At 40.3% G+C, this 267604-nt stretch overlaps 9 protein-coding genes, 1 long non-coding RNA gene and 1 other non-coding gene across 16 annotated transcripts; 7 read left to right on the forward strand and 4 right to left on the reverse strand.

Moving 5' to 3' along the window:
* Positions 1-45136: 45136 nt before the first annotated feature.
* On the forward strand, positions 45137-49887 carry LOC148355412 (uncharacterized). Its single transcript, XM_088349526.1, has 3 exons — positions 45137-45343; positions 48198-49029; positions 49661-49887. The coding sequence occupies exons 1-3, from the start codon at positions 45284-45286 to the stop codon at positions 49834-49836; spliced, it is 1068 nt and encodes a 355-aa protein (XP_088205652.1). The 5' UTR covers positions 45137-45283; the 3' UTR covers positions 49837-49887.
* Positions 49888-63429: 13542 nt separating this feature from the next.
* eps15l1a (epidermal growth factor receptor pathway substrate 15-like 1a) lies at positions 63430-104692 on the reverse strand. Of its 5 annotated transcripts, none has more exons than XM_088349087.1 (27): positions 104619-104692; positions 97729-97770; positions 97553-97642; positions 95616-95663; positions 95461-95556; positions 93853-93906; positions 93640-93765; positions 93476-93535; positions 90717-90959; positions 88952-89109; positions 86926-87082; positions 84150-84212; positions 83939-83959; positions 79647-79732; positions 78814-78886; positions 78570-78731; positions 77740-77937; positions 76069-76254; positions 73383-73488; positions 73219-73269; positions 71505-71641; positions 71208-71271; positions 70982-71130; positions 70820-70913; positions 69610-69768; positions 67249-67265; positions 63430-65805 (listed from the first exon to the last, which is right to left on the reverse strand). In XM_088349087.1, the coding sequence occupies exons 1-27, from the start codon at positions 104643-104645 to the stop codon at positions 65659-65661; spliced, it is 2814 nt and encodes a 937-aa protein (XP_088205213.1). In that variant the 5' UTR covers positions 104646-104692; the 3' UTR covers positions 63430-65658. The 5 variants fall into 5 exon arrangements, with proteins under 5 accessions (XP_088205213.1, XP_088205212.1, XP_088205211.1 ...); XM_088349086.1 differs by having other exon boundaries at positions 71208-71274; XM_088349085.1 differs by having other exon boundaries at positions 71208-71274; positions 71502-71641.
* Positions 104693-106518: 1826 nt separating this feature from the next.
* LOC148355414 (uncharacterized) lies at positions 106519-135386 on the reverse strand. Its single transcript, XM_088350224.1, has 20 exons — positions 135136-135386; positions 131729-131830; positions 128683-128886; positions 127648-127742; positions 127348-127557; positions 125424-125537; positions 125221-125364; positions 125067-125159; positions 122968-123116; positions 121371-121499; positions 119440-119551; positions 116760-116841; positions 116586-116665; positions 113098-113417; positions 111166-111206; positions 110975-111102; positions 109801-109909; positions 108742-108902; positions 108509-108676; positions 106519-106792 (listed from the first exon to the last, which is right to left on the reverse strand). Exons 1-20 carry the CDS (start codon positions 135227-135229, stop codon positions 106679-106681), a joined length of 2649 nt encoding a protein of 882 aa, XP_088206350.1. The 5' UTR covers positions 135230-135386; the 3' UTR covers positions 106519-106678.
* Positions 135387-138098: 2712 nt separating this feature from the next.
* On the forward strand, positions 138099-159158 carry noc3l (NOC3-like DNA replication regulator). Its single transcript, XM_088349317.1, has 21 exons — positions 138099-138213; positions 139868-140075; positions 145804-145912; positions 145973-146115; positions 147264-147341; positions 147862-147992; positions 148070-148231; positions 149920-150013; positions 151274-151449; positions 151657-151785; positions 152647-152778; positions 153139-153219; positions 153311-153411; positions 153811-153883; positions 153959-154022; positions 155269-155340; positions 156731-156912; positions 156978-157106; positions 157928-158025; positions 158127-158214; positions 158968-159158. Exons 1-21 carry the CDS (start codon positions 138205-138207, stop codon positions 159082-159084), a joined length of 2376 nt encoding a protein of 791 aa, XP_088205443.1. The 5' UTR covers positions 138099-138204; the 3' UTR covers positions 159085-159158.
* On the forward strand, positions 140146-144013 carry LOC148355416 (uncharacterized). Its single transcript, XM_088349316.1, has 2 exons — positions 140146-141251; positions 141833-144013. Exons 1-2 carry the CDS (start codon positions 140447-140449, stop codon positions 143245-143247), a joined length of 2220 nt encoding a protein of 739 aa, XP_088205442.1. The 5' UTR covers positions 140146-140446; the 3' UTR covers positions 143248-144013.
* Positions 159159-163144: 3986 nt separating the features above from the next.
* trnah-gug (transfer RNA histidin (anticodon GUG)) lies at positions 163145-163216 on the forward strand. The gene has a single exon. It is a non-coding gene; the product is annotated as a tRNA-His (tRNA).
* A 3786-nt stretch (positions 163217-167002) lies between these two features.
* Positions 167003-192550, reverse strand: LOC148355418 (ankyrin repeat and MYND domain-containing protein 1-like). 2 transcript variants are annotated; one of them, XM_088350518.1, is made up of 18 exons: positions 192133-192550; positions 186357-186503; positions 186078-186287; positions 184050-184291; positions 182016-182232; positions 180746-180904; positions 179630-179911; positions 179330-179514; positions 178120-178291; positions 176093-176233; positions 173553-173660; positions 172338-172445; positions 172141-172263; positions 171576-171677; positions 169553-169709; positions 168950-169022; positions 168713-168864; positions 167003-167916 (listed from the first exon to the last, which is right to left on the reverse strand). In XM_088350518.1, the coding sequence occupies exons 1-18, from the start codon at positions 192334-192336 to the stop codon at positions 167735-167737; spliced, it is 2964 nt and encodes a 987-aa protein (XP_088206644.1). In that variant the 5' UTR covers positions 192337-192550; the 3' UTR covers positions 167003-167734. The 2 variants fall into 2 exon arrangements, with proteins under 2 accessions (XP_088206644.1, XP_088206643.1); XM_088350517.1 differs by having other exon boundaries at positions 179330-179517; positions 192133-192549.
* On the forward strand, positions 191875-193709 carry LOC148355419 (uncharacterized). The gene is made up of 3 exons (XR_015852312.1): positions 191875-192012; positions 192149-192383; positions 193455-193709. It is a non-coding gene; the product is annotated as an uncharacterized LOC148355419 (long non-coding RNA).
* A 1812-nt stretch (positions 193710-195521) lies between these two features.
* Positions 195522-221069, reverse strand: stxbp3 (syntaxin binding protein 3). Its single transcript, XM_088349910.1, has 19 exons — positions 220941-221069; positions 218315-218364; positions 215991-216072; positions 214945-215021; positions 214779-214851; positions 213972-214072; positions 212844-212989; positions 211979-212072; positions 210458-210582; positions 209973-210071; positions 209830-209887; positions 207740-207805; positions 204352-204432; positions 202962-203097; positions 200924-201030; positions 200264-200362; positions 199228-199313; positions 197784-197932; positions 195522-196043 (listed from the first exon to the last, which is right to left on the reverse strand). The coding sequence occupies exons 1-19, from the start codon at positions 220984-220986 to the stop codon at positions 195940-195942; spliced, it is 1779 nt and encodes a 592-aa protein (XP_088206036.1). The 5' UTR covers positions 220987-221069; the 3' UTR covers positions 195522-195939.
* A 2647-nt stretch (positions 221070-223716) lies between these two features.
* On the forward strand, positions 223717-238291 carry LOC148355421 (fibronectin type III domain-containing protein 7). The gene is made up of 14 exons (XM_088349851.1): positions 223717-223770; positions 223897-223912; positions 225330-225587; positions 227515-227775; positions 231608-231868; positions 233564-233830; positions 233948-234202; positions 234286-234543; positions 235540-235794; positions 235887-236141; positions 236998-237261; positions 237340-237369; positions 238053-238088; positions 238164-238291. Exons 1-13 carry the CDS (start codon positions 223717-223719, stop codon positions 238085-238087), a joined length of 2469 nt encoding a protein of 822 aa, XP_088205977.1. The 3' UTR covers position 238088; positions 238164-238291.
* A 4277-nt stretch (positions 238292-242568) lies between these two features.
* henmt1 (HEN methyltransferase 1) lies at positions 242569-259335 on the forward strand. Its single transcript, XM_088348993.1, has 9 exons — positions 242569-242772; positions 244280-244392; positions 247026-247160; positions 247248-247430; positions 250717-250900; positions 254221-254338; positions 254629-254734; positions 258218-258375; positions 259173-259335. Exons 1-9 carry the CDS (start codon positions 242695-242697, stop codon positions 259259-259261), a joined length of 1164 nt encoding a protein of 387 aa, XP_088205119.1. The 5' UTR covers positions 242569-242694; the 3' UTR covers positions 259262-259335.
* The last annotated feature ends 8269 nt before the right edge of the window (positions 259336-267604 follow it).

The raw sequence follows: 267604 nt of genomic DNA on the forward strand, positions 1-267604 counted from the left end.
ATGCCACAGAAACAAAATGAAAATAAATCCAAACATCATTTTTGCCGTTCCATGTATTCCGTTACTCCCCAAGCCTGCACAAAATTGAGTCATTTTATTCATATTTAGTTTCTTTTGTCTTTTATTAGCATATTTGGTATTGGAGTCATCCAAAAGTCATTGAAAGTAATCCAGTTAAAGTAACTTTAGCCAACCCTGTTCATTCGCCTGTTGCTATGTTTTTGGGCAAAAGCACCTACAAAGTCATCAAGATTCGTAAGTCCACCCTTTGCACTCTTCAATCGCTTAAACACTCCTCAGTCATGCCATTCTCAAGGCAGATTTGATTAACTTAAGCTTAGAAAAACTGCGCTCACAGGTAACGCAATTTCTATTTTGCACAAAATTTGGTGGAAGAGTTTCCAATATGGCTTTAAAACAGGGGTGTCAAACTCATTTTAACTCTGGGGCCACAAGATAGAACAAACATTCTCTCGGGCCGGACTAATGAAGAATGAAAAGGAGAGATTGACAGAAAGAAAGAAAGAAACTAGTAGATTGAGGAGAAAGAAAAAAGAGAGGGAAAAAACTAAGAGAGGGAGAGAAAAAGAGAGGGTGGGACAAAGAAAGAGAGATAAAAGAGAGCAAGAGAGAGAGAATGTAAGAAACAAAAGAGATTAAAAAAAATCCAAAGAGAAAGAGAGAAGAGGGAGAAAGAAAAGACAGAGAAAAGGAAAAAAGGAAGCAAGAGCAAAAGAAGGTAAAACGACACAGATGGATAAAAATACAAAGAGGAACAAACAAAGAAAAAGATAGACAGGCTGAGTGAAAGATAGAGAGAGAGAGAGAGAGAAAAAGAAATACAAGCACAGCGTTTGTGAGAGGCGCCTGGCTTTGGCAACATCAAGTGGACATATTTCAACCTGCAGCTTGTTTTTCTCTTGTGCTTTCCTTAGCGTTGTCTCGTGGGCTTTATTCAATCCCTCAGCGGGCCCGATCCGGCCCGCGGGCCGCCTGTTTGACACCCGTGCTCTCTAACGATGATCTCCATGAATGCCTTTGGTGTGTTTCCTGACCACTACTCGGCTTCCTCTCGAGAATTCTAACGATATAGGCTTACTTGCAAGCGTGGTGGCCCAAAAATGTATAGAGGGGGACCGTGGCCATCCCTGGCCACCCCCTGGTGGCGCCACTGATTTGAAAATACCATACACTGGAGTTTTAATGTTTTATTATTCCTGTCAAACTGTTGACGTTTGCATATTTCATGTTTTTCTGCTTGTGCACCACCGCGCAAATCCAAAAGATGGCGATGACGCACTAAAACGTTTTTTGTTTGCCAAACTACCTCAACATGAAACAATACTCAGAACTTTAGTTGAGCTGATACTTTTCTCTTGATCCAACCAATATGGATGAAGCCTGCATAATTCCTTTTTTTTCTTGCACCTAGGTACACCGCGGTTACATGTACCACCAAAGATCCACATTCAGGTTTTTATTATAGTTGCTGCAAATGAATGAGTCACAACACGTGGTTAGCCTTCTCTGCTGGCTTTGATCTCTTTGATCGTCGGCAGCTCGACTGCCAAAAGAACCTATTAAAGAGCTTTCTTTTCAGTTTACATAAAATACATTTTAGAATATCAACCATCACAATACATTTTTACATCCATTTTAACAAGAGATGGTATAGTGGCTTTTTAAAGTTTACAATGAATTCAACATATTTTTCTTTAGACTGAATTTTAACCAACATCATCCTTTTTATATATATGAGAAAAGAGAAATAACAATAATGAGTATAAAAACGGGTACAATTTACCCGCAAATGAATGAGTTAAACACGTGATTAGCTTCTCTGCTGGCTTTGATCTCTATAAGGGGAATTAGCATTTTAGCACAACATGCAACGCCCGCAAAACTAACATAAAAGTCGACTCATCAATGCAGGACACTTACACAAAACTATACACATATTTCAGCAGGAATTTCAAAAAAACAAAAGTTATTATTACACCTATATATTAGTTAAACGAGTCACGTGTGGCATTGCAAGAAATAACACGGAACAGCAAGTTTATAGTAAATCCTGCATAACGTGCAATAAAGTTTTTTTGTAATATTTTACAACACCCAAATTCACATATTTACATTTGCACGCAGCAGTAGTGAAAAACAGTCAAATGAATAATACGATTAATGCAGTGCTTCTTAATATTCTTGTCACAAACCAGGAACGGAGACAGGACCCAATAGCGCTCGTTTTCTCAGTTTTTATTAATAAAGAGGGAGAGCAGGGCTTGCTTCCACGATCCGATGGTTGACGGACCAGAGGAGCAGGAGATGCGGAAGCGGCACTTCCGTGTTTAGCGAGGAGGATCGGAGACAGGCGGGATTTAAGAGTCGCTGGTCGGAACTGGAGAGCAAAAGCGGTGTCAAGTTCGGAAACGAGGTCGGCAACGGGAAGCAGGCAGGTAACGGGGAAAAACAGGTCAGGTAACAGGCAGGCAGAACAGGGCGTAGTCAGGTTCGGAAACAGGTTGAGACAGAGAAAAGCAGGGCAGGAATAGAGTCGGACGTAAAGGCTTACTGAGTTGGTGGCAACAGTTTGCATATCGATCTGACGGCTTCCTCTTGGAAGCCGGGGGTTTAAAAAGAGAGCAACAGCCAATCAGATGTCCGGACTGTTGGTGAGTTCCCTGTTAAATGCGATAACGCCCACCAGTGTTCCCTCTAAGCTGCGTGCGTGCAGAATTGCGCACTGCCCGCACATTCTCAGCGCAGAAGAAAATCTAGCCAGCGCACAAAAATGAGGGCTCAAGATAACTTATTAAGAAGCGACTTAAGTCAAAGTTAGAGTGCATGAAGGTAAAAATACACGGGTTCCCCAGATGTTGTGTCCTAATTACGGTATTTTGAAGTCGAGTCGAAGTAGAATGAAGTTAAGTAAAGTTAGCAGAGACCCGGCTTCTTCGGCTCGGGTCACTAAAAGGAACCGGCTCTTTATGGTCCTAAACGGCTCTTCAGGTTGTTTTTGATTTTTTTAATTCCAACATGACCGAATATTATGTAAAATTATGCACAAAATGACTAAAAAGGAATGGGGGAATAGAACAAAAAAGAAAAAAATACCAAAATGAAAAAGTAGTGAAAAGCTGAGAAAAAAAGAAGGAAAAATTTAGAAAAAAAAAAAGAAAAGAAAGAAATGTAGGAAAAAAGTAAATAGAGAAAAAAAGAAAAAAGTAGAAAAAGTTTGTGTTGCATTCAAATAATTTCCAATGATATCAAGTGAATCTTGTTGCCAACATTGTACTTCTACTAAAAAATGTGATTAAGTAGAGTTCTGTATCTTACAACCGACTAAATAAGCCCCCAAAAATGTTAATATTATGCGACAAAATATATCAGGAAATGAAAAGAAATGGATATCTTGTGAAAGAATTGTAAGAACAAATGACGTTTGTAGGACAGACAACCTTTGCAATCGTACATGAGTCAATTCATTTAAAAGAGCAAAATCATTTTGCATTGCCGGAAACTCAGCAAAATGTCACTTGATCATGATTTAGTTGCCACACTTGGGATTGCTGTTGCTCACTGTTGTTTCAAGCGTTGCTCACAGACTTTGTGTGTACGCTCAGACCCGTAAAGAAAATTACAGGGAACATTGACGCCCACCTTCACGGAGCCTGCTTTGCCACCAAGGGGGGGAGGGGCATTATTTTCAGAAACACTGGATTAATGCTACTGTTTCCTCACGCAAAATGGAGTTGGCATGCAAGCATTACGACCACGTCACACCCTTGGCAGTGACACCCGCAGAAACAAGTCAGTTGTCCTCATTTGACTTCATAGCATGTCATTAAAGGCATCCTCAAATTTGGCACAGAATGTGTCGTTTTCCCCGCAATTATGCAAATATGTTGCAAAATATTTCACCCGCCAGGCGACTCGAGGTATTAAGTCTTAGTTGACTGATCTGGCTTGTTTACTGTAGAGTGGTTGGGTTCATTTTGTCCGGCTAGTCCCCCGTCGTGGTTCAATTCCACAGGCCATACCCAAAATAGATTGCCACTGCCAGTGTTGAATCAAGAAATCATTTAAATTGAATATGTTAGACAAAGTGAAGTAGGCTACAAAATCTCCAGGACACAATTGACATGCCATAATGTAAAGAAATCTCATCTCATTAGCTGCACCGCTTATTCTCAGTAGGGTCGCGGGGGTGCTGGAGCCCCTCCCAGCAATCATCGGGCAGTGGGCAGGGGACACCCTGAACTGGTTGCCAGCCAATCGCAGGGCACACAGGGACAGACAACTCGCTCGCTCATTCACACCTTGGGACAATTTGGACCGGCCAATCCACCTGAAATACATGTCTTTGGAATGTGGGAGGAAACCGGAGTGCCCGGAGGAAACCCACTCAAGCACGGGGAGAACATACAAACTCCGCACGGGAAGTCCGGTAGCTGGATTTGAACCCACACAGGAAGTTCCTAAGAACTGTGCCTGCACACACGCTAACCACTGAGCCACCGTGCTGCCCTATGTAAAGAAATTCCAGAAGAAATTGGAAAAATAATTCATTGAAATCCTTCTGTCAGGAAAATGCACAAAGCCATTTCCAAGGGTGTAGGGCTCCAGCAAACCACTGTCAGAGTCATTATCTACAAATGGAGAAAACTGGAAAGAGCAGCAAACCTTCCCAGAGGTGTTTAACCAACTAAGATTACTCCAAGAGTGCAAGGACGGCTTATCCAGGAGGCTACAAACAGGGTTGGGTAGGGTTACTTTAACTGGATTACTTTCAATTACATTTGGATTACTCCAATACCAAATATGCTAATAAAAGACAAAAGAAACTAAGTATGAATAAAATGACTCAATTTTCTGCAGGCTTGGGGGGGTAACGGAACACATGGAACGGCAAAATTGATGTTGGCAAGCTGTTTGGATTTATTTTCATTTTGTTTCTGTCGCATTTTATGTTCGTTTTGCCGGAGATCAAAGGGATCAAAGCCAGGAGAGAAAGCTTACCACGTGTTGTGAGTCATCATTTTATTCATATTTAGTTTCTTTTGTCTTTTATTAGCATATTTGGTATTGGAGTAATCCAAAAGTAATTAAAAGTAATCAAATGAAAGTAACCCTACCCAACCCTGGCTACAAAAGAACATCGAAAAACACCCAAGGAACTGTAGGCCTCGCTGGCCTCTGTTAAAGTCAGTCTTCATGACTCCATTATAGGAAAGACATGGGCCAAAATTGCATCAATTGGAGAGTTCCAAGGCGAAAAGTACTGCTGTTCCAAAAGAACACAGAGTTGTCTCGCATTTGCCGAAAAGCATCTTGATTATCCTCAAGACTTCTGGCGAATCATTCTGTGGACTTATGAGTTAAAAATTGAACTTTTTGGAAGGTGCAAAGCCCTTTACATCTGGTGTAAAAATGGCACAGCATTTGACAAAAAGAACATGGTGTCAGCAGTAAAGCATGGTGGTGGTAGTGTGATGGTCTACTAGGGCTGCTTTGCTGCCTCAGGAACAGGACAACCTTCTTTGGTTGACAGAATAATGAATTCTGAAGGAGAATGCCCTCAAACTCAAGCGCTCTTGGATCATGCATCATATTTCTTTCTATTTTTCTCTTTTTTTCCCTTTTTTGACCCCTCTCTCTCTCTCACCTCACTTTGTCTCTTTTTCTCCTGCTGATTCTTTTTCTTTCTGTCGCTTCACTTCTCTTATTCTTTTTATCTTTCTCTTTTTTCACTTTCTTTTTCTTTCTCTATTCATTTCCCCCTTTTCCCCATTCATATCTCTATTCTGCTCTCTCTTTTTCTCTCACTGTTACTCTGTCTCCCTTGTTCTCCCTGTCTGTTTTTCGCTCTCTCTTTCCCTCCCTCTCTTTCTCTCTCGTTTTCTCTCTCTCTCTTTCTCTCAAACTTACTAGTCCGGCCCCTGTGAGATTTTTTTATAGCATTTGTGGCCCCCAGCTAAAACGAGTTTGACACCCTGCTTTACAGGAACTCAGGTAAGTTATCACAGAGGTGTAAACTGCCTAAAAACGCTGATTGCGCCTTTTTGGTTTTGGTGACTCAGAAGCTTCCAGAAAGACATTCTACTCTCTCAGGCCTGAACAAGTTTGGGCCGGGATCACAATCTTTCATAAGCAATCAGGTTGGTCACTGGTAAGGTGAATGAGCCTGTTGAATCAGGAAAAGCCACCTAAAAAATGTCTAATGCACATGTGTCAAACTCCCGGCCCGCGGGCCTCCTCCGGCCCGCCGTGTAATCATATCCGGCCCGCAAGATCATTTTACATTATTATTAATGGCCTGTCAATATGAACAACGCCGTCTCATCCGTGGACATCATATTCTGACGTTTTAGTCACTGTACCAATTCCTTCATATATGACGTATACTATACTATATACTATGGGTCGGAAACCTATGGCCCGCGAGCCATATATGGCTCTTTCTATGAGTACCTATGGTTCAGAAACAAATTTAATTGCATGCAAAATTTCTCCATCCTGTTCAAAACTTGAGCCATTAATCCTGTTCAGAGCCAAACCAAAGCTGAATTTCAATGCAGTACTTCGCAGAATATGTAGGGCACGTTTTCACTACGATTTACAATGAAGGTGTCACACAAAAAAACTCGTTTTGGCTGTACAACGCTAAAGAATCCTTTACATAAAAGCTCACTATATAATCTGTGTTCAGTGTTCAGATACCTTATGATAAATCCACAGAACAAACTGTAAATACGCCAAAACACTGGAAGAGAACTTAAAGTTATTTGATTGGGTGAGTGGGAGGGATGGGTGGAGCTAGGCAAAAAGTGCAAGCACTCCCTCCCATCTCTCACCCTACTCCGTCTGCGCCAAGGGTAAGCACATCAGGCTCAGAATGTTTTGACGTTTTTACAAAATAATTTGTGTAGCATTTTCATATTTCTACTTTTGACAGGAGATATATTAAGGAGAGCGTAATCTTTTGGGATATTTAAGTTTTTTTTTAATATATACATTGACATAGGAGCAAAGGAATTTGAATGTTATTTTAATGTTAAGTTGTTTAAGTTAAGTTCTAAGTTGTATAATTTAACAAGATATTTTTTCACAGCAAAATAATAGATACTGTATAAGTGATTTAAGATTTAAATTTAATATTTTTGTCTGTTTTTATTTATATTTATGTTCCAAAAACCTTCAGTTTAAGTGTGTTCAATAAATGTTTATCCTGGTTGGCCCGCGACCTTAAGTGTGTTTTGAATTTTGGCCCCTTGTGCAATTGAGTTTGACATCCCTGGTCTAATGGATCCCAGCCATTCTAGTTTTGAAATAGATTCCGTGGGAACCCGGTCAACTGCAAGCATTCCAGTCAATCAACGTCTTTGACATCAGTTACCGTGACAATTATAAGGATGGTTACACTCGCAATGTGACTCATCTGTACTCTTTGATCTTCCTCTTTAATTAACAGGTAAGCCGCAGCAGTTCTTTCGTGTCCTGGTCTGAACCTCGTCTGGGCATCTCAGAATGAATGACCTGGCTGCACGCCAGCATCGCGCTTGTTGGCGGAAATTTACAATAGCTTGCTAGTATTCAGCATCACAAGTATTGCGCCCCTAAGAACTTTTTGTCATTGATCCACATTTCAGTCTTCAAACTTAAAGAGCGGTGGTAGGGAAGGCCCAGCAGCGACTACATTTCATGAGAGTGCTCAGGAAAAATCATCTAAAACAGCAGCTGCAGGTAGGTGTCCTTTTACAAAACCACAGTGGAGATATATCAGACCAGGCAGGTCTAGAAAAAAGATAAAGTTGTGGAAAAGTTCAAAGCAGGAATGGGGCACAAGAAGTTTTTGCAACATTTATACATCTCCTGGAGCACTGTGCAAGCAATAATATCAAAATCTAAAGAGCACAAAACCACTGCAAAGTTACCAAGACCTTCTTAAAACATTTGGCCGAAACAAGGATAAACTAATCAGAGATCAACCAAGAGGCCCATGATCACATTGAATGTCCGGTAGTCATACACAGCTGAGGAGGGCCAATCTGAGCAAAATACATCTATTAGTCGTACTCTGCATAAATCTGCTCTTTATGGAAAAGTGGCAAGAACAAAAGCCCTTTCTGAAAGAAAACCATAATGAGGCCAGAGACCAAAATTCACCCTAAAAACACCATCCCCATTGCAAATCATGGTGGTGGAGGCATCATGCTCTGGGTTGCTTTTCTTCAGCTGGGACAGGTAAAATCTATAGATTTGATGTGAAAACAAATACAGATTGTTTCTGGCATAAAATCTTTGGGAAGTCTGCAAGAGACCTGAGAATGAGGTCCAGGTCCACCTTCCATGAGGACAACAACCCTAAACATAAAACAATATCTACTGTACATTAGAAGGTTTGTAACTAAGAATGTCAAGGTGTTAGAATGGCTAGGACAAAGTCCAGACCTCAATCCTTTGGACGTTTGTGTAGAGTTATGGAAAAAGCTGTTCTGCCTTCCTCCGACCTCCCTCCACTACCCTCCCTACCCACCCGCTTTCTGAATGGAGAAGCGACCGATGGCGGAGCCACTGAAACGAAAGATTTTGGGACTCCACATGCTGCGGACCCCAATCAACCTGCTGATAATATTGAGATTTTAAAAAGTATGTGGCTTGGTAGAAAAGCGGGTCTATAATTAAGAGATAGCATAAAAAGGGTCGTTTATTTGTTTTAGGAAGGCAGGTTCTGTCACAGTTGCCGTGTCGCTCAATTGGTCCCCGCCGTGTGGGGCCAGGTTCTGTCACGGTTGCCACGGTGCCCAATTGGCCTCGCCCATGGACACCAGCTGAAACGTATTGACAGATTGCTCCCTGGGAGTATTTAAACGCTGTCTTTTGAGCCGTTTGTTGTCAGAGCGTCTGTGAAACTCCTGCTAGACTGTGTGATATGCCAAGTCCTGTGAATCTCCGTTTTTGCCTGTGTTTTGATCCTGTTTTATTTTTGGCCCGATCTGTTTGATTTTGACCACTCCTTAGTACTGATTTCTATCTACTTCCGCGACCATCGATCCCCGGATCAAGTGTGGGCTCATTCTTCCTCTTCCCTATAAACTGTTAGTAACGTTACACGATTGGGTTCTCATTCCTGTTTCCTGTCCTGGTTCTTGACAAGTTCAGGTGGAGACTCTTTCAGAACATTAGCTCGTCAATCGAACCTGTGCGTTTGTGATTGAGAGTGAAAGGTTTCAGAGAGACATTAAAAGTTGTATTTGAATTCATAGCAAATGTTCTTTGTTTTTTGCATTATTAAACATATGATTTTTTCAGACCTGTAGCGAAATTTTGATACAATTTTCTACTTTTAAAAGTGAATGTCTGTGCTTGTTTTGATTGGGTAGAACTTAAACTTACTGCATGCAAACTTACTACTTAAAAAGTTTAAGAGTAAAAGAATATGAAGATACACAAAATCCCAAAGTTCAAAGCACCAATTTCATGTTTTTGGTGTAGGGCGCAAATTGTATTTATGTTTTTATCGTTTTGGTGTGATTTATACTAGGTTTTAGAGGAGATATTTTTTAATGTAACGGGTGTAATAATAACTTTTGTTTTATTGAAATTCCTGCTGAAATATGTTGTATAGTTTCTGTATAAGTGTCCTGCAATGATGAGTCCAACAGTGCCACCTGCTGGTATGGGGTAAGGTTTGGTTTGGCTTTTGACATGTGACCGGAAGGCGGGGTTTGTTGGCAGTCTAACAGCGAGCTGTCAACGGTAAGACACGATTTCTTGGTGCTCCGAAAAAAAGTTAATTTTAAACATTAAAACCACAGCTGACAAATCTCTCAACATGCGCAGTAATGTGATTGATGTTGTCAAGCTGTTTTGATTTATTTTCGTTTCGTTTCTGTCGCCTTTTGCCGGACGTTGCATGTTGTGCTAAAATGCGAATTCCCCTTATAGAGATCAAAGAGATCAGAGCCAGCAGAGAAGCTTACCATGTGTTGTGACTCATTCATTTGCAGGTAAATTGTACCCGTTTTTATACTCATTATTGTTATTATTTCTATTTCTCATATATATATAAAAAGAATGATGTTGGTTAAAATTCAGACTAAAGAAAAATATGTTGAATTCATTGTAAATGTTAAAAAGCCACTATACTATCTCTTGTTAAAAGTATCTTGTTAAAATGGATGTATTGTGATGGTTGACATTCTAAAATTATTTTATGTAAACTGAAAAGAAAGCTCTTTGATAGGTTTTTGGAGTCTAACCGCGAGCTGTCAACGAGATCAAAGCCAGCAGAGAAGCTTACCACGGGGTGTGACTCATTCATTTGCAGCAACTATAATAAAAACCTCATCATCCAGTCCAGCGTGAATGTGGCTCTTTGGTGGGACAGGTACACCGGGGTTACATATATGGAGACCAAAGTATTTTATATGTGATTATTCCTGTCTGTTTTAAATTCATGTTTAAAAAAAAAAGTTAAGTTTTAGTGCATTTAATAAGTATTAATACTGTTTGGCCCGAGACCAAAAATGTGGTTTGAGTTTTGGCCTCTTCGTGCAATTGAGTTTGACAGCCGTGATCTAGAGTCTGCAGATTTCTTCGCTTGGAGTCAGAAATAGAGTAGCTTTTTCGGAACGGATGCTCCAAGCAGTGGCGAATTAACACACACCATAAGTTTATGGTCAAGGTACGTAATGTTGGGAATTAAATATCAAACTGTCTCGTTTACCAAATTGTTCGAATTAGCTATCTGGAAAGGATGAACAAGAATAGCTGATATTTTCACACGGAGGCAGATTTAATTTCATTAGCAATTTAACTAAGTATACTCCATCGAAAATGGCCGAATTAGTCAAATTACTGTCTTTGAGGAGCCTTTTCTCCAGCCTTCTCCTCTCGGCCCACGTCTTTCCGCAAGATGGTGTCCCGGCTCCTCCCATAGGCGTGCCAATGAAACCCAACGTGAGCTCCACCACCTCGCCACTGTAAAGTTGGCCGGTTTGGATGTACATCTCTCAGAATTCAGTCTAATAAAAGTAACTTGTTTTTATATTCCTAAATATAAAATCAATCTTTCTCACACACACACACATAAAGTAACATTTCAATAATGAGTGTAATTACATCGTTGGTGCGTTTATCAATCTGATATTCTTTTATTTTGAAGTCGTGCTCATGTGTGTTCCCTTTTCCTGTTTTTACTGACGTATAATAAACCACGCCTACTGTTTGGGCTGTTCTGTTCAACCAACATGGAGCCTCGTGAGTACTTTGCAGCTGCTATCACGATGTAGTTTTTAACAGTATATGTATTTTACCTATGTAATACAGACACCAAAGAGTCTTTATAATGACTATCTTTAACAGCCGCGATGTCTGGAAAACTCAAAACAGTGGAGAGCATTTCTCAAACAATGCCTGCCGTCCTCCGTCATCAGGGCCTTTCTGCGTCGTCGGATGTGCTGACTCTCTTGTCAGCCTCACGTCCCGTTCCCCCCATTCCTGTAAACAATATTTTCTACCAGGGTGCCCTGAACTTTCACTGCTCGTTGAACTTAAGCCTACTCGGTGAAAATCTTCATTGCAGTCAATAAATCTAACTCGTATTCAATCGTATAAAATCCTTTATAGTCAAATGTGTAAAATCCATCAGTAAGAGCAAGTATTGTATTACAACTTCAGCCTAAGTGACCTTCTGTTAAAGGACATACCGTAAATTCCGGACTATAAGCCGCTACTTTTTTCCCCAAACTTTCAACCCTGCGGCTTATTCAGCGATGCGGCCAATTTGTGTAATTCTTCTAACGGCTGCCAGCGGCGCTCAAGTACAAGAGGTAAGATTTAGACTGCAAATTTTTAGCTTGTGCATAAATTAAATTAGCGTAGACATATTCTCATCTTGCAAATTGCAAAAAGAAAGGCACATGACGGAACATTCAAGCTAAATGCAATCGGGCAGTCTGATATAGAAGGAAACAGAGCTATCACACTCAGACTTTACTTTGCCAGCGTGATGCTAGCGTGTTTTTGAATAAGGGAGCGTGGGACGACGTCTATATGACAAAGTCTCTTTCCCAGACCAAAGGAAAACAACTTTGATGACATCAGCTATAAGGAGGAAGATGAGGACAACTTACCGTTCTCACTATAAGTACGATATATTTTTTTTAATAGAGCTGTTTGCTGTGTTGCGAGCGTGTTCCTAGTAGCGTTTTGCTACCCTTCACAGGCACGGTCTGGGATGAACGTTATAATATTATTATTAAAGCTTTGAAAACTGTCTCGGTGTACCGTCGTTCTTTGTAAATATGTGTAACCATGTATAATATGTATTTGCAACTGATAGATAGATAGATAGATAGATAGATAGATAGATACTTTATTCATCCCCTAAGGGAAATTCACATTTCCAGCAGCTTCCCTGAGCTGAGAACAGTACAATAATAAAGCCAAAAGAATACAATATACAAATACCCAGTGTGACGTGCAAATGCCCACTGTAGCGTGTTATATAGAGTAACTAAATAGTGCTACACAGAATACATATTGCAGTAAGATTCGGTAATATCCAATGTAGGTGGTGTGGTTTAATGTGGGCCTTTACTCTGCCGGGTGGAGTTAAAGAGCCTCATGGCATGAGGAAGAAAAGATCTCTTCAGTCTGTCCGTAGTACAAGACAGTGACAGCAGTCTGTCGCTGAAACTGCTCTTCTGTCTGGAGATAATGCTGTGTAGTGGATGCGATGGATTGTCCATGATTGACCTCAGCTTTTTCAGTGCTCGTCTCTCAGCTACTGTTGTTAGGCTGTCCAGCTCTTTGCCCACAACTGAGCTCGCTTTCCTAGCCAGTTTATTGAGACGAGAGGCATCCTTCTTCTTGACGCTGCCTCCCCAACACGCTGCCGCATAGAAAGGGCGCTTGCCACTACTGTCTCATAGAATATTTCCATCTCTCTGGTCTTGGTGGTGTTTAGGTGCAGGTGGTTTGCGTCGCTCCATCGGACAAAGTCCTGAATCAATTTCCTGTACTCCTCCTCCTGCCCGTTTCTGATACATCCCACGATCGCAGTGTCGTCGGCAAACTTTTGCACATGGCAGGACTCAGAGTTGTACTTAAAGTCCGATGTATATAGAGCGAATAGGAAAGGAGAGAGAACAGTCCCCTGCGGAGATCCTGTGCTGCTAACCACAGTGTCCGATGTACAGCCCCCCTGTTTCACATACTGGGGTCTGCCTGTTAGGTAGTCAGTAATCCATTCTACAAGGTGTGAGCTAACTCCCATCTCTGTCAGTTTCCTACTCAGTAGCAGAGGCTGTATGGTATTGAAGGCACTGGAGAAGTCCAAAAATGTAATCCTCACAGCCCCCTTCGCCCTATCCAGGTGAGAGAGGGATCGGTGTAACATGTATACTATAGCATCCTCCACTCCGACCTTCTCCTGGTAAGCAAATTGCTGTGGGTCGATGGCGTGACGGACCTGTAGCCTCAGGTGGTGCAGCAGCAGCCGCTCCATGGTCTTCATCACATGTGATGTCAGGGCGACCGGCCTGAAGTCGTTGAGTTCCTCAGGTCTTGATTTCTTTGGGACTGGGATGATGCAGGATGTTTTCCACAGCTGAGGGACCCTCCCCTGTTCAAGGCTCAGGTTGAAGATGCGCTGTAGAGGGTCTCCCAGCTCAGACGCACAGGCTTTCAGCAGTCGGGGGGATACTCCATCCGGACCAGCTGCCTTGCTGGTTCGTAGCCTTCTCAGCTCCCCACACACCTGGGCTGAAGTTATTTTTAGTGGGGGGATGTCTTCCATGCTAGTGTCCAGAGGGGGGGGGGGAAGGACAGCTGCATTACTCAGGGGTGAGGATGAGGCGGAGTGGTCAAACCTGTTGAAAAAGTTGTTCAACTGGTTGACTCGCCCCACATCTATATCCACAGCCACACCCTGCTTGGTGCTGCAGCCAGTAATTGTTTTCATCCCTCCCCCCACCTCCTTCATGTTGTTGTTCTGCAGCTTTTTCTCCAACTTCCTCCTGTACTGCTCCTTCCCTTTCCGGAGCTGGACTTTGAGCTCCTTCTGTACTCGTTTTAGCTCCTGATGATCACCATTTTTAAAGGCCCTCTTCTTTTGGTTCAGAAGGCACTTGATGTCGCTCGTGATCCAGGGCTTGTTGTTGGCATAGCAGCGTACAGTCTTTATAGAAACAACATTGTCCATGCAGAACTTAATGTAGTCAGTAGTGCAGTTTGCCATCTCCTCAATGTCCCCACTGCTGGACCCTAGCAGGACATCCCAGTCCGTACATCCAAAGCAGTCTCTCAGAGCCTGCTCTGCCTCGGTGGACCATTTTCTAAAAGAGCGTGTGGTTGTTGGTAGCCTCCTCACTTTTGGTTTGTACTGTGGTTTAAGCAGAATGAGGTTGTGGTCTCCTTTTCCAAGGGCAGGCAGTGGTTTAGCGCTGTCAGCATTTTTGATATTCGCATACAGAAGGTCAATAGTCCTATTTCCCCTGGTCTTGCAGTTCACATACTGGACGAAAGAGGGCAGTGTCTTATCAAGAGTCACGTGGTTGAAGTCCCAAGAGATTAACATTGCAGCCTCCGGGTGTTTTGTTTGAAGTTTTGCCACCGCGGAGTGGATGACGTCACACGCTACTTCCGCATCAGCGCGCGGTGGGATGTAAACAATGACAGCAATGGCGTGTCCGAACTCTCTGGGCATGTTGTAGGGACGAAGACTTACAGCCAAAAGTTCGACATCACGGCAGCAGATAGAAAGCTTTGTTTTTACATGCCCGGGGTTACACCACCTCGTGTTCACGTAGATAGCCAGTCCCCCTCCTTTGCGCTTCCCACTGACTTTTGTCCCTCTGTCAGCCCGAACAGCGCAGAAGCCGTTTAGCGCGATGTTAGCGTCCGTGATGCTAGGCGTAAGCCACGTTTCCGTAAAGCAAAGCAAGCTGCACTCCCTGTATGCAACTGTATATTTTTGTAATGTATTTATTTTAGAAACTTATTCTGATATGTTTTGTACGAGCAAATGAGAAAGAAGGGGCGGGGCGAACGCGGGCTGACGGGAAGTGGAGTAAAGGTGAGACGTTTTTTGTGGATGCGGCCGACAATAGTGGATATATATTTTTCCCACCCTTACCTTTGGAAATATACACTTTTTTCCTTGGATTACTTTCAACGGGCACCTGGACTCCGCAGGTCTGCATTGAATGTTAAGTACCGGTATCATTTTCAGTTCATTTTGACGGCCGTGTTTTTTGGACTGTATCGGGTATGCGTTTTTTCAATGTGGGCGCATGCGGCGAATATACAGGTGCGGCTTGTGTATGTACAAAATCGGTTTTCCCCCCGAAATGTGCTGGGTGCGGCTTATAATCAAGTGCGCTCTATAGTCTGGACGGTACTTACCTTAACAATAACACTTGATATATTAAATTCAAGCAAAGCAAGTAAAGGGCCATCTTTGTCCTCCCCCCCCCAAAAAAAATCGAGTTAAACTTAGCATCAACCAGTTCACTACAGCATGCCAGGAACTCTCAGTGTTTGTCACAATATGCAAATGAAGGTCGCATGAACCTTTGTGCGCAACAGTCATTATCCATTCACCTTATAATTACACGTTTTGTCTTAATTAAAAGTTAATGGCACAATTGTTACAACTCCATTCGCACGATTTGTACTGAAAATTCTTGGCTGCATACCTGGCTACGCACTGTTGTGCCTTTGTGGATGACCCAAACACTGGGAGCAGCAAAGGGTAAGGTGCTTAAAACCAGATGACATTTAATAACAAAATCGTAACATAGAAACACTCAAAAACAACAATGAAACTGTTTGGGCCAGAAACAAAAAAACGTGGGTGCTGTCCAGAATGTCCCTATAAGGCAGGGCTAGGGAACCTATGGCTCGGGAGCCATATATTGCTATTTTCATGAGTACGTATGGCTCCGAAATAAAATGTAACTATTGCACATCTCTCAGTGGCGTTCCAAAGTCAAGTGATTTCATCCCGATGTTGGTCCATATAAAGCCGAAGCAACTTAATGCAGAAGCTCGCTAAGAAACCATTTAAACTGATAAATAAAAACGCTGGCAAAGGACTTTGATTGGGGCGGCAGTAGCTTAGGAGGTAGAGCGCTCGTCTTGGGATCAAGGGATCCCAGTTCGAATCCCGGCTTGTCCGTGTTACATGTCGAAGTGTCCTTGGGTAAGACACTGAACCCCTAATACCCCCAATAAGCAGGTTAGCGCCTTACATGGCTGCAAGGCCGCTATTGGGAAATGTGGAGCACATTGTAAAGCGCTTTGGGAAGTCATTGACTTGAAAAGCGCTCTATAAATGCAGATCATTTCATTTCATTTCATTTTCATACAGGTGGGCGGATCCCTGCACACAGCGCAAGGCACTTCCTTCTCTCCTTCTCGCTCAGTGCAGTTCACACCGAAAGTGAATATGACGATTTGCTTATTGTTTGCAGTCATTTGTGACATTTTTACAAAAGAACTTTGCATGCACATTGTTTTGAAACCATTATTAAGGACAAATTTCATGGAAAAAAATGGCCTCAACACTCTTAACTGAAGCTGGAAGACAAATTGTAAATGGCATATTTACATTGATTTGGGACACAGGATTACATTTGATTAAGTCATCAAATGACACACAGTGAAATAAAATGTGCTGAAGAATTAGCTTTTGTCTAGAGAGCGTGTTTGGCAATTTTGTCAATTTTTTCTGAAAATATATGATGTGGCTCTCTCAATTTCTTTTTAAAACATTTTTTGCTTTTATGGCTCTTTGGGTCAAAAAGGCTCCTGACTCCTGGTATGGATATGTGTGAGGTGATTGGGCACACATGTCCCAATTAAAAACCGTTTAGGTGCCATCTGGTAGACAGAGGCATGCCAGACCCTTGAAAAAGACCCTAAGAGACAGCCATAAGTCCTTGCTAGAACAGGGAACTAAAGCAGGGAGGGGCTTTTTTCACAGCCAGTGACAGGGAGTCCGAGTGGTCAGGGAGCCCAAGCAACAGATGTGGCCGGTTCCTTCTGAATCTTTTCGTGGTCGGGGGATTATGTTGTCATTTTGCGTGCTGCTAGGAAATAAATTATTAAAAATCTACCGTTTACCAAATTGTTTGAATGAGTTATCTGACTCCATTAACCAAACATAACCTTCATTCACCTAACAATGCATGCTTGTTTCTTTTGGTGAAAAGACGGACAAGAGACCGGCATTCCCACATGGGGGCAGATTTAATTTCTTAAAATAAACTAAGTGAATTCCATCGAATTAGCCGAATTATTGTCGCTCGAGTCTTCGTCCAGCCTCTCCCTCGTTCTCCCTCGATCTTCGATCTTCTCTGATCATCTGAAGTTCTTCTCTCGACCCACGTCTTTCTCCCAAGCTGGCGTGTCGGCTCCTCCCATGGGCGCGTCAGGAAAAGCCCCCCACGTGGGCTCCACGGCTCCTCGATGTCTGTCATGGTCAAAACATCCCCGGGCGTTTCCACGTCATCAGGGCTTTGTTCTCCCAACATCGCCTGCCGTCCCCCGTCATCAGTGCCCCTCTCCGTCGTCGGATGTGCTGATGATCTTATCAGCCCTTGTCCCAGTTCCCATTGTTTCTGAAAACATCATTCTTCACAAGGTTGCAATGACCTGCCCCACAGCTCAGCCAGTGTATATCTTTTGCAGTGAATGTAATTTGTATTAGATCATACAAAATCCCTTATAGTCAAATATATAAAATCCTTCAGTGCTTAAAAACAGATGTCATTTATTAACAAAGAAAAACCAAACAAATGGTCAAAAACAACGATAAAACTATCAGAACCAAAAAAAGACTAACAAACCTCAGAAAGTAGGATGGACAGGAAAAAGGTGATGGTGGAAAACGAAAAATCAACTGACCCTTTGAGTTTTTCCTTCCCCTCATGTAAGTTTTAGATCAGGGGATGGTGTCGTAATAGTCTGTGGGTTGCAATAATCAGTGGTCTGTGCAGCCCTTTGAGACTCTTTGTGATTAAGGGCGTCACAAATAAACATGACTTGACTTGACTATTAACACTTTATTTGAAACTTATTGAAAATTCTATTTGCAAATGAAGATCGGTGTGAAGAGGATATTTTGTGTGAATGGGTAAGTGTGGAATATATTGTAAAGCAATTTGGGTGGTCTTCAATGACTTGATTCGCGTTATATATAGTAAATGCATTGTATTTACCATTTACCATTTTTTTTTGTGTGTTACATCGAGGTAAACAAATAATCATAGATATACACACACAACCAAATGAATAACCATATTTAGTAACTAGTCCGAGCGAAAAATAATACAAATAAAACTCCTGTATGTATAAATATAGATAAAAAAAGAAGAAAACACAAAGTTAAAAGAAGTTATTCACCTAGTTTCGATGTTTCTTCGGACCCATTTTCTATTTCTTTTATGCATTGTTGTCCCGGGGAACCTTTATGGAGTAACTACAGTAGATACAAAAGATAATTAGTCTTATTAGAAGTGTGTCTATTGTTATTCAATTAAGCAATTATTGAAGTGTCATAACACTGTTTGAGCTACTCATATTTTATCATCGCTTGTACAATGATTTTGGTATTCGGTTTTCAAAGTGCTAGCTTTTCACGTAGCCACCAAAGCTCCTAACAGGTTAAATCATGAAAACAGTTTTAACTCATCTCATCTCATCTCATTAGCCGTACCGCTTATCCTCAGTAGGGTCGCGGGGGGCTGGAGCCCATCCCAGCAATCATCGGGCAGTGGGCAGGGGACACCCTGAACTGGTTGCCAGCCAATCGCAGGGCACACAGGGACAGACAACTCATTCGCTCATTCACACCTAGGGACAATTTGGACCGGCCAATTCACCTGAAATGCATGTCTTTGGAATGTGGGAGGAAACCGGAGTGCCCGGAGGAAACCCACGCAAGCACGGGGAGAACATACAAACTCCGCACAGAAAGTCTGGAGCTGGATTTGAACCCACGACAGGTTCCCATGACATGAACTGTGCCGCACAAGCGCTAACCACTGCGCCGCCGTGCTAGAAAGGTTATCCTAGATCACACGTGTCAAACAGGCGGCCCGCGGGCCAGATCAGGCCCGCTAAGTGATTGAATCTGTCCCGCGAGACAACAACCAGAGAAGCGCAAGAGAAAAACAAGCTGCAGGTTGAAATATGTCTCTCTCTGTTTCTCTTTCTCTCTTGCTCTCTCTCTCTCTCTCTTTCTCTCTCTCTCTCTCTCTCTGTGTCTGTGTCCCTTTCTGTGTCTGTGTCCCTCTCTGTCTCTGTCTCTGTCTCTGTCTCTGTCTCTCTCTCTCTCTCTGTCTCTCTCTCTCTCTCTCTCTCTCTGTCTCTGTCTCTCTCTGTCTCTCCCTCTCTCTGTCTCTCTCTCTCTCTCTGTTTCTCTCTCTCTCTCTCTCTCTCTCTGTGTCTCTCTCTCTCTCTCTCTCTCTCTCTCTCTGTGTGTCTCTCTCTGTGTCTGTGTCTCTGTCTCTGTCTGTGTCTCTCTCTCTGTGTCTCTTTCACCCCTATTCTTCCACTCTCTGTGTCTCTGTGTCTCTTTCACTCTCCGTGTCTCTCTTTGTCTTTTTCTCTCTTCCTACCCTTTGCGCTTTCTTTTCTCTTTTCTCTCCTTCTGTCTTTCTATTTCACTTTGGATTTCTTTCTTCCTCTCCCTTTCTTTTTCCCCTCTCTCACGACCTTTTATCTCTTTTGTTTCTCACGCGCTCTCCCTCTCTCTCCTTTTCTTTCTTTGTCCCGCCCTCTCTCCTTTTCCCTCCCTCTTTCTCTTATTTCTTTATCCCTCTTTTTCTTTCTCTTTAATCTATTAGTCCGGACCCCGACAAAATGTTTGTTCTACTGTGTGGCCCACGGGTTAGAATGATTTTGACACCCCTGTTCCAGATTTTCCTTGACTCTATAATGCAGTGTTGAGTGCATCCATAAGTCGCCCAATTTTTCTTCCCATCCGCATGTACTGGAAAATTCTGAAAGTTTGACCCGACTAGCTTAGGCTCACTATAGGCACGCCTCTATTGAGTCTTATATTGTCACGACCCGGGAAGCCGCTAATGCAATCGGATCATGATCCAAATATGGAATCGAATCTTCCATAGCGGGAGATAGCTATTGAAGGATTTTATACATTTGACTATAAAGGATTTTACACGATCGAATACAAATTACATTTAATGCAAAAGATATTCACTGGCTGGGCTGTGGTGCGATGTCAGGGAACGGCTGGAACGGGAAGTAAGGCTGATAAGACAATCAGCACATCCAGACGCAGAAAGGCCCCGATGACGTAGAAACGCTCGGTGTTGTTTTGAGTATTCCAGACCCCGCGACGCTGTTCGACGAGATGGTGAAGCCCAGGGGGGGGGGGGGCTTCCTTGGCATGCCCATGGGAGGAGTCGGCACGCCATTATGCGGGGAGAAGATGGCCAATAGGAGAGAACTAAAGGACTTAAGAAAAAGGCTTCGCACAGACGCCAACGACACTAATTTGGCTGTTTTCGATGGAGTACACTTAGTTAAACTGTTAATGAAATCAAATCTGCCCTCGTGTGAAAATGTCGGCTTTCTTGTTCATCTTTTCCCTCAAGAAACGAGTGCGCATAAATTGTTGGGTGAATGTAGGTTGTGTTTAGTTAATGGAGTCAGATAACTAATTCGAACAATTTGGTAAATGACACATTTTGATATTAATTCCCAACACTATGTCAAGGACGGAAAACACAGGTCGATGGCCGGGACAGGAGAGCAAAAACGTGGTCGGGATCAAACAACGGGTCGTAAGCCGGGACGGTAAAGCAGACGTGGTGGGATCAAAAACGGGTCGTAAACTGGGACGGGAGAGCAAACGTGGTTGGAATCAAAAACAGGTTGGAGCCGGAAACAAACGGGGAGATCAGGAACGGACGGGTGGAAAAACGGGTGCGAAAACGGGACAGGCGGGACTCAGGGTCAAAATGCTTGCCTTGTAACAACAGAGGTTCGCGTGAGCCCAAAGGTAAAAAAAAATTGGGGGCGGCAGTGGCTCAGGAGGTAGAGCGCTTGTCTTGGAATCAAGGGATCCCAGTTCGAATCCCGGCTCGTCCGTGTTACATGTCGAAGTGTCCTTGGGTAAGACACTGAACCCCTAATACCTCCAATAAGCAGGTTAGCGCCTTACATGGCTGCATGGCCGCTCTTGGGAAATGTGAAGCACACTGTAAAGCGCTTTGGGAAGTCTTGACTTTAAAAGCATTATATAAATGCAGATCATTTCATTTCATTCCATTAAAAGAGAATAATAACTGCACAGAAATCAAACCAAAATTCTATTGATAAGATTTTATTTACCTTACTTTTTCAAAAGGTTGCCATTTTATTTTTATAAATGCATGCAAGTTTTAATGGACCGTAGGCCACATTTTAACCCACCACTCCAAAGAGTTGCCCACCTCTGGTACAGATGCTTTTCACGTGAGATCTTTCGTGCCGCCGTCATAGTTTCTGTTATGCTAGCCGAGGCCTCTTTGAGGTCAGAACGACCGGCGGAGAAATCAAAGGCGAACGTGGGCCCTCTTGTTTGTGTGTGCGAGGGTTGGCCTGGCTCAACACGGCTGGGCTCCGCCGCTAGCACGGTAGTAGCTCGGTAGCCTTGCACCTGTGACAACTTGCTTGTTTTTCCCCTCCCGACTATCGTGCACGCTCCCACGATCTGGTTTGCACCACCTTAACCTAAATGTAAATTCTGTTATGAGGATTGAAGGGTAGGAGCACCACAGACAGGGGCGCTACCAGGGGGCAGTGCCCACCCGCAGACACGTTCCGCCCACCAACAAAAAAGTGGAAGTACCGTAAATTCCGGACTATAGAGCGCACCTTATTATAAGCCGCACCCACCACATTTTAAGAAAAAACCCGATTTTGTACATACACAAGCCGCACCTGTATACAAGCCGCATGCGCCCACATTTAAACACGTAACACAAACACAAAATTAACCCAACCCCAACTTCAAGTCCCGCAATTGAAACTAAATGTCCTTCATTAAAGTCCACAGTCCAAAAATCGCAGCCGGCAAAATGAAGGGAAAACGATACCGGTACTTTGATGCAGATGCGGTTTGATGCAGACCTGCAGAGTCCAGGTCCCCTTGAAAGTAATCCAAGGAAAAAAGTGTATATTTCCAAAGGCAAGGGTGGGAAAAATATATCATATGAACACATTTACTCACGCAACTCCTTTTTCTTTAAACAACTTTTTACCCCCTCTTCTTTCCTTGTCTGTCCCTCACCTTTAGCAGTCCCCACTTAAACTCGGCACCCCCCGTTTGTTCCGCCCCCTTTTTCGTTCACCCGTGCGAAACATATCAGAATAAGTGTCTAAAATAAATACAAATAAATACATTACAAAAAGATACAGTTGCAAATACATATTATACATGGGTTACACATATTTACAAAGAAAGACGGTACACCGAGAGAGTTTTCAAAGCTTTAATAATAATATAGCTTTCATCCCAAACGGTGGCTGTGACAGGCCAGTTAATGGTAGCAACACTCGAGCGACGCTGGCGGCCGTTAGAAAAATTACATAAATTGGCTGCATCACTGAATAAGCCGCAGGGTTGAAAGTTTGGGAAAAAAGTAGCGGCTTATAGTCCAGAATTTACGGTACTACTGATGGCATTTTGGGCACCGCATGAATGGGATCCCGTTCATACAATAATGCAGACTAGTAAGATGTCTACCTGTACGTTTTTGCCGTACAAATTATGTTTATTATACATTTTAAGACGAAGAAAATCTGTACGGAAAAACGCAAATTTGTCAATGATGGGTACCATCCGGTATACACCGACTATCACCAAACGGCAAATCAGTCAAGTCAAACCAGTTCGAGTTGTGTAGTGAAAGGAAGTCCGTCTCTTTGTAGAGAACAGGCTTTTTCGGCTCAACTCATTAAGAGAGCCGTCTCTCAAACGACTCACTTGCTTTGATGTATTATATTACAAATTATTATGTTGTATAAAGAATTTAAGAATAAAAGGAAGTAGAAAGGAGAAAATGAAAAAAGACAGGTTTGTGGTTATCCCTTTAATCAGTATATTACCAACAATAATCAAATGCAGAAAATGAATTCATCATTTGAATAAGAAAATTATATTTGCATATATTTTTTCTTTCTACAGTGAACGTCCAAGCTACTTCATTTTGGAACTTTTTTAATATTAAACCTCATTCATGTCGAGCAACTCATTATCTCACAACAAAATGTTAATTAACAATATACATGATATAACGAAACACATGTACAATATAACATGTTAAACGACATAAATAAACACGTTTGAAAAAAAAATGGTGTAAGATTATTTTGTATTTTGTAAGGGAAAATACAACAGTTTGTAAGGGCATGGAGCCCTGGAGCGCGACAGGTATGAAGTGAGAGGAGAAGGCAGAAAGAAAGAGGGGAAAAAGAGAGCGAAAAAGAAAGAAGGAAAGAGACAGCTAAAAGAGAGAGAACGAGTAAGAGAAAGAGAGAGAGAAAAGGGAGAAAGTGAGTGAAATACAGAACACAATAGAGAGAATGAGAGCAAGGTAGAAAAAAAGAGTGAATGAGAAAGGAAAAGGGAAGCCCGCCCAGGCACGGGGAGAACATGCAAACTCCGCACAGGAAGGCTGGTACATAGGTTTGAACCCGTCACCTCATCAATGCCGCAGTATCACTAACCACTCATCCGCTGTGCCGCCTTCTTATAAATTATAATAGCATTATTTTTTTCTCCTTAATTTTAACTCCTTTAAACTTGGAACCTTTTTATACTAAGTGACTTTCAAGTCGAGCAACCGGAGTCACTGTGAAAAACAACAAAATGGACATTTCAAATATTGACTTTTCATCGCAACGACAAAAAAAACTATGAAATACAAAGAGTTTACTGAACACTTGAAAAGAAAACGCTAATCGTGAAACACATCCCTGAAAAACTCTTGAAACGTAAATAGAAATGTTTACATCTCTAAAAATAAAAAGATAATTTCAAAACCGTTTTGATATTTCATATATTCACCATAGTTAAAGTGAACAACACAGAAATCTTGGAAAACTGGAGTGAGTGAGTGAGTGAGTGAGTGAGTGAGCGAGCGAGCAGGTGAGTGAGTGAGTGAGTGAGTGAGTGAGTGAGTGAGTGAGTGAGTGAGTGAGTGAGTGAGTGAGCGAGCGAGTGAGTGAGTGAGTGAGTGAGTGAGTGAGTGAGTGAGTGAGTGAGCGAGCGGGTGAGTGAGTGAGTGAGTGAGTGAGTGAGTGAGTGAGTGAGTGAGCGAGCGAGCGAGTGAGTGAGTGAGTGAGTGAGTGAGTGAGTGAGCGAGTCAGCGAGTCAGCGAGTCAGCGATTGAGTGAGTGAATCAGCGTGTGAGTCAGTGAATCAGTGAGTGAGTGAGTGAGTGAGTCAGCCAGTCAGTCAGTCAGTCAGTCAGTCACTCAGTCAGTCAGTCAGTCAGTGAGTGAGCAAGTGAGTAGGTGAGTGAGCGAGTGAGTGAGCGAGTGAGCAGGTGAGTGAGTGAGTGAGTGAGTGAGTGAGTGAGTGAGTGAGTGAGTGAGTGAGTGAGTGAGTGAGTGAGGGAGGGAAGGATGGAGGGACGGAGGGAAGGAAGGTTTGGGAGGGAGAGAATGAGTGAGTGAGTGAGGGAGGGAGGGAGGGAAGGAGGGGGGGGGCTAATGAATAAGTGAGTGAGTGAGTGAGTGAGTGAGTGAGTGAGTGAGTGAGTGAGTGAGTCAGTCAGTCAGTCAGTCAGTCAGTCAGATAGTCAGTCAGATAATCAGTCAGTCAGTCAGATAGTCAGATAGATAGTCAGATAGTGAGTGAGTGAGTGAGTGGGTGAGTCAGCAAGTGAGCGAGTGAGCGAGTGAGTGAGTGAGTGAGTGAGTGAGTGAGTGAGTGAGTCAGCGAGTGAGTGAGTGAATCAGCGAGTGAATGAGTGAATCAGTGAGTGAATCAGCGATTGAGTCAGTCAGTCAGTCAGCCAGCCAGCCAGTCATTGAGCATGCGTCTGAGAATGTTGTCTTTTCAAATATTCTGAATTATCATATTCGGATCTGAAGGCGCAGGCCCGCATTCCAGCTGAAATATTCGTATTAGTTTTCCTCATATTGTTATTGTGACTTCTTCTGACTTTCTATTATTTTTCCCATCATGTGTGCTGGCTTCAAAGGCTGAGCTTCAGCAGGTATTGTTGTGTCAGCGGATAAGCTAACGCAACTCCTCACAATACGCACACATTGTACACGCGTGTGAGTGTGTACACGTATGTACGGACACACGCTCCCACTGAACTCTTCTCGCAAAATTCGATCTGATTTTATCAAATGGCGCAGGTTTGGTTTCGGCAATGATTCGGGCATAGTCCATTTTTTAAGTGATCAGATAATGTTGCCGGGGTCGGCGATACATCGAATTTTGGTATCGATACGATCCAAGTAAATACAAGGTAGCATCAATTGATATCAATAGCGACACTTTTTGCTTAGAAATGTCATGATCATTCAATAATTGAACCCTTGCCTCTTGAGTTTGTTCATTACTATGATAAACACAGAACAGAGATTTAGCCCACTAAAAAATTTCTATTTTTATTAAATACCTACGATGCAAACTTGAGGTAAAACTTTAATATACAGTGCATCCGGAAAGTATTCACAGCGCTTCACTTTTTCCACATTTGTTATGTTACAGCCTCATTCCAAATTGTATTAATTTAATCTCTTATCTCAAAATTCTACACAAAATACTCCATTATGACATATGTGAAAAAAGTTTTTTTTTTACTTTTTTTGAATTTATTAAAAATATAAAACTAAGAAATCACATTTACATAAGTATTCACAGCCTTTGCTTAATACTTTGTTGATCCACCTTTGGCAGCAAATACAGCCTTCAAGTCTTTTTGAATATGATCCCACAAGTTTAGCACACCTATCTTTCGGCAGTTTTGCCCATTCTTCTTTGCAATAAGTCTCAAGCTCAATCAGGTTGGATGGGAGACGTTTGTGCACAGCCGTTTTCAGATCTCTCCAGAGATGTTCGATCGGATTCAAGTCTGGACTCTGGCTGGGCCACTCCAGGACATTCACGGAGTGCTTCTGAAGCCAATCTTTTGAGATCTTGGCTGTGTGCTTTGGGTCATTGTCCTGCTGAAAAATGAACCTTCGTCCCAGCCTGAGGTCAAGAGCGCTCTGGAGCAGGTCTTCATCCAGGATATCTCTATATATTGCTGCATTCGTTTTTCCTTCTATCCTGACTAGTCTGCCAGTTCCTGCTGCTGAAAAACATCCCCACAGCATGATGCTGCCACCACCATGCTTCACTGTAGGGATGGTATTGGCCTGGTGATGAACGGTGCCTGGTTTCCTCCAAACATGGCGCCTGGCATTCACACCAAAGAGTTCAATCTTTGTCTCATCAGACCAGAGAATTTTGTTTCTCGTGGTCTGAGAGTCATTCAGGTGCTTTTTGGCAAATTCCTTTTACTAAGGATTGGCTTTCGTCTGGCCATTCTACCATACTGTACAGGCCTGATTGGTGGATTGCTGCAGAGATGGTTGTCCTTCTGGAAGGCTCTCCTCTCTCCACAGAGGAACGCTGGAGCGCTGACAGAGTGACCATCGGGTTCTTGGTCACCGCCCTGACTAAGGCCCTTCTTCCCCGATCGCTCAGTTTAGAAGGCCGGACAGCTCTGGTGGTTCTAAATGTCTTCCATTTACGAATAATGAAGGCCACTGTGCTCATTGGGACCTTCAAAGCAGCAGAATTTTTTCTGTATCCTTCCCCAGATTTGTGCCTCAAGACAATCCTGTCTCGCAGGTCTACAGACAGTTCTTTTGACTTCATGCTTGGTGTTTGTGCTCTGACATGCACACTCAACTGTGGGCCTTTCCAAATCATGTCCAATCAACTGAATTTACTGCAGGTGGACTCCAATTAAGCTGTAGAAAGATCTCAAGGATGATCAGTGGAAAAAAGATGCACCTGAGCTCAATTTTGAGCTTCATGGCAAAGGCTGTGAATACTTATGTAAATGTGATTTCTTAGTTTTCTATTTTTAATAAATTCAAAAAAAGTAAAAAAAAAACAAAAAACGTTTTCACATTGTTATAATGGAGTATTTTGTGCAGAATTTTGAGATAAGAGATTAAATTAATACAATTTGGAATGAGGCTGTAACATAACAAAATGTGGAAAAAGTGAAGCGCTGTGAATACTTTCCGGATGCACTGTAAATATGCCTATTACAACTGTTTCAGAACAATGTCATCCAATAAAATGTATATCCATTGCAACCTGGTCATCCTTTTTATTTTATTTTTTATCTTTTTTTGTGTATTATACTTGAGTGGAGTTTGCATGTTCTCCCCGTGCTTGCGTGGGTTTCCTCCGGGCACTCCGGTTTCCTCCCATATTCCAAAAACATGCATGTCAGGTTACTTGGCCGGTCCGAATTGTCTCTAGGTGTGAATGAGCGAGTGAATTGTCTGTCCCTGTGTGCCCTTGACTGGCTGGCAACCAGTTCAGGCTGTCCCCTGCCCACTGCCTGAAGATAGCTGGGATGGGCTCCAGCACCCCCGCGACCCTACTGAGGATAAGCGGTGCAGATAATGCATGGATGGTTGGATGGATGGCAAACTGAAAGGAACAAGACCCTCCCTATGAACCCTATAGGGTTGGGTAGGGTTACGATAACTGGATTACTTTCAATTACTTTTGGATTACTCCAATACCAAATATGCTAAGAAAAGACAAAAGAAACTAAATATTAATAAATTGACTACATTTTGTGCAGGCTTGGGGAGTAACGGAAAGCAAAAGGAAGAGATTAACTAAGTTGACTGTTATTTCTTATGGGAAAAATACAATTGGATTTCCACCTAATCAGACCTCGCCCACCTACCAGGAACCGATTACGATCAATTCGAAAGCTAAATAACAAAAATATTTTGCCTTGTGTTTCTATGTTATTACACTGTTGTGATTTTGTGTCATGTTCCATGATGCAAGTTGTTGTTTATCCCCCAAAAATCGTAAGAAAAGGAAAATTGGCCCATGTGTTTGTGTGTGAGGGTGTGCCTGTGTGGGTGTCTTTCATTTCATATATCGCAAAAATACGGAGAAAAAAAGAAAAGGAAAAAGAAGTCAAAAGAAGTAGTGGCTTAGACGTCAGTGGCGGGACGGTGGCCAGACATGTGGAAGTCATCAGAAGACCGCCAGACTTTGGGGGAACCCCAATGGATTCAATGGTGTGTGTACGTTTCAGTGCAGTGTCGGGCGATAGGGTTTATGGTTTTGGAGCTAGGGTTAGGGAATGTGGTTTGAGCCCTTAACTGGGTAGTGAAACTGAAGTTACTGGTAGCTTAACTGGTAAGAGATTCGAAAGTGTGCATTCTAATCTAGTGCGTCTTTATAGAGCTGGAAATACGGTAAATACATTCAGAATTCCAGAACTACAACGAAATGCTGCTACATACAGTAATCAATTATAAACATATTGATTCATTTTAGTTGTGAAGCCAGATTCCCTCATATATGATACATGAAATACATTTTTGCTTATTTGCTGGTTTAATCTTATGCCCTATATCTTTTAATCCTATATATTGCCTATCACTTTATTTAAGGTGCATCTTATATTCAGATGCACCTTATTATTATCGTGTTGAAAACCAACAGTGAAGCAGGTGAGAGTGTGGACTGAAGGGGCAATGAAGGCGCTACAGGACTGCTTTGAATGCACCGTTTGGAAGACATTTAAATCGGCTGCCACTTGCAACAACAAAAGATGCCCAAGTGTATTCAAATATCAAATATCTCAATCCAGGAATGTTTGGCAATAGGAAAAAAATCTGTGGTGGGGATGCAAACAAAGAGGGATGAAGAGTGGGAAGAGCTTTGTTATGGTGACAGAATTGTCAGTTGTCACAGCAGATGAGGGGGAAGCCTGCACAGCTGTGCAGATGCTGATGCATTCATGTCCTCCAGGAAATTGCAGTGCCCTTAAAATAATTATGCATACGCAGGTGCATGCATGAGGGATGTGCAAACGCCATCTTCTAGAATCTAGATGGTATCTTCAGGTGGGTGACAGTGGGTAAAGGCAAATTCCATCTACTGGTGGGTAACTTGGTATCAACTCTTACGATGCGTTTCTTACATGTCTTAGGTTGTGGCATCCATCCCCAGCCTAGCAATAATACTTTATTGTCATTCGTGTACACGTGTATACAGAACGAAATGTCGATACATCTGACCCGCACAGTTTCCTTGAGCGTCAGCCGGGATAGATAAGTTTAACCATGTCTTCGTCAGAATTTTAGCGCAGCAGTTCGTCATCTCGCGGTTCGATGTTAGTTCTAGTTGTAAATGGTCCAGTTTATTGTCCAGAGAGCGAACGTTGGAGACGAAAATGGATGGGAGAGGTGTTCTGAAGGGTTTAGCCTTTAGCTTAGCGGTTAGCCCGGCCCGACAAGCTCGCTTCCTCCTCCGGTCACACCGCTCTCTTGCCACTCTGCTTCGCTGCTTTGTAGGCCGCTGGGTCTTGTTGACGTAGCAGTCCGTGGCTAAATAAACACTCCCGAGTGGTCGTAGCACCGAGCGCTTGATGTCTGGATGATCGCATATCCAGCAAAAAACTGAGATCGTATATTAATCTGCAGTTTGAGTTGACTTTGTGCGCCGTCAAAACTGAGTCGAAGACTGGGTTTTATGACCGAAGTGTAAAAAACTGTAGCGAGCCGATGTAGCCGCAGCCGAACAGGGGCGCCGCCATCTTGGTCTTTGAGGCAAACATCATTGTTCCACCTTGAAATTTGTTACATTAACTTTTTGCAATACCGCATTTTGCACTAATACGATCGCAAAACTGTATGTAACATCCTATATGCCCACATTTCTTGTGTAAATATTGTGTAAATTATAACCTTTATCTTCTTTGTTCCTTTATCTTCTTAGTTTTCTTTTATCCTCACTGTTAAATGTAAACCTGGAGTGCCACGTCCAATTTGGTTGTCACAATATGTTCAACCCATTTTGTAACAATGACAATAAAGGTATATTCGATTCTATTCTATTCTAAATAACAGGCTATAGTCTGATGACAAACGAGGGTATGTTGTAATGTGCAATTCATGGAGGTTTTATTTTATATAATTTTGAATACTGAAGCCTGTGTTTTTTGATGATAATTTCAATTGCAATTTCAGGGGCACTTTTGACGTATTTTGAAATACCGTCTGGCACTGGTCAGGAGTATGTGCCATTTATATCCACTGCTATACAGGATGAGGAGTAGCTGCCATCTACCTCTTCGGCTACAAGTATAATATCAGTTTCCATTGCTACGCAGATGACACTCAACTATATCTTCCGTTGGAGGAATCTGCCACACTAAATTGCGGAAATTTGGAGGCCTGCTTCACTGAGATAAAAGAGTGGATGTCACTCAATTTCTTGCGTCTTAACTCTGAAAAGACCGAAATGTTAGTCATTGGTCCATCTAAATGCCGTGACTTACTCTCATAAACTGCTGTAAACATTGACAAATGTCACATCACACAGAGTGACTCAGTTAAAAATGTAGGTGTCATATTTGACCACGATCTGTCCTTTCAAACACATGTGAAGAAAATTACTAGAACCGCTTTCTTCCATCTTCGCAACACTGCTAAAATTCGTCCTATGCTGTCTCAGTGGGATGCGGAGATTATAATTCACGCGTTTGTTACCTCCCGTCTCGGGTACTGTAAAACACTACTCTCCGGTCTCCCGAAGTCCAGAATCAAGTCTCTTCAGCTGGTACAAAATGCTGCAGCGAGGCTATTAACTAGGACAAAAAAGTCCGAACACATCACGCCGATTTTGGCTAACCTGCATTGGCTCCCTGTTAGCCTAAGATGTGATTTCAAGGTTCTCTTAGTATTATACAAAATCATACATGGACTTGCTCCCTGATATCTTTCAGATCTGATTTCACCCTATGTTCATGCCCACATTTCTTGTGTAAAAAGCCTTCGTTCTGAGACCGCCGGTCTTCTGGTGATCCCAAGATCCAAGAAGTGTTCCGCTGGTTCGAGAGCGTTCTCCATCCGGGCACCGGTGCTGTGGAATGCTCTTCCCCCTGAGATCCGATCTGCAACCTCAGTGGAAATGTTTAAATCCAGGCTTAAAACACACTTTTACTCTATAGCATATGAATAACCTATACTTTTCTTGGACAATATCTCTGTATTATTTGTGATTGCAACATCCTTTGCTGTCTGGTAATCCTGAAAGGGGGGTGCCACATGTGCGGTCCCTTCTCAAGGTTTCTTCATTTTCCTCATGTTGAGGTTTTTGAGTTTTTCCTTGCCCTCATATTGTTTCCAGATCAGGGGATGGTGTAATAATAGTCTGAAAAAATAGTCTGTGTAATAACCTGTGAAGCCCTTTGAGACTCTTTGTGATTAAGGGCTATACAAATAAAAAATATGACTTTACTTGACTTGACTTGACTACACAAAGGCAAGGCAAGGCAGTTTATTTGAACAGCACAATTCATACACAAGGCAATTCAAAGTGCTTTACAGAAATGGCAAAGAGACAGGTTAAAAACACACGATTGCAGTTAAAACATAGAAGAAAAGACATTGAAAATTTAATACGTGGTTTTTAAAATGCATTAAAACCACAGATAAAACATAATACAATCAATGAATTAGAATAAAGTAAAAGTGAAGAGTGCAGATAGAACCCTTTCAGTTGTATGCACAGTTGAACAGAGCTGTTTTCAGCCTGGACTTAAACACTGTCAGAGTAGACGCCTGTCTGACTTCATCAGAAAGACTATTCCAGAGTTTAGCTGCATGGAACTGAAACGCAGCGTCACCCTGTTTAGTCCTGGCTCCGGGCACCAGCAGAAAGCCCGTCCCTGAGGTTCTCAGGGTCCGAGAGGGTTCATATAGGACCAACATGTCACAGATGTACTTTGGTGCTAGACCATGAAGAGACTTATAGACCAGCAGAGCTGTTTTAAAGTCTATTCTCTGAGCGACAGGAAGCCAGTGCAGAGACCTGAGCACAGGACTAATATGGTCGTACTTTCTGGTTTGTTGGTTGGTTTGTTGGTTGGTTGGTTGGTTGGTTGGTTGGTTGGTTGGTTGGTTGGTTGGTTGGTTGGTTGGTTGGTTGGTTGGTTGACCTTTGTGTTGCACTCTTGTCCTTCTACTTAAATATAGGGCGAAGATGATTAATGTTTTGGTGTCTGTGTGATTTTGAGTTGATTGTATTAATTATGGCCTACAGCTCATTAAAACGCTCAAAAATCCCGTTTTATTTATTTGTTTGGGGTTTATTTTAAAAATCAGACAGTCCTGCAGATTGGAACATAAGTATCCACGTACAGACCAGAGTTTATGCCTGCATGCGTGAGATCAAATCAGGCTGCCTTTGGGTATGAAAGCAATGAGGATATTGTCTCAGAAAGGTTACTATAAATATCATCTATTGTTACTTCCGTCATCAGATTTATAAATTATAGTAATTATCTAACATAATGATTACTTTGCATGAGTCGTTACCACGAGAGACCAAACCGGTTGATAACATGACATTGTGCATTCCACAGCCGTTCCATTGTGCAACATTTAAAAATGCCATGATATTCTAAGCTGGTTGATGTAACTTCTGTCCTTGAAGTTATATAATACTGTAATTACATACGAGAATTTAGATGTACTGAACGGATTTGATCAATTTCACTAGGCTTTTTTAGAGTTACATGTAAATGTTTTTTCGCGGAAGTTGCATTCCAAAAAAGTCCCGCCATCGTCAAAAGATGCCACTTAGAAACACTTAATTATTTATTAGATATCAGTAACATATGATATATAACTGTAACAAAGTAACAATAGTTCTTCCAATAAATCACAGAATTAAAGTTGAATAATTAATTGTCATTATAGAATAGTACAAAATTGGAGGGCTTTCTTCTTTCCGTGAAAGAAAGTGATGTAGAGAGCTGCACGCTATGTCTCTGTGATGATTAAAGTACAAGAGTCACAAATGTAGTCGTCTCCCGCAAGTTGTAGCTGCAGGTCATCTGTTTCATGGCTAATGGATCAGTTTTTTTTCTGAGATAGAGGCTTGTTACCAATGTTCCCTGTAATTTTCCACGGGTCTGAGCGTTCACACAAAGTCGGTGAGCAACGCTTGAAACTACAGTGAGCAACAGCAATCCCTAGTGTGGCCACTAAGTCATTATCAAACATGTCCAAAATTTGACATCCCGTTACATTTTGCTGAGTTTCCGGCAATGCAATTTTTTTTTTCACTTTTGAATGAATTGACTTATGTGTTATTGCAAAGGCCTACAAACGTAATTTGTTTTTACAACAATTCTTTCACAAGATTTCCATTTCTTTTTTTTCCTGGTATCTTTTGTCGCATAACACTAACATTTTGGGGGGCTTATTTAGTCGGTTGCACGATACACAGCTGTATTTAATCACATTTTTTAGTGGAAGTACAATGTTGGCAACAAGATTCACTTGATATAATTGGAAATTATTTGAATGCAACACAAACTTTTTGTTCTTTTTCCCAGTTCTTTTCTATTTTTTTTAATTCCTTTAAAAAAAATCTAATTTTGTTTATTTTTTCCTAGCTATTACTTTTTTCTTTTTGTTTTCTATTTACTTTTTTCCTTTGTTTCTTTTTCTTTTCTTTTTTTCTGTTTTTTTCTGAATTTTTCCTACTTTTTTCTCTTCCTTTTGTGTCTTTTTTTCTCAGCTTTTCACTACTTTTTCATTTTGGTATTTTTTTTTCTTTTTCTTTTTTTTACCTTCATGCACTCTAACTTTGACTTAATTCGCTTCTTAATTAGCAATTTCGAGCCCTGATTTTTATGGGCTGGCTAGATTTTCTTGTGCGCTGAGAATGTGCCGGCAGTGCGCGATTGCGCACGCGCGCAGTTTAGAGGGAACATTGCTTGTTAGTAACCAAAGACGGAGACCACACTTGCAGCCACGTAACTGCTTCCACCTCAGTCTCTTCCGCGAAACCCGAACAATCCTCGGAGCACCGGCTGATGATGAGCCTTTCTATGCACTCTTCTGACTTTCCTCAGAGTCCGATTTAATTGATGAATTTTTCTTCTTCTGTGTGTGGTCTGCTGCAGAACACGATACAGGCACGATGAAAATTTGCCTAGTATCAAAGTTGCAAAAAGTAAAGTGCGATACAGCGAGGGATTATTGTATAGATTTGGAAAAAAAACAATTTTTAATGTGTGATTACTACGATGGGGAAACGATACAAAAATACAGAGAGTTACCAACTCTAACATTGACATAAGTGTGAGATCAAAGATTGTGACGTAGAGAATTTTCAAATTTCCATTGCCATATTTTGATGAAAAACTTGATATTTTTGTTCAGTACACTGATACACTATTGAAATACAAAAATGCTGTGTTCTTAGGGAGCTTAATGCCATTCTCTTCGAACAGATGTCCAAAAGGAAATTATTAACAGGTCTTTTCCACTTTTTGTGCCTCATCCTAACTTTTTTTTTCCAAAGTGAAAAATTGGTGTTTTCTTAATAAAGGCCAAGAAACACTGTTGGACAATAAAACAGGAAACAATGAGCAGTTAGGTTACATAATTAGGCATTAACAATAAAGTCAGATACTGGCAGTGGCTATGATACTGGATGTTAAATCCTGGAAGTTAGACAATTGAGGTTACATAATCTTTGTAGATATTAATAGTTCTTAATATGATGCTGGACGTGAAATCCTGAAAGTTAGACAATCAAAGTTACATAATCTACATGGGTTACTTATAGAGTAATCCCTTGCTGTATCGCAGTTTCGAAACTTTGCGGATTTTCGCGGTCCAATGCATTGTCTTCTGCAGCAGACAACACACAACAAATGCTATCACAGGGGTAGTGGGGGGCTTTGTGTGTGTGTGTGTGTGTGTGTGTTGGGTGAGTGTGCCTGTCTGTGGTGCGCAACTGTGATAGGCTGGTGTGAGCTGTTAGTCAAACAGCAGGGAAGGCGCAAAATTTGTTCATGTCAAGTCAATTCAAGTTTATTTGTGAAGCCCTTAATCATGTTAGGAATTAAATATTAAAATGTACCGTTTACCAAATTGTTCGAATTAGTTATGTGACTCCATTAACCAAACACAACCTACACTCACCTAACATCTTGATGGAAAAGATGACCGAGAGACCGGCATTTCCACACAGGGGCAGATTTAATTTCTTAAACAAATTAACTAAGTAAAATCCATCGAATATGGCCGAATTAGCCGAATTAGTGTTGCTCGAGTCTCTGTCAAGCCTCTTCTCTCTCGTTCTCCTCTCCTTTTCTCTCGGCCCACTTTTTTTCTGCAAGCTGGTGTGCCGGCTCCTCCCATGGGCGTGCCAGGAAAGCCCCCACGTGGGCTCCACGGCTCCACCACATTCCCTCGATTTCTGGAAAAACTCACAACAACTTCTCCAAACATTGCCTGTCGTCCTGCGTCAGAGTCCTGTTACCAGCAGAACTAGACAAAACATTCCGCATTCGGATCAGCGTGACCTGTCCTTGAACTTCAGCCTACTCAGTGAAAATCTTCATTGCACTCGATAAATGTAACTTGTATTTAATCAGATAAAATCCTTTACAGTAAAATGTATAAAATCCTTCAATCACAAGGAGTCTAAAATGACTGCTCAGATCACAGACTATTCCAAACTACAGACTATTATGACACCATACCCTGATCTAAAACCTAAGTGAGGGCAAGGAAAAATCTCCACGTGAGGATAATGAAGAAACTTCGAGAAGGGACCGCACATGGGGTAATCCCTCTCCCTCGGCTAGAATTTTAGCAGCTCATTACATTGAAAATAAATTCATCAATTAAATTAGGCTTTGAGAAAAATGAGAAGCACGCAACAAAATGCTGATAACCACCGGGTCCTATGTGGATTGTTATCAGGTCTAGGAAGAGACACAGGTGGCTTTGGGAGGGAAAGCAGTCTCTCTCTACCTCTTTATTCTTGGAGGAGGCCCAAAGTATCTGTCGGTTACATGTCTGGAGCCAATGAAAAGTAGTTTCCAAGTGGACTTCCTGAGGAAGTGCGGTAATAAGGAAGCAGGAGAACCAAAGGAAGGGAGTGTGCATCCACGAATAACCCTGCTATAAAGGCACACGCAGTGAGCAGTCTGCGCACTCGCAGGGCCGAAGAAACACATCCCAAGTGAAGGACACGCAAAAAGATCTACGCACGATGATGTGCTTCACACAATGGCATTGGTCCAAAAGTCAAGTTTTCTTCTGATGAAGAAGAACTGTCATGATTGCCGATTCAAGGCACCCGTGACTGCCCAATTGGCGCCAACAGCCCTGAGAGCTGATTGGCTAAGAGACTCTTTTAAAACCCCCGGCTTTCAAGAGGACACCGTCAGATCGTTGCAAACCAATGTTCCCAGCTAGGCAAGCTCACACTTTCAGACATTTTTCCTGCCCTGTTTTCTCCTGCCTGATACCCGTTGCTGACCTGTTTCTGGACCTGACTCTGCCCTGTTCTGCCATCCCGACAACCGACTTGTTTTGCCCCGCTACCTGCCTGAGACCTGTTGCCGACCTCGTTTCCGAACTCGATACCGCCCTTGCTCTCCCGTCCCGACTAGTATTACTGCAAATCTTCGATCGTCCTCGCTCGACACGGAAGTGCCACTTTCAGCCACCTGCTACCCTTGTCCGTCAACCATCGGATTGTGGAAGCAAGCTCTACTCTCCCTCTTTATCAATAAAACTGAGTAAAGGAACGCTACTGGGTCCTGTGTCTGTTTCTGTGTAACTCACACATCCTTTCTACTAGCACAAATAAATACAAATACAATAATCATAAAATACGCAACCGGCACACCATTTTCATTGCACAGTAGATACTACTTTAGTATCTTATGGTGCAATTATTAGCATCAGTGCTTCTTACAGATTGAAACCATCATTGCGCAGGTATCCTCTTTTACCTGAGTCTCCGACCACAATTCAGGATCGGACTGTTCAAACATCAGCAGACTCACAAATAAAAGAAGATGGTCATCATCGAATCGATGGACAACCCCAACTTGGGCAAGTTGTCAGGACTAGAACAGAAACAGGACCCACCTGAGTACGTTTCCCTCAGTTTTATTGGGAAGAAGGGAAAGGATTGCACACACAATCCGGTGATCGCTGGTCGCGGGGAGCAGGTCGCTCTCATTGCGAAAGTGGCACTTCCGTGGCGAGCGATGGCCGTGTCGGGAGCGGAAAAAACAGGTCAGCAGCAGGGACAGGAGAGCAAAAAAACGTGGTCGAGATCAGCAACGATTTGAAAGCCAGGAGAGGAGAGTAGACGTGGTCAAGATCAAAAGACGGGTCGAAGCCGGGAAACAGACGGGAGCCAAAACAGGAGTGAGTCAGGGTAGAAAAGCTTGCCTAGAGTAAACTGAGGTTCTTAGACGGACTGACAACAGGTGACAGATAGTCGAGGATTTAAATAGTGACCGGGAGCCAATCGGAGTCCGACGCAGTTGGCAGCCTGGTGGCGCCCAGGCCAACATATATTTCCACCTGGTCTCGAACAGGAACCTTAGTGTGTTAGGCGAAAAACTGCTAGTCACTTAAAGGATAAAAAATATATACCTTAAAAACCCTATTTAAATAATAAGCAAAAGTATATAAATAATCATATAAATCATGGAGGATTTCTTAAATTTCACATAGCACGAACCGCTGCTAGCTGGAGCTGACCTAATTGTGTGCCATTTTGCTGCTACGGGTACTGTGGCAACCCAGGAATTCAGGTAGGTTTTACACTAGGAAAAACACACAACCAAGAGACAGTTCTTCAGGGTTGAACTGTCACGACCCAAAATGGAATCTCGGACCCAATTGAGTTTGTTTTAAAGGAATCTTTATTGGATTGAGTTGACAGAGCTGGCTTTGGAAGCCGATGGTTGCCGGTCGCTAGCAGCGTTGGACGGAACGGCAGTTCCATGACAGGTAGGCAGAATCGATATTGTTAGCGGGCAGATCGATGGCCAGGGCAGGAGAGCAGATCGTAAACGCGGGGCAGAAACAGGTCGGAACCGAAGGCAGGAATCAAAACAGGAGAGTAGTCTTTGGTACTTGGTAATCTGGCAAAACACACAGGAACACAGAAGTACGGTCTGACATCCTTCTCTGGGCGCTGACCGCTTAAGAAGAGAACGTCAGCCAATCAGAGAGCGCGCTCCAGCGCATGAAACAATTGCCACAGGTGACTTCACTTTGGCAATCATGACATGAACAAAGAAAGGTTTATATACTACTAAAATATTTTTAGGGAAAAAGAAGGCGGGGTTACGGAGATGGGCTTTTCATGGTTGGTGGAGCCTGTACTCAGTGGTTGCACACTGGTCCGTTAGTCTCCCCCTCCTGGGGTGAGAACACCTTAGTCAGAGAGGGTAACCAGTTAGTTACAACATCAAGTAAGTCTTCAAACTCTTCCAAAAGCCGTGGTTCTGCCTCGTCTTCGGCCCGGAAAAAAGTAGGTTCCTCTTCTTACCTCAGGAAAGGAGTGATTCGACAGCTAGCTGCTTACCTCAGAGGCGTGGAGGGATTGGTGCATTCGCTTCACCAGCCTGGTCATCTCTTTTCCCTTTTATAGAAAGCTGCGTTTAAAGGGATACCCAAATTCTAAAACGCACAAACAGTACCTCATCTATCTATCTCATATACCTCATCTACCTCATGTATCTCATATATTAATCTCATCTATAAATCTCATGGATCTCATCTAAAAATCTCATCTACCAAATCTATGTATCTCATATACCTGATCTACCTCATGTATCTCATCTTTAATCTCATGGATCTCATCAATAATTCTCATCTACCCATCTCATATATCTGATCTATGTCATGTATCTCATCTATTGATCTCATGGATCTCATGTATAAATCTCAAGTATCTCATCTATAAATCTAATGGATCTCATCTATAGATCTCATCCATCTATCTCATATACCTGATCTACCTCATGTATCTTATCTACAAATCTCATCTACCTCATCTTTCTATCTCATATACCTGATTTACTTCATGTATCTCATCTATAAATCACATGGATCTCATCTAATAATCGCATCTATCTCACTTACCTGATCTAACTCATGTATTGCATCTAGAAATCTCATGGATCTCATCTAAAAATCTCATCTACCAAATCTATGTATCTCATATACCTGATCTACCTCACGTATCTCATCTATAAATCTCATGGATCTCATCTATAAATCTCATCTACCCCATCTATCTTATATACCTGATCTAAGTCATTTATCTCGTCTTTAGATCTCATGGATCTTATCTATAAATCTCATCTATCTATCTCATATACCTGATCTACCTCATGTATCTCATCAATAAATCTCATGGAGCTCATCAATAAATCTCATCTATCTTAAATACCTGATCTATGTCATGTATCTCATTTATAGATCTCAAGGATTTTATCTATAAATCTCATCTATCTATCTCATATACCTGATCTACCTCATGTATCTCATCTATAAATCTCATGGATCTCATCAATAAATCTCATCTGTCTTATATACCTGATCCATGTCATGTATCTCATCTATAAATCTCATCTAAATCGTCTATCATCTATATGATCTGTTTCAGGGGTCGGCAACCTGTGACACGCGTGCCAGCAGTGGCACGCGAGGGGTTAGCCAGTGGCACTCGAGCGCACGGCAAAATAATAATAAGAATTTTTTAAAGCGCATTTACCTGAAATTTAGACATTTTCAGTTGCACGCCATGTTTAGCACGCTTCTTTTTCTGTTTCGTGTGTGAGTGCGCGTCTGCGCCGCGCCTCGCAGAGGAGAGCTCCGTGTTTAAACGCAGCCAACGAAACACACGCGCGTGATAAATGAACGAATCATGACGGTTCCTCGAGCGAAAACATCGTGTTCTTTCCAGCCAGCGTGGACAGATGACTGGGGCTTCGTGCAAAAAATGACCGTGCTGTTTTGTGCATTGTGCCTCGCGCATCAAGTTTTAAATGTCATTACGAGATGAAACATGAACACGAATTCAAGGCAGAGACATTAAAACGCGCTGTGTCCTGGTACGGCAAACAAACAAAGACCCTGAAAACCTTTGTCACTGCTAAAAGCGCCATTGCTCACTGCATAGCAAAGCACAAAAAAACATTTACTGATGGCGAATATTTAAAGAAGCGTGTGTGTGTGTGTGTGTGTGCGCGCGCACGTGTGCCTTCTGCATTGCTGCTGTTATTTCAAGTTTTGATATTTTCTGCAACAAGATATCATTGATGAATGGTATGCTAGCTGTCCATCGCACTTATTTTTTGATTGTAGTTCATTGTTAATGAAGAATGGTTGATTCTTGTGGTAAAAAGTTGAATTCAGAATGGCTACAGGCCTTTCCACTTGTTATTCACATTCATTTTTAGTTGATTGATGAACAAGAATAGTAGAAGATAAATTGGTCAGTTATACCAGTGTTTTTCAACCAGTGTGCTGGGGCACACCAGTGTGCCATGAGACCTTGTCTAGTGTGCCGCTGGAATTTGCACATCATTCTTTTTTATTTTAAGTATTATTTTCTTCTTCTTTTTATATACTAATTATCTGCTTATGAGGTAGTACAGTGAAATTTTCGACGGACGGTGTGCGTCGGAACTTTTTTATAAATAAAAGTGTACAAAAAGGGTTGAAAAACAATGAGTTATACGATTAAAACGCATATCCATGTTGTATATTTGGACTGGTGTAAAATGACAGCTCTGTTGGATATTTAAAAAAATGTTGTGCAAGTCATTGATCTTGGTGTGGCACACTGATTTACAAGGACATTTGAAAGTGGCACGCCGCACCAAAAAGGTTGCTGACCCCTGATCTGTTTGACAGCTATCAGCCTGATAATTGGGACGTGCACAAATTCTGCTATGATCATGGCAGTAGTAGATATTGGTATTGCTATTGATATGAATACATGCAATGATAACACTATTTGCAAAAGAACAACTATACTGTATCAGTGTTCTCGTTTGCCCGCGTCCCTGCGTCCTAGACGCATCATTTTTGCTGGGGACGCATAGTCTCAAATCAACGTGCGTCCCTGAGACGCAACTTCTTTGACACAAAATTGTCATTATTACCCGATTCCATTTTTTTTAAACAAAGATTTACCGCACTCCAAAATTTTCGTCAGGCAGATCCGCCATTGTTGTTTTGGTCTCGCGGTGCGAGATTTCGTCTGCACGCCGGGGTCCAATTGTGTGGTGAAAAGTCCGTCTCTTTCTAGAGAATCGGCTTTTTCGGCTCAACTCATTCAAGAGAGCCGGCTCTGAAATGGCTCACTTGCTTTGATGCATTATATTACAAATTATGATGTTGTATAAAGAAGTTAAGAAAAAAAGGAAGTATAAAAGGAGAAAATGAAAAAAAGACAGGTTTGTGGTTATCCCTTTAAACGGTATATTACCAACAAGAATTTGATGCAGAAAATGAATTCATAATTTGATGATTAAAACTGGGGCAGCACAGCGGCGCAGTGGTTAGCGCATGTGCGGCACAGAACCTCCGTGGGTTCAAATCCAGCTCCAGACTTCCTGTGCGGAGTTTGTATGTACTCCCCGTGCTTGCGTGGGTTTTCTCCGGGCACTCCGGTTTCCTCCCACATTCCAAAAACATGCATTTCAGATGAATTGGCCGGTCCAAATTGTCCCTAGGTGTGAATGAGCGAGTGAGTGGTCCGTCCCCGTGTGCCCTGCGATTGGCTGGCAACCAGTTCAGGGTGTCCCCTGCCCACTGCCTGATGATTGCTGGGAGGGGCTCCAGCGCCCCCGCGACCCTACTGAGGATAAGCGGTGTAGCTGATGAGATGAGATGATTAAAACTGAATGAATATGTAGATTTTTATTATATATTTGTCACCGAATTACAATTTCAACCTCGATGAAGTAAATTTTGGGGACCCATACATCTCTATTGGGACCCATAGATTTTTGAGCATACGAGTCCCTGGGACCCATCACTTTTCACAGGTAAAATGAACACTGCTGTATGTACTTGTATACTCCCTACTTCTGTATCAAGCACTGATACTGATAAATGTACTATAACTATACTAAATGAGTGTGCAGGTTAACGTAATGAATCATCGAAGCTGAGGTTTCATTGTCTGGTTCACACGGCAACCTGCTTTGCCCTCAAAAATGCCCGCCATTCCTCAGGTTGCACGGGCATGGTCCTGCCAGTTACTTCACCGCAGCGCTCTAAATTTAGGTGGCAGTTTTTCAACCTGGTACCTGCAGCACTACGCGGCGTCCGCATAACATATCGGGAGATAAAACAGAACAGGACACACCCACTTGTTTGTTGATCCAGATCAATGGGTACGGTGCGTTTGACATTTCGAAAAATGTCGCGGAAGTCGGTAGAAATTTATGACTTTGAAATCAGGCCAGCTTATCAAACACACTGAGGAGTATATGTAACTAAAGGTGTCAAACAGGCGGCCCGCGGGCCACATCAGGCCCGCTAAGGTATTGAATCCGGCCCACGAGACAACACTCAGAGAAGCGCAAGAGAAAAACAAGCTGCGGGTTAAAATATGTCGACTTGATGTTGCCAAAGCCAGGTGCCTCGAACAAAGACACTGTAATTGTATTTTTTTTCTCTATTTCTCTCTTTACCACACCTTTTCTCCCACTCTCTGTCTCTTTCACTCTCTGTGTCTCTCTTTTTCTCTTCCTTTGTTGCTCTTTGTCTCTTTCTCTCTCTGTCTTTTTAACTTCTTTTGCTCAAACTTCCTTTTTTCCTTTTCTCTCTTTTCTCTTTCTCTCTTCCTACCCTTCGCGCTTTCTTTTCTCTTTTCTCTCCTTCTGTCTTTCATTTCTATTTGGATTTCTTTCTTCCTCTCCCTTTCTTTTTCTTCTCTCTCACGACTTTTTATCTCTTTTGTTTCTCACGCTCTCTCCCTCTCTCTCTTTTTCTTTCTTTGTCCTGCCCTCTCTCCTTTTCCCTCCCTCCTCCTCTTATTTCTTTATCTCTCTTTTTCTTTCTCTTGAATCTACTAGTCCGGCCCTCGACATAATTTTTGTTCTATTGTGTGGGCCCCGAGTTAAAATGAGTTTGACATCCCCGATGTAACTGAAGGCCAGTACATATGAAACATTGTATGTAACAGATACCAGAAATAAATAGGCCAGAAATAAAAACAAGCATGAGTATAGGTACTAGGGATGGGATTTCCGGCTCTTAGTGGAGAACAGGCTCTTTCAGCTTGGCTCACTAAAAAAAGCTGTCTCTTTCGGGTTTGTTAGGAAATAAATATTAAAATGTAGCGTTTACAAATTTTTCGAATGAGTTATCTGACTCCATTAACCAAACACAACCTGCATTCCCTAACAATGCACGCTCGTTTCTTGATGGAAAAGATGGACAAGAGACCGGCATTTGCACACGGGGGCAGATTTAATTTCTTAAAGTATTTAGCTAAGTGAACTCCATCGAATTAGCCGAATTAGTGTCACTCGAGTCTCCATCAAGCCTTCTCTCTCAATCTTCTCGCTTACTTCTCCTGGCCCACGTTTTTTTTCCCCGCAAGCTGGTGTGCCAGCTCCTCCCATGGGCGTGCCAGGAAAGCCCCCTCGCCTCGATGTCTGAAATGGTCAAAACATCCCCGAGCGTTTCTACGTCACCAGGGCCGTCTGCGTCGAGAAGTGCTGATTATCTTATCAGCCCTTTGTCCCAGTTCCCCACTGTTCCTGTAAACATCATTCTTTACTAGGTTGAATTGACCTCGCCCCACAGCTCAGCTCAGTGAATATCTTTTGCATTTAAATGTAATTTGTATTTAATCGTACAAAATCCTTTATAGTCAAATGTATAAAATCCTTCAGTACTCACATCATATTAAGGGTTTGTACACCTTTTTCATGGTTAATTCAAGCACTTTTTAAGCACTGTGAAAGCCAATTTTCCCATTTCTCCGGTACCGAGCATGTTGGTTTCTTCACCTGTCATTGTAGAGACTAATGCCAGCTGCTGTTGTGAGGGCAAAAGAAATGCAATGGCAAAGCAGAGCCACCAGAGAAGGAGTGTCAGTGTCATTTTTAGGAAGACTTGATTTATTCTTCTCCATGCAGAGTGGATTGAGTCAGACAGCTCAAATTATGAATTCATTTTCTGCATGAAATTATTGTTGTTAATATACTGATTAAAGGGATAACCACACACCTATTTTTTTTCATTTTCTCCTTTTATTCTTCCTTTTTTTCTTAACTTCTTTATACAACATAATAATTCGTAATATAATGCATTAAAGCAAGTGAGCCGTTTGAGAGCCGGCTCTCCTTAATGTGTTGAGCCGAAAAAGCCGGTTCTCTAAAAAGAGACGGACTTCCTTTCACTACATAACTATCACATGAAATCCGAGGCGGCAGATGCATGCGCACAGTAGCATCAAACCGCTCGCTTCATTTGCAACGGAAAAAATACGATACCGAGATAGAGGGTACCGCGGCGAACTCGTTTGACTTGATTGATTTGCCGTTTGGTGATAGTCGGTGTATACCGGATGGTACCCATCATTGACAAATTTGCGTTTTTCCGTACAGATTTTCTTGTACGTCGTACACGTTTTAAAATGCATAATAAACGTACTTTGTATGGCAAAAACGTACAGGTTGACAGGTATGAGGATTTCAAGCACCCGTACGAACCCTGAATATTGGTCGGGGACACGCCTTGCGGAGGACACGAGGGGGGAACAAAACTCCAATAATACAGTTTTAAAATCAATCCAATAATAAATATTTTGAGGTCATTGAACTAGCAAAAGGGGAGAAAAGTTAAGTTGCTACAGCAACTTGACAACTTTTGCTTTCAACTTGCCCAACATCGCTGCAGAGGCGGTTCAGCTGGGATGGAGGGAGGGAAGAGGCGGTATGATGCAGGTTGGCCGCTGTGCTCCGTGACTTTAAAAGCAGCCTGAGCGAAAAAAGTTGCCAAGATACCAGTTTTGCTTGCCGAGAAGAGGAAAGAAGAAAGGTGACCAGTGAGTGGGACACATTCGTACCGGTGGGGATCGTCGCCATTGCGGATTGGATGCTTGTTCAGCATCGGCAACTTTTGACCACTTTTGATTCATTTCGAACACGTTTTGAAGTCAACCAAGATGGCCTGCAGCGGACCTATTTTGCCTTCGTTTGCTACTTTTTCGATTCCGAAAGACGAAGTAAGTCACTTGGTTTCATGTTGACTCTTATGGCAACAAGTTGTTTACGTTGAGTAGCACAAGTAGTAGGGTTGGGAATTCCGTCTCTATTAAGAGAAACGGCTCTTTTGGATCAGCTCACAGAAAAGAGTCGTTTAGAAGTTTAAATCAGAAAGTTTCCTTGTAAAGCCGTTACGTTTGCGAACGACACACCAATAACAAATTGGCGGAACGACTGCCAAGGGGTGAGCAAGTACAGTGGGATCTCGCTTTTTCGCGGTTCCACGTTCGCGGGTTCGGAGCTTCGCGGGTCTAAAAAATAATAATAATAAAATATATTTTTTTTTAAGCATTTTTGAAGGGGCATCGCTACTTCGCAGATTTTCACTTTTCCTGGGTGGTTTTGGTCCCCATTAACCGGGTCAAAAAATAATAATAATAATAAAATAAAATAATAAAAAAATAAAATAAAAAATAAGCATTTTTGAAGGGGCGTCGCTACTGCGCGGATTTTCTATTTTCGCGGGTGGTTTTGGTCCCCATTAACCGCAATAACCGAGGGATTACTACATTTGGAGTCGGAGGGGCACACTGAGTTAAAAAATGTGGTCAAGGGGCCAATCCAGAAGATGGGTCCATTTTTTTTCATTTCGGAAGAATTGTACTAGCAGACATCCATAATAAAACTCACTTTATTGGATATTTTAAACCTTTTTAACAAATAAAAAACGAAAAAGTGGGTGTGCAAAATAATTCAGCCCCTTTATTTTTAGTGCAGCAAACATTGTCCAGAAGTTCAGTCAGGATCTCTGAATGTTCAATGTTGATCTAGATGACTAACGATGATGAATGGAATCCACCTGTGTGTGATCAAGTCTCTGTATAAATGTACCTGCACTGTGATAGTTTCAGAGGTCTGTTTAAAGCGCAGAGAGCATCATGAAGAATAAGGAACACACCAGGCAGGTTCGAGATACTGTTGTGGAGATCTGTTTTTAACTAGCTTAGTTTCATCAAATTGGGTTTGAAACGCTCACAATTAAATCTAAATTATACATCAGGTCTCTGTTTTAAGCACTTCATTGGATTTTGTAGTTTTTTTGTCTGTAGTTTTCTTGTAGTATTTTGTTGCATATATGCAGTAGTTTTTTTTTTAGAATTTTAATTGTTGTATACCTGTAGTATTTTTGTAGTAATACTGTAGTTGTATTTTAGTAGTATTTCTATTGCAATATTTTTGTAATAGTATTTTTGTAGTATTCCCCGCGTAGTATTTTTGTAGTATATCTGTAGAATATTGGTATTACTGTAGTAGTATTTTTCTACTCTTTCCATAATAGTATTTTAGTAGTAGATCTGTATTTTGTAGTCTTACTATGGTTGTTTTTGTACTATATCCTTGGTAGTATTTTTATCGTACATCTGTAATAGTTTTGGTGTAATACTGTAGTTGTATTTTTGTAGTATTTCTGTCAGAATATTTCTGTAATAGTATTTTTGTAGTATTCCTCACGTAGTATTTTTGTAGTATTCCTCACGTAGTATTTTCGTAGAATATTGGTATTACTGTAGTAGTATTTTTCTACTCTTTCCATAATATTATTTTTGTAGTAGATCTGTATTTTGTAGTCTTATTATGTTTTTTTTGTACTATTTCCTTGGTAGTATTTTTATCGTACATCTGTAATAGTTTTGGTGTAATACTGTAGTTGTATTTTTGTAGTATTTCTGTCAGATTATTTCTGTAATAGTATTTTTGTAGTATTCCCATCATAGTATGTTTGTAGAATATCTGTTCGATTTTTGTAGTATTTCTGTCGTGATATATATATATATATATATATATATATATATATATATATATATATATATATATATATATATACAGTAATAGTAACGACAATATACTTTACAAATTGTATTAAGAACGTGTTACATATTTTGTTCCCAAAATAAAGTTTTTGCATTCCAGGAACAGGTTTCTTTGTAACGCGTTCCACCCAACAGTTCATACAATAATGGTTCAGTCTATTTGTTGCCGTTACGTGTTTTAATGTTGTCTGGCAGCAAACAAAGGTTGTATCTTAAAGTCAGCTGGATTAGTGTCCTACAGGAGGTAAAGCGCTCGTCTTGGGATCAAGAGATCGCAGGTTCGATTCCCGGCTCCTCCGTGTTATATGTCGAAGTGTCCTTGGGCAAGACACTGAATCCCTAATGCCCCCAATAAGCAGGTCGGTGCCTTGCATGGCTGCATGGCCGCTATTGGTGTGTGATTGTGTGTGTGAATGGGTAAGTGTGAAGCACAGTGTAAGACGCTTTTAGGTCTTCAGTGACTTGAAAAGTTTGCAGTGCTTGGCGATCAGACCTCAGAGCTCGCCTTAGTAGCATTTTCATTTGACTCCTTTTTGAAAAAGTACTGCTGTGTTGTAAAAACAGCTTCCAGTTGCTTCACCATTTCACAGCGTTCGTTTCCAGGTAGCTTTTACTAGTCGGCATGTTTCCTCTGCATTGTTCAAAAGTAAATGTATTGGAGACTGCAATTGGAGCGGTATTAGCTCAGGAGATAGAGCGCTCGTCTTGGGAACATGGTTCGATTCCTGGCTCCTCTGTGTTATATGTCGAAGTGTCCTTGGGCAAGACAGTGAATCCCTAATGCCCCCAATAAGCAGGTTGGCGCCTTGCATGGCTGCACGGCCGCTATTGGTGTGTGAGTGTGTGTGTGAAAGGGTAAGTGTGAAGCACATTGTAAAGCGCTTTGGGAGATCTTCATTGACTTTAAAAGAGCTATAGAGATGTAGACCATTTACCGTTTGCGCTAGCTCCAATGACCTCAAGCTAATTTATGTTAATGTTGACTCTTTGCTTTTGCCGGAAGGGACCCAGAAAAGATGAAGACCTGGACACCTTCCTTGATTTGGACTTTATCCTAGCCCACAGTGACCTGAATGCAAACGCCACAGCAACCAACGAATCTGCCTCTTACCTGACTCCGAACAACGAGAATGCTGCTTACCTGCGGCAGGACTCCGTGTCTGTGCCAGACCTGACCACAGAGCCTCACCCTTCATCTCCGTACAACACCCTGATGGCTGAGCTGCTGCAATGTGACCTGGACAATAACAACTTCCAATCAGGAAGTTTGGGCGTCCAAGGTGGTTTCTTCATCACCTCGCCGGCTTTCCAGGGCTCCTCAGGATCCTCTCTAAACATGGGACCTTCCTTCTCAGACACTCTTTCGTGCATCAAGCAGGAGCCTGACTCCTACGAACCTCTGATGGGTGACGTGCCGAAGACCAAGGTGAAGCAGGAGGGTGGCAGAGTAGCATCCTGCTTCCATGCTAGCTCACCTGTTCAAGGAGCAGGAACCCTGACTCCGCCCCTCAGCCCGAATGAAATCACAACCTTCCCGCATACATTGAATAACCAACACCACTATCATCACCAGGAGCTTGAGTTTCCCTCTGGAGTGCATCGCCACTTTCCGGCCTTTTACGAACCGCCGACATGGCAACAGCATTTCAGTATGGGCCAGCAGGCGGCGCTGACGCCGCCGTCGTCCCCGTTAGACTTTATGAACGGCAAGCCTCGAAGAGGGAGGCGTACTTGGCCACGCAATCGCACCGCCACCCACACGTGCACGTATGCCGGATGCATCAAGACATACACCAAGAGCTCGCACCTCAAGGCACACCTCAGGACGCATACAGGTAAGCGTCCCTCTAAGCTGTGCGCAATTGCGCACTACCCAGAGATTTTCCGCGCACAAGAAAATCTAGCCAGCTCACAAAAATCAGGGCTCGAAATTTCTAATAAAGAAGAGAATTAAGTCAAAGTTACAGTACATGAAGGTAAAAATACACGGGTTCCCCTGACGTTCTAAATGCGACATTTTGAAGTTAAGGTCGAAGTAGAACGAAGTTGAGTAAAGTCAGTAGAGTTTTTCGAGAACCGGCTTCTTTGGCTCGGCTCACTAAAAGGAACCGGCTCTTTCGGGTCCCAAACGGCTCTTCAGATTGTTTTTGCTTCTTTCATCCCTATAAGACCAAATATTATCTAAAATTATGCACAAAATGACTTAATGGAAGGGGGGAAATAGAACAAAAAATACAATACCAAATTGAAATTGCATTGCCGGAAACTCAGCAAAATGTCACTTGATGTCAAGTTTTGGACATGTCTGATAACGATTTAGTTGCCACACTTGGGATTGCTGTTGCTCACTGTTGTTTCAAGCGTTGCTCACTGACTTTGTGTGAACGCTCAGACCCGTAAGGAAAATTACAGGGAACATTGTGTTGCCCCCTTTCAGGTGAAATGACCGTTTGTTGTCTTTTCCAGGAGAGAAACCTTACCACTGCACATGGGAAGGATGCGGCTGGAAGTTCGCCCGCTCTGACGAACTGACGCGTCACTTCCGCAAACATACCGGGCACAAGCCCTTCCGGTGCCACTTGTGCGAACGGGCCTTCTCCCGGTCAGATCATCTAGCGTTGCACATGAAGAGGCACACGTGACACATGCCTGAGAAGTAAAAAGAAGCGAAGCCTTTCGTTACAAACCCTAAATTCCAGACAACAGAGCGCAAAGCAAAGCAGCATGCGCAGATTGAAGAACAAAACTCAATTTTGTCTTTGCCACACCAGATTTCAAGCTGAAGGCTTAAACAGCCATAAAAATGAACTAATTTACATCCATTTCTTACAAAGTAAGCCTAGCCCCAACCGCGTGGGGAATTTCAAGTCACCAACAGCTGTTTCAGCTACGCCAGGGGTAGGTAACCTATGGCTCGGGAGCCATATATGGCTCTTTTTATGAGTACGTATGGCTCCGAAATAAAATGTAACTATTGCACATCTCTGAGTGGCGTTCCAAAGTCAAGTGATTTCATCCTGATTTTGGTCCATATAAAGCCGAAGCAACTTAATGCAGAAGTTCGATAAGGAACCATTTCAACTGATAAAAAAAAATGCTGGCAAACGACTTTGATTGGGTGAGCAGTTCAGTTGGGCGGATCCCTGCACACAGCCCAAGGCACTTCCTTCTCTCTCTCTCTCTTTCTCTCTCTCGCTTAGTGCAGTCTACATCGAAAGTGAATGTGACGATATGCTTATCGTTTGCAGTAATTTGTGACATTTTTACAAAAGAACTTTGCATGCACATTGTTTTGAAACCGTTATTAAGGACAAATAAAATGGAAAAAAATTGCCTCAACACTCAAGACAAATTGTAAATGGCATATTTACATTGATTTGGGACACAGGATTTGGCATTCTAATCATTTCATATATTTGATGAAATCATCAAGTGAAAAAAATGTGCTGAAGAATTAGCTTTTGTCTAGAGAGCGTGTTTGGCAGTTTTTTCAATTGTGTCTGAAAATATATGATGTAGCTCTCTCAATTTCTTTTTAAAACATTTTTTGCTTTTATGGCTCTTTGGGTCGAAAAGGTTCCTGACCCCTGAGCTACGCCGTGCTCAGTTCTGCACAGAGTTGTTTACGTCGCGTGACCGTGCAAGATGGCGATGACAAAGATGAGCACGTATTGACTACTGGACTGAAAGAAAACGCCAAAAAGTGCTGCGTCGTATAAAATGCACTATATTTCTACAGGGCAACCATACTGAGAATAGTTCTAATTTGCAACACAGACGTGTATTTTAGTGTAGTTATCATCGGCGGTTGCCATGATAACGGACCAAATTGCATTTGCTTGTTATCGTTCCTCGAGGATTAAAGGAAACTTAAACACGACCATTAATGCAGATGATATACAAAGAGTGTTGCATTTTTCATGGAAAGTTTTCACTGCTGTTCAATCCGGATGTATAAATTGAGGACTTGACTTGTGGGTGAAAACGTTGAAATTTACTGAGTACTTTGTCAATATTTAATAAAGTACTAATAAAACCTCCCATTTTCCTCCTGTTATTATACGAATAATGTTGGCAAAAGACGTGACCGCAGTGTTTTGTATTTAGAGGGCATGTGTTGTGGGAAAGAGAAGCTTGCTGTTTTCCTGGGAGCCGCACCGTAGTCAAGGCCGTAGTGTTTAAAACACGGGTGTCAAACAGGCGGGCTGCGGGCCAGATCAGGCCCGCTGAGGGATGGAATCCGGCCCGCGAGACAACACGAGCTGCAGGTTGAAATGCGTCAACTTGATGTTGCCAAAGCCAGGTGCCTCGAACAAAGACACTGTACTTGTAATTCTTTCTCTCTCTCTGTCCCTCTTTTTCACCCCTTTTCTCCCACTCTCTTTCTCTGTCTCTTTCACTCTCGGTGTCTCACTTTTTCTCCTCCTTTGTTGCTCTTTGTCTCTTTCTCTCTCTGTGTCTTAACTTCTTTTGCTCTAACTTCCTTTTTTCCTTTTCTCTCTTCCTGCCCTTTGCGCTTTCTTTTCTCTTTTCTCTCCTTCTGTCTTTCTATTTCTCTTTGGATTTCTTTCTTGCTCTCCCTTTCTTTTCCCCCTCTCTAATGACTTTTTATCTCTTTTGATTCTTACACTCTCTCCCTCTCTCTTGCTTTGTACCGCCCTCTCTCCTTTCCCCTCCCTCTTTCTCTTATTTCTTAATCTCTTTTTCTTTCTCTTTAATGTACTAGTCCGACCCCTGACAGAATGTTTGTTTTATCTTGTGGCCCCCGAGTTAAAATGAGTTTGACACCCCTGGTTTAAAATGTAGCAAAAAGTCCGGAATTTACGACACATATAAAATTTAAAATATATGTTAAACGTTTCTATTTATTCTGTGTTGAATAAAAAAAAACTTTAACTTCACAATGTTTTAATCATCTTTTTTAAAATGGCTTAATTTTTACACTTAACGTTCAAATACAGAGACAATGCTTACTGAGCCCCAATAACGTCCACAAGAGGGCGACAAAATACAACCTAAAATGAAGTGGATGGTTTTGAAACCTTCAGAATTAATCCTCAATTTTTAAGACGACCTGCCCAATAAAAATGTCAAAAAATATCTTTTAAAATATATGATAATCTATCCACAATCACATATAATCACACTAATATTCATAAATGCATAACTCACATTTAAGGGCAAATTGAGCTTTTGGCCTAAATCACATGTGCCCAGGTTGGTCAACCAACCATTCACATTTCAGTTAATCGCACAATATACGTAGTAGCAAGATTATTTTAAAAAATATAATTTGACAGTGTAGAAGTTATTTGTTAAAAAAAAAAAGTTCATAAAGAACTGTAGTTTTATTTGTTGTTTGGGATGTTCTTTTCCAATAACGTCCACATAATGGTGAAAAAATATCATCTGAAGTAAAGTGGATCATGTTTTGAATTTATACAGTAGTGCAGGCATAATAAACATACAGCCCGTGGGTCTGATCCGGCCCGTTGGATGATTTAATCCGGCCACCTTAAATTTCTGAATATGTCAAAGCACAAGCGAGTCATTTCTATCAAAAGTTATGATTATTTCAGCAAATACAAACCAAATGCACTCGCCAGCCACTAAAGGGCAGTGTTGATTTAGTATAGCGTGGTGGGTTGGTTCTGGTGTAAAACCGCATTTATTGAACTGTTAAATCAGCTAACCACATTCAATGCTAAACATTAAAATCTCTTGTCCCCATTATTCGTGAATAAATGTGTTGAGTTTAGAAAGGATCCTTTGTCATCCGTGTTTACAATATGAAGTGTAAGATATGTAATGGAGCCTGATCATGAGTCAGCTTAGACTATTTATTATGATACAGCATACTGAAAAAGAGAACTAATTTTGGTAGGTTTTGACTATCGCAAGTCGTATTTGAAACAAACCCACACGAAAAACGAGGCATTGTTGTACATCCTTTAAGGAATTAAATATTAAAATGGACTGTACCAAATTGTTCAAATTGGTTATCTGACTACATTAACCAAACACAACCTACATTCACCTAACAATGCGCGCTCGTTTCTTGATGGAAAAGATGGACAAGAGACCGGCACTTCCACGCTGGGGCAGATTTAATTTCTTGAACAATTTAACTAAGTGATCTCCATCGAATATGGCCGAATTAGTGTTGCTCAAGTCTCTGTCAAGCCTCCTCTATCGTTCTCTCACTTTTTTCTCTCGGCCCACATTTTTCCGGAAGCTGGTGTGCTGGCTCCTCCCATGGGCGTGCCAGGGAAGCCCCCACGTGGGCTCCTCCATCTCGGAAAAGAGCGTCCTGATGTCTGAAAAACTCAAAAACAACACCGAGCGTTTCTACGTCATCAGGGCCTTGCTCTCAAAACATCGCCCGCCGTCCCGCGTCAGAGTCCTGTTATCAACAGAACTAGACAAAACATTCAGCATTCAGATCAGCGTGACCTGTCATTGAACTTAAACCTTAAATCTTCATTGCACTCAATAAATGGAACTTGTATTCAATCGTATAAAATCTTTTATAGTCCAATGTATAAAATCCTTCAATTACTATTGGAGTTAAGCTCTCGGGCCCGGACCCAAAATAAAATGTTCATCAAGTCGGGCCGGGGTTCTTCCCCGCCTGTTTTTTTTCTTCGTAGAGGATTTGCACACTGCACTTACTTTTACTCGGGTAAATATTTGGATGACTACTTTTTACCAAAGTGCACACCTGATTTTAAGGGACCAAGCCCGAAGTAAAACCGAAGGCGCATTTCTACAATGTGCGTACCTTAGCCCATAAGGCGCTTCGTGTCGAATTACGCTCGGCACCCAAAGTCAGCTTCGGGTTTATTTCGAAATCTAGTGAATCGGTCGGGTTCGGGCTGGTTAAGATTTTTATACCTGGTGAAGGATTTTATACATTTGACTGTAAAGGATTTTATACGATCGAATACAAATTACATTTAATGCAAAAGATATCACTGGCTGGACTGTGGTGCGAGGTCAGGGCACCCTGGTGGAAAATGTTGTTTACAGGAACGGCGGGAACGGGACATAAGGCTGATAAGATAATCAGCACATCCAGACACAGAAAGGCCCTGATGACGTAGAAACGCTCGGTGTGGTTTTGAGTATTCCAGACATCCCGACGCTCTTCGACCAGATGGTGAAGCCCAGGGTGGGCATCGTGGGCACGCCCATGGGAGGAGTCGGCACGCCATTATGCAGAGAAGATGGCCAATAGGAGAGAGCTAAAGGACTTGAGAAAAAGGCTTCCCACAGACGCCAACGACACTAATTCGGCCGTTTTCGATGGCGTATACTTAGTTAAATTGTTAATGAAATTAAATCTGCCCCCGTGTGAAAATGTCGGCTTTCCTGTTCATTTTTCCTCAAGAAACGAGCGCGCATAAATTGATGGGTGAATGTAGGTTGTGTTTGGTTAATGGAGTCAGATAACTAAATTCGAACAATTTGGTAAACGGTACATTTTGATATTAAATTCCCAAAACTGGGGATGGGTTTGGTAGGGCTGAATTATTTTAGTCTCAATCTTACCTCTTATCACTATGCTAGGAATCACTGGTGTCAGTTTCGGCCAATACTCATCCTGTTCCAAGGAAGCATATACTGATCCTGCAAAGGTTTTAAGAACATCTTGTCCAGCTCTCCTGGACTACATTCCTCTGCTGCAAAATTTATCTACTATCATTTTTGGGGTGTCTTTGATTTCCATCCTATATATAGGGTGATCATTTTCATTTTTGTCAAATTATGTGGCATCATGCAGTACTGATCAGGGTTCACGGATCCCTTGACCACCTGGGTCGTCGGGGTACCACTTCTTGTGGTGTGTCTTGGTCAAGAACAGCCTGGCAGCACCCAATACTTTCCAGGCTGTTTTTTGGGGGGTCGGGGTTTGCTCCCACACATGAAACAGAGAGTGCTGGTTTCCATGGATACCAGTAGCAAGAGAAGCCTCTTGACGTGACTAACATACAGCACCTTCATCATCTGGTCGGTGTTGTTTTTCGTGTACAGCGTCAACCCAGCCTTCAGAGATGAGCTGGACTACATCACCTAATTGTCAGCTGGTACCTCTAATTTAATGCGTTCTGGGAGTAGCTTTGTAAGTAGAGACACATTTTGTATGTAAATGCGCTAATCCGTTCCAAGTCCCGAAAAAGTACAGAATCCATCCATCCATCCATTATCTGCACCACTTATCCTCAGTAGGGTCGCGGGGGTGCTGGAGCCCATCCCAGGTATCATCGGGCAGTGGGCAGGGGACACCCTGAACTGGTTGCCAGCCAATCGCAGGGCACACAGGGACAGACAACTCGCTCGCTCATTCACACCTAGGGACAATTCGGACCGGCTAATTCACCTGACATGCATGTTTTTAGAATGTGGGAGGAAACCGGAGTGCCTGGAGGAAACCCACGCAAGCACGGGGAGAACATGCAAACTCCACACAGGAGGTTCGATCTCATGACTTCGGAACTGTGCCGCACACGCGCTAACCACTGCGTCGCCGTGCTGCCCAAAAGTACAGGATATGTTAAAATGAGATTCCAACAAAATTAACAAAACAAGAGGCACATAATGTAAAAAAATGAAGAATAAAGGAAAAAATACAAATACTCATTTACCTTTTTGTTTGCGTTTCTTGAAAGACTGATCCAATAACGTCCGCTTTTGCCGGCTTTTGAAAATCCGTCAGAAATGAGCGAAGCAGACGTCATAATGAGTAATACTTGTCAACACTTTTTTCCGGGTGATTCATTTCCACGAATTCAGCGACTTCGTGTAATTGAGCTAAAATGTCTTTAATTTGGGTTGATAGAATGATGGCTGTGTTCTCCTAGCCACTATCTTGCCTGAAACCATCCTTCTCCTTGTTTCTAAACGCTGACGGTGACATGAAGAGGATGCTGAGAGCATGCTTGTGCATTGGTTTCCAGGCATATTTGAAGCAATAGCCAGTTTGTTTACGATCAGGGAACTCTTGGAGCATATAATAGCAGCGCTTACTATACTGTATTTTTTACTCTGTAACTAGAGGCAATTTTCGTAAGCTGTTGTAATGTAAGATATTTTAGTTCAGATCTGATTAGTTTTGAAACAGTCTTTCAATTTTTTAGAAGTAAATTTAGGAAAATAAAAAATCACAACACATTTTGTGTCACGAAAATTCTTTTGATATTATCCGGTAGTCTTGTGGACAATTTTAATCCAGTACATGTGTATGCATTGCCTTTGGCATGTATTTTAAGCAAAGACACAAAGGGTTTCAGGTAAAAATATTTTTTTTTCTTCACCACAATTGTCAGACGGACTACTCGATTGTTAATGCAACACTGTGATTTCTTTCATTTTTGATCCCTCTCCCTAAAAGAGATGTGTAAGTACACAGTGGATCAAGAGAACTGAGGGAAAATTTTACACATACAGAGAAAGGGGTTAACAACATACCCTTAACACTATTAAAATTCTTTCTTGCCCCAATGGGATCCGAATCTGCAAATGCATTAAACGGATTAACAAACCAAACACAGACATGACTAAACTTAAAACCATTGTACAAGGGTGAAGAATACAGCATCGATGGTAAAAACTGTCCCACTCAAAAAGTATTTGATGGTGCACAGTTGAGGTCTCACTGTAAAAGGATAGGTTCGCTTAAGCCTTAGGCCAGGGGTCGGGAACCTTTTTGACTCAAAGAGCCATAAAATCAAAATATTTTAATTTCATTTTGGGAATGAGCCACACCATATATTATGAGAAAAATTTACTAAATTGCTAAACCCGCACCCCAGACAAAAGCTTAGTCTTCAGCACATTTATTTTTGATGATTTGATAAAAAATTATGAAAAGAGAATAATGCCAGAGCCCGTGTCCCAAAATCGACAAACATACCACTTTAAACTTGTCTCTCTCTTGCAATTACTCAAGATCGGTTAAACTCATTTTGACCCATTTTTCATACATATTGGTTTCAAAACCAGATGCGAGCAGTCATTTTGTAAAATTGTCACAACATTCTGAGAACAGGGAGCCTGATGTGCTTACCTTTGGCGCAGACGCACTTTTTGCATAGCTCCACTCGTCCCTCCCACTCACCCAATCAAATAACTTTAAGTTCTCCTCTGGTGTTTTGGCGTATTTACAGTTTGTTCTGTGGATTTCATCATAAGGTATCTGAACACTGAACACAGATTATATAGTGAGCTTTTATGTAAAGGATTCTTTAGCATTGTACAGCCAAAACGAGTTTTTTTTGTTTGTTTTTTTTGGTGTGACACCTTGACTGTAAATTGTAGTGAAAAACGTGCCCTATATATTCTGCTTTGTTATTCAGATTTGGTTTGGCTTTGCATGTATCTGAACAGAATTAATGGATTAAGTTTTGAACGAGATGGAGAAAATTTGCACGCAATCAAATTTGTCTCTGAGCCACAGGTACTCATAGAAAGAGCCATATATGGCTAGCGAGCCATAGGTTCCCGACCCCTGCCTTAGGCCAATCAGTATACCACGGCTAAGCTGCAAAGATGGTGGATATGCAACAGCATGTTACCATAGCATAGTTATACGTGCTCAAGATCAAAAACCCATTAGTTTCGTAGAAATAAAACAGGTGTCAATTGCAGTCCAGTATAAAGGTCGCGCTAAGACAACTAGCTTACATGTTTCTATCTACCAAGTTTGGTAGTTCCAATTCTAAAAGAGCTGGAAAATAGAACAGATTTTTAAATCAACACACTCCAGACGTTTGTTTGATGTTTAAAATGGCAAAGGACATGCAAACATGGTAATGCTTAGCTTGTTATTAAGCTATCCTGGTTGCATCATATACTATAATAAAACAAACAAAAAACAACAACTGCTTACCTACACCCAGAAAAATGCCAGAATTAGCCTATGTGCAAGGTGACAGTTTCAACCAGGAGCACAAGCATAGCAGCAAATTTTATCAGTCTGTTCAAAAATGTTAGTAGTGCGGTGAGCATTAGCTTTGTGACCTTATTACCAACAAAAAAGCGAATGTTCAGCAATGTGGACTGTGAATCCCGCGGGGGGAAGAAAAAAACCTTGAGATGTGGTGGTACACAGCAACTTAAAGGAAATCAAGATTCAATACTAAAAAAAAACATTTGCTTTGAGAAAATAACATATTTTTTCCATGTTTTATAATTCAAAGTGGCATTGGCTTAATTCTCTACAAATACAGGCTGTCCCCAGATAATTGTATACGTATTTTAGCAGATGATAACTTAATTATTTATTCTTTCTTTATCGACTGAACCCATTGAACCAAGTGATGACAGTGAGACTTGACTCTGTATAAAGGAAATCTTTCTGATTTAATTTTCCCCAATGTTCTTGCCTTTGCTCGAAAAAAGCTGGTCTACTGGTGATTACAAGAGCCAAGAAGAAATCCGCAGGTTCAATAGTGTTCTCAATCTGGGACCCCGTGCTGTGGAATGCTATGCCCTGAGACACAATCTGAAACCTAAGTGGAACTGTTTAAATCTTGGCCTCTGACGACTTATATTCTATAGCTTATGAGTAATATTCATCCTCAGGTTTTTGAGTTTTTCCTTGCCCTCATGTAGGTTTCAGATCAGGGTTGGTTGTAATGGTCTGTGGATCTTTTTGAGACTTTTGTGATTAAGGGCTATGCAAATTAACATGACTTGGATACTGGTAGTATAAAATCACAATAGAAGTGTAAAGACATTTTTCAACAAAGAAATACAAACAAGAGTTACCATCACTCGAATTAGAGACGCTTGAAACTGGTGGAACTGTTCAGGGCATCCAAGAGAAGCCTTTAGAAGAACACGTACATTGACAAGCCACACAAATGAAGAAATCTTACTGGAAACGTTTCAAAGAGGTCCAAGAAAGTTTGTGTGGCAAGTATTGAGAGCATGAACTAATCTTGAACTGTAACTTTTCCATTGATTTCATGATGCTGGAATCAGATGATTTTAAAATGCCGACCTCCCTATGTTTTCAGTAATATTTCTTCTTTTGAGGTGCTTTTTGATGTGATTTCCAGAAAGTTTTTTATGGACGTCCTGAACTGTTCCATAAGCTACAAACTGATCTCTAATTCGAGTGACGGTTAGTTTTGTCGGTGTTTTTTATTTGTTAAACTCTCTCCTTAATTGTCTTTGCACTTCTACTGTGTTTGCACACTTTGAGTAGCATTTTAGAATTCATCTCTTCAAAGTCCAGTCACTTGGTTGAATTCTACAAATGTTACAGTTGGTAGAGCCAAAGCAGTGAAGCATGAGTAGGAGCTGGGGTTGCCGGAAAAAATACATGAACAAAGTAACAAACAAATAGTCAAAAACAACACCAAAACGATCCGAACACCAACAAAAAAAATCAAACCTCACATAACAGGTAATTGGATGAAACCAGAAAACAACAACTCTCGGTAATTACGATTGATTGAAAATACAGGGTGATAGTGATAATGACCCAACCACCAAAGGGCCCAGCAGGAAGTTTTCACATCCTTTTACATTGTTTTGGTGGCAAAAAACTGTCGGACGCTTTTGGCCCCCTACACCGGCTGCGAGGAGAGCCCTTGGCTGCTTCAGGCCCCCTGCCCCAGCTATGAGGAGAGCACTCGGCCGCTTCAGGTTCCCTGTTCTGACGAAGAACTGTCTGCTACAGCCTGCATGATTGTTAATTGTTCTTTGGTCCGTCTTGCCTTTTGAGGACGTCAATCGGGTGTGGAGAAAGACACACCTGAGCAAATCTTTCCCCTGACCCTTTAGAAGAACTGTTTGGACAGTGTACGGTGTCGTATCAGTATCACCCTGTTTTCCGGATAAATACTGATTGACATAGTTTTCCAGTTCCACCCGGATTTCCATTGTTACAGGAGGTTTGATTTTTGTTTCAAGTTTGGACAGTTTTGTTGTCTTTTTGAGCATTTGGTTTTTTTTTATACTTTGTATCTGTGTTTTATTAGATGTCATCCTTTTACAGAGCACCCCAGCATCTGCTCATGCTTCCCTGAATCTGGGTCTACCTGAAATCGTAACCAGTGAAGGATTTTATACATTTGACTATAAAGGATTTTATACGATTGAATACAAGTTACATTTATTGAGTGCAATGAAGATTTTCACCGAGTAGGCTTAAGTTCAATGAGCAGTGCAAGTTCAGGGCACCCTGGTAGAAAATATTGTTTACAGAAATGGCAGGAACGGGACATGAGGCTAATAAGATAGTCAGCACATCCGACGACGCAGAAAGGCCCTGATGACGGAGGACGGCAGTCATTGTTTGAGAAACGCTCTTCGCTGTTTTGAGTTTACAAGACATCGTGGCGAGGTGGTAGAGCTCACGTTGGTTGGGCTTCATTGGCACGCCCATGGGAGGAGCCATCTTGCGGAAAAAACGTGGGCCGAGAGGAGAGCTAGAGGACTTCAGAGAAGGCTCGCCAGAGACTCCGACGACACTAATTTGACTAATTCGGCCATTTTCGATGGAGTACACTTAGTTAAATTGCTAATGAAATGAAATCTGCCCCCGTGTGAAAATGTCAGCTATTCTTGTTCATCTTTTCCATCAAGAAACAAGCGCGCATTGTTGGGTGAATGTAGGCTGTGTTTGGTCAATGGAGTCGGATAACTAATTCGAACAATTTGGTAAACGATACATTTTAATATTTAATTCCCAACACCAGAAGGAAAATAAAAAATTGATCGGCTGCTAAAATGGGTATACATTTTTGGGGACACTCTGTACATTAAATTCAAATGCCTTTTCCCAGAATCACAGAATCAAACATACCTTAATGATTTACTTCCAAGTGGTTTTGATCAACAAGGGAGCACAATGTAAACCTTCCTGTCACCAGGAATAAACAAGCACATCTGAGGTTACAGTGGAAATGCATGATCCCCCAAAAACATTTTTTTCTAAGATTTCAGCAGTGTGTGTTCAGTCAAGTCCATTCAGTCATTTTTTCAAGTAGTGCAGATTCCCCCAAAATTTTAGTTCCCGTTGGCATTGGATACATGTTCTACCAAGCGACAATATCATCAGCTGTAGTATAATAGACCAGCAAAATGGCGAGCTGTACTTTTATCATCTCGCAGTCATAAAATTAAAACCTATATTTTAAGTAAACAACAATTCCCTCACAAAGTCCTAAAAGTTCTACGAGGTGCAACAAGGAAAGAAAAATACTGCTTCAATTCTGTTAGTGGAAATCCACCTTTCCCTGCCGAGTATGGAGAGGTCACCAGTCTATTACAGGGGACCCTTCGCACAAACAATCATACAAATGGGGGCTCTTTGCAAATTTTCTACTACACGGTTCTAGCCATCCTTGCCTGGACTTGTTTGGAAAAAGTAACCAGTTCTTCGTACCTGGGAGCCTGGCCTTAGGTACCCTCTCAGGTGAGGTTCTATAACCAGGACCGGGGGACTTAAAACATCTCATGCTACCACTGATTGGAGCGCTATGTTTTGGGAACTTGTTAAGTTCACCCTCCCCGCCCTATTTAAAATAGTTTCACGTGTTTGTATCTTGCCACAACAAACACTATTTTGAAATTATGGCTACTGCACAAAATTCAGGCCAGTAGTATTCTGCAAGGTGCAGTGTTTTCTAACTAGCAGCTCCACTTCCAGTTCATTTATTGTCGCTTTTCAGAGTGTGAGTGTGCTCCTGGTTCATGAATATTTGAGCTGCAGATCCGCGCCAAATATGACACTAAAATGACATAAGGACGCATGGAATGGAAAAGGTACCCTGGGAGAGGCCAGGAGAGGCCAGGCAAGGCAAGGAAGGCCAGAACTGTGTAGTGGCAAAGGGTTTTAGTGCCTTCAACAAAGCAGACCCCTATGGGCCAGAAACTATCTATGAACTGTTGTCGCAAATTGTTAATTGAGAAATTCTCTACATGTTTAAATAATTTGTTGACGTCCCCTCCTTTGCAACATATTTTTGCCTATCATTTCAATCGATAGTTTTTTTTAATTGATTATGGTTTTTACCACTACGAGGCGCTAAAATATGCATACTGCCCCTTTAAAGACTGTTGTTAAATCAAGCAAAGGCTACAATTAGAATCAGGTATCCACAAGGATAATTGGCTTTTGTTGCCTTTGTGCATTGTATACAATGCAAAAAATCAAATCTTACCCCATTGGCTGAAGAAAATGCTATTTTTTCCCTTATTTTAAGAAAGTATACCATGTTTTTCAGGAAATATTAAGAAAAAAAACCTTAAATTTAAAAAAACGTTTCTAGCATTGGGTAAATCGTTTTGCTAATTTGAAATATTCTTTTCGAATCTGGCCAGAAAATATTTCTAAAAATAATCTTAATTATTTGAAGTCGTTTTGAGTTTCAGTCATTTTGGTTTTAAAAAAACATGAATATAATCTACTGCTTTAATCTGCACAATCTTTTCATTCGATAAATTTAAGAAGTGGATTTATCATGTTGATTTTTGTGGCGAATCATAATTGAAATGGGATGATGGGTCCTGAAGTCAGGCCAGCTGAGAATCAATGAACTAATCTGTGTGTTTATATGGCCAAACCATAATTCATCTTTCTTGTACTATTACTTTCAAACAAAACGTAAACTATAAATTAGAGCGGCATTATATTAAGGGCAGGGAGGTTAATAATCTTGTTTTTTGTTAAAAATACCAGATTTCTCAGAAACAGATATATGAAATTGCATGAAGAACACTGTCAGGTACCAAAAATGTTTATATCTATTTCATGGGAGCTTATGCCCTCTAACATTGTAAAAGGCATCTTGAGAAAAGCTGCTAGCATTGCTAATAATGCTAACACCAGCAGCAAGTTCTTGGCGCCTGCTTGTCTTTTTTCACTAGCTGACTATCTTCTTTTTCAGAGAAATGCATTATCTGTAATATCTACATGTCCAATATGTTTTTGACTGGGTAACATAATAATTTGTTGGTGATAGAATGAGTGGAGAGGTGTTGTAAAAGGATAGTGGGATGTTTCGATGTGTTCTAAGGGATGGGCAGGGCACCCGTATGATGCGGCAGGGGTAAACCAGAGAAAGCTGTCAGGCCCTGCTGTTGAACAGAAGAGTGTGTTTTGTCATCCTGACTCTAGGGACATGGCCGCTTTCTTGTGTCCCGTTTCATCTGGAGGGACGAAAGCATAACCAACTTGGTTACCGAGGTGCTTAACTTGTTTGGGTGTTTGGGCATTTGGGTTGGCCATGGTCCCCAAAAATGTTTGTGTGTGTTTTTTGCTACTTTTTCCCTTTTTTCATTTTCTTTGTTTTTGTGTATGTGTATGTCTTGCTGTCAGTCACCCCTCTCGAGGGATATGACCAGGGTAGATAGATAGATAACATAATAAGCATTAATGTCCAGCATTGGTTTTCTGGTATCACAGCATTAATCCCCAAATTATTCATACAGTATGTATGTATGAATGATACTGATAAGTTTATTCTGTTTTTACTATTGGATTAGTGCAGAGGAAAATTCATGGGATGCCTTTTCCTCACTTTGAGTCACTGTTGTCCGTTGTTTCGACTATTGCATCATTGTCGCAATCGGCCGATTCATGTTGCTGTTCTCTGATATTCACACATTTAAGGGCTGATCTTTTTTATAACCTTGAAGATTTAATCTAAATAGGGGGCCCAGAGGAGGGCTTTGGGAAAAGATGGAATTTTCGTATCCGACCGATCATTTCCTGGTCCTCCTGGCAAGTTCAAAATCCATGGTTGGCTTCTTGCCTTATTTTGAGGGTTTACTAAAGTTTAAACTTGACAGATACAAACTCAGAAGACGCAATCAGCCCCCCACTGCCTCTAAGGCTGGGTTCACACTACAGAGCTTAATGCTCAATTCAGAGTTTTGGGTGAAATCATCCACATTTACAACTAAATGTCACTTTCATACGACCTTCTGTGACTTCTATGCATTTCTCATGTGATGGCTAGTGCCGTTCAGAGGAACTTTAACAGATCAGATACAGGGCACCTTTATGACAAAAAATCAAATATTCCTGTAGTGTGATCCTAGCGTTAGAAAATCTAAAGCAGGGGTCGGGAACCTGTTCGACCCAAAGAGTCATCAAAGCAAAAATACTCTCATTATTTTTGAGAGAGCCATATCATATGTATTGAAGACAAAAATAAACCCATACCCAATTTTTAAGGCAAAAGCTAATTCTACAGCACATTTTATTTCGCTGTGTGATGTTTGATGATTTGCTAAAATCTATGAAATAATAATAATGCCAAAGCCTGTGTCCCATATCAATATAAACGCACCCTTTAAAATGTATCTTCCTTCTGCAGTTCCCTAAGAGTGTTGAGGTTCATTGTCATTTTTGAACTAAATAATGATTTCAAAAGAAGGTGCGAGCAAAGTTCTTTTGTAAAAATGTCACAAAATACTGATACCAACGTATTTACTTTCAGTGCAGACGAAGCTGGGTGAGAAAAAGTGCACGCGCCCTGTTCATAATTCCGACCATTCCTACATCTTACCCAATCAAATTGCCAGAACTTCTTGGAATTTAAAGTTTGTTTTGTGGCTTTCCTCCAGAGAGTGTCTCAACAATTAACAAATAATGTTTCATGAGCTTCCATATAAAGAATTATCTAGCATTTAAAGCCAAAACAGGGTCTGTTTGTGTGACAGCTTCTCTGTTAACTGTAGCGAAAATTGTATTCTATATATACTGGACTGAACCCTTTAAGAAGTTAATATTGTCTTGGCCTTGCACATGTGACAATCCACTCCGCTTGTTACTGTACTGTAAAATATTGCCCAAGTTCTATTTTATCGCTAAGCCATATGTACTCATAGGGTTCCCGACCCCTTATCTGTTGTTATTGCAACATCCATTGCAGCCTGGTCATCCTGGAAAGGGGATTACCACATGTGCAGTCCCTTCTCAAGGTTTCTTCATTTTCCTCATGTTGAGGTTTTTGAGTTTTTCTTTGCCCTCATGTAGGTTTTAGATCAGGGGATGGTGTAATAATAGTCTGTAATAATAGTCTGTGGTTTGCTATAACCTGTGCAGCCCTTTGAGACGTATTGTGACTAAGGGCTATACAAATAAACATGACTTGACTTGATCTAAAGGAAAGGAATAGACGGTAAAAAACATGTGCTGATATCACCGCATCCCGAATATCAGTCCTTCATTTTGCTGTCCACAAGTGACACACGTTAGGACGACCTATCTTCTTCTCAACACAGTCACACAGTCAATCAATAATGATTCTGATGATAATGGAGCTCTTCTAATTCCATTCAGGCATTAGCTGATGCTAACGATGCTCTCCTCGTAAAAGTCGCCTTGGCACAACGCAAGACCCTGGAGAGTAGGTTTTTTGAAGATGAGGTGTTAACCGTGTGTGTTAGGATAATATTCAAGGGTCATGTTGGTAGTCAGTGTCAGACTGGTACCGCATTTGTCACGCGTTAGACATTTCGGCCTTGCTGAGAGCAATGGCGAGCTCCAGGTCTTCCTGCTCCTGCTGTCTGAGACGCTTGAGGCGTTCCCGCTCAGCTCGCTCGCTCTCCCGCTTGGCCCACTCCAACTGCTGGGCCTCGTTGTTAAACTGAAGAATACAAGCAAACATTTAATCAAAGATAACAAACGAAAAGAATGCCAAAAATGCAGATCTGTGGTAAATGTCGAGTCAAAAATGACGCGTTAATGAAAAGAAGAGGTGGCCAACCTGCTCTTTGAGGGCCACGTGTCCTGCAGTATTTTTTAAACAACCAACATTGGTAGTTAAAATCATTTGGTTTCAAACTTTTGAGAATGATTAAGTACTTGTTACAGAATTCAGAGTTGACCACTGATCACCTCACAAAATTCGAAAAAAGTTTGTTTTATGTATTGTTCTATTGCTGCCAACGAGCCTGTTCTTGGTTTAAAGAGATAACAAATGTTTACTTGATTTTAATTTATTATTTAGTTGACTGTCCCTGATTTATGGATTTCTGTCTCCACTGACAGAGCACTGTGCCCAATTGGTTTTACATAGTACATTTTTATTTCCTTTTTGAACAAAAACACAGTACGTTCAATAAAAGTAGAATTTTTCATTGTTCGAATTTTTCTTGTGTTTATTATCACTTTCGACACACATTTACATCAAGTAGTGACTAGTCAACAATTAAAATAGTCATTAGGTGCAGCCCTAGTTTATATGTGCATATTTGGTTGTGTCAACAGTAGCAAATGGTAGACAGTGTGTGAGGAAGGGGTTATACAGGAACAATGAAATTAATTGGGCAAATGTGAGTACAGAATTCACGGTAAAAGTGTGATAAATTTTGGTATTTTTATTTGTAATATCATTTTTGCCGTACATGATGCCTGGAGAAAAAGAAAACATCTTGGACCATACCTAAGAATGGAGAAAGACATATTCTATTGGTTTGAAGCCCAGAGACAAAATGGATATGGAGTGTCTTGGTGTTCATGTGCAAGCTGTCAAGATTGCACAAGCAAAAAATTTGAAGGCTTCACTGCGTCCCCAGGTAAGTGCACATGTTTTCTTGTATTTCTTTTATTACGTGGCTATTTTAAATCAGTTTTAGGGGGTCGGCTTCAATGTGAGTATATACACGGTAAGTTGTAATTTGATAGTTACTTTCAAAGTAATGTGCTACTTTTGCATGTCAGTAATATAGGGAGTAACGAAATTACTTTTAAAATGAAGTAACTAGTAACTGTAGACAAATACTATTTTCAGGAAGACGCCTAAAACGTTTTTTGAGGTTTCTCTTCTTCAACTCAGGGGATTACTATCAGTGGGATTGTTCACAAGCTCCAGCCAGCTTGCCATCAAGCTGATAATTTGCAATATATTAATCACATTATAAATAAACACATTCTTATGATAAAATAATTTGTCTCACCTGAGTTCCAGAAGAGAAACCTTCAAGAACTTGCAGGACAAGCAGCCCTCGGGGACTGGGTTGCCCACCACTGATTTAAAGAATCTTTTTTTTATTTTTTTAAAGCCGATAAATCGAAAAGTCCAACTCACCTTAACTTTGTCCGTTCCTGTAAAAAATGAAAGAACACACGTTAGCAATAAATAAATTGAGTAGCACAAGCTTCATTTCATCACAAGGTTGGATGCCCCATGTTCTGCCTTGTAATGTACGGTAAATTCCAAACTACAGAGCGCACCTGATTAAAAGCCGCATGCTCAAATTTAAGAGAAAACTCAATGTTCTATTTGTACAAGCCACGCCAGATTTTAAGCTGAGTCTTAAAAAGTCATCAAAATGAACTAATTCAAGTCTTTTTCTTACATTTTAAGTCCGTTACAAACCCGGCACCAACCACGGGGGGAATTTGGCGTTGACGCCTTTTGCTGCAGAACCCCATCGGCGTCGTGGTTGCATAGTTTTCAGCTGCTCTGTTCTGTTTACGTAACATGTTTTATAATCATGTGACCATTCAAGATGGCGTTTTGGATTTAGAGCACAGATGTCGAGGAAAAGAGCAGCATGCAGTTTTTCTCGGTGCAGTCATGAAGAAAAATAAGAAAAAGCTGTACTGTATTTGAAGCCGCAATGTTTAAAATGTCGCAAGAGCGTAGCGGCTTAATCTCTTTGATTTAAAGTAACTTGACTTTGCAGTGTCTATAATTGAATAGAAGTTAAAATAATTTGTAAATGACAGTATACTTCATTATTTACAGTACTTTGAGTGCATACTTCAATGGTTTGAAGAATTATATAATAGGTAATGAGCCCATTAGCAACTAAATATCAATGAGACGCTGCTTTCTGGGTGTTTTTGTGCGACACCTTTACATATGACTTCGACTTAAAAAGAAAAACAACAAATGTTGCCTTAAAATAATCATTAAAGAATTTCCGTAGCTTACATGAAATAACGCTACGTCCCAGGAATTTTCTTACCCCTCAAGAATGACCAGCGGACAACCAAAAGGCTGAGTTATTTAAAACTAACAACTCAACGGCCTATCTTGTCACCATTGTTCTGTAAATGCGGCATAAATTATCATTCTCATCTCATCTCATTAGCCGTACCACTTATCCTCATTAGGGTCGCGGGGGGGCTGGAGCCCATCCCAGCCATCTCCGGGCAGTGGGCAGGGGACACCCTGAACTGGTTGCCAGCCAATCGCAGGGCACACAGGGACAGACAAGTCATTCGCTCATTCACACCTAGGGACAATTTGGACCGGCCAATTCACCTGAAATGTATGTTTTTGGAACGTGGGAGGAAACCGGAGTGCACGGAGGAAACCCACACAAGCACGGGGAGAACATACAATCTCCGCACAGGAAGTCTGGAGCTGGATTTGAACCCACGACAGGTTCCCATGACATGAACTGTGCCGCACAAGCGCTAACCACTGCGCCGCCGTGCTGCTAAATTATCATTCTGATTATAAAAAAAAATACAATAGAAATACAACAAAAATACTACTACAGTTATATTATGATACAAAAGCGCTGTGTGGACTAATACAAGCAGGAAGGAGGCGGCATGGAAGTGCCAAGTATGTTCAAACAGAGAGAAATGAAGAACTGAAGCACTGAAACACCAGTCAAGTGCAGCATGTCCCTTGTTTGCAGATTCCGTGACCCCGTTGTGTATTTGGCTCTACATAAATAAATTGAATCACAGAAAGAAATGTGGGTATTTTATTGATCAGATTTTGTTTTACATATTCATAATTTGTCAGGGACAGTGTAATAAATATTGAAAAACATTTGATGTGTTGCATTCAGAGTACTTAGCATAGAGCTAATTCGCAACCCTTGTCTTTGGATGGGCTTTTCAGATAGAAAGAAGATTAGAAAACATAGCATCGCAACAGTGTAAAAGAGCAGAAAGCACATTCACTTGTCCCCCGCCAAAAATTATTTTGTGGTCATTACTAAATGGTTCACACAAGACTTCGCTTCATTTGCAGATCAATGGTGAAACTAATCCAGTCAGTTGGCTGCCCTTTCTGCATTCTATGTAGGAAACCCAAATGGCTTTGCTGTGCTACTTCTAGTGATAACAAGATCAAGCACCTCATTGCCACCTGACCTCCGACATTCTGCGACCCTGTCCACCTTCAAATCCAGACTCAAAACTCACATCTTCAGTCTTGACCTATTCTTGACCATATGCCTCATCCCTCCCCCCCTTTTAACTATAATGTGTTTAATTGGATATGTATTACTTGCTTATTTTACTCTTCGTTTATTGTTGTGTCCTACTCATATGTACAGTGATCTTGGGTGTCCTGAAAGGCGCTTCGAAATACAATGTATTGTTATTATTGTTATTATTATTATTGTTATTACTATATTCATTATTATTATTATTATTATTATTGTAAAAGAGAAGGTTGCAAGAGCCTAAACATTCTTACTTGGTGCTGATGTGTGTGGTGCAAAAGGGTCCTTTCCACTGAAAGGATCCCCTACGCCTTTTTTATTCTGGAAAGGGTCAGCAGGGTCACGGCTGAATAGTTGGAAGGGGTCAGTTTGAGACTTGGGGGGTTCGGAGATGTTCACCGGAGTCGTTTCACCTGAAAAGAAATGGTTGTAACCATTTGGTTACAATTCGGCACACAACTCACCAAATAATAAGGTTAGGATAATGTTAGGCTGTTGAAACCTTTCTACCACTTGCGCACAATTATTTTTTTGCATGATGCATGTTTATATTGTGTGCAACCAAAGACTGGAACATCTGCTCAAAAGAAAAAGACATAAAGACGAACTGATTGTACATTATCTTAATTAATTTCTAGAAGAACTAGGTGGGGTTTTGACCACATAATCACTTAGCTGTTCTTTTTTTACAAGAACTTAGGTGTTAATGTTACTGTTTACCTGACTTGTTAACCTGACTGCCCATTTTGCACATCTGGTTAGCTACTCCTCTTGCACTATCGGCACTATGGTAAAATACTATACGTAGCCATAATACAATACAACTTTTACTTATATCTGTACATTCAAGGAAACTGTGCGGGTCAGATGTATCGACATTTCGTTCTGTATACACGTGTACTAGAATGACAATAAAGTAGATCTGAATCTGAATCTGACTTTCACCTTACAAAATATTAAGTTCAAGATTTCTACTTGAAAGCCCCTTTTCCCCACCAATCCCACATTACTATTTAAACAGTGTCCCCTTGGTTCTGTGCTAGTCCATTGCCTTCCTTGTCATGTTCCAAGCACTCTTATCTCAGCTTTGTTGTTATTCCTGTGTACCGAACCCTTGCCTGCCCATCCGGATAACAGCTACTGCCTGACGAACTCTAGGACTGTCACCTTCCCTGCCAGAATTGGACCTGGACCTCAGACCCCAGGCCTGCATTTTGGACCACTACCTGACTTCTCATGTACCAAACCTTGTATGGATAAAGACCTTAGGTTCTGCACTAATCTGTGTTTTTGCACTGCACCACCCAGAGTGGGTCCTTGACAAATAATACAATAGAACAAAGTCCCATAGCTATGAACAAGGATCATAAAATTAGTTGTAAGTTGATGTTTCATTGAGAGACTTATGAAAATATAAATAAAAGGTAGACATCTTATTAAGTGCTTCTTATAAGTTCAACTTACCGCTGGGGGGTTTGGGCCTTGGAGGAACTCCCTTTTTGGGGGGCAGAGCTGGAGTGTCGTTCTTTTTACTGAATGGATCATCCGAAAACGCAGCCTGGCCACATGGAAAATATTATTTGATGTACCCTCGCTAATTGTGAATGCCCTGCTGTCGGTCTTTACCTTCTGGTGGTCCGGCAACCAGCTGGCACGGCCTTCAAATGGGTCTCTTGGCTTGGCCATATGACTGAAGTCAGCAAAACCAGCCGAGCTGCTGTTACCGCTGCTGCTGAATGAACTGCTGCCAAATGGATCCAAAGCACCAAATAAATCTGAAACAGCACCGCAGTTAAGATAATAGCCACAGACTTTCTGGGATTTCATTCATTTTTGATGGGAGATGTCAAACCTGCGCCTTTGGATTTGTGGTTCGCAGAGGAGAATGGGTCGGGACTCGTGAAATGACTCACTTGCTGCTGAAAAAGTATTTTCATAGTGTGAGACATTTTTGAAAGGAAAGGGACACTACTATCAAAAGGTTCCGATTACAGTAATCCCTCGCTGTATCGCGGTTTACTTATTGCACTTTTGCTACGTCACGGAAAAAAAGGAAAAAAAGAAAAGAAAATCTTTTGAATGTGTCCTAAACCTATTTAACTATTTGAAATCATTTAAGATGATGAAATTCTGTAGCTGAACGTACCACCTTGGAGGGTAACGTGGCGCTCTTGCTAAAGGGGTCAGTTGTATCAAAAGGGTCCATCTTTGCTGTCTTCTTGAAGAAATCTTCAGATGATGCCTTGAATGGGTCAGTCTCTTTGAACGGGTCGCCACCAAATGGATCTGCAATGCCAAAAAAATGAGCAAAGGTTTTAAAATGTTACTGATGAGTAAATTGTTGAAAGTTTTTTCGGACATTTGTTTTTATTTTGCCTGCTGACGATGTGGTTATATTTTGTCTATTGTATACATGCATGGAAGACCCCTTAGGATGCCGTGGTTGGGTTATTTTAACTATTATTGCGCCATGTTTTTCTTTATTTTGACTATTCTTATGAGCTTATGTATTGTTATCATCATATTTTGCCAATCGGGTTGGTGATCTTTGATTTCCACAACCTGTAATGTTATGCTGCTTTTTGCAACCTAGGAGATTTTAATAGAATAAAGGGCTTGGGGAGGACGCTCAAAATTCTATCCTTCGTGTCGATTGAACTATAAACTTAATCAGTTAGCAAACTTATTTTTTTCTTTAACAATCTGTAGAATAGATTAAAAGTGATGACTGTCATTATATTCTATGCCCTCCCTCCAACTAGGTACCAAACATCTGTTTATGTTCTGCAATTCATATCATTTTTACCTAAACATGTAACATACACTCTACATATTAACAGGCTAAAATCTCTCATTCTATTTACCTTTGTTAATCATTTAAAAAAAAATTCAAATGACCTGTTATCAACAGGCAACCATCTTTGCCACAGATTTAGAGGTGGCCTGTCATAACATTTAAGCACTGCTATTCTGCACTGCCGTGTGAAATAATATCCATTACGATTGCAGAAGTAAAACTACTATAAACTCCTTATTACAGAGTGCACCTGATTAGAAGCACAGTGTTGAGGAAAAAAATTGTTTTTGTACAAGCCGCACCGGATTTTAATCTTGTAGGCTAAAACATCCCTAAAAATGCACTCATTTACGTCCATTTCTTACATTAAAAAATAAAATTAGTGTGGAAATGTCTAGTACAGAAAAGTAACATATTGAGCCATGAATAAGACACTTGTTGTGAAGCACATTGTAAAGTGCTTTGGGAGGTCTTCATTGACCTGAAAAGCGCTATATAAATGCAGACCATTTACATTAACATATACGGAGGAGTGTGACAAAAACATTTTCAAAACAACTCTTAATGTTCTTTACTGACTAAAATTCAGAAGCCAGCACAGTCACAACAGCCTATAGACATGCAGAGCCATGCGACTGATCTTAAGTGTTCCCATCCCTTGCGCACATGACAAAGTGATACAGAGGAGACCAAGTGTTACTATTACAGTATAAAAAAATAATCCATAAATGCTTCGAAACTTTCTAACTCGTAGTATCGGCTGATTGAATATTTTAGTGTGAAGGCAGATGAATAATTATGGGGTACATTTTTCTATTATTCCGATAGTTGTGAGGGCCAAAATTATCGTACACCCTTTCTTAGTAAACAGTGTCATCATTTATAATGATTTGGTTTCTTCTTCCTAGGGGGGGGTATGACAGAAAACACTTGAGAAGTACTGCTATAAAAAAATAAAAAAAAACTCACTGTACTCTGTCATCCACCCAATAAAAATTGTGCTTCCCTAATAAAAATGTGATATATTATCCTCCAAGCCAGAGAACGAAATTGTAAAAGCGAATACCTGCGCAAGCTGCTGGCGGCTTTGCAAAGGGGTCGGATTGGAAAGGGTCTCCTGGAGGAGGAGGAAGATTGTAACAGAAAAAAGTTTGAAATACAGAGAGCGAAGGGGAAACCGTGCCAACAAAAAGAGCAGAAGCCAAAGAACAAGCCGAGGCTGACAAGAACCTTTGAAAGGGTCCGTCCTGAAAGGGTCCTCCGATTGAAAAGGGTCCACGTGGAGCTCCTGAGGCTGACTGTTGAACACTGATGGCTTCCCTTTGAATGGATCCTCCTACAAAAAAAGTTATGAAGTTAAAAAAATATTCATATTTTCAAATCTCTTCTCTATTCCTGTTAACTCATCCCAGACTAAAGTTAAAAAGGGATGTTATACTACCTTTAAGGATTTTTCAAAATCCACATATTACTAGGGTCAAAAAAATTCACCCCATCAAAATATGTTACACAGCACATTCTGACCAATTACAAGCTTCAAAGTCAAAATCAACCAAAGAGTGCCCTTTTTTCTTTACAATGCAAGGCTACAAGTAAAATAATCTTCATCTAAAGTGAGAGCTTGTTTATCCCATTCAGGCTGGATGCACAAGATCAAATTTCTACCAGTGCTATATAGAAGCATTAGTTTCTCTTATTTTAAACCCAGGAAGTAAATACAACCATCTTTCTCAACCTTATTTATTGTTTTACCACAAGTGAAATACATTTTAATCCAACGCAACCAATGCTTCACTGAGGTGTGATATTTTACATTTTCTTATTTTACAGATTTTGAAACTTCTTTTACATATTATTTAGTGAGGGAAATACTTTGATAAAAAGGAATGACAGTCACAGAAGTGATGTCCAATATATTTAGTTCATTGACTGTGAGGAACGCTATGCTGATTTTCTCATGTGCAATCAAAACAATTGGAAAGTGTGGCTGGCAATGCACAAGGGGAATAATTACCTGTATTTTTTTTATAATATGCCGTTACTTTTTTTTCTTTTTCTTTTTTTTTAAACATATATACAAAGCTGCAGTCATTATGTTATTTTACAGTTAGGGGCACTACACTTCAATTCTAGACTATAGAGAGCACCTGATTAAAAGCCACATGCTCAAATTTAAGAATAACAATCATTTTGTCTTTGTACAAGCCGGACCCGAACTTAGGCCGCAGACTTGAACCCGGCAAATACCTGGCACCATCAGCGTTTACACCACATGTTTTAAGATCATGTGACCATTTGAGATAGAGACTACCGGAGCAAATAGGAAAACGATCACATATTAACTACCACGTGGAAAGAAAATGCCAATAAGCGTTGCGTAACGTAAAAAGTGAGCCCTATATTTCTAGACAACAGCACCAGGGCAACCATATTGTGGAGAATTTTGCCAAATTGCGACACAGACGTGGGTTTTGTGCTGAGTTTTGTCATTGCTTATTTTCGTGTTGACGGACCAAATTGCATTAGCTTAAAATCCTAATCCTTGATGCCGATGATACAGAAAGCGAAAAGTAGCGTTTTTTGATGGAGAACTTTCACTGCTGTTCAATTTAGAAGTATAAATTGAAGACTTGATTTGTGGATGCTTAAGTTGAAATATACAGCAACCCCTTGGTTTTCACGGTTATTTGGGACCACAACCACCTGTTAAAAGTGAAAATCCACGAAGTAGTGCCGCACCTTTTTTTTTTTTTGTTGACCATTATTAGAGGGGACTTGCCTACTTACTGAATGAGAGAGCAAGGCAGAAAGAGAAAGAGAGAACAAATTGAAATCCAACACTATTTTAAATTAATTTTTTGGGAGAGAAACCCAGTACCTATCTTAAATTAGTTTATATTTGGGTTTTTTTGGGGGCGGGGGTGCGATTTGATCAAAGACCTGCTGACTGGGGGATTGGGTGAGCGAGAGAGAGTCGAGAGAGAGAGAGATGCGTCGCTTCGGCGGCACGACAAAGGCGCGGGACACAGCTCCTTCTAAACGTGATGCAGAGGAACGCACAGCCTGTGTCCCCTCAAAATACAGTATGAAATACTGTGAAGGGAGGCTGGCGATCTGCAGGCTGTCAGACCATTGAGAAGCAAAGTCGTAGCTTCACTATGTCACCAGTCACTGATATAAGTCATGCCAGATGTCATTGGAAAGCTTAAACTCTTGGGATTCTATATATTATGACTATTTCAAAATGTACTGATCACAGAAACATCAGGATCAGTCTGGAACAGGATACCCGAAAACTATAAAGCCGGCATAGCACACCAATCATGTCCCCTGGCAGTCAACAAATAGGATGGTTGTCTGCAAACATGGCCTCATTAGATCTAGTACCGTCCAGTGAATCCAACCGTGTAAAATATTTACTCCAAAACACACGATAATGCCGACAGATTAAAAAAAATCTACCTAAAAGCATTTCCACACCGTTGAATCGTAAAATTATTTTCAATATAGCCGCTAGCCTCTGAACTTTTAATTGACCCCACTCCCAATAGCAGGCTTTTTTTAAGGTCCACAGCCTATGCGGGCCTGTATTGATAGAGATTGCGTTCTTTAGCTCAGAATATCTTTAGCCAGTGGTAACTAGTCTGGAATATTCAGTAATAAGAATAAAAATTTGCGAAGAAATATGAATTCAAACTACAATTATGCTACTTTTTCATTAGCAGAAATATCAGCTGGCAATCATATTGACATCAGACACTGAAGCACAGGATTTTGATTATGTTACCCTATTTTCTCTGGGATGTACTGTTTTAAACCAGCAAAGTTCCTGACGTATTTAAAGGCACTCTTCGGAAGAATCAGGCATGTACATTTACAAACGTAGAAAAGAAATAGAACGAAGCGAATTTCCCACCTCTGGCTGTGAGGCCGTCCCCAAGGAGTGGAACGCTCCATTCTCCCTGTCGCTGAAGCCCTCACTCATGTCCGCCAGATTCGTCATGCTTCCTCCATGGGTTCCATTCAAAGTGCTGTTGTACTGCTCAATACTTTTGGAAACTTCCTGGTGGTTGTCCTGGATCTGAGACAGCTTACTGCGTGCCTGCAAAACAATAAATACATCATCCATTTTCCTTTCACACATAAACTATGCAGCATAATAGTATAAAACTCATGTCCCTTTTCACAACAACAACAAAAATACCAAAATTCATATCGTCATACCCTTACCAGTTCCTAAATCAGAAAATGACCTACCTTTGTCCCTGAAACTAGATTCTTGGATCCAAATTTGCAATTATATGTTCAAAATGACAAAACACACTAACTTACAACTCATACGAGACAACATACTACATAGAATTCATTTTACTCAAGATACGTTAATGAAAATGGAATTCTCCAACTCGGACAACCGTCTCTAGTGTTCGCAAGATATTGTATCTATGTACTATCACAATTAATGGTTGTGTACACCAGTCAAGGACTTTCGGACAAAAGATATAGGAAAGATCTCTGGTATCTTGGTTTGCAGGATCCCGATTCATTCTGAACTCTAAATACTCTGATTTATCGGCAATTAATTGAACACATGACACAATTCTTATCAATTTTGGTAGCCCGTGCTTTTGGCAAAACTGCAAAAGTAAACTGACTGAACATTATTCAATAGTTAAATCTTCTTATAAATCATATCAATGGAAGACATCTCAGCTTCATAATTTTTTTTTTACCTAATTTTAGACTAACACGGTCCGTACAAAACAAAGCACTTAAATCTTCTAGTGAGGGTCATTGCGGTCGATTTCCCGATTAATCGATGAATGGAATTTGAACCATCTTTTTTTAGGGTCGCCACCGACCCGTTTCGAATTTTAAAAGCATACAAAAAATAAATACATTTGTTTATTGCATCAAGACTTTTGGACTTCGTCAGGAATCTCTATTTGAACAAAATAAAGTTTAAAAAAAATTCACTACATTATAAAATGTGCTTTTTGTAATTATTACATTTGTAGTGTCGGTTTCAACCTAACTGTAAAAGCACTATAAAACACTAACTACATTCAAAACTGAACAAATAGATGGACTGGACATATTGTGCATTAACTGGATCCTAACACATATTTCTTCCACGCACTGATTTTTACAAATTATTTAGACTTTTGGGGGAAACGAGTGATCAATTTTGGTCCTTCTTGGCTGTTGTTTGTTTGGTCCTGCAAATTAGTATTTTGTGTTTTGACTCATTTTATATTTGCTAGTCTTTTACTTAAAAAAAAAGAATTTAAGCTACATCTTGAAGTCAATATCTAAGAGTCAAACTGAGCCTAACACTATGGAGAATATTATAGTTAATAATGTAAAAATTCCAGTCCCTTAAGCAAACTGAGTTTGACATGCCTAGAGTAAAACGTCTGAATAAAAACCAAGAAGAATGGTTTTTAGAGTTCGTTAAACTTGTACACCTTTTTTCAAGTTAGATTGAGATAATTGCAGTATTCTGGTATTGAGAATACATTTCACATCATAAATGTTTCTTAGTACAGAACATCCTCAGCCAACCTAAGAAAGAATTACAAGTTACCTGGTTTATCTCATCCTGCGTGGCTCTCAGAGATTTGATGATGGTCTCTAGCTGGATCTTGCCCGCGGCCAGACTTTGCTCTAACTGATCCTCTTCCTGCTGCAGCTGGCCAAGGTCGGCCCTGGCCCGGCTCAGTTCCTCCTCCTGGTTTTGTAGGTCTGTCTCCTGTGAGAGGATTTGATTCTGCAGCGTAGAGATCTGTCAGAACATAACAGGTTCTTAAATATTCAGGTTGAGGTATCTTCAAGAAAACACAGTATAGCGTTCCATCGCCGTATCGCGGTTCAACTTTCGCGTCCACGGTGCATCACTGATTCTTTTCTATTTATTTGTTCCGGGATTTAGCACACATTGCAGAATTTCGGTGTCACTCAGTCTAAGAGCGGTAGTGCTATGATGAGATAAAACCTAATGCCTATAACTAAAAAATAATACCTTTCGCATTGATATCTATAATTTTGTAGAGCTTGATTTCATTAATGGCATAAAAAATAATACATATATACACAAATTATTTTGGTATGAGCGATATATATAGACAATTATAGAGGCTTTATCTTTTCTGTGCCGACCCAAAGCCCAACCAACATTCATCTGAGGCCCAGTGGTTGCCGACCAATGGTTGACATGACAAATGAACAACGCCTTAAACATGTTGTTTGAGATCAATCAGATCCGGGGGTCAAAAACAAAATATAATTCAGCAAATAGCAGTTTCACGTTAACCGTTTTATACTAATCAAAGGATGATTTCATTCACGTCATTCACCAAATTTAACAAAGTACCTTGCTTGTTTTATTATTGGACACAGACCAAATAGATTCCTCACCATCTGAGATTCCTCTTGACACTTGATGCGGACCTCATCCAGCATGTCCTCTAGCTTGTGTTTTTGCTGGTCCATCTCTTCCATGCGATCTTGGGCATCCTGCTTTTGCGCCTCAAGCTCGTGTAAGCACGCAGCCTCTCGGTCGAGGTCGTTTTGCATTTCCTGAAACCACAAGAAGACGACGATTAAACGACGGTGGGTCATGCCCGCTGACAAAGCAAGAGTCAATAAAAGGCTGTCTCACCTGCAACTCTGCACTCTTGTGCCTAATGGCCTCTTCTGCCTCCTTGATATCCTGCTCCAAAGAGTACTTCTCCCTGACACAAGTAAGATATATAATTAATCTAGGCCAAAATCCATTAACTGAATAAAAAAGGGCCTATAAATGATCTTAATAACTGTCTTTCAGGTTTTTGATACAATGTTCAAAGTATTATCAAAACAATCAAATATTGTTCATTTGTCATATCACCTGCAACTAAATAAAGTGGATAACAGATACAATTAATTGGAATTAAATGCTTGTTGTGGGCGGCACGGCGGCTGAGTGGTTAGCGCGTCCACGGCACAGTTCTGAGTTCATGGGATTAAATCCAGCTACCAGCCTTCAATTGCCGAGTTTCCATGTTCTCCCTGTGCTTGCGTGGGTTTCGTCCGGATACTCCAGTTTCCTCCCACATTCAAAAAACATGCATGTCAGGTTAATTGGCTATTCTAAATTGTCCCTGGGTGTGAATGAGTGAGTGAGTTGTCTGTCTCTTTGTTCCCTGCGACTGGCTGGCAACCTGAGGATAAGCGGTGCAGATAATGGGTGGATGGATGGATGCTTGTTGTGTTGAATAATTTAAAAGAAAAACTGCATAAGATTCCGTAATGATATTTGGGTCAAAAAGAGTGAAGGCTTTCTATAATCCTACTCTTTTACACCAATTTTTACATTGGCTGAATCTGTGGAGAATCACGAATTCAAATCAAGGTTTGGTAGGAGTTAAGCAGTGTTCTTTAAAAGTGAATCAATACTTTGAACAGAACGCCACATTCATTTCACCTATATAGTATGACGACAAAATATTTTACCGCTGCAGCTGAGCAATCTCCTGGCTGATGTCATCGAGATCTTTGATACCTGTAAACTCGCCTGAACCCACAGAGCTGGAGCTGTCCTGCAGGGGGAAGAAAATCCAACATGGTGAGAAGAGTCATTGAAGAACAGAGAAGTTAGGCCGATTGGGCAAAGGGAGGAAGGGAAGGAAGATTGACAGGTCCAGATGGAGGGTAAGCAAAGAAGATTAAATGAATGAGTGGGTCAGGGAAAAAGACGCAACCATTCACATCAGGCCACCAAAATGGATATACACTCTAGAACAGTGTTTCTCAACAAGTGGGTTGGGACCCAAAAGTCCGTTGCGGGCCTTTGCCTTGGCCTTATATGCAAGGGAAAAAAACTGAGTATCAATTGAACTCCTTAGCAGTAGATGGCGAGAATGTCCTGTTCGATCATTTCTTCCTGTTCAGTCAATCATCACCGTCCCGATTGTGTTTTGAGAGGGCCCACATCTCATTTTATTGTGATTTTGTTTGTTTTATCGTAAAATTCGGACAATGAGGTGCATCTGATTATAAGCCGCACAGAGTACATTTTAAAAGGAAAAAAACTTTTGTTCATACATAAGCCGCATGTGCCCACATTGAAACATGGGATATTTACAAATAAATACGGTACACAGATAAAGTAAAAATATTTCAGTACCTTAATGTTCCGACGCCCCGCCAGATGTTTGATAAACAAATATGTTTCTGTATGATGTCACCAGTCACATGAATACATCATGATACATATAATTGGGAAGTCCAAACTCTTGGAATTGAAGAGGTCTATTTAAAAATATACTCATCAGAGAAACATCCCGATGAGTCTGAAACAAGACACCCGAAAACTATAAAGCCGGCATAACTACATTCTGTCTGACAAATCTGCCTTAACCATAATGCTTCGTTGGACATTGCTTCTTGTGATCCATTTGTTTCGCCACATTTTTTCAATTTCAGAATAGACTTGCTAAATTATTCCCAATATAGTAGCTAGCCCTCCATTTTCGATTGACATCCTTTCCATGATGAGGGTCTGTTCATGCTAGTTTTATTCATGCACAAAGCACAAAGTTACCGTATTTTCCGCACAATAAGGCGCACCTAAAAGTCTTAATTTTTTTCAAAAGCTGACCATGCGCCTTATAATACAGTGCGCCTTATAAATGGCTCAATATTAAATCGCAAGGTCTCGCAACTTACGCAACAACCGCCGACTCGATTTTCCCCCGAACGTGGAGTAGTCCGCGGTGTATGCTGGGATTTATATACTGGCGTTTCATTGGCTAACCAATGTGTCAATCATCATTTGAATCGATCGCTATTGGCTAAAGTTATTCGGAGCCTCGGATAGGCTAGAGGGCCAAAACAAACCCTGCAATTGGCCGAAAAAGATGTGTCAATCATCCGTTAAATCGATCGCTATTGGCTGAAGTTATTCGGAGCCTCGGATAGGCTAGAGGGCCGAAACAAACCCTGCAATTGGCCGAAAAAGATGACTGAATAGCAAGCTTGCTAAACTACGCCATAAAGAAACATGTTTCATTAGTCTGTATTTGTAAATATTTTACTCTCCTGGATTTACTACACTCACGGTTGTAAGAAGACCATGATTGCGTATCATTATTGAACGTGAGAACTTAGGTGAGCTATGCAGCTTTATATTTTCCCGGTATCTTGTTTTAGAACGATCTTGATGTTGCTGTGATGAGTTGAGTGAATTAAATTTAATTCCAAGTGTTTATTGTCATATGCACAGTAAAGTTGCGAGCAAAAAAGAAAATAGAAACTAAGGAATGGTTGGCATTTCTTGAATCCCAAGACTTTAACCTTCCGAATGATATTTGAAATGATGCATTTGAGTGACATCGTCCGGACACCGCATCCGCACGTGTCTACGACACGTATTCGCTTCTTTGCAAGCTTTGGGAATGTTAAGGGGGTAATCAGTTTTACTGAATCATCTGACTGTTTTGTCGCTGTCCCATTGTAGCGCCTTATAATCCGGTGCGCCTTATCTATGGAAGATATAGGACCAAAAACTATTTTTTGGGGGTGCGCCCTGTAACCCGGTGCGCCCTATAGTGCGGAAAATACGGTACATTAAAATTGCGTCTTCCTCAGCACATATATTCCATGTGTCACACTCTTAGCTTTAATACTTAGGCGCCCCTGGAAAATTAGAAAAAAATGCATAAATTAAGTTTCATCATTGCATAAGCCGCAGGGTTGAAAGCTTGGGAAAAATGTTGCGGCTTATAGTCCGAATTTCACGGTATTTCCTTTTTTGCCCGTTATGATGGGTCCCAACAGAGTTAAAGAAAAAAGGAAGGGCGAGGAAAAAACACATCATGGGTTTGAAACCTGGATTTTGATTGAAAATGTGAATTATTTCTAATGGTTCCAGTTATTGTTTTATTGATTTTAGTTTCAAAGATTTTACATGAGGTCTATGCACACATTCGAGGTAAGAGCTGGCCTAAAAAATGCAGCCTGACCCAGCAAATTACCTGGATTTGAAGAATTAAGCCCCAGGCAAACCCGAATTTTCATATTTTATAAATGAAATTCCAGAGTACGGGTGATTTTGGCCGCTTCTACCCTCCCCCCAGTGCCGCTGCCAAATTTTGGTAGCGAGAGCGACATGAAATCTATCGCGCGGAACATCGACGAAGATAAATAAACACTTTTTATTTATTGATATTGTATATTTTTGGAGAGTAAAAAAATAAAATCAGTTTTTACTTTTGCATTGCTGCAAAAAGCGTTATTCATATAAAAGTAAAAAAGAAACAGACATGTTTCACTTAGGGGTGTTTATGAATTTACCACAAATACACCGCTCATATTAGTCATTCTTGTCTCCATGACAGAATTTATAACAAGTAATCATGAAAAAAATTGTAGAATTTTTTTTTTATTGCAGTGACATAGTGATATTGTTTGAGCGAAAACAATAAAATGACTTTTCTACCCATGTGTACATTATGTTGTGGCCACTCCCTAACTTTTTAAATAAGAGTACACTAATGCCTTACCGTATAGCGGTTTACTTATTGCAGTTTTGCGTATTTTCATCATGCATTCTGTGTTCTGCATTCTAATTGGCTAAACAGTTGCTTCACCCCTTTTCTTCTGCTGTTCCTGCATGCCAATGACGTAGCGAGTTGTACACATACATAAAATGGCTTGACAAGCGGCAGTAGCTCAGGAGGTAGAGCGATCGTTTTAGGATTAAGGGATCCCAGTTCGAATCCCGGCTTGTCCGTGTTACATGCCGAAGTGTCCTTGGGTAAGACACTGAACCCCCAATACCCCCAATAAGCAGGTTAGCGCCTTACATGGCTGCACAGATCACGGCCGCTATTGGGAAATGTGAAGCACAATGTAAAGCGCTTTGGGAAGTCATCGACTTGAAAAGCGCTATAGAAATGCAGATCATTTCATTTCATTTCATTTCATAGATTAGGTATGCACAAATGTTTTTCATTATCAAGCCATTATGACAACAAAACACCCTGAAACAACAAAAGCCCCAAAAGGCAGAGGAAGATGCGTTCTTTTACAAACAACGTTGGGCTTCACGACCCGCTACACTTGCTATGGAGCCACATGTGGGTTTGTGGCGTTCCCCAGTGGCTCCCTGGCACTTCCTAAAAATGTTTGATGATGGAAAAAGGATATAGTTTCTGTAGGACAAAACAGGACACATTCTTAACATTTTCCGATGAATACAGATACCATAGATGCAGTATGTGCTTCCTTTCTTGTAAGGCTTATATAAGCCTCTTAATTTATTGCATATATTGACATATTTCTTTTGGTCCAGTATTGCTTTTTTGAGTGCAAGGGAAATGCACCGAGGTTATTTGTAAAAAAAAAACATTTTATGAAGTAAAGTACTTTTATTTGTTGAACTTGAAGCCTGTAAATTGGGTTTGTTCTTGAATATTTACGAAATGAATAATAATAAATAAATCAAAGTTTATACTTGGCGAGTTTTGACCACCGCGGGACGTTTTTGGAACGCAAACCCACGAAAAAAAGATGGACACCTGGGTACAAAAACCAAGGCTAACAGACTTAAGTCTTTTAATATAAATCAAATTAAAATGTAAAACAGACCAAATTTTCCCAAAGTTAGATCACCACTTAAATGAGTTAAATGTGGGAGCGAGGGGTGGGAAAGAGATAAAAAAAATTGCCCAAATGCTTGCCAGTATTTGGGTCAGTGAAAGCATTGGGAAGTGGGGCCCTGAAGGTCCACTTAAGTTACCTACCCATAACTTGAACATTATGGCCTAAAAAGGTGAAAGAATAGTGGAGAGCAGAGAATTTATTAGTAGAATAGCAAGCCTCTCCTCCATAGAGGGGAAAAAATGGGTGTAAGGGCGGGTTGGCTGTGGCAAGCAACACTTGGACATTGGTTTATTTAAATGTGGTCTAGCATGCAAAAAAACATGAAAGATATATAAAACAAAAAACACTTACCCTCCTCATTTCTGATAGCGCTGCCATCTCAGATCCTATTGGTGTTATGTATCCCGGAATGCTCTGTTTGAATTTCAAATCAAACTTGCATTAGGACTGTTGTTTCATTTTTACTTTCTGCATTACACTTCAGCTTTATTAAAGCAAAGTTTGACACACTCCCACTCACAGCAGGCATTTTAATTCATGTTTATCTGAAAGCCACTACAAGAAGAATGATGAGTGCAAGGACAACATCACTGAGTACATTCACATGCAGGCATCAATCTGATTGGAAACTGAATATTGCCAGTATTTCTATTATATCAAAATGCACTATAACCTTGCGCTCATTTTTGGAAACGACACGAATGAAAATAGCATGATGAGATCAAATTCATGTTTTTTCATACGTCATCCATATCATTTGTAGTCTAGTGGTTATTTTCCAGATTTCTCACCGCCGGGACCTAGGTTCGATTCACGTTGCATTCAATGTTATGCGAGTTTAGACAGCGACATCTTTTGATTGATCAATCATTGCACTAATGCAGTAGCTCTTACTCCCCTTAACGTTTCTGTAAAATTCGCCTCAACTCTCAATCCAAGATGTACCCAAAGTAAATAGAATGCTGTTCTTGACTGTTTGGAGAATATGGATGGTTTTGGTCTCTTTTGAAAGGTAACACACTGAGTTTTATCCCAAGTTGAAATAATCACTTCAAGCGCTACTAACATTGGGTAATCTGAGTTGCAACACACAGAAATGGAAAGTTTTTTTGGTCCTGCCTGAATTTTTTTTAATCAAACATCTGCCGATGAGTGTTGGATAGGCAACTTAACTGGAAAACAGATGAGGCAATAGTTCGAGGCCTTACCTGGTCCAGGTCAAAGGTCTGACTTTTCTTTCCAGAAGTCAATTAAATATTGTGCGCACTTGCGCCTAAAAATGGTGGTTAAAAATGAATCGCGAGTGGAGTTACGCACGTTTATTTTGGGGTCTTACTTGAATACACAGTGTATTACTGCAAATCGCTCTTTTTAGTCTTAAATGCCTGAACAATGTGCCAGTCAATATTTGAATCGGTCACTATTGGCTAAAAATTGTTTGAAGCTGAAGTAGGTCATGCCGTTTTGTTTTTTTAAAATAATACAGGTCCCCATAGGTTGTCACGGGCTAAGGAGGTGAAAAAAACCTTGCAATTTGCTAAAAGTGGTGTCGATCAAAAGGTCAGAGGCTAACAGCCGTATTGGAAATCATCTGACGAGTCTATTTATTTTTAAAGGAGAATTATGCAGCAAAACAAACTGTTCAAAACAAAGATGGTTAAACGATGCTGGAATGCATTTAGGCGGATTTTATTTTTTTAAGTCGGCATTATTAAGTGATTTGGAGTAAATGTTTTACACGGTTGGATTTACTGGACAATCCAGGATGTTACGAGACCATGTTTGTGAAGAATTGTTTCATAAATGGAATAAGATGGTACTTTTTTTTAGTGAGCAACAACTTAATATATTCTATTTTCGTTGGTTAATCTTTGCTTTTTCAGTCACATACATAGTAGTAGATAGTAGGTAGTAGATTAAATTTGTGAAAATATATTGATGATCATGAATCGTAATAATATTTTTCAGTGTTTCCCATACAATTTTGTGAGACCCCGTCAGGTGGACAGTCTAGAGGTGTCTGTGGGTGTGTCCCGGGGCATAATCGGTAAAGGTATAAAATATGGGGAAAACGTATAAGTTTACAGGTTATCGTAAAGCGCAACCTATTAGTGATGGAAATTCCGGCTCTCAAGTTTTTTTTGTTGCTTTAACCGATACTACAAATAATAATGTAACATTATGCATGAAATTAATGAATAAAAAATGCATTATACTACTATATTATACTAGCCTCTACAGTGAAACTTTAACTAATTTAAACTTTTTTATACAAAGCAACTTTAAAGTCAAGCAACATAAAATCCCTGAAAAACAAACTACACGACAAGATAGAAATTAGAAATATCAACTTTATGGTGCTATAAAAAAAAGTTTAAATGCAGGAACTTTTAAATATTTGCAATTCAACTTTTAACCAATATTGACTGAAACAACACCAAACCAAAAATAGAAATTAAATTGTGTATAGGAAAAACAAAAATATCGTTAGTCAACTGAATATTGGCATTTATGAACATAAAAAGCTAAGCTTTAAAGGAATCATTCAGATTCTTCTGTCAGTGAGAGACAATCCACAATGTTTTGGCGTCATAATATAATTAAAATGAGTCCAAATAAGGATAATGTTCCTGCTTTGAGTGATTTTGAAAAATGTCCTTTATGTCCCCCGTATTGTAATCTCTCTTGGACTGTTCCTATGTTCAATGTGCTGCTGCGGCAGTCCCAACCCGAACTCTTCCCTGCTCTACCCAGTGGACAAAAACGCTCGTATTAATCAATTAACCAAAAGTGAGGGAGAGGACATTTTTTTAAGTTTTAGACCCTGGCGGGGACAAGTTAAACCCTGGCGGTTCGCTAGGATTTTTATATGGTATGAGAAACACTGTTGTTATTTCCGGACAATTATCTTTCCAGTTTTGAATGGTGTGATACTATCATTCAGCCATCCTTTTTACACACAGACTAAAAACCTTTTGCTGTGACAACAAAGACTTCAGGTTGAAACAGATGCCTATTTAGCTTGTAGTGTTCCAAAAAGAGATGGCTCATCTTTGCATTTCTCTGAATGTAGCCCTCAGTGAAAGAGGCCGAGACACCCCAGAATTTGTGTATTACCATGACCTACCATGACCGGAGTTCCCCTTTCAGAAGGTGGAATCATATCTGCAGTCAGTACCTGAGGGGGGTCCACACCCTTGCTCACTTTCTGCTGGATAAAATGCATGGCAAGGGCAAACTGCTCCCTGGTCAACTTGCCCATCTGTCTGGTATCAGCCAGACCCCTGCAGTAAATAGGGACAGACTTCAAAAAGCGCTCCACCATGTAAAGGATTGTTACTAAGGCAAAAGCAACACGCATTGTACTAATCTATTACCATTGCCCAATCGGCAGAAAAGGTGCGATCTGCAAAATAAATCAAACTATTGACAGTATTACCGTAAGGCTCAGTGAAATGAGGAAACATAAGAATTGTCAAAACTAAACACTGCCACCCTTTTGAATGCAATTCCCTGGATAAAGTATGAAATGACTGTCCACATATGGATACAGACCAAAACGTTTAACATAACAAGATATAGTCTCAAGAGCTTAATGATAAACAAAGCCGACAGTGAAAAGACAATCACACATTATGCGCTGTACAGATGTTTTCTGTTAGCTGGTGGCCAACTTCCGCCTATAAGATGCAGACACACTTTGGAGAATAACATCACGTGAAAATAGTCTCTGTGCAACTTATTTTACGAACCCAAAAACCCTAAATTGGCAAGAGATGTAAATGTGCGCCTTGACTTGACCTTATAATCCGGTGCACCTTACATGTGGACAAAATTGGAAATGCGTTACCCTATCTGTACACTTATTTAGTCGATAATTTATCGCCATTGCATAACAACTGTTGCAACAGTGATTAAGCAGGAAAGCAATAGTAAGAGCAAAGCATCCTAACCACCAGACCTCTGAGTACAAATGTTCACAATTGCATAACCTTGGATGCAACAGGGATCAAACCCAGAGCGCTGGGTGCTACCTACTAGAGCACTAGTGATACAGGCGATACCTGCAAAGGCTTTAGGTCTCATCTCATTATCAAACTTTTTAGTCACGGTACAAATATGTTCGAGAAAAAGTGTTTAATAACCGATATCAAATTTAGTTACACTTTTTCTAAGCTCAAACTAAGCATTGTAAGAGACAAACGTTTAGAGTGTGTTTATTTATATCTTTCAGGGAGACCAAATTCCTTCCCACAATGCGTATCTCTACAGTCAGTTCAGAATCTCATGTGATTCGGAAAGACTTTGCGAGTTGGCAACACAAGACTGTATATAAGTGGTCCCCAACCTTTTCGGTACCACGGACCAATAATAACGTCAACAAAATAGTTTGATAATGCTCTAAGACCTAATGCCTTATTGAGTATTGTTCGTATCTCTAGTGATCTAAAGCAGTCTTTTTCAACCTTTTCAGCTAAAGGCCCTTTTTTTTTAAATCCCACTGCAAACCACCAGTCAGCGCTGTTGCATCTCCAGCAAAAGTAAATCCAAATAAAAGATAACTCCTGCTAGACTGCCCAGGCACAAAAATTGGATAATACCCCACGGCACAGTATGCCACTTACAGTGGTTGAAAAACACGGATCTCTCCTAGCTAGGATCTAGGGTCGAAACCCCACTGTTGCATCCAATTTTTGCGATTGTGAACAGCAAAATATTTTGACTGATCAATCACTGCACAAATATGGCTCTTATTCATTTTTAGCCCTTACTGTAGTATTAACTCCATGTGCATTCTAGTAGGATGCACCTTATGTATAAAACAGAAAATCATAGATTAATGTTTTTTTGAGGGTCCGCCTTATAATCTGGTGCGCCTTATAGTGTGGGAAATACAGTAATAGTGTCTAACTAGGTAGCGCACAAGGATAAAATTGTGAACGACAAAAGGAAGACAACTCATGAGATGAAAATGTCATGCAGATGTTAATTTGAACTGTCAAAAAATGGCAATTCAAAAAGAAACATAAAACCAAAAGCACTTCTGTGTGCTGATTGCCCCCCTTAAATGCCCTGATTGCATTCAGTGTGTCCATGTTATTAGGAAACTTTGGTTAGCTGTAAGAGTAGATATATATAGTATAGTAAATTACCATATATGTGCGAGGACGCCTTGAGAGAGTCCAGACTGCATAAAGATGTCTTTGACTTCCAGCCCGCTGACAAAACCATCCAGATCGGCGTCTGTCTTAAGGAAGATGTCATCATACCGACCGCGGTCTGCTGCCGGGACCGCCCAATTGACGGGATGCTGGAAAGGACAATAGCACTGTGAAACTCCGAAACTGATGACCGTAAATTCCGGACTGCAGAAAGCACCTGATTAAAAGCCGCACGCTCAAATCTAATAAAGAAACTCAATTTTGTCTTTGCACAAGCTGCACCGGGTTTTCAGCTGCATGCTTGAATAGCCAGAAAAATAAACGTATTCTCGTATTTTTCTTATCCTTAAGCCCAGCACACAGTGGCGTCAACCACGTGGCTTTGACGCAATCAGCTGCAGAACGCCAACAGTGACGTGCCCCCTCAAGCCTGCCTAAGTTGTTTTTCAGTTCTGCTCTGAGTTATATAAGTGAGGTGTTTTTGGATCAGGTGACCATTTAAGATGGCGATTACAAAGACAAATACATATTTATTAATGCGCCAAAAGAAAACGCAAATGAGGGCTGCCTTACGTAAGCACTGCATTTGTAGACGACAGCGCCAGGGCAACCATACTGTAGAGAATAGTGTCAGATTGCAACACAGACATGTGTTTTTTTTTATTCTCATTGGTGGTTGCTGCAGTAATGGACCAAATTGCATTCACTTGTTATCGTTCCTCGAGGATTAAATGAAACTTTGACATTTACATTGATGATACAGAAAGATTGTAGCAATTTTGACAGATATCTTCCACAGCTATTCAATTTGGGTTTATAAATTGCGGACTTGATTTGTGAATGAAATATTTGAAATATGTTGTCAAAATTGAATAAAGTTATGTCAAACCTCCCGTTTTGCTCCTGTAATTTATTATATGAATGATGTTGGCAAAAACATGGACTAGTTTCTCTCAAAGGGCATCATAATTGTTTCCAGACACAGGGTTTGTAAACCTTTTCACGGCCAAATTCAAACACACCATTAAAAGAAAAAATCCAGCGTGAATCATGCATTTTGCAGATCCACAAACATTTACATATGCTACTTTCAATCTTACGTGTGCCTTTTGTCAAGACATATATATATATATATATATTATCTTAAGTAAATTGTGAATATATTTGTGGATCTGAACAATATGTGTGTAAACATCTTTGAGACAAATTTCTCCCCATATAGGTGTTGGGCAAAATGACAGAATATGTAGCTCACATTTTCAGTTGCAGGAAGTTCTACCCGTTACGATTTACTATTGGGAACGCTACTTCAATTTTCTAAATGGCCCATAGTAAAATGTCCATTGATGCCTAAACTTGCTAAACTAAACCAGCTGCCCTTAATCACAAGGGAAGAAAAGCAATGGCAAAGCGAAGCCACCAGCGAGCAGTGTCTGCGTCATTTTTAAGCAGACTTGTTGAGAAACAGGGCAACAATTTCAAGCAATTCGCTCAAAATTCAAACACTTTTCAATCCTTGAAAACATTCAAGCAGTTTCAGGGACATCGAGCATCCATACGAACTCTCCAGATATAATTGCGGAATTTTGTATTCAGGGCGCAACCGTTGTAGAAAAAACAGCTCGCCATTTTTCTCGGAGCAGCCACAAAAAAAAGAGAATAAGCCGCATTGTATTTAAAGCCGCAGTTTTTCAAATGAAAAAAAAAGTAGAGGCTTCTACTCTGGGATTTACGGCAAATGTGATGAATCATGTACCTGTCCAGACTTTAGGGTGTGCTTGGGAGACAGGCTGCCTGTGCTGTTCAGAGAGTTCATACTGCCATGAGATGGTGTAGAGCGCAGAGAGTCTTTGGGCGGTGGCGGGCTTGCCGGCAATGGGGGTGCACCACCTACCACCGAGCCCAGGCTTTTCTTCCTCTTAGATGGGGGGATGAGTGCAGCAGGGAGGTGAAACGGGACAGGCTCCTTTTCCAGCGCACGATACACCAGGTGCATGGCCTGCCATGGAAGGAGAAAGAGACAACACATTATTCAATCTGGGAAGTTTTGATCCCTTGCTTTGGCGCGGTTTACCTTTTGCAGTTTTGATACTTCGCATATTTTCATCATGCATTGTGTTCTGCATAAGACAACGCTCAAAAATTGCTATTACGTCGGTGGTGTGTGTGTGTGCTCAGCTTTGATGGTTTTCCTCTGCCGAAAAGTGTGCCAAATGCGCAAGCAGTCGGTTATAACACAAAAAAATGTTTCCAATGGTTTGATTTTTTTCATTTCCTTGTCCACATTTGATAGTTAGGTAGGTTATAAAGCTGTAGACAGAGATCAATTTAATTTATTTATTTAAATATTACATATAAACAAATAAGTGCTTAAAAATACAAATATGAATAATTACAGCAATATATATATATATATATATATATATATATATATATATATATATATATATATATATATATATATATATATATATCTCATCTCATTAGCCGTACCGCTTATCCTCATTAGGGTCGCGGGGGGGCTGGAGCCCATCCCAGTCATCTTCAGGCAGTGGGCAGGGGACACCCTGAACTGGTTGCCAGCCAATCGCAGGGCACACAGGGACAGACAACTCATTGGCTCATTCACACCTAGGGACAGTTTGGACCGGCCAATTCACCTGAAATGCATGTTTTTGGAATGTGGGAGGAAACCGGAGTGCCCGGAGGAAACCCACGCAAGCACGGGGAGAACATACAAACTCCGCACAGAAAGTCTGGAGCTGGATTTGAACCCACGACAGGTTCCCATGACATGAACTGTGCCGCACAAGCGCTAACCACTGCGCCGTCGTGCTGCCCCTATATATATATATATATATATATATATATATATATATATATATATATATATATATATATATATATATATATATATATATATACAATGTATACATTTATTTAATATTTAAATCAGTAACAATGTAAGAAATATAATGTCACGGTTGCCATGGCGCCCAATTGGCCTTGCCCGTGGCCGCCAGCTGACACTTGTTGACGGACTGGCTTCCTGTGAGTATTTGAATGCTGTCCTGTCAGCCGCTTTTTGTCGGTTCGTCTGCGAATCTCCGTTTTGACTCAGCAAGCCCTGTTTTCGTCTGTCCTATGTTTTTGTTCTTGTTTTCCTCCCAGCCATCGATCTGTTTTTCCCCCCGCTCTCGACTCTGCCTTCACTCGCCACGGAAATACCACTGCCGCGTTTCGAGCAATCTACTCTTTGCGACCAACGATCTCCGGATCGAGTGTGCGCTCTTATCTTTCTCCCCCAATAAAACTGTGAGTAACGTTACGTCAGTGGGTCCTGGTTCCTGTTCTGGTCCTGACAGAACGAACCGACCACAAAATGGACCCAACGAACGCTCACACAAGAGTGGATTGGGGAGAGTTAGAAACTCCCTACGCTCTGCAGCAGTTGCACCAGACAGAGGGCGAGGTCTGGCGATTGTCCAGTGATGTCACCGCCCTTCAAGAGCTGCTCCAGCAAAATCTACAGAACATGCGGCGCCAGCAGGAGCAATTCGCTCAGCTGACAGAGCTCCTGTCGCGTCGGTTATCGGCAAAGGCCCCGTCTCCTGGGGGCTTTCCTCCTGCCGTGCTGACACGTTTCCCGCCCATTCGGCCCACGGACTCGTCTGCCATGGAAATTGCTGTGCCTCCAATGAGGTTTACGGGAAAATTTGGCGCCGATCCGTCCGAGGTCCCCGTCGGCCTCTCCGCCGCACAGGTCGGCCTCTCCGCCGCACACGTCGGCCTCCCCACTGCGCACGGTGGCCTCTCTGCCGCGCACGGCAGCCGGCCGACCACACCCGTCTGCTTGCCTGATTTGCCTGTCTGCTTGCCTGACTCTTCCGTTCGCCTGCCTGACTCGTCCGTTCGCCAGCCCTACTCTTCCGTCTGCCAGTCCGACTCTAAAGTCTGCCAGTTAGACTCTTCCATCAGCCTGTCCGTCTGCCAGTCCGACTCTTCCGTCTGCCAGTCCGACTCTTCCGGCTGGCAGACCGACTCTTCCGACTGGAAGACGGAAAAGCGCAAAGAAAAGCGCAACAAAAAGCGCAACGAGAAGTGCAAAGAAATGTGCAAAGAAATGCTGATCACCACCAAGTGCTCGGTGGATTATTGTCGGATCCAGCAATAGAACAAAGTGGCGTTGGGAGAGACAGGTCCGATCTACTGCTACTACTAGGCTACATAACAACTCTCCTAAGCCACCCATGCAGAGTCTGTATCTCATCAACGCCAAATCCAATACCCATGAAACTAATGCCCTGGAGCTACAACTCATGGGTAACTGCTTCATTTGTTACTCTTGTATTTTAATCATGACGGAGAACTGGCCTTCGTTCTTTAATACGAGCATGCGGCTTTTAATCAGGTGCGCTTTGTAGTTCGGAATTTATGGTAAATATATTTTATGTCTATGGCTGACTGAAAAGTGTTGAGAGTTTTTGATTATGGGACAATGTTGATATCGCTCACCACGGCAAATTCGTCTCTGTCCAGATGTCCATCTTTATCAATGTCACTTAGGTCCCAAACCTGCAGGCAACAAAAAGCAACATTAGATAGAAAAATCCAAGTTTAGATTTATGGTTGTTTGAATTTAGATTGGACATTTAAAAGACAGAAAATACACCACAAACCTTCCCAAGAATGTCCAGAGGCAGCTTGGAGTTGATAAGGACGGGTCGCACGTTCTCTCCTGACAGCAGGCCGTTGACTGGTGATAGGCTTTCAAAAATGCCGTCAAATTTGTTTTTCTCCTCTGGCTAAAACAAAAGGTTTATCTCTCATTTGGGGTTTGTTTTAGTTTTGTATTTTAAGAAATGAATGTAGTGTTTTGCAAATTGTCTTACCCTAACAGCCCAGTGAGCTTCCGTGGAGGTGTTCAAGGGACTGCTGCAGTCCTTCTGGATATAATAAATCAAGCAATGCAAATGTATTTAATAATTTTATCTAAGGATACCTCAACACAAAGGAACTTTGTATTCTTCTCATGTATTTGATTATAATCACCATAACTAGCACCATTTGACTTTCAACTAACATGTTTCTTATTCACATATTTCCTGTTTCAAGAGCAAGATCAAAGTGCGACAATCAAGTCGTATTAAACAAACCGCATCTCAAAATCCTTATCTTAAAGCTACAGCGTCTTTATGGAAATATAAAAGATCTAGCTTAACAAAAAAAAAAATCAAGATTAATAGGACAGAGCCAATATTTATTGTACCGATACAGTTATCCCTCGTTTTTGGCAGGGGTGCCTTTCAAAAACACGCCGCGATAGTCAAAACCAGCAAAAAAGAAACCTTTATTCAGTTAGTTAGTTATTTAATATTAAAGAACAACCCCAACATAGAGCCTTAAGTATTTGTTTAACAAATAATTGTACTGTACTTTATAAACGTTTTTTTCTTTTTACAAATAACTTCTGTTCTGTTGAAATATAGTTTTAAAAATAATCATTACGTGTTATTGCACAACTGACAGTATTGATTAAGGACACAATCCACTTTACATGATACTTTGGCGCCATCACGTGGACGTTATTGAAAATTGCATTCACTTTCTGGTTGGCAATCATAAAAAGACAGAATTGTCACGGTTGCCATGGCGCCCAATTGGCCCCGCCCGTGGGGCACCAGCTAGAGCTCATTGACAGATTGGCTTTCTGTCTATTTAAGCTCAGTGCTCTCGTTTTTCCTCTGTCAGTCAGTCAACGAACCTTTGCCCCGCAAGACGTGGGTTTTGACTCGGTTCTGTTCCTCTTGGTATTGTTCCCTTTTATTTTTGTCCTGTTTAATATCGGTTTCCAGTTTCGTTCCCGTCTATTTTTATCCTGTTTATTATTATCTCCAGTTTTCGTTTCCGTCTAATTTGTCCTGTTTATTTTCGATATCTTGTTTCATTATCAATTCTGTCTGTCCGTCCTGTGAGGTATCGACACCATCTGTCCGATATCTACTCAGGAAATTGGTATCGATCTCGTCGGCCTCTGGCTTCCTATCATTTCACGCCAGACTGCTGCCTAACGTGTTTGACTCCCCATTTCCCGTAAAATAAAAGGCCAGATTTAAACTTTGACTTTGGCACCAGGTAAGGCTTCATGCGATTGTCCCATCTGTTTTCCAGCTAAGATGCACATATTACTCTTTTGCAGGCATATGATTGCAAAAAAGATTCAGGTAAAGATAAAAATCTGTTTTCTGTGTGTTCCAACTCAGATGTCTCAATGTTGGTAGCATTTGCAGTGATTATTTCAGTTTAGGACAAAACTTCAGTGTTAACCCCTAAAAGAGACCAAAACCGTCCATATTATCTGGACGGGTAGGTCTCTGGTTAAGATTTTAGGAAGATTTTACAGGAACTTTAAGGGGTTAAGGTGTGCAGCTAGTTGTTTTAAAATGTGATTGGTTTGTAAGGAAAACATACAATCATAATTAAGGGTAGTCGCTACTCACAAATTTGGGTGGTGGCACGCTGAGGTTGAGGCTAGACACACTGATATCGTGTCCGCTCTGTGCACACGCCACCAGACGCAGCGCCACGTAAAAGCCCTGGGTAAAAGTAAGCGTCATCAGTTCAAGTTCTACTGTATATAAAAAGTGTTTCTTACCTGTCTGTCCAGGTAACCTTTACCATCTGGATCAACAAGGTCCCAAATCTGGAAAATAAAACACAACAAAGCAAAATTGTCGATCAGAAATACTACACATCTAAGCACATAATACTAATAGCGTAACAGACTTGGACAAAATACCTATGTCTTAAACTGTAACTGCAAGACGATAGTGATATTTGATACCAAACTGCAACGAGTGCCAGGGGAAACAAACAATCCAAACACAGGTATGACAGTATCCAATTTGTGGGCACTGTAATTAATTCTCGTGTTGCAGAATGTCTCATTGTTTGTTTCTTTAACAAACAACATCAACTAAATCAGGGGTCAGCAGTGTTAATTTTACCTCTGAAAAGTGATGGGTCCGGGGACTCGCATGCTCAAAAATCTATGGGTCCCAACAGAGATCTATGGGTCCCCAAAATTTAGTAAATTTAGCATCAATTCACTTTGAATATGTATTCGATTGGAATTTTATCCCAATTTTACGGGAACGTTACGGAGTTAAAGAGCACGTCTGACAGTTGAATGAAACAGAGTCTGACTCGCCTCATTAGGATTCAAGTGACGCTCAAGCCAATAAGGTTCTGAAAACATGCATCGTACATTTTATATAATTTACCATAAAAAAGCGGATGAGCCATTTTGTGCCTGACAAACGTTATTTGAAATTAAATGCATGCAGTCTGAGAAAAAACACGTCAGTTGTTATAATGTAAAACCGAGACACATTTGTTAAAACCGTATGATTTCAAACTGTTGAGAATCATTAGGTTCTTTAGTTACAGACTTTGCAGTTGACTACTGAATAAAGTTCACAAAACACACCCAACATTTATTTTATTTACTGTTGTACTGCTGCAAATGAGGCTGTTCCTGGTTTACAGGGATAACAAATGTCTGCAGTATGTTCAATAAAAGATGTATGTTCTATCGTACCCATTTTTCTTGTGTTTATCATTTTCCAAATAATTAAATGAACCATGCGAAATCTAAGAAAAAATGAATATCTATCCATCTATCTTTCTATCTATCTACCCTGGTCAAATTCCTCGAGAGGGGTGACCGACAGCAAGACAAACACATATACAAAAACAAAGAAAATAAAACAATTAAAAAAGTAGCAAAAAACACACGCAAAAATGTCTGGACCATGCCCAACCCAAATGCGGCCTTGTCACTTGGATCAGGGTGACACAACACACTACTCTGTTCAACAGCAGGGCCCGACAACTTTCACTGGTTTACCCCTGCCGCATCATACAGGTGCCCTGCCCATCCCTTAGAACGCGTCTAAACGTCGTACTATCATTTAAAACACATCTCCACTCATTCCTATCGCCAAGAAGAGCTCTAGCTTCCACTAGATTAAGACCTCTTTCCTGCAGTACACTCATAACACCATCCATCCACGTCAATCATGGCCTTCCTCTTGGTCCCCTTCTATTTACTTCTGCTCTGTAGATCCTCTTCAACATTCGCTCCTCATCCATCCTCTCCATGTGTCCAAACCAACCGATTACTCTCTGATCCACACACTTGCTCAGTTCCACTACTACTCCATTTATGTCTCTCACAATTTCATTCCTAAATCTATCCAATCTTGTCACTCCTAACATACTACTCAAACACTTTATCTCAAATACATTTAATTTCCATCTCAAATCTGCGTTCAGGCACCAAGTCTCTGCACTATTCAACACAGTCGGCACAATCACACTCTCATACACTCCCTTCTTAACATCCATATTCATACGCTTGTTGCTCATCTCTCTCCTCAGAACACCCAAAACCTTGCTACCTTTGCTAATCATTTGAATGGTCGTGATTAGTCGACCATTAAAATAATCTTAAATTGCTGCCCTATTTTCAACCGGTTTTGATGGGTGAGTTGTGATGACATTTTATTGCAAAACAACAAAAGGTGCTACCTTTCCAAGCGTCATATCAGGCAGTCCGGACTTTTTCAAGAACAGGGCGGCCTCTGTTGGTCCAACTCTTCCTGTGTTGCCCGGATCCACCTTAGGTGGACACAGACCCATACATTCAATGTCACAATTAGGACGAAAACTACTCTGCTAAGAATAGCATTGAGTCACTTTCTTACCTGTCTGTAGAAATTTTCAAACACAGGGTTCCCGCTCGCCAACTGTGATAGACAGGTGCACAGGGAGAAAGACAAATTGAGCAAAGAAAACCATAACATACAACTTTAAACATTAGGGGACACATTGCAAATGCTCAGTAACAATGTGGCATTGTGAGTAATGTAGTTCATATGTTATAAAGCACATAACATCACATAGATAGAGGGATTGGGGGCAGCACGGCGGAAGAGTGGTTAGCGCGTCTGCGGCACAGTTCTGAGGTCATGAGATCGAACCTTCCTGTGTGGAGTTTGCATGTTCTCCCCGTGCTTGTGTGGGTTTCGTCTGAGCACTCCGGTTTCCTCCCACATTCCAAACAACATGCATGTCAGGTTAATCGGCCGAATCCAAATTGTCCCTAGGTGTAAATGAGCAAGTGAGTTGTCCGTCTCTGTGTGCCCTGTGACTGCCCGAAGATAGCTGGAATGGGCTCCAGCACCCCCGTGACCCTACTGAGGATAAGCGGTGCAGATAATGGATGGTAGGATAGAGGAATTGGATAATTACTTTATATTGTTTAACTGTTGACTTTTGGTGTGAACATTATGTTTGCCTATTTGTACTACCCCAGTGTTTCAGGTTGTGAGAGTTTGATTTATTTATTTTACAGTGCTAAACGCACTTTATATTGTTGAACCGTTTACTTTTGTTGTGTGAAATTATTTAAGAACAGTAGTATATGTCTACTTGTCTCAGATGTCTGACTAAAGATTGTGATTTATTCCATAAAGTGAAAATTTCTTTATATTATTTTACAGTTGACTTTTGTTGTGAATAAAATACTTGAACAGGGTTCGTACACTTTTTTCATGGTAGAATTCAATCATTTTTCAAGCACTTTCAAGATCAATTTTCAATTTTTCCAGTACCTTCAAAGGATGAAATCCAGCACCGACCAAAAGAAGGTTGTTATTTTTTTAAATTCATGATTAAAATAAAGCCGCTGTCTTTTGGCAAGCACACACTTTGTGCTATTTTGAGCTGTTCCTATCGATGATCTACAATTTTTTGTGTCAATGGGCTGCTATAAGCTGACATGAATTCTGCCGGTCTGCTTCAACAATGCACAAGTAGATTGGCTTAGTCACACTTGTTTACAAACACGGAAAGGGTTCTATTGGTGTTGGGTAATAATTGAGCTCAATAGGGACAGGAAAAAAGAAAGTACTTTACAAGTAAAAAAGCAGAAATATTAGCCAAATTTAGACTCATTTTATTGATATTCATTGCGCTGAAGCAGAGTACATTCCATATTTCAATCCTACAGACAGATAATATTTTGACTTTTGTTGTACTTATTTTAATTTAGATTTTTTTGCATGTTTTCTAGAAGATCTGTGTATAAATTGGTTAAAATACAGTTGTAAATAGTTTTGGTTTTTTTGCATTTTATCATTTGTTTATAGCACTAAAGAGTTACTATTTCTGATTTTTATTTTCTTATTTATTTTTTTATTTTCAGGGATTTTGTCTTTTTGTTTGACTTTAAATCTGTTGGCGTGTAAAAATAAAAAATGGTTTTGTATTATAACTTCTCTGTGCTTCTATGTGTGGGGGCGGCAGTAGCTCAGGAGGTAGAGCGCTCGTCTCAGGGATCCCAGTTCGAATCCCGGCTCGTCCGTGTTACATGTCGAAGTGTCCTTGGGTAAGACACTGAACCCCTAATACCCCCAATAAGCAGGTTACCGCCTTACATGGCTGCAAGGCCGCTATTGGGAAATGTGGAGCACATTGTAAAGTGCTTTGGGAAGTCATTAGCTTGAAAAGCGCTTTATAAATGCAGATCATTTCATTTCTCTGATCTGTGAATATTTCAATTTATATTTCATGTGTTTTGCAGGTATACCCTGCAAAACATATGAAATGACTAATAAATAACTAATTTGGTGCATAGTGTTTATGTCACGGTCGCCATGACGACCAGTATGCCACGCCCCCGAACTCAAGCTGAAGCAGATCAGCTGATTGCTGTTCTGCTATTTAAGGCTGGATTTTGGGTTTGGCGGGTGCGGGTTCATTTCTCATTATTCACAATCCCGGTCTGTTATGCCTGGTCCTGTTTTAGTCTGTTATGCTTTGTCCTGTTTTAGTCTGTTATGCCTTGTCCTGTTGAGTTCGTGCCGGAGGAACTCTGTATTGTTCTGTTTTGCCCCGGAGTATTGGGCGACTTTTATTTTGTAAAATAAAACTTATGGATCGTCAACGCATTTGAGTTCTCCCTTCATGCCTCCTGCCTCCGTTCTGGTCCGGTCCCCTTCCACGCCACCACGTCTCGTGACAGAATGAACCAGCCAACAAATAGAACTCAGAACTCAGAGCGCAGTTCGGCAGGCGCCTACTGAGTTGGCCTTCCCTGCCCGTTCGAACCACGGCCCCGCCCGTCGTGGCCCTTGCTGTGCCTCGAATGGGGTTCCGGGAAGAATTGACGCCTGCCTGTTCGACTCTCATGCCTGCCTGCCCGACTCCCGTGCCGATTGCCTGCTATTCCGTCTCCCCTGCGTGCCAGCCCGACTCCGACTCTGCTGCCCGTCGGGCCGACTCCGACTCCGCTGCCCGTCGGGCCAACTCCGACTCTGATGCCTGCCTGCCCGACTCCCGTGCCGACTGCCTGCTATTCAGTCTCCCCTGCGTGCCGGTCCGACTCCGCTGCCTGCCAGTCCGACACCGCTGCCTGCCAGTCCGACTCCGCTGCCTGCGTGCCAGTCCGACTCCGCTGCCTGCGTGCCAGTCCGACTCCGCTGCCTGCGTGCCAGTCCGACTCCGCTGCCTGCGTGCCAGTCCGACTCCGCAGCCTGCGTGCCAGTCCGACTCCGCTGCCTGCGTGCCAGTCCGACTCCGCTGCCTGCGTGCCAGTCCGACTCCGCTGCCTGCGTGCCAGTCCGACTCCGCTGCTCCTGTCTTGTCTGTTCTGATTTTGACTCTCTCATGTCTTGTCTGTTCTGATTTTGACTCTCTCATGTCTTGCCTGTTCTGATTTTGACTCTCTCATGTCTTGCCTGTTTTGATTTTGACTCTCTCATGTCTTGCCTGTTTTGATTTTGACTCTCTCATGTCTTGCCTGTTTTGATTTTGACTCTCTCATGTCTTGCTTGTTTTGATTTTGACTCTCTCATGTCTTGCCTGTTCTGATTTTGCCTGTCCTGTTTACCTGCCCTGATTTTGCCTGTCCTGTTCTCGTCGGTTCTGCCTGTCTGTTATCCCCTGGCCAGTTTGCCCACCAGACCCCCTCCCTGCCGAGCGCCGATTCCGATCCGCCCGACGCAGATGGCGCCTGCCTCTCCCCGTTCCTGCGTGTTCGGAGGAGGGAGCGGGGTTGCCCCAATCGCGAGCGTCAACATTCCGGGGCGTGAGGTTGTAATTTTTTCTTTTTTGGGACCTCGGGAGCTGTCCCTTAAGAGGGAGGCTCTGTCACGGTTGCCTTGGTGACCAGTCTGCCCCGCCCTCTGGGCAACAGCTGAAAGCAGTTCCACTAATTGTGGGTCTGTATTTAAGGCTGCATTGTGGGCTCTGCCGTTGCTGGTTCATTACTCATTACTCATTATTCACAATCCCGGTCTGTTATGCCTTGTCCTGTTTTAGTCTGTTATGCCTTGTCCTGTTGAGTTCGTGCCAGAGGAACTCTGTGTTGTTCTGTTTTGCCCCGGAGTATTGGGCGACTTTTATTTTATTAAATAAAACTTACGGATCGTCAACGCATTTGAGTTCTCCCTTCATGCCTCCTGCCTCTGTTCTGGTCCGGTCATCTTCCACGCCACCACGTCTCGTGACAGTTTAATTATTATTGATAGTTTCATCTCATCTCATCTCATTAGCCGTACCGCTTATCCTCATTAGGGTCGCGGGGGGGCTGGAGCCCATCCCAGCCATCTCCGGGCAGTGGGCAGGGGACACCCTGAACTGGTTGCCAGCCAATTGCAGGGCACACAGGGACAGACAACTCATTCGCTCATTCACACCTATGGACAATTTGGACCGGCCAATTCACCTGAAATGCATGTTTTTGGAACGTGGGAGGAAACTGGAGTGCCCGGAGGAAACCCACGCAAGCACGGGGAGAACATACAAACTCCGCACAGGAAGTCTGGAGCTGGATTTGAACCCACGACAGGTTCCCATGACATGAACTGTGCCGCACAAGCGCTAACCACTGCGCCGCCTATCATTTAAAAAAAAATTTAGGAACTGAAAGAAACGGCTATCCCCAGTGAGCTGAGCCTAAAGAGACGATTTTCTGAATAGAACTTTCCTTTTGGGTGCAACAAGAATGGGGTGGTGACGCTTCACATGATATCACCATAATGTCTGAGAGCAGGCGTGTCGGTGTAATTTTCACACACTTTTCAAAAAATTTGTCTTAATTTATTGAGTGGTCTATAGAGTCAGATTGACAGTGGCAACGCTTCCATTCATTTTCAAGCACTTCAACCAAAATTCAACCATTGTCTTAAAAGGTAGCACCTTTTGTTGTTCTGCAATAAAACACAACATTAAAATTTAAGCATTTTTAAGGATTTCAAGCACCCATACGAACCCTGTTGAAGTACAGTATCATAGGTTTACTTGACCAGCTGTCTCAAGTTGTGAGCATTTAATTTAATTTATTAATCCCACTTTATATTGTTTACGGTTTATTTTTGTCTCTCTTTAAGTTTAAGATAAATCTGTTACTGGTGATGTGCAATAAATATTACAAGGTATGTCTGTGTGCCACAGTTCTGAGGTCGTGAGATCAAACCTCCTGTGTGGAGTTTGCATGTTCTCCCCGTGCTTGCATGGGTTTCCTCCGGGCACTCCGGTTTCCACCCACATTCCAAAAACATGGGTGTCAAGTAAATTGACCGGTCCAAATTGAGTGAGTGAGTTGTCCGTCTCTGTGTGCCCTGCGACTGGCTGGCAACCAGTTCAGGGTGTCCCCTGCCCACTGCCCAAAGATAGCTGGGATGGGCTCCAGCACCCCCGCGACCCTACTGGGGATAAGCGATGCAGATAATGGCTGGATGTCTGTTCTTTTCAATCCAACTGACTTGAATACTACTCAGGAAATTTCATATTATTTGGCATACAACCACTTTTTTTTAAACTAACGGAAATAGTTACTTTCTCTGATAACTAGTTATTTTGACTATAGAGTAATTCCATGACTAACTCGGTTACTTTTCAGAAGAAGTAGTGAGTCACTATAACATAGCTGTCAACCTGTAAGTTTTTGCCGAACAAAGTACGTTCATTATGCATTTTAAGACGTGTACGACGTACAAGAAAATCTGTACAGAAAAACACAAATTTGTCAATTATGGGTACCATCCGGTATACACCGACTATCACGAAACGGCAAATCAATCAAGTCTAACGAGTTCGCCGGGGTAGCCTCTATCTCAGTATCGGGTTTTTTTCCGTTGCAAACGAAGCGAACGGTTTGATGCTACTGTGCGCATGCATCTGCCGCCTCGGATTGTATGTGGTAGTTTTGTAGTGAAATGAAGTCCGTCTCTTTTTAGAGAACTGGCTTTTTCGCTCAACTCATTAAAGAGAGCCGGCTCACTTGCTTTGATGTATTATATTACGAATCATTATTGTTGTATAAAGAAGTTAAGAAAAAAGGAAGTATAAAAGGACAAAATGAAAGAAGATAGGTTTTTGGTTATCCCTTTAATCAGTATATTACCAACAATAATATTGTGCAGAAAATGAATTAATAATTTGAAAGAGAAAATGTATTTTTCTGCTTAATTATAATTGCATGTATTTTTCCTTCTACAGAGAACATCCAAGCTACTTCATTTTTGAACACTTTTTATAATATACCTCATTCATGTCGAGCAACTCAGTATCTAGCAAAAAATGTTAATTAACAATATATATGATATAATCAAACGCATATAACATGTTAAACTACATAAATAAACACGTTTGGGAAAAAAAATGGTGTTTATTTTGTATTTTGTAAGGGAAAATACAACATTTTGTTACGGCATGGAGCCCTGGAGCTTGACAGGTATACTATAACTACTTTTTTTTGGTTTGGTTTAAACAAATTTATTGACACTAATAACAGAAAACAATTTTGTCAATCTCAACAGCAATCAAGCACATTCACAATATTATATTTCAATATGACGTTTAACAGCAAACACAATGTGAGGTTTGAACAACCCTTCTCGAAAATCTTAATAGCAAAAAAGCGTATTCACAATTTCGTTGTATAACATCTTTGTTAGTGTCAATAGATCCGTCCAGGCCAAAGTCTTACTTTATTGGAGTAACGTACACTGGTTAGTAGTAACAGGTGCGTTATAACAAGTGACTTCTCAAAATAAATTAAGTTAGACGTGAGGTAAATGACAACAAAATCGCAAGTATATTCACGCAGGCAAAAACAAAGACACGCATTAAACGTCTCTAAGAGATTACGATCAAAACGGGGTAGTTCTTTCGTCACACGTAAATGTCGCCAGCCCGATTTACTTCAGCATCAATTTATCACCACTCACTGATTAGCTCGCTAGGTGCCCCAAATGCTAACCAGCTAGCGGCGACGAGACATTTCCCGTATCCGCTACAAGGACGCGGCTCCTCGGTGACACACCCTATCGTTACATCGGTGGAAAACGACAGGGAGGTTCCAAAAAGGGCGTCTTTTAATGGCGTTTGGCTAGCTGTCGTCAGCTGCTAACGAACACGACGTGTAACGGGACCTCCGACGCTGGATTCGGCCTGCTTCTACTGTCCCGTTGTAATAGATTTATCTTGCGAAATTGCGATGATATTGCACGAAGGGGGAACACAAACCAAACGTTTTGTTGTTATAAGGACTTGTAAAGTTATCATAGTGATGGGCTGCATCCGTTACCTGGCTGAGAGATGTGAGGGCTGCCATCTTCCCTGTTGCTGCGGGAACGCACCCTCCCTCCCCGGCTTGACGGAGCCGTGAAACTGCGACCCCTAGCGGGCTACAGTAAGCGTTAATCTCTTTTACGAGAATTGGCTTTATCGGCTCGGCTCACTAAAAAGAGCCGGCTCTCGGTCTCAAACGGCTCTTCAGATTGGTTTTGTTGCTTTAAGTCAAGTCACATTTATTTATATAGCCCTTAATGACAAAAATGTCTCAAAGGACTGCACAGGATTACAATTACACAATTACCTGACTAACTATCTTTAATCAAGTCTTATGACCAAATAGGTCCTAGGTTTGATTCTCAGCTAATCCGAGTTAAATGTTGAGTGTCCTTGGATCAAACACTGAACCCCTAATGCCTCCTTGCATGGCTGACTCTGCTATTGGTTTGTGTGAATGGGTAGGGGTGAAGTACATTGTAAAGCGCTTTGGAGGTCCTCAGCAACTGTTTACAGCTCTATATAAAAGCAGTCCATTTACCATTTAATAAAGGGTGTCAAACTCAGTTTAGCTATGAACAACATATTCTTCTGTCCATCAAAAAGTGTTGGCAGACTGTTGATGTGCAAGCTCTCCAATGCTTCGCAGACATTATGCAGCAGTATAGAGAATACATGACCAAGTTATGCTCATAATTCTATAAAATATGAAATGAATTCAATTTCAATCAAATGAGGAACATTAACTCTGACTGTTAATGTGAGAGCTCTCCAGTGGCTTGTGCACATTATGAAGAGGTAGAGAGGAAACACAACCAAGTTGTGCTCCCATAGTTGCAGCCCTTTGAGACTCTTTGTGATTATGGGCTATGCAAATAAAAATGACTTGACTTGACTTGAAATGTAAAAAAATGTAAATGGTTTGCATTCAAGGGCAGCACGGCGGATGGGTGGTTAGCACGCAGCCCACGGTGAGAAGGTTCAGGGTTCAAGTCCAGCTACCGCAGCCTCCCCATGTGGAGTTTGCATGTTCTCCACGTACCTGCGTGGGTTTCCTCCGGGCACTCCGGTTTCCTCCCATATTAATTGTCCCGAGGTGTGATAGATAGATAGATAGAGAGATAGAGAGATAGATAGATGTGGGCTTTTACTCCCCCGGGTGGAGTTAAAGAGCCTCATGGCATGAGGAAGAAATAATATCAGTCTGTCCGTGGAGCGAGTGAGTTGTCTGTCTCTGTGTGCCCTGCGACTGGCTGGCAACCAGTTCGGGGTGTCCTCTGCCCTCTGCCCGAAGACAGCTGGGATAGGCCCTACTGAGGATAAGCAGATGATAGATGCATTGTTGCTGCATTTATATAGCGCTTTTCAAGTCTCTAAAGACCTCCCAAAGCGCTTTACAATGTGCTTCACACTTACCCATTCACACACACTCACACACCGATAGCAGCGTCAGCCATGCAAGACAACTACCTGCTTATCTGGGGCATTTAGGGATTCAGTGTCTTTGACATATAACACAGGAATCGAACCTGTGACCTCTTGATCCCAAGATGAGCTACTGCCGCCCTATATTACCTATTGTTTTCTTTTATTGATGTTCACTATGTTTTGTGTACTAAATCTATTGCACCCTGGAAGGGGATTACGACTTGTGCGGCCCCTTTTCAAGGTTTATTTTTTCATCGTGCTGAGGTTTTGAGTTTTTCCTTGGTTTAATATCAGAGGATGGTGTAATTGTAACCTGTTCAGTCCTTTGAGACATCTTGTGATCAAGGGAGTCACAAATAAATGTTACTTGACTTGACTTAAGACTACAGTATTAATTGCCTGCAAACGTACCCAATGTTGTTTGACCAGCGTGATGGTGAACGACAAAGAAGCTTGCAAAATAAACTTTAATGTGTAAAATTCATTCAACAACTGCAACTCAAAAATCCTGAGGCCACTTCAGCACACACAAAAACTAACAATAGCCTGACGCATCACAAAGGTGACAGTGCTTCAAAAGTGCATGGTCTTAATGTGCAACCGATGGTGATGTTTGGGCAATGGGTGCAAACCACACAAGACGAAAGACTACTCGTCATCCCCGGCTTGTTGCAGTAGGAAGTTGGCTGTAAGGTTTTCATTCTTCTCACATGCAAAATATGCCTGGATCACCAAACCCTCTGGAAATCCAAGTGCCTTCAACTGAAACAAAAACATAACCATTAAGGCTGACATATACATTTACTACGGTGAAAGGTGGTGGTCAGTGCAAGTGACAAGTGATAAATTAAGCCTTTTCAGTTATCCCTCACTGTATCATGGATTATTATTATCATTATCATTTTATTCTGATTATATTATTTTTGCGGTTTCGATACTTTGCGGACTTTCATCGTACATTGTGTTCGGCAGCAGACAAACGCAGCAAATGCTATCATGGGGGCAGGTTGCAAAAGGCTATGTACGTGTGTGTGTGCTGGGTGGGCGTGAATGTGTGCATGACTTTGATGGGCCGGTGTATGCTGTCAGTCAAACAGCTAGAGCGGCGCACAAGTCAATGTCCACCCAAAACAATCCACTCGAAAAAAAACTGCTAAGCACAGGGACAGCTACTTTTTAGAGGCTCATTACATTGAACATTACATTGAAAATAAATTAATCAATGAAATCAGACCCTGGGGAAAAAAAAAATGCTGATCACTAGAAGGTGCTCCGTGTATTGTTATCGGGTCCGGAAGGAGACAGAGGTGACGTCGGGAGAGGAAGCAGTATGGGGCTGCAGATGCAGCCTACTGCTGCAGCGTCGTAAAAGCACTTACAAGCTACCCCTGCCGACCCTGTATTGCATCACCGCCAGATCCATTACTCACAAGACTGATGACCTGGAGCCAGATTCATTACCTATGAAACAGATTACTTGGGGCTACAACTCATGGGAAACCGCACCATTTTATTTATCACAGAGGTGGCTCATCACAAGGATCCCTGATGCTAGCGTGCAGCTAGCTGGCCACTCTCTACTTCGATCTCTTACACTATAAAGGAGAAACCCTCCAATTTCGTTGTACTATTGTATAATGACAATAAAGACCATTTCTTCATTCATTCATCTGAAATTCTGTGTTAAGTGTTTTTATCTGTAGATCTATTGTTTTTATTTGGTTACTCTTATGTATATTATACGTAACTGACATCTAAATATCATCAAAGGACTTTTTTGGAACATAACCCCTGCAAAAAACAAGTGATAACTGTAATTACTACATATTCACAATATTTTTTGGCCACAAATCCAGTCTTCAATTTATAAATCCGAATTGAACAGCACTGCAAGTTATCCATCAAAATGCTACACTTCTCCTGCTACACTTCTCTTCTGAACTTTCCTTTAATCCTCGAGGAACGATAACAAGCGAATGCAAATTGGTCGATTACCACGGAAACCACCAATAAAAACAACATAAAAAGACACATCTGTATTGCAATCAGGCATTATGCCCCACAGTAGAGTTGCCTTGGAGCTGTGATTTAAAAATGTAGGGCTCACATTTACACAACACAAATTTTTTGGCGTTTTCTTTTGGCGCGGTTGTAAATATGTGCTAGGCTTTGTGATCGACATCTTGAATGGTCACATAATCCAAAAAAGTGATGTAAACTATTTAGAGCAGAACTGAAAAACAATGCACCTGAAAATGTCATTTGGTGTGCAGGGGCACGGCGCCGTTGGCCATCTGCAGCCAAAGGCGCCAACCCCAAAGGTGATGAAATAGTTTAGATGGCTTTTACAATGACAAATTGAGTTTCGTTCTTAACATTTCAGCACACAGCCTCAAATCAGTTGAACTATCTAGTCCGGAATTTTACAGTATGTGCAAGTGTGATTTCCTTGTCCAATAAAGTGGAAGCTTTACTGACCCGCCTAATTGCCTCCTTCTCATGCTGCGTGACCCGGATATGGTTGTCACCAGATGATGATCGTAGCTCGCCGACGCAGTCGCCACCACAGCCTTCACAACCGCCCCCTCCTTCGATTCGAGGCTCATTGAGCATCTGGACAAATATCTCATGGTGCCGAGTGATTTGCTGTGCAACAAATGTCAACGCGTAAGATGAAGTGAGAGCATTGAGCGACGGGTCAGGGACTTCACCTCCAGAAGCTGAGGGTTGTCTCTGTGAAGCTGCCGCATCATGGCCGGAAACAGTTCTGGGTTCTGTTGAATAATCTGACGCATCTGATGGAACTGAGGCTGGTTTCTCAGGAACTCCAGAGGGTTCAGAGCAGACATTGCTGTGCCCCACAACAGCGGGCCTGATTGAGAAGACCTTTAACTTATGATTTGTGGTCTACACTTCCAATGAAAGGTCGAACGATTACCGGGCGGCACAATTATTATCTGATTATCGGTATCTGCATTTTTTTTTTAATTAAACAGGCCACTGAAGCGTGAAGAACAACGTTAAGGCGGAGGAAACAGCAGCAGCTCTGCTTACTCCTGAGTCCAGGCATGCCTGTGAATCAATACCGCTAATATTGACATTTTAAAATTTCCGTGGTAGGAAAGCGTGTGTAATTCACTTGTTTTGGGGAAGCACGTTTATGTGGAGACTGATATATTAGTTCTTATCATAACATTAGTTTGTCAATCAAGCGTGTGTGTATGTGATTGAGTGAGAGCATAAAAATCAGGCTCAAGTAGAAGGCTGAGTGATTAGCTGTTACCATAACATTAGCCCATCAATCTGGCCCTAAACCAGGAGTGCCCACACTTTTCAATTTGTGAGCTCTGTGGAAATTTCAAAACACTTTTTGTTTTAGTCAATTTAAGTTGGAAGTACTGACTTTTGTATCTATTTATTCTGGAAAAAATCAGGGAGCAATTGAAATTTTGTTTGTACCTTTATAAGAGTTGCTACTAAGCTTAACTTTATTTCCTGCACTGTTCAAGTGAAAGATTAGTCATGTTAGTTGTGTTGAAATTCTAATTTATTTATTGTAAAAGGTTTCAGAGAGCTTTTAAAGTTTTGTTTGAATTCATCACAAATATTGTTTGTTTCTTTTTGAATACTGTAATTAAACATTTCTTACGCCATTTTTTAAGCTTTTACAGCAAATGAATATAGGCTCTACATATCGGTTAGCGGCCTCCACTTAATACTAATAATCGGTATCGGCCCTGAAAAACCCATAACGGTCTATACTGACTTACAATTGGCATTTTCCTGTGACATCTGGGAAGTGTTGGCCGGGACAGTGGGGGGGTTCAAAAAACCATCTCCAAGAGCTGGAGTGTCACTGCTCTCATCGGTGGGGAGACCCTGCGATGCAAAAAATGTTTGATATTGGTTGTGTTGCCCTTAAGGCGATTGCTTTTTTATTTAAGTAATTTGCTGTATTTGAAGTATAGCACCGGGCTAAAGTTAGGAAGAGTTCTAAATAAATATTTCATGCTGATTTAAGCTTTAAGGTAAAACATGTAACGAAATAATACTCCTCCCGGGTTTTCCGCATCAATTCTGGTTCCACGAGCTTGAAGTAAACAAAGACTCACAATCCATTTCCAGCTGTGTCGAAAGAATAACAAAGCAATGCTGTAAGTTTCTAAAAGTGTTTATATAATGTACAACTATATCTTGTAATACTTCAGAAAGATGTAAAGTTTCAGCAAATTAATCTTATTGGCACGTGGTTTCAATGCATTGTAATGTATTGTTGCAGTTTTCACCATCTGGAAAAGGAAATTTATCAAGGTTCGTATCCCTTTTTAATAGCCAAATTTAAACACTTTTAACGGACTTTCAGGCCAAATTTCAAATTTCTCTGGTACCATTAAATGAAAAAATCCTGTGTCAATCGTGTAGTTTGCAGAGCCACAAATATAACTGCCATTTATATATGTGATCATTAATCTTGCATGTGTATTTATCAAGACATGTGATTTTTAGATTTTGAGTAACTCACAAACATATTTGTGTGTAAATATTTCACTCCTCTTGAGGGATATGACCAGGGTAGATAAAAAGATTTTCAATTTTCCGATTTTTTTAAAAGGAGAAGTGACACAAGCTGCTATCATTCAGTCACTATTAGTAGCCTTTAAATACTATTTCAGTGGGTTGAATGTACTTCAAATAAATAATAAAATGAAAATATTCTTTTAAATTATAATTGCATTGAAATACAATAAAATGCAAAAAATATATTAACCATAAACAACGCATTCTTCAAGGAGAATTAACCTATTGGGAAAAAAACTATACAATGATTCTTGATGTAAGATATAAAAATGAATGCAGAACATCTCAGGGGCCGTAGAAAACCTTCTCATGGGCAATATCTGGCCCGCAAGCCTTGACTTTGACATATGTATTTTGTGAGCTCACCATGAGTAAATACTTGACGGCGAGATCCGGGTTATTGTAGCTCGCCTTCAGTGCCGTTACCACGTTTTCACGCTCATAGCCCATGGACATAATCTCGGACACCAGGTTCTCGTTAGCCTGGCCTGTCTCTGCAAGAGGAAGAAGGCATTAGCATTTGATTCCTTGACTTGAAGAATAAATCGCAGCATTACCAAGAACGGACGCAGCCTCCTCCAGCAACTCATCTTCCAGGCTGACAAAAAAAAAGAAGAATATGTCTGAAAAATCAAGAGTCCAAATTTCGTAACCCCTTAACGATGTGAGGGCCTGCCAGTGGGCCGTCAGATTGTTGCGATGTCTGGAATACTCAAAACAACACCGAGCGTTTCTACGTCATCAGGGCCTTTCTGCGTCTGGATGTGCTGATTATCTTATCAGCCTTACGTCCCGTTCCCGCCGTTCCTGTAAACAACATTTTTCACCAGGGTGCCCTGACATTGCACCACAGCCCAGCCAGTGAATATATTTTGCATTAAATGTAATTTGTATTCGATCGTATAAAATCCTTTATGGTCAAATGTATAAAATCCTTCACCCCCCAAAAGTTAACTGCACTTTTTGTACTATTTCTTAATCACACACAAACTTTTGTACCACAGCAAGGACTTTTTAGAATCTCAATTTGGTTAGCGCGTGTGCGGCACAGTTCTGAGATCGTGGGAACCTCCTGAGTGTGTTCAAATCCAGCTCCTGGCCTTACTGTGCGGAGTTTGTATGTTCTACCCGTGCTTGTGTGGGTTTCCTCCCACATTCCAAAAACATGCATTTCAGGTAAATTGGCCGGTCCAAATTGTCCCTAGGTGTGACTGAGCGAGTGAGTTGTCTGTCCCCGTGTGCCCTGCGATTGGCTGGCAACCAGTCCAGGGTGTCCCCTGCCCACTGCCCGATGATTGCTGGGATGGGCTCCAGCATCCCCGCGGCCCTACTGAGGATAAGCGGTGCAGCTGATGAGATGGAGATGAGATATATATCCGAGTATGGGATTCCTGCCTTGGAGTTTTCAGTCATTGTCATTTACGATGTACGGTCAATAAAAATAATAATAAATTCAAGCACTATTTAGAATATTCAAAGACAATTTTCTAAGTTCTCCAGTACCTTTTAAAAGAAGAAATCATTAGTAAATAATGTATTTTGTAGGGCCACAAATATGTATGTGATATACATATTCGATCTTTCACCTTGCGTGAGAATTTCTGAAGACATAGGATTTTTACATCTCGATACATTGCAAATACATTTAGGTGATGGGTAAAAAAATGTAAATATGTGAATTACATTTTTAGTTGCAGGAAGTTCTTCCCAGTACAATTTATCAGTGGAAAACGCTACATTATTTTTTTTGCCTGGCTTGTAATAAAAATGTAAATGATTGATACCTAATTTCTTCTTGCCTTGTTTAGGTGTAGCATGCACCTGTCCTCTTGGGCACGACCCGTAGAAGATAATGACGCTTCATAGAAAAATGCCTTACAAACTAATGTCAGCTGCAGTTAATCACTAAAGAGAAAACAATTGCAATGGCAAAGCGAAACCACCAGAAAACAGTGTCGGCAACATTTCAAGCAAACTTGTTGAGAAACTGTCAAGGTTGCCATGGCTTTCAGTTGGTCCCAGCAGGGTGGCGCCGGGTTCTGTCGCGGTTGCCACGGCGCCCAATTGGCCCCGCGTTGACCGATTGCTCCTTGGGAGTACTTAAAGGCGGTCCTTTGAGCCGTTAGTTGTCTGAGCGTCTGTGAAGCTTCTGCAAGACTCCTGTTAAACTCTGTGAAAAGCCTAGTTCTGTGAATTTGCCTGCGTTTGATCCTGTTTTATTTTGGGCCTTATTTTTTTGATTTTGACCACTTTTTATTTGATTTCAATTCACTTTCGCGTCCATCGATCCCCGGATCGAGTGTGCGCGCATTCCTCCTCTCCCTAATAAATTGTTGAGTACGTTACGCTATTGGGTTCTCGATTCTGTTTCCTGCCCTGGTCCTTGACAGAAACATGGCAACAATTGTAAGCATTTACAAGTACTTCACTCAAAATCCAAACACATTGTAATTCAAGCATTTTCAAGGATTTCAAACACCCGTACAAACCTGGAAGTTGAAGAATGTATGGATGCTTGACTTCCCGCTTCTTCAGACGGGGTGTTATCAGGCTTTGTGTATGTTGAGACTTTAGGAGGTGTTCCAGCATCTGAAGGGTCTTTGGCGGAAGCTGACGAGGGAAATGCATCTTCAGGAGAAGTGGTGGGAGTGTTATCTGGTGTAGGTGGCATTGCATCTTCAAAAGATGTGGTGGGGGGGGATTCCTGTGTAGGGTCATACACAGATGAAGGCAAAGGTGCTTGTTCTGATGTTGAAGAGCACGAGGAGGGAACCTTCGGGGGTATTTGATGGGCTTGATCAGTTTTGGGCTACAAAAATAATACAGAAAAACAAATGTCAGTGTTTAGATCAGGGGTCTCAAACTCAATAGAGTTGAGGGTCGCTGAAGCTATGATCCGAGTGAGGTTGGGCCAAATGGGGTTTTCTGACAAAAACAGCGCTGATAAAAACATTCCTCTGTTTTTAACGGGACAGTGTTTTACATTTGTCCACTAGATGTCGATGTCATGCGTAGTCCAACCAAAAATGAGTCCAAGGAAGTTTACAAACTGCCGAGACTGAGAGTGTGCAAAAAGCACCCTTTCACTTCCTATTTTACACAACCTTTCTCAAAGAAAGAAAAAAAGGAGGGAAAAGTTTTTAAATTTTTCTAATAGAATAAAAAATAGGGAAGAAGAAATAATGAAAAGAAGCAAAAAATGAAAACAGGAAGAAAAGGGAAAGTTGGGGAAAAGAAAGCAAAAACTGAAAATGGAGAAAAAGAATCAGGAAAGAACAAAAAGAAAGAAAAAAAAGACGGGGATAAAATGTAAATTTCTCTCCTTTCATTTCCTTTATTTCTTGAGTTTTACCTTTTGTCTTATTTATTTTTATTCCTTTTTCCTGTCCTTTTTTCTTTACTTTTTAATTTTGTTATTTTCTTTTTTTTTCTTCTTATTTCTCTTCTTTTCCTTTTGGTCACTTTGAGTCTGTGTTTTGTCTTCTTCCATTGTGCTTTTAGCACTCGTTTTCGGCTGAAAGACAGAATACAGCGACATCCAGTTGGCAAATAATACACACTGTCCCTTTAACTTTCGTATTAAGGCAGGGAGCTCAGAATTACTGCAATTGGCCCCCAGAGCAAGAGTTTGAGACCCCTGGTTTAAATATTCAGAGAACCATATAGTTAGCAATTTAAAGGGGAACTAAACTCTTTTGATCCAACAAATATCAGACAGGGTCATCTTTATTTAAAGTACTCATGGACCCTGGACAGTGTTGCCAAAATTACCTTGAAAAAGTAACTGTTAAATAAATAGAAGCTCATTTATTTATCTATTCAGACATTCGTTTGTTTTTTTATCAACCGTGAGTAAAGCAATAATGTTTTTGTTTGGAAAGTATATACAGTATACGGTATCTGTTTGTGTTTCTGTACACTCAAAAAAAGAGGCAGGAGTTTAGATATGATATAGATATTTCACCGGCATTCAGGTAGGTTACCCTGGATGTAAAAAAATGCCCAAGAAAAGCTGACCACTTTTGGTTTTGTTGAATCAGCATTTTTTTCAAAGAAAAACATTCAGATTGACATTGAATACCAACACCAACTTTTACAGGCAGACAGGTAGGTTACCCAAAAGATGAAGTCAAGTCAAAATGTCTCAAAGGACTGCACAGTTCGCAATTACACCATCCCCTGATCTTAAACCAACATGCGGCAAAGGAAACATTCAAAACCTCAGCACGATGTAAATGAAAAACCTTGAAAAGGGGCCTCACAAATGGTAATCCCCTACCAGGATAACCAGGGTGCCAAAGATTTAGCATTGGGTAACAGTACACAAAACATAGTGAATCAATAAAAGAAAACAATAGGTAATATGAAAACTACCAAAAAAGCTGAATTGGTATTTTTGGTTTTGCTGACTTGGGAGCTTTCCCAGAAAGACATTCTATTCTCCCAGGCTAGAACAAGATTGGCCAGGATCACAAAATTTCAAAAGTAATCGGGTAGGTCACTCTACAGCTGAAAATGCCCCCTCAAAAACTGGCACAGCACTTTCGGTTATTTACCTCTTCCAGGATGGAACGGCATTAAATTCCAAAAGAATAAATAAAAGTTGACTCAGCACTTTTGATTTCGCTGACTCAGTATTTTTTTTCCAGAAAGACATTCCATTCTACAATGCCAGAACAACATTGAATATCAACATCGTCTTTTACAGTCAGATAGGTTACCCTAGGTGTGAAAAAATTCCCCGTGGGCTGACTTAGAAATTTTGGTTTTGCTGACTCAAAAGCTTTCCCAAAAAAAAAACAGACCAGAACATCTATGGCCAGGATCACAACCTTTTACAAGCATTTAGGTAAATCACTCTGAGGGTGAATGACCCTACCAAAAAGGGAAATGCCACCCAAAAATAGTTTTGCTCCTTAACACGGGTGATGCTCTAATGGCGCACAGCCATTCTAATTACTTTATTTGTGTATTTAAGTTGTTATATAACCGCATTAGTAGGTTGGACCGGCCGCCCCGCTTATGCTTCATCTCCTGACGAGGTCTCAGTCTCTTTCTGGACCCGATAACAATCCACATAGCACCCGTTTGCTAGTGATGAGACTTTCTTTGCGCTCATCTGACTTTCTTCAAGCATCCAACTTAAGTGATGCATTTATTTTCAATGTCACGAGCCGCTAAAATTGTGGCATTCGCCATGCTTCGCAATCAGTTTTTGGTAGACCCATTGACTCACAGCATACATCGGCCTATCACAGTCGTGCACAAAGTTGGATTTGATTGCAGTTGTCCATTGAAGGCCGATGATGACGTCCACCTTTATCGATGAGTTTGTTAGCGACTATAGAGTCTTTTCCTGGACCCACATGTCCTATTGCAGGAAGGACATGTGAAGATTGCTGTAGTGATGGCAGAAGCTGTGGGTGTGTTCCTCCTGCTTCTCTTCTCCTGTCTTCTGGCTGTCCTGGCCTCCACCATAATACGCATTCTCAATTGGCACTGCCGACGCCATGAGCTACGGTGGCAGCAGCCTCCTCCAGGGCCTCAGGTCTAATCTTACTCTTCCTTAAAGCTGTCTTCAGCTGGTCCTTGTAGCGCTTTTTCTGCCTCCCAGCAGAGCACAGACCATGATGTAGATCCCCATATAGCACCCTGCAAAGCAGCAGTTAGCTGGCATTCTCACTACATGGCCCAGCCAGTACCGGACAGTCACAGCCGTCCAAAACACACACACACGGCCCTCCGCAACCTACCCTAGTGATAGCATTTGCTGTGTGTGGTCTCCGGCAGAACACAATGCACATTTAAAATTGGCAAAGTATTAAAACCGCGAAAGAGCGAGGGACTGATAGTTATTATCATTTTCATTAGACCAAATGTGGAGTTTTTAGTCTTCTCTCATTAGTGAACGTTGTAGTTTGAATTTTGGGGATATTTTGTTCTTAACCACAGTCAAATAAACTAATTGAAAACTGACCTTGGTGACCATGAGAACCACAAAGTTCTTCTCACTGATATTGTATTCTTTCAGCTGGGTTTCATCGTTCAGGATTTTGCCTAGTAAAAAGAAAATTTACATAAGCAACGCAATGCCTTTAAAACAAAGTAACAATGGATGTATAATTTCTCAATGATAGCATTTATCATTAACCAGCGTAGATTAGCTTCTGTCTTTCAGCTGGATATACCGCTTTCCCTTGGTCCTCCTCTATTTTCAGCTTTAACGCTTTGACCTGATAAAACAAAGTTTCAGTCAGAAATGATGGGAAGACAACATATCAAACGGGTGTGCAGTCTTGCATTTAATATTCTCATCTCATCTCATTAGCCGTACCGCTTATCCTCAGTAGGGTCGCGGGGGGCTGGAGCCCATCCCAGCAATCATCGGGCAGTGGGCAGGGGACACCCTGAACTGGTTGCCAGCCAATCGGAGGGCACATAGGGACAGACAACTCATTCGCTCATTCACACCTAGGGACAATTTGGACCGGCCAATTCACCTGAAATGCATGTCTTTGGAATGTGGGAGGAAACCGGAGTGCCCGGAGGAAACCCACGCAAGCACGGGGAGAACATACAAACTCCGCACAGAAAGTCTGGAGCTGGATTTGAACCCATGACAGGTTCCCATGACATGAACTGTGCCGCACAAGCGCTAACCACTGCGCCGCCGTGCTGCTTGCATTTAATTTTGTAAGTAGAAAATGTATCCGAGTCACTTGCAGCATATTTTCGGCAGGGCAAACCTATTATTAGCAGGCGCTTAAACAGCAGATAGCAAATTAGCATACATGAGGTATTGAGTGTCGCATGCAAAACCAGCTTATACGTATTAGATGTCAACCGATTATCACACTGAGCACTGATATTTGGAAATTTGACGGATATCGGTATTGGCATTTTTATCTATTTGACGGGCCGATTTTTTAGGCTCAGATGCAGCCAAGCCTCTCCTTCCTTCTCTAGGCCGATACCCACCTCGCACCTTCTGATTGGATAAGCGACTGGGGGCGGAGCCACTAAAGAATGAAGAATAGCGTTAGAGCGTACTAAACAGCTGCAGCTCTACTAACTTCTGAGTCCCGACATGCCTGTGAAAGTCTGCTGATAAAATTGAGATTCTAAATAGTTTTTGCTGTGGTAGAAAAGTTTGTGTGCGATTAAGAAATAGCGCAAAAAGTGCAGTTAACTTTTTTCGGGGTGAAGGATTTTATACATTTGACTATAAAGGATTTTATACGATCGAATACAAATTACATTTAATGCAAAAGATATTCACTGGCTGGGCTGTGGTGCGAGGTCAGGGCACCCTGGTGGAAAATGTTGTTTACAGGAACGGCGGGAACGGGACGTAAGGCTGATAAGATATTCAGCACATCCACACGCAGAAAGGCCCTGATGACGTAGAAACGCTCTGTGTTGTTTTGAGTGTTCCAGACATCGCGACGCTCTTCGACGAGATGGTGATGCCCAGGGGGGCTTCCTTGGTACGCCCATGGGAGGAGTCGGCTCGCCATTATGCAGGGAGAAGATGGCCAATAGGAGAGAGCTAAAGGACTTGAGAAAAAGGCTTCCCACATACGCCAACGACACTAATTCGGCCATTTTCGATGGAATACACTTAGTTAAATTGTTAATAAAATTAAATCTGCCCCTGTGTGAAAATGTCGGCTTTTTTGTTCATCTTTTCCCTCAAGAAATGAGCGCGCATAAATTGTTGGGTGAATAAATGTAGGTTGTGTTTGGTTAATGGAGTCAGATAACTAATTCCAACAATTTGGTAAACGGTACATTTTGATATTTAATTCCCAACAGGGGAAAGCACAATCAGGTGAAGACTAATATATTAGCTATTGTCATAGTATTGGTTTGTTCGGTTTACAAGAAAGTTTAGTCATGTTCGTTGTGTTGAAATTCTAATTTGCTGTAAAAGGTTCCAGGGATCTTTTTAAGTTTTGATGTACTTTTATATGTGTCATGATTACTAATTAGTGTCACCTGTGCCTGCTCGTTTGACACCATCCGCTGCAGGTTACCTGATTGGTTCCCCGTCCTTTTTAAGCTCAGTCCTTTCCCTCGCCTGTTGTCAGTCCGTCAGCAAACCTCTGTTTCTACAAGGCAAGCTCTTTGACTCTGACTCCCGTCCGTTCCTGATTTCCCCGTTTATCTCCGTCTACGACCTGTTTTTTGACCCCGACCACGTTTTCTCTTCCGTCCTGGCTTTCGACCCGTTTTTGATCCTGACCACGTTTTTGCTCTCCTGTCCCGGCTATCGACCTGTTTTTTCCATCTTCGACACCACCATCTCCCACTCCAGATCCACTTTCGCATTCAGAACACAATCCGATTCTGTGAGTGGCTTGCTTCCCGCGTCCAGCGGACACCGGATCTTGGGCGCTGCCATTCCTCTTTCCCTCAATAAACTTGTGGTTAGCGTTACGCATCTGGGTCCTGATTCTGTTCTGGTTGTGACAATATGAGTTGCTGCTAAGTCTAATTTTATTTCCAGCAATGTTAGATCTTGGTTCAAGTAAAAGATTAGTCATGTTAGTGGTGTTGAAATTCTATTGTATTGACTGTAAATTGTAAAAGGTGTCAGAGAGCTATTGAAGTTCTATTTGAATGTACTGTATAACAATTATTCTTTGTTCCTTTTAACATTGTTGAAAAAGTTTTAAAGCTTGTACAGCAAATGAATGTCGAGACTCGTGATTAAGAGTGTCACAAATAAACATGACTTGACTTCAGCATATGCTACAAGATGGTAATACACATGTTTGTGTTGACAATAATGGCAGCTGCAGTGTTTACTAAAAACAACTTTGACTCACCGTCTCCTCGGGGTCGATGTGAATTATAAACGTCTGCTGCTGAAACGTCTTTAGCCTCACTGTAAGCATTCTGACAGCCACTAAACCAAAAATACTTACGAAAAATATAATCCTTTACATTTCACACTCGGTCGACTGACTGGTAAATAGCGGGTCCAAGTTAATGGTCACTCTCTTTGAGCGACCCAGCTCCGATTTCATGCAATTTAAGGAGCACAAGGGCGCCCCCTAGTGAATGAATGCATACCTGTCGCGCTCCAGGGCTCCATGCCCTTACAAACTGTCGTATTTTCCCTTACAAAATACAAAATAATCTTACACCATATTTTTTTTTCCAAACGTGTTTATTTATGTAGTTTAACATGTTATATTGTACATGTGTTTCGTTGTATCATATATAATGTTAATTAGCATTTTGTTGTGAGATACTGAGTTGCTCGACATGAATGAGGTTTAATATAAAAAAGTCAAAGAATGAAGTATCTTGGACGTTCACTGTAGAAGGAAAAATACATGCAAATATAATTAGGGAGAATAATACATTTTCTTGTTCATATTGTTAATTCATTTTCTGCATTAAATTATTGTTGGTAATATACTGATTTAAGGGATCACCACAAACCTGTCTTTTTTCATTTTCTCCTTTTATACTTCCTTTTTTTCTTAACTTATTTATACAACATAATAATTCGTAATATAATTCATCAAAGCAAGTGAGCTGTTTGAGAGCCGGCTCTCTTTAATGAGTTGAGCCGAAAAAGCCGATTCTCTAACTGCTCTGCTTTCGCTTTGTTCGCGTGTGATCGGAATGATGCATGATGGAAAATACCCAGGCGGCAGACGCATGCGCGGAGTAGCATCAACCGACTGGCTTCGTTTGCAACGAAAAAAACGATACAGAGATAGAGGCTACCGCGGCGAACTCGTTTGACTTGATTGATTTGCCGTTTTGTGATAGTCGGTGTTTACCGGATGGTACCCATAATTGACAAATTTGCATTTTTCCGTACAGGTTTTTTTGTATGTCGAACACGTCTTAAAATGCATAATAAATGTACTTTGTATGGCAAAAACGTACAGGTTTACAGGTATGTAGGTAGGTAGGTAGGTGGGTAGATAGATAGGTAAATTATTAGATAGATTATAGTTTTCTGTTTTGTGAAAGAAATCCTGAAAAACTAGACCTGATGACACGTGCTCCCGAGGACTTGCTGTGATGCTAAAGGAAAAAGCAAAATCTATCTATTTATCCATTATTTGCACAGTCATGGAGCCCATCACAGTTATCTTCAGGCAGTGGGCAGGGGACACCCTGAAATGGTTGCCAGCTGGTCGAGGGGCAAACAGGGACAGACAAGTCACTCGCTCATTCACACCTAGGGACAATTTGGACCGGCCGATCAACCTGACATGCATGTTTTTGGAATGTGGGTGAATACCGGAAACCCACGCAAGCACGGGGTGAACATGCAAACTCCGCACAGGAAGACTGGTAGCTGGATTTGATCCCATGACCTCACAACTGTGCCGCAGGCGCGCCAACCACTCATCCACTGTGCCGGAAGAAGTTAAATATATAAACAAAACCAAGGCCCGCAATTACACAGTAATAATAGTAGGAAAATCTACAGTTCAATATTCTCCATCGGGTGCAAAAGAATCTCAGTAGGGATCATTGGAGGAAAATGGGAGATGAAGGGAGAAAGAAAAAAAAGAACATCTACAAGACACACCACAAGAAAGTGTAATGCTGCATCTACAACTTTTTGATCATAAGAGAGGGGCCTAACCATTCTTGCATGCCTTTTGGTGGGAGAACGCGTCTCCATCAATGGGTCCTGAGTGCTTTCATCTTAATATTGAAACGTTGTAATAAATGTCCTCAACTGCATTGCTTATCTCCAACTCTATATTTATCAAAGTCTGAATACTTGGTGTGGTCCCGGAATAGAACACGCAGCGAGACATCAGAATGTCCCTTCGCCTTCATTAGGTAGGTAGGCAGGTAGGACAGATATAGGTGACGGTAGGTACGATAGATTCGTAGGTAGGTAGGCTCACTAGATACGAAGGCAATTAAATGAAATGATCTGCATTTATACAGCGCTTTTCAAGTCAATGACTTCCCAAAGCGCTTTACAATGTGCTCCACATTTCCCAATAGCGGCCTTACAGCCATGTAAGGCGCTAACCTGCTTATTGGGGGTTCAGTGTCTTACCCAAGGACACTTCGACTTGTAACACGGACGAGCCAGGATTCGAACTGGGATCCCTTGATCCCAAGACGAGCGCTCTACCTCCTGAGCTACTGCTGCCCCTAGGTAAAAAGTAGGTAAAAACCAGAAAAAAAACATTCAGGCACTCCAAATATAGGACCGAGCGCGCATCGCGGGCAAGGGTCGGCCCAAATCACATTTCCTCCTCCCGAGTCCACACAAAAAACAATCAAGTTAATTGGTCAGGCTTGTTCAACCTTTTTAATTGAGTATTTTCCGAAAGCCAGTCTAGTAAATGTCTTTGCCAATAATTTTCCAACCAAAACAGTTTCTCCTCCTCCTACTGCAATTGTGGATTGGAATAAACCCTACTAAATTAATACAATATAATTGCTTGTACAGCTTGATTCCTCAAGTTTAAACACAGTTTGCGCGATCACTTTGGTGCATTATTGCCTCCAATCTAACATTATCCTAGGCCTTCTAGCAGGCCTTGGTGTCGCTATTTCAAAATCTGATTGGTTAACCCAATAGTTTTGTTGTCACTTATGTTATGCCCCCTCAGGATCAGCAGATCTGCTGGTGAAGGCCTACGGCCAGATTTCTGACTTTGGCAACAAGTAATGGTTGAAATGCTTAAATATGAGAACAAACATCTGGAAGCAGCGCAACCAGAGGAACAGCAATAAAAGGAAGCTGACAGACAATTTGGAATTATTTAATAAGTAGTCATGAACGAAATATAATTTACATCACATGATTCAGATATTTTTAGGCCAGCAGAGAAAGCCTTGCAGGCCATGACAGCCCACCACTGTGTAAAAAAACCTTTACACAAATGTGAAAACTTCTCCAATCGGTTGAAAATTCGTAGCAAAACAGATCCAGATGGGAGTTGTGGTGGGACTAGAAAACATCAATTAATTTAGGTTGGGTGACAAAAAAAAGTCAGATCCCATGAGAGTTAAAGACAATTCAAGTGTGAGAAATGTCAATTCTTATGAGAGTCAGGAAGTGATGTAAAGGATTTGGATTTGTCTAGATATAGTCCAGAGTAGATAATTGATGGTCATAATGAGACCTTCTTATTGTCATTCAAATAAGAGAGACACCTAACCCAGACTTTTTTTATGTACTAAATCGTGCTGTCATCCTTTTGATGAAATTGGATTGTTGTTGCATTCAAGGGTGTACGTTTTGCCTGGGCATTGGTGCAAACATCGCATTTTGGGGGACAAAACAATGATTGCTCGAAAATGAAACACAATAAAGCAATAATGACAACATAGAAAATCGAACTTAAATGCAGCACTACAGTTCAATTCTTGGCTTCTTCAATATCTTATTATCATCATTGCCCTTGTTTTCAAAGAATTCAAAGTCTTCATCCTTTTTATTGTCGTCCTCCCACTTCTTCCTGTCCTGTTCATCTTGTTCTTCCTTCATCTTCTTCTCAGTTGCCTGGCAAGTACAAAAAAACTGCACTAAGTGCTATTTTTGGCAAACATTCCTTGGGTTTGCTAAAAGCTGAAATATGCTGTAAAATGTCTACTGAAAAATGCTTGAGAATTACAGACCTACCATTATAAAAAAAAAAGTAAAATACATCCATCCATCCATTATCAACACCGCTTATCCTCAGTAGGGTCGTGGGGGTGCTGGAGCCCATCCCAGCTATCTTCGGGCAGTGGGCAGTGGGCACTGAACTGGTTGCCAGCAAGGGAACACAGAGACAGACAACTCGCTTGCTCATTCACACCTAGGGACAATTTGGACCAGCCAATCCACCTGAAATGCATGTTTTTGGAATGTTGGAGGAAACCGTAACGCCCGGATGAAACCCACACGAGCACGGGGAGAACATGCAAACTCCACACAGGAGGTTTGATCTCATGACCTCAAAACTGTGCCACACAAGCGCTAACCACTGCACCGCCGTGCTGCCCCTTGTAAAATACAATGTTTACATTTTCAGATTGTAATTGAATTTGACAAGATACCAGCTATTGTCTCACCTGTTTTCCAGCTAGAGCCCATTCTACAATTATCTGCGGAGATTGATTATTAAAAAAAAACATATATAATCTACTTCTATTTCTGTGTGTTGCAACTCAGATTACTCAATGTTAGTAGCACTTGTAGTAATTATTTCAGTTAGGGACAAAAATTCAGAGTGTGTGTTACCTCTCAAAAGAGACCAAAAGTGTCTATATTCTCCAAACCGTCCAAGAACAGCATTAAATTGATTTTGGGTACATTTTGGAGGGAGACGTCCAGGAGCAATGTTCCCACTAATTTTCCACGGGTCTGAGCGTTCACACAAAGTCAGTGCGCAACGCTTGAAACAACGGTGAGCAACGGCAATCCCAAGTCTGGCAACTGAGTCATTATCGAACATGTCCAAAACTTGACATCAAGTTACATTTTGCTGAGTTTTCGGCAATGCAAGAAAAAAATTCACTTTTGAATGAATTGACTAATGTATTATTGCAAAGGTTGTACGGCCTACAAACGTCATTTGTTTTTACAACAATTCTTTCACAAGATTTTCATTTCTTTTTTTTCCTGGTATCTTTTGCTGCATACTACTAACATTTTTGGGTGCTTATTTAGTCAGTTGCACGATACAGAACTGTATTTAATCACATTTTTTTAGTGGAAGTACAATGTTGGCAACAAGATTGACTTGGTATAATTGGAAATTATTTGAATGCAACACATACTTTTTCTTCTTTTTCCCCTGTTTTTTTCAATTTTTTTAATCCCTTTAAAAAAATCTCATTGTGTTTATTTTTTCCTAGCTGTTACTTTTTTCTTTTTGTTCTCTATTTACTTTTTTTTCCTTTGTTTCTTTCTTTTCTTTTTTTGGGCTTTTTTCTGAATTTTTAGTTCTTTTTTCTCTTCCTTTTGTTTTTTTCTCAGCTTTCCACTACTTTTTCTTTTTGGTATTTTTTTCTTTTTTGTTCTATTCCCCCTTCCTTTAAGTCATTTTGTGCATAATTTTACATAATATTTGGTCATATAGGGATGAAAGAAGCAAAAACAACCTGAAGAGCCGTTTAGGACCCGAAAGAGCCGGTTCCTTTTCGTGAGCCGAGCCAAAGAAGCCTGTTCTCAAAAAACTAAAAACTCACACACGCAGCTTAGAGGGAACATTGCGCTGGATAGATTTTCTTGTGCGCTGAGAATGTGCAGGCAGTGAGCGATCGCGCACGCGCGCAGCTTAGAGGGAACACTGTCCAGGAGGCATCCTTATCATTTTAAAATATATATTTTTTCATATTTTCACTGAAAGAAACTTTTTATCTAAACGTGCAATGACATTGTTTGGCATACAGTCAAGGTACACAGTTAACGTCTTGATAAGAGGTAAACGCTGAAAATGGAAAGAGTCACGTGCAATGTCATTACCTGAGTGAGTCCCCATGTCTGTCTCGCGAACTCTTCCGCTTCCTGGACATCGTCAGTAATGAGAAAATTGTCAAATATAGTTCCGGACTCCATCTGAAGGAGGAATAAATATCACTGAGCGCCCATTTCAAAAGACGTTTTACGTGTCCTGTACCTGCCACAAGTCCAATCCCAGCACGCCGATGTCATCAAACCTGTACATGTCGCTGTCGAAAACATACTCGGGGTTGGCGATCTCGGGGTGGACCCACAGGCCTTTGAAGTTGGGGTTGTCTATCTGCCTGGGTGTCCAATCACCCTGTGAATTAAAATATGGTGAGCTCCTGATGGGGTGACTCCTCACTGCTAAGGACGCACCTTGTACTCAGGGTTGATCATCATGCGGGGAACCCACTTTCCGTCTAAGCCGTCTTCCCAGTCGCTCGGTTTACGTGATCTGGGGTCCGGGATGATTTCTGGCTGGTCCCAGTCCTGGAAGCATAACCTGTTAATCTTGCATCACCACTAAGCATTAGAACAAGTATGATAGCTGAAAGAGTCAAGTCCAGTCAAGTCACATTAGTTTGTATAGCCCAGGGGTAGAGAACCTATGGCTCGGGAGCCATATATGGCTCTTTTCATGAGTACATATGGCTCAGAAATAAAATGTAACTATTGCACATCTCTCTGTGGCGTTCCAAAGTCAAGTGATTTCATCCCGATTTTGGTTCATATAAAGCCGAAGCAACTTTAATGCAGAAGTTTGATAAGAAACCATTTCAACTGATAAATAAAAACGCTGGCAAACGACTTTGATTGGGTGAGCAGTACAGGTGGGCGGATCCCTGCACTCAACGCAAGACACTTCCTTCTCTCTCTCTCGCTCGCTGAGTGCAGTCCACACCGAAAGTGAATATGACGATATGCTTATCGTTTGCAGTCATTTGTGACATTTTTACAAGAGAACTTTGCATGCACATTGTTTTGAAACCGTCATTAAGGACAAATTTTATGGAAAAAAATGGCCTCAACACTCTTAACTGAAGGTGGAAAACAAATTGTAAATGGTATATTTACATTGATTTGGGACACAGGATTTTGCATTATTATCATTTCATACATTTGATTAAATCGTCAAATGACACACAGTGAAATAAAATGTGCTGGCTCCCTGTCAGTTTAAGATGTGATATTAAGTTTCTGTTTGTATTATTCAAAATTTTGCATGGACTTGCCCACTCATATATTACAGAATTAATTTCCCCCTATGTTCCTGCTCGGAGCCTTCGCTCGGAAAACGCTGGTCTACTAGAGCCAAGAGCCAAGAAGAATTCCGCAGGTTCAAGAGTGTTCTCCATTGGGGCCCTGGTACCGTGGAATACTCGGCCCTCTGGGATTGATCTGAAACCTTTAGTGAAATAGTTTAAATCTATGGTTCAAACACACTTAGATTTGATAGCTTATGAATGATGTTGACCTCAGGAAGCTGTCAAACAGACATCCTGTCATTATCTATATTTCATGTTGATGATGCCTTTGTATTGTCTGTGGACGCCCTTGTATATCCATTACCTCACGCGCGCCCCCTTTTCAAGGTTTCTTCATTCCCCTCAGACTGAAGTTTTTGAGTTTTTCCCTGCCCTTATGCAGGTTTTAGATCAGGCAATGGTGTAATAGTAGTCTGTACAGCCCTTTTAGACTTCTTGTGATTAAGAGCTGTACAAGTAAACATGACTTGACTAAAAATTACTTTACATATTTGTATTCCTTTTCATTGATATAATTTGTTTAGTTGTTATTCTGCATTTCAACTACGATTGAGGTCTTGAAATTTCACACACAATCTTAAAATATCTCTGGTGGTGGGTGACACCCACCTACACCTCATGACAACAGGTGAAAAATGCTTCAAAAGACAAAAAGGACAAAATTGAGTTGATCCTTAAATTTGAAAATGCGGCTTGCTCTGTAGTCCGATATTTATGGTAACTACTTATAAAACATCAGTAACAGTTCAATCATAAATGGTATTCACAAAAAGCGTTTTGTAAGGAACCAAGCAGGAAACACTGATGTTTTTCTAGGAATGAAAAGTAGTAGGACTTGTTCTCAATAAACTTGTCATTCTTGTCACACAACTTTTATGCCCATGTTGTCAGAAACAAATGTAAAGATTCCAAAGTCTTTTAGAGGAGAGAAAAATCATTTACCCATAAACAATTGATACAATGAAACGTGACAAACATTCCCGTGTAGACCAAAAAGGCAAAAGCATGCCAAATGACCTTGTTGACGCGGTTACCTCAGGCTTGGTATCGTTGGGGTCGTCGATTGTGGGACGGTCATCCCAGTCAAGGGGCTTGCTGGCCTTGGGGTCTTTGATGGTCTTGGGAGGCAGCAGGTCCCAGTCATCCTCCAGCGAGCCCGATACCACCTCCAGGTTGTCAATATTAACCTGGTAAGTTTGGTCTGGACGCAGCACCAGAGTGTACACATGGCTCAGCTCATCATCCTGCCCAAGTGAACCAGGAGTTAAAAAAAACACCAACATTTTTTACAGAAAAAGCAGGCCTCCTACTCTACCAGGCCAAAAGGGGCTGACCTTGCACTCGATGGTGTTTTTGTTGATGTGTTCTTTTCCTTTGTAGTTTAGGATGACGTGAACTTTCTTATTGGCTGCGCCGCAGATGTCAGGTCCTGGTGCCAAACAAACTTCATTCGCATTTATTTTTCAAATTAAAGTTTATGACAAGATTAGGATTGCAAAATAAAAGTTTTAATGTCAGGTTTAGTCTCAAATGAAGGTTATAGCTAGCTATAACAGTAAAAAGCAAGTAGCAAAATAGAAAGCTAAAATCAAATCTAGATAGCTACCTCGAAAGGAGCACAAAATTTTGCTTGCAAACTAGCAAAAAATGTTAGCATAGATAGCCTACTATTTTTTTCATAACAATGTAAAGTGCTAGCTCAATAGTTTGCTAAAGAGCCTAAAAAGATAGGAAGATAGCTAGCTACAAAGCTAAAAAGTTGGACAGATTGCTAGATTAAAAAAACTGCACATTTTGTGCTTATTTGCTTTCTAAAACCCATACATCGGAAGTTAGTTTTTGGTATTTCCTGTAAAGTGAAATGAATAAAAAGAAAAAATAAACATATTTGTTTGATACTCAAATAGATTCTAATAATATTCTCTTATAATTATCAATACTTGAATGGATATTATTATCCATGAAGCCCATGAACTGGAGATCATTTACTTTAATTTCTAAAATAACATCTTCATATTACTATGATGCTACTATGTTATCACCAGGTTAGTTATCAAAAATAAGGTTAAATAGACCCAGTCAACCAATTAAATAATAATTTTACTAGAAAACCACAATGACCCAGCACTGGTTAGCTATTTTCAGAACAGGTCTGCGGGCATCTCAACTGTCCTTAGGAGGCACCCTGGTGCCCACAAGCACCACTTTGGAGACCCCTGATCTATGGTAATTTCAACGCGCTCAGTATTTCCAGGGGAAACTGAAATACTTTTGAAACAAAGTATGTAGTAACTGTAACTAATTACTCTTTTCAAGTAACACGCCCAACACTGATTAATACAGGTCTTCTTGACCGAAGCTTTCCTGACCAAACATGAGGTAGAATGGCGATTGCGCGTTCATGTTGTTCTGGTCCAGTCGGGTGTGAAAAAGTTTGACGTAGCTTCCGCCGCAGTTGATCCCTTGCTGGTACTTGACGCTGAATTGGAGCACCAGGACTTTGCCTTCGTTGCTGAAAGGCTCAAAGCGCGCCGAAAGCGCATAGAAGCGCGCATCCTCACTCGTCTGTATGCCTGCAACGACAACAAACGAGGTAAGCTACAAAAGACAGAAAACGTCCAAATGAGATAATACTTTGGCAGAAAAACTTACAAAAAACTTCAATCAAACTACAGTAATCCCTCGCTGTATCACGGTTTACTCTATGTGGTTTCAATAGTTAGTTTAATTTTTTGTGCGTTTTAGTTTCGTGAGTACCGTTATGCCCAGTGTTGGGAATAACGGCGTTATAAATAACACAGTTACACAACGGTGTTATCTTAACTCAGTAACGGGGTTATATAACTAATTACTCGTTACAACACCGTTATCGTTACCGGCGGTCGAAAGCGGTGCTTTACTTTGGGATCCTTTTGGGATCATGTCACCATTCAGAATAGCGACTATAATATATTTACATAGCAATTACGAATACAGTATTTACTTACTAGAGAAAAGGCGAATCGGTGAATGCTGCAACCGACTCATTTCAATCGCGAACGAAGTGACTCTGTGAGCCTTCTCTTGGAAGTGGGTGCCGGCTACCCACCAATCGAGAGCCGGTTCCCTTCGAGACGTTATTTTCGTCACAGACCAGAAACAGACACAGGACCTAATAGCGATCGTTTTCTCAGTTTTTATTGATAAAGAGGGAGAGTAAGGCTTGCTTCCACGATCCGATGGCTGATGGACAAAAAGAGCAAGCAGTGCGGAAGTGGCACTTCCGTGTCTGGCGAGGAGGATCGGAGACAAGCGGGAATAGCAAGTCGTTGGCCGGGACTGGAGATCAAAGGCGGTGTCGAGTTCGTAAGCGAGGTCGGTAGCAGGAAGCAGGCAGGTAACGGGGCGAACCAGGTCAGGTAACAGGCAGGCAGAACGGGGCGTAGTCAGGTCCGGAAACAGGTTGGCAACAAAGATTGAGCAGAAAAAAGCAGGGCAGGAACGGAGTCGGATGAAAAGGCTTACAGCCTCGTTGGCGCAGTAGGCAGCGCGTCAGTCTCATAATCTGAAGGTCGTGAGTTAGAGCCTCACACGGGGCAAGTCTTTTATAACCTATACTTTTTGTGGAAAATATCTCTGTATTATTTGGGATTGCAACATCCTTTGCTGTCTGGTAATCCTGGAAGGGGGATACCACATGTGCGGTCCCTTCTCAAGGTTTCTTCATTTTCCTCATGTTGAGGTTTTTTGAGTTTTTCCTAGCACTCATGTTGGTTCCAGAGCAGGGGATGGTGTAATAATAGTCTGAAAAAAAGTCTGTGTAATATAGTCTGTGTAATATAGTCTGTGTAATAACCTGTGAAGCCCCTTGAGACTCTTTGTGATTAAGGGCTATACAAATAAAAATGACTTGACTTGACTTGACTTACTGAGCTGAAGACAACAGTTCGCATAATGATCTGACGGCTTCCTCTTGGAAGCCGAGGGTTTAAAAAGAGAGTGTCAGCAAATCAGCTGTCCGGGCTGTTGGCGCCAATTAAGCCGCCGCAGCTGCGCTCAATCGGCAATCATGAAGATTTTTCTCTCATGATTGGTCAAAATGCTTTTTTTTCAGGTATTCTGTGCTGTTGACTTTGAATTTGTTGAATATAATAAAAGCCTAAAAAAATGTTTTCTATTTCATTTTTTCTTTATAGATTTATAAATATTTTAATTCGATTTTCTGTGTTTTTCTTTGTTAACGTTTAAGTGTTCATTTTGCTTCATTGTCCCCCTTTTTAAGTGATTCATAATAAAACATAATAAACAGTAATGAATAAATTAAACAACAAAAACAACCTAAAGAGCCATTTGGGTGCCTAAACAACCGTGTCTCTATTTAACCAGGCAAGCTGAAAACGCCGGTTCTCGAAAAAGAGTCAGAATTCCCAGCTTGACAACAGACCATTAGAATTAGATTTAATTTATTTAACTCACTTTGTATTCTTTACTGCTTATTGTTATTTAATTTTATTGTTACTGTTTATTTTTTGTTGCATTTGAGGTGTAGGATAAACAGTTGCTGGAAAGGTGCAATAAATATGGTTCTATAACACAACAACCTGTGTCATGTCCTGCACGGTTGTCATGGGGGCCAGCTAACCCCGCCCCTTGACACCGGCTGAGACGCATTGAACTGATTGCTTGTGGAGTACTTAAACGCTCCTTTTGGGACTGCCTGTTGCCAGACCATTGCTTTACCTTGTTGAAGACCCGTTCATGACTGTTTTATCTGAGTAATGCCTAGTTTGTAATTTTGATTGCCTTTAAACCTGTTTTGTTTTGTCTTTGGTCCGTTTGTGTGTTGGACAACTTTTATTTCCTAATTAAAGTGACAGATCAAATTGAATCGTTTCTCCGGCGCCGTCACGAATGGCAGCCACTCCAGCAGCTCCCGTGTTATTTTCGATTGTTCTCAGTTATTTTCGATTGTTCTCAGCTTAGGGATGCTGCTGGAAAAGTGAATTTCCCTTCGGGGATGAATAAAGTATCTATCTATCTATCTATCTATCTATCTAGATCTACGCATATGAGATCCGACTTCCAGCTTCCCGGTCCATTTCCTGACAGTCTGTTCTTCTCTAATCAACTCACTCGAATACTGCTCAGAAAATGTCAATTTTTTTAACATACAACAGCTTCTTTTAAAGATAACAGAAATAGTTATACTCTCCCTGGTAACTCGTTACTTTTTGGAAAAAGTAGTGAGTGACTAGAACTACTTACTTTTTCAAAGTAACCTGCCCAACACTGGTTATAGCACTCCAAAATTAAAATGAATGAATTATAATAGATTAGAATCAATTTTTGGAAGGTTGCAGAGTTTTTTGAAATTACTGTAAAGTTTTCCGCTGTTCATTTTTTTTAAAACAGGAAGGGGTTAATTTGACAACTCACCTTTATCAAGCTCAGCATCGCCGTAGAACTTTCCTGCGGTCAGTTTCCATTGGCCGTAATCGTCCCTGTGCTTGGATTCCACCCACCTGCTTCGCCAACCCTCTGCCATAAACCACAAAACAAACGCACCCGTCAGAAATTGGCCCCACGTTTAACATTAAAATTCAAATTCAGCAAATCAGAAAGAGGGCCAAATCAAAAATTGATTGTTGAAAATGAAAGGAGCTGCCAATGCTAGTTGCTAATGTTGTGCTTGTCACGGCTAAAGACCCCTAAAGTAATGCTAGAAATATTATAGCTAAAGGTTAACCACTAAAGCTTCATATAAGTTGAGTTCAGGCTGACAACTGCCAAAAGTTAACGAAAATAATATTTGAGAAAAATAAAGGATGTATTTGCAATGCATTAATTTCATTTTTTAATTGAGCAACGCTAGTTGCTAATGCTAGTCGCTAAGGCTAATAAAGTGACAGTGTCTGTTATTTCAGCTGCTTAAGCAATGCTAGTTGCTAGAGCTGTGCAAGTCACAGCTAGCGACCCCAGGACCCCTTATGCGATGACATTACAGATATTATAGCTAACAGCTAACCACTAAAGCTAAATACGTTCTCACGACTTAAAATAAGTCTTTTTGCTGTGTAATAATCAGGGTTGGGTAGGGTTACTTTAACTGGATTACTTTCAATTACTTTTGGATTACTCCAATACCAAATATGCTAATAAAAGACAAAGAAACTAAATATGAATAAAATGACTAAATTTTGTGCAGGCTTGGGGAGTAACGGAATACATGGAACGGCAAAAATGATGTTGGCAAGCTGTTTGGATTTGTTTTCATTTTGTTTCTGTCGCATTTTATGTTAGTTTTGCCGGAGATCAAAGCCAGGAGAGAAAGCTTACCACGTGTTGTGAGTCATCATTTTATTCATATTTAGTTTCGTTTGTCTTTTATTAGCATATTTGGTATTGGAGTAATCCAAAAGTAATTGAAAGTAATCCAGTTAAAGTAACCCTACCCAACCCTGGTAATATTATGTGCCTTCATTTTCTTTCTTCACTTTTATCTATTTAAATGTAGAAGAGCTAAGCTAAAAACTGCCACTATTATTTGGGCACCATCATTAGACGCAAGTTATTAGTGGGATAAATCAACTTCCAAGATAAAAAAATAATAGCAATTTTTATCATTATTATAGATTTGAATTTCAATAAAATAAAGCACAAAAATTGATTAAACATAAACAACTATTTTTTCAAAAAGTATTGTACAGTGAAAAAAAAAATACGATTTTTAGTGAATAATACAATTTTTTATCAAGATTATCTCAGGGGCCGTAGAAAACCTTCTTACAAGCCACAGCCGGTTCAAGGGCCTTGACTATGACATATATGATATAACTGGTATAGTGTTAAATGGTAAATGGTATATACGTCAAAAAAGCAGGTCCGCTCTAAAGTGTGTGAAATTCAAATGACAGCAACATGACTTACTGAGAGAAATAACTCATATAATATTTAAAACAACGAACAACAGTACACAATAATAGTCAAAATATAGTGCCTGGCGAAAGTATTGTGCTCCCCGTGAGTGGTAAGAAGAAAAGCCCTTTCTGAAAGACTATCGTAAAAAGGCCAGTTTAGTGCTTGCAAGATACCCCACGGGAGACACAAATAATAGGTTACCTTTGGCCAAATATTTACTGCAGCTCAAATTGTGATAAGCATATGCCAAATAGGAGACATTTAAGGGTGTAAAACGATTTACCAATCATTTTGAAGACAATAGTTCTTTGCTAGTAATTAGTCGGGGTAGTTACTAGTAAGATCTGAATTGGGATATAACAAATTTGTTTAAAAATAGTGTGGTTAATAAATTGTAGTTAATTGGCAACATTACGATCACAATAACAATTGTCATGTTATTGTTGCGATAATATTAAGAGTGGGGGAAGAAAGACAAATGGATAAACCGCAACATGTCTTTTAACAATATTGGCAATTTCTATTGTTAAGCTTTCGTAATGAGCGAGTTTTCTGTAAGTTCATTTTGGAACAGTTCTAGGAAATATATTTCGTTTAGTTTTATTTGTACATGGTGTTGATTATTACAAACTCTAAAATAAATTTAGTAGTTGCAATTTCTGACTTTTGTGGTCAGTAGTACTCGTGTATTTTGTACTTTTACTCCACTAGAATGTGTGTGAGTGTGTCTGCGATCGTGAACATTCTCAATTATTTTAAGCCTTTGGGTTTTGGGGACACTTTCAAGTGCAAGCAAAAGTATTCCAACCTGATATAGTTTTTTTCTAACATAAAATTGATCTTTTTTTTTCAATTTTAACAGTGTTGAGACTAACACGTTAGAAAGGGATTTATTCCTGATACTAAAACACATACCTGTCAACCTGTACGTTTTTGCCGTACAAAGTACGTTTATTATGCATTTTAAGACGTGTACGACGTACAAGAAAATCTGTACGGAAAAACGCGAATTTGTCAATTATGGGTACCATCCAGTATACACCGACTATCCCGAAAAGGCAAATTGATCAAGTCAAATGAGTTCACCACAGTAGCCTCTATCTCGGTATCGTTTTTTTTTGTTGCAAACGAAGCGAGCGGTTTGACGCTACTGTCCGCATGCGTCTGCCGCCTCGGATTTCATGTGGTAGTTGTGTAGTGAAAGGAAGTCCGTCTCTTTTTAGAGAACCGGCTTATTCAGCTCCACTCATTAAAGAAAGCCGGCTCTCAAACGGCTCACTTGCTTTGATGCATTATATTACGAATTATTAAGTTGTATAAAGAAGTTAAGAAAAAAAGGAAGTATAAAAGGGGAAAATGAAAAAAGACATGTTTGTGGTTATCCCTTTAATCAGTATATTACCAAAAATAATTCAATGCAGAAAATGAATTCATAATTTGAATAAGAATATGTATTATTCTATTTAATTATATTTGCATGTATTTTTTCGTTCTACAGTGAAGGTTCCAAGCTACTTCATTTTTTTTTACTTTTTTTATAATAAACCTCATTCATGTCGAGCAACTCAGTATCTCACAACAAAATGTTAACAATATATATGATATAACGAAACACATGTACAATATGACTTCTTAAACTACATAAATAAACACGTTTGATAAAAAACAATATGCTGTAAGATTATTTTGTATTTTGTAAGGGAAAATACGACAGTTTGTAAGGGCATGGAGCCCTGGAGCGCGACAGGTATAAAAAACATGTTATTAATACAATTTTGTAACTCAACTGTCGTTACATCATGTTGCTACTTATCAAGCGCAGATTGAAATTGAATTAAAAATTAAATCAGTTAAAATTCTAGCAATATCAAGGATTTCAAACACCCGTACGAACCCTGGTTTAAACTCAATGTGACATACTGCACCTCCATCAAGAAACTGCTCCTTAAAGAAGACGGTCGATTGGACGCTGCAGGAAAATGAGGCGAGAATCAAAAGGACGATAGCCGGGAAAGACATCACTTTTTGGGTCAAATTAGGAAACTTGGGCAACCAAAACACATTGGCCAATAAAAAGGGAATTGTGCACTGTTCCGAAAAGTTCAGTAAAGAGACGCAGTCAGTCAGGGGAAAAGTGTAAAAGAGGTGCGCTGGCAATTTGAAGAAATCAAGTCGAACCACATTTGCAGGAATCTACTCATGGCAATTCTGGGTATTTTTGGAGAGACGGCTTTTTCTGCTAGGATCACTAAAAAAGAGCCGGATCTTTCGGCTCCCAAAACGACTCTTCATGTTGTTTTTGTCTCTTTAGTTTAATAATACGAAATACCCATTATTATGTAACATTATGCACGAAAAAAGGGGAAACGCAAAGGAAAAGGACAAAACGGAAGAAAAGAATCGTCCATTATCTGCACTGCTTATCCTCAGTAGGGCCGCAGGGATGCTGGAGCCCATCCCAGCTATCACTGGGCAGTGGGCAGGGTACACCCTGAACTGGTTGCTCGACAGTCACAAGGCACACAGAGACAGACAACTCGCTCGCTCATTCACACCAAGGAACAATTTGGACCGGCCAATTAACCAGACATGCATGTTTTTGGAATGTGGGAGGAAACCGGAGTGCCAGGAGGAAACTGAAGGATTTTATACACTTTACTATAAAGGATTTTATACGATTAAATGCAAGTTTCATTTATTGAGTGCAATAAAGATTTTCACTGAGTGGGCTTTGGGTCACGCTGTTCCAAATGCTTAATGTTTTGGCTGGGGAATTTTGATAGCATGACTTGAAGGACGGCAGGCATTGTTTTGATAAACGTTCTGCTGTTTTGAGTTTTTCCAGACATCGAGGCGAGGGAGTGGACTCCATGTGGGGGCTTCCCTAGCACGCCCATGGGATGAGCGCCACACCAGCTTGCGGGAAAAAAAAACATAGGCCGTGAGAAGGAAGAAGATCAAGAGAGGAGGCTAGACAGAGATTCGAGCGACACTAATTCGGCTAATTTGGCCATATTCGTTGGAGTTCACTTAGTTAAATAGTTTAAGAAATTAAATCTGCCCCCCGTGTGTTAATGCCGGTCCCTTGTCCATCTTTTCCATCAAAAAACGAGCGTGCATTGTTAGGTCAATGTAGGTTGTGTTTGGTTAATGGAGTCAGATAACTAATTCGAACAATTTGGTAAACGGTACATTTTAATATTTAATTCCTAACAAAACCCACACAAGCACAGGGAGAACACGCAAACTCTGCACAGGAAGGCTGGTAGCTGGATTTGATCCCATGAACTCAGGACAGTGCCACGGACGCACCAACAACTCATCCGCCGTTCCCCAGAAAAGACTCAAAAGAAGAAAAAAGAAAGAAAAACGAGAAAAAATAAGTAAGAACCTATGGGGGGAGGAAAATATATATATATATACATATTAGTCCTCATTTTAGCTGCATTGAATCAATCAATTGAATCAATTTTACGTTACAATCAAACTTGTTTATTAAAGAAAAGCAAGCACATTGAAAGAAGACAAAATCGCATTCTTGGATTGCGATGAAATAATCACATAGACTGAAGCATGAGCCTCTTTCTTATATCGTTTCATAGATTTCTGATTGGAGGATAGAATAAAACACGTGCACGTAAGGGCATTCTGATTTGGTTTAGGCAGGAATCACATATTCAAATGCAGTGTATAATAATGGTCGCTAGATGGTGTGAGAGTATAATAAAGTTTATTGTTTATTGTTTGCACATAGATAGGAGTCTAGGGAAAATTATGAGTGGTCTCCAAGTTGTAGAGACCTTTGGCTTGGGAAGCTCATGCTCCTGTCCTTGGGTTGTTTGGGTTAGCCTAAAGGAGTTCTGTGCACCAGTTTGATAACAGATGGGGAGCCTCCAGAGCTGTAGAAACATAGGTCCTTTGGCCTGGGAAACCCACCCTCCTGACCCTGGAGGCACTCTCTCCGGAAAAAAACTCGAAATTGCAACTGCGCAATAATTGAGTAAATATAGATGTAGAACATAGTATAAAAGGCACACTTAGACCATAATGTCCCTTACATATTCTAGTATTATTTTTGTTGTGTTTATTTAGTAGTATCTTTACAGTATTTCTGTAGTAGTATTTCTTTATGAAATCAAATGATCTGCATTTATATAGCGCTTTTCAAGTCTAGACTTCCCAAAGCACTTTACAGTGTGCTTCACATTTCCCAATAGCGGCCGTGCAGCAATGTAAGGCGCTAACCTGCTTATTGGGGGTATTAGGGGTCTTACCCAAGGAGGAGCCGGGAATCGATCTCTTGATCCCAAGACGAGCGCTCTACCTCCTGAGCCACTGCAGCCACATAGGTTGTTTAGAATTACTTTAGTAATTATGCAGTTGTATTTATGTATTACTTCTTTTGTATTACTCTAGTAACATTTCTGTAGTTGTATTTTTGTAGTATTTCTGTTGTATTTTGTAGTATTAGTGAATTGTTATTCTAGTAGTATTTTTGTAGTTTCTGTAGGAGTATTTCCGTAGTGTTTTTGCAGTTGTATTTTTGTTGTATTACTCTGGTAGTATTTTTTGTGTTTCTTTAGTAGTATCTCTACAGTATTTCTGTAGTATTACTGTAGTAGTTCTCTAGTATTTATTTTGTATTACTCTAGTAGTATTCCTGTAGTAATATTTATGTAGTATTTATTCTAGTTGTATTTTTGCGGTATATCTTTTGTAGAATTTCTGTAGTATTCTTGTATTATTATTATAGCTGTATTTTTGAATGTTTTCTGTTGTATCACTGTAGTAGTATTTGTATTGTAATATTATTCTCGTCGTCTTTTTGTAGCAGTGGCAATTGCGCTTTCCTGCCACTGGCGTCGCCGTCTCTACGTGATGTTTTAATCTTTTCAAGTCTTTCACTTCCGGGTCGTGGCGGGACTTCCGGCAAATACGCGTGGAAAAATCTCACGACTGGCACTTCTCGCTCATAGTACACGAAAAGCAAAACAATGGCTCCGGTAAGTTTTTCGACCGAGAAAAATAGAATCTAGAAGATTTTAGCTCTTCAAAAAATGAAATGTTCGCGTGTCGACAAAGAAACTTAAGTGAAAATGTTATAAAATGTTCCATAAAGCCTCAAAAAGGAACGACTGGCTTCTCCCTGACATCACGTGTCGGTGTCCCTAGCTACAGTAGCCGAGTAAAAATGCCTCGGAAGATAAGGTTTTATAAAATAAAAGTGAATTTGATTATTTTCTTCAGTTCTAAGTTAGGGAACGTGTGTGTCAGTTTTATTCGCCTTCTTGGTGACGGCGTTACCAAAAAAAAAACCACAACAACTTTAGTTTAGCTGAGTTTCTGGTTTCAAAATAGTTTCAAAATTTAGAATATGTTTCTTTTCCTTTTTTGTGTTTTTTTTCTATCACCTTTTTGTTTTCCTCATCTCTCCTCTCTTTTACTATTTTTGTATGTTATTAACTGTATTTGGTCCTTCTCATTCTTTTTTCACTTTCTCTTTTCTTTGTTTTTCTTTTACTCACTATTTTCCTCTGTATTTTGAGGTTGTTTTTCCTTCATATTTTTTCTTTCCAATCCCCCCTTTTCCCTCTTTCTTTTCTTTTTCTTTTTTTCCCCATTGTTTTTCTTCCCTTTTTCATTTTTTCTCTTTTCTTCATACTCCCTTTTTCTTGCCTTTTTATCCCTTTTCTTTTTCTTGATATTTTCCAACATAGTATTCTGTTTTTGTTTCTCTTTTCTATTTTTTCATCATTTTTTCGCTTTTATTATATTTTTTAGCCATTATTTTTTCCTCTTTCTCCTTATTTTTTCATTCCTTTCTCCATTCCCCCCATTTTCTTCTGTTTTCTTTTTCTTCATAACCCTTTATTATTTACTGATTTTTTTTCCTCTTTATTTTCTGTTTTTCTCCCCTTTTTAAAAATTTTCTGCTGTTTTCCTTTTATTTCTTCCTTTTTTTTTTCTTTGTCCCTTTTCTTCTTCTTTTGTGTCCCTGCAAAAATGAGAAGAAAAGTGTTGCTTTATGGTCACTTTTAGTTTTCCTTGTTAGTATTCTTTCCCACACTTTTAAGATCTTGTTTGGGCTGCACTACACCATGTAACAACATATAGTGGTCAAATGACATGCAATGATCCTTTCAATGTACAGTGTGTAATATTTAGTGCCTTCTAGTGGTACAAAAAAATCATTCAGGAAAAAAACATTGATTTGAATACTAGGCAAAAATGAATCAATTATCACACCAGTGTTGATTTTTATAATAAAAACCATAGGTTGAGAAATTTGTTTTGTAGTTCTTTTACGTAGTGGAGTCCTTTACCTCTAAGTCATCGCCACATTTGTCTGCCATTTTGTTGCTTACCATGGCACTGGTTTTTGTTTGCATTGGACAACAGTATCATCTAGTGGTTAAATATTACAGACTGGGGCTCTAAAACCGCAAGGTGCTTTCAGGTGCAACTTAATTACTACCAGTTGTTATTTTTACTTTTAGTATTTAAAAAAAAAACAGAAAACGTAAACATAAAGATAGGTGGAAGAAATTATATCGGTCTTTTAAAATGTTGATGGCTCTGCAGGCTGAGGGGAAAACATGTAAATGATACTGTGGGCTGTGTTGTTGACTTTAAGTATGTTTTTTTGTGTTTGGGCAGCGTCAGAAAAAGTCGAAGAAACGTCCGTCTTTTCGGCGTGTGCTGAAAACGAGCGCCACCAAACTGGACAACAAACTGAAGAACCGACAACTGAAGCGGAACAACAGCGAACAGAAATATCGCAAACAGCAAAAGAGGATAACGAGAGCCATCAAAGGGGTGGCCAGGGCCGTGCCACGCCCACTTGACGTCAGCGTCAAAAGGCCTGGTGAGAGAAATTAACGCCTACACACGACCATTTGGGGTTGTCGTTCTCGTCATATTTGTTGAGATGTCATACCTGCCAACTACTACGGTTCTGCCGTAATGAGTACGGTTTTCTTGAACCCACTACGGTGTTTCGGTTTCATTACAAAAACTACGGTTTTCCCCTTAAAAAAAAAAAAAAAAAAATCGTAAATAAAGAACGAAAAACATTCCACCGCGAGATCGCGAAGTACCATTTCAAACAAAGGCTATCGGCACTGCCAGTCGTCTGCGCATGCGGGAGGTTTATTTTTAGCTCAATTGGAGCACTGCCATTGTTTAATCGGCAGCGAGAAGGAACCGAGATGTAGGTCACGGTGCTTTGAATAGATCATGGAATCTACCGGAGAAAAAGTGCAGAAAATTGTGAAACCGAAACGAAAATTACAGTGCTTTCGTGAAGAATATTTCAAAGCTTTCCCTGGAGTAATTATCAGATCGAGAAAAGGTGAAAATTACGCGAACTGCACACTGTGTAGACAAGACTTTTCTGTGGGTCATGGAGGAATTAGCGACGTTAAAGACCACGTTGGAACGAAAAAACACAAATCAAATGCCAATGACAGTAATTCCAGCGGCAAAATCTCCACTTTTTTTGTCGCCCCAACCGATTCTTTGGACGTCATAAATGCCGAAGTGTTATTTACTGAAGCGATCATTGAACATGGTGTTCCAATCGCTATGGCCGACCACATGGGACCGCTTTTCAGGAGAATGTTTCCCGATTCTAAGATCGCTAAAAAATATGGTTGTGGGAGAACGAAAACTTCGAACATCGTTCAGTGCCTTGGTGAAGAATCATCACAAAGCATCGTCGATGTCATCAAATCTTCGCCTTTTAGCATGTCTACTGATGGAAGTACAGACTACGACGATGTAAAACTTTATCCAATTTGTGTACGATTCTTCGATAACCAAACAGGAAAAGTTCTGTCAGTGCTTCTTTCGTTGAGAGAATGCAACACGGCATCGACGGGCGAGAACATTTTTAAGATTATCGAAAAAGAAATGAACTCGAACAACATTCCCTGGGATAATTTAGTGTGTTTTGCTGCCGACAACGCCGCTGTTATGCTTGGATCCAAGAAAGGAGTCGCGTCCTTCATCACAGAAAAATCTCCATCGGCATACATCGCAGGTAATTGACTATGCAATTTATTCAAAATTATTATTATTTCATATCGATGTGCCTATTACGAAAACGCTGCAAGCTGATTAATTTATGGTATCAAATATATCACTTGAAAATACAATTTTCCATAGATTCTTTTACAGTACTGATTTCAATTATAATATTGAGATATTTTAATTCAAGTAAAATTTGTCATTTAATTATTTTTATGTGCCCATAGTAATCACCTTGAGATGTGTGTTTGTATAGATGTAATTAATTAGTTATGTTTTACAAAGTAGTTTCAGGAAATGTCATGTTATTTCTTATACTCCTAATTTTTAAATATCAAAACTTCAGATAATGTTTTTAATAAAATATTACTAAAATTACATGATTTAAAGCAAATTACAATCCATCAGCCATAGGTATATGAGGACTTGCATTAACCATTACCACCAACATTACATCTCTTGACATTATGACTACAGTATTAATTTTTACTACACCATGACAACCTTGTTTTTATGCATTTAGATTATGTTCCAGAATTGGGGATATTATCTATTTATCCATGAACATTTACAATTTTTGCAATTAATTTGCAGGTTGTTCCTGCCATCTCATCCACTTGGCTGTTCAGAGAGGGGCGAAGCAATTGCCAGTGAAGCTAGATGATCTGCTTGTGGACGTGTTCTACTACTTGGAGAAGAGCAGCAAACGCAAGCAGGCACTCCGACAGTTCCAAGAAGAGGAAGGTCTACCCAAGGCCAAGATCCTGAAGCATGTGTCAACGAGATGGCTGTCCCTGGAGCATTGCTTGGACCGACTCCTTCAGCAGTGGACGGCTCTCATCAAGTTCTTTGAGGCAGAGGTGGGTCATGAGAAGAAGTCCAGCATGCCATCCAGCAGAGGAAGAAAGAGGCCCTACACTCCTGATGTGAAGAAGTCGGAGGAGAAGAAAAGGAAGCTGGACACGGCCGCTCCTCAGGCAACAGATGAGAAAGCAGACTCCTCCAAGACCTTCGACTTGGCCAGGTACATGTTCAAGGAGAAGGAAGTGGCGGACAAGTCTAAGAAGGTGAAGGAGAAGAAGAAAGAAGATGACACCAAGACCAGCAGCAGCAAAGCCAGCCTTATCCTCACCAAGATGAGTGACAAGAACACTTTGTTGTATGCCCATTTCTTGATGGCAGTCTTGCCAATCTTCAACGAGACCAACACCTTCCTCCAAAAAGATGAACCCTGCGTGCATCTCTTGCACCATGTGCTCTCGACTCAGTTCAGCAAGCTCATCATGTGCTTAATGAAGCCAAAGGTCATCATCGCTGCCAGTGACATCACAAAGGTGAACTTTAAGGACCGGGCCAACCAGAAGGACGACGAGGATCTCTTCATGGGAACCAACTGCAGGGACTATGTGGCTGAACATGCAAAGGAATGTGACCTCACCACTTTCTTTTCCAGTGTCAGGGCATTCTACAGCAGCACATGCAGCTACATGATCAGCGCATTTCCCTTTGGGGATGAAGTTCTGGTGAATGCCCGGATGCTGGATATCAGCTACAGGCAGGACTGCAAGTTCAGCCAGGTGAGATTCTTTGCTGAGAGGTACCCTCACCTCCTGACCAAGGATGACAAGAGGAGTCTGGAAGAGGAGTTCCTCGTATACCAGTGCGATCCACTCACCCCTGCCATCACAGAAGCTGAGCGAGTGGACACAGCGTGGAACGAGCTCTCAAAACTCAAGGACCCAGCCACTGGCAAGGCCAAGTTTGGAGCCCTCTTCAAAGTGGCCAAGTCTGTGTTGGTGATTTATCACAGCAACGCAGACTGTGAACGCATCTTCAGTCATGTCAACAAGAACAAGACGGAGTTCCGGGCAAGTCTATCGACCAAAGTGCTTGGCAGCCTGATGACTAGGAAAATGATGATGACATCATCTGGATACAAGTGCCACAGTGTGACCCATTCGAAAGACCAGTTGAAAAAATCAAAACGATGCACAATGGAAAACAAATAATGCTTAGGCTGTAGCTTGTATAACATGGAGAACATTTGGATATCATTAATTTTGCTAAAGTGAATCAACCCATGCATGTTTATGGCTTTTCAGTCTCTTATTATCTGCTTTTCAGCGGAGAAAAATCTTTTGGCCTCGCATGTTCAATTGACTCTGGTGTGCCTTGCTTCACTTTGAGAAGTGACTGATTCAATGGAGCAGTGACACTTAGAAATGTGCCAGTGAAATTGTTTGCATGATATATATAGATTTAGCCTTTAGTTTGTTTATTGCTTAAATATGTGCTGAAGTCAGTTAAGTGAAATTGGGAATTTCTAAGATGAGAAGTGACTGCCTCAATGGACATACACTTGTATGCAGTGCAGTGACACTTGGAAATGTGCCAGTGAAATGTTTTCTTAGTTAGATAATTAGTTTAATTATTGTTTGCCAAATTTTGTTTTATCTTCAACTGCTTCCAATAGTTAAATTGCATGTAAAATTTAAGTATTAGTCAGTGTTGGGCCTGGTTGTTATTTTATTTATATAAAAACTGATCAAAATCAATTATATAATTATTCACTCACAAATATATTGGAATATCTCAAATAACAAGTTTCCAAACTAACCTGAAAACCAACCCAAGAACCAACACTGAATAATATTACTTCAATGATAAAAAATTAAATGTTTTGTTTCTTATTGTATCAAATATTGAAAAGAAAAGAAAACTATGAGGGTTTTCTATGACTTTGTTATATTAAATACATTGTTGAGCTTTAAAGAACTTTCTTTTGATTATTTCCATCAGTACAGTTTAGGTAAATTGACTGTAAACATGAGGTTGTGATTGTGAAAAAAATGTAAAATTTGTTACTTCTTAGCTGCATTTCAAGCCCTGAAAATGCTAAAAATCCTTTGACTTCAGGGGGGCTTCACCCCCCTGAACCCCCCACCGGACATCGTCCTGGACCTGACCAGGGCCTGCGGCCCCTGGACCCTAGCTACTAGGCTTTTTCACTTTCAAAAGTTGGCAGGTATGAGATGTTGTCATGCTCGTGGCAATATCATGCCCGTCGTGGCGTCATCATGTTTGTCTTGATGTCGTCATGCCCGTTGTGACATCATGGCGTACATTGTCCTTTTCATGCCTGTAGCAGCGCTGTCATCACGATCATTGTGATGTCATCCATCCTGTCATGGCGTTAGTTCTGATGTTGTCATGCTTGCTGTGTTGGCGTCACGTTCATTGTGATGTCATCATGCCCGCGTGGCATCATCATGTTTGTCTTGATCTTGTCATGCCTATCGTGGCGGCTGTGCGTTTGTTGTGATGTTGTCACGCCATCATGATGAACGTGATGACGCCATGGCAGGTGTGTTGACGAATGTGACGAGTATGACGCCAGCAAAATGAATGTGATGAGGCCACAATGGGCTATGACAGGCGTGACAACAGAAAGTAAGGCTCATATGAAGACTTCATGACAAATGTAAAGCCGCCACAATGGGCATGACATAGCGACATTTGCAATGACTCCACAACGAGCGTGACTATTTCATGACAAAATCACGACCAATATCATTGTGTCTTCAGAATCATTGTGGTGTCATCATGCCTGTTGTGGCTTCTTCACACTCATCGTGCCGTCGTTATGGCGTCATAACGTTCATGTCAAGTCATTTTTATTTGTAGACCCCTTAATCACAAAGAGTCTCAAAGGGCTGCACAGGTTATTGCACAAACTATAATTACACCATCCCATGATCTGAAACCAACCTGAGGGCAAGGAAAAACTCAAAAACCTCAACATGAGGAAAATGTTTTGGACCGCACATGTGGTAATCTCCCTTTCAGGGTGACCAGGCTGCAATGGATGTTGCAATAAAAAAATAATACACAGATATCTACATGATGTCATCATGGCTCTTGTGATGTCATCATGGCTCTTGTGGTGTCATCAATGCCTGCTGTTGCGTCATCGTCATTTTTGTCATAATGCTTTCATGTCTGTTGTGGCGTCATGATGTTGTCATGCCCACCTTGCCTTGGTCATGCCCGTCGTTGCGTCATCTTCGTCATGATGTCGTCATGCTTACTTTGCCTCCGTCATGGCGTCATCGCGTTCATGGTGATATCATCCTGCCTGTCGTGGCGTTGTCACATTCATCATGACGTTGTCACATTCATCATGGCGTTGTCGTCATGCGAATCGTGGCGTTGTCAGGACATCATCATGTTTATTGTGAATTTGTCGTTCCCAACATGGCCTCATCACATATATCCTGACATCGTCATGGCAGCATCACGCTTGTCGTGGCGTCGTTACATATGTCATGATGTCATCAGGCCCGTGATAATTTCATCATGTCTGTCATCTCATCACACTGATCGTGGCGTTATCATGTTTGTCATACTAAAACAATTTTCGGAGACTTTGGCGTGACCGATTAAACCCTGGCCAGAGACTTTCTATTGTAAGAGAAGCACTTCCCATCATGGCGTCGTCACAGTCATCTTTGTCATCATATCCGTTGTGACATCCTCCAGGCCTTACACTCCTCTCTTATTTTCAGAGGAGGAGACGGACTCTGACTTTTTGGAGCATTTGCCTGACGACATGTTGGAGGAAGATGACGACCTTCAGCAGATGTCGACCTTCCTCAACCGGGACCTTTCGTCACGGTAACATCTCGACACCCATCGTCACGGTAACACACGTCTGATTCCCATGCGATGTCCTAGTGAGCCCAAGAAGCGCAAGGCTGAGTTGGTCCAAGGCTATGAGAAGATACCCAGGAAGGCGGCGGCCATGCCCACTCAGGAAGTGCGCCACCTGCTGCCAATCAAAGATAAAACACGCCTCATTCCACAGAGTGTAAGGACAGGTGAATGAAGTATTAAGTCAAGTCATGTTTATTTGTGACCCCTTAATCACAAGAGATCTCAAAGGGCTGCACACACCACAGACTATTATGACACTAATGTAACATTATGCACAAAACATCTTCAATACTCATAAAAAAGGACATAACTTCTAAATTACAATAGTATTTCTTATTTTCACTCTACAGTAAACTTTTCACAATTCTTTTGATAAGAGGTGGACTCAGCCTCACCAATTTGTGACCAAATAATCTTTAAGGGAAAATTCGTGGAAGGAATCATAAGTCACTGCAACTTGGTGAGGCAGCACATATTTACCACTGCGCCAAAAGAAGCACAAATGCAAATGTGGTTTAAAATTTGTGAGCCTCATATTTCTAACAACAGCACCAGGAAAACCATACTGTAGAGAGTAGTGCCAGATTGTAACACTGATGTGTTTTTGTGGTATAAGTGGTCGAAGCAGTAATGAACTAAATTGCAGTCGCTTGTCGTCGCTCCCTAGGGATTAAAGGAAACTCCGGTCATCGACTTCGATGATGTAGAAAGAAAAGTTTAGCATTTTTGATAACTATTTGGGTCAATTTTAGGAATTTAAAGTTTTTTATTTTACTTTAGTCATTCTTTTTGTTTATGGGCGCTTTTTTTTTTGTCATTTTGGGGGTCACTTGGGCCATTTATTGGTTGTGTTTTGATAATGTTTTTGTCGTTTGACATTTTTTTTTTTTCGTCCTATTATTGAGATCATTTCTTGTCATGTTTTTGATTGTTTTTCGAGTTATATTATTATTGTTTGACGTATTTTTGTCTATTTTGGTCATGTTTTTTAGGTTGATTTTGGCCTCTTTATTGGCTACTTTTTGGGATTTGTTTTCGGTTGTGTTTTTGATATCCGTCAAATTCCTAAATATCGGTGCTGATTATTTGCACGTCCAATAATCGGTCGACCTCAAGCAAACGTAACATAATGCAAATGTAACATAACGGAAACATAGCACAGCAGAAATGTAACCTAATGTAATAACGTGCAAACGCGACACAACTATAAATGCGTCAATACAATAATGTGATTTTACATAAACTTACTTTTCCGGAACCGCAACATATAGCAAACATAACAGAAACGTAACTTTTGTCCTTTTTTTTGCAGAGGTAACCCAGAATTCTGACCACCAAGAAGAAGAAGAGGAAGAAGAAGAAGAGGAAAGCAAGCAGCAGGCTCAACCCGGTACACATAAAATTCATGTTTGGTTTATTTCTGGTTTGGAAAAGTGGAATGTCTTTTGGTGAGAAAATGCAGAGTCAGTAAAACCAAAAGAGTCAGTTTTGGGGGGGCATTTTCGCCTCCAAAGTGACCCACCTGATTGGTTGTGAAATATTGGGATTCTGGCAGAACTTGTTCATCCTGAGATAGTAGACTGTCTTTCTGGCAAAGATGCTAGATCAGCAAAACAATTGTTTTGTTGTTTTTGTTTTTTTCTTCTCATTTCATGTTTTCACTTAAAGGTCAACCCTTCTAACTAACTACCTGGAAGACATTATATTGAAACTAAATGTTCTTCCTGCCAGGTAGAGTGAAATGTCTTTCTGGAAAAAAAGGCTGAATCTGCAAATTCAAATGTGTCAGCTTTTTGGGGCAGTTTCACCGCGTTTTATTGCTTAGGAAAGAAGAATGTCTTTCTGGGGAAAAAGGATAATTACCCAAAGGCAAAAGTGCTAAAACCTTTGTCTGACTTGTTATTCCACAGGGCCAGAGCTTGTGAACAACCCACCAATGACATTGGAGCAGCAACAGGAAGTGAGGGCGCTCAAGCTCCAAGACAGGAAGTGGACCATTGCACGTTTAGCATCAGACCTCATGGCCGACCCTGCCAACAACGTCAGCCCCAACTACCCTTTCTGTTCCCACCCACATCAGATGTTATTATTTTGTAATATTTTTTTCTACACGTTTAGATAAAATGCCTGAAGACACTGCGTGCCATGTTAGCGGAAGCGGACCCAAGCGTGGCGGTGACAGTGCGAAAACTAGTCATGGTGTCTTTAATGGAAATCTTCAAAGATGTGGCTCCCACATATAAGATACGAACGCTCACCGATAAGGAAAAAGACGCCAAGGTACAGCACAGGGCCAAGGGGTGCGAGCGAAGGTGTGGGGACGAGAACACCGTGAAGATGTCATTTCAACGAATAATGGGATAATTAACATGTATTTTTTTCTGAAATTTAGCAAAATAGTTATGAACACAAGATAAAATGGCACACTTGAAAAATACATCTTTTTTGAACATACTGCGGATTCGTATGAAAGTACAAAAAAAATTGTCCTGTCCAAAAAAGTACTCTGGTAATCCTACAGAAATAGTACAAAAATACTACATTACTACTACTACAGGCATATTACAAAATATAACTACCGTAATATTACAAAAATTGTACTCCAGAAATACCACTACAGCTGTATTAAAAATATAAGTGCAGTAATTCTGCAAAAATACTACTGCAGTAATTTGCCCAAGAGGCGAAAGGTCCCCCGTTTGAGACCGGGCAGAAACATATGTTGGCCTGGAGAGGGATGGGCACACCCAAGCTGTACTTGCCTAAGACGCGCCACAGGAATTGGTGCCTCTACGACCTTTGTTGTTAAGGGATCCAACCAACCAATAGTACAAAACTACTACAGATTCAGATTTACTAAAAATATATACAACAGTAGTACTCAAGAAATACTACTACAGAAATATGTTAACAATAGTACTACCTAAGTAGTAATACTCCAGAAATACTACAGTATATTTCAGAAATACTGTTACAGGAATATTAAAAACGCACAACTCCAGTGATACAACAAAAATACAACAGAATTACTACAAAATTACTACTCCGGAAATATTACTTCAGGGATGTTAAAAAAGTACAATTGCAGTAACATGACAAAAAAAAGCTAGGACAGTAGAACTTGAAAAATACCACTTTAGTCATACTAGTCCATTAATAGTTCCAAAATAATGCTTTAGACAATCTAAGTTTAAAAAATACTACAAAATTATTCAGAAACACTACTACAGGCAACTACAAGTACAGTAATTCTACAAAAATACAACTGCAATGATCCCACTAAAATGGTTGGTTGGATCCCTTAACCACTATGGTCATAGGGGCACAATTATCTGTGGTGTGTCTTGGGCAACTACAGCCTGGATGTGCCCATCCCTCTCCAGGCCAACATATGGTTCCACCCTGTCTCGAAAATTTTGGCGACTGTGCTAACCACTGCACTACGGAAACCTACTACAAAAATACTACTACTTAAATACTACTTCATAAATTCTTCAAAATGATAACAATAATAGTAAAAAACTAATCTTACATATTAAAACATTACAAAATACTATTGCAGGGATATTAAAAAGTAATATCTAAAGTAATATCACAAAAATACTCTAACAGTAATACTACGACATTAGTAATGCAAAAACAATACTCCATTTATACTACTTTAAAAATTATGTAGAAATACTACAACTGGGATATTAAAATGTACAACTTCAGCAATACTAAAAAAATACTAATGATTACAATGAAGTAAATATGCAATCAGGCTTAGTGCTCAGTCAGTAGAGACATAAATCCATAAATAAACCCTTTCTCCATTTTGTAGGGACAGGAACTTCTAAAATAAATCACTCAGAGATTGTTATCAAGTAAAGATGCCTCACTCTGTTGGAAAAATGGTCACTAATGGAATTTGTTGTGGATAAATTTTATCATTGATTTTTTTTTTAATGCAAATTTTGTAATTTCAGGTGAAGAAGGAGACTCAACAACTTCGTGAGTTTGAAGAAGTTCTTCTGAGTCAGTACAAGTTCTACTTGGAGGATTTGGAGCAGGTCATCCAAGGTACCGAAGGGCATGGGGTTAAAAAACAAAACAAAGATATAGACCATAAAATGACAAGAAACAACAGAGGTCTACCATAAAAAAAAAACACACAATGCCCTGAAAATGAACAAAGTACGCCAAAAAACGACTGAAAATGTATCAAAATAAGACAAAAAGTGAACTATAAAACAGGAAATGTTGTCAAAAAACTGACATTCTAGACATGAATGGATTTTGAACTTACAAGGAGAACAGGGAGAAAGTCCTTCAGATAAGAAACTTTAAGGGGAAAAGCCCACCCCAAATATCAGGGACGGGAAAAAGCCCGTCCCTGAAAGTTATTGTTTTAAAAATGGTAAAAATGAGATCTGCCCTAAAAGGTATGGAAATCAAAGAACCTTAACATGGTTGGCCAATGGTGACAATGTAAACGGTTCAGAATAGTCAACGCAACCAAAAACGGTGCACAATAAAACTCAAAACTAGACTATTACTGCGGCAATTATTACAGTTGGGCTCTGGCATGTAGTGGTTAGCATCTACTTGTTAGCATCTACTTATTAGCGTGCAGTCGTTAGCTACAGTAATAACACAGTGATAACGAAATGAAAGGGATGATTAATTTTAATTTGGCATGTTAGCTTGTAGTCCTTAGCATCTACTTGTTAGCATGTGGTCATCAGCATTTAGTTGTTAGCATCTACCCATTAGTATCTAATCTTTAGCATTCAAGCATGTATCGTTTGCATCTACTCGTTAGCGTCTGCTTATTAGCATGTAGCATTTAGCATGTCGCCGTTAGCATTCCTAAGACTTAAAAAGTGGTCGGCGGCGCCCTCTGTTGGCTGCGGCTGCATCGGCTCGCTACAACGGGTCAGGTGCAATCGACATTTCGTTCTGTGTACATTGTTACACAGAATGACAATACAAGGAAATTATTATTATTATTATAAAGTTTTTAGCATCCAGTCAGTATTTGACAGCATGCAGTTGTTAGCATCTTCTTGCTAGCATGCCTTTTGCTCATCGCTACACTTCATGTGGGTCAGTGACCCACTTGGGCAACTTCGATTAAAATTAACTGGAAACTTCTCTGGTTACTATGGAGACCAAGCCCTCCTACTGAAAATGAATGGGCCTATTCATTCCAGATGGGACAAATGCTTTGCAAAGGCCAACTCATTTCCAACAGTGCTTACAGCCAGCCCCGACTAATAAGGAACGGGCATCCCGTAACGCCTCCTTTGCATTTGTCCAATATTCAACTTTTGTTTTCAGACTGGAAGCAGAATAACGTGAAGCCTGTTCGCGCGTTGGGTCTGGACGTTTTCTTGGGCCTGGCGCAGGTGGCGGTCCGCTGTTTGTGCCAACTGCTGGTAGCCATGCCGCACTTCAACTTCCACAACAACATCATGGTGGTACTCGCCCCGCTCATGAACGACCGAGACAAAACGGTGAGAGAAGACTGGTAGCGTCGTGCCGGTCGTGGCGGCGTCATGCCGGTCGTGGCGGCGTCATGCAAGCCGGCATGCCCGTTATGGTGTTGTCGTGCCAAACATGAGGTCATCGCGACTGTCAATGTCATGACTGTCATGGCGACATCATGTCTTTCACGGTGGCGTCATGCCCATCGTGGCATCTGACCTCTTTATCTCGCCCAGGTGTCGGGTATGTGCTGCCGGGCCTTCTCAGATCTGTTTAGTCAGGACAAATTGGGCGGGGCTTCCCTGGCCGCAGTTCGCGTCATCTCGGGATTGGTCAAAAGTCTCAGCTACAACGTCGGGCCTGAGGTAAAAACACCCTCTTTCCTGTTGTAATTGGCTGAATTTTTTTCGTATTTTCGTGGTTGGTTTTTTTTGAGGGAGGGGTAGTTTGGTCTTATTTAAGTTTACTTTTTTGTTGTTGTTGTTGTTTTTAGTCTGGTTTTATTGTAATTTTTGGGTTGTTTCTTGATCAATTTCGCGGTGTATTTTTGGCAGATTTTGACGTATCTTGGTCTTATTTTGGTCATTTTTGGTCACATTTTTGATCAGGTTTTTTTTGTCTCATTTTAATCTGTTTTGTACTTTTGTGTCATTTTTTTTAATGATTTGTTTGGTCTACCTTTTTGCTGTGGTTTTTAATCGCAGCCTTTTTTTTGTCATATTTTGGTTGTTTCCTACTACATTTTGGTTGTTTTTTTGGGGTAGGGTTTTTGTTCAATCTTGGTCATCATTTTCTTTGAAAGTTTTTGTTGCTTTTTGTATTTTGGTAGTTTGTGGGTGGTTCTTTGTGTTTTTTGGGTTGGCTTTGTGTGGTATTTTGGTTGGGTTTTTTGTAACTTAATTTATTACTTACATATTTTCTATTTATGTTTTCCTTTTCTTTTTGTTTTTTTGTATTCTGGTCTGTTTTTCTTATGTTTTAGTCGTTTTTGGTTACTATTTAAGTTTCTCTTGATTCATTTGGGCATTTCTTGCTTTATTTTGGTAGTTTTTGAATTGTTTTTGTCTTTTTTTTAAAATATATTTTGGTATAAATTTGATTGGGTTTTTTTGGGTCATATTTTGTTATGCTTTTGTTGTTGTTTTTTTGGTCATCTTTTTGGCTTTTTTGCACTTCTTTTTGAGTCTTCTGTCGGCATGGAAACGAGCCAAACTTTTTGTAAGCAGGTGCTGCATACGCTTCTGAAGATTCGAATTCATGAAGCGTTGGTAAAAAAAGACGTGACGGACATCGCGCCGCGATTCACACCAATGACTAACCAGGACAAAAGAAAGAACCTATCACGTATCCAGCGCAAGGTAAAGTGGGCAGGGCCAAAGTTGCTAATACTGACGCTAATACTATTGCTAATTCTTGATTGTAGCTCTTTAATAATATCACCTATTCTTGCTGTTAGCGTGCTAATACTATCAGTGATTCTTCCTGTTACCTTGTTTATACTATTGCAAATTCTTGCTGTTAGCTTGCAAATTCTGTCACTAAATCTTGTTTTTAGCTTGCTAATACCGTCATTAATTTAAGCTAACAGGAGTTTCTTAATAACACACAGTCCATTTAAACTCTCAAGTTAAGTCGGGGGCCTCAAACTATCATTTCGTGGGCCAAAATTGGCCTCGGGGCTGCCAAATTGAGACCCCTCTCTCTGATTGGTGGTTTAGTGGAAGAAAGCGGAGGAAAAACTGCAGCATGAACTTCTTGAAGCTGATGCATTCGACAGCAGAGAAAAAAAGATAAAAATGGTAACTTTATTCATTATTTTCTGCAAAATATAAATTCTGGTTCTGGTCCGGATCTAAACTGTGGTTGTGGTCCAAATGTTTTTCTTTGCAGCACACGGAGACCCTAAACATTGTCTTCCTGATCTACTTTCGCATTTTGAAGAAAGCTCACAAGTCTGTACTACTTCCTGCTGTATTGGAGGGGCTAGCCAGGTAACACTTTTTCCATTTTTTTCAAATGCAATTGTACTTTAAGGGACAGTGTGTAATATTTGACCACTAGATGTCGCTTTATAGTAGTACTGCAAAAAGAAAAAAAGGAAAAGAAAATGGATCAACAACAGAGGAAAAAGTGAAATGGGGAAAAAAAGTGAAAATAAATAGAAAAAAAGAAGAAACAGACTAAAGGTCCTTCCTTTTTTTCTTTTTTAGCTTTGCTTTTTTTTTTTTTTTTTTTCAATTTATGTCTAGTTACTTTTTCCTGGCCCACGGTTTTGCAGTGACAATCTCATGGTCAAACATTACACACTGTCCCTTAAAATGAGAAAAAAAAATGAATAGACCTTCTTAACGCCAAGCCTCGTTTCTCTTTGTTCTTGTTTTTTGGGTCAGTTTTTCGCACTGCATCAACTTGGAGTTCTTTGACGATTTGGTGACCGTGCTTCAGAATCTCCTCCAATCAGGAGTGAGTATGACTCCGCCCATTTTTGTCTGCCCGATAACAGCGGCCGCATTGATTTGATTGCCCTGTGTTGTGCAGGATCTGACCGTCCGTGAAAGACTTCACTGCATACAGACAGTCTTTGCCATTCTATCAGGGCAAGGTAAATGTTTGTGTGTTAGCGTGTCAGAGTATTTCTTGGCGTGTTAGCGTGTGTGTTGGAGTGTTTTGTTGGCCAGTTTGTGTGCGTTGGCGTGTTTGTGTGTGTACGTGTTAGTATGTTGGCCTGTTCACATATGCGGGGTAGTGTTAGCGTGTGAGTGTGTGGGCTTGTTAATGTTAGCATGTACTTGTTGGCGTGTGCATGTTAGCATTTGCGAATTTGCGTGTTAACATGTTCAAGTGTGTTAGTTGCAGCCCTACAACTAAAGATTAATTTCTAAATCAATAAATCGGTCAAATATTTTTTTCGATTAATCAATGTATTTAATTTTCTGAAAACATTTTTCCTCCTCTTTATTCTAATATTGATTGCAAAGTAGTGCACAAAACGGCAGAATATTCTATTATATAAAAAAATATAGAAATGTATGTATTTTTCATTTATTTTTTTTCTCTGTACTTTATTCTGTGTCCTTGAAATGTTTTAACTTTATTTCATAATGAGGCAGTGAAACACTGCAAAGTTGAATCTTTGCTGCCAATTTTGTTTGTACTGATGCAATGTTCGATATTTAGGATTTTTAAAAAACGTAAGATAACTTAAAAAAAAACAGTCTTGGCGCTCTCTGCAAAACCAAAGTCGTACTACAACACCCAGCGTCAAAACTTAATAGTGTGCACTAGTATTTGCATTGATTTTACGTACTTGGTGGCTCATAAAGCACGTCATACAACAAATCGAAGATCGAATTAGTTGCTAACACTTTAAATCATTTATTTTAATAGATTTTATCGATTAATTTTTGCATCCCTAGTTTGTTCTCGTGTTAGCGTTGGCATGTGTTGGCTTGTTAGCGTATTGGAGTGTGCGTGTTAGCACGTGGCCTATGCGTGTGAGTGTGTTAGCACGTTAGAGGGGTTATTGGTGTGTGCAAGTTAGTGATGCTGTGTTGAGTGTGTTTGTTAGCATGTTAGTGTGGATGTTGCTGTGTGTGTGCGCTTGGTTAGCGTGTGTTTTGACATATTAGCATGTCGGCGTGTGCAGGCTAGCGTGTTGGACTGTTGGAGTGTGGATTTTTGCGTGTTAGCTGTTGGCATATCGCCATGTGCCGGTTAGTGTTGTCTGTTAGTTTGTGGGCATGTGCATTTTGGCATGTTAGCATATTAGCTTGTTGTACTGTGATTTTTGCAGTGTTAGCATGTTGGCGTGTGAACATTGACGCTATTCTTTTTTGTGTGTGTGTCAGGCGACGTTCTCAACGTGGACCCAGTCAACTTTTACTCTTCGTTGTATGCCATCTTGCCACATCTGCATGCAGGTGGGTGTTACATTTCCTTCATGGGGCGGCGCCTCCATCTATTGGTCACCTGACATGCAGCACGGGTTTTCCTTGGCTGAAATCTATTTCCTTTCACGAGCTGCTGCTCTTGAGCTAATGGAAAAAGAGTGCAATCGACGAAAAAAGTATACATTTCATATACTGTTGTTATTCTTAAATCTTGACATTTTTAAAAACGTAGTTTGTTTAGGGCACGCATGTGCAAACTAGGCTCGTGTGCCATATGCGCCACAAAAAAGATTTTGAATCTAGCCTGCCAAACAAAAAGGGTGAAAATACAATGACAATATATATATATATATATATATATATATATATATATATATAATGGCAAATAGTACTGCAAATAAAAACATTTTTTGTGCTAGATTTGTCCCCAATGTCCTTTCTTTACTACTACAAATGACTACTATAAATACAACAATAATACTTAAAACATTTACTACAATAATACTACAGAAATAGAATGACAATAATTCTACAGAAGTACAACTAAAAGTACAAAAATACAACTACAATAATAGGATAAAAATATAACTACAATATCACTACAGAAATACAACTGCTATAATACTAATGAAATACACCTACTATTGTAGTAGAACTGAAATACTTAAACAGAAATACTACAATATGCAAGTACAATAATACTACAAAAATACTAGCACAGTAATACTACGAGATTCGACAAAAATTCATTTAGATAGATAGATAAATAGATACTTTATTCATCCCCGCAGGAAAATTCACATTTCCAGCAGCATCCCTTCGCTGAGAACAATACAATAATAAAGCAAAAGGAATACAATATACAAATTCCCAATGTGACGTGCTAATAACCACTGTAGCGTGTTGTATAGAGTATTTAAATAGTGCTACATAAAATACACACTGCAATAAAAGTACGGTAATATGCAATGTAGGGGGTGTGGTTTAATGTTGGCCTTTACTCCGCCTGGTGGAATTAAAGGGCCTCATGGCATGAGGAAGCAAAGATCTCTTCAGTCTGTCCGTGGTTCAAGACAGTGACAGCAGTCTGTCGCAGTAAGTTCTGGTCCCAATTAATTGCGATAACGTTGTATCTCTGTACTACAAACGTACAAGTACAGTAATAATAGTTAATTCAATCACAATAATACAAAAAAAATCAAGTACAGTAATACTACAAAAATACTACTACATTAATAGTACAAAAATACTCCAGAAATACTTCTACAGTATTACACCTCCAAACGACTACCATAGTAATAGAAGAGGAATATTCCGTTTTGTGCTGATTGTGAATATTCACCCTATACTAGCAAAGTGCAAAATGCTAACAGCACGGATGTAGCATTCCATAAAAAACCTTTTGTCCTCCATCCTCCAGAGGGCAGCGACAAGGAGGTGGCCATTTTGCTGCGCTGCGCGGATGCCATGTTTACGTGCCGCAGGAAGCAAGTTAGCCTGCAGAGGGCGACGGCCTTCCTTAAGCGCTTTAGCACCGCTAGCTTACACGTTAGTGCGCACGCTAGCGCAGGCCTGCTAGCCGCCGCCAGGGCCATCCTGCACGTGAGTGGCTATTTGGGCCTCTTTGTGGGTGGGGCCAAAGACGTAAATTTTCTGTGACTGGACAGGTCTTCCCCAGATGCGACATACTATTGGACGGCGAGTTCCGGGGCAGCGGGCGCTTCCTACCCGAACTGGAGCACCCGGAGCACTGTAACGCTCACAACACGGCCTTGTGGGAGCTTCACGTATTACAAGTGAGTGCTGGGCTCCTTCTTAGAGAAGTGGCACCTTTGGCTCCCTGAAAAAGAATCGGCTCTTTCGGCTCCCGATTGACTTCAGATTGTTTTCTTGCTTTGATATAAATGTAAATGGTGTAGCACTTTTCAAGTCGATGACAAAGTGCTTTACAATGTGCTTTACACTTTCCTTTTTACACACTAACTAAGCGATAGCAGCGACAGCCATGTTAGGCAACTACCTGCTCATCTTGGGCATTAGGGATTTAGTGTCTTGCCCAAGAACATTTTGGCATAACACTGAGGAGCCGGGAATCTAACCTGTGACCTCTTGATCCCAAGACGAGCGCTCTACTAGCTGAGCTACTGCCATACCATACATATATCACTAATTATTAGGTATTATGCACTAAATTTATTCATTATGAAAATGTATCATGTTAGTATTTTTATTTAACTTTGACCTCAGAAAGAGAGAAAGATAATGATTAAGAGAGAGAGAAAGAAGGGATAGAATATCAGATAAAATACAGACAAACTTGAAAGAGAGAAAAAAGAGCAAGTGAGCAAGACAGAAAGATAAACAGAAATAAAACAAAAACAAAGGGAAAAACCGACAGAGAAAGCGCGTGAGTAAGGGAGAAAGACAGGCAGATGGAGGAGAGACAGAGAAAGGGATAGAGAAAGAAAGAAAAAGACTGATAGAGCAAGGAAGGAGATTTTGTTTCAAAGGTAGCCAGCACTTCAATAAGTACTTCCCTTCCAAGAGTCGTCCCATCAAGCCATTTCGTTCACCAACGTTCCATCCCTCAATCTCACACCTGTTGCCCCGCCCACAGAGACATTTCCACCCAATCGTGCGGCAGTTAGCCAGACACCTGATTGGCGGCGCCCCCAGCGAAGGCCACGCCGCCTTGCCATTGGAGCTCAGTCGCAGGTGGGAGCCCCGCCTGCTTGTGGAATCGATCGCCTCGGTAACGCCCAGTCTAGTCGCCGGGGTAACGCTTTGTCCTGTTACCACGGTAACATTCCATCCAGGTCGCCGGTGGAGATTTTTGACGATTATGATGTCGCGGGTATGAATTTTAATCCACCTATCTTGGCCACGCCCACAAAAAAGAAAAGGGTAAGTTAATGCGCCAATGCTAACGGAAAATGCTAAGGAAGTAAATGATTTTATCACGACCTGGCAGGATTTTAAATCTAACCCTGCTAACAAAAATGGAGTATATAATAGTAAAGTACTACTAATCAAAAACAAATGACCCTTTGTGTGTCTACTACAGAAACATTACAAAATTACTACAAAACTAAATACTTATTTAGTGCTTGAAAACAGGGACCTAATGTTTTGTAGTGCTTTCATTCTAAAACGGAAAAATACTACAGATATACTACTTGAGTACTTACTGCTAAAGAAATACTACTACAAAAATATAACAAAACTGCTAAAAAAAAAAACTAAATATCAAACTTAGTGCTTGAAAGTAGAGACCTAATGTATTATTTGCTTTCATTCTGAAACGAAAAAACTACCGAAGTAGCACTAAAATACTACAGAATTACTAGGAAAAAAGACAACTAAAATAACACTAGAAAAAAACTACAATGGAAATACTAAAAAAATGCAACTACAATTTATAACAAAAATTCTATAGGAATACTACTACAAATTGACTAAAAAAATACTACAGGAATGCATACATCTAATTTATTGCTTGAAAAAGGAATCCAATTTTCTATTTTGCTTTTATTTGGAAAAGAAAAAATGCCCAGATATACTACAACAGCAATATTATATTACAAAAATAATGCTAAAGAAATACTACAATATACTAGAAAAAAAAGTACTAGTAAAATGTTTTGGGGTTTTTTACAGGAAGTCCTTCGAGACGATTGGTCGCTGCTGGATGGCGACCTGCAGCGATTGGTGGAGGACGCCCTCGACTCTGGTCAGGGGGCGGAGCTTGACTTCACGTTAGCACTCAAACACTAGCGATCATGTTTTGATTGGTCGATTGTTCTGTGACAATTTAATGCTTTTTCACAATAAAAGGTGAATTTCGGCCATTTTGGAGCGGACGTTTTTTGGGATTGTGGGCAGATTTTTGGGGGGTTTTGGTCGGACATTTTGTCAGATTGTAACATTATGCACAAAATGACCCAGAAATGGAAGAACAAAGCAAAAAAAGACAAAAACGTAAATAGAAATGAAAAAGTGGAAGAAAAAAGAACGAAGAAGAAAACAAAACGAGAGCTACTTTTTGTTACTAGTTAACGCAAAGGTCAACTTTGTTATTACTATGTTATTACCAGGTTAATGCTTAAAATGGGGTTAAATAGACTTAGTCAACCAATGAAAAAATAATTTTGCTAGAAAACCACAATAACCCAGCACAGGAAAGGTCCGGGGGCACCTCAGCTGTTGCATCACGTTGGAGACCCCTGTCCTAGAAGAACCTAGAGGTGTACATACGTTGAAGTATTACATTTCACTATACTGTAGCTTCAAGTTATAACATGTTGAATTTCAGAAAAAATATGTTCTCTGTCAATTCTTTGCTCATTGAATAAGCATTTACTACAATTCCAATTGTCTTGATTGTCATTGATATTAACGTTGTATAACACTGTATGCAAAGAGATTAGACATGGCACTCCGGGGTCAAACATGGACAAAATGAGGTGAATGACTTTCAGGATGAATAGGCCAAATAAATAATAATAAAATGTACTGCTTAGAAAAACTGGCTTACGTTATAATGATGATAATAATAATGCTATAGAAAATAGTGTATTGTAAGGGCTATACAAATAAACATGACTTAACAATAGTCGGTGTTTGAAGTTCATGATAAAAAGTTACCGAACACCAGGGCAGACAACTCTGAAATGTTGCCTGCCCAACTAAAAAGTTGCCTGCCCCATTTTTCACAACTTGAAACACGATAAGACGACTAATTGCAAAAAAAAGCCATTATTGTAAAGTATTAAGGATTGATAATCAGAATATATAACAGAACAACACTTTAAAATGAAGTTTATTATAAATACTTATAACATTCATTGCATGTATATGACATTTCTGTTTTCCATCTGCCATCAGTATGTACCTGTATTTTCTCATCTTCATTCATGCAAAGTTTGCTGTAAGCCACGTGAACTCCTCTTTCCACGATGCTTTTTAATGCAAGTTTACGTTTTATAGCGTCATCAATTTTGTTAGCTTCTTTTGAATACTTCCTCTGGGGCTGAGGTTTTGGCTTGATTCCTAACCACGTATCCATTTTTCTTGTGTTCTCTGTGTCTACTTTGGAAATTGATATGCAAATGCACGACCTTATAACGCTCGGGAAAGTCCGGAAGCACAAAGTTATTCGATGCAGGCTTCTGATCGGCTGCCGAGTATGCAAATCGCCAAACGATCCAAAATTCCCAAACCGAAGATTTCAAAATCAGAATAAAGCAAACTTTTTTTTTTCCTTGAAAAAGTTCTCGGCCACCCGGGCGGAGACGTTTTGTAAGTTTGTAAGCAGAAGTTATTTCAGACACTGCAATAATGCAATGAAAATAAAGTGCAATAGCTGTTAGCAGCAGCAATAAAAAATAATATAATTCACCTGGTGTGTATATATAAATAGTTTAACAACCACAAAAAGAAATCAATTCAAAATTATTGTATAATGTTTTCATCGTCTCTGAGCCTCTTTGACCTGTAGCGTCTACAATAGGACAAAAGGTCAAAGAGGTGCTCTTCATTATGTCATAGGCTCTTCCACGATATCGTAAGCTGGCAATGTCTTCAAGACTGGGCAGAGAGCCACCAATGATCCTTTGGGCTGTGTTGATTACTCTCCATATGTTTTTCCTGTTAGTTGTTAAGCTCCCGGCATACCATACTCTGATGCCGTATACCAGAATGCTTTCCACTGTAGGAAAGAACCATGACAGCCTGTCATAGGTTTAGAGCCCACACATTGCTCTGGAGGACACCAGCAACTTGTGTTTTTCCAGGTTTTTCCTCCTGGGACTGTTCAGGAAGTTCAATCGCTGCTGGGCCTTCCCCACCTCAGCCGTGGTGTTGGCAGACCAGGAGAGGGCGACTTGTAACGGGACCCATGTGCATGGTCTAGACCAGGGGTGTCTAACTCATTTTAACTCGGGGGCCACACAATAGAACAAACATTCTGTCGGGGGCCGGACTAGTAGATTAAAGAGAAAGAAAAAGAGAGATATGGAAATAAGAGAAAGAGGGAGGGAAAAGAAGAGAGGGCGGGACAAAGAAAGAAAAACAGAGGGAGAGACAGAGCGTGAGAAACAAAAGAGATAAAAAGTCATGAAAGAGGGGGAAAAGTAAGGGAGAGGAAGAAAGAAATCCAAAGAGAAATAGAAAGACAGAAAGAGAAAAAAGAACACGTGAAGGGTGTGAAGAGAGAAAGCCAAAAGAGAGAAAAGGAAAAAAGGAAGTTAGAGCAAAAAAGGTTAAAAGACACAGAGAGAGAGAAAGAAACAAAGAGCAACAAAGGAAGAGAAAAAGACAGACAGAGAGTTAAAGAGACAGAGTGGGAGAAAAGGGGTGGAAAAGAGGGAGAGAGAGAGAGAGAAATAAATACAAGTACAGTATCTTTGTTCGAGGCACCTGGCTGTGGCAACATCAAGTGGACATATTTCAACCTGCAGCTTGTTTTTCTCCTGCGCTTCTCTGAGTGTTGTCTCGCGGGCCGGAGTCAATCCCTTAGCGGGCCTGATCTGGCCCGCGGGCCGCCTGTTTGACACCTGTGGTCTAGCTCCAGCTGGTGTTACACATTTGTTTTATATATTTTTGGAAGGATCATTTATTGAGAAAATCCCATGAAATCACGTGAGGTCCCGTGAGACTTGGCCCAAGCACCCTTCGCTGACCTGTGAAACTTTGCCATCTAGCGGTGATGTACTGGTACTTCTCTTACCCTTTCTGCTATATAAAACTCAATACAATCACGATCGTATTCTATATAATAAGCTTAATAAAACAATTAAGCTACTGTCAGAAGCGCAGCAGAATGCGCGTTCACGCGAAGGGTGGGGGGGGGGGTGATTTTGCAGGGGAGTCGAAATTGGGCACTACACATCAACGGTTGATATTGTAGTTTGGTTTATAAAATAGAAATGCCTACTCATTTTTTCTTCCAAAAATATCTTTATTTACAAATTCAAAGTGTTATTAATGGGTATTTTAGTTACGCTGATTACAATTGTTCTTGATTTTTTTTAATTGAGAATATGTACAGAATGATATAACGAAACACATGTACAATATAATATGTTTAACTACATAAGTAAACACGTTTGAGGAAAAAAAAGAATATGGTGTAAGATTATTTTGTGGAGTATGATATCACAAAAGTAAAACTTCATTCGTGCTGCAAAAACACTAGAGAAAATGACGAAAATCCGACTTCAGAAATAGTACAAATATACAAAAAAATATAGTACAACTACCTTAATACGACTAAAATACTATTGATTTACGACCAGGGTTGGGTAGGGTTACTTTAACTGGATTACTTTCAATGACTTTTGGATGACTCCAATACCAAATATGCTAATAAAAGACAAAAGAAACTAAATATGAACACAATGATGACTCACAACACGTGGTAAGCTTTCTCTCCTGGCTTTGATCTCTTTGATCTCGGGCAACTAAAATGCGACAGAAACAAAATGAAAATAAATCCAAACGGCTTGCCAACATCATTTTTGCCGTTCCATGTATTCCGTTACTCCCCAAGCCTGCACAAAATTTAGTCATTTTATTCGTATTTAGTTTATTTTGGTCTTTTATTAGCATATTTGGTATTGGAGTAATCCAAAAGTAATTGAAAGTAATCCAGTTAAAGTTACCCTACCCAGCCCTGGAAATAAGACGACAGTAGGCTAATACTACAAAACTAAAAACCAACCTATTATAATATTTCGCTATAACTGTACGAATCTATTCAATAACAAATACGTAACATAGACCCTAGAATATTTATGACGTTTATATTTTAAAATTTAGCAGAACAGTAGTACAAGCCGTGATCGTATAGTGGTTAGTACTCTGCGTTGTGGCCGCAGCAACCCCGGTTCGAATCCGGGTCACGGCATTTTTACCACATGGCCGTATTTTTATTTCAAATATTACGGCGAATGATGTAAAAGCTGTGATGTCACATTTGTTGAGTTTTTACTTTTTTTGGAGCGTCGATTTGAATTTTAGTGGCGAATTAGTGCATTGAATGTCACCGTGTGGGGGCGCTGCTGTTCCCAAATACAGTGAGCGCTGTTTAGGAAATCATTCACACTTACTTGCATTGAATTAAAATCGTTTGATTGAGTTTTAGGAGAGTGAAAAAAATAAATGCTATTATAGTTTGGTAGAACAATAGATTTTAAAAATCTATTTGAATTCGTTATAAGCATAATGTTACATGACTATTGGTAATATACTGAACAGGGGGACCCTGAAAATCCTTGTTTCTCGCTTTTTTGTTCCTTGATTGTCCTACTTTCTTCTTTGTTCCGTTTTCTTTTGTTTACCTTTTTCAAGCTTTTGCTTCTTTTTCACCGTTTTTGTTCTGTTTTTTTATCATCCCTTTTTTTCTATTTCTTCTTTTGTTTCGTTTTCTTATCTTTCTACTTCTTGCTTTTTTCATTGATCCCCTTTTTCATATAATTTTTTTTCATTGATTTTTCTTTTCTGGTTTATTCCCCCAGCCCCCCACCCAGTTTAAATCATTTGTGCATAGTGTTACATAATAATTGGGAATAAAGGGAATCAACAAATACAATTTGAATTTTCAGTTCACTGCTGTGGATAAAGATCAGGGTTACTTTAACTGGATTACTTCCAATTACTTTTGGATTACTCCAATACCACATATGCTAATAAAAGACAAAAGAAACTAAACAGGAATAACATGACTCAATTTTGTGCAGGCTTGGGGAGTAACGGAACACATGGAACGGCAAATATGATGTTGGCAAGCTGTTTGGATTTCTTTTCATTTTGTTTCTGTCGCATTTTATGTTAGTTTTGCCGGAGATCAAAGCCAGGAGAGAAAGCTTACCACGTGTTGTGAGTCATCATTTTATTCCTATTTATTTTATTTTGTCTTTTATTAGCATATTTGCTATTGGAGTAATCCAAAAGTTATTGAAAGTAATCAGGTTAAAGTAACCCTACCCAACCCTGATAAGGATTGATCAGTCCAGAATGAAAATGGTAGACACACACAAAAAATGCAGGTGTTTGATTCTAACAAATAATGTTTTATTGACAAAACAAGGAAATTTGAATCAAATAAAAGAATAGAGGACATTGCTGACGCAAGCGCTTGCATTGTTAGCAAATAGGGAGGTGGGAGAAATTAGGTAGCAATAAAAAAAGTATCTTAAAACCAAGTTTATTGATCAGTAATCAACTCATTCAAAAGATCAGGAATGGTTTAAATGGTGTGTCAGAAATGAAAGATGGTTTGCCCCTGGACCAAAACAGGTTGTTGCGTTCTCTTCTTGCGTACCTCTGAGAAGAAAGGAGGACCCTCAGGGGAAGGGATGTGGGAGGCACAAGAGACTGAAGAAAGCCAGGTCCCTTTTTGCGGTTGATCTGGAGTTGACAGCAGTTGTCCTTAACCAGGCGACAAGTACAAGGCAAACTACGGCCTCCCCAAGCCTCGTGGCTCTAGGGTGGCCCGGTGCCGAGCCGGTGGACCCTGGTCTCCCACCTTGATGAAAGCCCGAGTGCGCCCCCATCCAGTCTATTTGGGGCTCCGGGCAGGGGCTTATGCGGTTGGAAAGCAGCGCTGGTGAATAGAGCAAGAAAGCTGTGCCCGTTCTCCTTTTAAAGTGTGATGATGTCACGGTCACTGGAGGTGGGTCCTGTGACGGCTGAGCTCCTGTTAGCGCTTTTTCAAAATCAGGTTTAATTTTTCATTTTCATTTTAGAAAGGCAGTGAACTAATTCCTGGCTTGAACATGACACACAGATGCAGATGATTCATCTTTTGATCGCAAATGAACAGTAGGAGGTTTTCATTTTGCTATTACACTGCCGGAGTCCAGTCTCTTCCCATAGGGGCACTTCTGTGGGTAGAGTCATCCTGCGGGCATCATGCCAACACTATTAAGATTATTGATTAACCAATCCGAAATCATGCTGTCATAACTACCTTGGTTCGTTTCCCTTGCAATGTGCTGTTACCACCCCACTGGATTAGTAAAAAAAAAAAAGAATCCTTAAAAACTCCTCATTAGCATTTACTGCTAGTAAACAATTGTTTGGGAAAAAGTAGATAGTGAAGGATTTTATACATTTGACTATAAAGGATTTTATACGATTGAATATAAATTACATTTATGCAAAAGATATTCACTGACTGGGCTGTGGTGCGAGGTCAGGGCACCCTGGTGGAAACGGGACGTACGGCTGATAAGATAATCACCTCGATGTCTGAAATGGTCAAAACATCCCCGAGCGTTTCTACGTCACCAGGGCCCCTCTGCGTCGAGAAGTGCTGATTATCTCATCAGCCCTTTGTCCCAGTTCCCCGCTGTTTCTGTAAACATCATTCTCAACTAGGTTGCATTGACCTCGCTCCACAGCTCAGCCAGTGAATATCTTCTGCATTTAAATGTAATTTGTATTTGATCGTTCAAAATCCTTTATAGTCAAATGTATAAAACCCTTCAGTCCTTTGCGCCTACTTCATTCAGGAATAGTCGCTACTCCAACATATCCTGCGTTGTCTTTACCGATGCTGGGTTGGAACAACTACAAAATATTCCAACCCCAACCAGTTCTAACAGAACAAAACATGAAAGTAGGCAACACAAGACTCCTTCCTTCATGTGGACAAAACAACATTAAGGGCACTATGGCGGCAAGACCATCAAATATAACGCTGGCACACTAACTAGCTGTAACCCCCCAAAAAGATAGAAAATGCAAGATTGAAAAGATGAAATATAAATAAGACACAAAAACATGTAACTGAACAAAACATAAAAGTAGGACTTGGGAGGATATACTGGGATATTAAAGTGCTCTGATTGAGCGGAACGCGGAAAAAGGACAATTGTTGGGAATTAAATATCAAAAAGTACCATTTACCAAATTGTTCAAATTAGTTATCTGACTCCATTAACCAAACACAACCTACATGGGAAAGTGAGCTTTTGGGTTCAATTTAATTTAACTACGGCGTTGGCATCCATGAGTACTTCTGCAAACATTGGGCACATAGCATGTGACGTCACTTTGTCTCTCTACAGGCAGCATCAAACTTTAAACTGCAGGCTCAAACGGCCCTGAAAATGGACTCATTTATGTCCATTTCTTACATAAAAAAAAAAAAAAAAAAAAAAAAATCAGCGGGGAAATGTCTAGTACAGAGGAGTAACACATTGTGCGGTGTTTAAGACACTAACTTGCAATGGTCAATATAAATTAAATTGGCATGAGAAAAATTGTGGTTTGCTCCGGTGAGACTTATTTGTGAAATTATTCATTCATTTTTATATCATCAAGTTTAGAATTATTATTACCTGTACTGAACACCACTTTACGTTATTTTCACCCCAGACCACAAGCGGGCGCTCTAGGCAGTGTGACCTTGACTGCCACATAAAAGCGAAAGGGGAAAGCAGCTCATCGTCTACCTTCTGAGTGAGGGGAGTTGTTTACCGGTAAAAGTGACACCAGGGATGAAGATTGGATTGGATTAAGTGATTTGGGGTGAAGCATGCTCATTATGTTAGAGTCATCTGAATAACTCCTAATATATTATGTCGTTAGTGAAGAGCCTGACTAACATATGCACGTACGTGTTCTCAGAGCGGCCCGAGAAATATACCCCAAAATATGTAAAACAAGATGCAGAGAAGTCTTGGCGTGAGAGGGAGAGCTCGTTTGATTATCTTCATCAGCGTACAAAACAGAGGTCTCCTTCGTCTTCAGAGACAATTGGCTTTTCATATACTTTTTATATCCAACATCTCATATTACTTTCGCCCGTCCGCCTCGCGATGGCGCACGTGTTTATCTCAAAATGCACGCCACCAGACAAAATGTTTTGTCCTCTTTCGATTTTCAAAATTTCCAAGAACTGTTGGGGTCGGCTTGACCGCATGTTCCCCGCCAAGAAGAACTTGGCAAAGAAGAATGTTATTCCTAGGCAGCCCAAGGCGATTATTAATAACATTTGCGTACATTTACACTAGGGAGAAACAAGCCGGGAATTTCCCGTTTTAAACTAATGCGTTCTCCTTATGTCAAGCTCAACTCCAATAATCCACAACAGTGTAATGTTTGTATACTGTGTTCTGGATTTCATTTTATTTTAAACTGCCTTTCAAGATGGCATGCCTGTTTTTGGTGTTGGACTTTATCAAATCAATTTGCCCCAAAAAATGCGACTTATGTTTCGTGCAGGATTCATAATTTTCTTTTCCCAATCCTAATTATGCATTTTTTTGCCTGGTGCCACCTATGCCTCCAGAGAGGCTTATAGCCCGAAAAATACGGTAACTCGTAACTGTGACTAGTTACTTTTTTGAAATAACGCGCCCAACACTGCCCAACATATACATGTTTCAGCCTACCCCGTGCAAAGGTATGCAGGTTATCAGTTGTAGCTGTAGTTTTCATTAGTGTTGATAGTTTGCCACTCTGCCATATTGTCATCGATAACCATGACTTGAGATCTAAACTTGACGCTAAATGGTTTTGCAGATGAAAATATGACGGTCTTGGGTCCTTTTTTCCCTTGAAACACGACCCTCTTCTCAAAAGCGACTGGAAGTGACCCTGAAAACAAAGACAGCGTTTGATCCAACAGTTAATGGCGAAAGAAAAATCTCCATATTTAACTCATTCAATACCACAACATATACTGTAAATACATTTTCAGAAGCATTGTCCCCGAGTGCCAAAACGCATTACAGTATAAAAGGTTTGGCGATGCTCATCAGTACACATCAAGCCTCTGGGAATTATTTCAGTATGATAAATGACCATTAGATGGCAGGAGTTGCTTTAATCAGATCTTTTAGCACACTGAGGAAGCCCAACCTCTTAGTGTTGCTTCCTTAATTTGACGAAGTGCGTGTTGGTGGCTCCATGTGGCGAGCTGGTGTAGTGAGACTCGCAAAATATGGACAAATAGTAAAAGGCAGTTAACTCTTCAACAAAGCTCATTTCTTTCAAAAAAAAGATGACAAAGTCCCATTGTCATCGCCTGGTCAGAGAGGGATGACGTTTCGTCCACAATTCCCCCTTGAAATGCATCCTTTTACAAACAGCTGTTTTTCTCAGAAGTTTTCTTGGAAACAAGTATTTACAAGAAACTGTTGTTTACAAAAAGAACGCTAGAAACACACTTTTTTTCTAATGAAAGATTAGGGTTGAAGCTATTTTCAGATGTGACCTATGCTTATATAGCTACAGGGCTACATTTTCTGTAGATCTTCAAAAATTGTCTGTCCCTGGCTCTCCCAATTTGAGAAATGTCTGGTATTGAATGAGTCATAATGAGTAATTCATTCATATTTGGAAGCTTTCAAGGAGCTGAGGAAAAATGTGTGCACCAAGCATCAGAACTGACCTGCCTCGCGTAAACACTCTTCCTTGTGTTTCTCATCCCAGGCTATAAGTTTGCAGGCCATAGAGCAGTAAAAGACTTTGTGGCAGCGAGTACAAGCAGTTAACTTGACAGCAGCAGAGCGACCACAGTGGTAGCAAAACTTAAACGGTGATCTAAAAAAGATAACGTTACATTAGCATGTGTACTGCTTTAAGGAATTGGTTATGTATGGACATCAAATACTTGTTTTATACCTACCTCAGTTTTAAATGGTAACCAGGAGGTTCACTTCTGCTAATAACTTTGGAATCATAAAAAGTTGCCCCTTTATCTGTAGAGATACAAAAAACACGTTTTACACATGTTGCAAACACATCTTCTTTTTCAATTTATTTTCTGTCCTAGAACTATGAACAAATAGGTTTTGTCCATTAAATGTGTTCATTAAAACATTTTACAACAGCCAAAGCGTCGGATCGTTGATGTTCTTACCCGTCCGCATCGCTCTCGAAAACCTTTGATGCCTCCTTTATGAATAATCTATCCACCCTTGCATTTTTGGGGACTGTGTTATTGTTACCCGTTTATTAATTTCTTTCCTGTATGAGCACTTTTTGTTACTTCCCTTGTCCCCACTATAAAACATTTAAATGATGCGTGTGTCTCCGCACAATATAACCAAAACAGTATAATTTTGGTCAGGTCATGTAAGGTGAATTTAAAAGATGGGACATAATAACATCTCTCAAACTTCCAATTCCAAACGATTCTATTTCAACTGGAAAATATTGATCATTCCTTATTTGTATCGTTATTCTTTTATAAAGGCTTACTGACAATTTTATCCACGTATGTACTTACCACCCAGTTCAAGGAACTCCTCTCTATCTCTCTCTCTCTGGACAGTACTCTTCTTCAGCATATTTCCCATCATACTTAGCAGCTGGCGCTGTATTTTGAATGTCTCTCTCCCCTCCATACTGAGAGCATGATAGGGAGTGTGGGCTATACCAGAGTCCTACGGAAGAGCATCAGCGCATTATGCTTTGGTTTTGGTTTTTTAAAGTCACATTTTTATGCCAACTCCTCAAGGTTGGATGGTGATTGTTTGTGCACAGCATTTCTCAGATCTTTCCACAAATTCTCTATGGGATTGAGGTCTGGACTTTGGCTTGGCTATTCTAACACCTTTATATTGTTAGTTTTAAACCACTCAATTGTTGGTTTTGCCTGATGCTTAGGGTGGTTGTCCTGTTGGAAGGTGAACCTGCTTCCTTTTCTCAGGTCTCTTGCAGACTTCAACAGACTTTCTGTCAAAGTCACCCTTTATGAGGTTCCATCTATGTTCCCATTGACTCTAAATATCTTAGCAGTCCCTGCTGAAGAAAAGCAACCTCAGAGCATGATGCTGCCATCCCCATGTTTGACAGTGAGGATTGTGTTTTCAGGTTTATTTGCAGTGATACTCTTTCACCAAACATAACAGTTTGTATTCAGCCCAAAAAGTTCAATTTTGATCTCATCTGACCAGGGCATCTTGTTCCACATGTTACCTGTGTTTACTATGTGGCCTCTTTCAAACAGGCCTTTTAAGGGTATTCTTTCAGAAAGGGTTTTCTTCTTTCCACTTCTCCTTAAAGAGCAGTTTTGTGCCCATTCCATTTTAATTTTTGTTTGCACAATGCTCCAACAGATGTGTAAATGTTGCAAAATCTTGTATCTCATTCCTGCTTTGAACTTTTCCACAACTTTATACCAGACCTGCCTGGTGTGTTCTCTGGTCTTCATAATGCTGCTTGTTTTTCTCTAAGCCTATCATGGAACAAGTGAATTTAAACTGAGACTTAATGACACAAGTTGCATTTTACTTGTCATTGTTAGTCATTTAGGTTAACATTGGATCATTCAGAAGTCATCAGGGAACTTCTGCGGTCAGTTGGCTGAGCTGGAAAAACAGGGTGCCAAAACGTTTGCAACACCTACTTTTCAGTTTTTCCATTGCAAAATGAATATAAACGTTCAAAATATTTTGGGTCCACTTCATGACTGTGTGTCACATGTTGTTGATTCTTATAAAATAGTTTAATTTCTTTAGCCTAAAGTTTGAAGCCTGAAATGTGGCATTATGATGAGAAAATCTTGGAGAGCCAATCAGTTCGCTAGACACTATGTTGCAAAATATTCCACGGGCTGGGGGACTTTTAGTCTTAAAGAAATGGTGGAACGCAATACTTTCAACATGACAAATCCCATTAACATAACATATGAGGCAGCTCTGAAACAGATGGCAGGTGGGGTGAACAGCGATTGCATAAGCGCTCATTTCTGCTGGGGGATATTGGATCGTTGCTTACCCTACCGCTGAATAAAGTAGTGTCAAATCTCCCATTTTGCTCCTGTTATTATATTAATAATTTTGGCAAAATCACGGACCAATTTCTCCAGAAGAGTGTCATAAATTATTTACCAGACATCACCGCCGTGTTTTGTACTATAAAATAGTTGTGTAAAAGAGCATGCTTTTTCCTCTGTGATTCTTGAGAAAATCTGATTCTCTCGTAAAGGTTCTCTACAGGCCTTCCATGAGACCTGACAACCCTTTTTATCACACATAGACACCCAGCAGTTTGATATAAATCATCACTAGCTCTGAGCTTCCCCTCCCTTTTTATTACATTTTATTTGATCCTTTTTTCCTCTTATTTTTTCTCTTAGTCCTCGGTCTCCCTTCATTTTCTGTACTACCGGGAAAGAGAACATGTACATAAAAACATTTGAAAAACCACCCAAAAACAAAGAAACTACACGAACAAGGGCCAAACATGCTCTTCACGTTTCATACTTGACTATTTTGTAAAGATTCTCAGGTATATTTTATATTTACCTGGTTGAAAGAGATGTGTGCGTAGTCCACTGCCGTTCCGACGGTATCACCGACCCAAACTGGCATCAATATGTCCGCACCAACCTTCTCTAACATGTCCAGCTATGAGAAGATTCAGAATTATAATTTGTCATGCATACTTTAATGCAGATTACAGTTTCCATAGAAAGCTGTTCAAAGACTTTGGTCACAAGGCTTTGAAAAACAAATAATTACTCTAAGAATCCCAAGATATTCGGGTTATGTAAAGCCATGTCAATGCACACAGAAATACGACTATGGTTACACTTCAACTGCAACTAGTTAGATTGAAATTGTTGGGTTAATCGGTTATTTTTCAGATTACTCGTGGGTACCCATTTTACGGATCCGAATACTTCTAAGCATTACTCCAATTGCTCAGGTTCTCCTTTCGGGGAACTTTGTTTCTTTGTCGTTGTTGCGCAGAACCTTATTGGTAAGGTGTGTCAGGCGGTCATTTCAACCACGGACGCTTGAGTGGTGTGGTCCAGTTATGACAAAACGGAAACAAACGCATTTCACACATATAAATTAAAGGGCATACCAGTTTTGGTCGGTTGGCATCTAAACGGTAGTTGAAGTTTCCGAGGGCGCAAAGGGCACTACCGACACCTCGGCCTAAAGGAAGGTTGGGATCGACACCCCCTTTTAATAGCTCTTCAACTGCCTGCACGGGTAGACAACAGGAAATTTTTAATCAATGGACCACTACTCGATGATTGATCTTGGTGTGTCATTTACTGTATTATTTCCACTTGCGATAGCCAGAGAAAGGGGGGAATGTCCACTCCAGAGCAGGTCTGTGCTGGCTTTATAGGAAAGCAACAAAGATACAACCTTGCTGGCATTCTGTAAAAAACATTGATGAAAATGATTCAGAATTACAAAACTGCTAATTTAAATGAATGCCATTTGAATTGGCGGTACCAGCGCAACGCAGATATTAAAGCAGTCAACCCAACGATTTTTCTAAGGAAAATATCTTGTCAGTTCGTCCACTCGTTTAAACACAGGATACTGATCAATATTGTAAAAACGATAACCTGATTTGGAGCACTTGGTTAGGAAGGAATATATCACTGTTTTTGTACATTTCAGAACAGGGTTTTCAAACATGCATGACCTCTTAATGTCGCAAAAGCCAGGCTTCACTCTCAAAGCAACTGGAGCAAGATCTCTTAGCCAATTTTTTTAGCAATCTTTCTCACTCTCTCTCTCTTTGTCCCTTTTTCTTTCTCTCCTTTTTTTCTCTCCCCCTGTCTATCCCTCTATTTTACTTCTATATTTACCTCTCTCAATGTAGCAGCTTTTTTAGTTATCAATTATTATCAATTAATATACAGGGATCGTATACTGAATAAGAAATACTCAAACATTTCAGAAAAAAGGCAAAAAAAAGAGAAAGGGAGCGAGAAAGAGAGCAGAATAGAGGGAAATAAAAAGCAAAAGAGGGAAAGAAAGAGAAAAAGAGAAGTGAAGAGGTGAGACAGAAAAAGAAGAGAGTAAAATAGAGACAATAGGAGAAAGAGGGAGCAAAACAGAGAAAGATGAAAAAGAAAAAAGGAGATACCAGACAAAGGGAAAAAAAGACAGAGTGAGAGAAAGAGAAGGCAAAAGAGAGAAAAATAGAAAGAGAAAAAAGGGAAAAGAGCGTTGTCTTGCATTAAAGCTTATGACGGGCCTTATCCAAGCCCTGAGCCGCATGCTTGGAGTGAAGCTGATAGTTTGGTAAACATGTTCTTTTGTGCTAGAGTTATCTGAACAACTGAATCACTGTTGTTCTCCATTTTTCTTTTATTTTAAATAGCCTTTTAAGATGACCTAAGTGACATTCAGGAGTCCAGAAAATACGATATTATAGTAAATAAAACGATCTGGGGTTGCCTATTAAATACCTTAGTAGAAAATGTAGCATTGACATTACAAAAAAGTGCTGATTTGCAAAACCAAACTTACACAATAATCACTGTCTCTCTGGCAAGCTATGTGCAATGCTGTTCGACCTCCCTCTTTAGGACGAGGCTTGTCGCTGATCCTCCATGATTTTCTTGTTATTGTGGGACCCTGTGAAGAATATTGAATGTACACATGCTAAACGGCAACTAGAGTGCCTTACAAAAGTATGGCATCTTCACCCCCAACAACCTTTTGACATATTGCTGGATTTCAGGCTTAAAACTATCATTCCATTATCTGCACCGCTGGAGCCCATCCCATCTATTTTCAGGCAGTGGGCAGGGGACACCCTGAACTGGTTGCCAGCAGTCACAGGGCACACAGAGACAGACAACTCACTCGCTCATTCACACCTAGTGACAATTTGGACCGGCTAATTAACCTGACATGCATATTTTTGGAATGTGGGAGGAAACCGTTGTGCTCGGAGGAAACCCACGCAAGCACGGGGAGAACATGCAAACTCCACACTGAAAGGTTCGATCTCATGACCTCAGAACTGTGCCACAGACGCGTTAACAACTCAGCTGCTGCGCTGCTGGCTTAAAACTGATAGATACATAATAAACTCAACAACATATGAGTTCTAGTCACGAAAAGAAATCAATTTTCTTCAACATTTTATACTGTGCGCAACTCAATCAGAGGGCACATTGGAACCTACAAAAAACTTTAGTCAACTGTGCGCGGACGGAAACCTCAGTGGTATGGTCATGTAACACGATCATCAAGTCTGACCAAAATCATTCTCCAGGGCACAGTCCAAGCGGGCAGGAGGAGAGGAAGATTGAAAAAGAACTGCGCTGACAACATTAAGAAATGGACTGGTGCTACGTTTGCCAGGACCCAAGAACAGGCCAGGGACCGTCAACAGTGAAGGCTGTCCAGAGTTACGCCCCCATGCGGTTAAGGGATCCGTGAACCGAGAACCTGTTAGGTGATTTTCTGCCAGAATCTCCCTGTATTTGGCTTCATTCATTTTCCAATCAACTCTAACGATCTTCCCAGTCAGTGTTGAAGAAAGGCAACCCCAGAGCATGATGCTACCACCACCATGTTTGACGCAAATCGTAACACTTTGCATTTAGCCCGTAAGTTAATTTTTGGTCTCATCTGACCAGAGCACCTTGTTCCACATGTTATCAGTTTATCCCATGTGGCTTCTTGTAAATACCAAGCGAGCCTTTTTATGGTATTCTTTCCAAAAGGGCTTTCCTCTGGCCACTCTTCCATAAAGGGCAGATTTATTCTGAGTACGACTAATAATTGTCATGTGAAAAGATTGTCCGTCCTAAGCTGTGTATGCCTGCAGGTCATCCAATGTGATCATGGTCCTTTTGGTTGCTTCTCTGATTAGACATTTCCTTGTTTGGGCTGAAAATTCTGAAGACGGCAAAATTTTGGTAGATTTGTAGTGGTTTTAAGCTCTCTTCATTGCTATATCATTGCTTACATAGTGCTCTAAGAGATGTGTAATTGTTGCAAAATCGTAATGTATCCAACTCCTGCTTTGAACCTTTACACAAATTTAACCTGGACCTGCCTGGTGTGTTCTTTGTCTTTAAAATGCTCTCAGTTCTTCAGTACCTGATTTCAACACAGATCGTGACATTTGAATGAATTTCATTGGCTAACCAATGTGTGAATCCGCATTTGAATCGGTCACTATTGGCTAAAGATTTTGGAAGCAATTGATCATGAAGTTTTTTTTTCCAATATAGGCCCTCATAGGTCATCACAAGGTAAGGCTTGCAATTGGCAAAGACTGGTGTCAATCAAAAGGTCAGAGAATAACGGCTATATTGGAAGTCATCTGAGGAGTCTGTTTATTATCAAAGGGGGTTTTGAGCCAAACCAACGAATTATAGCCATGATCTTCAAATGAATCAGGACTGCTTTTAGGCGGATTGTTTTTTTTTTATCTCTCTGCATTATCATGTGTTTTGGAGTAAATATTTTACACGGTTGGATTTACTAGACGGTCCCTGGATGTAAGTTTCTAGCAGTCTTTATAGTTTTGGGGTATCTTTTTTCAGACTGTTGGTGATGTTTCTTTAATGATTACATTTTGTAATGGTGATCATATCTTCTATCTCAAGAGTTTAAGCTTTCCAATGATATGTGGCATCATGTATTTCAGTGACTGGTGACATCATGAAGAAACGTATTTTTCCCCAATAGGGTTAAGGTTTTGGCCTAAAAACATCAAGGTTGCTCTTCAAAGTGTTGTTGTGACACAAGGTAAGAAGCTGACTTTGCCTTTTCTTTTTATAGACATTTTCTAATTGTATGATGTGAGTGCAGTATGTGTTGTTGACCAAATTGCAATTTAAAGTAACAATTCAATAGATTCGACTTTTAAATGTCCCCAACTCGTCTCTTAAACAACTTTTGCAGAGCATGGCAACAACAGCGAAGAGGAACCCTTTTTAAAGTGTTTGTCCATGCACATGCTATCTTCCAATGCATTATTTGGGTTACGTGCTTATTCACAGCAGGGGAATCCTAAACTGTAGAGCTAGCAAAGGTTTTGTGCGCACCTTGTCTGGTTCATAGATGTCGTCCTGGTCGCATGCCCGTGCATCTGGATCAGTTAAAGCATCCAGCAGCAATTTCGTGATTTCGGGACCTTCGAGACCCGGCAGTGCTGCAGCCACATGTAGAGGATAAAGGCCTTTCCTCTAGAACAAAGACATTTTTATAAGTTGTTTTTTTATGACAGAAAATGTGGCCTCACTCACAGGATGTCATAAAATTGTTTAAAACAGGAATTTGGCGAATATTCTAGTTTTGTAAAGCAATGTAAACACAAACAGAAATTAAAATGCATTCTTATTCTGGTTTGTAACAATCCGATTTAAGATGTCGCACATGCTTTACCCATTCCAATTGGGTTATTTCCCCAAACGCTATATAAATGAGGTAAACTCTTGTCACTACTGATGTGAACTGTTTATTCCTTTAGGTCTAGAAACCCAAATTTTAATCTTTGACTAAATATTGTGTGAGTAAAATATACTCACTAAGTAAATGTTATCCAGAGACCATTGAAAACATTTTTAAAACTGTATTTGAATAAGAACCTGGGGCTGCCTAATTCGACTGGTGAAATGTGTTTGGAACTCATTTGGTAGTTTTTAGGTAACTTTCAACAAATCGTTTCAATTTGAATCTTAACTAATGTGCACCACGACCAAAATGTATAGGTGTTTTTGCAGTGCTTTCATTAAGATGAATAATTCAAGTTCTCTTGCAAAGCACATTCACAAGGCTAAGAAAGTCCCAATCCTCTGTAAAGCGTCGAGTGAGGTGGAAAAGTGAGTGACACAAGCCCCTTTTTTACAAAGTCAGGTCAAGAGCGCCCTAGCCTCTCCATAGTTACACCAGCTCTGCATTACGGACTAGCTGGAAGCAATTGTGGGACAGAATGAACAAACTGTATGTGTTTATGTTGTGTTGTGATAAGGAATGTAATTTTCTAGAGTGGGCTCTGCAAAAAATGGGAAAGTAAATCTCAGTAGATTTGGTTGCAGGGATGATGCGGAATAACCAACGGGGTAGTGCAGTACGCATCTTGTGGCATACTTATTATTTTGCAAGGTCAACTGTACAATTTATTGTTGTAAACCAGATCCAACATTAGTATTTTAAGGTGAGTGAAATCAACAAAATAAAAAGGAATGAACAATAGTTGCATATAGTGGTTTACCTCGAACACTGAAGTATGTCCCTAATTCCTTACCCTCACCAATTGCCTGTCCCCCTGAAACCCTTGTCCTCAGGCCCGTTCACTCCCTTCTCTTTTCAGATAAAAGCCCAACACGCTCATTTGCTTGCTTTCTCACACATCTCTGCACCGTAACACAAGTTTCCCAGTCTCCTGCTCAACTAATTTTCCAGTCACTCAAAGAAGAGAGAGCAAAACCATCATGTTGTTGTTGTGGTAAAATGTATCGATTTGATTTATGAATGAAATTATATTCATTTTTTTGTTATAAACTGTGTCTCTTTAGAGTTTAGGAAAGGGTTAGGGAAGCTCATGCCCAATAGTTCCAAAAAACTCCAGAACCTTGGCTCAGAAGGATGTTTTGACCACAGTCAAATGATTATTTCATGTGTTTCAAGTACTGAACAGGCAGTCTGCATCAGATGATTGTTTCTTGTGATGATCACAGAGTTTAACCAAGGAAGGAATGATTCCTAACTCAGGACCCTGCCCTCTGTGTCAAGGTCTTTAAAAAGGGTTAGATCTTCGTTGTTTGATGTAGGTTTCTTGGAATGTGATGTCTATGTGTAAAAGTAAGAGCATGTCCCATCAACTATGTTTATTTACAAGATCTTCTGACCCTGAGGTGACGTGTTTGACGACACAAGATGGTACTTCAATACAAAACAGAAACAGACCACTGTTTTTTCATAACACATATCCAAGCTTAAATTTTCTCACCCTTATTTTTATCACCATGATTAGTAATATGGACAGATAATAGAAACAATCCTGTATAATAAGCAATTGTCAGTTGCACATTCAAATTCAACAGTCAGCCAGGTTCTAAAAGTGTCCTACCTCAGGTGGGAGAGAAATGTCTGTCTGTGCTCCACACAGGAGATGTTTCTTAACAGTCTTTGTATCTGCTGCCAAAATGGCCAAAAATATGACAGGTAAAGGGACTCTGGAAGTGTTGGGATTAGCGCCTCGATCCAAGAGCAAATTCAATGTGGTCAAACGAACACGGTGTCTGGTGACAAAAACCCAAACAATGACTTACTAAAGTTACATAGATGGAGGAAAATACAGTGCCTTGCAAAAGCATGCCCCTCCCCAAATAACAGTTTGACAAATTGCCATATTTCAGGCTTCAAACCTAAAAATAAAAACTCAAAATATTTTGTAAGTATCAACGTGATTGTATAGTGCTAACAAATAAAAAAATTGAAAAGTAAAACTAATAGTCCCGTTTTGAGTAATACTTTGTACTTTTTGCTGCGATCACAGCCACAAGTCTTTTTGAGTATGTCTATAAGTTTTGCACATTTTCAATCGGAAATATTGACGATTGTTCATTCCAAACAGTTCAAGTTTCGTAAGCTTTGCTCTTTTATGCACAGCATTTTTCAGATCTTTTCACAAATGCTCTATAGCAGGGGTCGGGAACCTATGGCTCACGGGCCATACATGGCTGTTTTCATTGTATATATGGGTCGGGGATAGAAGTCTGCTTATGCAAATTTTGCAAATATTATTTGCACCAAACAAAGTCAGGCACATGCGAAGCCAATGTAACACCAGTGTGGTGCATTCAGTTCGGTCCAGTATATAAAGGGCAGAGTTTCCATTACAGTTGACAGTAAAGATCTCACAACAAATGAACCCATTATGGCGATATCCCCCGCTAAGGAATCCTTTGTATGGAAGCTCATCAATTAATGTATGTTTCACCGTTGAGACACTTTATTCTAAAAACCCACAGAACCGACTTTGACTCCCAAAAACGCCAGCCAAGTACACAGAGCAATTTGATTGGGTGAGCGGTAGGAGTGGACGGATTTTATTGGGTTAGAGGTAAGGGTGGGCAGATCTCTGCACACACAACATGCTTCCTTCTCTCTCGCACGCACCCACTGCGCTGAAGGGAAATACTGTACTAAACAGCCGGAAACTTTTCATATGCAGTTATGTATTTTGTGAAATTCTTACAAAATAACTCTGCTCCCACCTTGGTTAGACTTCTGCTAGGCACTGCACGGAAATGAAAAGAGAAGCAGTAGACACATACTCAAACTTCATTGCGGCCATCTTACGAACAGTCTCCTCTATTTCACCAGAATGCTGTTGAAACCAAGCGTGACTCAGAGCTTCAGCTGCTTCCTGCAGGATGGTCTCTGTGACAGGCATGCTGTAGCAGTACATGCAGCAAACAGAGTCAAAAATATTTGCAGCGTCTTTTTTTTTGTTTGTGTCCTGCTGTGGGGTAGGAGGGATACACCGCGTAAGTTTAAAGACTGGAATGAATTGTACTGAATTTCTAATGCATTTTGTACCAAATATGGGGAGAATAAGCTTTTAGTGGGCATACCTTGGCAGTTTTAGATGAATATTCTTTCCACTTCACACTGCCGAGTACAATATGGCCCTCCTTCACCTCAATGGTATGTTCCGAAAGCAACACTTTCTGGTCCTTCCCACTGTCATCCTTATCCCTCCCTTCAGCCCCGAAACAATCTCTCATTTTATCGCCCCCATCTAATTTGACATCTTCTTTTCTGGTTCTTACTTTTCCTTTTACTTTCTTACTGTTTGGAGAAACCTTAGTTGACTCCACTTGCCTTATCTGATGACATATAGACGTACATTCCAACTGAAAATAGATTGTACACAGAACAACAAATTACTATGACTACAATATTTATCAGGTGAACAGACCACACACATTCCTTCAAATATTTGTTTACACCAGCATTAGTCCAAATTCTGCATTGTTATTAATGTTATAATTAGGGTTCGTACACCTTTTTCGTGGCCAAATTCAAGCATTTTTCAAGCACTTTCAAGGCCAATTAGGCTATTTTTGCAGTAACTACAAAGGAAAAATATCCAGTTTTTTTCTTTTCTGTTGGCTTTGAAAACTAAATAAAGTTGCTATCTTGTTCTTGATCTTCAATCTTTTTGTGTCAATGGGCAGCATAAACTGACATGAATTCTGCCATTCGCACTATTTTTTTGGTGTCAGTAATCTGGGGTGTAGCTGAATTACTTTTTAAATGTAGTAACGTAAACAATTACTGTTTTTCAGTAACACACGCAACACTGCAGACATAAAGGATTTATTAGAACTTGATAGTTCAGCTCATCTAAATATAATCAGGATGCATCCAAACTAATGCTTGATGTAAATTTTCTATGATAGAATTTCAAATAGAGACAAAAATCTCAAAAGCTTCACTAATTATTTCAAAATAAGTGAATCAAACTGTTTTAAAAAAGTAACTTAGATTTGGTTCTAATTTTGAAAACAACATTCCCTGTTGAAATCCATTTATTGTGGTTCATACAGAAAAAGTTTGAATTTTGATATCATGAAGTTTGAAGTCAATTAATTCAAATAGAACATGTGAAAACCAGATGGAAGACCAGATGGTTTAAATTCTTACAATAATATAATGCAAAGAAGAGAAAAACTGTAAAGTCTTACTTGTGTTTTGTATATAAGCCCATCAAATGTGTACAGTGACTGAAAAGGATAGTAGAGTACATGACATACAGCCAAGGCTGACATCCCTTCACTATTCATCTTGTCAATGTCAGCTCCTAAATCAAGCAACAAATGGACGACATCATTATGGCAATTCACCTAAAGGAAGAAAAAAAGTCACACGAAGTGAGAATATTTGCAAAACGTTCGCAAATAACAACACAGCAATCCCTCGTATCCTGGCTTCCTTTTTACGGTTTAAATATTTTGCGTCTTCTTAATGTGCAATGCGCGACGTCCATTGTGTTCTACAGCAGACAACACACAGCAAATGCTATTACGGGAAGAGTTGTCGAGGGGTCTGTGTGTGTGTTTGTCTGTTGGGTGGGCGTAACAGTCTTTGAGCGTGACTGAGAGTATGCTGTTAGTTAAAAAGCAGAGAGGGCACACAAGTCAATGTGTCCACCCTAAACAAACACAAAGTGGCGACAATAGCTAGTATTTTAGCGGTTCGTTACATTGAAAAGAAATTCATCAATTAAATCGGATTCCGAGGAAAGTCAGATGAGCGCAAAGAAATGCTTTTGCCACCAGGTGTCAGGAGAGAAAGTAACAGCGTTGCCGCAGGCTGGGCTGACTGCTAAGGCTCGGCTCCATAACAACTTTTAGAAGTCACCCTTGCTGAGAATGTATCATACCAATGCCAGATCCATCCATCCATTATCTGCACCACTTGTCCTCAGTAGGGTCGCAGGGGTGCTGGAGCCCGTCCCAGCTGTCTTCGGGCAGTGGGCAGGGGACACCCTGAACTGGTTTCCAGCCAGTCGCAGGGCACACAGGGACAGGCAACTCACTCGCTCATTCACACCTAGGGACAATTTGGACCAGCCAATTAACCTGACATGCATGTTTATAGAATGTGGGAGAAAACCGGAGTAAACCCACGCAAGCACAGGTAGAACACGCAAACTCCACACAGAAAGGTTCGATCTCATGACCTCAGAACTGTGCCGCGGACGCAATGAATACCATTCATTCCACCGCAAATCTGTAGTAGTTATTTTGTTGCAGTCCTATTTATTTTAAGTGACTGTTATCCAATACACTAATGTTTCGATTTCGTAGGTTTTGACAATACTGGACTTTTCGGAACGCAATTCCAGCAAAAAACAAGGGTAGATTTGGTTCTAATTTTGAAAACAAGCCAATTCCACCCCATTTCATGGTTAAACACACTCAAAATAATTAAAACGATATTAAAACATATTACCGTGGCAGCGATTAATGCTGTGTGCCCCTGGGAATCAGCAACATCAGGGTGAACAATGCCTTCGAGAAGTATCTTTAAAATAGCTGGTCCTTTCCCAATGGAAGCCTCGTGAATCAACAGCTCTGATGTGATTTCCAATTGTCCTTTTGGGCCAAATCTGTCCCTTTGCATTGCAATAACTGCTGCTACATCCCAGTCTAAAGTTCTAGCCTGTTGTCTAAGGGAGAGAATAGATTTTCTGTTTAATTCCACGCAGTTAGCCATTAACCATAAATTCCGGACTACAAGCTGTTCCTTTTTAAACACTGCTGCTTACAATACTATGCGGGGTTTTTTTGTAGCTAGGGCGATGTGTGCAAGGCGTGTCAGTAGTGACATCTGACGCATGCCGGGCCCTTTTCTCTAGATTTCCCAGTGGGTGTCATTGGACCGCGACAACAGCCGGATCAGGACTGGTGCGGACCAGGGAAATCCCATTGTGGAATTAAAACAAAGCATCGAAAAGGCACGCGGTGGGTGAGTATGTGATGTGATTTCTGCCAAGTGCTCTAATTGTCAAAATGAAGAAATTTAACAAAGCGCGGGTAGCCAAATGCCTTGTCATCTAAAGCACTGGTAACAAACATCCGACCGGCGAGCCGGATCAGGCCCAGCTAGGGATTTAATACAGCCGGCAAGACAATGCTGAGAGAAGCACAAGATAAAAAGAAGTTTTGTCTTAGAAACCTCCACCAAAGCCAGGCACCACTCACAAAACAACTGTAGCTGTATTCTTTCTCAATGACGTTTGAGTTATTTTTCTTCCGTCACTTCTCTCTCTCTCTTCTTCTCCTTCTCTCATTTTATCCCTCGTCCTTTTTATTTATCACTTTTTTTCTATTTCTCTCTCTCTCTCTCTCTTTTATTTCCCACTCTCTCTTTTCTCTCTCTTTCTCTTGGTCCTTCTTTCTTGTTCTCCATCTCTTTTGAGCTCTCTCTTTTTCCTTTTCTTTCTACAGTGGAACCTCAGTTTTCGAACGCCTCTCAGTTCGAACAAATCGGAGTCCGACCCAAAATTTCGAGAAATTCTTGCTTCGCTGTTCGGTCAAAAAAATCAGAGTTTGAACGCCGGTAATGCGTGAGTGCTTACGCTAGGGTGCGATGCTGAGCGGCATACGGGTGTTTTAGCCCCTTATTATGCCTCCAAAGAAAGTCAGTGCAAGCAGCAAAGTTGCTACAGGTGAAAAAAGAAAAGTAGTGCGTACAACTATTGCATTTAAGAAAGAAATAATAGCCAAATATGAAGGTGTGCGAGGGCCTTCTGCTGACCACCACAAAGGTAAGAAATCCTATGCATAAGATTACGATAACGCAAACGTACGATTAGCCTGGGTTAGCTTTATGTGGGTGTTGGAATGGAGCCCAACTTTCAGGGTGTTGAAACGGAGCCCCCTTTCCAATGAACTGCTCACCACTCGTTGTTAGCCTGGGTTAGCTTTATGTTTCCGTTAAACATTCACGGTAAACATTCAGGGTGTTGGAACGGATTAAAAAGATTTACATTATTTTTAATGGGAAAAATGATTTCCGTGATCGAACAAATCGGTTTTCGAACAGGGTTCTGGAAAGGATTATGGTCGAGAACCGAGGTTCCACTGTATATATATTTTTCTCTCTATTTTCCTCTTTTCTTTCTTTCTCTTCATCTTACTTATTTTATCTATTCTTTTCTTCCTTGCTCTATCATTTTATTGTATTCATCTTTCTTCATCTTTCATTTTCACAATTTCCCTCGGTTTCTATCTTTCTCTTTGTCTCTTTATCTTGTTTTTCCGTCTCATTTTCTTTCTATCAATTTCTTTCTCTCTCTAAATTTCTCTCTTTCTCTTTCTTTTTCTTGAATCTCCTACTCCGACTCCTGTGAAATAAAGTTGAGTTTCTGCCTTTAATTGGAAAATGCAACCCCTTACCGCGTGCCCTCTTTCGTCCGGAATTTAGGGCAACCCGAAAGGTGATTGTTTTTGTTGCGTTTGGAAGATTTGATTTTTTTCGGACCTGTGTTTGTAAATATGAGTTTGCATCCGGGCCCATAAGGGAAGACTGGCGTATGGATCTCTTTTGTAGCCTTGATAACCAGGACAATCAGGTTCCCACTTCTGTCCATAAAAATGCTCATCAAAGTCTCGTCGACGGCCTGGGGGCAATGGTAGGTGGTCACCGTTTGTGGAATAACTCTCAATGCCAGAGGGCAAGGCATCATTTTTGTCAGGAAGCAGCAAACTCTCATCTGTATCTTCCTGTAGAGACACATATGGACCAAATAGTTGGTAAAATAAAGTATTAAAAAACATAAATCAGACATTTTTTTAAATTGTAGTTGAATTTAATGGGGAAAAAACAACTTTGTTGAGAAACATGGCAAGAATTTCAAGCATTTACGAGCACTTCCCACCCAATTTAAGCACTTTTCAATCCATGAAAACACATTCAAATTCAAACATTTTCTATCATTTCAAGCACCCATACTGACCCTGTGAGAAGCCAATTTTTTACCTGTTTTTCTGTAAGTAGCACTTTCATATTTCTTTTCTATGTGTGAGCCCACTATCCATCTTTTCGCCATTTTTCTATGCCACCCAGAAAAAAAGTCATTGAACAATACAAAACAAAAGGACTTGTTTACTACAATGAAAGACCAGATTAAACAAAGGTTAGGGTTCTTTACGGACATTTGGAAATAATGACGGACAAGGCTTTTTGGATCATCAGAGTGCCATTTCTCGGCCTATATTATCATCAGTGGTGGGCCGTCGGGGCCTGCGAGGCCTTCCCCGCTGGCCTAAAAAAATATTTGAATCATTTGCGTCCATTAATATTCATGAAATAAACACAAATTCTCTGTCAGCTCCCTTTCATTGCTTTCCTCTGTGGTTGCGGTGCTTCCAGATGTGTGATTTCAAATTTGATCATTTGACCAATCACATTTGAGCCATTAGTTGTTGCTAGCCTAAAAATCTCCAATAAAAATATAAGGATCGATTGATGTGGGTTTTTCAGAGCTGATACTGATAATAAATATAGAGAGGAGGCCGATAACTCATTTTTTTTTTACAATAAATAAATAAAATGTCACAACAACAGACGGGACTTTAATTAACTTAAAACGAAAAGTCCATTGTGATTTCAACAGAGCTCGCGAAACTGATATGTGTGAATGAAGGAAATACAACTAGGTCTAGCAGGAACTCGTATAAAGGTACATAAAAAAGTGAATTCCCCTTTTTTTTTTAAATAAATAAAATGTTAATACAACCAACAGGACTTTAATAACTTAAAAAGCGCACTGAAATTTCAACGAGCTCGCCAACTAATATGTGTGAGTACTCCTGTTATAGAGCCAGATTGACGAATTAATGTTATGATAAGAGCTAATCTATCCGTCCCCACCTGTATGAGCTTCCTTAAAACAAGTAAACTACACTTTTTATAATATACAGTAATCACACACATGCTTTTCGACCACCGACTTTTTAAAATCTCAATATTATTGCCGGTCTTCATGCTCTGGCATGTCGGGACTTAGGAGTTAGCAGAGCTGCTGCTCTTTACTCCGGCTTCAGTGATTCCACCCTGGTCACTTATACAATCAAAAAGCGTGGGGTGGGCAGCTTTCAAGAAAGAGGGAGGAAAGAGAGGGAGGGGCTCGCTTGTATCCGAGCCTTAATAATCGGCACGCTGAATAAATAAAAATGCCAATACCAATTTAGGTCAAACTGTCAATTATCGGTGCCGATAATTAACCTGCCCGATAATCGGCCGACCTCAGATTAAAAGGTTATTGAGGGTTGGACTGATTCAGACATCGCATTACTGAAGGCCTAGGTTTGAAATGCAAGGCCCACCCCTCATTTTCATATATCACTCAAAAATTCATGGTGTATAAAGCAAACCCAACCACCATCTCTTTTAGAAAATGATAGGTGTGCAACATAAATCATCCTTCATTGCTTGGCCAGAAATGATCAAATTTAGGCTACACATCCCTTCCAAGCAAAAAATCTAATTCCATTTTATGTTTCTTACAATTTTTTTCTCCACCTGACGTTGATAATGTGAGAATATGTTTGGATCCAAGTAGGCAGCATATTCCGTGAGGTTTTTGAGGCTGAAGCTGCTTTGCACGGAGTTACATAGTTGAATCAAATACTTTCCGTGCCAAAGACCAACATCCTGACATCCTGTTGGCTCACTGAGTACCCCTGGACCAAATCTTTGGTCAGCATGGTACAAACCCTGGAAAAGACGGGAAGAAGTGCTATCAGCATTTAAGGCCATCCATAACTTACATGTCATTTGGGTTACCTTAAAAGTGGCCCCATCAGGAAAAATATGTTTTCCATAGCCTTCCCTCCAGTTGAAATAAAATTTACCAATGAATTTGTTGCCTGTTGGCCAACAGTGCATTCCATCACCGTGCCTGTAGTCTTTGTAGAAAGAACCCTCATAGAACTGTAAAGGGCGAGAATAGTGCATGGTGTTAGTTGTTTTATTACCATATAGACCAGGGGTCTTCAACCTTTTGGAGGCCGAGAGCAACTTCAAAAGGCACGGAGTCACCCAAAGGGATCCCTCTGAAAAAAGAACTTTTAATTTAATAAATTCATCTTCTGTCTTACTAATATTTTACATGAGAACTTATTTTTAATGATTAATAAGTATTGAGAATGATCAATCATGGACAATTCATCACATCCACTACACTGCATCATCTCCAAACGGAAGATCACCTTCAGTGCCAAACTGCTGTCACAGTCTTGTTCCACAGACAGACTGAGGAGATCATTTCTTCCTCATGCCATGAGGCTCTTTAACTGCACCCGGGGGAGTAAAAGTCCACATTAAACCACCCACATATTTGCATATTACCCTGTTTTTATTACAGTGTGTATTTTATGGAGCACTATTTAAATACTCTATGTCAACACGTTACATGTGGTTTTTATGTATTATATTCCTTTTCCGTTATTATTGTTTTATTTTCAACACAAGGATACTGCTGGAAGTGTAAATTTCCCTACGGGGATGAATAAAGTATCTATCTATCTAAATAAAACAGATAAACTACAACATGCAGTAATTTATTTCTTCTTTACCTTGCCAGTTGCTTCAATTACACAACTTTCACAACATTTTGCAGGAAATAACGTTCAATCTGTCAAGGCGCCTGAGTCTATTTATGTCTTTATATTACTTTACTGCAGCCCGAGTGTTTTGATGAGTGCCTCGGTCCAATCTTCAGTTTAATTTAACCACAAGTCTCTTTTTTTTCTTTGATCAGGAATGTTCGCGTGGATCCTTCAATTTATGATCACTAACACATTTTCTCGGATTCTGGCATACAAACACACAACATGACAACTAGCAGCTACGACAGTTTTCTTTTTCTGACTTTTAACCAGCGCAAGCATTCTTTTGCTTCCCTGCTAAACCCTGCCCACCAGATACGTGACAATATTTACAAACAAAAAGGCGAGAGGTGGGTAGAGTAGCCAAACATTTTACTCGAGTAAAATTACTGTTACTTCAGAATAGTATCACTCAAGTAGAAGGAACAATTGTCATCAAAGTAATAACAGAAATACTACAACAATGCAACTACAGTTATACAAAAATATTACCAATATACCATAAAATTCTATGATGGAAATACTACGAACTACTGCTATGGAAACGCTCAAATAATACCACTACAGGAGTACTATCAATTCATTCATTATCTGCACCACTTATCTTTAGAAGGGTCATGGGGTGCTTGAGCCCATCCCTTCCATCTGTGGGCAGGGGACACCCTGAACTGGTTGCTAGGAAGTCACAGGGCACACAGACACAAAACTCACTCACTCATTCCGGCACATCAAAAACTCCCTGCCACTCACACTGGACCCCCACCAGTTTGCCTACAGGGCAAACCGCTCCACTGACGACGCCATAAACACAGCACTTCACACCGTGCTGAAACACCTGGACCACCGGGGGAGCTACGTCAGAATGCTCTTTCTGGACTTCAGCTCAGCCTTCAACACCATTATCCCGGAGATCCTGGTGGAGAAACTTGCACACCTAGGACTCTCTCCCTCCATCTGCCACTGGATAATGGACTTCCTCTCCAACCGCCCACAGTCGGTGAAACTCGGTACCCACGTCTCTCCCACCCTAACACTGAACACTGGCTCCCCCCAAGGTTGTGCACTGAGCCCCCTGCTTTTCACCCTCTACAGCTCCGACTGCTCACCGACCCACCCCACAAATACTATAATTAAGTTCGCTGACGATACCACCTTGATCGGCCTCATCTCTGAAGGGGACGAGGCGGCATACAGGGATGAGGTGGAGTCACTTTCAACGTGGTGTTCGGAAAACCACCTCATATTGAACACCACAAAAACAAAAGAACTGATTCTGGATTTCAGAAGGAATGGCAGGAATCCAGCACCACTCACCATAAAAGGAGACTGTGTAGAGAGAGTCCACTCTTTCAAATTTCTGGGTGTGCACATATCCGACGACCTCTCCTGGTCTGCAAACACCAGAGCGGTGGTAGGGAAGGCCCAGCAGCGACTGCACTTCCTGAGATTGCTCAGGAAAAATAACCTAAAACAGCAGCTGCAGGTGTCCTTCTACAAAGCCACAGTGGAGAGCATCCTAACATACTGCATCACGGTGTGGTATGCTGGGTGCACAGCAGCAGACAGGAAAAAGCTCCAGAGGATCATCAAAACAGCCCAGAGAATCGTCGGCTGCTCTCTGCCCAGTCTGGAGGACATTGCCTGCTCTCGCTACCTCAGCAGAGCAGAAAACATCATCATGGACTTTTCTCACCCCGGCCACCACCTCTTCGACCTGCTGCCTTCCGGCAAGCGCTACAGGTCACACAAAGCAAAAACAAACAGACTCAGAGACAGCTTCTTCCCCACAGCCATTACCACCCTAAACAGACACCGCACAAAAAAACTGAAAACTGTTGCAAAAAACTACCTCACACGAATGTAAAATGGTACTCACGTACATGCTGTCTGCACTATGTTTGTTCACTGCTCAAAACAGACACAGCACAAAAAACCTGAAAACTTGTGCCAACACTACCTCATACGAATATAATGGTACTAATGTCTATGTTCTTGCACATGTCGACTGCACTACGTTTACTGCTCACCTTGCACAATGTCTGACCATTTCCTTTTTTCTGCACTATGTTGTCTATGTTTGCACCAATGCATATGCTGACTATTTTTTGCACTATGATGACTTTGCACCAAATGCAATATTGCACAACCCTTACGATACCAACGGTATCACGACAACACTGTATGTAACATCCCACATGCCGACATTTCTTGTGTAAATACCATGTCAATGATAACTATAGCCTTATCCCCCTTGTTTTATAACCTTATCTTCTCTGTTCCTTTATCTTCTTGGCTCATACCTCACTGTGAATGTGTAAAACTGGAGTGTCATGCCCAATTTCGTTGTCACAATATGTTAACCCATTTTGTAACAATGACAATAAAGGTATATTCTATTCTATTCTATTCTATTCATTCGCACCTAGGGACTATTTGGAGCGGCCAATTTACCAGCACGTTTTTGGGGGAATGTGGGAGGAAACTGGAGTGCCCGGAGGAAACCCACGCAAGCATGGGGAGAACATGCAAACTCCACACAGCAAGGAGGCTGCGGTAGCTGGACTTGAACCCTGAATCTCTCCACCGTGGGGCTGCACACTTAACACCCAGGGGCCGTGCTACCTACAGGAATACTATAATACGAAAATACTAGGAACAACAGAAATACTATGAAAAAAACAACTAAATTAATATTACGACAGAAATACTGCAAAAACACAACTACTCTAGTGCTACGAAAATACTACATGTATAAGACAAAATTCTATTGAAATGCTACAAAAAGTCAAGATAAATTGACCTTAATTACTACTAAAGAAACACTACCAAATTAATAATTTAGAAAAACAATTACAGTAATACTACAAAACTAAATATAAATTATATAATTATATATAATTATAATTATTATAAAGTGCTTAAAGCAGGGACCTAATACATACCTGTCAACCTGTACGTTTTTGCCGTACAAAGTACATTTATTATGCATTTTTAGATGTGTACGACGTACAAGAAAATCTGTACTTAAAAAGGCAAATTTGTCAATTACTGGTACCATCCGGTATACACCGACTATCACGAAACGGCAAATCAATCAAGTCAAACGAGTTCGCCGCAGTAGCCTCTATCTCAGTATCGTTTTTTTCGTTGCAAACGAAGCGAGCGGTTTGATGCTACTGTGCGCATGCGTCTGCCGCCTGGGGATTTCCCATCATGCATCATTCCGTGGTAGTTGTGAAGTGAAAGAAAGTCCGTCTCTTTTTAGAGAAGCGGCTTTTCCGGCTTAACTCATTAAAGAGAGCCGGCTCTCAAACAGCTCACGTGCTTTGACGCATTACATTACGAATGATTATTGTTGTATAAAGAAGTTAAGAAAAATAGGAAGTATAAAAGGAGAAAATAAAAAAAGACAGGTTTGTGGTTATCCCTTTAATTAGTATATTCTATCTATCTATCTATCTACCTTGGTCATATCCCTTAAGAGGGGTGACCGACAGCAAGACACACACACACAATAACAAAGAAAATAAAAGGGAAATAAATAACAAACAAACAAAAAAAACACAAAATTTTTGGGACCATGGCCAACCCAATTGCCCAAACATCCAAACAAGCCAGGCACCTCGGCACCCAAGCCGGCCATGCCCCCGTCCCCCAGAAAGCGGCCATGACACTCGGGTCAGGGCGACACAACACACTCTTTTGTTCAACAGCAGAGCCCGACAGCTTTCACTGGTTTACCCCTGCCGCATCATACGGGTGCCCAGCCCATCCTTAAGAACGCGTCCACAATCCCACTATCCTTTCACAACACCTCTCCACTCCTTTCTATCACCAACAAGAGCTCTAGCTTCCATTATATTTCGACCTCTTTCCTGCAGTGCGCTCATAACACCATCCATCCACGGCAATTGCGGCCTTCCTCTTGGTCTCCTTCCATTGACTTCTGCTCTGTAGATCCTCTGCAACATTCGCTCCTCATCCATCCTCTCCATGTGTCCAAACCAACCGGGTACTCTCTTATCAACACGCTTGCTCAGTTCTTACTCCAGTTCTGTCTCTCACAATTTCATTTCTCAGTCTATCCAATCTTGTCACTCCTAACATAATCCTTGAACACTTCATCTCAAATACATTTAATTTCCTACTCAAATCTGCGTTCAGACTCCAAGTCTCTGCACCATACCACACAGTCGGCACAATCACACTCTCATACAGTCCCCTCTTAACATCCATACTCATACTCTTGTTGCTCATCACTCTCCTCAGAGCACCCAAAACCTTGCTTCCTTGATTCACTCTGTGCAATACCTCACACTCCATTCCAACAACTGCAGCCACATCACAACCCAAGTACCTAAAGCTTTCAACTTCTTCCAGCACCTGTCCATGCAACCTGATTTCCAACGTCATGCCCATTCATCACCTTACTCTTCCCAACATTGACACATAACTTATGCCTTACCAACAATAATTTAATTCAGAAAATGAATTCATAATTTGAATAAGAAATTGTACTATTCTACTTAATTATAATTGCATGTATTTTTTCCTTCTACAGTGGAGCCCATCCAAGCTATCATCGGGCAGTGGGCAGGGGACATTTTGAACTTTTTTAATAATAAACCTCATTCATGTCCAGCAACTCAGTATCTCACAACAAATGTTAATTAACAATATAAATGATATAACGAAACACATGTACAGTATAACAATGTTAGACTACATTAATAACCACGTTTGAAAAAAAAAACTATGGTGTAAGGTTATTTTGTATTTTATAAGGGAAAATACGACAGTTTGTAAGGGCATGGAGCCCTGGAGCTTGACAGGTATGCAGTTGCCCACTTTTGTACTTGTTAACGTTTATTGGAAATACATATTTTGTTATGATTGTTGCAGTATAAACACAGGCTAACGACAAAACAATTCGAGGTAGTTAGTGCGATTACCTCCCCACTTTTCCAGGTGTACCTTCCCTTGCCGTGTTTGAGGCCGTTGACAAAATGGCCCTCGTATTTGGAACCGTCCAAATACTCCTGGACACCAAATCCTTGCCGCTGCGCCTCGCCGACTCCTTTCTTGGGACTGTTTGGCCGAGATTTCGTCGGAACTCCACCTGGTACCGTAACAACTGCTGGGCCGATTGACAACATTAGAGAGGAAGTTCAACGGAAATGGCTGAAAAGAATCCCTCATGACGGTCAGCATGAGTGGTTTTAACCGAACACCTGCCTTCTTTGATTTCGTGTTGTTTTTATTATTACTATTATTTTTTTAATTATTATCATTATTAGGTAATGGGCTACTTTTTTTTAGTCACTCTATCCGGCATGAAATACGTTTCTAAAAAGAGCGAATTGTAGTGCTTTACAACATGAACGCTTGTCTCGAAATGACATTGTGTGACGTCACAGGGCGTCTAAAGTCATCTTAAGATGTACAACGCGATCAATGCATAACAGCCACTCGAGTCACAAAGGAACAAAGTCGGTATTTTTAACTTTTACCGTTTTCAAAGTCAATATTTCTTTCAATTTTTATTGGTATCAACGTCGTTGACACAACCTCAGTGGAAATGTTTAAAGCTAAGCTTAAAACACACTTCTACTCTATAGCATATTAATAACCTATATTTCATATTTTGACAATATATGTCCATTATTTGTTATTGTAACATCCATTGCAGCCTGGTCAACCTCAAATGGGCGTATCTCATGTGCGGCCCCTTCTCAAGGTTACTTCATTTTCCTCATGTTGAGGTTTTTGAGTTTTTCCTTGCCCTCATGTTGGTTTCACATCAGGGGATGGTGTGATAATAGTCTGTAATAATAGTCTGTGCAATAACCTGTGCAGCCCTTTGAGACTCTTTGTGATTAAGGGCTATACAAATAAAAATGACTTGACTTGACACTGTATCATAGCAAACAATAAACATTTATCATGTTTGCGACTCAAATTGAGTTTCATATGGATCAAGTTTCAAAGTCCATTGAAGTGGAAATAGGCACAGTTCTAAAATAAAATGACAAGGGGACTGGATGGCCCAAGACAGTTAAGACATTTAAAAACTAGTAAAAGCACCTTAAAATTGATCCTGAAACGCACGGCGATTTTAAAATGGGTGTAATGTGATCACTCATGAAGGATTTTATACATTTGACTATAAGGGATTTTGTACGATCAAATACAAATTACTTTTATCCAGTGCAATGAAGATTTTCACTGAGTGAGCTTCAGGTCACGCCTTTCTGAATGCGAATATTTTGTTTAGTTCTGTTGATAACAGGACTCTGACGCAGAAAGCCAGACGCATAAGGACAGACATCGAGGCGTGGGGGCAATTCCTGGCACGCCCATGGGAGGAGCCGGCACACGAGCTGGCGGAAAAAGCGAGGGCCGGGACAAGATCGGAGAAGATCGAGGGACAATCGAGAGAGGAGGCTCGACGAAGACTCGAGCGATACTAATTCGATGGAGTTCACTTAGTTAATTTGTTTAAGAAATTAAATCTGCCCCCGTGTGGAAATGCCGGTCTCTTGTCCGTCTTTTCATAAAAAGAAACAAGCACGCATTGTTAGGTCAGAATGTATGTTGTGTTTGGTTAATGGAGTCAGATAGCTAATTTGAACAATTTGGTAAACGTTATATTTTTAATATATTTAATTCCTAACACTCCCCACGGCCCCCGTAAGCACACCTGCTGATTAATTTTCATATGTCCATCCATCCATCATCTGCACCGCTTATCCTCAGTAGGGTCGCGGGGGTGCTGGAGCCCATTCCAGCTATCTACGGGCAGTGGGCAGGTGGCACCCTGAACTGGTTGCCAGCCGGTCGCAGGGCACACAGAGACAGACATCTCACTTGCTCATTCACACCGAGGGACAATTTATACCGGCCAATTCACCTGACATGCATGATATTGGAATGTGGGAGGAAACCGGAGTGCCTCGGAGGAAACCCACGCCAACACGGGGAGAACATGCAAACTCCACACAGGAAGGTTCGATCTCATGACCTTAGAACTGTGCCATGGATGCACTAACCGCTCTTCCACCGTGCTGCCCTTCCATGTGTCCAAACTATCTCAAAACATTTTCATTAAGCTTCTCAGAAAGCTCTCTCACCACACCAGTTCTTCTCCTTAATTCCTGATTCCTTAACCTATCCAGTGGTGTCACTCCATACATACTATGCAGACATCTCATTTCAAAGACATTTAATGTATTATGCCCATTTACTCACTGATGTTGCTCACAGTCATTATTCACACTCTTAGTGATTGCTCAGACCTGTAGAAGCTTAGAGCAGGGATCTCAAACTCAATTGACCCGAGGGCCGCCGGAGCTAGGGTTAGGGTAGGAGTAGAAATGTCACTCATTTGGAAAAAAAAAACAAATATTGATTTTAATAATTAGCAAAAATACATGTGCAATTAAAGATGTGCATTTTTCTTTAAATTTTGTTGAGGTATAAGCATTCATTTTATATAACATGGGCCTCCCCTATAGGGAGTAGACATAATTGTCCCCCATCTTGCTGCTAATGGTACCCCAAAAAAAAATCTTGTGAAAGGCTGGGCAAAAAAAAAGGAACATGTTTTATGTTTTTGATTGTCAAACTAATGTTGTGATAAGAGCTAATATCTCAGACTCCACCTGAACGTGCTTCCTCAAAACAAGTTAATTACACATTTCAATCACATGAGAGGGAGGAAATGGCTCACTAGTTGCCTAGTGAAAATAGTAATATTTGCAGACGACACTAACATTTTCTATTCAAATGATAACTATATTGATTTGGTAACCTGTATTAACCATACATGATTCAATTGTTTGTTTGTTTGTACATGATTCAAATTGAATCGTTTCTTCCGGCGCCGTCACGAATGCCAGCCACTCCAGCAGCTCCCGTGTTATTTTCGATTGTTCTCAGCTCAGGGATGCTGCTGGAAATGTGAATTTCCCTTCGGGGATGAATAAAGTATCTATCTATCTATCTATCTATCTATCGTTGTGCTTAATAAGCTGCGCGTCAAATAAATAAAAATGACAATACCTTATAATCAGCTGACCTCTATTTCAATTATGTAATGATTGTGACATTTCCAAGCAGAAAAATCAGATCGTATCGGTCGATAAAACCATGGATTTACTTGTATAAGATCGCTATTAAAATTCCAAGTGTTGCCCACCCCTAGTGTTGGAGAAGGGAACATTTCATAGATGTTTGCAAGCTATTTCTTGTTAGGTACTGGAATGCCAAATACAGTTATTTATGTTGAAAAAATGTCAGTAGGAACACTCTGATCCTATATTGCACAAATAAAAAAGTAGAATTTGAACCACTTCATCAATTTATTAGTCGAACTTGAAGGAAAATACAGCACATAAAACACACAAAAATACAGGTTAATGTTTACACACAGGGCTGGTCAATTTTACAGGGGGTTTAATGGGACCCAGTGCTTAGATACGATATGTACTTTATGAATAGTGTATTTTACTGTTCCAATATTTTCCCAGGACTGGGTGAATTCAATTTACACAATCTAAACCACCACATCTTACTATGCAAAGCTAACATATGGAGTATTTATTTGCAGAAATAATACATTGAGTTACCTAAGGCGAAGATAAAAAGACAAGCAAATCAATTCCCTTCATGGCCCCAAAGATGGGCTTTTGTTGTGTACAAACATGGTAACATTAATGAGTAAAATGGGAACATTGGGGAGTCTGTTAATTGAATGCATTTCATTTACTGCTCCTGTCATCAATTGTAAGAGTCTCCATAGGACGTTTGCTTAGGGCCTTGATGTCATCCAGTAGACTGATGGGGGTCAAAATATGTGAAGATCCTACAAGAGAAGAAAAAAAATACAGGTTGAAACAAACCGCAAGTTTGAGTGAACCCTCCTGTTGGCTTTCGGTTAAAATGACCTGCCATCCATCCATCCATTATCTGCACCGCTTATCCTTAGTAGGGTCGCGGTGCTGGAGCCCATCCCAGCTAATTTCGGGCAGTGAGCAGGGGACACCCTGAACCGGTTCCCAGCCAATCGCAGGACACACAGAGACAGACAACTGGCTCGTTCATTCACATCTAGGGACAATTTGGACCGGCCAATTGACCTAACATGCATGTTCTTGGAATGTGGGAGGAAACCAGGGTGCCCGGGGGAAACCCTGGCGAGCACTGGGAGAACATGCAAACTCCACACAGGAAGGTTTGATCCCATGACCTCAGAATTGTGCCGCGGACGCGCTAACTACTCTGCTGCCGTGCCGCCTGACCTGCCACTACGTTGTCAAAAACAAACCAGAAATAATCACCTAAATCAAACATGCGGCCCACAGACCAGATCAGGCCGATTAAGGGTTTAAATCCAGCCCGCGAGACACTGCTGAGAGTAGCACAAGAGAAAAACAACTTGCAGTTTGAAATATGTCCACTGGATGTCGCCAAACCAAAGCCAAGAGCGACTCACAAAGCAACCAGAACTGTATTTATTTCTCATCCTTACCCTGTTGCTCTATTTATTTCTTCTCTATTTCTCTATCTCCCTCGATGTATTCTCATTTCTATTTTCTCTCTCTCTTTTTGTTCTCTCTTTGTCTTTATCTTTCTTACTCCCTTTTTTTTCTCTCTCCCTCTTTCTTTTTATCCCTCCTCTTTCGTGCTATCTTCCTTTCTAATTCTTGTTTTTATCAATATTCCTCTTTCACCCTTTCTCTTTTTTCATCTTTATTCCTCTATTTCTTTTCTCTCTCTCTCACACACACTCTCTCTCTCTCTCACTCTCTCTCTAGTCCGGCCCCTGTGAGTTTTTTTTATTGTGCAATCTGGCCCCGGACAAAACTACATCTCATAAAAAAACAAATCCAGTGAATCCTGTGGAATAAAAATAAAATGATTTGCAAATCATTTTAAGTCCTTACTCCATTTTTGCACTGTAAAGATAAATTATTTCATGATCAAACCGGTAAACTTAGTCTTTTTTTTTCTAATATTTGCTAACTTGGAATTTAATGCTTGCAAAAAATACCCGAGTCTTGTCTTCTAAAACAAATAAAATAAACAAAGTCATTTGCTATATAATGTGCCACACAAATGCCCCCAAAACTGACTCAGCAATTTTAGGTTTGTTGACTAGACATATCAACACCATCTTTTACGGTCAGGGAGGTTACTCTAGATTTGACACAAAAGAAAGCGGATTCAGTATTTTTGGGTTTCTTGACTGAACTATTTGCCCACATTGAATCTCAACACCATATTTAACCCCAGATTTGAATACTTCCCAAAAAAGCTGACCTGGCATTTTTGGTTGGACTCAGCAGCTTTCCCAGAAAGACATTCAACTTTCTCAGGCCAGAATAAGTTTTTCCAGTATTACAATATTTTGCAGGCAATCTGGTAGGTCATTCTATAGATGAATGTTGCTGCCAAAAAAAAAATGCCATCTAAAAATGGTTTTGCGTCACAAAGCTGTAATGGAGCAGAGCCAATCCATTTGCATAATGTTTTATCGACGGTTTATGTAGCATACCAACTTGACTGAGTTTTGTAAAAGAAATTAAAGTGCATTAGTACATACCTATGATGACCTGACAAGATTTGACAGTTTGTGAAACCTCGTAGGCACAGCGCATCTCAGAGTAGCTGATTCCTCCAATGACGAAGATGATGAGGCGTGAGCCAGTCCGACGTTCATCTTGTGCACTGGATTTGTGTTTCTGACGAGCACTGTGAGAAAAGGGCATTTCACGACAATCAAATAATGAATACGTATCATGGAAAAGCAAGTCGAAAATGTTGAAATGAAATGAAACGGTGGACTGCTGCAGTCAGGGAAAAGATTGCAAAGTCTCAGAGCCAGAACCATCAGGCTGTCAGGACTCTGATTTCTCTCCCTGCCCTTCCCACTTCCACCCATCTGCCTTCTGGTAAGTCAATGCAAAACTGCTTTATTTAGACTCCAGCTTATACTTTGCATATTTTTCAATTCTAAACCTTATATATTTATACACGTGCAGGTAGAATCTCTGAATCGGTACAGAAAGACTTCCTATTCATTACAGATACAGAAGCTTCAGACCCACCTTACCACACACAAGGCAACCTTTGTTTGAACCTTTTGTTCCCTATCGGATGATTGGATTGCCTAAGCTGACTGATAAACTGTCTCAATTCTCTATAATAAACAGTTTAAAAAAAATGGCACTCAAAATGGCGTATCTGGGTTATGTCGCAAAGATCTCAACACCAACACAAAATGGTATGATGAATGAGTACTCTGACATTTCACATCACTGAAGTTTCTTTTGCTGTGTTGTTGTGTCATGATGTGCTAATGGTTGATGATTCCTGTCCACAAAATGTGTTGATCTAGAAAATGAACACACAAACTGGCATAATTGAGGGCAAACTAACCATTGGCAACCAAATTGTAAGTTCTTTTTAATCACATAAAATTAAGCATGCAATACCAAACAGGAAGGGGCATGCATATAGGGGAAGGTTTGCCTTCCCCCCTCCACCACAAGGCCTTAAAAGGTGGATGCACACAACCCTCAGTCTCTCTTATTTTGCTGCTGGAGAAGGGACCATTGAGCGTCACCCCAAAACATGGGTAAAGGCCACAGAACACATGGCAAACGGGTTGAAATCTTTTGATCAATTGTTGTCCCCAAATGGTTCCTGTCACTGGCCAAGATGTGAGCCATCAAATCTGCCTCATCTTCAAGGTGCATTGCAGACGAAACAAATAACATGTGGTCTGTTTGTTTTTTGTTTTAGCCAGTAAGCTAAATACGCCTGTTTGGGTAAATCCCCCCAAATTATGTTAATTATAGAATCCTGTTTTTCTTTCAGTAATTATAACATTGCCTAGATATATCTCACACAATAAATACTAGTTCAATGTATTGAAATTTAAGTCTAGTAAGACTCCTTGTGATAAAGGGCTATACAAATAAACATGAGTCGACTTAAAGTAACCATTGCCAAACATCACATAGTGTGGCTATAATGAGACTTACCTTACAGCTCCAGAACCATTCCAAGCAGTTGGACACTCAGACTTGTAGGGCCACTCTTTGGAGTCAAGTTTATTCTCAACACCATCCTGAGAGTAACAGTTTTTATTTAGTTCCTTTTTTTGCAAAATGCTGTGTTTTGAAAATAAGATGGTAGGCTGAATATAAACTGGAGATCAAAATTAGAGAACTACTAAAAAATTAAGTAATTTCACTGCATTTTAAGGACATTTTGTCGTGTCAAACTATGCTCAGTACAACACCTTTTTTACAAAATGAATAAAGCTCTCAGCAAAAAAACTGTATTTTGCCAAAAATGCACTGATCAAACTTTAGAGAACACGCTGATCCAAATTAAAGAACAACAATGACTTTGGCATGAAAAACAAATCCAAAGCAATTAGTAAGAAGTCTACAGGCCTCTGCGGATAATGATTTCAGCACATCCACGGCCAATGGATAGCACTAGTCTCTCACACTGCTCGAGAGTGATTTTGGTCAATTTTTCTTCCAGCCTCCTCTAGTTTAGTCAATGTAGTGTGAATCACACCCGGGAAACATGCCAGAGAACGTAAACAAAAACGCCCAAAAAAAACAAAACGTCAGCCCACCTAAAAACATGGGACCGCATACCTGAAAGCGTAGGTTAATTTGGCTGACACTGCTGTTGGTTGGTTAGTGTGTAAAAGTGAAAAGTGTGAAGCACATTGTAAAGTGCTTCGGGAGCACTTCATTGACTTGAAAAGCACTATATAAATGCAGCCCATTTACATTTACATAAGCCCAAAAACGTAGGTAAACACAAAAGCAGAAGAAAACACGCCTGGACTTGTATGTAAAAACATCTCAAAACGTAGATAAACACGTCTGAAAATGAAGGTAAACAGCCCTGAAAACGTGAGTTAACACGCCCGATAACATAGGTAATCATGCCCAAAAACGTAGGTAATAACCCACTTTTGCTTTTGCAGTAAAAATTGTGCTGCCGTCAAAAAGTCAATGGAGCATCAATCAGTAACATAAATGATTTCTTACTAACCTCCATCACATCTTTAATAGCAGGTGTCCACCTAGAAAGATTGTAAGTTTCTTCCTGAGAACGGTCCCGTCTGGTAGGTTTGCGGGCTAACAAACTGGTCTGAAATCACAGATAGTTCAGATTTAGGAATTTAAGTGGAATGCATCCCAAATATAGTGTTCTTAGGATGCAGTGTTCCCCAAAGATTTTATTGCATTCTAATTTAAGACTTTTTAGACCTTTTAAAGACCACATCCAACTAGATTTAAGACCAATCTTCAACGGTTTAAAGACTGACTGCACATAAAGCTCCAACGTAATGCCACATTTTTAAAAACACGAAATCTGGATTTTCCTACAGATGCATTTATTGGTCATCGATAGAGTAGATGAAAAATAATCCTATGACACAACATCCCGTACTTTTGTTAGTTTACTAAAACACAGTTATAAACGCTATCACGCAGATAAGACAAGGAAAATTAAGGCATTTGAAAGTTACATTTAAGACCATTTCAACGCCTTTAATTAAGTTTTTTTAAATCAAATACAAGACTTTTTTTAAGTGTTTAAGACCTTGGGGGAACTCTGTGATGACATGCTTCATAAACCTTCAATGCATTTTATTCAGGATTTTCAGTGTAGAGTAGAACACATTGTCAATATTAATTTTTCACGTACAGATGTGATGATCGGGACTCCAAGCTCTTTCCAGTTTAGGATCACTTCTTTTTCATCTTCAATTTTCACATGTTGGATTAGTTTGTTCAAATTCTCATCTGTTGTGCCTAGGGACACACACACACACAAAAAAAAACCTAGTTTCCACCAGAGCTGATATGTTCAGTTTTGTAACCTCATCGCCTGATATGAAGAGAGTACAAAACTTGATCTTAAAAGAAAACCAAGGACACATATTCTGGATTCTGGGTTCAAACACGAGTGCTTTAGTTAATTCAAGCACTTCTCGAAGACTTTTAAGACCATTTTAAATTTTTTTTCAGGACCCAATCTTGAGTGTGCATTCATCAAGACATGCATTTTGGATCTCGAGTAAAAGGCGAATATATTTGTTTATGAAACAACTCTCTCCAACCTTTTGTTGTTAGGTAAGAATGACAGTAATATGTAAATTACATTTTCAGTTTAAAAAAAAACACATTTAGTAGTGCACTACTTTAGGTGTAGCATGCACCTGTCCTCTTGGGCGCGACACATGGGGTGTAATTACGCTTCATAGGATAATGCCATACAAACTAATGGCAGCAGTCATTAATCATGCGGGCTGTAATGCATTGGCAAAGCAAAGCCACCAAAGAGCAATGCCAACACTAAACACAGCAACAGTTTTAAGCATTTACAAGCACTTCACCCAAAATCAAAGCACTTTTTAATCCTGAAAAAAATAAATCCAAGTATTTTCAAGGATTTCAAGCACCAACATGGACCCTAGTGATCAGATATTTAAGGGGCGTGCGGAATTTGAAATCATATTAACCGAGGCAAACCATTAGTTAGGCTCCCAGGCAGACGCTGAGTCATCTAATTGCCACACACCTTTATAAAACTTAAATCATGGTCTCTGTCAATCTAGCTTGTTTTACATTACTTTTACATTTCTTTAATTTTTTAAATACAAAGTTGCGTGTTACTATGTAGATGTCAGAATAAATGTGGTAACATTAAGATGCTTCTTTGAGTAGCCTCATTCTGGGACCATTTCTTCCGTACCGTGCTGAAGCCAGACATTAACCCTCCAGCCCGCACTCGCAAGCCATTAGAAGAACTGGTTGGAATGATGAAATCATTAGGAATGCACGAGTTTGCTGTGCACATTTTATATCTGGTAAGTTATAGTGGCTTTCTGGTTTACATTGACTTGAACGGCGAATGCTTTAGTGAGTGTGCAGTAAGTAGGATAAAGGTGAGGGAAGTGTAAGTATTTGCTACCAATGCCTACTATGGATTGTAGCGACAAACGCTGCTAGCTAGTAGATCTTTTATTATAATAATCATAACAATACTTTTAACATTATCATTAATATTATAATTATTTAATAATAATACAGTATTGTATTGTTAATAATAATAATTATTGTTTTTATCATTTTTATTGATCCCACTGATGACTAATAAATTAAAAATGTATTTAAGGTGTGTGTGCAGGCCAAGGAATGTCAATTTCTCTAAAGTTTAACCTATGTGTGAACTGTGTTACTGTAAATATAACCTGGTGAACTGAGCTACTTTTTCATTTCCATTGCTGGCGTAACAAAGTTTTTTACTCAATACTTACCTGATATGGACCAGCATGAGGCAAAAAAGTCACACACTAGAGCTCCACAAAGTGCCTCGCACAATTTAGATGTATCACTGATCAAAACTTGGATCACTAAGATAAAGTTGCTATCTTGCTGATTGCACATAATTTGTGCTTATTTAAAATGTTACCATCTGCTATCATTAGTGTTGGCTGGTGTAAACTGACACAAATTCTGCCATTCTGTCTCAATAATATGAGTGCAGCCTTGCTACATCACATTTGTTTCAAATATAGGAAGAGGTCTAGAATGACTCTTGTGCTTTTGTGTTAGTCTATAACTTTAAGAAACCAAAGCTTAATTTCCTTATCCTGGAACAACTTACCAAAAAACTGGACAGTAACACATATATTTTACCACCTGTTATTAGAGTTTTCCATCATATCACTAAAATGTACCATTGACGCTGAAAATATATAGCAGGACAGCTCTGATCTTGTCGTAGGTACTGTATGGGTACAGCAACACTGGCAACAACGTCCTCATAGGGTCCTTGACTTTCAGTCCATCCACGTCAAAACCCACAGCAAGGTCCTATACAAACAATAACAAGAGTCTGATGATTAAAAAAGAAACAAGACTTCAATTCTCTAAAATACGCATAAAGGTCTCCCAATTGTTTCAGGAATTTAAATTGAAATATTTTGGCAAAACGGTAATTGACCTATGGCTAATCCCCGCCCTAAAACGTGATGAGCCAATCACAGTGCGCATAGCCAAGCCAATACACCTGGGACATTCACTGCTGGCGTGTACATTCAAAAGCATTGCACTATGTCCGTTTTTTCTTACATTTCAAACTTTAAAATGATCAAATGGTGTGCATTGGGTACATGCAAATCTCATACGAGGCATTCTGAGAGGCTTGGCTATAGGGTGATTTTTTTTTACTCTTTCCCAGGCAACATTTAAAATCGACCACAGCACCAACTCAATGTGGATAAAATTAATAAGGATGTCTACATCTGTTTTAAAGGTAAGTCAACATTATATTTGAGGCAACATTTTGACACTTTGATGGAGAGAAATATCAAGTTATTTATACCGTTAACATCTCTAACGTTAGCTCTCGGATGCATTGTACATTACATCTCTTTGTATTATTGCTGTTTTTTGTATGTTAGTAATCATACATGATCGATAGTTGTTAGCTAAATGGCACTAGCCATAATAACGTTAACTTAGCTTAGATTCGATTCTCCCACATCTGGTCCACATGATGAAACAGAACAGTATGGGAGCAGTAACCGAGTTCTCTATGGATTAAATCCAAATAATGTGTCAAAACAAACGTGGTAATGTATGTGAACAGATTTACAAAAGCTGAGTATATCATTCAACTCTAGCTTGTTTAGACTAATACAAGCTAGCAGCAATAACAAAGTCTATTTTACAAGTCAAGTTAGGTTAAATAGTTAAAGGTAAATCACATATCTTACCCTGCAACGCATGAACAATGCTGATCCTCAACCTTGTTATTCAAGTTGGTAATGACAACAAGATGCGGTTTATAACGTTTGCATTGTGACCTGTACATTTTTGCCTGAAGCTGAAGCTTTTCATCCACATTCACATCAATGAAATCATGAATATAACCCCCCAATGATCGATAGTTAAGACCCTTTTGGTGACTTTACATGTGATCTTTGTGGGCCCAAAAAGCATCAATTGCCTCCTGCCAAATGTCTCTTACTGTGACACTTGCCATAGCGCTTTTCACAGAATGTTTGTCCAAGTGAGTAAAGGGTGCGGGGCTTAGCCATAGGTCAATAGTAATATTAGACAGACCTGTTCAGCTTTGCACAGTTTCTCAACATCTTTGGAAAAATGTTTCATACAATCTTCAGCCAACTGCAGGTGAACCGTTTTCTAGTGTCAAGGAAAAAGGACACAGATCGATTAGTATTATTGACAGTGCTCTCGTTTGCCGACGTCCCTGCGTCCTAGACGCATCATTTTTGCTGGGGACGCATAGTCTCAAATCAACGTGCGTCCCCGGGACGCAATTTTTTTGACACAAAATTGTCATTAGAAGAAGAATAGAATTTACTTTTATTGTCATTCTTTGTAACCATGCACCCAGAACGAAATGTCGATACATCTGATCCGTGCAGTGAAACTGTAACGAGCCGATGGAGCCGCAGCCAAACAGGGCACCGCCATTTTGGACCCAACTGATGTGTTGGGAGTCATTAGGTGACCAAACCCCTCAATTCCAACCCTTAATGCCGAGCGCCAAGCAGGGAGGCAATGAGTACCAATGTTGTAAGTCTTAGGTATGACTCGGCCGAGGCTTGAACCAGCGACCTCCCAGTCTCGGAGCGCCCTACCATCTAGGCTACCGAGCCGCACTCCAAACTTTTCGTCAGGCAGATCCGGCAGATGTTGTTTTGGTCTCGCGGTTCGAGTTTTCGTCTGCACGTCGATCTCGACTTGTGGGATGAAAAGTCCGTGTCTTTTTAGAGAACCGGCTTTTTCGGCTCAACTCATTCAAGAGAGCCGGCTCTTAAACGGCTCACTTGCTTTGATGCATTATATTACGAATTATTATGTTGTATAAAGAAGTTAAGAAAAAAAAGAAGTATAAAAGGAGAAAATGGAAAAAAAGACAGGTTTGTGGTGATCCCTTTAATCGGTATATTACCACCAATAATTTGATGCCGAAAATGAATTAATAATTTGATGATTAAAACTGAATGAATACATATTTATATTTTATATATTTGTCACCGATTTACGATTTCAACCTCGATAACACTCAATTTTGGGGACCCATAGATCTCTGTTGGGACCCATAGATTTTTGAGCATGCGAGTCCCCGGGACTCATCACTTTTCAGAGGTAAAATGAACACTGTATTGATACACAATAATTTAGCTGAGGGATGACAACAGAATATGACATAGTAGTTATCGTCCCAATAGCAAAAAAATAGACTGATAAGTGGTCACATAGCCATGCTGTGACATATAATTAGCTGACACTACTTCCAAACCCTTGAGCTCCTCATTAGAATACATTAACGCCTTTATCATGGTTTACTCATTGTAGTTTTGCTACTTCACAGATTTTCATCATGAATTTTTTCTGGAACAGAGTTCTTGACTGTCTGTGTGAGTGACTGTGATAGACTGACAGCATACACGAGCCTAACAGCCGGGTTAGGCGGGCGCACAAGTCAATGTGTCCATCATACAAAACAAACTGCGAAGCACAGCTACAGCTAGAATTTTAGTGGCTCGTTACATTGAAACAAAATTAATCAATGAAATGAAACTCTGAGGAAAGTCAGAAGAGTGTAAAGAAATGCTCATCACCATCGGATTGTAAACGGGTCCGGGAAGAGACTGAAGCGACATTGGGGGAGAAGGCAATGGTGGCGCTAAGCTACGGAACAACACTTTTAGCCACCTCTGCTGAGCCTGTCTGAGTCTCACAGACGCCAGATCAGTTACCCACGAAACAGATGACCTGGAGCTACAATTTGTGGAAAACCTCTACAGTCATAACGTTTGTACTTTATTTATCACCAAGACCTTGCTCAACCCTTGGATCTCCGATGCTAGCATGCAGTTTACACTGAATGGAGAAGCCCTCCAATTTCAGTGTACTGTTGTATAATGGCAGTGTCTGAAATACATGACAAAAAGTTCCCGGACACCAGGGCAAAAGTTGCCTGCCCCATTTTTCAAAACTTGAAACACAATAAGACTGATCGCAAAAAAAAACACTGTTTCAAAGTATTAAGGATAGATGATCAGAATATATAACAGAACAACACTTTAAATTTAAGTTAATTATAAATCTACTTATAACATTCATTGTATGTATATGACATCTCTGCTTTCCATCTGCCATCAGTATGTACCTGTATTTACTCATCTTCATTCACGCAACGTTTGCGTCGTCTGCTACAAGCCACTTGAACTCCTCGTTCCACGATGCTTTCAATGTACGTTTACGTTTTGTAGCGTCATCAATTTTGTTAGCTTCTTTTGAATCTTTCTTCTGGGGCTGAGGTTTTGGCTTGATTCCTGACCACTTCTCCATTTTTCTTGTGTTCTCTGTGCGTCTACTTTGGAAAATGATATGCAAATGCACGACCTATTAATGCTCCGGAAAGTCCGGAAGCACGAAGTTATTCGATGCAGGCTTCTGATCAGCCGCCGAGTATGCAAATTGCCAAACGAATCGAAATTCCAAAATATCCAAACCGAACTAAGATTTCAAAATCAGAATAAAGCGAAAGTTTGATTTGAAAAAAATAGATTTTTTTTCGTTTTTTTTTTTTTTATCCCCTTGAAAAAGTTGGAGACCCGGGCGGAGACATTTGGTAAATTGCGCGCCCGACGAAAAAGATGCACGCCCTGGGCGTCCGGGCAGGCGTTATTTCAGACACCGATAATGGCAATAGAGACCGTTCCATCCTCTGCAATTCTGTGTTATTATTTGTAGATCTATAGTTGTTACAGTTAAATGTATAAGTTATTGATATCTATTGAATACAAAAACAAGGGATAACCATATTTTGCTTTTCTACAATACTATGGAGTACAAACATTTGATCATGTCTACTTCTCTACCTCTCTGTAATGTGCACGAGCCGCTGTTGAACTTGGCTCAGCATGTATACAGCGCTGCTATGGGACACTGAATTATTGTTTGTAGAGTTTTGTATTGTTGAGTGAAGAAAATATTGGCAAAACAAAATCATAGGAAAAAACAAAGGGTCATTGACACTTAACAGTAGATAGCGATAATGCCCTGCTCCATCTCTTCTTCCTGTTCAGTCAATCAGTATTTGAGAGGGACAACGTCTCATTTTACGGTGATTTTGCTGGTTTTCTTTCTTTTTTTTTGCTCATAATAATGGGTTACAAGAAGGTGATAAAGGGAAAAGTGGAAAACAGTGACAACATTGAATGAGTGGAAGAAAGAAACGATTCCAAAATACGAAAATGGTGGATGAGTGTTTGCCATTGAAGGGCTGCTAGAAGGTACAGTAAATGGTTTGAATATGTGATAGTTCTACCTTTTTACCAGTATATTAATCTTTATTAACTACATCATTAAATAATTATCAACGTTTAGGTACATACTTTAATAATATTTGGAATTTCTTTTAGTAAGTGGCTATTTTAAAGCAGTTTTAGGTGGTGACTATCTGCTAACATACCTGTGTCAGCTGTTTACGGAATGATGGCATCTTTTTCATCATTTGGGCCAAATTGCTAATCGTGATCTGAAAATGAAGAGATAAGTACACATAAATATACAGTCAAATACCTTTTGTGGAAGAGAAACGTCACCAACACAAAGCAAATGAGAAAAATGAAGAAATGGTGGATGTATGGTGACGCTGGCTACAAATATCGAAAGGACAAGTAAATAAATATATTCACTGCCACATGCAGCCCCCAGGCTTTTTCACACGGCCAGCCAAACAAAATTAAATTATAATAATATATTTATAGTAGATACAGTTCTATTAATAAAAATGTTTTTGAGTGCCCACTTTGTCCTCACTGTTCTTTTGTGAGTGTAAAACAAAAATACCTCTAGAGAAATACTACAAAATTTCTCCAAAACTAAATACCAAATTTAGAGCTTAAAATCGGGGATATAATTTTGCTTTTAAGCTGAAAAGAATAAAAAATACCATAGAAATAAAGAATACTACAAAAGAAATAGCATAAAAATACTATAGTAATACACCAAAATACTCAAAGGAGATTATTTAATAAAATACTACAAAAATATCACTTCAGTAATATAATCCAAAAATACTACTAAAGAAATATCACAACAAAACTAATACAAAAACTACAATAATATTACAAAAATACTACAGATATACTACAAAGAAATCTCCTATGGACATACTTTAAAATTACTACGATGGAAATACTACAAAAATACTACTGTAGAAATTCTAAAAAATAAAACTAAGATTATAGTACGAAAATACTAAAGAAATACTACAGAAATATTCCTACTGAAAATACTGTGTTTCTACAGAAATACTAGGAATAATCCAACGACAGTGGTACAGCTACTTACGGATTTGATTAGTTCTGGGAGTAACTTTGTAACCTGAAAACTTCGTAAGTAGAGACGCATTTTGCATGCGAATACATTTTAAAATTAAATTATCGCAAAGTAAACATAAAACGGGTGGCACAATTGGAAAAAACGAAGAACAAAGTAAATAATAAAAATATCTAGACGTTTTTGCTTCGCGTTTCTTGAAAAACTGTTCCATTGACGTCTGATTTTGCTGGCTTTTGACAATCCGTCGGAAATGTACAAGACAAACGTGGGAACCCCCCCTCCTCATCTGTGACGGTGACACGAAGTGCATGAGCACTGGTTGCCAGGCAGATTTGGAGCGATTAACCAGTTTATTGATGTAGGGCAGTTAGTGAATAACGTCACAAGGGGATGTGTTTTCACTGTCTATTGTTCAGGAAACTCTGGGAGCGGCGAACAGCAGCTCATACTGTACTGTATTTTTGACATCATAACTAGAGGCAATATTATCCCCTTAAGGTCCTACGCAACCGGAAACTTTCGTACGTAGGGACATTTGTAAGTTGATATACCACTGTACTTGATCGCAAAATATATAATACAAAAATACTACTTCCGAAATACTAAAAACATATACAATAACAGAACTACAGTAATAACAATATACTACAGAAATACTTAAAAATACAACTTCAGTAATACTAAAAAACTAAGTATCTAATGAAGTACTTCAAAAAAGGGACTAACATGTTATTTGCTATAATTGTGAACCAATTTGATGAAAACAATCTATTTAAAAACAAATATAAATCAATACAGTATACCATGTAAATACATGTTAATTTATTCATAAATGGACAAAAATAGAAAGGTCTCCAGGATCATCCCCCAGGCCAAATCTTTTAACCCAATCAAGCCCCTGACTCCAAATAATTGCCCACTTCTGGATGTAATAATGCTTATAGTGATAGCATTTCACCATCAAGCATCTGAAAGGAATGTAGACAAGAATTTAAAGATGCCTCAGATGTAAGAAAAGCTTAATATTTAAATTTATACAGGTTTGGAAGTGGATAGAAAAGTTTTAAAACTATTTATACAAGTTTATTTGTGAATGAGTCAATTTAAAACATATATATGATAATAGTTATTCAACTATGTCAATTACAATGAAAACTTAATCACCGATATTTCACAACTCAAGTTAGTAGATAATTCATTGTTGGGTGATTGTACCTTGTCATCTGCTTGCTTCTTGCTGGCAGATATTTCCTTTACCATCTTTGGGATTTGTCTGATTAAGGAACATATTAAAGAAATGCTCAGTCTAGATTCTATGGGACAAACAATTGGCTTCATTCTTATTGTTTTAGACTTACTCAGACACCTCAGCAATGTGCTTATGCCTCAACTTAACCCAAAGCATGTCATCCTCATTCAGCAGAGCCTGCTTCTCTGAGCCATCTTTAGACTTGTACCTGGGAACGACAAGCAAGCATCAACATTACAAGACGTAACATTGTGAACGTCGATCCTCTAATTATGACCAGTGTTTCCCATTGAAATTTGTTAAGACCCTGGTAGGTGGACAGTCTAGGAGGGTCCAGGGACATGACCCCCCAACGCATCAATCTCAAGCATTTTTAGAGCAAAATTAAGAAGCTAGATCTATGATGAATGTTTGCCCTTGCAAACGAATGAAACATACAAAAAACTTATGACAAGCAACGACACAGGTCAACACCAATAAAGCGGACCAATTATAACCTGGCGGCCCGCCAGAATCTTACTGTGGTAAAGGATACATTGATCACTCTTTAAAAATTTTTTGAATATTATAGCATTAATTAAAATGTTATGTTACTTGTATGTCGCGTTCTGGATATCAACAAGGTCGTAGGCCATAGCCTGGTATGTAAGCTCATGCAGGATCGGGCTGACCGGGTCAAAACCTCTTTCTACTATCAGCAGCTGGGCTTGAGTCTTTTCCTGAAAGAAAGGAGCAAACACACCACTTTAATTGCCAATCCATCCAATTTTTCTGCATTTGTGCAGGTTATACTAAAAGCAACACACTTTCAACAAAATGAAGTTTGAACTGTTCTAAAAGGAGTTTTAAACAAAAGAACACATAACCCGTTTTTAAAATGATGGCAATATATAAAATGAACAAAACAATCCGACATCCTTATTGGAATCTATAGAAAGAAGATAATGATGGATTTCTGCTAAAATTGAGGTATGCATGTAAAGCTCTGGCTTCATTTAATTTAATGCTACAGGACGTCTTCTCGTGAAGTCTCTGTGAAATATTGACTATATTGTTATTGTATAGTTTTACAGAGCACAGATAGATATTGCGCGAGTGGTAGAATTGAATCAAATTGTTTGCATTTAAAAATGAAGCAATAGCGCTTTCAATAGTCACAATGGGGTTAAACAATATACTTGGGTAATTTATTCTTTTTGTCCAGTTTACCTTAATAGAATGATCCCTTTGACAATATTGGAATGCCTTAGAACAGTGACTGGAAGTTAATATCCTTACTTAAGGCAGAAGTGATGCTTGCATACATTGCAGACAATTATTAGTATATCTTTTATTATTTTTCCACAAAAATGTGAACCCTAAATCAAATTCGCTAATGACACCACAGTGGTCAGGTTGATCTCATATAGCTGACAAAACAGCCTCAAGAGGAGGTACAGAGGCTGACCACCTGGTGCTCTGAAAACAAACTGGCCCTAACACACAAAAAGAACAGGGAAATCCTCATGGACTTCAGGCAGAACAGGAGTGAACCACCTGACGCTACAGCAACAGCGACTGTTTGGAAAGGTTCCACACATTCAGGCTCCTGGGGTCCTAATCCCAGAGGATCTCTCCTGGACTGCAAACAGAATGAGGAACATCTTCTTTACGAAAAAACCCTTACCACCTTGGACTGCCATCTACAGCGGCCATGAGCATAATGTACTGCAACAACTGCCACTGTGAATATAAACAATTATTTTATTATATCTAATATATTGTTTTTAAACGTTCCTATCCTTTTGCCACTGTAAATTTACACGATTATTATATTATATCTAAAGTATTGTTTTTGAACGTTTCTATCCTTTTGCACATTTTTATCTTTTAAATTTGTTTTACTTGGAATGAAATGGAAGCCCCCTTGTTATAATGGTGTAAGACAGCAAAGGCCCTTCATTTATTCATTTTGACTGAAATGAATGATGATTAGTTGCACTGTCAATATCCCCTTTATTCTGCATGTTTCTAGGGCTATAAATAAGTCGAATATGAACAGACGTTCCTCTATTTAGAAGTTAAACTTTCGTTTTTCTTTGTCAAAGTTCTCAGTCAAGTATTGAGATTTCTGACCTTCTTTTTATTTCCGTCTTCCATCTCATAGTATCTGGAAAGTTTGTTGTCGACCAACTCTGCAAGGGTTTTAGCATTCTCCATGCTGGTATCTCTAGAGGGAAAACGTGTTATTAGTAACCACTGTTAAGATAAATGCACTAATACACAAGTACTTCCATGAACTAAATTCAGTAATAACGATAACACTAAAGCTCTAACATTATCGAATCAATAGATTTGTTATGAAGCATGTGTTGATAATTATTAGGGATTAGTGTATTGATTAAAATGAATAAAACAGACTATTGGTAATCAGACTATGGACCATTATCGGACTTCTGATTTGGATTTACATAATTCGATTATTGTCAATATTCAGATTTTATTCGGACTATTGATTCCATGTAAATATACCCGGTATGGTCACATTAAAATCTGAATGTTTGACAATGTCACATGAAGAGTTTCACCCCTGGACTTGTGTGACACGACGAGGCTACATGACCAATAAGGTGATCTAATAAATAAGAAGACATACAAGTGACTGCCCTCGAGTGCCCTTGACTTTACAATCGCATGCAACAAAAACAATATGAAAAAGCAGCCATTTTAGTTTACGGAGCGGTGTTATTCTTTAAAAAAACTACAGTAATCTGATAATATGTGGATAATGGACAGTTTCCATGGATTTGACACTTGCCAGTTTTGTGGTATCTTGGCTCCACAATGCAACTCATTTAAACTCACACACAGTTGTAGATCACTTCAGTGAGGGTTGGACATTAAAACATATTACCTCCTTGCATTAGTTTTGACATCCAAACTAAGTTTCCACTTGAAAATAATGTGTGCAAACTGAGTTCATTCATTGTCACAGGTTTACTTTTTATATCGGACTCCTGGGTACTCATCCAACGTGGCGCAAAGTGTGACAAGCTGGTCTGCAAGTGTCTCCAATGTCTTATTTCTGTCCTGACTGTTGGGACTGAAGATGCTATGGAAGGCTCCTGGATTATCACAGGTGAACACCTAAAGAACATTTAAAAGTTTTATATTTTCGTTATTCAGAACTACTAATACTAACCTTATAACTATGTACACTAAGGATCGACCGATGTTTTTTTCAGGGCCAATACTGATTATTTGTATTCAGAGGAGGCTAATAACCAATATTCATTTGCTGTAAAAGCTTAAAAAAATTGGGTAAGAAACTTTTAATAATGCTAAAAGAAACAAAGAATATTTGTGATAAATTCAAATAAAACTTTAATAGCTCTCCAAAACCGTTTACAGTGAATAAATTTGAGTTTCACCACAACTAACAAATGACTTAATTTACACTTAAACCAAAAACTAAAAGTGTAGGAAATCAAATTAAGCTTAGAGACAACTCGTATAAAGGTATACAAAAACAAAGCGACCCCTGAAAATCATTCATTATGATTTCTGGATTTTTCTTTTTAGTTCATCTCCCTCACAGTAGACATGCACCTACGATGAAAATTTCAGACGCCTTCATGATTTCTAGGTGGGAGAAATAGCAAAACAGCAGGGTTTTCATATACTTATTTTCCTCAGTGTAACTACAATTTTTACGCCATCTCTTAATCACACACACACTTTTTTTACCACTGACTTCTTAAAATATCAATATAATCAGCAGACTTGATTCACGGGCATGTCAGGACTCAGGAGTTAGCTGAGCTGCCGCGGTTTACCCTGCTCTAATGTCATTGTTCCTCCTCAGGTCGCTTATCCAATCAGAATGAGTGGGTAGGGGAGCGTCCGAAAAAGGGAAAGGGAGGCTCGGCTGTATCTGAGCCTAAATAGTTGTACCGTTGAAAAAATTGAAAAGCCTATACCGATATTCCTCAAATTCCCAAATATCGGTGCCGATAATCAGTCGACCTCTAATGTACACTATATAAAAACTGAACCATCAGTATGTAAAGGGTCACTATAAAAATGTACACAAAAATAATCAATTTAAAACAGGGTAGAAAAGCCCTACCTGTGCTTCGTGAGGCATGAAGGATATATTTATTTCCTTGCATATACGAATGTATTTTGCACAGTACAGCTTCATATTGTTGAAAAGGTCATCAGGACAATCTATGGGAGAAATATTTTTCAGCCATGTGAATTTATATCTTACTCGTTAAGGGTGTATTCAGACCTGGGCAGTCATTTCATCCTCTTGTTTGGTCTAAACCAAAAGCAGACTTAAATTATTTCGTTTTGTGCAGTTTGCATTTGCACATCACTCTTTGCAAGCGAACATTTTTGCACTAACATGGCGATGTGTGCTCCATTTAGTCAGAAAGGTTTAAAGAAATATAAAATATATTGTAGGGCTGCATTCCTGATCTGCATATCTGTGCTGAAATTTGGATGACCAAGCTCATTTGGGTTACACAACTATTTCTGTTATGGGACAGCAGAATTTATCGTATTAGCCCACACCATATGCATTGCACATAACACTAAATGACTAATAAGTGAATTATGTAAGAATTGACGTAGTTCCCCATATTAAAATGGACTTTTTTTCCTGTTTTGTTGCAGATCAAAGACAATTTGTATTCACACAATAAGCGAACTCCACCAGAATTTGTTTCAAAATGGACCAGGATCGCCTGAAAATTTAGGTCTAGATCCACACCAGGATACAATTGCGTGTATTCAGACAGAAAAGCAGAAGTAAAGGAAATAAATTATGGTTCACTCTAAGAGGATCAACCCATGCGGGTCTGAATACATCCCAAGTAGATAAATTACTGACGATTTATGATGATTTAGCTATTAGCACGTTACTCACAGTTAGTGAAATACACATACGCTGATTTGTACTTGGGTTTAGGCTTGAAGTCAGCAATAAATGAATCCACTGACTGTAAAAGGATGGAAGAGGTCAAATGTGGGTAGAATATATTGTAATATGAAGACAGTTTGGCATGAGAAATCAAGGAGCAGTAATAAAATACCTGAGGTGTTGGTGTCATGAAGTAGATGGCGTTCATTTCAAGAACCGGTTCTCTGCTTTTGTACAGGTCTTCCACAACTGAATAAAAAAGAGGTGCATTGTATAGAACATTATCCTTAAGGCTACATTGTTAATGAAGTTAATGTATCATTCAATTATCAAGAAGATGATAATAGTATACTTCATACATCTTTGCATAGAATATTTGCTAAATGTGATTTACATTATACTAGTTTATTGGAGGGGCTGGCACTACCACCTCGCAGCCCAATATTGTAATGTATTGTAACCAATTAGATGTTACCAACCAGCTAAAGCCTGTGCCAATTGCGTGGGGTTTGTGTCCATACCTTTGGCTGCAGAATGCCAACAGGCCATGCCACCGCACATTTAAAGCCATTTTCAGCTGCGACGTTATCTGGTATCGTGTAAGTTGTCTAGATTATGTGTTTTGAGATCATTGGGCCATTCAAAATAGTGACAACCAAAGAGTCGTTTAGCGATTACTAAGACGAGCAGATATTTACAAATGCGCCAAAAAAAAACCCGCAAATGAGGGGCTGTGTTGCATAAAATGGTAGCCCTATATTTCTTAATGACAGCTCTAGGGCAACTATACTGTGGAGAGTAGTGAAAGATTGCAACACAGATGTGAAAAGTTATGTTCTTGTGTTGTTATCATTGGTGGTTGCCGTGGTAACCGACCAATTTCCATTCGCTTGTCATTGTTCCTTGGGGATTAAAAAAAACGTCAGCATCCTGACAATTACTTAGATGATACAAAGTATCATTGTAGTATAAATGGATGAGCAACTACCGTCAGAAACCAGGCATCTATAACAGGCCAAGAGAAGAGTTTCATGTGATGTATTTTAAGCTGCGTTCACAGTAAAAAGACACCCAGTTGCTCTCTAAAAAATGCTGTCCTAATGCCCAGTCAGAACAGAAACAATACACCGTGCTTTAAGATTTTATAAAATTCCTGTTGGTTAAAAAAATAAAAAAATAAATAAAAAAAATATATATTATTTTGGTGACTACTCGTACTTGTTATTTTCTCTGCCATCAGGTCGGACATTTTGCAGCAAGATGATAGAAGCCTGGTGGTAAACGGGTCCAGAATCAAAATCTGCAAAGAAATTGTACAGGTCAATAAAGTTCCATAGATACAAAAAAATGCATGTTGAAATTTTGTGAATTTTGGAGCTATATATTGCTAGAAGTGGGTATTATTACATTTACTTGGTGACATTTACTTGAGTTAGTTTCGGGACATTTAGTCCTACTAGTGCTTAATTTATTTCTTTGGTTTTAATTATTGTTATTTTACATTTTATTCAAGTCCTCAAATAATTGAGATTCTACAAAAACAGTACTTCAAGGCTGTATTTGCAGAAGGGCAATAACTTTGCTGCAAATTATTTAACATAGTGGATGTTATTAACAACTCCCGGGGCCCAAAAAAAAAATATATATATATATCATATGAAATAATTCAAGTCAAAAACAAACGTTTTTTGAGCTTGGGAGGTTGTACAGGACCGTCTTGGTAAATTACAATATTGTTATTACGTCCCTTATTTTCTGGAATGCAATTGAAAAACACAAATGTCGCATATTCTGGATTCATTGAAAATGAACTGAAATATTACAAGTCTTTTATTGTTTTAATATAGCTGATTATGGCACACACCTAAAATCAAATGACAACATTTTTAATATCTTGAAAAAAGTTTAGTAATAGGCTATTACTCTAATCAGCAATATTCAAACAATGAGACTAGTACTATCTCAGTATGATAACAAATACAGAATGTAATATTTTTTTTAATTGCATCAGAAGAAACAAGGAACTTTATCAGAATATTTCAAATTTCTGAAACAAGATAAATGGACATCAAATTAAAAGTTAAACATGTTTTTTAAAAACAGACCAACATTCTTGTTTTGATTGTGAAATGTACGTTTTGTGAGGTAATTTTGATTGCCTGCAAAATGGTGGTAACATCTTGGGAAATAATAGGTTTTTGATTGAAAAGCAAGGCCATCTGTCAATGTGGACCACTTTTTTAAAAAAATTGTTGTGAAACATCATTTTCCCTATTTTGGTCATTAATTAAGGCACATCTTTCCTAAACGGTCTTGTGGGCTCAAGAGATTGTACAGGAATGTCTAAATGTTGTGATCAATAACATCTACCAGTAATACATTTATAAGATTAGAAGAGTGCCTCAACTAGAACAATTCAAAGAAAGCAAAATACCTCACACAAACAAAACGGGAAAAAGTCAGCAGCATTCAGGATGAAGCAGGGAATAAGCTAACTGAAGAAAAAGATCATTAATAGATAGACAGAATCCTACTTCAAACTCTACAACCACCTAACACAGGGAGACCCTGAGGTCCTTAAAAATTCCGGCCCGTAGAAAAGTGACGACTTCCCTAGCAACAGAGAAAAGGTCTGGACAGCAATTAACTCACTGAAGAACGGAAAGTCTCCAAGAAGCGACAACATCCCATCAGAACTCAAAATGGTGGTGGGCAAACTATAGACATTTTGACAAAGATTTGCAGAAAGATCTGGCAAACAGGACAGTGGCCCTCTGCATGGACACATTTCTCGTAATTATGCTACCAAAGAAAGGAAGTCTTAAGCTATACTCCGACTATATATTTTTAACCTGTGAATCCTATGTGAGAAGTTGCAACAACACCAGAGAAACCTCTATTATGCCTTTGCTGATTTCAAGAAGGCGTTTGACAGAGTATGGCAAGCCGCATTATGGGCCACCATATGGAAGTACAACATTGGTCGGAAACTACTTCCTTAAACAAATTTATGCCAATGCCACAAAATAAAAGAATGGACTGGTGCCAACATTGCCAGGACACAAGAACAGGCCAGGGACCGTCAACAATGGAAAAGGCTGTCCAGAGTTGCGTCCTCATTGGTGCCCCGAGGACCCATGCTGTTATGGGATCCATGAACCGTCATTGTGAAATTTAACACATTTAAACAATAACAGGTCACAGTCTGGCAAATATTAATTATTCGATTTAATTTACACAGGTAGACTTTTTTACTCTATTGCATCCTCCTCTATCCTTCTGCACAAGCCCATTCACGTGTATAATACAAAGAGCATTAAGTGATGCTCTTTCTATTATAAAAATGCATTAATCATATAAATGGAGACCATTTACCATTAGTTCTACAAAGCTGTTTCTAAGAGACCGCGTGATAAATATTCATGTATATTGTACGGTACTCTTCATTTGTTCTGTTTGCAGCAATTGATTGTAGTTAAGTTAAGCCAAAGTACCTTCTGCAAACAATTCCTCTCCCACCGCCCGAGTGAAAGGCCACTTACCTTCCATACTTCCGATTTTCTGCAGTCTTCAATAATTGTTTCTTTAATTTCTATAAAAAGACATTAAGAGCGAAGCGAAACAAAGTCATTTGTAAGAAATTACCAAACAATAAGCAGTCGCCTCAGTCAAAGAGAAAAAATAAAAGACAATCATGGTTGTAATCGGATTTCCGTAAAATTCACACCATAAAGGCGCGCCTGATTATCAGCCGCACCCAGTACATTTTTAAAGGAAAATACATTTTGTATATATGTAACTGAGTGTTATGTGCGATATTAAATTATGCCGGAAGTAACGCACTGAAACAGTTGTGACCTATGCTAGCTTCCAGTCAGTTGCTGGATCGCATGTGTTGGATTATCGAGAGATGACACTGCATGTTTGTCAAACAGTTGTTTACAACTATATATAAAAAAGGACAAACATCTGCAATCCACCTGAACTTTGTGATCAACTCATCAAACCCAACAGCATTGTGGTGCTGCATTAACCATAGCAGGAGGCACACCCCGCCACACATACAGTACATAGGCTGCACCTGACTATAGGCCGCATGTGCCCACAATAAAACATGCGTTATTGTTTTCAGTAACAGGGTAATTTAACTCATTACTTTTTTTCTGCCGTTACAACGCCGTTACTGACGGTTAAAGGCGGTGCGTTACTTATATTTTTGTGTGTATTTACATACGTTTTTGTGTGCATTCACGTACGTTTTGTGTGTGCCTACGTTTTGGGTGTACGTACGTTTTGTGTGCACGTACGTTTTGAATGTGTTTTTGTACGTTTTGAGTGTATTTACTAACATTTTACTTGTATTTACGCACATTTTTTGTTTGTGTGTTTGTGTACGTTTTACGTGTATTCACCCACATTTCACGTGTTTTTATGAAGGATTTTATACATTTTACTATAAAGAATTTTATACTATTAAATACAAGTTACATTTATCGAGTGCAATGAAGATTTTCACTGAGTGGGCTTCAGGTCACGCTGTTCCAAATTTGGAATGTTTTGGCTGGGGAATTTTGATAACAGGACTCTGACGAAGGACGTCAGGTATTGTTTTGATAAACGCTCGGTGTTGTTTTGAGTTTCTCCAGACATCGAGGCGAGGGGGTAGACCCCACGTAGGGGCTTTCATTGGCACGCCCATGGGAGGAGCCAGCACACCAGCTTGCGGAAGAAACGTGGGCTGAGGAGGAAGCAGAAGATCGAGAGAGGAAGCTTGACGGAGACTCGAGCGACACTAATTCGTCTAATTCGGCCATATTAGATGGAGTTCACTTAGCTAAATTGTTTAAGAAATTAAATCTGCCCCGTGTGGTAATGCCAGTCTCTTGTTCATTTTTTCATCAAGAAACGAGCGCGCATTGTTAGGAGAATGTAGGTTGTGTTTGGTTAATGGAGTCAGATAACTAATTCGAACAATTTGATAAATGGTACATTTTAATAAATAATTCCCATTACTACCTACGTTTTTTGTTTGTATGTTTACGTACATTTTGTGCGTCTTCACGTATGTTTTTAGGTGCTTTTATGTATGTTTTTGTGCGTCTTTATGTACATGCTGATTGTTATTTAATGGTATTGTTTACGGTTTATTTTGTTGCATTTCAACAGTATGATAAATGTGTTGCTGGTGAAGTGCAATAAACATAACATCGTTTTATAACACAACTACCAATCTGTTCTTCTCTATTCTTGAATCCTTTCAGAATCTCATGTGTGCTCCTTTGTCACTCGAAAAAGGACGATAACAAAACTAGAAATCAACCGACAATTAGTCAATTATCAAATGAATCATGAACTTTTTAAAGAACTGATTACTACACGTTTACATTTTTACCCATTTTGGAGTATTATTAATATATGTCAAAGTATCCTTGGGCTAGACACCGAATCCCAAATGCCCCCAATAAGCAGGTAGGCGCCTTGCATGGCTGCACAGCCGCTATTGGTGTGTGAGTGTGTGTGAATGGGTAAGTGTGAAGCACATTGTAAAGCGCTTTGGGAGGTCTTCATTGACTTGAAAAGCGCTATATAAATGCAGACCATTTAACATTTACCATTCATTACATACATCAACGTCTTTTTAAAGTAACGGAAAAAGTTTCTTTCCCTGGTAACACGTTACTTTTACTCTAGAGTAACTCAGTTACTACCTCAGTTACTTTTGGAAGAAGTAGTGAGTAACTATAACTAATTACTGTTTCTAAAGTAACGTGCCCAATTACGGTACTACATAATATGGCTAGTGAGTAATCCTTACTTATCAGGTCAGTCAATGACATTTCAGTTTGTTGTTGGTGTTAACAATTTATAAGGTTTGGGGAAAACAAAATTAGTTACCTACCTTTAACCATATTCGCGTCAACAACATTCAAGGTGCGGCTGACTCTGGGACTGACAATCACTCCAAAAAACGATTCTTTGGATTTCTGATTCTCGTCAGTGTTTACCTAAATTGCTAATAACTGTTACTGCCTATCATTCGTTCTCCGTTAATACGACACAGTCAAAATTGAGGTAACATGTCATCAAAAGTTTCATACGGTCAGTTATCTACCACGTGAATACAATGTATTGTGTTCTGGTTTTCCAATTAACGAGTATCAAACTTACTTTTCCAAACTATTCTTTTCAGCCCGTTCTCTGGCCCAGTTGCCATCTTGACTTTCCACTGTAGTCCTTTGCTTCGCAGGGTCCGCACCTCTTCCGGTTTCAGCTGTATTGAGAGTGGTCAACTTCCGGTTTCTATGTACAATTTTCAGCGTAACGCTTGACATCTCCAAATACATTATTCATTCGGTTAAATTTGATCTAAGTATTAACATTTTAATATGTCAATCAGTAGTGAATTTGGTAATAGTTTTTTTTTAAAAATATGCTTGTTTTTAGATTGTCCTGTATACATACCTTTCAACCTCCACGGCTCCATGCCCTTACAAACCGTCGTATTTCCCCTTACAAATTACAAAAATGATCTTACACTTTATTTTTTTCCAAACGCGTTTATTTATGTAGTTTAACATATTATACTGTACATGTGTTTCGTTATATCATTCTGTAGATATTTTTAATATTAAAAAAAATAAAAAGTAAAAAATCAAGAACAATTGTAATCAGTGTAACTCAAATATCCGTTAATAACACTTTAAATTTACATTTTTGAATAAAGATATTTTTGGACGAAAAAATTAGTTGGCATTTCTATTTTTGTAAACCGTAGCTTCATTGTTTTAATAAGCTTAATATGTAGAATACGATTGCTATTGTCGGAAGCGCAGCAGAATGCGCGTTCATGTAAGGGGGGGGAGGATTTTGCAGGGGAGTCGAAATTAGGCACTACAGCGGCAGACGCATGCGTACAGTGGCATCAAACGCTCGCTTTGTTTGCAACAAAAAAAAAAACGATACCGAGATAGAGGCTACCGCAGCGAACTCGTTTGACTTGATTGATTTGCCGTTTCGTGATCGTCGGTGTATACCGGATGGTACCCATCATTGACAAATTTGTGTTTTTCCGTACAGATTTTCTTGTACGTCGTATACGTCTTTAAATGCATCATAAACCTACTTTGTATGGCAAAAACGTACAGGTTGACAGGTATGCGAATAAATTCGCCACTGGATGATCCGTGTAGTCTGTGTACTTTTCGGTCATTCATTTATTAGTTGTGAGCATGCTTACTTATCAAATCTGTCAAATTCAAGACAAGAAACCCTGTCAGTAATTCATGAAAAATATATTCAAAGTACAATAATCCCTCGATATAATGCGATCGTAGGGGCACCATTTTCTGTGGTGTGTTTTGGGCAAGTACAGCCTGGTGGCACTGATCCCTCTCTAAGCCAACATTGGGAGCCAAAGTTTCTACTCAAGTAAAAACACAGTTACATTAGAACAGTGATTCTCAAATAGTGGGGCACGCTCTCCTTGGGGGGTGTTATATATATATATATATATATATATATATATATATATATATGCGGCGCCCTCTGTTGGCTGCGGCTGCATCGGCTCGCTACAACGGGTCAGGTGCAATCGACATTTCGTTCTGTGTACATTGTTACACAGAATGACAATACAAGGAAATTATTATTATTATTATATATATATATATATATATATATATATATATATATATATATATATATATATATATATATATATATATATATATATATATATATACAAAAGAGGGTGCTGTTTACTCAGGTTTAAAGCATGTCGTTAGTATTAATCCTTGGCAAGGTTGGATAGGGTTACTTTAACTTGATTACTTTCAATTACTTTTGGATGACTCCAATACCAAATATGCTAATAAAAGACAAAAGAAACTAAATATGAATACAATGATGACTCACAACACGTGGTAAGCTTTATCTCCTGGCTTTGATCTCTTTGATCTCCGGCAAAACTAACATCAAATGCGACAGAAACAAAATGAAAAGAAATCCAAACAGCTTGCCAACATCATTTTTGCCGTTCCATGTATTCTGTTACTCCCCAAGCCTGCACAAAATGTAGTCATTTTATTCATATTTAGTTTCTTTTGTCTTTTATTAGCATATTTGGCATTGGAGTAATCCAAAAGTAATTGAAAGTAATCAAGTTAAAGTAACACTACCCAACCCTGATCCTTGGATGCATAAGTGGGGTCTAAAATGACCCTATGGGTTATCTTTTTTCTCTGTGTTTATGACTCTTTTTCTTTTTTTTCTCTGTCTCTCTTTCTCAATTTCTCTCTCTCTCTTTCTTTCTTTCTTTCTTTCTTTCTTTCTTTCTTTCTTTCTTTCTTTCTTTCTTTCTTTCTTTCTTTCTTTCTTTCTTGTCCCCCTCTCTCTTTTTCTTTATTTTTCTTTCTCTGATTTTCTTTCTTTGTTTATTTCTCTTTCTTTCTTTCTTTCTTTCTTTCTTTCTTTCTTTCTTTCTTTCTTTCTTTCTTTCTTTCTTTCTTTCTTTCTTTCTTTCTTTCTTTCTGTTTGATTTACTATTTTGGCCCTGCGGGAGTGCCGTGTCAAAATGAGTTTGACAGCCCTGCTTTAAACACATGCTTGAGCCTGTTAGTAGGGTATTGCGCTTTTTAGGTTTCAGTGTATTTCAATAAATAAAGGTTTCTACTTTGTAGATTTTGACTTTCTTGGTTCCTATTTGGAACGCAAACCCTGTGAAAAACAAGGGATTATTGTATTGGCTTTGTACCGTACATATGACTCTCCTTGAGAGGTTCTGTTTCTTTGTCACATGTCTGCTCTGAAGCCTTGATTGAATATGTATGTAGAAAGGCGTGTCGCTGAATATCAATTACAACCTACATTAGCAGTTACACGTTGGAGAGACTTTTCAATCGAATCATAGCTGAGCAAGTGGAATCATCAAATTGAGTTTGAGAAAATGAGTGCATTAAAGGCTTTGGTTGTTTTTGCCTTGGTGTGCAGCTGCACACAGGTAAGTTTTTTCATTTATTTTTAGTAAAACGTTCCTAAAAGTCCAAATACAATTATATTTTTACTTATTTCAGTATGTTTTTTTTGAAAAGCAAGTGTACTAATATGTTTGAATTATAATTTACAGGTTTCAGCTCAAACGGGTATTGTATATTAATTTTTCTAATATATTTTGTGTACATCGTGTACTGATATAAATACATATCATGAATTCTATTTAAATGTTATAAACTTAATAACCTAAACCAGTGTTTCTCAACTTGGGATCCAAGAGTGGGTAGCGGACCCGTCTTCAGTGGGTCACAGGACTTTTCCCTGGCAAAATTATGCCAAAGGGCGGGTCACTTACACAGTAGAAGACGATAGTGCCCTACTTGACCTCTCTTTCCTGTTGTGTTTCAAAGGGACCACATTGCATTTTATTCTGATTTTGTTTGTTCTATTTCCCAGAAACAGGTCCCCAGAAATCTTAATGATAAGGGGAAGGAAAATTGGAAAGCAGTGAAAACTACCATTGAGTGAAGATGGAAATGATTGTGAAATAGGAAACTATTCTACGAGTGTCTGCCTTTGAAGCACTGCTTGAAGGAAAAGGAAATGGTTTAAAAAATTTATAATTCTAGCTTTTTTTTTTAACTAGTATATGATCCTTATAATGTACACAATTAAATTGTCATTGTTCTATGTTGCGGTGCATAGTTTAAGGTGTCCTTTAAAAGTTTAAAATGAAAGATTTTCTCTAATAAGTATGTGTTCACATTGCCCAATTGAGTTAAAAGAGCCTTTATTCACATTTTTTCACCGCGCCTATCTGTTTTTTTCTTACTTTTATTATCAGTGTTCCAGCCACATAGCGCGTTACGCTGTAGAGATGGCGGTGGGGGCGGGGGTGTGATTGGTGGCGGTGTTGTAGGGGTGGGGGGAGCTTCCGAGTGATGTCATGCGCGTGGTTATAGGTTTCTTTAATAGTCGGATGAAAATGGTGAAAGTAAGAAAAGGACTGTTTCAAATACAGTTCAAATGCCAACCCAACCCCCCCCAAAAATAAAAAAGGAAACGTTTATTTGTTATCTCAGAATTTCCCATACTTGCACGTGCAACAAACGAAGCCGCAATGGTGATTTCAACCAGAAGTAGGCGCCAGCAAGTAGAATATTTTTGAAGTCATATACTCCACCTTTAAGGACACCATTTTTTAAATAGTTTGGGTGTTAACCTCTTTTAGTATGCGGCTATTTTCAAGCACTTTTAGGCGGTTGGTTATATATGATGCAGGCTTATTTGCGGGTATACCTGGTATTTGGAGCCGTTTTGGTTTTGCAGCTCAATTTGTTTTTGGGAAAAAAAGAAATAAGGGGAATATGTATTTTATTATCACTGCTTTTAACGGAACAATATTTTCATTCGACAAATTTAAGAAGCGGACTTTTTCTCATCATGCTGGAATGATGGGTCTTCGAGTCAGACCAGTTGAGAACCACTGACCTGAACAACTATTTTAATTGCAAACATAACATTAAGGTATTTTCTTCCGAATGTTCTTTTCAATGCTTTTCTCAGGGTTCATTGCATCAGTGTTCACAATGACATCCAAGAGTGCAACTCTCCAATGGAACGCGCATCCCGGAGCTGCCTCCTACCTGATCAATGTATACCTTCAAGGCTCGCAGGACATCGTAGCATTCACTCAGTTTGGTGAAAACACTATCATGGGCACTGTTAACTCTCTGTCCCCTAACAACATGTATGACTTCATGGTGCAACCATTGGATATTAACCAAGATCCACTGGATATGATCACGGTTCAGTCATTAACAGGTGAGGTTACCATATCAATTCTGGTCAGGTGACAAGAAATGGTGATATTTACAGTGCCTAGCGAGAGTATTGGCCCGCCAAGAACTTTTCGCCATATTGCCACATTTCAGGCTACAGTCTTAAAGCTAAAAAACTGAAAATGTTTACTAAGAATTAACAACATGTAAGAAACAATAGTGAAATGGAACCAAATTATTCCAAGATTTATATTATATTTACGATGAAAAAACTGAAAAGTACAGTATGTGTTGCAAAAATATTGCCCCCCTGTTCTCTCAGCTCAGCCAACTGACCCCAGAAGTTGCCATAAGCCTTCTGAATGATCAAATGTTGAGGTAATTGACTAACAACGACAAACAGAGTAAACAGATGTGTAATTTTATCTTCGTTTAAATGCAACTGCTCTGAGATGGGCTCCGAGGTCTGTAAAAGGAAACAAACAGGATTATGAAGACCAAATAACACACCAGGCAGGTCAAGGATAAAATTGTGAAAAGGTTCAAAGCAGGAATGGGATACAAGAAGAAATCTACACATCATCCAGAGCACTGTGCGAGCTATAATCAAAACAGTGAGAGCATAAAACCACTGCAAACCTAGCAAGATCTGTCCCTCACACAAGGAAAAAACTAATCAGAGAAGCAACCAAACGATCCATGATCACATTGGATGACCTGCATACATACACAGCTGAAGTTGGCCAATCTGCATATAACAACTATTAGTTTTACTCTGCATAATCCCGCCCTTTATGGGAGAGTGGTAAGAGGAATGCCCTTTCTGAAACAAAACCATAAAAAGGCCCATTTGAGGTTTTCAAGAGGGCACATGGAAGACATGTATAAAATGTGGAACAAGGTGCTCTGGTCAGATGAGACCAAAATTGAATTTCTTGGGCTGAATGCAAAGCGTTACGTTCTGCGCAAGAATAACACTGCCGAAGATTCTGAACACATCCCCGCTGTCAAACATACAGTAGTGGCAGCATCATGCTCTGGGGTGGATTTGCTTCAGCTTGGACTGGAATGGGATGGTTAGAGTTGATGGGATGATAGATGGAGCCAGATACAGGGTGATTTTGAGAGAAAATCTGCTAGGAGTCTGCGAAAAATTTGAGAATAGGGCAAAGCAAATCTACAACGAAATGTTTTAAAACTAACAATATAAAAGTGGGGCAGCACGGCGGCGCAGTGGTTAGCGCTTGTGCGGCACAGTTCATGTCATGGGAACCTCCTGCGTGGGTTCAAATCCAGCTCCAGACTTCCTGTGCGGAGTTTGTATGTTCTCCCCGTGCTTGCGTGAGTTTTCTCCCACATTCCAAAAAAACATGCATTTCAGGTGAATTGGCCGGTCCAAATTGTCCCTAGGTGTGAATGAGCGAGAGAGTTGTCTGTCCCCGTGTGCCCTGCGATTGGCTGGCAACCAGTTCAGGGTGTCCCCTGCCCACTGCCTGGAGATGGCTGAGATGGGCTCCAGCCCCCCCTCCCGCGACCCTAATGAGGATAAGCGGTACGGCTAATGAGATGAGATGAGAATAAAAAAGTGTTATGATGGCCAGGCAAAAGTCCAGACTTCAATCCTTTAGAGCATTTGTGAAAAGATCTAAAAAATGCTGTGCAAAAACCATTATCATCCAACCTTAAGGAAGTAAGGAAGCGTAGGCAAATAATTTTGTTTCGGGATGTGCAAAACATAAGACACATACCCCAAAAGACTTGCAGCTGTAATCGCAGCAAAAGGAGGTTGTACAAAGTATTCTCAAAAGGGGCCAGTATTTTTGCAACTAGGGCAATATGTCTAAAAGCTCTACTGTGGCTAATACTTTAGCATTGTAAATGAATTGGGGATATAATCTTCTTAAAAACAAGTAAAAATGTACATTTTCTATCCTTTACTTCCTGATTAAATCTACATTTTCCCATTTCAGCTCCAGGGGTGATGGAGCCCATCCAGATCATAAAGCCAAAGGACAGTCAAACATTAATAGTTGAATTCAACCCGATGACAGGAGCGACTCATTACTTTGTCCGTGTTGAGAGTTCTGATGGTTTTTTTCGAGAGGACATGGTTTATTCCTCCCCGGCTGAGATCTCTTCTCTCGTGCCGTACACGGAATATACCTTGAGCATCATGGCGGCCAGTAGCGGAGGCCGCACACAGCCCTCTCCGACTGTGACTGGAAAGACAGGTAACGTTTTTCCACTTTCATACCTTGGAATCCCTGCACAGCACACAGGGGGATCGCAACATGTACACCCAGGGGTCTTAAAGTCGTGGCCCGCAGGGTATTTTGAGGCCCCTGCCTTGATATGAAAGTCTAAAACAGGGGTGTCAAACTCATTTTAACTCGGGGGCCACACAATAGAACAAACATTCTGTCCGGGGCCGTACTAGTGGATTAAAGAGAAAGAAAAAGAGAGATAAAGAAATAAGAGAAAGAGTGAGGGAAAAGGACAGAGGGGGGGACAAAGAAGGAGAGAGAGGGAGAAAGCGTGAGAAACAAACGAGGTAAAAAGAAGTCGTGAGAGAGGGGGAAAGAAAGGGAGCGGAAGAAAGAAATCCAAAAGAGAAATAGAAAGACAGAAGGAGATAAAAGAGAAAAGAAAGCGCGAAGGGCAGTAAGAGAGAAAGAGAAAAGAGGGAAAATGATAAAAGGAAGTTAGAGCAAAAGAAGTTAAAAAGACACAAAGAGAGAAAGAGACAAAGAGCAGCAAAGGAAGAGAAAAATGGAGACAGAGAGTGAAAGAGACAGAGAGTGAGAGAAAAGGGGTGGAAAAGAGGGGGAGAGAGAGAGAAAGAAATACAAGTACAGTGTCTTTGTTCGAGGCACCTTTCTTTGGCAACATCAAGTTGACATATTTCAACCTGCAGCTTGTTTTTCTCTTGCGCTTCTCTGAGTGTTGTCTCACGGGCCGGATTTAATCCCTTAGCGGGCCTGATTTGGCCCGCGGGCCGCCTGTTTGACCCCTGTGGTCTAAAAGGACAGTGCGTATTATTTGGGACCTGTTAGTTTTAGGAAAAGGTTCAGTTAAACAAAAACAGTAATTACAAGAAAATGAGAGATAAAAGAGGGGTTAGATCTATAGATTAGAACTGTAGATTACAAATTATAGACATGGATTATAGTTTATGTCATAACTTGTAGGTGGAGAATTTTTTATCTATTTGATGCTTTTACAGGTGTTTTTCTGTCGGTCTTTATTACTTTTTGTGTTTTCTGTTTTAGCTTTTCTTTTTACTTCTTTTGCGTTTTTTTTTCCCGTTTTACCATTTTCCGTTTTTTCTGTTTTCCTCTTTTCTTTCGTTTTCTCTTCATTTCTTTTTTCTTTCCTCTTTTCATTATTTATTACTTTTTTGAGGAGAAAAATGGTCACTTTGGGCCTTCGTAGTTTGTCATCTTCCTATGTAGCACTCATTTTTGGTCGCGCTTCACAAAAATGGACATCCGATGGTCAAACAATACACACTGTCCCTTTAATGTAAGTACAACCCACGCAAATTACGTATTCACTTAATACTAATTTATTTTATTTGCATATTCTTAATGTTTTTTTTCAGACCTTTTTTTGGAAGCTAATTTTATTAAAACCCCATTTAACCTAACTTCACCAAGACACTAGCTCCGGTGGCCCCCAAGTCAGAGGTTGAGACCCCTGATGTACACAATACAGATATACAAAAACCGAGTCATATTAAACCCCATTATGAGTAGAAGTCATCAGTTCTTCTTTCGTGTCTCACAACAATGTTTTGTATACAGTTACGCTCACTTGATACGTCAACAATGTCAGAGAAACTGTTGTGTTTTATCATGCGAGAAATATTACAGTGGGTAATTTTACCTGAGCCCTTGTTGTCATACACAAAGAGTTGACCTTATATTCAGCACATATCTATAACCTGTGAGTTTCACCCTCACCCAAGGGGCAACATCTAATCCATTATCCAAATAACCAAACATTTTATTATCATGACTGATACTGAGAATGCAATTTCTCGTGTGAAAATAACAAAACCAATATGAAGAACAAAAGCCTAAAAACCAACACACGGAGAAAATATTTTTATACCTAACATAAATACAATCTGGGGCAGCACGGCGGCGTAGTGGTTAGCGCTTGTGCAGCACAGTTCATGTCATGGGAACCTGTCGTGGGTTCAAATCCAGCTCCAGACTTCCTGTGCGGAGTTTGTATGTTCTTCCTGTGCTTGCGTGGGTTTCCTCCGGGCACTCCGGTTTCCTCCCACGTTCCAAAAACATGCATTTCAGGTGAATTGGCCGGTCCAAATTGTCCCTAGGTGTGAATGAGCGAATGAGTTGTGTGTACCTGTGTGTTCAGGGTGTCCCCTGCCCACTGCCCGAAGATGGCTGGGATGGGCTCCAGCCCCCCCGCGACCCTAATGAGGATAAGCGGTACGGCTAATGAGATGAGATAAATACAATCTCTCGACTGAAATCTTTTCTGTAGTCGGTTGAAGTCATCTAAATGTAGGTATGCATGAAATATTGTAGTGGAGCATTATCAGACACATCTCTCGCAGATGTTGAGATCAATTCATGTCAAATCACAAAAAAGTACCAAACACCTTTTATAACCCACAAGTAACAATGATAAACTGTAAACTTAAAACCACATCGAGGTGAAAAGAACCAGAGGTGGGTAGTAACGAGTTACATTTACTTGAGTATGTTTTGGGACATTTTGTATTTCCAGGCGTGTTCTTAAATCACTATACTTTTTCCTTGGGTAGATTTGTGAAAAAGAAACTGTACTCTGTACTGTAACTCAATGCTAAATCTATTCCACCCTGGTCATCCTGGAAGGGGGATTACCACTTGTGAGGCCCCTTCTCAAGCTGAGGTTTTGAGTTTTCCCTTGCCCGCATGTTGGTTTAAGATCAGGTAATGGTGTAATTGTAATCCTGTGGAAAATGAACAGATGAACAATAATTTGGTCTCGTTTGTGGATGCACATTACAAATATATTTCTCCTGTATGCATACAGATATTATTTACAAAAAAACAACAGTGTCAGAACCCGAACAGACGGTGGACCCAAATGCGTAACGTTGTCACACAAGCTTTATTTTACGGGAACAGGGCAGTCATGCGCGGGAACATAAACACCAGCGATTCGGCGATCGCTGGACAGAAGAGATCGAAACCGGACAGGACAGACGGGATCGATACCAGATACAGGATACACGAGCAGATACCGGACAGGACGAGACAGACAGGAGCGACACGGGATATTGGATACAACAGCAAGATACCGGACAGGACAGATGGGATTGATACCGGAGCAAGAGACCAGACAGGACAAGACAGATGGGATCGATACCAAATCCTGGAGACTGGAGCAAGATACAGGACAGGACGAGACAGGCGGGATCGATACCGGATACTGGAGACTTGAGAAAGATACCGGACAGGACGAGACAGATTGGAGCGATACCGGATACTGGAGACTGGAGCAAAATACCAGACAGGACGAGACAGGCCGGATCGATACCGGATATTGGAGACTGGAGCAAGATACCGGACAGGACGAGACAGGCGGGATCAATACCGGATACTGGAGACTGGAGCAAGATACCGGACAGGACGAGACAGGCGGGATCGACACCGGATACTGGAGACTGGAGCAAGATACCTTACTGGACGAGACAGACGGGACCGATACGGGATACTGGATACACGAACAGGATACCGGACAGAGTCAAAATACAAGTCTTGCAAGTGCAGAGGTTCGTTGACGGACTGACAAGGAGTGAATGAGAGCACTGAGTTTAAATAGGAGGGAAACAATCAGGCAACAAGCAGCATCTGGCGCCAAACGGGCGGGCCCAAATGAGGGCAATGGGCAACCGTGACACACAGCCAATATAAGTGGTCATAAATGAGGTTACTATTTGGTTACTATTAGATAGTTCTTCTTGACTCATTTATTTTCAAAAATTTGAGCTGTATTCTGAAAGTAAACCATTCAAGCAAGTTTTTTTCCCTCTCTTTCCTGCAGTTTTGCCTCCACTTCAGCTCCACACGTCTTCTCCTAGTAATGATACCATCGTTGTATCTTGGTATCCCACTGACGGAGCTGTCCAGTACACTGTGGCTGTGTATGAGGTTTTCTCCAACATAACCATTAAACAAAACACCACCAGCACAAATATGACACTCACAGGACTGGAAGCTGGCTCACTTTTCATGATCATGGGCTATGGATGGGATGTAGAAGATCGGAAAGGAGAAGGAAGTCTGTATTTCAACCAGACAACACGTAAGGAATTTCTACCTTAGTTTATATTCGCCGGAACAGTTATTGAGAAAAAAGTATTTTCAGTACCTTATTGAAAACTTGATCATATTATATTTTCTTTAGCAGCCTAAACTTGTATGGCACCCTTTTAGAGGAGAAATTTGTTGTATTTTAATTCAAGTAATACAAAAGGTCTTTTTCAAGCCGAGAGCAACTCTTTGTTATCAATTAGCGTAAAGGGCATCCAGCATGATTGAAAGAAAAACAACTCTTCATGTTATTACTATGTTGTTATTATGTTATTGACAGATTATTGATTCGAAGTAAGGTTCAATAGACTCGGTCAACCACTAAAAACATCATTTTAATATGAAATTTAAATGACCCAGAACAGGTCTGCGGGCACCTTAGCTGTCTTCAAGGGGGAACTTCGGTTCCCGTGGGCATCACCTTGGAGACCCCTGATTTAATACATAACACGAACCAAAATCAGGTTTAACGGTGCTTTATTGAATATTTACAACGTATTCACGACATTTCAACTTTTATACCCTCAAATGAAGTTCTCAATTCATACATCTGAATTGAACAGCAGTGGAAGTTATCTAATAAAAGCCCTAAACTTCTCTCTCTGTATCATCAACGTTAATGTCAGATTGCTGAAGTTTCCTTTTATCTTCAGGGAACGATTACAAGCAAATGTAATTTGGTCATTTACCACAGCAAGCACCAATGGCATCAACACAAAGAGACACATCTGTGTTACAATCTGACATTATTCTGCATGGTATGGTTGCCCTGGCGCTGCCGTCTAAAATATAAGGCTCACATTCTACGTGATGCAGCCCTCATTTGTGTTTTCTTTCAGCGCAGTAGTAAATATGTGCTTGGGTTTATAATCACAATCTTGAAGTCACATGATATAAAAACATGTGATGCAAACAACCTCGGTGCAGGGTTGAAAAACGACGCTGCGAAAATAAACGTCAGAAGTGCGAGGGCGCTGCCCCATTGGCATTCGTCAGCCAAAGGCTGAAATTTCCTGCACGGTTGGCGTCAGATAATCGCATTAAAATACTAGAAATGGACGGGAATTAGTGCATTTTATGTCTGTACAAGCATGCAGTTTTAACCCCTTAACCATCCTTTAAAACTCACCTAAAATCCCAATCAAAGACGTACCCAGAGTAAATTGAATGCTGTTCTTTAACCATTTGGCGAATCTGTATTGTTTTAGGTTCTTTGAAAGGTAACACGCTGAAGTTTTGTCTCCAACTGAAATAATTGCTGCAAGTGCTACTAACATTGAATAATCTAAGTTGGAACACAGATTTAGAAGGGTTTGTTTCTCGTCCAACATTTTTTTGGCAATCACATGCCTGCGGATGAGTATAGTAAGCTGGAAAACAGCTGGGAAAATAGCATGAAGCATTACCTGAAAATGAAAACAAAGTATTTTACACATTTTTCAAAGGGTATGTCTAGGCGTTTCCAAAAATAGCCATTTTGAGACTCCAAAAGGACTAGTGACTGGTGACACCATAACAGACATGTCGTTGCTTCTGTCGGAACGCTAACGGGTTAAATCCAATACAGATCGTACAAAGACAAAATTGAGTTTCATTCTTAAATTTGAGCATGAGGTTTTTAATCAGGTGCGCTCTGCAGTCCAGAATTGACGGTAGTTCAATATTGGAAGTGTTTCCTCCTTGACAGGACCTCCAACACCAGTTGCCGTTGATGTCTCCGTGGTGATGATTGATGAAGAAGCTGTACTGTCTGTGTCCTGGGAATTAAATCAGGAGGTTTATGGCACCATAGAGTACTACGTGATGAGTGATCTTAACCTCACATGTAATGCCACATCCAGCCCCTGTAGCCTGTCACCAGCAGTGGGCTGTGGAGAGATGCACACTATCCAGGTTATCCCCTCAAATCTTGCTGGGCCAGGCTACCCTTCAACTCCTGTCGAATTCATCACCTGTGAGTATAAAAACCTAAACTTCCACAGGAACTTTTAACAACTTTGGTCCCAAATACTCAATATATTCAACATAGTTTCAGTTCCCTAACCAACCTATTTTTTTCCATCCCTCTCAGTCCCTTGCCCACCTAAATCTTTAACCTTGGTGGAGTCAGGAGAAGGAAACTGCACTCTATCCTGGGATAATGAGGTCTATGCAGATAGCTACATGGCTTATATCAAGAAAGGTGATGGTAGTGAGGTCACATGCAATACTACTAGCAACAACTGCACCTACCACTGCCAATGTGGCTACATGTTCCAGATGTATGTGTTTGCCTACAACGATGCTGGTTCCAGTCCTCCAGGACCTGAGGTTAACTATACGACATGTAAGTCAAAGCTAAACATTGACAATTCTATTCTTGTGTCCCTAATTTGCTCATGTAAATCTTGTCTGCCTTGTTTTTGTCAGTGCCCTGTTGTCCAGAGGGTGTTTCAGTAACCCTGGTAGGCACGGAAACTCTTGAGATTACATGGACAGCTTCTCGGGGAGCAGATCTCTATGAGACACGAGCAGCGGATACCGCAGAAGTTATCCTGTGCAATGACACGGCACCTGTGTGTGCTCTCTCCGACCTGAGCTGTGATAGTTCCTACAGCGTTGTGGTGACACCATGCAGTGACTTAAGCGGATGTAATAGGGCATGCCAAGCTCACACCAAAGACACAGGTATAATGTTCCTTCTAAACTGTGTGCGTGGGCAATTGCCAAAAGGCCAGACTTTCTCAGCACACAAAAAAGCTATCCTGCGCATAAAAATTAGAAAAAATTGCTTAATTAGTTCACTGGGAAATAGTGTACCCTCTAAGCTGCGCGCGTGCCCAATTGCGGACTGCTCACACATTCTCAGGGCACAAGAAAATCTAGCCAGCGCACAAAAATCAGGGCTCAAAAATACTAATTAAGAAGCAACTTAAGTCAAAGTTACAGTGAATAAAGGTAAAAATACACCGGTTCCCCTGATGTTGTGTCCTAAATGCGGTATTTTGAAGTTGAGTCAAAGTGGAACGAAGTTGAGTAAAGTTAGTAGAGTTTGTCGAGAACCGGCTTCTTCGGCTCGGCTCACTAAAAGGAACTGGGAAAAGGAGAGAGGGCGGGACAAAGAAAGAAAAAGAGAGAGAAACGGTGAGAGTGTGAGAAACAAAAGATAAAAAGTCGTGAGAGAGGGGGAAAAGAAAGGGAGAGGGAGAAAGAAATCCAAAGAGAAATAGAAAGACAGAAGGAGAGAAAAAAGAAAAGAAAGCGTGAAGGGTATGAAGAGAGAAAGAGAAAAGAGAGAAAAGGAGTAAAGGAAGCTAGAGCAAAAGAGGTTAAAAGACACAGAGAGAGAAAGAGACAAAGAGCAACAAAAGAAGAGAAAAAGAGAGACACAGAGAGTGAAAGAGACAGAGACAGAGTGGGAGAAAATGGGTGGAAAAGAAAGAGAGAGAGAGAAATAAATAAAAGTACAGTGTCTCTGTTCGAGGCGCCTGGCTTTGGCAACAACAAGTTGACATATTTCAACCTGCAGCTTGTTTTTCTCTTGCGCTTCTCTGAGTGTCGTCTCGCGTGCCGGATTCAATCCCTTAGCGGGCCTGATTTGGCCCGCGGGCCGCCTGGTTGACACCTGTGGTCTAGCTTGATCTCTATCATTCAAAATTGAATCTGTGACTTCTTTCTAACCAGCACCCTGCATGCCCAAGTACATCCAGCTTGATCACAAAAACTCTTCCTGCGTAAATGTAAGCTGGGCAGCTAGCAACCGGGCCGCCAATTACAGCGTGAGTGCAGTGGGAGAAGATGGCATTCACACTTGCACCTCAAGTGGAAGTAGCTGTGACATAACCGGTCTGTCTTGTGGAGGCATCTATGCTGTCACAGTCTTAGCAACCAGTCTTGCCGGACACAGTTTACCCAGCTACTCTGAAGAACTAGAAACAGGTATAAACAAACTTGATAACCAAATGGGAATAAAGTCTCAATACACTGATATGTAATTGATTACTTTACACGCTTATTTTCTTCCCCCACAGAACCTTGTTGTCCAGCCAGTCCCACTGTCCATCAGGTCACTCAGGCAATGACCAATGTGTCATGGTCTCATGCCAAAGGAGCTTCTACATTTATGACTTCATTGACATCATCTCGTGGTCATGCAAGCTGCCACACCGAGGACTACCATTGCCTCATGGGATGCATCACTTGTGGCACAAACTACACACTCACCATGGAGGCTTTCAGCCAGAGTGGGCGCAGTGTCAACTGCACTTATCAGGGCTTTTCATCAAGTAAGTACCGTAAATTCCGGACTCTAAGCCGCTACTTTTTTCCCGAATGTTCAGCCCTGCGGCTTATTCAGTGAAGCGGCCAATTTATGTCATTTTTCTAACGGCCACCAGAGGCACTCGAGTACAAAAGGTAAAATTTAGACCGGTGGAATTGTGCGCCGAGGTAGACTGCATCCTCTTAGTTTATGTTCGAATTGTCCATATGACAGAGGACAGAGGTTCGTTCTGATTATGAGGAAGACGCCCTTGATGGCGACAGTTATAAGGAGAAAGACGAGGACGGTTTACCGTAAATTTCGCAATTGCGGTACGGCTTTACTTTGCGAGCGTGTTGCTAGCGTGTTTTTGAATAAGGGGGCGTGGGACGACGTCTGTATGACATAGTCTCTATCCCACACTGGGGAAGATGACGACAGTTATAAGGAGGAAGATTAGAAAGGTTTACCGTGATTACTACAAGTACGGTATGAGTTTTTAACAGAGCCGTTTACTGTGTTGCGAGCGTGTTGCTAGTAGCGTTTTGCTACCCTTCACAGGCACGGTTTGGGATGAAAGTCATAATATTATTATTAAAGCTTTGAAAACTCTCTCGGTGTACCGTCTTTCTTTGTAAATATCCCAGTTCGAATCCCGGCTTGTCCGTGTTACACGTCGAAGTGTCCTTGGGTAAGACACTGAACCCCTAATACCCCCAATAAGCAGGTTAGCTTCTTACATGGCTGCAATACAAGGCCGCTATTGGGAAATGTGAAGCACACTGTAAAGCGCTTTGGGAAGTCACTGACTTGAAAAGCGCTATATAAATGCAGATCATTTCATTTCACGGCTTCACCGCTTGCCTGTGTCTGCCCGACAGGTGCATGTTGTCCATCAGGTGTAAAGATTTACAAGATGGCTGGAAACTCTTTGCGGCTACAATGGCACAGCGCGGGCAGCGTCCACCGTTACATAGCTGAAATGACGGGCAGCAACAACAACAACTACACTTGCACAACATCCGAGGGAGAGAACAGCTGTGATTTTGTGAACGTCCAATGCGGAGACCTTTATCATGCAGTGGTCTCTCCGTTGACATCAGACGGCAGCAAAGTCTCATTTTGTGCTCAGAGGGTTTATTCAGGTAGGGTGGCCCACGCTAGACTTTCATGAAGGTTTCAGTCATTTCTAACCAGATGAAAATATGTTTTGCCTCTTTCAGTCGCTTGCACAGGAAGTGATATTGGTACAGGTAAGTATATTTTGTGAATAGTTTAATCGTAGTCGTTCTATTTTCCATACATTTGTCATCGTTTAAAACAGGGGTCGGCAAACCTTCGAATGTCACGAACCAGGACAGGAAACAGGAATGAGAACCCAATCGCGTAACGTTACTCACAATTTTTTGGGGAGAAGAGGAATGCGCGCACACTCGATCCGGGGATCGATGGTCGCGGAAGTAGATTGAAATCAAACAGATCGGGCCAAAAATAAAACAGGATCAAAACACAGGCAAAAACGGAGATTCACAGGACTTGGCATATTACACAGAGTCTAGCAGAAGTTTCACAGACGCTCTGACACCAGGCAACTCGCAAGACCGCATTTAAATAGTCCGGCAGCAATCTGTCAACGCGTTTCAGCTGATGTCAGTGGGCGGGGCCAATTGGGCGCCATGGCAACCATGACATTTATTGCATGCTTTGGCGACATCGAGTGGACATATTAAAAACTGCAGGTCATTGTTTGACTAGTAGAAGCTCCGTTTTTTTCTTATACTCAGCATTGTCTCGCTGGCCGGATTATATCTGTTGGCGGGCCTGATACAGCCCATGGGCTGTAGTTTGGTGACCCTTGATTTAAAATAACCGAAATGAATGATTGAATGGAATGAAATTTGTCTGGAATTTCATAAAGCTATTTCATTTATTACAGTGATCTATCGAGGCAAAAGAAGTGTGGATCAGTGAGGTAAAGAACTGTAAATGCATTTTCCACAACGGGTTTTCAAAATAATGTGTTCTTGCATATATTTTGTATCCACAGCCTGCTGTCATCTGATATAACCATCTCCAATTGTAACTCTAGTGCCTGCATCGCCTCTCCTCCTTTGGGTGCATACTACTGTATCTGCTAGTTGTATATTTAACAGTTGTGAGACTTCAGAAATGTAATTGTAATCGTGTATTTCCTAAACATTTCACAATACGCCCACTATTCTAACATAACCTAGCACATTCATATCCAGTCCATTACTTCATTTAAATGAAGTACCGTATTTTCCGCACTATAGGGCGCACCGGGTTATAGGGCGCACCCCCCAAAAATAGTTTTTAGTCCTATATTTTGCATACATAAGGCGCACCGGATTATAAGGCGCTACAATGGGAACGTCAACAAAACAGTCAGACAGTTCAGTCAAACTTCTTACCCCCTTAACATTCCGAAAGCTTGCAAAGAAGCAAATACGTGTCGTAGACACGTGGGGATGCGGTGTCCGTACGATGTCACTCTGATGCATCGTTCCAAATATCATTCGGAAGGTTAAAGTCTTGGGATTCAAAAAATGCCAACCATTCCTTAGTTTCTATTTTCTTTTTCGCTCGCAACTTTACTGTGCATATGACAATGAACACTTGGAATTGAGTTTAATTTAAAAAAAGACCCATCACAGAAACATCGATATCACTCTGAAACAAGATACTGGGAAAATATATAGCCGGAGTAGCTCACCGAAGTCGTTGTGTTCAATAATAATGTGCAACCATGGTCCTCTTATATCCGTGAGTGTAGTAAATCCAGGATAGTAAAATATTTACAAATACAGTACAGAAAATTAAAATACTGTTTTCTCTATGCCGTCAACCCAACATGCTATTCACATTCATCTTTTTCGGCCAATTGCAGGCTTTGTTTTGCCCCTTTAGCCTATGCCAGCCTGTAAATGATAAAAAGGATCCGCCCCCTTTACCTCCGAATAACTTTAGCCAATAGTGATTGATTCAAATGATGATTGACACATTGGTTAGCTAATGAAACGTCGGTATATAAATCCCAGCATACACCGCGGACTACTTCGCGTTCAGGGGAAAATCTAGTCGGCGGCTGCTTTCATTAGTTGCAAGACTTAATATTGATCCATATATAAGGCGCACTGTATTATAAGGCGCATGGTCAGCTTTTGAAAAAAAATAAGACTTTTAGGTGCGCCTTATAGTGTGGAAAATACAGTAAATTAATTTTACCCACAACATGTAAGGTACAATACCTTACGGAACTATTAAAAAATCTACATTTTATCATATTTGCAGATATTTGAAAAAACATGCATTATTTATTATGCATGAGGGATATTTTCTATAGTGTAACCAGCCAGAATATCTGTAAAGTTTATCACTCTCTGCAGCTTGACCCCAAAATGTATTTTTATTAAATTTGTCCATCCATTATTGATTTTAAATCGGTCATTGTTTGATGTATGGACAATGACACATAGAAGCACTTAACAGCTGTGCACCAACTGTGTGATTTTAAACATTTGGAATTAAAATGTATATTTTGGTATTGTTAGGAATTAAACTATATTACAAATGTAACGTTTACCAAATTGTTCAAATGAGTTATCTGACTCCATTAACCAAACGCAAACTTTATTCTCCTAACAATACATGCTCGTTTCTTAATGGGAACATGAACAAAGATAGCCGGCATTTTCACACGGGGGCCGATTCATTTTCTTAAAGTATTTATTAAGTGAATTCCATCGAATTTAGCCGAATTATTGTCGAATTAGTCTAATTAGTCTTTGTCGAGCCTCCCATCTCTCGTCTCTCTCCCATCTCTCTTCCGTCTTCCGTCTTTTTGACACGTCGGGGCATCGGCCACCCCCCATGGGCGGGCCAGGAACTCCCCACCTCGTCTGACCGGTGCGTCACGAAGACCCCCCCATGGGGCGGGTCAGGTGCCAACTTCACATCCTCCTCGCCAAAAGACGCCGCCATGTCTAAAGGACTCACAACAAGGAAGCTTATCAGAACACTTGTCTCCTTTTCCCGCGTTAACCCTTGTCCCCGTTCTTGTTTTTCTGTAAACATCATTCTTGTCCAGGCCACACTGACCCCAAGCCTTCCCTGTGAAAAATCCCCACTGCATTCAGCAAATGTAATTTGTATTATATTAAATCCCCTCTAGTCAAATAAATAAAATAAAAAATCCTTCAGTATCAAACCATCCAAATTCCAAATAATATATATACATGAGCCCTGTGACTGGCTGGCAACCAGTTCAGGGTGTCTCCCCTGCACCCTGCCTGAAGATAGCTGGGATGGGCTCCAGCACCCCCGTGACCCAACTGAGGATAAAGCGGTGCAGATAATGGATGGATGGATATATCCATGAATTGCCCCAATTAGGAGTCTCCTAGTTTTGAAACATCGATTAAACATTAATTATATACTGTTATCTCACTTTTGTTGTGTATATTTCTTTCAATAAATATGTTACCCCTTATTGTGTTTGCGTGCATGTGTTTGTGGGTAAGTCTGTATGTTTTATACATTCCATCCTACCCTATAGAAAAAGGAAAACAATTTTGTAATATAGCACTGTCTACACATACTTTTCTTTATGAAATCAAAAACATTTCACCAGTATGTGTGAAAGTGTTTGACATGTGTCTTTGAGTATATTTAACCATCATCTAAGCTTGCATCTCAGTACTGTGAACCAAACCAATAATGATTAATTAATTCCGTGCCATAACAAATAAAGATGTTTTTCAAAAGTATTGTCCCTGAGAGGCAAAACGCAAAAATATATACCGTAAAATCGGGACTATAAAGCGCACCTGATTATAAGCCGCACCCACCACTTTTTAAGTGATTTTCCAATTTTATACTTACACAAGCCGCACCTGTGTACAAACCGCGTGCGCCCGCATTAAAAATTGTGACACGATCACAAGTTTGACCCAGACCAGGCTGTAAGTTCCAGGATTGTGATTTTGTAGAAATTTATTGTTCTATATTCTTTATCAATTATCCGTCAAATCGTAATACACTCCAAAGCCAATAGGTCGAGACACTTGCTCCCAGCTAAGAGGCCGAGTCAAGGTTCTAGCCTCCTACCAACATAATCCAAAAGTCAATAGTACACAATCCTAGAACCACAGTCAGCATCATGAATGAAAAATGATACCCGTAATTAACGTATGATGCAGACTTGTAAAGTCCGGGTCCCGTTGAAAGTAATCCAAGGAAACAAAATGTATATTTCCAAAGTTAAGGGTGGGAAAAATATATATCCACTATTGTCCGCTGCGTCCACAAACACGTCTCACCTTTACTCCACTTCCCGTCAGCCCCCGTTGTTTTGGCCCCTTCTTTTTGATTCGCCCGTGGAAAACATATCAGAATAAGTCTCTCAAATAAATACATTAAAAAAATATACAGTTGCAAATACATATTATACATGGTCACACATATTTACAAAGAAAGACAGTACACCGAGAGAGTTTTCAAAGCTTTAATAATAATATAACTTTCATCCCAAACCGTGCCTGTGAAGGGTAGCAAAACGCTACTAGCAACACGCTCGCAACACAGTAAACGGCTCTGTTAAAAACTCATACCGTACTTGAAGTAATCATGGTAAACCTTTCTAATCTTCCTCCTTACAACTGTTGTCATCAAAGTCGTCCTCCTTTAGTATGGGAAAGAGACCATGAGATATAGACGTCATCCCACGCTCCCTTATTCCAAAACACGCTAGCAACACGCTCGCAAAGTAAAGTTTACGTGCAGTAGCTCTGTGTCCTTCTTTATCGGACTGCACTATTGCATTTAGCTTGAACGTGGCGTCATGTGCCTTTCTTTTTGCAATTTGCATCGTGAGGATAGTTCTACGCTAATTTAATTTGTGCACAAGCTAAGAAGTTGCAGTCTTCCTTGGCGCATATTTTCCACCGGTCTAAACCTCAAAATTGTTTATTTTCTGTTAATAGTGTCAATACAATTGTTCAAACCCAAAAAAATCGTACCTTTTGTACTCGAGCGCCGCTGGCGGCTGTTAGAAAAATTACATAAATTGGCCGCATTACTGAATAAGCCGCAGGGTTGAACGTTTGGGAAAAAAGTAGCGGCTTATAGTCCGGAAATTACACACATACAACTGTCAGGTTAGCCTACAATCGGACGTCTCAAGAGGGTGGGGCTAAACGAGTTGATTGACACTCTAGGAGTAATGTTAGGCGTAATGCCGCATTCAATAGAATTGGAAAGTCGGTATCATCCCATTCGGATTGTGTCAGATACGACCTCAAAGCATTTCAAGAATAGTAGGAAGTCGGGTTTACCAACCTCTGACAGGAAAATATAATTGTAATGACGCTATTAGTAGGAGGTCCTAGTCGCAAAGTCGGGTAATTTAGTCCGTTTTGGCAGAAAAAAACCTTTGAATTTCTTTTCTCCTGGTCGGAGGTTAGAAAACTCGATTTCCCATTTTTCTAGAATGCAGCATGAATATTGCCATTTCTATCTGAGTAATTCCACGTTAATTGACGAACGGACGGAGAGAAAAAATGCTTTTCACGCCGTCACTTCATCAACAAAGACATGATTTCGTTGTTGATTTTGTCAGGAGAAATAACCCCAAAAAGGTAAGGGTTAATGTTCTGTGTCTAAAAAAGGCCAAACGTACACACTCATGCAAGTAACAAACCGATTAAGCGGCTATCTACCAGCCTGGTAAGATAGTATTTCAACTCAAATGAAACAACTAATGTCCAGTATAGCGTCTAACCAATGTAAGCATGCACACAAATCGTATTGAAGATGAACTGCGAGTATTCCGATTGCATTGGTTAGGGTAGTCTTTTCATAGTTCAATGACTCGTCATCTAAATGCATGTACGTTAAACAAGTCATAAGCAGAGTATATACTTTATTCATCCCCTTAGGGAAATTCACACTTCCAGCAGTCTCCCTTGTTGTATATAAACAGATTACCAGGATGCCCTCGGGGTGCTGTGTTGTAGTTTAGCCACAGCGGAGTGGATGACGTCACACGCTAGTCCAAAGGTTCGACGTCCCTGCGGCAGATGGAAATCTTTGTGCCCAGGAATACACCACCTCGTGTCAGTGAGCCCACCTCCGCTTCCTGCAGGCTTTCGTGTCTCTGTCTAACAGCGCTGAAGCTCCGGGTAGCTCCACGTTAGCGTCCAGGATGCTAGAAGTGAGCCAAATTTCCTTTAAAAACACAGCAAACTGCACTCCCTGTGCGCTTTGATGTTTTTCACCAGCACAGCCAGTTCGTCGGTCTGTTTTGGTGGAGTTCACATTTACCATGATTACGGACGGTACCGAAGACTTATAACGCCGCTAGCCGCTTAGCTAGCTCCGGCTCTCTATCCACGATAGGGCCCCCTCATCATGCCAGCACGAGAATTCTTCAGGGCAAGGAGTTTTGATGCCTCGAATAAACGCATTTTTGTGCGTTAAAACCCATGTCCATAGCATAGAAAGTAATCCAAAGGGTAGTTGTCAAACGGGACAAAAAACACAGAAGATAGAAGCAGACAATAAAAACAATAAATCACAAAAAGTGCGAGATAACAGGGAGCTGCTGGAAAGGCTGCTGCTCGCGGCGGCGCCGCTTTGATCTTACCCGTCAAGAACAGATTGAAAAATAGTTTACACACAAAGGTATATGATCACCCTGAACGCAGTAAAATAAAATACTGTCAGGCTCATCTCTGAAGAGCTGGATGACGCTTTACACCGAAAAAAACAACGGCGACTAGACGATGAAGGTGCTGTATCTGAGCCAGTACAGGAGGCTTCTCCTGCTGCTGTTTGATGTTGGAGAGCAAACCCCAACTCAAAAAACTGGCGCGGGGAGGAATGGGCCACAAGGCTGGTTGGTGCTATGAAGTTTTTGACATCTTTTCTTACAAATCTTGTTGAAATATGGAATAATAAATTATTGTTCGCCAATTAAAATAATATTTCATTTGATAAGTTATTTGATCAAATATTTACACCAATGTTTTCCTATCAAATTGAAATATTTAAATGTCAAATTATCCTTTGATTTATTTACATTATTTCTCTATCTCTTTTTCCGGGGGTTCCACCAGTCTCATAATCACATTTCGTATTTTGTAGGTTGCGGACTTGGGCTGCGCTGAGTGCAGTCTTCTCCAAAAGCTCAGGTTTCACCGCCGAACTGAATTGTTGGTGGGAGTTGACCTGGATGGAGCCAAGCTTAGAAAAAAGATGTAAGCCTGCCTCCTAAATACAAAGTTCTCCACAGATATGCGTTATTGGGTTCTTGTCTTAATCAGATGCGTAACAAAACATGGGTCCAAAATTTGGGTAAGTCAACACTTCAGTTTTTTTAAAGGGTTTATACAGGTCGCCCAATATCACACAGTCAATTAGTATTGTGAATTTTTGGCTCGGCTCACTATAAGGCAGGCGTGGGCAAACTACGGTCCGCGGGGTACAGGCGACACATACGACTTTTTCATCCAGCCCGCCAAACGAAAATGGTAAAAACATAATGACAATACATCCATCTATTATCTGCACCACTTATCCTCAGTTGGGTCGCGGGGGTGCTGGAGCCCATCCCAGTAATCTTCGGAAAGTGGGCAGGGGACACCCTGAACTGGGTGCCAGCCAGTCGCAGGGAACACAGGGACAGACAATTCGCTCGCTCATTCACACCTAGGGACAATTTGGACCGGTTGATTAACCTGACATGCAAAGTGTCACTATGGAAATACCTATACGTAAATACTACAAAATTACCACTAAAGTAATACCATAATGCCAAAATACAAATACAGAAATATGACAGAAATACAAAAAAAAAAAAATACTACTACAGAAATATTTTGGTAGAAATACTACAAAAATAAAACTACAGTAGTACAACAAAAATACTAAAACAGAAAAAAATGTGGATATACAAAAAAAAGATATTGTGGCCAAAATGTTGCTACAATAACACTTAAAAAAAACTACTGATATGTTACAAGAATTATATTATTGGAATACTACAAAAATAGTACAGACATACTATAAGAATAAGACGGCAAAAATACTAAAGCACCACCACGGTAACGCTACAAAATTAAATATCAAATTTAGTCCTTAAAACAGGGACTTATATTATTTTGCTTGTATTGTGAGGGCTTTCAAAACCAATTTACATTTAAAAACACCGGTAACTTAAAATATTTATAAATCTACAAAGAAAAAGATGAAATAAGAACACTTTTAACCATTTTATACTTAGCAAATTTAAAGTCAACAGCACAGAATCCCTGAAAAAATGCGGTTTGACCAATCACAAGAGAAAAATAGCGTCTCAAAGGGAACCGGCTCTCGATTGGTGGGTAGCCTGGTCCCACTTCCAAGAGCTGGCTCATAGAGCCGTTTTGTTGGCAAACGAACAACACCAATTTGCCTTTTCTATCGGTAAATTGGTAAATAGTGTATTGCTAATTGCTATCCAACTACAGTGGAACCTCGGTTCTCGACCATAATCCGTTCCAGAACCCTGTTCGAAAACCGATTTGTTCGATCACCGAAATCATTTTTCCTATTAAAAATAAGGTAAATCGTTTTAATCCCTTTCAACACCCTGAATGTTTACCTTGAATGTTTAACATAAACTTAAAGCTAACCCAGGCTAATCGTACGTTCGCGTTATCGTAATCTTTCGTACGGAAACATGAACGTGTAAAAATAAAAAAATCAGGTTGTTTACAAGTCATTTAGCACCCGGGTCTCCGCAACAAGTGGTGAGCGCTTCATTGGAAAGGGACCTCCGTTCCAACACCCTCAATGTTGGGCTCCGTTCCAACACCCTGAATGTTTAACGTAAACTTAAAGCTAACCCAGGCTAATCGTACGTTCGCGTTATCGTAATCTTATGAATTGGATTTCTTACCTTTGTGGTGGTCAGCAGAAGGCGCTCGCAAACCTCCTTCATATTTGGCTCTTATTTCTTTCTTAAATGCAATAGTTGTACGCACTACTTTTCTTTTTTCACCTGTAGCAACTTTGCTGCTTGCACTGACTTTCCTCGGAGGCATAATAAGGGGCTAAAACAGCAGTACGCCGCTCAGCATCGCACCCTAGCGTACGCACTCACGCATTACCGGCGTTCGAACTCTGATTTTTTTGACCGAACAGCGAAGCAAGAATTTCTCGAAATTTTTGTTCGGACACCGATTTGTTCGAACTGAGAGGCGTTCGAAAACCGAGGTTCCACTGTATATGGTAATTGCTATGCTGAATGGCGACATGATCCCAAACGACGTGACATAAACAACTCGTAGGCGAGCGGAAAACCACTTTATTCAAAACAACTCGCGCTATGACCATCAGTCACCGAAACGGTGTTGTAACAATGACTTGAATTACCTTGTTACTGAAAAAATAACGCCGTAATGTAACGGCCATATTTCTAATGGGGCGGCAGTGGCTCAGGAGGTAGAGCGCCCGTCTTGAGATCAAGAGATCGCAGTTTGAATCCCGGCTCCTCCGTGTTACGTGTCGAAGTGTCCTTGGGTAAGACACTGAACCCCTAATACCCCCAATAAGCAGGTTAGCGCCTCACATGGCTGCACGGCCGCTATTGGGAAATGTGAAGCACACTGTAAAGCGCTTTGGGAAGTCTTGACTTGAAAAGCGCAATGTAAATGCAGATTTCATTTCATTTAATTTTGTTCCCAACACTGATGCTGACTATGGACCGTAAGCTTGCTATGACTGCACCCGTGGTTCACTTCAAACTTAAAGCGGTTACGTTGGCGAAGGACACAACACTACTGTCAATACAAGCACTTGCACTTGAATTTCAGCAGTTTTCTGTGATGCTAATAATATCCTCCTACAGGCATGGACTGGCTCCTCTAGCTACTGACTACCTGCAACCAACTTCTGATCAACTGTGTGTGCAGTTATACCAGGGCTCGGTCACACAAAAAGATTCTCGCCTCAGGGGTTTTGACTTGGTGACCAGCATAGAGCTGTAATCTTTATATTTTTGCCATATTTGACATTCATCTTTCCAGACTTTGTTTTCCACCCTCCCATCCTATTACCTCTCAATCTACAGCATCGAACACCTCCCTCTAAGTGATTTGGAATCGTTTGCTGAGGTTCTCTTTGGATACATGGCTCCGCAAACAGTGATCATCAGCACCCCGAATTCGGAGTTCAACCAACTTTTTCCCGGGATGTCTGGTTTAAGGCACCGTGATCACAAGTTTGAGTGGAGTCGAGTGGAGTTCCAATCCTGGTACACTTCTTCATCTTGTTATAATAGTAGTCCTCCTATACTGTCCATGATTTTCACCCTCAAGCAAAGCGTTTGGGATCCAAGTATGTATATACTGTCTATAGAATAGAATATACCGTATTTTCCGCACTTTAAGGCGCACCGGGTTATAGGGCGCACCCCCCCAAAAAAGTTTTTGGTCCTATATTTTCCATATATAAGGCGCACCGGATTATAAGGCGCTACAATGTGAACGTCGACAAAACAGTGAGATAGTTCAGTCCAACTTATTACCCCCTTAACATACTGAAAGCTTGCAAAGAAGCAAATACGTGTCTCAGACATGTACGGAAACAGTGTCTGTACGATGTCACCAATCACTCAAATGCATCGTTCCAAATATCATTCGGAAGGTTAAAGTTTTGGGATTCAAGAAATGCCAAACATTTCTTAGTTTCCATTTTATTTTTTGCTGGAAACTGTGTGGACAGCAAAGTAAGAATTTTATTGTGCAGGGAAACGGGGTTCTTTACTGTGCATATGACAATAAACAATTTAAATTGAATTTAGTTTAAAAATCGACTCATCACAGAAACATCAAGATCGTTCTAAAACAAGATACCGGGAAAATATAAATCCGCATAGCTCATCTAAGTTTTCTTGCAGCCTTCACTTTCATTAATGATACGTAACCATGGTCTTCTTACAACCGTGAGTGTAGTAAATCCAGGAGAGTAAAATATTTACAAATACAGAATAGTAAAAAATGTTTTCTCTATGCCGTAGTGCAACCCAACGTGTGATTCACATTCATCTTTTTTGGCCAATTGCAGGGTTTGTTTTGCCCCTTTAGCCTATGCGAGCCTGTAAATGATAAAAAGGATCCGCCCCCTTTACCTCCGAATAACTTTAGCCAATAGTGACTGATTCAAATGATGATTGACACATTGGTTAGGAAATGAAACGCCAATATATAAATCCCAGCATACACCGCGGACTACTTCGCCTTCGGGGGAAAATCTAGTCGGCGGCTGCTTGCTTTAATTGCAAGATATTGATACACATATAAGGCGCACTGTATTATAAGGCGCATGGTCAGCTTTTGAAAAAAATAAAGGCTTTTAGGTGCGCCTTATAGTGCGGAAAGAACGGTACCTTTTATTGTCATTGTTACAAAATGGGTTGAACATATTGTGACAACAAAATTGGACGTGGCACTCCAGTTTCACATTTTACAGTGAGGATAAAAGAAAATAAAGAAGATAAAGGAACAAAGAAGATAAAGGTTATAATTTACACAATAATTATACAAAAAAGTGTGGGCATGTAGGATGTTACATACAGTTTTGGGATCGTATTAGTGCAATATGCGGTAGTGCAAAATAGGCAACATTGTGCAAAGTGAGCATAGGCATGAATACAATTTTACATCTGTATGAGAAAGTGTGTTTGCAAGAGTTTGTTTTTTGTGCGGTGTGTGTTAAGGGTGGTGATGGCTCTGGGGAAGAAACTTTCTCTAAGTCTGTTTGTTTGTCTGTTTGTGTGTCTGTCCACCTAAGAAAGGGGGAAGTGGGTTTAAATATCGCCACCATCTTTCACAGGCAGTCAGGTAGGTTACCCTAAATGTGAAAAAAAGCCCATAAGCTGACTCTGCACTTTTAGTTTTGTTGACTCGGCATTTTTTTTCTAGAAAGACATTCCAATCTCCAAGGCCAGAATCAAAACTCAAAATGGAATCTGTCAGGAGCCACCAAATATTAAAAGCCTTATATTAGCCTTATAATGAATGCAACACATGCTGTATGTATCAATATTAGCCTACTATTTGAATGACTAAGTTGGATGCTGCATCTTGTGGAGAATACCCTGACTATTGTGTAGTATGATTCCGCCTCATGTTTAATGACGCAATGTTTAATTGTTTTAGAAAAATTAAGGAAATGCAAGAAATTAAATTTTGTATGTTTTTTCCAATCCTCAAAATAAAAATGACGACAACAAAGGTGCATAATGTGCATCTTATCTAGGCAAAAAAAAAACTGCAATAAAACACAGCGTGTATTTATAAAAATAAAATGGCATTACTTTTGGGGTCCATGGCGAATCTCTCTCACACACACACACACACACACACACACACCAGTTAGCTACCTGGCTGCTCACACAGGGGACACGGGACTCAAAGAAAACAAGCAAAGGAGAAATGCCCATATTTATGTGGAGGGGATTTAAGTAACGGGTTCAATGTAGCTTAATGTAGTGGAGTAAGAGTAGTTTCTTCTTCACTAATTTACTCACAAGTAAAAAAAAAATATAGCTATTTGAAAATACTCCCAGTCGTACAAAATGTCCCAAAACTGATTAGTAAATGTAACACGTTCCTACCCACCTTTGGTTACGGGTGAACTCGAGAACATGTCAGCGTTGTACTGAACCTGGGCAGGCCAACCATAGACCAACTTAAGTCAAAAATTATTCTAACTCAGACTGATTTGAAATTTATGAATTTCTTTCAAACTGGTTACAATAACTTTCCGAAAAATGTTAAATCTTTATCAGCACCGATTGCTTAACAGTAGAGCAATTGTAGGAAGAAATGTGACATAATTTTAGAATATTTTGCCCAATTGGTCTTGGTACAACTTCTCAAGATATTCTACATATTACAAGTAAATATATAAAAATGGCATTCAAAAGTGTAAGGGACTGTGTGTTTTATTGAGTGCCTACTAGTGGTAAAGAAAACATCATTTACATTGATTTGAACAAGAGTTCATGTATTTTTAATTGTCATATATGAATGCATTTTTTTTTTAAATACATGTCAGTCCAGGAATTTAAATTTACTGCACATAACAAGGCTCACCTTGAGGGAGCTGACATTTTTTCTGCCATCTTGCTGCTACTGGTGCCCAAAAACTTCAAAAAGGCTGGGGAAAAAAAAAGTTGCTTTTTGGTCACTTGGTGTCGCTATATCCCTTCAAAGTTTTTTTTTTCCGTTTGTACTTTTTTATAAAATTAATTGAATTCCTAAAATTAGCTAAACAGCCCACTACATATTAAATAGCTTATATCGACCAATTGAATCAGCCAGGTATATGATTTAGTCTTCAATAAAGCTAACAAAATAGTGACATTGCAGGTAAAACGAGAATACGATATTTTAAATCATTTTGCCTGACCAGGAAGATAAATTTGAACTCTCCAGACTCTCTGCAATATACTTTTATGCATTGCTGTGGACTCATTAAGATATTTTGTATTCGACTTGACGAGTATAAGAGCTGAATACAGTATTTGTTTGCAGGTCCCTGAATGCATCTTCCGCTTTCGGTTATGAGGCTGAGTTCACTGGTGTCGGACGCCCCCCTGAAGGCCTAGAGAAGAGTATCGGCTTCTGTACTCAGATTGGCGTGTTTCGCAGGCTCACGCAGGATCCAGTACATCACATGCTAAGTGACAATGCAGAAGATCATCTTCCATACACATTGGTAAGTTAGGATCGGTAGAATGTATAGAAAGACAATAGGTACTACTCCTGCCCATCTACCCTCTCTCAACAATTGCCCCTTTTGAAAAGTTTTAATCCTATACCTTAATTATCGAGCAGTATGCTGGTGTCAATAATGACGGATACCGTAAATTCCGGACTATAGAGCGCACCCGACTATAAGCCGCACCCACCACATTTCAGGAGCAAAACCGATTTTGTACATGCACAAGCCGCACCTGTATATTAGCCGCATGCGCCCACATTGAGAAAATGCAACACAAACACAAAATGAACCCATACCCGACAAAGTCCATAAATCACAGCCGGCAAAATGAACGGAAAATGATACCGATACTTAAGGTTTGATGCAGACCTGCAGAGTCCGGGTGCCCGTTGAAAGTAATCCAAGGAAAAAAGTGTATATTTCCAAAGGTAAGGGTGGGAAAAATGTATATCCACTATTGTCGGCCGCGTCCACAAACACGTCTCACCTTTACTCCACTTCCCGTCAGCCCGCGTTTGCCCCGCCCCTTCTTTCTCATTTGCTCGTGCAAAACATATCAGAATAAGTTTCTAAAATAAATACATGACAAAAATATACAGTTGCAAATACATATACATGGTTACACATATTTACAAAGAAAGACTGTACACCGAGAGAGTTTTCAAAGCTTTAATAATAATATTATAACTTTTATCCCAAACCGTGCCTGTGAAGGGTAGCAAAACGCTACTAGCACGTATCGTGCATGTAGAAACCACGGTGAACCGTCCTCATCATCTTCTTTATACCTGACTTCATCAAAGTCGTCTTCCCCAGTATGGGAAAGACGACTTTGTCATATAGGCGTCGTCCCACGCTCCCTTATTCAAAAACACGCTAGCAACACGCTCGCCAAGTAAAGTTTACGTGCAGTAGCTCTGTTTCCTTCATTATCGGACTGCTCGATTGCGTTTAGCTTGAAAGTTGCGTCATATGCCTTCCTTTTTGCAATTTGCATGATGAGGATATGTCTACGCTAATTTAATCTGTGCACAAGCTAAGAAGTTGCAGTCTTCCTCGGCGCATATATATATTTCACCGGTCTAAATCTTACCTTTCGTACTCGAGCGCCGCTGGCGGCCGTTAGAAAAATGACATAAATTGGCCGCATCACTGAATAAGCCGCAGGGTTGAGAGTTTGGGGAAAAAGTAGCGGCTTATAGTCCGGAATTTACAGTATATTCTTTTAAAAAATTGCACTGTTATTACAGGGCGTTCCAGTCTTAGGCACATTTTGAAACAGAATATCTCGGAAACAATTAAGAATGTTAATCTCAATTTTTACATAGATTGTTTAAAGATGTTCAATGTGAGCAGCATTAGTCACACCACACATATCAAGCCGGTAGTCAAATTTTGCCAGCATTGCATTGTCAAAGGTTGCGACAGCTTCTGTTTTTAGTGCCTTTAGCGCAGGGGTCAGGAACCTATGGCTGGTTTTCCTGCAAAACACAGTCAGGATTTGTTGTTGACATTTTAAAAAAGTGGTTGGTAAAAAAAAAAACAAAAAAAAAACAGAGACGATCGGCGTTTTTAAGAGGAGAAAAGGGATAGTCTTAACGCCCTAAGCAGTTGTACTTACTATGTTGTTACCAGGTTAATTATTTTAAAAAAAATACGGGTTAAATAGACTCAGTCAACCACTACAACTTTTTTTTACTAAAAAAATCACAATGATCCAGCAATGGTGAGCCATTCGCAGGCAAAAGCAACAGGATAAAGCATGTGGACCTTGTGTTTGGCACTGGAAAACCCCAAAATAAATGGGAGTGTCTTATCACCATTTTGAAATACACGGCTTCAAAGAGGATTCTCCTCTACAAACAAACCATGATAATTGTTGTTAGCTAGGATAAATATTGTTTCAATCTCTGACAATCGGGGCGGCAGTAGCTCAGGAGGTAGAGCGCTCGTCTTGGGATCCAGGGATCACAGTTCGAATCCCGGCTCGTCCGTGTTACATGTCGAAGTGTCCTTGGGTAAGACACTGAACCCCTAATGCCCCCAATAAGCAGGTTAGCGCCTTACATGGCTGCAAGGCCGCTATTGGGAAATGTGGAGCACATTGTAAAGCGCTTTGGGAAGTCATTGACTTGAAAAGCGCAATATAAATGCAGATCATTTTCATTTCAATTATTTACCTAGTATTACCTAATTATTTAATTATTTAAATAGAAATAATGTTTTAGTGGCGTGAGAAGAGAAAACCAAAGCACACCACAAACACTCTTGAGCCATTTTTTTGCATATTGAGCTTCACCATGTTTTAATCGATGTTAATAATAAAACTAATGGAGCTGGCCCTTTTGTACTATGAGTATTCCAATTTATATGATCCATTCTAATGCTTAAAAAGACAAATGTTACATTACTTAGCTTCAATTTATCATGTTTTAAACCAATTTGATTATATGGTGTTTTTATTATATATATATATATATATATATGTATATATATATATATATATATATATATATATATATATATATGTATGAACTAGTGGGCAGCACGGCGGCGCAGTGGTTAGCGCTTGTGCGGCAGAGTTCATGTCATGGGAACCTCCTGCGTGGGTTCAAATCCAGCTCCAGACTTCCTGTGCGGAGTTCGTATGTTCTCCCCGTGCTTGCGTGGGTTTCCTCCGGGCACTCCGGTTTCCTCCCGCGTTCCAAAAACATGCATTTCAGGTGAATTGGCCGGTCCAAATTGTCCCTAGGTGTGAATAAGCGAATGAGTTGTCTGTCCCTGTGTGCCCTGCGATTGGCTGGCAACCAGTTGAGGGTGTCCCCTGCCCACTGCCCGGAGATGGCTGGGATGGGCTCCAGCCCCCTCGCGACCCTAATGAGGATAAGCGGTACGGCTAATGAGATGTATGAACTACAACATTAACATAACTGTCTAAAAATTTTATCGCTGGATCAAGACTTTGTATTATAGGTTACTTAAAACGTGATAGATTTCTTAGAAGCCTCTAACTTACCATTTATTTTTCTATTTCAGGTCATTTATTAGTAGTGTATTTCGACATATGCCTTAAATGAAAAACACGTGTGAAAATTAAAAAAGAAAAATCAATTAAAGGTAACCAATGAATGTTTTATTCTCCTGGCTAAGCCGTCTTCAAAGTTTTAGAATCCATTGTGGCCCACAAGTTGAAAAGTTTGCCCACCCCTCCTCTGAGCACCAATACCCCAACGTGTCACTGTAAACAACTTGTGAAAAATGAAGTCATCCAATTTGCTGGGGACTCTTTGAGTGTAAATGTGTTTTCTGATCAGATTTATAGCGTGACTTATCCCAGCCTGTGCGACAACATCATCCTGCAGAAGACCCTGGTTAGTGAACTCCTCTATTGGGGGGAAAGGCTGAAAAACGAATGGTTGGAGAGGCTAACAGGTGAGAGTCGCAGTAAATTGGGGCTGAATCATGTTCAAACCACTGTTTACCTAATTTTACATACATTTAAAAAAAAAACTTTTTAGCTGCTTGCTTACATTTTCAGGTTTAGGGGGGGGGCATAGATAATATTCCAATTTTGTACCTTTTGATTTTGCTGGTTTCTTTGCCGTTTGCAAAAAGCCAATCAGGTGCTATTGAAGATTTATTTTTATAGACTTGGCTGAGTACTCCGAGAATCAATTATTAATTATGTGTTGGTTTTTTTTGGAATACATATTGAAACCAAGAGAGCAAAGAAGAGGAGACTCCTGTTAGAGAAAACATGAGAGGAGGAGATTACGAAGAAATCTCCTGGACAAATGATCAAGAACGACAGTGTCAGAAATTACACAGGTGTGTATCAGAACAGACCAGGAATTGACTTTGGATTGAAACATCGGATATTATTAATATTTCAATTCAAGAGAAAGAAAATATATATTTCAAGGCTCAGACTAACCATGTGAGTAAATGACCGGGGGTATAGCCAAAACAAAGAGAAGGGATAGTAGAAAGGTACCTTTGAATCAGCCATTTAATGCACAGGGAGCCGTTGCAGCAATTTAAAAACTGGTGGTGCCCTGCGACTGGCTGGCAATTGCTTCAAGATGTCCCCTGCCCACTGCCCGAAAATAGCTGGGATGGGCTCCAGCACTCCCGCGACCCTACTGAGGATCAGCGGTGCAGATAATGGATGGATGGATGGATGGATATACTTACATGTCAGAAATCACACTTCACAGTGGTGCTCGCATGTTGTGGAGAGGGATCGTATTTGCAGTCATTCGTCATATATCATAGTTTTAAGTTTTTCCTTGCCTTCACGTAGGTTTAAGATCATGGTGGTGTAATAATCAGGGTTCCTACAGCTTAAGGCAAGTTAAAAATTAAGACTCAAGAGTTTTAAATTCATTTTGGAATCAAATTTAAGACAAAGTCGACAAAAACAAACAATTGAAACAAACAAAACAAAAAAAACACTACATAAATTAGAGACACATTTAAACAAATGCTTATTTGATTTTTTTTTTAATCGCATCTTGGTCCAGTGGAAAATTTTCCATCCGGGGAAAACGACACGCTCCAAGTTTTAGTCATGGAAAACAAGAAAGGATGTGTACATTACATAATGGATCCTCAGTCAAAACAGGCAAATAACTTCCATGATTACTCATTGCCCTCACCTGTGCCTGCTCGTCTGGCGCCAGCTTCTGCTCATTGCCTGATTGATTCACCTCCTATTTAAACTCAGTCATCCAATCACATGTCTATATGTGTTTTGTGGACTTGGAGAAGGCATTCGACCGTGTTCCTCGGGAGGCCTTGTGGGGGGTGCTTCGGGAGTATGGGGTACCGCACAGTCTTATCCGGGCTGTGCGGTCCCTGTATGCCCGGTGCCAGAGTCTGGTCCGCATTGCCGGCAGTAAGTCGGATTCGTTCCCGGTGAGGGTTGGGCTCCGCCAGGGCTGCCCTTTGTCACCGATTCTGTTCCTAACTTTTATGGACAGAATTTCTAGGCGCAGCCTTGGCGGGGATGGATTCCGCTTTGGGGGCCTTGGGTCACTGCTTTTTGCAGATGACATGGTGCTGTTGGCTTCCTCAGGCCGTTATCTTCAGCTCTCGCTGGAGCGATTCGCAGCCGAGTGTGAAGCGGCCGGGATGAGGATCAGCACCTCCAAGTCCGAGGCCATAGTTCTCAGTCGGAAAAGGGTGGTATGCTCCCTCCGGGTCGGGGAGGAGGTCTTGCCCCAAGTGGAGGAGTTCAAGTATCTTGGGGTCTTGTTCACGAGTGAGGGTAGGATGGAACGGGAGATCGACAGACGGGTCGGTGCAGCGTCTGCCGTCATTTGGACCCTGTACCGGTCCGTCGTGGTGAAGAGGGAGCTGAGCCGAAAGGCAAAGCTCTCGATCTACCGGTCGATCTACGTTCCTACCCTCACCTATGGTCATGAACTTTGGGTCATGACCGAAAGACCACGATCCCGGATACAAGTGGCCGAAATGAGTTTCCCCCGCAGGGTGTCTGGGTTCTCCCTTAGAGATAAGGTGAGAAGCTCAGTTATCCGGGAGGGACTCGGTCTAGAGCCACTGCTCCTCTGCGTTGAGAGGAGCCAGTTGAGGTGGCTCAGGCATCTAATAAGGATGCTTCCTGGATGCCTCCCTCGGGAGGTGTTCCGGGCATGTCCCCACCGGCAGGAGGCCCCGGGGGCGACCCAGGACACGTTGGAGAGATTATGTCTCTCGGCTGGCTTGGGAACGCCTCGGGGTCCCGTCGGATGAGCTGGAGGAGGTGGCTGGGGATAGGGACGTCTGGGCTTCCCTTTTAACGCTGCTGCCCCCGCGACCCGACCTCGGATAAGCGGAAAACAATGGATGGATGGATGGATGGACTCCAATCACTCCTTGTCAGTCCGTCAGCGAACCTCCGGATACTCAAGGCAAGCACTCCGACTCTGGCTCCCGACTGTCCCATCTTCATCCGTAGCCTACTTGTCTGCTCCTGATTTCTTGATCGGCCCCGGCTATTGACCCGTTTTTGCCCATTGACCACGTTCTGATCTCCCGCTCGGGCTATCAACCCGTTTATGCCCCTGACCACGCTACGATCTACTGTCCCACAAATCCACTCACTTCCGCATTCCGATCACGCTCCGATCCCGTGAGCTGCTTTCTCCTCCTGTCCAGCGATCACCGGATCGCTGGCGTTTGTTTCCTCTCACCTGACTTCCTCCATATCCCAATAAACTTTTGTGTGAAACGTTGCGCGTTTGGGTCTACCATCTGTTCTGGTTCTGACAGATGACCATTAATTCCAAAGAACTATTCTGCCACATTCATGAAGCATTTTTATCATGAGGCATGACACATAACTTTTTGGTCCTGTGTAAAACTTTGAAAAACAACACCGCATATTCGTGACCAATTTTGAGTGTAGCATCATAAAAATGCATGTTTGGAAAAAGTAATGCACTTTCTGGATCCGGACAATTGATGTGTATTTGTATGTATATATTAGCGCGTGCGCGGCACAGTTCTAAGGTCTTGGGAACCTCCTGTGTGGGTTCAAATCCAGCTACCTGACTTCCTGTGCGGAGTTTGTATGTTCTCCCTGTGCTTGCGTGGGTTTCCTCCGGGCACTCCGGTTTCCTCCCACATTCCAAAGACATGCATTTCAGGTGGATTGGCCGGTCCAAATTGTCACTAGTTGTGAATGAGCGAGCGAGTTGTCAGTCCCTGTGTGCCCTGCGATTGGCTGGCAACCAGTTCAGGGTGTCCCCTGCCTACTGCCCGATGATTGCTGGGATGGGCTCCAACACCCCCGCGACCCTACTGGGGATAAGCGGTGCAGCTAATGAGATGAGAATCTCATCGTTGTGTTCACATTTTAAGAAATTGCATTTTAATGCCAACAAATGCCTTATTTTTACAATAATGAATTCAGTGCCTTTTTAAGCCTTTTCAAGCATCCATGAAAACCCTAATAGGTATGTTATAGTCTATAGTCTGTATATTGTAGTTGGTGTATGCAAAATGAAGGATTGATGCTTACCATTTGACACATTTTTGCTGTTTTTAATATTGGACACATGCAAAAGAGATTTCATAGGATGCCAGTTTGTTATTTTGACTATTGTTGCACACTGTTGTTTGGTGTTGGGACTACTACATCATTGTGTTGGGACTACTACGATGGGCCAACCATGTGCTGTTTTTGATTCCCACACCCTTTAAGGAGGATCAGCTTTTGTGACCTAGCATTTGTAAGCCTAAGAAAATATCTCAATGTCTTCTCTCCTTATTTTGAGTGTCTACTAAAGTTATCAATCTCTGCATCAGGCATGTGTCTGTTCCTCTGAATCTGCTGTGGAAGTGCTGCCCCAAGTTACGTGAGATGAGTGGCACTCTGGGAAATCTGCGCCAACTCGTCAAAGACGATCCCCAAATGAAATTAAATGGGCCACACTCTGCTGTCATTATCTGCAGTCTGGAACAAGGTAGCTCTGCTTTTTTCTAGTTTTCAAATGGTAAATGGTCTGCATTTATATAGCGCTTTTCAAGTCAATGAAGACTTCCCAAAGCGCTTTACAATGTGCTTCACACTTACCCATTCACACACACACTCGCACACCAATAGCGGCCATGCAGCCATCCAAGGCGCCGACCTGCTTATTGGGGGCATTAGGGATTCAGTGTCTTGCCCGAGGACACTTCGACATATAACACGGAAGAGCCGGAAATTGAACCTGCGACCTCTTGATCGCAAGAATATTACCCAGTTGGCTGAAACAAATGCTTATTTTTAGGGTACTTTTATAGCTGTAAGCTATTTAACTAATTTCTCATCTAAAAGAAAACGTGTATACCTAAAATAAGCAAATTTGTTTTACCCAGCAGATAGTAACTATTCTGTTATGGTAAAGGTGTTGTATTTATTGCTGCCTCGTGGAAATAATGATTTAAAAAAAACAAAACATGATTGATTAAAATAATAAGCAAAATTACATCAACTGCCATTTAAAACTTTTTTTCAAGTCGAAAAATTTGCATTTATTTCACATAATACAAATATCAACAATAAACAATATCAAATATCGTAAAACATACCTAAAATTAGCAACATTTTTAGCCAATGAGGTAATTGATATTTTTTGTCACGTGCTGATCTCAACTAAATAACCTTTTGCGTTGTCTTTAAATTGAAAATATGCATCAAATCCATTTATCATTGTTAAGATTGTACCTTTTTTTTCCCGTGTAACTAAAAGACAATTGTATCTGCTGTGTTAAAAAGATCTGGAGGATGAAGATTGCAATGATCCGATGAATGGTGACTATGCGGAGAGTGGCCACATGGAACAGGAAACCTGGGACATGTATTAGAGTCGAACTGTAGTTGCAGTAAGAGTGAGGTAGGAAAATGATGTGAGTCAATAAAAACGACTCTCTAGCACGTCTTTGCTGTATTCGATTTTACTTAACAGTGTAAGGTACACATCACAGTTTAAGGAGGTAAAATCAAGAGTTCAAACTGTGCTCTAAATCACTGCTTCTCAACTGGTTTAGCTTCAGGACCCAGCATTCCACCCTAATGACAACCTGCGACCCATAGCAAGAGAAAAATTAACAAATGAAAGGATTTTTACACCTTCAAGCAGAGATGAACCAACCTGCTTTCAAGTACCCTATATACTGTCATATAAGCCCTACATCGCATATAAGCCAAACAGAAATAACCACACTAAACACTGAAGGTTTTTATATTTTATACGATCAAATACAAATTACATTTAAATGCAAAAGATATTCACTGGCTGAGCTGTGGGGCGAGGTCAATGTAACCTAGTGGAGAATGTTTACAGAAAACAGCAGGAACTGGGACAAGGGCTGACGCAAGAGGAGCCTCTGTGACGCAGGAAGGCAGGCATTGTTTGAAGTAGTTGTTCTGATAAGCTCTGCTGATATGAGTTTTTTAGACATCGCGACTCCCTTCGGCGAGGAGGTGGTGAAGCTGGCACCTGGCGCGCCCATGGGGGGAGTCAACACGCACATGGGAGGAGTCAGTACGCCCATGGGAGGAGCCGGCACGCTAGCTTGTGAAAAGACGTGGGAATATTGGAAGAAGATCGATCGAGAGAGAAGCTTGACAAAGAGCGACAACAATTCGGCTAATTCGATGGAGTTCACTTAGTTAATTTGTTTAAGAAATTAAATCTGCCCCCGTGTGAAAATGTCGGCTATTCTTGTTCATCTTTTCCCAGAAAGAAACGAGCATGCATTGTTAGGAAAATGAAGTTTGTTTTTGGTTAATGGAGTCAGATAACTAATTCGAACAATTTGGTAAACAATACTTTTTAATAGTTTATTTCCTAACAACACTGATAATTATTCATTTAGTAAACAAAGATTAATATACCGGTAAAAAACTAAAAATATCAACCTTTTCAATTAAAACCATTTACCGTACACCATTTTCGCATTTCGCAATCGTTCCTTTCTTAGACTAGAGCGTTGTTGTCACAGTTTCCCGCTTTTTCTTCTCACTATCATGAACATTCTCCCGTTGTTATAGGAAGAAAAAGGAAATAAAACCAGGAAAATCACAACAAAATTTGATGTGGTCCCTCTCAAATTGCCGATAGAACAGGTCGAAGAGTTCGAACGGGGCAGTATCGTATTATCTCCTGTTAGGGGAGTGTAAACGACTGACCATTTTATTCTTCCTTTGAGGAAAAGGCCCGCGACCCACTATTGGGTTCTGACCCACCAGTTGAGAAACACTGCTCTAAATCACTTTACAGAAAAATGTGAATCACACTTCTACAGAAAATAGCTTCACAGATAAAAACAAGGAACCATGTTTGTAATAACAACACGATTTCACCCGTGGTGAAACAAGTACAAAATAAATAGACCAACACATATTTGGCAACACTGAACTCATAAGAAACATCTTTTATAATCAAAATAACGCTAAAAAAGGCACACCCTTAACTTTGAAATATACATCAAACACATCTTGGCATTTAAACACGGCATCATAATCATGCTCAACACTGAAACGTAGAAAAATACAATGTCAAATATAAAGTATCTTGCACAGATTTGTCCCCATTTGAATTATGAAGGTGTAGTATACTTAAAGGGACATTGTGTATTATTGAGTGCCCCCTAGTGGTAACCAAAACAATATTGATTTGAATAATAAGGCTAAATTACATGAACCTTTTATAAAACGTGTATTTTAAACATACTTGTGGTTTGAGAAATTTATATTGCTTTTACATAACACGAGGCTCACCTAGAGGGAGCTTACATGATTAGCGGCCATCTTGCTGCTACGGGTACCCCTAACACCCAAAAATCTTGCTAAAAGCTGGGCAAAATAAATGAGAATAAAAATGAAACGGTTTGACCAATTTGAGTAGCCGTAGTTTGTAATCTTCCTTGCTTTGAGTCTTCAGTTGCACTACTTGCACAAGCTTAACTTACTTTACTATAAAGCATATTTAGTAAAACTTGAAAATGCTTGAAGTTTAATGTTGTTTTCCAGGTCGGGAAAATGCTTGAGTTTTGGGTGAAGTGCTTGAAATGCTTGAAATTGTTGCCTTTGCCAAGCTTCCTGGCAGTCTGACTCTACATCTTGCAATAAAAGAAGAAATCTTTTTTAAAAAGTGTGGGGAAAATGACGCTGACACGCCTGCTTGTCATTATGCCGTTGGCATGTGAAATGTCACCGCCCCCTACTATTCGCACCTAAGAGGACATCTATATTTATATTAATATTATATTATCAATCATAAAACATTATGCACCAAATGATTTAGTAATTACCGTAAATTCCGGACTATAAGCCGCTACTTTTTCCCCAAATTTTTAACCCCGCGGCTTATCCAGAGATGCGGCCAATTTAGCGGCGCTCGAGTATGAGTGGTAAGATTTAGACCGGTGAAATTTATGCGCCGAGGAAGATCACAATTTATGAGCGTAAACATATTCTCATCGTGCAAATTGCGCAAAATGGGCTCATGATGCAGCCACTGGGTCAAAGGCAAACGGGCATATTACTGGGATGTATTGCAGTAAGGGAGCGTGGAACGGCATCATCATGACCAAATTTCTTTCCGTCATTGAGAAAGACAATCTAGATGTCTTTTCTAATAAGCAGGGATGTGATTGAGGTGAGGAGAAAAAGTCTGAAACCTAGCCGGGGGTTTGGGGACCCAGGGCAGAGCCCAGTGGGGGGGGCGATGCCCCCCCAAAGCTCCTGGGTTTTAAGCAATTTACTTGTCCAAAACCATGCTTAAATTAATAATTTAACATCTTTAGAAGATTTAAATAACAAAATAATTTGCCCACATACCTGATTTTTTTTTGTAAATACTGCAAGGTCAGTTCAAATGCAGTTCAGACCCTGCAGCTTGTGCAACGATGTGGCCAATATATGCAATTTTTCTAACGGCCACCAGGGTGCGCCAGAGCAATAAAGGAAAGAGAGAGACAGTCGGATTTGTTTGCTACGCAAGTAAAAAAGTCGGAATTAATAATAATAATAATAATAATTTCCTTTGTATTGTCATTCTTTGTAACAATGTACACAGAACGAAATGTCGATACACCTGACCCGTTGTAGCGAGCCGATGCAGCCGCAGCCAACAGAGGGCGCCGACTTTAGTCGGAAAAATCACATCCCTGAATAAGGAAGAGGCGGGTTGTCCGCCGTGAGACTTTCGATTACGGCTTTTATTTACTTAACAGATTGATCAGCAGGTATGCGAGCGTCTTTTTAGTAGCATGAGGCTACCTCCCAAAGGCACAGTTTAGGATGAAAGTTATATTATTATTATTAAAGCTTTGAAAACTCTCTCGGTGTACCGTCTTTCTTTGTAAATATGTGTAATATGTATTTGCAACTGTATATTTTTGTAATGTATTTATTTGAGACACTTATTCTGCACGAGCAAATTAAAAAAGAGGGGCGGAGCAAACGCCAACGCTGATGGGAAAGTGGGGACCGGTAAAAGTGAGTTTTTGTGGACACGGCGGACAATAATGGATATATATTTTTCCCACCCTTACCTTTGGAAATATACACTTTTTTTTCCTGGGATTACTATCAACAGGCACCCAGAATCTGCAGGTCTGCAAAAAATTTTAAGTACCTATATCATTTTGCGGTCATTTTGGCGGCTGTGATTTTTGGACTGTGTGCTTCAATGAAGGACATTTAGTTTCAATCGCGGGACTTGAAGATTGGCTTGGATTAATCTCGTGTTTGTTTGGTGTGGGTTCATGCGGCTTATATACAGGTGCGGCTTGTGTATGGACAAAATCGGTTTTCCCCCTAAAATGTGATAGGTGCAGCTTATAATCAGGTGCGCTCTATAGTCCGGAATTTACGGTAGTGATTTTGTATGTTTTGCGAGGGATTCCCGAAAAACACATGAAATATAAATTTTTAAAAACTGTAAAATAGCTTTTTACACAAGGAACCAATTTAAAGTGGAACAACATAACAAAATCCCTGAAAATGCAAAACAATAAAAATATGAACACTTTAGTGCTATAAATACGTGATAAAATGCAAAATATTAACTGTAATGAAACAAAAAGCAAACCATCAGCAGTTGATTGAAAGAATAAACGCGCTCTACTTCGGAGCAATCAATATCGTTAAAATGAGTCCAAATTGGGCTCAATTTTCTGCTTTTTATACATACAATACTTTTTCTGTCTTCAGTATAAAATTCCTTTATTACCAGGGTTGGGTAGGGTTACTTTAACTGGATTACTTTCAATGACTTTTGGATTACTCCAATACCAAATATGCTAATAAAAGACAAAATAAACTAAATATGAATAAAATAATGACTCACAACACGTGGTAAGCTTACTCTCCTGGCTTTGATCTCCGGCAAAACTAACATAAAATGCGACAGAAACAAAAGGAAAATAAATCCCAACAGCTTGCCGACATCATTTTTGCCGTTCCATGTATTCCGTAACTCCCCAAGCCTGTACAAAATTTTGTCATTTTATTCATATTAAGTTTCTTCTGTCTTTTATTAGTATATTTGGTATTGGAGTAATCCAAAAGTAATTGAAAGTAATCCCGTTAAAGTAACCCTACCCAACCCTGATTATTACCCAACACCAATAGAACCCTTTCCGTGTTTGTAAACAAGTGCGATGTAGCCAGGCCGTGCCTGCTTTGTTGAAGCAGAATGGCAGAATTCGTGTCAGTTTATAGCAGCCTATTGACACAAAAAGATCATAGATAGGAACTGCTCAAAATAGCACACAGTATGTGCTTGCAGCGAGATAGCCACTTTATTTTGGTAATCAAAGTCAATATAAAAAAATCTTTTGATCTGTGCTGGATTTCTTTATTTGAAAGTACTGGAAAAAAAATTGGCCTTAAAAGTGCTTGAATTGGGCCATGGAAAAGGTGTACGGACCCTGTAATTAAACCAAAGCTCATACATTACTTTGACTGCTGAGGTTGTCCCGGGTGTGATATTTATTTCCACTGCTGTATACTTCATTGGTTTTAATGGAGTCCGATAACTGATTTGAACAATTTTAAAAGTGAGTATTTCAGATGCTCCTTGTCAAATTGTTAAAAGACATGCATTTATTTGTCAAACTATTGAACTTTGTTGATCAGTGACGCTTCTCTTTTGGCTTTTCTACAAGTCTACAATGAGAAAGTATAAAAACATTACTGTTAAAGCCCCACTGTGTAATATTTGACCAGTCGATGGAACTATGTTGTCCAATGCGAACGAAAACCAGTCATAAGAGCACAGCGTAGCAGTAGGATGCTAAACAAACACTGTGGCGACTTCTTGATAGGGATATCGTTATGTAAAAAAAAAAAAGGAATTTCTTGACCTGTGTTTTATAAAAATGAAGTGTTTTTCTTTAACTGAATGAAAGTTTTTTTGTACCACTAAGAGGCACTAAACATTACATACTGTCCCTTTAAGAAACATAAATAATTTTGCAGTTGTAAGGTAAGTGCATCAATGTGCCCATTTTAGTTGCATGGTACATTGCTTTGCAAAATTATTCTTGCAGACTCCAATAGATTTTCTGCCAGAATCGCTTTGTATTTGCCTCCATCCATTTTCAAGGTAACTCTCACATTCTTCCCAGTCCCTGCTGAAAAAAAGCAACCCCAAAGCATGATACTGCCACAACTATGTTTGACAGTGGGGATAATGTTGTCAGGGTGCAGTCTTACTCTTAATCTTACTCGAACGTAAAGCTTGGCATTCTGCCCCAAAACATCAATTTTGGTCACCTAGTCTCACATGTTATTTGAGTCTTCCATGTGGCTTTTTACAAACACCATATGGGCTTTTTTATGGTAATGCTTATGGTATTAAGGGCTTTCTTCTTTCCACTCTTTCATAAAGGGCCCATTTATGGCAGAGTGCGACGAATAGATGTCTTACGGACGCATTGTCCCAACTCAGTTGTGTGTGCCTGCTGGTCATCCAACGTAGACATGGGTCTCTTGGTTGCTTCTCTGATTAGTTTTTCTGCTTGTTTGGGCCAAAATTTAGAGGGACAACCAGGTCTCTGTAGGATTGCAGTATTTTTATGCTCTCTGCATTTTGATATCATTGCCCGCACAATGCTCTGGGAGATGTGTAAATATTACAAAATCATCTTGTATTCCATGGGCCAAAATTTTTTTTTTGCTATTTTTTTCCCTTTTATTTTCTTTGTTATTGTATTTGTTGTCTTGCTGTCGGTCACCCCTATCCTCTTGAGGGATATGACCAAGGTAGATAGATATATAGATAGATTTTGTATTCCATTCGTGCTGTGAACTTTTCCACACCTCAATCCCGAAGCTGCCTAGTGTGTTCTCTACATAACGTTGTCTGTTCTCCAGTGTCTCCTTTCACTGACTCATGAGCCCATCACAGAGCAGGTGCATTTAAACCGAGACTTATTGACACACTTCCTTTCGTCATTTTTAGTCATTTAGGTCGACATTGAATCATTCAAAAGTCATCAGGGAACTTCTGGAGTCAGTTAGCTGACCTGAGAGAACAGGGGGCTAATATTTTTCCAACACCAACTTTTCTTTTTTTTTCCCTTTTATAAAAATAAAATCTTGAGATAATTTCCTTCCACTTGACTATTTTGTCTTGGATGTAGTTTATTTCAGAGAATATTTTCCGTCTTTTTAGCTTTCGGTTGGAAGACTGAAATGTAGGGAACATGACAAAAGATTCTTGGGGTCCAATACTTTTGCTAGGCACTGCATCTTCTTCCCAAGGAATCAAGTCGGCATGCCCTTTAAAAATGTACCAAATAGTTGAAAACCCTGTGAATTCGGTATGTTTTGGAGTATTTAATAAATAAATAAATAAATGTTTCTACTTGGCGGGTTTTGACTACCGCAGGACTTTTTTGGAACGCAACCCCAGTGAAAAATGAGGGATTACTTTAATTTGCGTGTTTACGTGGATCTGCAAAACTGGGTTATCTGCAATATATTCTCCTTTATAAGTATTCCGTGCATGTCAAACTACTCCAGTGTTATTGCAAACGCAGTTTCAAGTGAACATATACACTCGCGTCAAGTTCAAATCTGCCCTCTGATCCTTAAAATACAAAGTCCTGCATTTTCCAAACTTTATGGCGCACCCAAGAACCCAGAGTTGGCTAAAAATGTAAAAGTGTGTCTTATAACCCAGTTCGCCTTAGATACCGCAAAATCCGCAAATATGCTTTACTAATAAACTGAAAAACATCGCAAAACACTGTATGCAACGGGAATCAAACCACTACACTACCAGTGATGACGATAACATAAGAAAAGGCATACGATTCTAACTCGTTATCACACTAGTTATTACTCACGGTGCCACAAATCAACATTAGAGAATGGAAAAAACTAAATATATATATGACAAAAAAATATGTTAAATATGATGTCCTCTTTAAGACGATATGTGAGCAGCTACAATGCAAAATGATCGAACAGAATGTTAAAGGGAAGCAAATCATAGCTACTTAGCATGTTCTCTTGAACAGTTTCCTTTTCCAAGTTCATATTCTGCTGAAGAGTTTGCTTCATATTCAAGATTGTCGTATGGACGGTGAAAACATAGAAAAATAGTAAAAACATTGAAAAAAACTAAACAGGACACATGAATGCGATACCACTGGATTTGAAATAGGGATCGACCGATATGGGTTTTTCACGGCTGATACTATACCGATATTTAGAGCCAATATTCAATTGCTGTAATAGCTTAAGACATTTTCAAAAAGAAGCAAAAAAATATTTGTCATAAATTTAAATTAAACTTTAATAGCTCTCTGAAAACTTGGACAGTAAATACATTAGAATATCAACACAACTAACATGACTATTTTTTCCAGTTAAATCAAAAACTAACAATGCAGGGAATAAAATTAGGTTTAGCAGTAACTCGTATAAAAGTACATGAAAACTTACATAGCTCCGTTTTGTTACATTAAATAAATACCAATGTCAATACAACCAATGACTTATAATAACTTCAAACAAAAAGTGCAAAAAGTAAATGAAATTTAAAAGGAGCTTGCAGATTGATAAGTGTGGAAACTCCTGTTTTAAATCCAGATTGACAAACATATGTTATGGTAAGAGCTAATCACTCAGCCTTCCAATATAGCGTGCTTTTATCCTCTTTCTCAATCACAAATACACACGCTTGA

Source organism: Urocampus carinirostris, chromosome 12 (assembly GCF_059441175.1).
Source record: "Urocampus carinirostris isolate Australia breed hairy pipefish chromosome 12, RoL_Ucar_1.0, whole genome shotgun sequence".
In the NCBI taxonomy this organism is placed as follows: Eukaryota; Metazoa; Chordata; class Actinopteri; order Syngnathiformes; family Syngnathidae; genus Urocampus; species Urocampus carinirostris.

Excerpts from the sequence above, each read along its gene's own strand:
- LOC148355412 (XM_088349526.1), top strand. The coding sequence starts at position 45,284 with ATGGCCTGCAGCGGACCTATTTTGCCTTCGTTTGCTACTTTTTCGATT. Across the intron at positions 45,344-48,197 it reads TTTCGATTCCGAAAGACGAA|GGACCCAGAAAAGATGAAGA; the intron begins GTAAGTCACTTG and ends TTTTGCCGGAAG. Across the intron at positions 49,030-49,660 it reads ACACCTCAGGACGCATACAG|GAGAGAAACCTTACCACTGC; the intron begins GTAAGCGTCCCT and ends TGTCTTTTCCAG.
- eps15l1a (XM_088349085.1), bottom strand. The coding sequence starts at position 104,645 with ATGGCAGCCCTCACATCTCTCAGCCAG. Across the intron at positions 97,771-104,618 it reads CCCTCACATCTCTCAGCCAG|TTGGCGAGCGGGAACCCTGT; the intron begins GTAACGGATGCA and ends TGTCTATCACAG. Across the intron at positions 97,643-97,728 it reads TTGAAAATTTCTACAGACAG|GTGGATCCGGGCAACACAGG; the intron begins GTAAGAAAGTGA and ends TGTCCACCTAAG.
- LOC148355414 (XM_088350224.1), bottom strand. The coding sequence starts at position 135,229 with ATGTCTTTCCCGGCTATCGTCCTTTTGATTCTCGCCTCATTTTCCTGC. Across the intron at positions 127,743-128,682 it reads GCCATTCTACCTCATGTTTG|GACCTGACATCTGCGGCGCA; the intron begins GTCAGGAAAGCT and ends GTTTGGCACCAG. Across the intron at positions 113,418-116,585 it reads TGGTTCTCATGGTCACCAAG|CCCAAAACTGATCAAGCCCA; the intron begins GTCAGTTTTCAA and ends TTATTTTTGTAG.
- noc3l (XM_088349317.1), top strand. Across the intron at positions 147,342-147,861 it reads CAAGCAGCAGGCTCAACCCG|GGCCAGAGCTTGTGAACAAC; the intron begins GTACACATAAAA and ends GTTATTCCACAG. Across the intron at positions 151,786-152,646 it reads GCTACAACGTCGGGCCTGAG|GTGCTGCATACGCTTCTGAA; the intron begins GTAAAAACACCC and ends TTTTGTAAGCAG.
- LOC148355416 (XM_088349316.1), top strand. The coding sequence starts at position 140,447 with ATGGAATCTACCGGAGAAAAAGTGCAGAAAATTGTGAAACCGAAACGA. Across the intron at positions 141,252-141,832 it reads TCCATCGGCATACATCGCAG|GTTGTTCCTGCCATCTCATC; the intron begins GTAATTGACTAT and ends ATTAATTTGCAG.
- LOC148355418 (XM_088350517.1), bottom strand. The coding sequence starts at position 192,336 with ATGTTGTCAATCGGCCCAGCAGTTGTTACGGTACCAGGTGGAGTTCCG. Across the intron at positions 186,504-192,132 it reads ACACCTGGAAAAGTGGGGAG|TTCTATGAGGGTTCTTTCTA; the intron begins GTAATCGCACTA and ends CGCCCTTTACAG. Across the intron at positions 167,917-168,712 it reads AGAGTGTTTACGCGAGGCAG|GGTCACTTCCAGTCGCTTTT; the intron begins GTCAGTTCTGAT and ends CTTTGTTTTCAG.
- stxbp3 (XM_088349910.1), bottom strand. The coding sequence starts at position 220,986 with ATGGCAACTGGGCCAGAGAACGGGCTGAAAAGAATAGTTTGGAAAA. Across the intron at positions 212,990-213,971 it reads TCATGCCTCACGAAGCACAG|GTGTTCACCTGTGATAATCC; the intron begins GTAGGGCTTTTC and ends AATGTTCTTTAG. Across the intron at positions 200,363-200,923 it reads GAGTCCCGATCATCACATCT|ACCAGTTTGTTAGCCCGCAA; the intron begins GTACGTGAAAAA and ends CTGTGATTTCAG.
- LOC148355421 (XM_088349851.1), top strand. The coding sequence starts at position 223,717 with ATGAGTGCATTAAAGGCTTTGGTTGTTTTTGCCTTGGTGTGCAGCTGC. Across the intron at positions 231,869-233,563 it reads GTATTTCAACCAGACAACAC|GACCTCCAACACCAGTTGCC; the intron begins GTAAGGAATTTC and ends CCTCCTTGACAG. Across the intron at positions 237,262-237,339 it reads TGCTCAGAGGGTTTATTCAG|TCGCTTGCACAGGAAGTGAT; the intron begins GTAGGGTGGCCC and ends TGCCTCTTTCAG.
- henmt1 (XM_088348993.1), top strand. The coding sequence starts at position 242,695 with ATGCTTTTCACGCCGTCACTTCATCAACAAAGACATGATTTCGTTGTT. Across the intron at positions 244,393-247,025 it reads GCCAAGCTTAGAAAAAAGAT|GCATGGACTGGCTCCTCTAG; the intron begins GTAAGCCTGCCT and ends ATCCTCCTACAG. Across the intron at positions 247,161-247,247 it reads TTGGTGACCAGCATAGAGCT|CATCGAACACCTCCCTCTAA; the intron begins GTAATCTTTATA and ends CTCAATCTACAG.